At 35.3% G+C, this 288,358-nt stretch overlaps 5 protein-coding genes across 5 annotated transcripts; all 5 read right to left on the bottom strand.

Annotated features, from left to right (window-relative positions):
• Nucleotides 1-4,080: 4,080 nt before the first annotated feature.
• Nucleotides 4,081-18,608, bottom strand: LOC132546032 (sodium-coupled monocarboxylate transporter 1-like). Its single transcript, XM_060209731.1, has 16 exons — nt 18,276-18,608; nt 15,593-15,661; nt 15,149-15,200; nt 14,064-14,131; nt 12,752-12,832; nt 12,424-12,497; nt 11,847-11,984; nt 11,426-11,561; nt 10,989-11,077; nt 10,476-10,588; nt 9,783-9,853; nt 8,316-8,402; nt 5,899-6,131; nt 5,188-5,288; nt 4,469-4,587; nt 4,081-4,131 (listed from the first exon to the last, which is right to left on the bottom strand). Exons 1-16 carry the CDS (start codon nt 18,606-18,608, stop codon nt 4,081-4,083), a joined length of 1,815 nt encoding a protein of 604 aa, XP_060065714.1.
• Nucleotides 18,609-21,966: 3,358 nt separating this feature from the next.
• On the bottom strand, nt 21,967-34,459 carry LOC132546085 (uncharacterized). The gene is made up of 2 exons (XM_060209784.1): nt 34,376-34,459; nt 21,967-27,262 (listed from the first exon to the last, which is right to left on the bottom strand). Exon 2 carries the CDS (start codon nt 27,234-27,236, stop codon nt 25,212-25,214), a length of 2,025 nt encoding a protein of 674 aa, XP_060065767.1. The 5' UTR covers nt 27,237-27,262; nt 34,376-34,459; the 3' UTR covers nt 21,967-25,211.
• A 9,316-nt stretch (nt 34,460-43,775) lies between these two features.
• On the bottom strand, nt 43,776-52,360 carry LOC132546074 (uncharacterized). The gene is made up of 2 exons (XM_060209773.1): nt 52,319-52,360; nt 43,776-46,272 (listed from the first exon to the last, which is right to left on the bottom strand). Exon 2 carries the CDS (start codon nt 46,241-46,243, stop codon nt 44,243-44,245), a length of 2,001 nt encoding a protein of 666 aa, XP_060065756.1. The 5' UTR covers nt 46,244-46,272; nt 52,319-52,360; the 3' UTR covers nt 43,776-44,242.
• A 5,949-nt stretch (nt 52,361-58,309) lies between these two features.
• Nucleotides 58,310-72,522, bottom strand: LOC132546143 (sodium-dependent multivitamin transporter-like). Its single transcript, XM_060209845.1, has 16 exons — nt 72,190-72,522; nt 71,357-71,425; nt 70,908-70,959; nt 70,552-70,619; nt 69,704-69,784; nt 69,361-69,434; nt 68,740-68,877; nt 68,433-68,568; nt 67,839-67,927; nt 64,953-65,065; nt 64,028-64,098; nt 62,596-62,682; nt 61,173-61,414; nt 60,389-60,489; nt 60,144-60,262; nt 58,310-58,381 (listed from the first exon to the last, which is right to left on the bottom strand). The coding sequence occupies exons 1-16, from the start codon at nt 72,520-72,522 to the stop codon at nt 58,310-58,312; spliced, it is 1,845 nt and encodes a 614-aa protein (XP_060065828.1).
• A 48,861-nt stretch (nt 72,523-121,383) lies between these two features.
• LOC132546043 (muscleblind-like protein 3) lies at nt 121,384-280,486 on the bottom strand. The gene is made up of 14 exons (XM_060209741.1): nt 280,362-280,486; nt 249,438-249,499; nt 215,300-216,006; nt 169,103-169,273; nt 164,860-164,928; nt 155,348-155,542; nt 152,154-152,396; nt 146,612-146,677; nt 145,320-145,473; nt 144,258-144,269; nt 137,654-137,755; nt 134,891-135,006; nt 131,868-131,952; nt 121,384-131,734 (listed from the first exon to the last, which is right to left on the bottom strand). Exons 3-14 carry the CDS (start codon nt 215,489-215,491, stop codon nt 131,616-131,618), a joined length of 1,524 nt encoding a protein of 507 aa, XP_060065724.1. The 5' UTR covers nt 215,492-216,006; nt 249,438-249,499; nt 280,362-280,486; the 3' UTR covers nt 121,384-131,615.
• Nucleotides 280,487-288,358: the final 7,872 nt, after the last annotated feature.

Below are 288,358 nucleotides of genomic sequence, written 5' to 3'. Positions count from 1 at the left end.
TTACTATTTTCAAAGTCTATACTAAGCTGATTTCTGGAAAAGCTATCTCGAATCATGGCATGAGTCAGGCCAACGGGTGATACAACTATTATAAAGTTGCTGTCCCATACCAACTGTGAAATTATATGGAATAAAATCAGTGTTTACTTCTAATGATGGATATATAATGTGAGGTTTTACTTTTAAACGTTTTCAGGTCACATGGTTGCATATACTTTCATATCTGCATGTTGTTCTGGTTCACGATATTAATATGAAATTTCAAAATGTTGTATTTTCTGCCTTTCTGCAATACATTTAAATCATTGATGCAAATGCAAACTATAATAAGTTACACGATGATGTGGCATATTTAAAATAATAAATCCTTTAGAGTTACTAATTAATTTCTATCCCAATGACGAAGTTGGGAAATGGAGAATGAAAAATGTGATCAGCGTATCAGTCTGTTTGTATACAGAATATGGTACTGACTACCACTAACCTTTGTCGCCGTTAACAGTACCTGTGCTCAAGATTTGGAAACGACTAGTATTTTTTATACATATGTTCATTAGAGTATTGTAAGCATCGATGTAAGCTACATTTCTAACAAACTTTAGAGGTCAAAAGTCAATTGATGAACAAGGTATTGTTGGGAAGCACTAAGGATAATAGCTCATTTTTTCGCTGATATATCTGTTTGTCATTAGCTCCCCTTCATTTGATATTTTGTGAGCAGTACTCTGTAGTAAGGAGCTGTTATACTGTGATAGCTGATATATATATAGACTGTTTTATGACCATGCATCTTTAAGCGTATGGATGATCAGCGAAAACATTGGCTTGAATAGCATGTACGGAGATTGCGGGGATACTGCTTAATTGATATCAATGAAGATTGGATACTTACAACACAATCAACTTATTCAAAACTGACATCTTATAGCAATGTACAGAATTTTAAAAACATTATCTTTAAGGAAATGCTGACCCCTGTCGAACCCAACAAAATTGGCTGAAATTGAAATACTAATATTTTGGCTTTTAAATGCCACCTTTACCGGTTTTTGATTTCCCTGAAGTTTTCACCAAAAATTCTTGACATAGAGGGTCAGATAATATATAAAGATGTTTAGTACGCTCAAACTGAAAGTCCAAGCTTCAGTTCTTTGAAAAATTGTCTTAACAGAAGAAATGTCAGAAAAACACATTTTTTTTTTTTAATTTGAATTTTTTTTTTATTTTGCAATATTTTGATACATATGTAGCAGGGATGAAATTGGTTGCTTTTATTTATTTGTTTAATTAATAAGTTGTTTTTTTAACGCGCCGACTGTCATTGTCTGTACCGTGTTTTCGTGTATTGTTATAACCGCGTCCGTGTATCGTATCCCATGTCATGATTGGTTATAGTGTTGTGTTACTCGTCAGGTATGTCGTTCTGTTCGTATCCTATGGTGTGGTTTGTAATTGGTCATTGAGTTAGTTTTTTTTATTGGTTCGTTCCTTCTGGTCAGTTTGGTACCTTTGTTGTTTTGTGTCCGTGCTTTGTTCTTAGTTGGGCCAGTACCCTTAGTGGACGTTGTAAAGGACGTACGTGACAACAGTATCGGCGTTCATCTGAAAGGCTCTGTGCTATACATAGGTATCTGCAAATGGTATACTTTTGTATATTTTTGTAATGTTATAAAATCTAAGATATGTTTATTATCAATTAATTACTTTACAAATTACAAGTCACATCTTGTAACTATATATTGTAATTTATTGTAACCGTATGTGTAGTCTCTGTGAGTTGAAAATGTATAAGAGTTATTTCCCTTATATTAACTTAATTATTACGTTTATGTGTACGTGTGAATGTGATTTGTGGTACGTGATGTGTACGTGTGAATGTGATTTGTGATACGTGATGTGTACGTGTGAATGTGATTTGTGGTACGTGATGTGTACGTGTGAATGTGATTTGTGGTACGTGATGTGTACGTGTGAATGTGATTTGTGATACGTGATGTGTACGTGATGTGTACGTGTGTGTAAATGTGATTTGTGATACGTGATGTGTACGTGTGAATGTGATTTGTGATACGTGATGTGTACGTGTGAATGTGATTTGTGATACGTGATGTGTACGTGTGAATGTGATTTGTGATACGTGATGTGTACGTGTGAATGTGATTTGTGATACGTGATGTGTACGTGTGAATGTGATTTGTGATACGTGATGTGTACGTGTGAATGTGATTTGTGGTACGTGATGTGTACGCGTGAATGTGATTTGTGGTACGTGATGTGTAAGTGTGAATGTGATTTGTGGTACGTGATGTGTACGTGTGAATGTGATTTGTGATACGTGATGTGTACGTGTGAATGTGATTTGTGATACGTGATGTGTACGTGTGAATGTGATTTGTGATACGTGATGTGTACGTGTGAATGTGATTTGTGATACGTGATGTGCACGTGTGAATGTGATTTGTGGTACGTGATGTGTACGTGTGAATGTGATTTGTGGTACGTGATGTGTACGTATGAATGTGATTTGTGGTACGTGATGTGTACATGTGAATGTGATTTGTGATACATGTATATTATGTTTTAAATGTTGTTATTTGTGTGAATGTACGTTGTGTACGTGTGTGTGATTTGTGGTACGTGATGTTGTTGTGTACGTGATGTGTATGTGAAATTTGTGGTACCGTCAAGTGTGAATGTGATTTGTGATACATGTATATTATGTTTTAAATGTTGTTATTTGTGCTTATTGTAGGGTTTGTTGTGTACATATTAAAACCGTCAATAAAGGACACGAAACCTAAATAAGTGGAGTGTTTTATTTCAAACGCCAAGCCACCTCTGTTACACATATGTACCATCATATTGTCAAAGTGCTTGTGGTATGGACAACACGAGGCGGCCATCTCAACAGAAGGCAATCACTTTATTGATGACGTAGCACACAGTACACAACAACAATACAAGGGGACTAACTCAAGCGACTTTGCACACACATGGTAAGACTACACATATATTATCTATACAGCAGTGATCCTTGTTAATTAATCTGTATATGATTTGGTTTTATACACCATGAATTAACACTTTTTTCGTTGTAAAATACCACTTTTATTTAATTTGGTGCATGGCAACACTCCACTGTGTATGAAAGAGGTCCTTTGTCCGCTAACACTACACCGTCTCTGTCTTAAATTGTACAAAAGTTCAGAACAGTATTTGTAATACATCATAGAAATAAATAAACGGGTATTACAATTTCGTATATTTTTCTATACATGTTGCTACTGGAGTAAAGTAAATAAAATATAGATACCACAATTTGAATGTCTTAATTAATCATACGTAATTGCTAGTATAAAAAAGGTAATATCTTTGTCAATCAAAGAAGACGAACTAACAGCAAATCACGGAAAACTAACATCAAAGCCATGCGGCGCGGGGGATGTTTAGTTGCGTAAAGCCATGGGGCGCGGGGGATGTTTAGTTGCGTAAAGCCATGCGGCGCGGGGGATGTTTAGTTGCGTAAAGCCATGGGGCGCGGAGGATGTTTAGTTGCGTAAAGCCATGATGTTTAGTTGCGTAAAGCCATGCGGCGCGGGGGATGTTTAGTTGCGTAAAGCCATGCGGCGCGGGGGATGTTTAGTTGCGTAAAGCCATGGGGCGCGGGGGATGTTTAGTTGCGTAAAGCCATGGGGCGCGGGGGATGTTTAGTTGCGTAAAGCCATGCGGCGCGGGGGATGTTTAGTTGCGTAAAGCCATTGGGCGCGGGGGATGTTTAGTTGCGTAAAGCCATGCGGCGCGGGGGATGTTTAGTTGCGTAAAGCCATGCGGCGCGGGGGATGTTTAGTTGCGTAAAGCCATGCGGCGCGGGGGATGTTTAGTTGCGTAAAGCCATGGGGCGCGGGGGATGTTTAGTTGCGTAAAGCCATGCGGCGCGGGGGATGTTTAGTTGCGTAAAACATTGCTTTAAAAACTTGTATAACCTACATATAAGTACAACGACAATATCCAAATAAACACGTTCCAAAGTCCACGATACTTTATAAACCAACTTTCATGTCATGTTATCGTCTAGATCATTCAGTCTAATACCAATACATCCATTGCTTCAGCTTTGTCTTCGTCAATTTTCTGTAATGCAGAATGTACATCTATGTCATAAATTCATCACGTAGTGACATGTTTCGCTTATACATGCAGATTTAAACTAAGATGGCGTCGTGCATATATCGACTCGAATAATCAGCATACAACGTACAAATCTCGCAGCACTACCATACTGTTTTATCAATGCATTCGCGAACCAGTTCTGTTCCTATCCATGCTTTTTTGGAAACATTCTGTGAATATCGTCTTCATATAACTTTGATTGTTGTTTCCATGTTACTTTAACTGTTGTAGGACACATTACATAAACAAACAAGAACGATTTTTTAAAAAAGAGTTTCACATGGTTGTTAGCACCTACCTCGTCTGTTTTAGGATACTTTACTCCGCCCCGTAGTTTTCTTCGAAATCTTTCCGGAATGCAGAAACATAAATGGTCACACACTGGTACCACTAATCCCGGATCGATTGGCTTTCGAGCTTGCAAGCAAACATAATCAAAGTCATTATGATATGATAATGGCATTTCATCAATGCTATAAACCGTAAAAACAAGAACGGATATAATGTTGTTTTTAACCTTAAATTGTTGTGATCTTTTTCATTACTTATAGTTACTTACACGTCAACCTACATTCTTTTATTGGCATATCAAGTGTCTATAATTTCTTGTAAAACTTTTTTTTTTGGGGGGGGGGATTTAAATTTTCTGTTATTTTATTTAAATGTATATTCAGTTTACAGGAACCACATTCTCTTTGCTATTATTTAAATGATGGCCTAACACTTCTAGAAGAAATCTTTTCTTGTCTTTGACATCGCTGGCAATTAATATCAAAACGTTATCTGCGTAGAAATAAATCTGATATGTAAACACGAGATTCTCGTGCAATCATTTCTTTATGTTTTCTTAAAACCAAACCATCTGTGTTGACATTATATTTGTTTCCGTTATATTATAATGAGAAATTCTTATGATCTAAAATATTTCTGCATAAAACGAGGACAAAATACCATTTAAGAAAACGTTTACTTGGGTTTATGTCTAGAATGAAAGCTTATCACACAACACTATATTACCTTGTAGACGGCTTACGATGGTTCCAACAATTAGTACCAAAAGTATTCCAATCGGAAACAACCATTTATAGGAGAGAGAATATAGTACATCCAGGCCTTGCCTGTAAATTAATCAAATATACATGTGATCATTCAAATAGAAGCATCAAATCGCTCCTCAATAGGAAATAACAAGTGTATTCCTTAGATGCTGATATCAACGACGTAAAATGTTTCAAAAGTTTCGTTTCTTTGTATTTATATACTGTATATGCATTGTTTTGTATATCCATTAACCCTTTGATAGCCCTAATGACCTTTTATGTGTTGACGGGCCCTTCATACTGTAATAATAATAATATTTGTTTATCCATGAATATACTGCCTTTATCATATTTACTACAGGTTACATTTTTAGTAATGGTGCCAAATAAACCGGAAAGACGTATTGCATATCTATACAAATAAATTTTATTTCTGAAGTTTCTTAATCAACCTTTAGCCAAAAATTCGATTTATGTTAAGACACACACAAAAATGCCAATGCATTGTATAGTGAAACAATTCAAATATTATAATTGAAAACAATAACATTTCTTATATATCTGCAAATTGTTCTACAAAGCAACAGAAAAATTGCCTTTCAATGGAGTTAAGCTTTGAATTTTAACTGAAATGTCAATGTTTGAAAATTGGTATAAAATTTCTAAATATTTGTTTTAAAGTACTCACGGTCCAGAAACTACTGAAACAGGTGTTGTCCCACCTATAGTACTATTCCAATCAGTCCACGATGTATGATCAGATACGGTTGTATTTGTAAATTTGGAAATATTGAATATCGGACAACTTTTGGTTGAAGCCGGTTCTAATATTGCATGAACACGTACTCCTGGGGATAGTAGTTTTCCAAATGATATCCATCCTACAATTACGAATGATACAAAACCACCGACTGACGCCCCCTGTGAACATACGACATAAAAAAATTATGCAATATTGATATTTGATACCACTTTTAAACACACAATTGCCCCTGAATTCAACATCGAAGGGAAAACGATACGAAATAATGTATTCAGTTGCTTCGCCTTAGAATAATAATACAGTACACTTGTAAAATCGGGTTCTAGCAACACTTACTCACACGTCAATGGAGAAACTTGGAGCCAGTGTTTCGTAAAATACGAAATTCAAAATAAAATAAAAGGGAGAGGACAAGAATACCTGTAAAAAATAACAATCAAATAACTGGGGAAATCCTTGGGTCAACAGGCAAGTATTATCACATCAAAATGAAAGACATTTTGCCTCTGCAGAGAAATCAACTGAAGAAGCATAATGAACTTACTTAACTCTAACTTACCTGTGTGAAGAACTTAACTCTAACTTACCTGTGTGAAGAACTTAACTCTAACTTACCTGTGTGAAGAACTTAACTCTAACTTACCTGTGTGAAGAACTTAACTCTAACTTACCTGTGTGAAAAACCTAACTCTTACTAACCTGTGTGAAAAACCTAACTCTAACTTACTTGTGTGAAGAACTTAACTCTAACTTACCTGTGTGAAGAACTTAACTCTAACTTACCTGTGTGAAGAACTTAACTCTAACTTACCTGTGTGAAGAACTTAACTCTAACTTACCTGTGTGAAGAACTTAACTCTAACTTACCTGTGTGAAGAACTTAACTCTAACTTACCTGTGTGAAGAACTTAACTCTAACTTACCTGTGTGAAGAACTTAACTCTAACTTACCTGTGTGAAGAACTTAACTCTAACTTACCTGTGTGAAGAACTTAACTTACCTGTGTGAAGAACTTACCTGTGTGAAGTGTGAACTTAACTCTAACTTACCTGTGTGAAGAACCTAACTCTAACTTACCTGTGTGAAAAACTTAACTCTAACTTACCTGTGTGAAAAACTTAACTCTAACTTACCTGTGTTAAGAACTTAACTCTAACTTACCTGTGTGAAGAACTTAACTCTAACTTACCTGTGTGAAGAACTTAACTCTAACTTACCTGTGTGAAGAACTTAACTCTGACTTACTTGTGTGAAGAACTTAACTCTAACTTACCTGTGTGAAGAACTTAACTCTAACTTACCTGTGTGAAGAACTTAACTCTAACTTACCTGTGTGAAAAACTTAACTCTAACTTACCTGTGTGAAAAACTTAACTCTAACTTACCTGTGTGAAAAACTTAACTCTAACTTACCTGTGTTAAGAACTTAACTCTAACTTACCTGTGTTAAGAACTTAACTCTAACTTACCTGTGTGAAGAACTTAACTCTAACTTACCTGTGTGAAAAACTTAACTCTAACTTACTTGTGTGAAAAACTTAACTCTAACTTACCTGTGTGAAAAACTTAACTCTAACTTACCTGTGTGAAGAACTTAACTCTAACTTACCTGTGTGAAGAACTTAACTCTAACTTACCTGTGTGAAAAACTTAACTCTAACTTACTTGTGTGAAAAACTTAACTCTAACTTACCTGTGTGAAAAACTTAACTCTAACTTACCTGTGTGAAAAACCTAACTCTAACTTACTTGTGTGAAGAACTTAACTCTGACTTACTTGTGTGAAGAACTTAACTCTAACTTACCTGTGTGAAGAACTTAACTCTAACTTACCTGTGTGAAGAACTTAACTCTAACTTACCTGTGTGAAGAACTTAACTCTAACTTACCTGTGTGAAGAACTTAACTCTAACTTACCTGTGTGAAGAACTTAACTCTAACTTACTTAACTCTAACTTACCTGTGTGAAGAAACTTAACTCTAACTTACCTGTGTGAAGAACTTAACTCTAACTTACCTGTGTGAAGAACTTAATTCTAACTTACCTGTGTGAAGAACTTAACTCTAACTTACCTGTGTGAAAACCTAACTCTAACTTACCTGTGTGAAGAACTTAACTCTAACTTACCTGTGTGAAGAACTTAACTCTAACTTACCTGTGTGAAGAACTTAACTCTAACTTACCTGTGTGAAGAACCTAACTCTATGAGTATGAGTATTCATTTTTTGCTCTCTTTCTGACAGTTCAGCGACTAATTTTCTTGTTTTTGAAATGTCGGTTTCCCAACTTTGTTTCCTTCATTACGTCTATTGTTTATATTGACGTAATAGTCATACTTACCAACGCATTTGCGGTTGGTACAAACCATCCTAGGAACATCATGCCTGAAACTGCACCACCCATGCATGCACCAGTGACATCGAGTATCTACAAATATACAGGGTTAATCCCAGAGTAATGTATATAATGTTTTTTTTTTCAATAGAGATCAATGTATTTGTTTTCCATATATCCATCACATTGTTATAATACAAAATATACTGCAGAGAGAGAACACAATGATAAATTATAATAATGTTTAATGAATTTTGAATTGTAGCTGAATGTGTTGCATGAATTCCAATTCTTGTTCGAAGAAATTTAATATTTTGATAAATGTATCTGCGTACAATACACATGTAAACTATATTCAATAACCATACCTACATTACATGGAAGTTTATGTGTGTGTCCCACCAATAAATAATCACCTTTTAAATCTCCATATCTCTGTGTTTTAGATGTTAGATAGTACATACTGACTAATGTAACATAACACAGTAAACTATTGCAACATGTATCAGGAATATATTGGTAAAGAATTACTCTAGATACATGTAAATGGTTTGACACACTGGTTAGTAATACTAAAAGTGTTTGTGTCAGAACCGGATGGCCATGTTGCAAGCTAGCTATCAGCTAATAGCCATAGGGACTTCATATGTAATGATGAGAAATACATTTACTAACCTTTTTTCAAATAAATCAATAACTTAAAAATGGCATAATAATGATTTATGATGAATTTATGGTATGTGTACATGTTCAACTATTTTTTTAATCTACATTTTTCTATGTACGAAATGTAGTAGAATGATGTCGACAGAATGTGATAGTGTCAATAATTTGATTAAATCATAAAGACCAACCGTATTACTGAGTTGTACTATATAATACACATCACGAAGGTAAATGTAGATACCTATAAATCTATCAAATAACTGCCTTGAACTATATCTATATGTTACCTGAGACAAAGGTCTTCGGGGCCTTATTCTAAACAATTTTGTCTTGCCTCATCAATCGTTTGTCGAGTATCTGTAGAAAATCTACATTTTCGTATTTTCTCAGAAACCCTGTATCATTTTCAATGCAATCCGCTGAAATCTTGGCCAAATATGGACCAAACTTGTCAATAACATGATCCTCGCATCAAATGGGAAAACCAGTGTTATTCAGATATAATGGCCTTAAGGTGTTTAACCAAAATGTTGAAATTCATTACTCCCTACCTTAAATTGATACATTTTAACATTATTTGTTTACAATAGATATATCTTAAACCCATTTAGAAGAGCTTGCTTGAGACTCGTGGTATGTTCATATTGCCACTGGCTCACCCAAGGGGCTAAATGGCGCAGCATCAAACGAACTAACATTTCCAACAACCTTTTCACAACCTAGGTAAGTAAAATCAAACGTTATAACTGACGAATCCGTTTGATCTCATGTCGTGGTATTGAAACTGTTTCATTACATAATACCTACCCTTGATATTGGTCCCTTGATTCCAGTAATAGCGTAAGCAATAACTATGGCAAAACCCCCGAAAAGAAATGCTGAAAGAATAACAGGTCAAATAATCAATCCTCAAATATCAACTTCTTTCGCATGATACAAAATCTACCAAATCTATCAATTATAACTAATTGGCTGCATTCCCTCTATGATAACTCTTCTTTCTTAGGGTTATGTAGACTTACAATATTATTATAATTAGATTCTTAACGACCCGTCAACTCATAAAACGACATCAGGGCCAACAACCAGTGAAACACGCAGCAATCCAAAACGGGAAAAAAACATCAAACAAACTATAAGGTAAAAATCGTTATCGTAACGTTTCAAGTATATGAATACCGTTTCTTGAACTGTTGAGATTTATTAAAGACTAGGTTATCTGAAAGATGTTGGTCTATATTATAAAATATGCCTTACCATTTTAATCTTTTGTGATAATATAGCCATGATTTTTTTGCATTTTTCTCTTACCTTTTGATTAGATTTTGTTTCCTTTTTGGATCGCTGTGGGTTTAACCAGTTGATGAAATTTAAGGTGTTGACGGGCCGTTAAAATTGTAAGAATGTAATTATTATTATCATTATTGCATTACAAAGGCGCTATTACGTTTTGGTCGTTGAAAGAAACCTTTGATGAAGTCGTTATCAGACTACTGGTACCTGATGTTTGGGTGATTCGTATTGATTTCTTATCAGACATCGGTTTGGTGTGTGGTTTGATGATATCTTCCCAGAATAAAGCCGATATTGCACTTAACATCGACGACATTGTACTGCAAATCAAAATAGGCATGTAGAGATGTCTCAATTCTGGTCACGAGTGAAAACTAGAATAGCTATGTAAACTGAAAATGTCAACACAATACTGACTGGAGCTCTTTTATTTTATTATTATTTGGGAGCTGTGAACAAAGCAATGCAATGCATATCGCTTTTAATGATATTCAATATTGTTATGATAGTTGAGTAAGAGTAATAGAATACAGATACAATTGACAATATTCTGTTGAGCACATGACCTATGTAAGCTTACATTACATAATCTCTTGTTCATTTGAAATGCGACACACAGCTTACCTAATGTGCATTTGAAAAAAAACCCATGTCAACTATAGTAACTGAAACAAGTTATTTTAATTATGTTTAGACCATCAGGTTCCACTTTGATATTACCTGAGTGATGCACTGAATAATGCCGCTAAGAAAAGCCCCGGAAGGCAAGGCGTGTCCTGGAAGACATCTCGCACCATTTTTGCCATTAACTGTAGGATATATTTATAATTTGCAATGGTATCATTTATTAATAATATCGAAACGTATTAGTTGGATCAGTTCAGAATAAAATTACTTTATAAGAAGGTAGGTTAACCACTCTGCGGACGTCGTGATGAGGGCGGAGTTCAGGGTTTACAATTGTAGTCTTCTTGATAGACATCGCAATTCGTTTTCATTTTTGTACATTATATTTATATAGTTGTTCATATTGAATTTGAGCATAATCTATTGTTCTAAGCAGATTTAAATATGTATTACTCTGTAAAATAAATAAATCAGGTCAGAAATAAAACTAGAATTAGATTAAAAATCTTACAAGTCAGCAATAAAATCACCTGATTCTGATTTCCGACTTGTTTCGCAACAAGTGGGTCACATCCAGTTGCATGATAGTAAGAGAACATGACAGCTCCTGACAGTACAGCTAGCATGGCAATACCAACGGACAATAAGGACGAAACGAAAAACATTCTGAAATGTCAGAGTCCATGTCATTCATTCCAAAAGGTGTTTTAATTGTAAATGGTCCAAACAACTGATCCGCAATTAAGTGATGAGGATGTTACATTTTACGAGATTTTGTGTTGAGAAGGATATGCGGAATTATCTGAGAACTCTCAATAAGAGGACACTTATTCTAAAGGTTTCACAAGAAAAAAAACTTTGTCAATATTGTGTACATTGTTCACAATTTACGACTACTTACAATTCACAATTTACTTGTTCCTTCTTTAAAAAAAACAATTAAGACATTACCTTTTGGCTGCCGATACTGAACGAGTAGCTTTAATCCGCTGAAATGTAGTTTGTGTGAATGGCATTCTTAACCCTCTGATGAAATCACCAATAAAAAGGCTCCAGAACGACTGACGTAAAGTGGGATCGGGATCAAAACTAAAAATAATTCGATACGACAAATAAAGCATATACTATATATAGCATATAGACTGGCAGGTCTCGTGACACTTCGAAACTGATGTCATCAATGTCTGTATACGTTGTCCTTAAGCAAAAGAATAATCCTGGCAGCTTTCATGTATGATCTTTTCCTATCGGCGATAAAATATTATCAGTATTGTGAAATGCCCAATATTGTGTCTCACCTATTTACTATTTTCGGTGATTGATTTCTATAAGTACATATACGTACCGAGGTTATTCCTCCTCTCTTTCCCTTTTATATTTGGGCCGTGAAAAAATAATTTGTTCCCAATAACTTCTTACATGTCATACTCAGTGTCAATAAAGACAATGATAGCATTCCTTACATACGTTTATGTCTTTAGGGAAACCAGATAACAAATTTTATAAACAAAAAAAAATCAGTACTTACTCAAACATGTTAAATCGCCCTTTCTCCATTACTGTAGTCCAAGTTTTAGTAAGTCCGCCTGCCTCGATAGTACCCTTATTAAGAGAAATTGGTTTTGAATTTACTTTCTTTCAAAGTTAGCTTTACAACTTTGTATAATATCGAATACATTTATAATATTGATCCATGGGGTGAATTTCTTGCTCCGCGGGATTTTATTTAGAGTACACTCCGTTTTATTTGTAACAGCTCAACAGAAAATGAAATAAATTTAAACTTTAAGTAGTTCATACAACAACAGAAGAAATACAGGTGTGTCGAATGGAAAAGTTCCTCCTGGTGACATTACCTTAATTAGAATTGCGAACATTCCACCACACATGAGAATCGCTTGGAATACATCTGTCCATATCACAGCTGTGAATCCTCCCTGAAACCGATGGAAATGTAAATTACAGATATTGCAGGAGCACGAAAGAAAATACGATATACTAACAGAATAGTAAAGTCAAAATCAATGAAATTAGACCAAAATATAAAACAAGAGAAATTGTCATAGAGACTCTTGAAAAAAAGGCCGAGTGTTCCGGAGGGGTAAGCGTCTTTTACTTCATCGACAACATTTACCATGTACATCTTGGATATTCCCAAATGAGGACATGTAATTCAACAATGGAAAGGAAACCAAGGCAAACTAACGAGCATCGAAGACGTCCAGCTTCATAACTTATAAAGACATGCATCATACAGTTGGGGAGGTGCACTAGCAACATACATTTTAATTCAATAAATTTCATACTTATCATATATGAGATAATTTTAGAATAACGCCAAGTACATGTGTTTAATGTGAATCGTACCACTATTGGAATGAACTGAAATATGTCATGCAGGTTACGTTTAACCTAGGCACTAAAAGTCCACCAGAAGTGCCTACTGCCTGCAATCTCTATTCTTAGACAGGCAAAGATCAGCGTGGTACAATTTCGATGTCTACTTTAAATAAAACTAGCTGTAAATAAAATTGTATTCTATTTTGGTATTGTAACAATGGATTAGTCGGGAAGAAGGTTAGGGAATTTGTTGGGATGGGATAAAAAATCTTTACATAAAATGTTTGATTGAAATATCAAGTGTTTTCCCGTGTAAGGAATTGATTATCCATATGGAAGAATATATTGTTTTACTGCATCTACGATTAGTTTATTTTTTAAAAACAAACATGTCATATAGAACAGCAAATATAATACTGGCAATAAAGTGAGAAAAAAATTAAACGGGGATTCCTGACCCCCATCCTTCATCCTGGCAGAGTATGCATCTTCTGCTTCATCGACCTCGACGAACCCACCATGTAATGTCAATTCAAATACATAATGTCACGTTCCCAATTACAAACAAGGTAAATAACAGCTGAACCACTGGTATACACTGAAACAACAGCTGTCATGTGATAGCGTGCATTATAATAGTATTCTCTAGCACTACAACCATTAATGTGATGATGAGGTTCACTTACGCTGGGTGTTTTACCTTTTGATGACCCTAATGACATTTTATGTGTTGACGGGCCGTTAAGAGTGTCATAATGATAATAATAACTTTCAATGATGGTATAAATTGAAACAAGTGCCACCAATGTGATTATTTTGTATACTCACAATAATGGTATATATTAGCACAACAGCCATCAGCGTGATAATAGAAATCTCCATTGGAATATCAGCAACTAAAAATATATGCATATTAAAGTCTGTAATTCACTTGCTTTGTCACGTGATACATTCAGTGCTTTTACGCACACTTATCAAGTTATTATGTTTAGCATAACAATAACATCGATAGAGTTGTTTCCTCCATTTAAATGGTAATAATTATTTACAGCAATTGAAGACAAAGCTTTATAATAGATTTATTCGATTTCGCATTTGTGATATCCAATCTAATAAGTATTCAGCAGCGAGATCTGACACCACAATAGTGGTCACATGATCACATGGTCGGATGCTTAATACTCAAGGCATTGATGACATTCCCTAATCATTGCAGTAGAGAGGACGTGTCATTTTTAAAAAAAATAAATACTGCGTAATATTTGCATCTAAATTCCATACAGAAACGGATAAGAACATCAAAAAAAATTATTCGCTGACAAACAAACTTCGATGCCACCGGGAAGTATTCATAGAGTTCATTAATGGTAAGATACGATATTTGAACATTCGCAAAAAAGGAAATATATTAGTACATTGAACCCCCATTTTCCTTTATGTCGACCCTACTTTGTGTAAAACAATTAGATACGGCACAGAAAAAAAGAAGACAATATCACATGGCCATTTCGTCCTCCTAGGTTGTCCGTGATGCTAAGGGCATGAACCGTTAAACTCAAAGAGACGACTGAAAAAAGATACTTTGCATTTGCTGCAAGTATGAACAATCATTCACTCCGTAACAAATCTTGTGCAAACGCAGAAAAAAAAACATTTCTGCTGGTAATGGTGTCTGATGACATTTTTAATTTACCATCCGAAAGTTCTTTCTTTCTTCATCTTTAGTTCTCAAGAATGTTTTTATCAGAATAGTCACAAGGAATTGATGGTAGCTGACAGCAACAGCTGGTATACTAACGGGCAACAGGTGCGGTAGTTTGTATATTTAATTCATATTTCGATTTCATGATCATGTTATTTGTTTTCTTTTTACTATAAAAATGGTTTTATGTTTCAGAAAAATAATCACTCACCGATTTCCAACGTCACAGCTGGTACAAATACTACACTTCCGAGGTAGTTGACCTGTATTACAATAAATTTACCATTTACATGATATTGTAAAAATGCAATCAAATAAAATACTATTAACATTTAATATTAAATTGTAAAACAAATATTGTGCTTATGTTGACCACAAAGCTTCTATCTTCAACGCAAAGTTACACATGTATTTCGCAGGACCGACGATGGAAGATTAGAATCTATGTTATGATATTTGCTGTCAATCTTTTTTTATCGTTGTAATCGGCATTTTTATTGTTGATACGTTTTTTATCTTACAGTTAGTTTTTTTTTTCTTTTAAATTTGCAGATTTTCATGGCTAGACTAATTTATTTCTATCACAAATAGTTAAAGTACTAGAAACAAAAGATATTTCTCAAAAATGCGAATCGATATGATAATAGATACTTACCAATGAGAGCAAACTCAGTACTGTTGCAAAAAGTCTGAGTCCATGAGACTGATAACGGAGCTCAAAATACTGCGAAGGAAAAACAACACATTAAAGGCCTACCTAGTTCTTAATCGTATCATAACAGCGACAAAAAGACAAAAAGAAGCTGGGTTGCTATTTATTCATTAATATCTTAAAGCTTAGGATAGTAATTAGCGAAATATGTATATCGCATTGTAAATTATTATCTTAATTTCAGCTTTTGGATCTTAAAGTAACCTGATTTTAACAGCACAAATTACAGCGCTTTATACAGACTTGTTTACATACAAGGGGATATGAATAGACAAACGGTCCCACCTTACCGCTACCGGTAACCTAAAACAGGCTAATTTGGTGTACAAGTAGGGCAGTGAGCGGAGAGATAAAGAAACTCTTGTGTTCATTGGCACGCTAACTTGTAGACTAACTACGTAGACCCATTTCACCACTTTCCTCCCCGTTTCCTTCCAAAAGCAGGAGGCTCCAAATAGTAATGTCTCTGTTAGGCGTACTTAATTCGTTCCTTATCTAGCTGTAATGTACAAATTATCTGTGCGTTCTTCTCTACCTGTATTTAGCTCTAACATTAGTTGAATTCATAGCCTTCCTATCCTAATGACTTTGACAGTCGAGAATTGGTGTCTTCACAGAATGTTAATCAGTCACCATTGGCATCTGAAGAGTCGTCTGGAAATCCGATCCTTGTCCCCGGTCAGTTTCAAACAGTTTGTAGATCTGAATGTCCTCGCTGTCCGAGTTATCTACATACTCAACCTCACAATCATGACTAAGGCTTTGGTTTTTTACGTCTCTTCAGTCATAATGGTATCCTCGGGCGGTTTCAGGCGATGGATCAGCGACTATAGCCTCCTTCTTGTCCTACTAATGTGGTCTAAGCTTAGAACTCGTCTTTGGCGCCGACTTTCTTATTGCTTTTTGCTGGGTTCATGGGCACATGAGAATAGCAGGCAATGAAAAAGCAGATCGTGCCGCAAAGGATACTTTATCGCTACCATCTGTTGTTTTTAAAACTTATTTTACTGATTTTAAACCATTTATCAAACATTTTAACAGCTCAGTGGCATGAGGAATGGAATCAATTTGCTAGCAATAAATTGCACTCTGTGAAACCTATTATCGGTGAATGGTTTCTATGCCATAGAGACAACCACCAAGACGAAGTTGTCCTTACTTATGGGAACTGTCTGTAGTGCAGAATCGTAAGAGGCGTTCTTATGATGAACATTTGAACCAAAAGCTTTAGGAAGTTCGGGAATTTTGTATTCGAAGTGGACTTATTATTATTATCATTTTTACAGTCTTAACGGCCCGTCAACATATAAAAGGTCATTAGAGCCACCAAGCGGTAAAACACACAGCAATCCAAAAGGAAATAACATCAAACAAACCAGAAGGTAAAAGAAAAATGCTAAAAATCTGACATGGTGCTATTATCACAAAAGATAAAATTGTCTATAGTATAGACCAATATCTTAAAGATAAATTAGAATTTTACAAATCTCAACACTTTCAAAAAGGGTCTTTAGACTTGTAACATTACGATAAAAAAAATTCTTGAGTAGACAGGTCAATGCTGTCCAATAAACAATGTTTAACGATGAATGGCTCATCACATCCTATGCACCGAGGGTTATCTTCGCCTTTCAACTTATGAAAATGCGTACGGTACGTATGGCCCATCCGAAGATGGGCAAGGACAACTTTGTCTCGGTGGTTGTCTCTATAGCATGGAGACCATTCACAGACATGTTTTACGGAGTGGTAGCGATAAAGCTGTACTTTTTAAAGCCTGTGACACGAGATTGTTCATAAGTTGACGACCTGTTGCGCGAAAATAGGAATACGCTAGGAGTGTTTGTCCTGTCTTTATGCCAGATTTTATACGTCAATTTATCAATAAGTAATGGCTACATTTTTACGCAATTTACACGATATAGAATTATTCATCACTTGTTTAAACTCGCATAATTTCTGATAAATGTTTGCTTTTATTCTAAATACCAATATTCCGCCACCGACTTGACAGATCATATCAAAAGTATCCATACAAGAATATCGTATAACGCTCTTAGATTGTGTATATTATTTTCAGTTGATTCGAAATCTCGACAGTTTATTTTTCACTTACGAACGGTGACACATATGAGTGAACAATAACCACGGCATAGGAAGTGATTGTATTACCGATATATGGTTGTACATGACCTTACCAGTTAATGCCTAGTATATACACAATCTGAATACATCTATTTGACTTTAATTAATGCGGTCGCTATCTTGTATAAAAAATGTACTTGCTTCTCGTTCACTTTACCACTTGCTTCATGATGATATCGTAATTTTACCATCACCTCACCAATTATTGTGTAGGCGTCATTCATTTCTGAGATTATTAAGATTTCTTATAAACAATGTCCATGAGATTTGGGCGTATTTTTTAATCAATAAATTACGAAAAAAAATCTTAACATGCTTACGCTGACTCAACAAAAATCAAGTACCACAGAAGTGCCCACAAAACTGAACTTTTTTCGATATTGTTTGTTACTTTTCAATTCAGTATTCAACTAGTCAGTATTCAACATATGTTGGATAATAATGTTGATTTCTATGATGGTATCAATAAAATAATGTTCACCTCATAAACACTGGTAACGTCGAGTTTCCTTTGTGATGGTATTAGTAAATACAAAGCGACGATACGGCCAAAGAGGTTTCCTATAGATGACATGTACCACTGCATTCCGTACATGTACACTTCCGCCGGAACTCCCAACATCATGATGCCAGATTCATAGGAAACCATTAACGATAAGGCCAACGGAAAATACCACATATTTCCATCACCCAGAATAAATTGTCTGGTTGTTCTCTGGTTTCCTCCACGTAAGGAGTAGAACAAACCGATTCCCAGGGAGAAAGTCAAAGTTATAATGAATATGACGTAATCTTCCAATTTTAAAAATGCCATTTTTTATTTTGTGCGTTGTTAACCGTGAATTCAAAACCTGAAAATAGAACACAACAAATGAAATTTAAAAAGATAGTAATGCTTGAAATGTTACCCTTAGTTTAGATGACTAAATGGTTATTCAATTATTTATATCATAAACCATGCTGCTCAAACGGAAAATGGGCGTGTTCCGCGGTAGTTGCTACTCCAGTCACGTTTTCTGTTCCATTCCATTCTATCTCCGAAACCATTTTTAAAGCACAGAACGTAACGTCTATGTGAGCACCCAATGGCAGACTCAGTATGATACAATGTACCATCCGTCTGCGAAAAAAAAATCTTCCATTTTCTCTTTTATTTCGGAATCCGTTTTTTTCATTAACAAAGTTAGTATTTAAGTAAAATACGTAACTTCACTCTAAGCACACAATGAAAGAGTGTAATAATATCTATATAAAATGCGAAACGCAGAAAATCATTATAAATGTCAACTTCCCCAGCACATACCATACTTAGATATTTGTCTGTCCGTTCTTGTAATCCAAAGTCAGTTTATAATACACGCAATGTTTCTGATGAAGAAAACGCAGATGTACTTAAAAAGTTTTTCTGTTCTATTTCTAATAATATTGGTGAGCCTAATATTTTTCCAGACTTTCCTTCAATGTTCCTAATTCTATTGAATTTTTTTTTCTGAAACCGAAATAAAGGATATTCTTTTAACATTGAAGCTAAACAAGGCTACCGGAAAAGATCAAATCAGTCATGAAATGCGAAGAAATACCACTGAATGTGCTTGTATACCACTTAAATTGCTTTTAATCAGTGTAAGTTTCCGAGTCAGTGGAAAACAGTTAGAGTAGTACCTTTCTTTAGAAAAGTAATCGTTTTTATCTTCTAATTATAGACCCGCATCTCTTCTTAGTAACATATATATAATTTTGTCATTGGAAACAATTTTTGTATAAGCATCAGTCAGGGTTTGTTCCTGGACATTCTGCTGTTACACAATTACTAGAAATTTACCATAATATCTGTCTATCGTTAGAAAACAAGCTCCAAACATGTATGGTATTTTTCGATATATCAAAAGCATTTGAGAGAGTTTGGCATGATGGTCTAATGAAAAAAATGGTTTTAAAGGCAATATTTATAAATGGTTGAAAGATTACTTAAGTAATAGAAATCAAATTGTATACTTGGGTGAAGTTTTTCGCGCACAGGTTACGTGAATGCTGGTGTACCTCAAGGCTCTGTTTTGTTTTATATAAATGATATTTGTGAAAATTTATTTTCAATGTCAAGAATGTTTGCTGACGACACCTCGCTCGCATATTCTTCAAAACATAGTGCAGAAATAGAATATCATATGAATCATGATTTAGCAGTGATTGACCAATGGTCAAAGAAGTTGAATGTGAGTTTCAATCCTCATAAAACAGACGTTGTTGTTTTTACTGGTTCTTTAGAAAGAATTGATGTTCAGATGACTTTTAATAACACAATTTTGACTAAAATAGATACACACAAACATCCAGGAGTAAGTGGGAAACACATATCTCAAATATTATCAAATCAGCTTCTAAACACTTGTCAGTTTTATGGAAATTGAAATTTACGGTAAATAAAGAAATCTTATCTAAATTATACATTGTCTTCATCAGACCTATTTTGGAATATGCGAGCTAGGTTTGGGATGACTGTAACATTGCTGACATTGATAAGCTAGAAAAATTATAACTTGCAGCAGCCAGAATAGTCAAAGTCTTGCCTTTATTTGCAAGTGTACAGTCTATATAATGAGACCGGTTGGGGAAAACTTGCAGACAGACGTGAACAAAAAAAACTATTATTACTGTAATGAACCATGACTTAGTTCCATATTATCTAAAGGAACTATTGCCTATTAGAGTAAATACTATTAGTAGATATAATTTAAGAACTGGTCAAGATTATGTAGGCTATTACCAAAATGTAGACAAGTTATGTATCCCGAGTACCTTCAGAATGTGGAACTCTTTAGATATATCATCTAGAACTATAGAAACAGTGTCAAAATTTAAACGTCATATTTCAAGACAGACCAAACCTGTGACTAATCTGGCTGTAGGTTAATGAAAATTAGATGTGATACATGCTAGAATTCGTCACGGTTGTAGTGCTTTGAATGCAGATCTTTTCAGATGATCTCCAGCATGCAACTGTACCTACCCTTTAGAAAATCATTTTCATTATTTCTTTCAATGTAACATATACAACCTCTCTCGTGATATACTTTTTAGAAAACTATCTATAGATGACAAAATCGTTGATCTAGATGTCCTGTTAAACGGTTTTGTTCATCTGAACCAAGCCAAAAATGATAATATTCGACTGATTGTTCAAGAATTTATTAAAAATACAGATAGATTCGCATAAAGCTATGCAAGGTGTATATATGATATTCATGCTATATATCTTACTAGTAATATTATAAAGCTGCTGATATTGGGAATTTTCCCATCAGTATACAGTAATGTTTATTTTATGTATAAATCAATGATTCAATGTTTGTTGAAATGCCGTCATACATGTATGTAACCTTGTATAATTGTTTATGAAAGAAGACGTTCCTATGTTATTTAACTTGTGTCCAATTCCACCTGATTTCTGGTCAAATAAAATATGTTTAAACTAAATTAAACTTAGATATTTGCTTTGGAAATAGATGACTGGAAGTGATGGCGTCTTACAAGGTACCAAGCATCCAAAATTAGATAGGGATCGCCAGAAATAAACATATGTACATAATTTTGTCCTCGGATTTTCCGCAGGATGTCAAAATGGAAAGAAATTCTTTATATGTGTGTGTGTGTGTGTGTGTGTGTGTGTGTGCGTGTGCGTGTGTGTGTGTGTGTGTGTGTGTGTGATTTGTGTGTGTGATATATAATTCTTTTTTTAATTGGTCTCATTATCTTTTAAATCCATCTTTATCCAATGACATATTGATCTTTGATACAAACATAATCAAACTTGTGTCTTTGATACAATTCTGTACAGCCATTACTACTGACTAAATACGGTGTTATTCTTCGCACTGGCAACATTATATAACATTTCAGCTTAAAACGTTCAACGTATTTGTTTGTTTTCCCACCATTTCTTCTTGTAACATATCAACCACTTATACGATGTAGAATACAAGATACAAGTGTTAAGCCGGACCTAAACTAAGTCACGTTAGCGATGGCAGTGGGCACTCCAATGATTTTCATTCAGTAGATAGCGTTACCTTGCCTGGAAGTTTTTAATCCTGATACACGGAATTATCCAAGGTATGTCCAACTTAAAATGCGAAGGGAGGATTAAAAAAGGTAACAATACCTTCCCTCCCCCTTTCATTGGCATAAACAACATAAAAAGCCAATTTTATCGTAATAAAAACAAAAAAGGCACTAAAATTGTCAGCAATTAAATCAAATCAAATCACGGCCATTTATCAATTATATGTACACTGTACATATATTACATTAAACATATTCAAATATTAAGATGGAGACAAGTGAGATCCATTGCAATGAATCGTATACAATTGTTTTCACTTGTACATCACTGTATCCTCTATTATCCTAACCGACGAGGTCACAGCTTGGTCTCATATACCATGGATAGCATAAACATCAGCTTTCAAGTAACACATTACTTGAAGCATGCGTGGTAATCTATGGATCGAAAGGCTTGGATTTTATGTGATCAAACTATTCAAAATTTCTTAGAATACATCCATACTGCACCATTGAATGGATGTGATTGCAGGCACAAACACAAATAACGATAGAATATACATCACAAAGAAATGAAAGAAACTTACTTCACACCTTTCACCACAACCTTGGTTTGTTTCCTTTGGAAAGTACAAACAAACTGTATCTCATATACTGTCAAGTACATCTTTTATACGACCTGTATTCCTACATATTTTTAATGTAATGTATCTCAATGAAATATCATCAGCTACTTACTGTTATCAGATAACATGCACGTCCTTTTATGAGTAGTAAATGTATAATAAAATGAATTGTATATTCATCAGTGTGTTGTTGTAAATATTAACAGAGATTAAAAATCTCAGAAATCCATGTTGTATGCCGGTGTACAGAGCAACCAACATGTGAGAAAATGAATGTCCGCGACCTAGCCCAAACTGTGAAAAATTATAAATATTAGCTAGACGACATCAAATCCCCGTGAACTCATCTGAACTAGCCTCGCGAAATTACATTCCCGTGAATAAGCCCACACCGGAACACCCACTAAATATTAGCCCCTCGAAGTTGAATCCCTGTGAAATAACCCCAATTGGGATATTTGCGAAATAGAAGTCCGTGGAAATTATATCTGTTAACTAGCCCATACCAGGACAACCGCGAAATATAAGACCGTAAAACTAAATTCATGAATAAACATAAACTGGCACAGTCACTCGATATACTTGCCCCGCGAAATTAAATCCCAGTCAGCTAGCCCCAACCAGAACAACACGAAAAATTGGCCCGCGAAATTAAATCCCAGTCAGCTAGCTCCAACCAGAACAACACGAAAAATTGGCCCGCGAAATTAAATTCCAGTCAGCTAGCCCCGACCAGAACAACGCGAAAAATTGGCCCGCGAAATTAAATCCCAGTCAGCTAGCTCCAACCAGAACAACACGAAAAATTGGCCCGCGAAATTAAATCCCAGTCATCTAGCCCCAACCAGAACAACACGAAACATTGGCCCGCGAAATTAAATCCCAGTCAGCTGGCTCCAACCAGAACAACACGAAAAATTGGCCCGCGAAATTAAATCCCAGTCATCTAGCCCCAACCAGAACAACACGAAACATTGGCCCGCGAAATTAAATCCCAGTCAACTAGCCCCAACCAGAACAACACGAAACATTGGCCCGCGAAATTAAAACCCCGTGGACTATTCAAAATCGTGACAACTGCCAATTGCTACCCTTGTGAAATTTGATCCTTGTGAGCTAAGCGAATTGGCATAACCGCGAAATATTAGTCTCGCGAAATGTGATCTCCATAAACTAGCCCAAACCGTGAAAACCACCGAAATTTTATCCCTGTGAACTAATCGAAACCGGTACAAACACAAAATATTCTAATATTTACTGTTAATGTCTGTGAATTACAAGAAACCTAAGCAAGAAATTAATATAAGCCCCGAGAAATCTGACACTCCTGAGCTAGTCCTAAGCGAGACAACCATGAAATATCTATCCCGCGAAATCAAGTCTGAATGTACTGGCCTAAACCGGAACAACCGAGAAATATTTCTCCGATGAAATTTGATCGCTGTGAACTAGCCGAGACCGGCACAACCACATGATATTAGCTCCACGAAATTATAAATGTAAATGCGTGAATTAACCTTAAACGGGACGATCACGACATATTAATCCCGCGAATAATTCAAACACTTGTGTGTCTGTTGTTAAGTAATAATATTTTATATGTTTGATGTTTCATGATAGACAATGCTCAAATCAAATTATCTTGCATTACTTCATTGCATAATAAGACCTTCTGATAAAGATTTTACGCTTTGTGTATTGCAATAAAAATTGGACGCAAAACAACTATTGTGGAAAGAATGTGATAGCGATATTTATACTCTGTAGTAGAACAGGTACCTTGCAATATGGATATAAACGTAAAAGTATATGCGTGTATGCTTACTTCAGCAAACTGACAATCCCACAGAAGTCTCGGAACAAGGAATCTCATAAATACAGTAAACAAAATCACAATCAATTTACCAAGGGTGTGCTGTATACCGTACAACAATGTATTCGTGAATCCAGGAAGCACTCTCTACTATCAGGTTTGTAAATACGACAGAATCAGCGCCAGGAAGCACTCTCTACTATCAAGTGTGTAAATAAGACAGAATTAGGAACCAGGAAACACTCTCTACTATCAGATGTGTAAATAAGACAGAATTTTGCGCCAAGAAACACTCTCTACTATCAAGTGTGTAAATACGACAGAGGCGGCGCCAGGAATCATACTCTACTAACAAGTGTGTAAATAAAACAGAATTTTGCGCCAGGAAACACTCTCTACTATCAGGTTTGTAAATACGACAGAATTCGCGCCAGGAAACTCTCACTGCTATCAGGTGTGTATACCCGACAGAATCGGTGCTTGGATACACCCTAAACTATCAAATGTGTAAATACGACAGAACCGGCACCAAGAAACGCTCTCTACTAACAAGTGTGTAAATAAAACAGACTTTTGCGCCAGGAAACACTCTCTACTATCAGGTGTGTAAATACGACAGAATCGGTACCAGGAAACACTCTCTAGTATCAAGTGTGTGTAAATACGACAAAATCGGCACCAGAAAACACTCTCTACTATCAGATGTGTAAATAAAACAGAATCTGGCGCCAGGAAACACTCTCTACCATCAAGTGTGTAAATACGACAGAATTAGGAACCAGGAAACACTCTCTAATATCAGGTTTGTAAATAAGACAGAATCGGCACCAGGAAATACTCTCTTATATCAGGTTTGTAAATAAGACAGAATCGGAGCCAGGACAGAAACTATATTGCTCGTTATACAGTACGTTGTTCTTCAGTAGAGCTGATAAACATCTACATGATTCCTATGTGTCGATGAAATGTTCGTGACTACGAATTTGTCACCACGTACAGAAATAGCCCTTGGTTGGGTTATACCATCCTTTGATGTCAGAAGTTCTCTGACCTTGGTACCATCTGCGGAGATTTGGACGACGTTGTTTGACGACTGACCACAGACGTAAATATTCCCATCATAGTCCACATCTACTCCCATCGCATTTGTGACCACGCCAACCTTCAGGACGTCAGGTTGTTTCCATGGAGAAATAACGGTTAGAGCCACTTTACCTGACGTAGATGTGTTTAGGCTAGCAAGTACCTGTTCCTGGTTTGGGCAATAGGTAAGATAGTGACATTCGGTTCCTGATGAGTAAGACACGTGTGTCTTGCCTTCCACTGTTAAAGTTTGAATATGTTTTGACGTACTTACGGCGAATCCCTCATCACAAACTGTTATGCCATAACACAGCGAACTGCCAGAAAGGTTTATTTTTTTTATCAAACTGATTTCTGTAGATTGTACTTTAGCGGTAAGTATTCCGGAACAATTCTCGCCAGCAGAGAAAACTACAGCCACAGTTTCCTTCCCGGAAATACACATATCGCGCACATGATTTCCAATCTTCAACTGGTTTAAGCACACATCTTTTGGAGAGAACAACTTTAGTTTTTTATTGGAATAATCACTTACAATGATATTGTCATTCGGCATCAACACAACACCATATGCAGAACAGTTTGTTGTATCTGAAGGAAGTCCAATATTAAACGTTCTTGTTCTCCTCACGCGACATTCTGACAGCAATCCAACATTTGGTACACACTCAACACCATCAGGCAACATGCAAGGTTGTTCCTTCACGCAGATTCCTCCAAATGTAAGAGTGCTTGATTCGTCAATCGTACTGAGCTTAGGTCCGATATCGTGTTTGATACTGACAGATTTTGAAGAACGTGCCACTTCGTCAATAAGGTTGTTACATGCTACAATCTCTGTTTGACCTCTATGGAACAGCTGTAAGGTCCCAATGTCATCTTCTTCCCAGCCTGAAGACCGTGATAATTCCTTCGTGTTTTGAACGGCAGCCTTCAGTCGGATGCATTTCTGCTTGAATACATCAACCTTTTCTTTTTCAGCTTTGTATACTAAATTTAGTTCATCAATTATTCCCGCCTGTTTTTTGTCGAGAAATGTGTTAATTTTTTCTCGCACATCTGCTACACTTTTCAAGCAAACATCCTGGCACTGTTGCAATTGTTCAAACTGATGATCAAAAGTGTTTAACATCAGTTCAAGGCACTTGTCCACTTCTCCAAGAGACTTTCCCATGCCATCATGTTTGGATCTGCCCTTTTGACGTTTACAATACTCCTTGACTGACATCACTCTGTAACATCGCCGATGCCCTGCGATAATACATTCGCAGCATCCAATGAACTTGTGACTTTCGCAATAATAGTCCATCTTCTCGTTATGAGTGGGACAAGTCACTGTTGAAGGTTGATTCCATGTTAAATCAGGCTTCGTCTCTTTAAACGTTACAATGTCACACACATCATGAAAGACATCATGCACATTCATTTTACAGAAGTCACAAAATAGCATCTCACTACTTTTGCAATATGAAATCGCTGGCGTTTCCATATTCTTTGTCTTCTTGCAAGGACCACAGTAAAGTGGAGTCTCTGCACTTCCTTTGCAACTGATCAAATATTGAACCAGATTATTGGTGGGAAATTGCTGTGCCCACGTCTCTTTCCTCTCTGAGTGATTGGTGGGGGATGTTATCTTCCTACAAACAGGACAAGGGAAAGATGTCACTGCAGCCATATCACCTGACATGTCTCGAATGATAAAGGAACTTAGACATTCCTCACAGAAGGAATGTAAACATGGAAGGGATTTCGGTTTCTGCATCTGTTCCAAGCAAATAGGACATTCCAGGAGACGGCAGGCCGATAAATGAATGTTGTCGGTGTTCACTTTCCTCGTATGTTGATTTCCACCTTCAGCCATGGTTGCTGGGATCGGGATCGGCTGATCTGAAATGAATAATTATAATTGATGAAATATAGTTTTACATTTAGACCCGATGCTCAAAATATGTATGTCTGTACTTGTCAATCAAAGCGTAGCCGAATCGCCTTCAGTACATTGCTACTATCATGTGTATTTTCTTTTTTTTTAATCTGTTTACCATGTCGACCCGCAATTTTCGATCTTAGTGTACGAAAAAAGTACAGCCGAAAAAAAGTTGATTCCTTAACGTTTCGTAGTCTACGGAAGTCAGTGCTAGTACGCTTCACACTGGTCATTTGTGCGAGAGAGGTGACCGTGTAGATCTCCTACACTACGTACATCAGTGCTAGTACACTTCATTCTGGTCATTTGTCTGATAGAGGTGACCGTGTAAATATCCTACACTACGTACATCAGTGCTAGTACGCTTCATACTGGTCATTTGTCTGATAGTGGTGACCGTGTAGATCTCCTACACTACATACATCAGTGCTAGTACGCTGCACACTGGTCATTTGTCCGAGAGAGGTGACCGTGTAGATCTCCTACACTACGTACATCAGTGCTAGTACGCTTCACACTGGTCATTTGTCCGAGAGAGGTGACCGTGTAGATCTCCTACACTACGTACATCAGTGCTAGTACGCTTCACACTGGTCATTTGTCCGAGAGAGGTGACCGTGTAGTACATCAGTCTAGTACGCTACACTACGTACATCAGTGCTAGTACGCTGCACACTGGTCATTTGTCCGAGAGAGGTGACCGTGTAGATCTCCTACACTACGTACATCAGTGCTAGTACGCTTCACACTGGTCATTTGTCTGATAAAGGTGACCGTGTAGTTATCGATACGTCACACTTTAATCTTCTATTGGTTGTGCTGTAGGAACTTTTATTCTAATTACAATAAGGAATACACATCATATGGACTTATCATATAGACGACTTGATCCATTTACCTCGGACCTTATGTTTACAATATCCTGACCAGGCTGTACAGAGCTGCGCGGGTAGTACTGGACAGTACCTGGCGGTCACCCGCTGTAACTACATGTAGTAGAACTCATAATAGCGACACAATTGAATCTTACAAGTCGAAGTAGAAATACGTTTATTTATCCTGCAACTGGCACTGCCATTGTCGGAATGCACATGCCACTTACATTTTTGCTGTATACGGCGGTGTAGAAAAACAGCTATATTTCAGCACACGCTGTAATTCGACAGAATCACTCTCTGAATTGACTTAAATATTACGTTTAGAACTATAAATAGTTGTTGAATTAAGCCATTTTACTTGTTGTAATGAATGTGGTGACCATGTAATCTCTCTATAAAAAACGCACAAGAATGGCTAATATATAGCAAGGTCTGAAAAGTATAGCAGCGAAGCAAATGTACCTCTTTTGTTTTGCTTTTAAATGAACTCAGAAAGCATGGGTGCGTTGCGGGGATGTCGTTAAATTTACCGCATCTATGGTTGATGCGGTTCTGCCAGTTTTGTAAACTTTAAGCTGGATATATTTAGTAAATATATGAATAAATACTGCATAATAAACGTGAATTTTGATATTTCATAGTAGAGTCTGAACTTTTCGGTCTAACCCCTACCACATTTTTTTTTGTTTTGTTCAAGGGGTATAAACTTGAACCTCCTGCTTGGCCGGACGTAGGGTGTAGTTCTAGGTAAAATCAATTCCAACGTAACATCATGATTTCTTTCGTTTTGATACCGATATTTGTACGTTTTGGTCAAAAGTGGAGCACTTAATATGAAGTTTTGTATTATCCCCTGTGGACTACATTTTGTGACGGTGTAGTGGACGTGATTAAATTTTCAGCGTCAACAACTCTGAATCACAACATAGTACAAAGCAATACTGAATTGTTGGTTCACTTATCATCAATTTAAGAACTTTAATTCAAAGAAACAGTTGGTTACTGTTCCCCAATAACAGCTGGTTACTGTTCCCTTATAACAGTTGGTTACTGTTCCCTTATAACAGCTGGTTACTGTTCCCATAAAACAGGTGGTTCTGTTCCCCTATAACAGTTGGTTACTGTTCCCTTATAACAGTTGGTTACTGTTCCCTTATAACAGCTGGTTACTGTTCCCATAAAACAGGTGGTTCTGTTCCCCTATAACAGCTGGTTACTGTTCCCCTATAACAGGTGGTTACTGTTCCCCTATAACAGCTGGTTACTGTTTCCCTATAACATATGGTTACTGTTCCCCTATAACAGGTGGTTACTGTTCCCCTATAACAGGTGGTTACTGTTCCCCTATAACAGCTGGTTACTGTTTCCCTATAACATATGGTTACTGTTCCCCTATAACAGCTGAATACTGTTCCCCTATAACAGCTGGTTACTGTTCCCCTATAACATATGGTTACTGTTCCCTTATAACAGTTGGTTACTGTTCCCCTTATAACAGTTGGTTACTGTTCTCTTATAACACCTGGTAACTGTTCCCCTATAACAGGTGGTTCTGTTCCCCTATAACAGTTGGTTACTGTTCCCCTTATAACAGTTGGTTGTTGTTCCCCTGTAACAGGTGGTTACTGTTCCCTTATAACAGGTGGTTACTGTTCTCCTATAACAGATGGTTACTGTTCCCCTATAACAGGTGGTTACTGTTCCCTTATAACAGATGGTTACTGTTCTGCTATAACAGATGGTTACTGTTTCCTTATAACAGCTGGTTACTGTTCCCCTATATCAGCTGGTTACTGTTTCCTTATAACAGCTGGTTACTGTTCCCTTATAACAGCTTGTAACTGTTCCCTTATAACAGTTGGTTACTGTTCCCTTATAACAGCTGGTTACTGTTCCCTTATAACAGCTTGTAACTGTTCCCTTATAACAGCTGGTTAATGTCCCTTATAACAGCTTGTAACTGTTCCCTTATAACAGTTGGTTACTGTTCCCTTATAACAGCTGGTTACTGTTCTCCTATAACAGATGGTTACTGTTTCCTTATAACAGCTGGTTACTGTTCCCTTATAACAGCTTGTAACTGTTCCCTTATAACAAGTGGTTACTCTTCCCCTATAACAGGAGGTTACTGTTCCCTTATAACAGATGGTTACTGTTCCTGTATAACTGCTGGTTACTGTTCCCCTACAACATATGGTTACTGTTCCCTTATAACAGATGATTACTGTTTCCTTATAACAGCTGGTTACTGTTCCCTTAAAACAGCTGGTAACTGTTCCCTTATAACAGGTGGTTACTGTTTCCTTATAACAGCTGGTTACTGTTCCCTTGTAACAGCTGGTTACTGTTCCCGTATAACAGCTGGCTACTGTTCTCCTATAACAGTTGGTTACTGTTCCCCTATAACAGGTGGTTACTGTTTCCCTTAAACAGCTGGTTACTTTTCCCTTAAAACAGCTGGTTACTGTTCTCTTATTACAGCTGGTTACTGTTCCCCTATAACAGGTGGTTACTGCTCCCCTATATGAGCTGGTTACTGTTCCACTTTAAAAGTTGGTTAGTGTTCCCCTACAACAGGTGGTTACTGTTCCCTTACAACAGGTGGTTACTGTTCCCTTATAACTGCTGGTTACTGTTCCCTTGTAACAGCTGGTTACTGTTCCCGTATAACAGTTGGTTACTGTTCCCTTATAACAAATGGTTACCGTTTCCCTATAACAGCTGGTTTCTGTTCTCCTATAACAGATGGTTACTGTTTCCCTATAACAGGTGGTTACTGTTCCCTTATAACAGATGGTTACTGTTCTGCTATAACAGATGGTTACTGTTTCCTTATAACAGCTGGTTACTGTTCCCCTATATCAGCTGGTTACTGTTTCCTTATAACAGCTGGTTACTGTTCCCTTATAACAGCTTGTAACTGTTCCCTTATAACAGTTGGTTACTGTTCCCTTATAACAGCTGGTTACTGTTCCCTTATAACAGCTTGTAACTGTTCCCTTATAACAGCTGGTTAATGTCCCTTATAACAGCTTGTAACTGTTCCCTTATAACAGTTGGTTACTGTTCCCTTATAACAGCTGGTTACTTTTCCCTTATAACAGCTGGTTACTGTTCTCTTATCACAGCTGGTTACTGTTCCCCTATAACAGGTGGTTACTGTTCCCCTATAACAGCTGGTTACTGTTCCCCTATAACAGGAGGTTACTGTTCTCTTATAACAGATGGTAACTGTTCCTGTATAACTGCTGGTTACTGTTCCCCTATAACAGTTGGTTACTGTTCCCTTATAACAGATGGTTACTGTTCCTCTATAACAGCTGGTTACTGTTCCCTTATAACAGCTGGTTACTGTTCCCCAATAACAGGTGGTTACTGTTCCCTTATAACAGGTGGTTACTGTTCCCTTATAACAGCTGGTTACTGTTCCCGTATACAAGCTGGCTACTGTTCTCCTATAACAGATGGTTACTGTTCCCCTATAACAGGGTTACTGTTCTCCTATAACAGATTTACTGTTTCCCTTAAACAGCTGGTTACTTTTCCCTTAAAACAGCTGGTTACTGTTCTCTTATTACAGCTGGTTACTGTTCCCCTATAACAGGTGGTTACTGCTCCCCTATATGAGCTGGTTACTGTTCCACTTTAAAAGTTGGTTAGTGTTCCCCTACAACAGGTGGTTACTGTTCCCTTACAACAGGTGGTTACTGTTCCCTTATAACTGCTGGTTACTGTTCCCTTGTAACAGCTGGTTACTGTTCCCGTATAACAGTTGGTTACTGTTCCCTTATAACAGATGGTTACTGTTCCCCTATAACAGCTGGTTACTGTTCTCCTATAACAGATGGTTACTGTTTCCCTTAAACAGCTGGTTACTTTTCCCTTATAACAGCTGGTTACTGTTCTCTTATCACAGCTGGTTACTGTTCCCCTATAACAGGTGGTTACTGTTCCCCTTTATCAGCTGGTTACTGTTCCCCTATAACAGTTGGTTAGTGTTCCCCTACAACAGGTGGTTACTGTACCCTTATAACAGATGGTTACTGTTCCCCTATAACAGATGGTTACTGTTCCCGTATAACAGCTGGTTACTGTTCCCTTGTAACAGCTGGTTACTGTTCCCGTATAACAGCTGGTTACTTTTCCCCTTATAACAGGTGGTTACTGTTCCCTTATAACAGGTGGTTACTGTTCCCTTGTAACAGCTGGTTACTGTTCCCGTATAACAGCTGGTTACTTTTCCCCTTATAACAGGTGGTTACTGTTCCCCTATATCAGCTGGTTACTCTTCCCCTAATAACAGGTGGTTACTTTCCCCCTTATAACAGGTGGTTACTGTTCCCTTGTAACAGCTGGTTACTGTTCCCGTATAACAGCTGGTTACTTTTCCCCTTATAACAGGTGGTTACTGTTCCCCTATATCAGCTGGTTACTCTTCCCCTTATAACAGGTGGTTACTTTCCCCCTTATAACAGGTGGTTACTGTTCCCTTGTAACAGCTGGTTACTGTTCCCCTTATAACAGGTGGTTACTGTTCCTCTATATCAGCTGGTTACTTTTCCCCTTATAACAGGTGGTTACTGTTCCCCTATATCAGCTGATTACTGTTCCCCTTATAACAGGTGGTTACTTTTCCCCTTATAACAGGTGGTTACTGTTCCCTTGTAACTGCTGGTTACTGTTACCGTATAACAACTGGTTACTTTTCCCCTTATAACAGGTGGTTACTGTTCCCCCACAACAGGTGGTTACTGTTCCCTTATAACAGATGGTTACTGTTCCCCTATAACAGATGGTTACTGTTTCCTTATAACAGCTGGTTACTGTTAACTTATAACAGCTGGTAACTGTTCCCTTATAACAGTTGGTTACTGTTCCCTTGCAACAGGTGGTTACTGTTCCCTTATAACAGATGGTTACTGTTCCCCTATAACAGCTGGTTACTGTTCTCCTATAACAGATGGTTACTGTTTCCCTTATAACAGGTGGTTACTGTTCCTGTATAACTTCTGGTTACTGTTCCCTTATAACAGTTGGTTACTGTTCCTGTATAACTTCTAGTTACTGTTCCCTTATAACAGATGCTTACTGTTCCCCTATAACATATGGTTATTGTTCCATTATAACAGGTGGTTACTGTTCCCCTAAAACATATGGATACTGTTCCCTTATAAGAGGGGGAAACTGTTCTCTTATAACAGCTGGTTACTGTTCCCGTATAAGAGCTGGTTACTTTTCCCCTTATAACAGGTGGTTACTTTCCCCCTTATAACAGGTGGTTACTGTTCCCCTATATCAGCTGGTTACTGTTCCCATTATAACAGGTGGCTACTTTCCCCCTTATAACAGGTGGTTACTGTTCCCTTGTAACAGCTGGTTACTGTTCCCGTATAACAGCTGGTTACTTTTCCCCTTATAACAGGTGGTTACTGTTCCCCTTATAACAGGTGGTTACTGTTCCCCTATATCAGCTGGTTACTTTTCCCCTTATAACAGTTGGTTACCGTTCCCCTATAACATATGGTTACTGTTCCCTTATAACAGTTCGTTACTGTTCCCCTATAACAGGTGGTTACTGTTCCCCTATAACATATGGTTACTGTTCCCCTATAACAGGTGGTTACTGTTCCCCTATAACAGCTGGTTAGTGTTCCCCTACAACAGCTGGTAACTTTTCCTTATAACAGCAGGTTACTGTTCGTCATAACAGCTATTTCTGGGGTAATAACACAAACATGTGTAGTTGGATATTTTGTTGTTTTATCGCTTTGCAAAATGATACAATTTTAATTTCCCAAAAGAGGCAAAAACATTAAGTATGTATTTACTTTCTTTATAAACATATATTAAATAGTCGTGAATATCACTCTATTTCTCCGAATCATCGTTCATACATATTTCCAGGAAGTACAACCGCTCTACATACTTTCGCTTTCGATTTCAATACAGTTAAGTGGTACTCTTTATCTCTAAGCAATCAAGTAAAATAACCAGGTTTCGTGAATACAACATGTTCAGTGATAAAACGTATTGTAAGTATTTTGGGATATGCTTCAACACTTCTTTGTCTATCTTTAATCTCCAACTCCCACTTGCTCAGAGCCTGTGTGAAACAGACACATTTTTGAGGCTCACATTTGACAAAACATTATCTGACTTAAATTGTCTTTTTTACATACATAACTCATGACTCACCAGTTTGACAATGTAGTGCAGTGGAACTATTGATATCGATAAGCCAAAATGTTCCGTTCAGTCCAGTCGCAGGTTCTGGTACACTGTAAGACGCTGCCAGCGCACAGTAACGGAAATGGCTACTTACTCAGGGAGCTTGTAAACTAATAAATAAGTCCAAATAACGGTTATGGATAAATCCGGATCATTATAATAATTTTCATATTATAATTAGCTCCATCGTTTTTCTTTTGTTTGTATTTGACCATTTTTAAATGTATTATTTGTCACGTGTATTATCTTTGAGTTTTATGTACATATATTTACAGCTGTGGGTGACGTGTGTATTAATTTCAGTTTCAACAAATTATATTATCCATGCCCCTTTTAACATAATGGTTTTGTCAACATAAGTGGTCTTCACACGAGAAGCACAGTGACTTCGTTTTCCCATGCATATTAATTGTGACAAGGTATTAACAATACGGTTATACAAAATCCAAACGTGATTTAAATGTCACTTTATAAGATATATATTCTTATCGGCTTACAGAGTAGAATTTAGTCAATGAAATATCGGTACAAACCAAAGTTAAATCAAGCCATGATAACAGTATTTACCTTTAATAATACCTGATAACATATTGCATGAAACACCCTCGAATGGTCAAGCATATTTAGATGTACTGTATAATCAGACTATCAGCTTTGAATAAAAGATTTTTTGTCTGTCTTATCTTCCGGACAATAATGTGAATGGTTTCGCTGAAAAAAAATGTAATCCGCACATTTCAGTGGTCTGGTTGGTCCTGACCAGATTGACAAGTCCGGGTCTCTGCTGCAAGTAGCAGATTACATCCATATATCATACTCAAAGTTTATTTGTAGGTTAACCTTTGCCCCTCATTATCTAACTATCTATTTTAGGACTGATCAGAAGAACAATATGGCCGACAGGCGACATTTTGGCTTTATATAACATATTTTGTTATTGCTGTTTCTGAAGAAATGTTTGCCAACTGGAATAAAAATAATTTCACCTGTGTAATAAATTTAAATGGTTTTCTCGAGAAAATAACAATAACATTATTTAAATCTAAGCATGGCTAAAAAAAATCAAATATCTATTTACATATTTGCTATTAAGAAAACATAAGAAAATTTAAGTAGACCTTGTGTAATAGAGAATGACGGATCATTCTCCAATTTCACATGTAGGCCTGCCTTTGTCCTAGTTGTGCTTAGTTCATATGAGATTGATCGCAAAAAGGTCTGACAGACGGCTATCTTAGTTTTTAACAGTCATAGTTTGTTATCACCATTTTTGGAGAACTACTGCCTGGAACTTGATTACTGAAAACAATTTTTCTTTGAATTGATAAAAATATGACAAGTAATTATGGAGAGAATTTTTTTTTGTAAAAAAATTGATTTGAAATGCTGAATGTCGAATGATCATACCAGGAGTATAAATCACATTTTCTAACATATACAACCCAGTACCCTGACAGATAACTAGGTAAATATTTTCATATACGTGCAGAACGTAAGACTTTTGATAAGTAAGTTACAATCTACTAGAATTATTATGAGACCTTCGAAATAAATCAATATTTATTATTATGATATTTACTGAATTCTGATTTCAGACAGTAAGGTCTTTATTAGTAACAACTGTACGACGCAGCTGAACCTAATATTACTGTATGTAGTGTTACACTTGTATTGACAGGTGCTCTCCACTTACCGCATTAATGTGAAATTAAAACAAAAAAATTGATCTATTCCTAATTGTAACCTTATAAGTGCAGAACACCGATTTATATCAAATAATATATTCATTTATTTATTAAAACCCATAAAACCGTATTTAACACAAGGATTAAATTCACAATAAAAGATCGTTATGATGACAGGTTGTTCATATTTACATTGGTGAGATATTGGAGTAATTACGTAAATATCTAATATTATCTATCATCAAAATGTATGCAAATGAATTCATATTGTAGAATTATGTTCTATCAACTGAATATATCGATTAATGGGAAGCTCTAATTTATATAACATCTGTTTCCGTATTTTATATGTTGTGAGCTTCAATGTCGCTCTTACAACAATAATTAGTATAAAGACTGACCAATGGCGTCTAAAAGATTGGATCGTCTATTTGCAATCACAATAATATTATTTATTAGATAATATTCGCAGTAAAAATGTAACAGATAAGCCCTCTAGATCATGTAGGTGATAACATTAACAGGACCGTTACAGATATACAACCCTCTAGATTATGCAAGTCATAATATTTACAGAAACATTGTAATAGATCTACAACCCTCTAGATTCTGTAGGTGATAACATTTACAGAAACTCCGTAACAGATATACAACCCTCTAGATCCTGTAGGTTTTACAGAAATACCGTAACAGAATTTGGTTTGCCCAACAACCGGGATGGGCACATCACAGACAGACAGATTTGGATCGTCGTGTTGTTTCCTATTTCGACAAAAATGAATACAAACTGTTTTTGATTGTGAAAATTTAAATCCATTTTCATCTGCCAAAATTTGGAGTCGATTCAAACATTGTTGTAGTTGTCTTTCGATGGTATTTATATGCTTAGATCGATAGCATATCATGAAGTCATCGACATAAGAGCGCCCTCCATTGAAGGGGATAAAGTTTAGGTAATACTGTTAATTTTAAGACCAAAGCTACCTTGTGGTACACCTATTTCCTACCGATGAACATCGGAAAGGGTCGTTCCATTCCTGACTTGAAATACTTTATCTGATAAAAAATTTGGAATAAAAATTGGTAGGTTACCTTTAATACCTCTATCGTGCAGATCTTTCATTATGCCGTATTTCCACGTTGTGTCGTAAGCCTTTTCCGAATAGAAGAAAACAGCAACCAAGTACTCCTTCTTTAGAAAATCCTCACGCGCAAAGGTTTCAAGTCTAACCCAATGATCGTTGGTACGTCGCTTAGATCTAAAACTGCTGTGAAGGTGTGATATTATGTGATTGGATTCAAGATATCAAATTAATCTTGAATTTATCATCCGTTTTACAAACGCAACTCGTGAGTGATATTGGGCGGTAACTGGAGGGATTTGTCGTATCTCTCAACCGTTTTGGAGATAGGAATCACAGTTGCTATTTTCCATGACTTTGGGGCATTACCCGGTCAGTTACACTGTTCTTGTTGGAATTCAAGTCCACAAAAGTAATGGCAGAAAAATGTGTTTATGTTCAAGTTTATTATCTCTAGGTCAATAATTGTCAGAATTATGTCTTGGACAAGAAGGGAAGGCCAATAACTGTGAAAGGGATGAAGTCGTAAAAGAACAGGACAAAAACGTCAAAACACTATTACTATGCAATAAAGTCACACAGGAAACCTTTTTAACACACAATAGATCCAACTACAAAATTTTGGTTTGATCAGAAATGGCAAAGTTATATTAGGGAGAAGAAAATAAGCAAATTGGCATGGACGGATCGATTGATAAGGGGCATCATTCTACAAATGGACGGTTATGTTCCTCGCCTCACCTAAGGCGCGTCTTTGGGTTAGGAGGATGGACAGTGGTGATAGTTCAATTAAAACCTAACAACCCTCTCCCCAACTATTTTTGCAAGGGTAAAAGGAAAAACAAAACCACAACACTGCAAAGCGTGAAGGATAAGAAATGTTCGTTTTAAGAATTTACCTGGTACATGAATTTACTATGGCAATAGATTTATATAAAAAATAAAACATTTTTGCTTTCCTGCTCAGCCAGAAAACAAATAGAGAAATGCAGAACATGTGTGTTATGGACATGGACCTTACATCAAGTGTGAATTAATTTCGGAAAATACATTTGTTGACATTTTCTTCTTCATTGACGACACGTGCCATGTAAATATTGGTCAATTTGCGTAGGTAATGTCATGTTCTCAAATATGAGAGCAAGGTAAACAACAATGGAACCAACGGGCAAACTAACGAGCATAAAAATCGTAAAAAAGGAATAGAATATTTCTCAAGATATTTCATTGATTACCGTACAACTTCCCCATGATTTTCACGGATTTGCATCTCTTTTTCATTGATTACCGTACAACCTCCCAATGATTTTCACGGATTTGCATCTCCTGAAACTTTTTATCATGTGTTTGTCTACTGGTTGACGACGTTTTGCCATCGTGATATTAGGAACAGGCCCTACCACATCAAATCAACTGAGAAATTGAAATCATCGCTTTTATCATACAGCTTGGTGAAAAGCTATTCATGTTGCTTTCTATGCAGGAAAAGATCGAGATCAGCGGCTCATGTAGAAGGTTGTGATATCCTTTATTTCCTTTATATACGATGAACGCGTTCAATAAATTACTTGTTTTTTAACGACAGGACGTCATCAGTATATCTGAAAGTGAAACTGAAGGACTTTGCAAGGTCTTTGATAAGTTCTTTGACGAATTAAGTCCCGTATGGAAACAAAAACAAGTCAGCCAACAGAGGGTCACAGTTCCCACATATACATCAATAATCTGTTGGAATATCTTTATTCACATTGTAGCTGTCTTGAAAAATCAAATAGTTCTACACTTCCATAATTTCAGCGAATTTACATTAAAATAATTTGGTTTGAATGACCCTCATTTCATCATGTAACTGTAATCCTAACAGTCGTGATGTACGCTGTATTGTAAATTACATGCATGTACATGTGACTATCTATGAGAACACCCTATTTCGTTCTTGGTTTATTTAAGATAATATACCTACAAGATAACTTGTCAATAAAAACAAATTTAGTGTAAAACTGCAACATTGTTTTATGGTTTCAAACTGGCTTTTTATTTCCGACAAATGATTTTGAGAGATTTGAAGATGAAGGGATTCCCCTTACCACTTTCCAATGAGTATTTGATGCAAGAGATTGACGAAGTACAAACCAAATTATGACTTGACGAAATATATTTATAAATGACAAGGGGGACATTTCCCTGTCCGGTTGAAACACGTTCTCGTCTCTAATGGGTATCTCATTAACTATGGCAAAATCACAGAATCCATACATGTGGCAGTTTAGTAGTCATGCTATTGTCCACACTGTGTGTCCTTTGATGTTGTCATGTCTTTAAAAATGAAATTATTTTCAAAATTATTTCAATATTTTAAAATTCTTACACTTTGAAGCAAATTCAAATTGATCTCGTGACTTTAAATTTCCCTAGACATGTACCATTTCCGTCATTCTCCATCTCCCTCTCCTACATCATTAAAGCTATGGGCCATTACATCAAATCATATGCATGGATGTATGGTCACCTGTTTACCGTAACATCCAAATTTTTCGCAAAAAAAAAAAAAAAATAATAATAATGATAATAATAATAAAAATTTGAAAAGCAAACTCTTGCAATTACCATTCTTTAAAACCTTTATGCATAAATCTACAACGGTATCCCCATTACGACTGTCTATAAACCTCCATTACTTTTCTACAGTAACAGTTCTGGACAAAATCTGTTCAATGACAGGAATGGATAAGTTAAACAGTTTGACGAGGATTCATTAACAGCGATTGGCTATAGCTGTTTTATTTGTTTCGTTTTAGTGGTCATTCATATCAATACTCGAATGGTGATTTCTGGCAGAAAAACGATTTCAGATGATATGTCACAATGGAGACATACTTTTTCGCTCATTACCCAGTTCAAATAATCAGCAATGAAGAGAAATACATGTTTGACATTAATCTTTTCTGAAGTTGGATACAAGTAGTACAAATATCGGACATTAAACCGGAATAAGACGGGAGTGGTCGGAGCAGAGGAGATAGAATAACTCCTACAAGGCCTCTGGGGATATTGGAGGATATTGTCAGGAAATCATTGGGGATATTGTCAGGAAATCATTGGGATATTGTCAGGAAATCATTAGGGGATATTGTCAGGACATCATTGGGGATATTGTCAGGACATCATTGGGGATATTGTCAGTAAATGATTGGGGGATATTGTCAGTAAATGATTGGGGATATGGTCAGGACATCACTGTGGATATTGTCAGGACATCATTAGGGGATATTGTCAGGAAATCATTGGGGGATATTGTCAGGAAATCTTTGGGGATATTGTAAGGTCATCATTGGGGATATTGTCAGGAAAGCATTGGGGGATATTGTCAGGACATCATTGGGGGATATTGTCAGTAAATGATTGGGGATATGGTCAGGACATCATTGGGGATATTGTCAGGACATCATTGGGGGATATTGTCAGGAAATCATTGGGGGATATTGTCAGGACATCATTGGGGGATATTGTAAGGTCATCCTTGGGGATATTGTCAGGAAATCATTGGGGATATCGTCAGGACATCATTGGGGGATATTGTCAGTAAATGATTGGGGATATGGTCAGGACATCATTGGGGATATTGTCAGGACATCATTGAGGGATATTGTCAGGAAATCATTGGGGATATTGTCAGGAAATCATTGAGGAAATCATTGGGGATATTGTCAGGAAATCATTGGGGATATTGTCAGGAAATGATTGGGGGATATTGTCAGGAAATCATTAGGGGATATTGTCAGGACATCATTGGGGATATCGTCATGACATCATTGGGGGATATTGTCAGTAAATGATTGGTGATATGGTCAGGACATCATTGGGGATATTGTCAGGACAACATTGGGGGATATTGTCAGGAAATCATTGGGGGATATTGTCAGGAAATCTTTGGGGATATTGTCAGGACATCATTGGGGGATATTGTAAGGTCATCATTGGGGATATTGTCAGGAAATCATTGGGGGATATTGTCAGGAAATCATTGGGGATATTGTCAGGAAATCTTTGGGGATATTGTCAGGACATCATTGGGGGATATTGTCAGGAAATCATTGGGGGATATTGTCAGGAAATCTTTGGGGATATTGTCAGGACATCATTGGGGGATATTGTAAGGTCATCATTGGGGATATTGTCAGGAAAGCATTGGGGGATATTGTCAGGACATCATTGGGGATATTGTCAGGACATCATTGGGGGATATTGTCAGGAAATCATTGGGGGATATTGTCAGGACATCATTGGGGGATATTGTCAGGAAATCATTGGGGATATTGTCAGGAAATCATTGGGGATATCGTCAGGACATCATTGGGGATATCGTCAGGACATCATTGGGGATATTGTCAGGACAACATTGGGGGATATTGTCAGGAAATCATTGGGGGATATTGTCAGGAAATCTTTGGGGATATTGTCAGGAAAGCATTGGGGATATTGACAGGACATCATTGGGGGATATTGTCAACACATCATTGGGGATATTGTCAGGACATCATTGGGGGATATTGTCAGGACATCATTGGGGGATATTGTCAGGACATTATTGGGGATATTGTCAGGAAATCATTGGGGATATTGTCAGGACATCATTGGGGATATTGTCAGGACATCATTGGGGGATATTGTCAGGAAATCACTGGGGAATATTGTCAGGAAATCATTGGGGAAATTCTCAGGACACCATGGGGGTATTGTCAGGACATCATTGGGGAAATTCTCAGGACACCATTGGGGGATATTGTCAGGAAATCATTGGGGATATTGTCAGGACATCATTGGGGATATCGTCAGGACATCATTGGGGGATATTGTGAGGACATCATGGGGGATATTGTCAGTAAATGATTGGGGGATATTGTCAGGAAATCATTGGGATATTGTCAGGAAATCATTGGGGATATTGTCAGGACAGTATTGGGTAATATTGTCAGGAAATCATTGGGGATATTGTCAGGAAATTATTGGGGATATTGTCAGGAAATCATTGGGGATATTGTCAGGACATCATTGGGGGATATTGTGAGGACATCATTGGGGATATGGTCAGGACATCACTGTGGATATTGTCAGGAAATGATTGGGGGATATTGTCAGGAAATCATTGGGGGATATTGTCAGGAAATCATTGGGGGATATTGTCAGGAAATCATTGGGGATATTGTCAGGAAATGATTGGGGGATATTGTCAGGAAATCATTGGGGATATTGTCAGGACATCATTGGGGGATATTGTCAGGAAATCATTGGGGAATATTGTCAGGAAATCTTTGGGGATATTGTCAGGAAATCATTGGGGGATATTGTCAGGACATCATTGGGGGATATTGTCAGGAAATCATTGGAGGATATTGTCAGGAAATCTTTGGGGATATTGTCAGGAAATCAACATTGGGGGATATTGTCAGGAAATCATTGGGGATATTGTCAGGAAATCATTGGGTAATATTGTCAGGAAATCATTGGGATATTGTCAGGAAATCATTGGGGATATTGTCAGGACATCATTGGGGATATTGTCAGGACATCATTGGGGATATTGTCAGGAAATCATTGGGGATATTGTCAGGAAATCTTTGGGGATATTGTCAGGACATCATTGGGGATATTGTCAGGAAATCATTGGGGGATATTGTCAGGAAATCATTGGGGATATTGTCAGGAAATCATTGGGGGATATTGTCAGGAAATCTTTGGGGATATTGTCAGGAAATCATTGGGGGATATTGTCAGGACATCATTGGGGATATTGTCAGGACATCATTGGGATATTGTCAGGAAATAATTGGGGATATTGTCAGGAAATTATTGGGGATATTGTCAGGAAATAATTGGGGAATATTGTCAGGAAATCTTTGGGGATATTGTCAGGACATCATTGGGATATTGTCAGGAAATAATTGGGGATCAGGACATCATTGGGGGATATTGTCAGGAAATCATTGGGGGATATTGTCAGTAAATGATTGCAGGATATTGTCAGGACATCATGGGGGATATTGTCAGGAAATCATTGGGAATATTGTCAGGACATCATGGTGGATATTGTCAGGAAATCATTGGGGATATTGTCAGGACATCATTGGGATATTGTCAGGAAATAATTGGGGGATATTGTCAGGAAATAATTGGGGATATTGTCAGGAAATAATTGGGGATATTGTCAGGACATCATTGGGGATATTGTCAGGACATCATTGGGGATATTGTCAGGAAATTATTGGGGATATTGTCAGGAAATCATTGGGGATATTGTCAGGACATCATTGGGGATATTGTCAGGAAATAATTGGGGATATTGTCAGGACATCATTGGGGATATTGTCAGGACATCATTGGGGATATTGTCAGGAAATCATTGGGGGATATTGTCAGGAAATCACTGGGGGATATTGTCAGGAAATCATTGGGGAAATTCTCAGGACATCATTGTGGGACATTGTCATGACAGCATTGGGGATATTGTCAAGACATATCGTCTGATGAAGGAAGTCAGTAGATGTTTACCAACTAAAGACATTCTGTTACAGTTGTGACAACACAAAACGCACCAAAATCTTCATGCGCACATCCTTCATTCATCGTGGATACATCTTGAGCACACACATATTATACATTATCTTGCACACAACTGTGTGATTGGATCGTACATTTTGCAAGTTTACTTATATCACAGATCGAAAGTCAAACTGAAGAATATTACAATGGAGCAGTGATTATAAATGTCATTTTCAATTTGACAGTTTTCAAACGAACACTGAGTCTTGCATTAATTAGTCTTATTTTATATAGCTTAACACCTCAGAAATGTGACCATCAGATCGTACCGATATATCAAACGCTCCATTATGTTCGGATAAGTATTTTGTTTTCTCTTTTGAGACGATTTTTTTTAATTTCCAAATTGATAAGAAAAATCTTCAACATTGGAAAACAGTAGTATTGTTATTCAAATAGTAAAATTGGAACTCATTCGTCAAAAGTTCTAGAGTTCTACAGTTCCTCTTGAAACAATGATAGGTAAATCAGAGCTGATACAAATGTATGTCTTGCTCCTTTTCTGATGCTTTGGTGGTGACTACAAATTTGTCTCCACATACAGATATAGCCCTGGGACTGTTGATGCCATCCTTTGAGGTAAGAAGCTCTCTGATCTTAGTCCCGCACGCAGACACCATAACTACGTTGTTAGAGGCTTGTCCACATACGTACAAATTCCCCTCTTTGTCTACATCCACTCCCATAGCTCCTTTCACTAATCCAGAACGCAAAACACAAGTATGAGCATCAGCAGTCAGTTTCGTTATCTCAACCCCACCATCTTCAGGTGTTTCCAGACTGGCAAAGGTGTGTTTTTCATCTGGATTCGATGTCAGATGTTTGCTTGCTGCAGGTATTGCGTGTACTTGCGCTGTCTCACCTTTCAATGTCACTGTTTGAGTGCCATTCGATATACTAACAATAAACACCCCATCTATGAACGCTATACCATAACACTCTTCTGGTATGTTTATTACAGTCAAAAGGGCTAGCTTTGATGCTAGTATTGTAGCGACATGTACACCAGCTCCCCTTTCAGAAACAGCCACAGCCACTGTGTAATCATTCATTAAGCATAAATCATGTGGCCATCCGTCGATTTCCAAAACATCCAAACATTGCCCTTCGAAAGAAAACAATTTTAGTTGATCATTTCCATAATCACACACAACAACATTTCCATTCGACAACATCACAACTCCGTGAGCTTCACTATAATATGAATCAGACGGTGTGTCTATACTGAAAGTTCCTAATTTCTCGACATGACCGCTTGTGAGTTTAGCAACATTTGGTATATACTCTACATCGTCCGGTAAGCTACATGATTCCTCCTCGACAAGGATTCCTCCAAGGGAAAGAGTGCTTGTCTGGTCGATTGCCGAGAAGCTTGCATCGTGTGTTATAGAAACAAACTTGGATGTTTGCTTCATGTCGTCAATCAGATCATTACATGCAAGTATCTCTGTCTGAGCACGAAGAAAAAGCTGTATCATTTCAATTTTGTCGTCCACCTGAGCAGCTACCTTGGATGCCTCCTTTGTATTTTGAATGGCAGTCCTTAGACGAGTACATTTTTGTTTCTTTAAATCCAGCCTGGCTTTCTCCAATTTATATTGGGATATCAATTCCTGTGTTATCTCTTCTTGTTTGTTATCGAGATATGTGTTCATCTTTTGGCGCAGATCTAAAATGCTACTCAAACCAATATCCCGGTTGTTTTGCATGGTTTCAACTTGACCATCGGTAGCTATTAACATACGTTCGATACAGTTAGACGCCTCCTCAAGAAACATATCCATTTCATCTAGGCAGGAGTTGTTTTTCTGTTTTTCACAATACTCTTCAGTTGTTGACACTTTGGTACAGCGTCTGTGATCGGTGGTAATGCATTTGCTGCATCCAATGAATTTATGACTTTCACAAAAGTAGTCAATCATCTCTTTATGTATTGAGCATGTTAAATAGTCACGCTGTTTCAGTAATGCTTTCCAGTTGTTCTCTGTAATAAGTGCTATGTTACAATCTTCGTGAACGACATCATGGAAACTTTCCTTGCAAAAATCGCAAAACAACATTTTGTTCATTTTACAGAAAAATGTTGCTGGCGTCTGAAGATTTTTTGTCTTCTTGCAAGGACCACAACAATATGAATTATCTGTAACCATTTTGAGGCTGTTCAAATTTTGAACTAAACTGTTGACCGGGAACTGCTGTGCCCATGTTTCTTTACTTTTTGAGTGATCAATTGGTGATGTGATCTTTCTGCAAACAGGACAAGGGAAGGAAATCGCGGCGGCCATGTCTCCCGACAAATCTGTGATGATAAAGGCACCAAGACAGTCCTCACAGAAAGAATGTAAACAAGGAAGTGATTTCGGTTGTCGCATCTGCTCTAGGCATATAGAACATTCGAGGAGACGACGGGCTGATAGATTAATGGTGTCGTTGCTCCTTGGGTTTTCTAGCACAGGTCCTTCAGCCATTATTGTGGGTGTTCAACAGAAAAGTTGATCTGAAATAACAGATAAACTACATCATTGATCTATTCATTAATCTTATTGTACGATATCAGTTATTAAAAACTATATTGGAAACATGTATTATATTTACACCAATGTATATTGTTCTTTTTTTGTATTTACTCGATGTCAAATTATAGTCTGAAGAAGGTAGTGCCATTTCTTGATTTATGAATTCACGCAATAAATTCTGGATATTTTCCAAAAGAATGCGTAGCTCTGCAAATAATGACACATTGCTGACAGAACCGAAATTGATGAATTCACTTGATCGCTGCTACTGGCGTAAGACAATTAAGTTCGACATAATCTTTATTTCAGTAACATATGCGTGTCATATGTACTTTATAGTCTTTATTCAAGTAACATATGCGTGTCACATGTACATTAAAGTCTTTATTTCAGCAACATATGAGTGTCACATGTACATTAAAGTTTTGTACATTTATCATTTATAATGAAATATGTATTCAAATAGCTTGTTTTGGGTATGTGAACTCTGACATTGGAAAGTCCCCGTTACTATTTTTAGACAATGCTCATGTTGCTGTTGAGTTACATATAAATTAGAGTGTAATGCTACTATAAAGCGTGCTAATGTAAGTGAAAGGGTATAAAACCATATGAATTTCACGGACTGTACATGTAGCACTTAGGCTGTACCACCAAGGGCCACCCTGGTGTTGACGACTTATACACATTTTACCAAACAGTTGTGGAAGATCAATCTGTAATTTTAGTGGTTGGAATCTAAATCATTCAATTCATTTGAATATGATATACTGCAGGATTGTATTTAATATAATGCAATGTATAATCTCAAAATTCACACGAGATAAAAACGTGATGAATTAGCATCTTTAGCGGAGGCACTATTCTGAGGGAACTAAACCTTGACATAAAGGGCCATTACATTGCTAAAACATTTGTAAATTATAAGTAATAGCTGATGAAATATATCTTACTTTCAAGGCTCAGATGATATCAGGACAGATAAATGCTTGATTTCATCATTGACTTTGATATCGATCTCAGTCCTTTATTTTATGTATACTGAAGATGAAATAATGCATTTTGCAGTTTTATGTGTGTTATGTGTCCTGTATGTTGCCTGTAACTAATCTATATGTTACCTGTAACTGTACTGTATTTTACCTATAACTGTACTGTATGTTACCTGTAACTGTCCTGTATGTTACCTGTAACTGCCCTATATGTTACCTGTAACTGTCCTGTATGTTACCTATAACTGTCCTGTATGTTATATATAACTGTCCTGTATGTTACCTGTAACTGTCCTTTATGTTACATATAACTGTCCTGTATGTTACCTTTAACTGTCCTGTATGTTACCTGCAACTGTTCTTTATGTTAATTGTAACTGTCCTATATGTTACCTGTAACTATCCTGTATGTTACCTGTAACTGTTCTATATGTTACCTGTAACTGTCCTTTATGTTACCTATAACTGTACTGTATGTTACCTATAACTGTCCTGTATGTTACCTGTAACTGTCCTTTATGTTACCTATAACTGTCCTGTATGTTACCTGTAACTGTCCTGTATGTTACCTATAACTGTACTGTATGTTACCTGTAACTGTTCTATATGTTATCTGTAACTGCCTATATGTTACATGTAACTGTTATATATGATACCTGTAACTGTCCTATATGTTACCTGTAACTGTACTGTATGTTACCTGTAACTGTCCGGTATGTTACCTGTAACTGTCCTTTATGTTACCTATAACTGTCCTGTATGTTACCTGTAACTGTCCTTTATGTTACCTATAACTGTCCTGTTTGTTACCTGTAACTGTCCTATATGTTACCTGTAACTGTCCTATATGTTACCTGTAACTGTCCTGTATGTTACCTGTAACTGTCCTGTTTGTTACCTGTAACTGTCCTATATGTTACCTGTAACTGTCCTATATGTTACCTGTAACTGTCCTATATGTTACCTGTAACTGTCCTACATGCTACCTTTAACTGTCATATATGTTACTTGTAACTGTCCTGTATGTTTCCTCTAACTGCCTATATGTTGCCTGTAACTATTCTTAATATTACCTGTTTCAGTTCTATATGTTACCTGTAACTATATGTTACCTGTAACTGTTCTATATGTTACCTGTAAATGTTCTTTATGTTACCTGTAACTGTCCTACATGTTACCTGTAACTGTCCTACATGTTACCTGTAACTGTCCTATATGTTACATGTAACTGTCCTTTATGTTACCTATAACTGTCCTGTATGTTACCTGTAACTGTCCTGTATGTTACCTATAACTGTCCTGTATGTTACCAGTGACTGTTCTATATGTTATTTGTAACTGCCTATATGTTACATGTAACTGTTATATATGATACCTGTAACTGTCCTATATGTTACCTGTAACTGTACTGTATGTTACCTGTAACTGTCCGGTATGTTACCTATAACTGTCCTTTATGTTACCTATAACTGTCCTTTATGTTACCTATAACTGTCCTGTTTGTTACCTGTAACTGTCCTATATGTTACTTTCAACTGTCCTGTTTGTTACCTGTAACTGTCCTATATGTTACCTGTAACTGTCCTGTGTGTTTCCTCTAACTGCCTATATGTTACCTGTAACTATTCTTAATGTTACCTGTTTCAGTTCTATATGTTACCTTTAATTGTTCTCTATGTTACCTGTAACTGTTCTATATGTTACCTGTAACTGTACTGTATGTTACCTGTAACTGTCCTATATGTTACCTGTAACTGTCCTGTATGTTACCTGTAACTGTCCTTTATGTTACCTGTAACTGTCCTGTATGTTACCTATAACTGTACTGTATGTTACTTGTAACTGTCCTGTATGTTTCCTCTAACTGCCTATATGTTACCTGTAACTATTTGATGTTACCTGTTTCAGTTCTATATGTTACCTTTAATTGTTCTATGTGTTACCTGTAATTGTTCTGTATGTTACCTGTAACTGTTCTATATGTTACCTGTAACTGTCCCGTTTGTTACCTGTAACTGTCCTATATGTTACCTGTAACTGTCCTATATGTTACCTGTAACTGTCCTGTATGTTACCTGTAACTGTCCTATATGTTACCTATAACTGTCCTACATGTTACCTGTAACTGTCCGATATGTTACCTGTAACTGTCCTGTATGTTACCTATAACTGTACTGTATGTTACTTGTAACTGTCCTGTATGTTTCCTCTAACTGCCTATATGTTACCTGTAACTGTCCTATATGTTACCTACAACTGTCCTGTATGTTACCTGTAACTGTCCTATATGTTACCTGTAACTGTCCTACATGTTACCTGTAACTGTCCTACATGTTACCTGTAACTGTCCTGTATGTTACCTATAACTGTACTGTATGTTACTTGTAACTGTCCTGTATGTTTCCTCTAACTGCCTATATGTTACCTGTAACTGTCCTATATGTTACCTACAACTGTCCTGTATGTTACCTGTAACTGTCCTGTGTGTTACCTATAACTGTTCTGTATTTTACCTGTAACTGTCCAGTATGTTACCTGTAAGTACCCTGTGTGGTATCTGCTTCTGTCTTATAAATGACATTCTTTTGAACTGTCACTTATAAGACAGTTAAGACAGTTAGAGGTAGCTTGAGACTGTACTTAGAAGGAAAAGGCCTCTATAATGCCCTAATTCATTAACATAGAAAAGAGCAATGCAACATTGACAGCCATGTTCTAAAATAACCAGTTTCATTCAAGTCAGAATAAAAACCCTTTACAAAAAAAATGGCACAATTCTATTTTGTTTCAAGAATAAGAAATGAAAGCTATGTAGTCCAGCAGTTACAAATTACAGATCTATTTACACATATGTAGTAAAGTATATGCATCAACAGATTTTCGTCATATTCTGCAGGTGATAATTTTCAAGAATAGATAGTGAAAGAAATGTTTCCGGTATCGCTACTGATCTCTCGTTTGTCTGAAGATGTGGAGTTTTTACAAAATATTTTTAACTTTTTAGTAGATAACAATATTATGAATAAAGTTAATAATATGTATATATACATCTAGTATATGTATGCACAGTTCAAAAGAATGTAATATTTTGTACTCAGTTCAATTTTCTATTTACACGACGATTTATTTCAGACTATCTTTTAAATAGGTATTATGATAACGATATCACGTTCAGTAAAATGTTTTGCGAAAATCTGGAGTAATTTCACGGAATAACAACGTACATGTACTTTCACTTTCGCTTTCTATAGGTTTTATAGTTTCGTGACTCACTTCTTCAAGTAAACAACAATAACTGCCATATTTGATCAATGCATTGTTAGTTCAATGAAAGAAAACATTCTATATGTAATTTTTCACCCTAAACATACGATATTTATAAATCCAATTATTAATATTATTATATTAATTATTATATGTTCACACCACAACAATTTGGATTCTTGGCAGGGAGATCTATTTCATTGCAGATGCTTGAAGTTTTGGATAAATGGACAGAAGCTTTGGATACAGGCCGTTCAATAGATTGTATTTATTTGGATTTTAAAAAGGCTTTTGATACTGTCCCCCATAATAGACTATTGAGTAAACTTAAGGCATACAAATTCTCAAACCAAATTTTAAACTGGATCAATAGCTTCCTGAACAACCGAATGCAAAGGGTAACTGTAAATGGTGAACATTCAGAATGGACTAGAGTGTCATCGGGTATACCACAAGGATCCGTCCTAGGACCAATCCTCTTTGTCATGTTTGTAAATGATCTACCGGACTCGGTCAATTCGTGCATGTTTCTATTTGCGGATGATACGAAAATATTTAGGATCATAGAAAATGAAGAAGATAAGGCAATTCTCCAAAAAGACTTACAGAGCATGGAAGAATGGAGCAAAAGATGGCTTTTGCAAGTACATCCACAAAAATGTAAACATATGCGCATTGGAACTATGGATAAGGAAGAATCAACATCATATACAATCAACAACCAGGAATTAATACAAACAAATAAAGAAAAAGACATCGGTATCACAGTAGATCATAAGCTCACATTTGAAGATCATTTAAGTGAAAAAGTAAACAAGGCCAATTCCATGTTCGCCATGCTTAGGAGAACTTTTGAATACATGAACAAACAGACATTCATACCATTATACAAGTCATTAGTAAGGATTCATTTGGACTTTGCCAGTTCTGTTTGGTCGCCTTACAAAATGAAGGATATTGAAAAGCTGGAAAGTGTCCAGAGAAGATCAACTAAGCAACTGCCAGGAATGAAGGATATATCCTACCCGGAAAGGCTAGTTAAATTAAACCTTCCAACGCTTGCATATCGACGCATAAGAGGAGATATGATCGAGGCTTACAAGATTATTAGCGGAATATATGATCAGGATACCAACAGCATCTTAAAACCATGGAACAGCGCAGCAGCGAAAAACAGCAGCAGAGGAAACTCTAGAAAGATATTCCCAGAGAGATCCAGAACAAACGTTAGAAAGAACTTCTTCTCCCAACGAGTGGTCAATGTATGGAACAATTTACCTGAGAATATAGTATCACCACCAAATATTAACACTTTTAAAAATAGACTGGATAAACATTGGGCTTCTCAAGAACTTGTTTATAATTATAAAGCTTCAATTATTTAGGAAAAAAAAATGTTGCTTCATTGTACTTGGAACCGATAAAACAAACGCAATATAACAATTATGATAATCTAACTAACATTTATTGATGAGATGTGGAAACACATATTTATGAACATTGTATTCAAATGTATATATTTGTGTATACATGTATATATATGTATTATGGTTGGAGTCTGGTGTAGAGGGTCGAAAAATCGAGCCTGTACCAGAAATAAACTTAACTTAACTTAATATCTTGGGTGATATATTTGTCGCGGGGTTCAGATCAGATGGTTTTATTTTACATGTAGGATTAAAAACTATAGTTTGTACGTTGTCTGCACGTCTCTATTAAGTAGTATCATTATCTAAGAACACCGCTAAATTCGAAAAGAATTAAGACTTACCAAAATGTTTGTAACCAACAGCAAGAATATTTTTCTTGGGCGTGCAGGAAGTTATAGAGACGATTCTAATATAATAAACTGATCCGGATAATGGAGACGCCGAGCCGGATATTCATTCATGTCCTGGTATTTTTTCTTTTAACATTAATGAAACTATTCTGTTTATTGTCCATTATTATAAAACTTTGATTGGTAGATGAGATTGTATGAACTCTTAAAGTTGAGGACCTATTGCAGCGAAAAGACCTTGATGATAAACCTAATATGTACGTATACACCCTTTAATGCACCATTCTAATAAGATAGAAAACATGTTTCCATCAATTATCTACATGTTTATTAGTCTAATTATTAGGAAAACATTCCTTTTGTTCCCGATCATTTCTTACATCGTTAGGAATGTTTTAGCGCTCTCATTAATCTTAAAATTTGCCACTTAATATAAAAGTAAACATTTATCATTTGGATTATTTGGTGGGGACAGAAAAACTGTTTAAAGAAAAGGAAAAGAAAAAAACACATTTCACAGCATCACTGGTACGAAATACCAACTAAATAAATTAAGAAGGGTTTTTTTTATCTCTAACTGGTATAAGGTCAAAAATTACAGATGTATTTAAGTTACGATAGTTTAACTACACTACTAACCTGTAGATTCAATATTATTTTTTCTTCTTTCTCTCATTTCAAACAATCAAGTGATTATAACATCTAAAATCGATCTCAGGATGTGATAATAATAACACTTTTATAATAAGCCCATTACCATCTCAAGTAATAGCCGGATGGTTTACCTCTAGCCTAAAATGTTTATATCCAGCACGTTGTCTGATGAAATAAAGTGTAACCATGACAACCGTGAACGGTGTAAACGGGACTCGTAAGATCTTACCATCGGTTAATCTGGTTCATACAAGTTCGAATAATCAAGGTAAGAATGACCAGGTAGCAATCAGGGACTTGGCACGAGTTCACCACCCACGGACCATATATATGTATTATAGTCACAAAGGTTGTAACTCCCGACAAGGGGAAAAGTGAGTTGTTATTTATTCTATAATCATTATTATTATTATTACAGTTTGAACGGCCCGTCAACACATAAAATGTCATTAGAGCCATCAACTGGTGAAACACACAGCGATCCTAAAAGGAAATAACAACAAACTAACTAAAAGGTAATAGATAAATGATAAAATCTTAAATGGGTCTATTATCATAAGATATTAAAATAGTACGCCATAGTCTATTTTATACACCAACATCGTTCAGATAACATAGAATTTTATTTATCTAAACAGTTTCAAAAAAGGTCTTTAGACTTGTAATATTACGATAAAAAAAGTCTCGAGTAGACAGTGGGTCAGTGCAGTCCAATAAAATTGTTTAAAGGTGAATAGCTCATCACATCCTAAGCATCGAGGATTGTCTTCGCTTTTCAACATATATGAATGTGTAAGGTATGTACGACCTATCCGAAGACGGGTAAGGATCACTTCGTCTCGGTGGTTGTCTCTATAGCATGGAGACCATTCACCGGTGATAGGTTGTACGGAATGCAATTTATTATTGGTATATTGATTCCATTCCTGCTGCCAAAAAATGTTTGATAAATGGTAAAAAAATCGGTAAAATGAAGTTTAAAAACAACAGGTGGTAGCGATAAAGCTATGACATGATCTGTTTTTTCATTGCCTGGTATTCCCATGTGCCCAAAACCCAGCAAAAAGCAATACGAAAGTTAAAGGCAAGTTCATGATATAGTATTAAGATATTACGAATGAAAATATTTTTGATATTTCTATTGCTAAGACTTTGAAGTAAATAAAGAGATTCTGAATAGATAACAGCTCTCATCACTTTGTTTGAATATGTTCAAGGGCGAGGTAGATAGCTCGCGCTTCGCCGAGAATATTGCGGCGTTGTTCGGTAGCCGGCATCCATAGGTTTCATCTTGTGTAACCATGGCCGAGGCAACCTTAACATTATCTTTTTAACCATTAGTATATGAATATAGAAATGTTTGATATATATTAACTGCAATTTCGAGAAGGATGAACGAAAAGGTGTAACTGTCAGTGTCTGATTTAACCATTTCATGAAGTGAAAAGTCAACTTCTGGTGAATTTAAGAGCCAGGGTGGAATTTCTATCGTTCCAAATGGCTGAATTTGGTCAATATCAATATTTATGTTTTGTAAAAGAACGGAAATCCGAATACCGAATGGTGGAATGGTCTTTGGTTTGTTTTGAAACAAGGTTTTATATTGTGGATCAAATATCAGTGAAAAAAACAGGATAAGGAGGAGGATTTCATTTTCGGTGATTGATGTATAGGAAAGGTAATTTATTGCGACGTACGCAGTGAATGAGATGGTAAGGGACTTACCAACTTTTGGGCTGTTCTGTAATATTGTCAACACTAAGGCTGAAAATAGTTTGACGAAATGGTCAACAGATTATAGACAAAAATACACAATATGGTAACAATATGCTGTAGTCAATTCGGCTACGCTTGTTAGCAGACGTGCGAGAATCTGTGGCCCTATCGTTCTTGTTTAGTACCGCACCACTGCAGCGTATTTCGATGCTTTCCTTCTGCCTGAACAGGTTGTTTTCCTTGCAGACTACTTTGGAATTTTACTATTTGATGATATGATTTTATGTGTGGAATAATCTGTTAGTGCCGTTTGATTTTTATGGGACTAAGAATGTTTTCGCTCTGATCTAATGTATTTTTGCCCTTGCATCCGATTTTGTTTCAATATTATGCGACGTTCTCTTTCAGTGTTTTATCTTTATTTCTTGTCTTGTGAGGTTTCGTGGCTGTTACAATGCATGACTTTGTAAATTCTGTGAATGGGTTCTGATAGGCCTTTCATTTTACATCTGTTTATGCAGCTCTTTGAGCTGTAGCACCAATTCAATACTTCTTTATGTGGATGATGTGAAAAAATAAACCTTGCTGAATTTATATCTACATTGCTTAATAAAGCACAATCGTAAGTCGCTAAAATAATGAACACATCATAATGCACGGTAAATCACACTTTAACCTTTTCCTAACGCGCTGATGTAAACGTTTAGTTTGTTCATGAGAACGAATCAGTTGCTGACGACACTTATGTCATGAGCATGCAGGCAGTGTTTAGACGGGCTTTTGGTTGTGACGTCATGATAAACACATTTTGAATGTGGTTATATTAATGGTACCTTACTGCATCAGATGGGACACATCTATCCCATGTTATCCTTTACCTTTTTTACCTCAATCTTTTTAACGCAAGAACAGCTATTTACCAAGCTGCATGATGTCTTAAATTCTCTGTATTTATTTCCATTTCTGGAGAGTCTGTATCACCGACCTATGGCGTAAATATCTTGCATTAGATTCGATATTCAAAGACTTGCTCTCAATATCACGATGGTTTCGAGACAAGCTTGCTTATGAAAAATTTAAAGGGTCGTCATAATATTGTTGTCATATGAAGCTGAATGTGTTTTCCGCTCGTCAGGTTAATGAGTGGTTCCGTGGCTGTTTGGGTACGTAATACTTGCTAGGACTGGCCAAGATTAACATGGCTGGTGTCGTCGATGAAGAAGAAGGCGCTTACTGTTTTGTTTTTATATTCTTATTTGGTGTAGTTTTATTGAGTTTCGGTTTACATTATGATTCTGTTTTAATATGGATATTTTTCAAGCAAACCCTCGAGCGTCTGGTCACTGCAATATGTATAAGTAGTACACATTCATCTAAGATTATGCCACTCTTAACTTTGGCAGGTCTATTCACCCAGAACGTCTACACCTAAAAGCTAATGACAATATGCCCATAAGTGTTCGTCTGTTTTGCTGAATCGCGGTAGCCGCATATTTACACAATCAAGTTTTAATTGTAAGCTAAGACCAGGACTTGTTTTTCTGCATACATAGGGATATTACCTATATTATCTTCTTAGGATAATGATATGCAGTGTAACGATGTTGTTAGAAGACAATGATAAATATGATACAAATTCTATGTAGCTTCGGCCTAAATTTACAAGGCGGATCAGGTTAATGAAGCACACATTCCCTTTCGAAACATCCAGTCTTATGCAAATCTCTATGTCCCTTTTGCATGGATTTCCGTATAAATCTTTCTTTCATTTATATTTTGTCCTGTGACAAAGAATTTGCATTTATAAAGATCCGCTGACATTATCGGTATTTTCTATGTTTTGTTTTTGTTCATTTTATTATTTTGTTTTTTCAAAGACCGTATCTTTTGAACTAAGGCATTTATTTGATATTGTGTTCCTTCCAAAAGGAAGAAAACACTGAACGGAACTTAGTGGGGTTTTTCTTCTTTTTATTTTTTTGTTCGATTCGGCGGAAGAGAAAAAATGGCAATAGTAAAACTTTCTTAAAACTATGGAAAAATATTTTTCTTGTGAAATTATTTCTTGTAATTGCATCCCATACAGTAGAGCTACAATGTACAGTGTAAAATATCTTTATGAATGAAATGCCATTCACCATCCATAAATAAATGGATGAAACCTCATTGAAATTTGGATGTCGACAAATCAATGACAACAAGATAGGTAAAGTCATGGTCATACTAAAACTATTAAAGGGGGTACTAGAAATATATACGTATATGTTGCAACAAAAGGGATTGATTGGGTTGATTATAAAATCGAAGCGACATCTTCAATCATCATAAATTAAATCTATAGTTCGATGTCGCCATGCTATGAAGTCAGTATGTATTATTTACACATACGTCAAACGTGATCGACGGATGGTCTCACATATTAACAATTACTGTCTGTGGGATAAAAAGGTGACTCTTAGTCTAATTAGACGTTAACTTTTATCGTGATAATAAGTTTCGGTGTTGATAAAATATCATCTGTGTCGTTAAGTGCCTTACACAGACGTTTACAGACACTATAAATCAACCTACTAAATGTGCAATGAGAAATTGTCATGAAATAAAATAGAATTATTTATGGTTTATTTTTGTTCGAGTGACTTTTTTTATCATTTTTCGACCTCGTAAATTGATAATCTGTGTCCATTGAGATTACAACGGCAGACAACAAGGCAAAGAATGACAGGGAAGACAGGAGAAGAATGGAAGGATAAAGATTCTAATATTAACAGGAAAATATGTTTTAATTTATTGGCTGGAATAGTAAACCTCAAATCTGCTGGGAGCCCAAAGGCAGTGCTCTGGTTCGATCGTTACCAGTGGGATACACTCACTGTTTGTGTCTTCAGTATCCAAAATTCATAATAAGACAATTTAAGATCAAGTCTAAAATGGGATCACAAATTTATTCGTCTCATACGACATGCAATTGGATATATATCACACAGAAAGAAATAAATATACATTAAACTACGTTTCAATGCAATCAATAAATGAAAACGGCCTAAGTGTAGGAATACTTATTTATTATTATCATAATGTATAATTCTTTTAATTCATCGACTGAAACGTATGTGACAGAAAGAGATGTGATGTTGGTTGTATGATGTATAACAATTATACAAATAAACTTAGAATGTTTGTCAATATAATTAGTAACCTTAACATGGAGATGTGCAGAATACTTTTTTATAAAGTATACCGTATAAATATTGAGTTCAACAGAGTTACGGCCCTTGGCAGTTTATCTGCTCCTCGCCATTGATGATATACCGAGTCCTCAATATGGTTTTGACATCGAGGTCTCGCTGTAGTTTATGTGATACTTATGATTGTTATATCAGCTTGCATATAAAAAGAAAGAAAAAAGAAAATCGCTTGAGATAACATCAAAATGAAAGACAAGAGAAATGAGGTACATGTATAAATTTAAACACGCTTTGAAATAAATATTTCAAAAAATAAATAAGACTAATTAAAAAAATAAATAAGACTAATTAAAAAAATAAATAAGACTAATTAAAAAAATAAATAAGACTAATTAAAAAGAAATAGACAAAATAATAAGTATGGTTATCTTCTATTGATTACTTCTGTATCTGGTACCATCTCAACCATTGTTTCAGCTTCATCTTCCGTTATTACCTGTTACAAAAATACAAATCGATCAACTCAAGGCAAAAACACTAAATATAGAGGGGGAAATTGGTTTTACTCAAATCTGTTGACATATTATTGGGCAAGGATGATACATCAAAGATGTTTCTGTATAAGTAAGGCGTATTATTGGACAAGGTTGATACAAACAACATGTTTCTGTATGAATAAGGCGTATTATTGGACAAAGCTGATACAACCATCAGGCTTCTGTATAAGTAAGGCATATTATGATATAGGTTGATACAAACAACATGTTTCCGTATAAGTAAGGCGTATTATTATATAAGCTGATACAAACATCATGCTTCTGTATGAATAAGGCGTATTATTGGACAAGGTTTATACATCAAACATGTTTCTGTATAAGTAAGGCGTATTATTATATAGGTGGATACATCAAACATGTTTCTGTATAAGTAAGGCGTATGATTGGACAAGGCTGATACAAACATCAGGCTTCTGTATAAGTAAGGCATATTATGATATAGGTTGATACAAACATCATGCTTCTGTATGAATAAGGCCTATTATTGGACAAGGTTTATACATCAAACATGTTTCTGTATAAGTAAGGCGTATTATTATATAGGTGGATACATCAAACATGTTTCTGTATAAGTAAGGCGTATGATTGGACAAGGCTGATACAAACATCAGGCTTCTGTATAAGTAAGGCGTATGATTGGACAAGGCTGATACAACCAACATGTTTCTGTATAAGTAAGGCGTATGATTGGACAAGGCTGATACAAACATCAGGCTTCTGTATAAGTAAGGCGTATGATTGGACAAGGCTGATACAAACATCAGGCTTCTGTATAAATAAGGCGTATTATTTGATAGGTTGATACAAACAGGCTTCTGAATAAGTAAGTCTTATGATTTACGCTTGTTATATATCATATCTGAACTTTTGTTTCTTTCTAAACTACTATTTCTACTGATTCCGTTAACTCTACCTCACTAAGACTTTAAATAATTATTTGTCATTTTGAGGAAGACTTTGGGTGGTGTTTTATAACCGAGACACATCCGATTCTTTTTTAAACGGCTAAATAGCACTCAGTCTTGTAATACGGCTATAAGTGGCATGCCTGTTGTTAGTATAATGTCATTAAGTGGGAACTGTTGGCAGTGTAATGCAATGTAGAAGCACTATAACGTGGTATTCAGCTTCTTACTTACATGAACATGTCACAGGCTTTTCCCAAACATGAATGAATTTCCCACGCACACACAAGGAAACTGTCTTGGAATTACCATATAAGCAGAAACTACACTACTTGTATTAGTCAGGAAATAAATGGAAATGTCTTAAATATCAGTCCTAAAAAGACAGGAGAATTTCGACCCAGAAAAGGCGTTATAATACTGCTATTTAGTAACGCAATTCCTGTTTGATTTCATAAGAGTGCATCTTATACGATACTTTAGATAGTATGTAATCATGTAACTGTCATTAAAACAATCTGATATAGTAGAGATATTAACACGTACATGAACAGAAAAAGAAGTCAATATTTTCCTGTATCTGTGACCTTATTTCTGCTGTAATGTACATGCAATCTTATGTTAACATTAACGTATATATATTCTAAACATTATCTTAAAATTATTGTTATATCATTATATTTTATATGTTTCGCGACTGTGCTGACAAATTAGACACAAATACTCTTTATCACATTTATTACCTTAAACAAAAGATAAAATGTTTATCTTGAATGCAGTTTCAATGAATACCTACCTTTTCTGACCCTGTATACGTATTTCCACGCTGAGATTTTCTACATGAATTGAAGATACAGCAACGCATGAGGTAGTCATATAATGGTACAACCAATGCCGAGTCGACAGGTTTCTGAGCTGCTGAAAACAGAATTACCTGTATCAAACGGTGTCTTAACGAAGTATAGATTCATGTTAGTTGCGTTAAGGAGATACATTCATTTTCTTTTTTAAATTTCAATAAAGTACATTATTTTAACTTACCTTGTAGACGACTAACAAATGATCCAATCACAAGCACCAAACAGATACCGAGTGGCGCCAGCCATTTATAGGATAGAGAGTACAATATATCCAGACCTTGACTGAAAATATAATAATGATCAGGTGAAATGTTATAGAGATCTCGTCTATTGATACACAAATATGTATCGAGTATAATCTATTCGGACCTTGCCTGAAAATATGACAATTATAAGGTGACATTTTAGTTAGGCTCTTGTGTTCATACAAAATGTGTGTCGAGTACAGTTTATCTAGATCTTGCATTAAAATACAATGATGATTATGTGAAATTTGATTTAGGCCTCGTCTGTTGATGCAAAATATGTACCGAGCACAGAATATCTATACCTTGTCCAGAAAATACAATGTTGATAAAATGAAAATTTATCTGGACTGTTAATCGATACAAATTATGTACCGTGCAGAGTAAGTAACTTATCGAATATTGACACAAAAGATCGACTGTGTAAGTTAAATCTTGGTCTCTTCTGTAAATTAAAAAAAGTATTTTATATTGAGTTACGTGTAAAATATATATTGAGTAAATTATACCTACATAGAATATGTAGAAATTATGTGTAGTTCGTGACAGTTAAAGCACGTGCGAAGACTTATAACGAGTATAAAACATCTATGTATATTATTAGTAATACCTATGCATATACATTTTCATAAAAAATCAGTGACAACACTAGTTGTGATTCGCTAAATTTTCAATCATAATATTTTGAAATAATACATGATTAATATTGTTATAACTTACGGTCCGTAATGAACTGGTGTAGGGGTAACTTCTACTACAATTTTTGAATCATTTAACATTGTCCCCGCTGATATATATTGATAGGTAGTTGAATTAATGATTCCTGATGTGTTGAACATTGCACAGTTTTCTGTTGAAGCCGGCTCTAATTTTGGATTTAGACGTGCTCCTGCCGAAATCAACTTTCCGAATGATATCCAACCCACAACAAGGACGCACACCACTGCGCCGACTATTGCACCCTGTGATAATATGAATATCAATTTATAATGTTTTAAGACTTTAAGGCTATTAAGCATCATGAATAACATTTTCTTGCATTAATTTCAAATCTGTAATACATGCATAAGTTCAGAATAATCAAATTTAGAGGAATGGAGCAATAGGAAAAATATACTTAGTAGATAAAATTAAATGAAATACTGTTGTGCAAGAGTATATGAATGGTGGATTTAAAATGGTCAATATAAGGGCTTTTGCAGATGAATTGAAACTGAGTTGGGCTAGAAGACTATATCATACATCAGGTAAGTGGTCCTCAATATTAAAGACTTGTGTAAACATTGATGTCCTACTAAATGTTGGATGTGGGTATGTACAAAAATGTCAAAATTACTAATAATAAATCCTAGAAAGATGTTTTAGAGCGTGGTATACATTACAGATTTTAAAAGAAATGAGTATTAGAATGGAAAAGTCATTGTTGGAAATACCTATATGGTTCAATAGGAATATATCTATATCCGGAAAACAGCAGAGGTGTAAGAACTATATCAGACAAGCTAGAGGATGGTAACATAGATAATTTTCTAAGGCTCCTGGATTGTTTGCAGGCATACAATGTGACCAATATTTCTTTTTATAAATATCAAGGGAGCATATCTTAAGTCAAAAGTTTTGTCTGATAAACTATTCATAGAGAATACTGTTGTGCGGCCTATAATTCTATTTTATATCCATATTTTAAGACAGAGAAGCTTTCTACAAAATGCCGTTTAAGGTAACGAAAAATACTAGACTACAGTGGCTCCAGTTCAGAATTTCCCATTACATTTTAACTACTAATTCCAGACATTTCAAGGCAAAGCTAGTCACCAGTCAAAGAAGAAGCAAAGAAGAAATGAAACATCCTTTCATTACAGTACGTAAGTTATGAAGTTTTAACTATATTTATGTGTGTATACAATAAAAACATTTCACTGCAGTAAAAAAATTCAATTAAATTAATCAGAAGTTTAAGATAAAAAATGATTCTTAAGGAATCACAATTGTCATCTTTCTTTTTCATCATGTGATATAATTGCTTTATTTTTTTTAAAAAAATATGATTATTTTTTAATTCTACTATATTGCTCATTTATGCATATATATTCCTAAACCAGTCTTTAAGTGATCATTCCGATAAATCGTATGTACAACTTACCTTTACATTAGCTTTCGGATTAAACCACCCTAGTATAAACAGTCCAGCGATGGCACCTTCCAGACATGATCCGGTAGTATCCAATATCTGTAGAGAAATGTATCGACATTAATGAATTGACATTAACAAATATCGTAAGCAATCATTTATATATGAGCAGGTTCCATAGATATACAATTTAACAATGTTGTTTCATTATTATTGACAGTTAACAGTTTCCGTTAAACATTTCTTATGCAATTACTATTTTATCGTTCTGTTTTGTGATTGTCGTTATTGTGAAGTCCTGTTACAGATTATTGGTTTGGTTAAGATGATATAAAAATATGTTTATCAATACCAGCAAGAACGAGTACGAAATACAAGGAAGAAGATACTTTAACAACAAACGGTTTGGTAATTCGAACTCAGAATCGACATAGCGAGAGCAAAATATCAACAATGTGTTATTAACAAACAGACTCATGATAAAGTACTATGGGAATAATAACCGATATTTTTAAATATTAACATCTTTTGCTTCACTGACCACATCTGTCATGTAAAACGTAGTTAATCCAAGTAATGGCATGTCCCTTTTGAGAATAACTTAAACAACAAGAAACCACCTGACATACAACAAATCTCACTGCATATCAGAATGAAATACAACATTTCCTCATAAGATCTAGACTAAGACCGTCGAAATTCATCACAGTCTTAACAACAGCTCTACTTCAATATCGTCTATACACTACTGCTTAGCAAGGAGAAGTAACTATCTATAAATCCAGACGCTTACATCTGATAAAGATATTGTGGACCGACAATAATATTCTATTCTTGTGTAACAGAATTTGCACATTAATACACAACGGTAACGTAACGTTCTATACATTCCCCAAGAAAGCTTCGGCCGGAGAAAATACCTGTCAGTTTGTGAAACCTAAAAACTGTACATAAGACATATACGCGAATAGTATCATTTAGTACAATTTTGAGTTAGAATAGAAACAGCTCTTTCCTCCTTCTAGGACTCGTCAGTGTTGCTGCATCCTACAGCTGTTTCGTCCTTCTAGGACTCGCCAGTGATGGTTTAGGGCCTACATAGTAAACCGAAGACACGACAAGATATTCTAAAGTGATAAAGAAAAATATCGAAATCGCATTATACCTGCGTACAACAGCTGATTATATCTGACATACACCATTTCCCGATATGTACAACTACAAACAATCCTTGACAATCAGATTTTTTTACATTTGTTTTATTGTTCGAAAATATTTGTCAAAAAAACTTATTGATTTTAATCACAAAGCCAGAGATAATGCATAACAACTCGACTCTTATTATAATATATCAAAATGTTTCATAAGAAATGCATCAATACATATCAATGTGAGATGAGATTTTTCTTGGAGGTCTTCATCTAAAAATGGTAACATTACATACCTGGGACACAGGTCCGTCGATACCAGATATACCGAAGGCAATGACTACTGCCAATACACCAAACAGTAGCACTGAAAATGATAAGTAAAACGTTAACTCTTGACCTATCATACTTATGTAGAAAAAATGAAAACAACGTTAAAAGTGTTCACCGCTCATATATAACATATATGCGAACTTTCAATTTTCAAATTGATCTCTGTTCTTTTTTTCTTTACCATATTGGACGATGGAGTGTTAAGATTGGCCACGGGAATACTTTCTTATGTTGAACACTGACGATGTGTATTAAAATCTAGGCTACAGCAAACGAAGAGTGCGCCAACTGTGGTAAAATAATTTACCGGGCGAGATTAATTCATTTTTTTTTCAATTTCTCACATAACTGGATCATAAGCAAACGTAGATATCTTGCAAATATCTCCATGTTATTGCAAGCACTGAAATTTTATACTTAGAGAGACTGCAGTACTTTACCTATCCAACATCAGTACTTAACAAGAATCCAGAAGAATGCGGATGATTTTGTTTTTACCATGTCTGACAAGTTTGATCAGATGAGGACTTCCTTCATTATTGATGTAATTAGGCATTTTTTGGAAGTCAGTGGAATATAGTATTTAATTAGAAACAGAAAATGTAAATTTTGTACTATGATCAAATCTATCGGAAAATGGACATCTTCTCTAGCGGTGACCACTTTGAAGAGTATATTATCATTTCTACTTATACATAAAAATAAATGTTTAAAATGTGTTCCTTATATTACATAATGATATATAAATTCGTTTCGTGAGTAATTTATAATGCATTTTTATCAGTTCACAATTAGAAAAATATTCGAAATTTGAAATATCTTATTTCAGTTCTCAAGAACATAAAACCTCAAAATAAAGTACCATGAAGACATTATCAAAGAATTCACCTGAAAATTGTGCAATTCGTATTGCTCGTTGGTCAGACATGGGTTTGGTGTGTGGTTTCACGATATCCTCCCAGAACATGGCCGACATCGCACTTAATACTGATGACATGGTACTACAAGTAAATGGTGTTAGTATGAAATAAAACACGTCCCTACAGAAGTTTACCATAAATGACATGGACTATTTTGAACCTTTCAATAACTTCTCTCACTTGACATCTGAAGGTATATCTGCCTCCACAGAGAAACAATGAATTACAAGAGATTCATAGGTCATAAGTCATCTTATGAACAAAGTGAATTAACTTAAACGACGTCGTATATGTATTTCAAATTTTAAGTGTTCAAAACAGCAAATGCATCCTATGTTAATAGTTCTGACAAAGCTGTATATTTTCCCATGCGAAATAATAAAATTATGTTTCCAAAACTGAAAGTTTCCTGTAAAACTAACAGTAAAATATAACTGCTCCCTAGGGAATAAAGTAAGGTCATGGAGCATGAATTTCAGTAAAGCATCTAAAAATCTATTTTATTGTATTAACTTAACGGTGGGTCTTAATATGTGCATTTTTTTGTAATTTAAGTCAATTCAACCTCTTGGTTCAGCTCAACAAGACCTAGGGGTCATTATCAGTTTATACTAATAGATCTAAATAAATTTTCATTATTTTGCAGTCGAAAACAAGTTACGCTCAAAATATTTTCCTGTATAGATCTTAGTAAACGTGACTACCTCAGATCCCCTGTGGGGTAAAGACTATGTAATTTACGAATTCAATTCATCTTTGGCCATGGAAGATTTCTCCAGTGTCATCAAAATCGATTCATGCTATTTGAAAAGAAGTTGAAATTGTCTTTAGTGTATGGATGCGTGGCGACGGACAAAGGGCGATTGCAATAAGTCACTTGAGATTCAGCGGACCTAATATATGTTGCGAGTACGATTATCGCAACAAATCAGTATCGCGTTGTCTGAAACATTTATTTTTTTGGTTTGGGTTGGAAACAAAATCGAATTAATTCCCCTCTGGTGATTGAAACAAGTTATGTTTTTTACCTACACTTGCGAAATGTAATAATGACCAGTCGTTTGATGGTGCAGCTTCAGCTAATTGATATATAAAGATAGGCTAATAAAATTAGAGGTCTATGTCTGTTGGAAGATGGGACCGGAACGGAAGAAATTTCTGTGTTTGATCTAAAGAAAGCGACATGTACTTAGGTGTAATTGTTATCTTTTTAATATTTGATTAAAGATGAAGAGTTTATTCTGCGGTATTCAATCAGGTCGCAGTGCCACTGATATTTGTCCAGCGCCAGCTGATTAACACAACTTTTCGCCAATTATCTTGTCAATTCGGCATTGCAAGGCGTTTTAAGAGTACATATTACCAATCATTTTATTGTGTGTAATAGAATAAGATAAGTAACGAATACTTTTCTCTCTCTCTCTCTCTTTTAAACATTTTAATACTGACTGTTTATTCAGCTGATTTCACTTGCTGGCTTCTTTCGGGAGTTTAAAAAATTATAAATGTATGCAAGACAATAAAACATACCACATGTTGGAAATGAAAGACAGAATTTAGTGGTATGATAAGCAGATGAATCGGCTATGGTGTCGGCCACATCACTGGGCTTTAACAGAGATACACATCTGATTTGGGTGTGTCAGTTTACAACTAGCTTAAAAACAGTACATACAGACAATTAACTAATTGAAAATTTTATTATATTGTGTAAAAATTGTTGAGAAAATGATAACATCAAAAAAGAATATAAACTATTTACCATGTCCATTCTAATAACAGTGAATATTGTCGGGACTAGGGAAAAATAGGTAATAGGCTATAAAATGCTTATAAATCTCTAATTTTCATTATTTATTACAGTTTAAATTTAACTATCCAAATTCGTATTTTGTTCACTTAATATGAACATATAAAAAGAAATCAGATACATAAAATATCGTGAATGGTATCGTTTTACATTGTGTATTAGCATTCTTTACAACAAAATCAGATGTTACAGACTGACCACAAAATGACATTTTCTGAACGTAAATAAAATCATTCAACAATAAAGTTGATTTCTCCTGTGTAAAATGACAGGAATCGCGCTCATGAAACTTGTAAATCCTTCCGATGACGCGAATCAAAGTGTATTTGATGAAACCGAACAATTTTTGGTTTAGAATCTTTAGGATGCCTATAATCACTGGTCAGAGCGTCACTCCATCATTTGTTTTCTTCTCTGAAACATGTCAATAAACACTTTTCTAAACCATATTGATACACAAATCAGTCATATGATATATCGACAAGGAAAAAATACACGATCTATTCATACATATCACAATTACAGGCCATTCAAATCAAACACCATTTGCACTTACCAATCAGAAAATGAAGAAACGTCCCATTCACTATATCTCGTGGTATAACTGCAGTATCCTCTTCCTTAGAAACAAAGTTTCAGAACTTCCATCGTTCTTCCACAAGTGTAAGATATTCGTTTTCTTTATTGTCTATTTCTCAACCATTCTGAACAAAATTGCAGAATATTTCGTGCTTAAAATTCATATTGGAATCCAGTAAGACTACCTCAAACACAAGCACAGTGCAGTATATCATTGTATGATAAATATCTCCGTTTCCGTGCCATATCCTTATATATCCGTAATTTGCAGTCCTGCAGGTAAAAAATCGGACGCCGGCAATGATGACACAATGTAGTCACATGGACCGCACGTGACGTTTTTTCAAACCATTTGCCAACTTACTGGTCACAAATGTATCGATATGAACCTAGATATTAATATATCAGTAAAGGATACACTGGTGTCGTAATTGCCGAATTAATCAATGACATATCTTTAATTACCTGAGTGAAGCACTGAATAGCGCCGCTAAGAACAGTCCCGGAAGACAAGGTGTATTCTTAAATATGTCTCTAACCAACATTGCTATTAACTGCAAAACCAAAAAAACGACATTTTAAAAAAAAATGTTATATTAATGTTCACACAAATTAATGACATATTTTCAAAAAAAATAGGGTTAGGATACATAAAGTCGAGTCATACTATAGTTAAAAAATGTACCATACAGCAGCTGTTTCGTAATTCAAGGACTCGTCAGTGATGCCAAGGGCCTAAATTTGGAGGTCTGGGAGGCGACTGAGAAAAGTAATCGAAAGAAAAGTCAAAATCTAGATGGAGAGGTGCGCTATCCCCAGAATTCAATATACGTCGTAGTTTTCATATGTCTGATAATTTTAGAAGAACATCGAGGACATTTTTCTTCTGAACCGTGACACTATCCTATTGAATAAAAGAACATGGCATGAATATATAAACAGTGTAACAGAAGACGTGTGGTCAAGGAATGAGAGCATTAATTGTAACGAGTATACATTATACAAAATGTATTTTAATCCATTTAGAGCTACCGACTAAATTGGCGTGTGTGTCTGTACCTGGTTTTCATTTCGGACTTGATTGGCTTCCAATGGATCGCACCCTTTTGTTTGAAAATAAGCAAACATGATGGCTCCCTCCATTACTGCTAATGCGGCTATGAACATGGACAGGAAAGCAGCAATGAGGTACATTCTAAAACAAACAAAACATTTCGGTATTTCAAATTAAATTTTTAAATGTAATTCGCTGACAGTATCATTAATATTAGACATTTGTTATCTTATTCACGGATTTGACAAAACCCTAAGTAATGCAGTTTAAAGATTTATATCATATGTTAATCATAAGAAGGGTTACTTCTACCTTTTCGCTGTTGACACAGTAGGAGTTGCTTTGACCCTCTGGAATGTCGCTTGATTAAACTGAAGTCGTAATCCGTATATCATGCCACCAATGAAAAGGCTCCAGAAGGACTGACGTAGAGTGGGATCTGGGTTAAAACTGAATGGCAGAGATTTAATACTTAGGATTCATAAAGATGTGGTTAGCGTTATAGGACACGTAGCAAAAAACGTAACGCATTCTGCATAAAACATGAGAATAAGTGTCTTTTCGTCATCCTCCAGTATAAACAAAAATGATGTAAATAAATGCTTTCGGAACATGTCCTGAATCTGGTATTCATTCTTGGATGACAGCTGTATTTATACAGACAATTTAATAAAATGTAACTTTACCACATCTTGAAATACATAAGTATAAGGCTGTTACCAGATGGTAGTATACAGTCTAAAATAATACAATTTGGGTGACAGATAAATAATCGAGAGGCATTCTATCGATCTGTCAGTCATATTATATTCATATCGACTATTTGCTACTACACTTTTTGATATATGTATAATATAGAAAGCATGTACAAATTAGAACACGTAATGTTCTTGTTTGTACATACCATATGTTATCTATTGATAAAACACTTACTCAAGCATGTTGAACCTTCCCTTATCATTCACTATACTCCAAGTGTTCGTCAATCCACCTGCTTCCATTGTACCCTTGTTACAAATTCATTCGAAAGTCGGATCAGAAAATTGTAGTATTTCATACGTAATTTTTAGATCATCAATTATGCATACAAGATACATTTGTATTACAGATGTTATCCGAAAAAAAATGAGATCTAATACGAAATTCTAAACAAGTAAATAGATGTGTATAAGTGAAAACAATCTACTTTCACTGCAAAAAAATGTCCTACTGAACAACTTTTTAAAATATATCTATTACTGAAGGTAGCAAAGGCGATGGTTCATATCGACATTACCTTGATGAGAGTTGCGAACATGGCAACAAACATGAGAACTGCTTGAAAAACGTCTGTCCATATCACAGCTGTGAATCCGCCCTATAATCAATCAAACAGATACTAAAAATAAAGACGACAAGTTGTACTTTCGATATTCTAGAACAAAACCCTTCCATGTGATGATGAAGTGTACTTACAATTATTATATACAGCAGAACACTAGTCGTTGTCATGGTGATGATGAAGTGTACATTCAATCATTATATACAGCAGAACACTAGTCGTTGTAATGGTGATTATGAAGTGTACTTACAAAAACGGTATACACTAGAGCACTAGTCGTTGTCATGGTGATGATGAGGTGTACTTACAAGAACGGTATACACCAGAACACTAGTTGTTGTCATGGTGATGATGATGTGTACTTACAATCATTATATACACTAGAACACTAGTCGTTGTCATGGTGATTATGAAGTGTACTTACAAAAACGGTATACACTAGAACACTAGCCGTTGTCATGGTGATGATGAGGTGTACTTACAAGAACGGTATACACCAGAACACTAGTTGTTGTCATGGTGATGATGATGTGTACTTACAATCATTATATACACTAGAACACTAGTCGTTGTCATGGTGATTATGAGGTGTACTTACAAGAACGGCATACACCAGAACACTAGTTGTTGTCATGGTGATGATGATGTGTAATTACACTAGTCGTCATGATGATGATGAGGTGTACTTACAAGAACGGTATACACTAGAACACTAGTCGTTGTCATGGTGATTATGATGTGTACTTACATGAACGGTATACACTAGAACACTAGTTGTCATGGTGATGATGAGGTGTACTTACAAGAACGGTATAAATCACAACAATTACTGTCAGTGTAACAATAGATGTCCACATTGGAATATCAGCAACTGAAACAGATAAATTTAGTATATTTTATTTTCGTTTTATCATCATTTTGAAATTGGTCACAGTTAAATCGTCGCCGGGATTTATTAACACAACATCCTTTTTTTAACCTGATGTATTTCCCCACTATTTGGACCGATTTATAGACGTACTTCTACTGTTGTTTTATTTCATGCCGATTTTAAGTTATTTATTCTAATATATATATCTATATTATTAAGAAATTTGTTACAAAAATGATTTCAACTTGATTACTTATGGGGAACAACGTGCCGTGACTCAGTCCTTACCCATTTCTAAGGTAACAGCCGGTACAAATAACACGCTTCCGAGGTAGTTAGCCTGCATTCAAAATTATATATTACAATATACTTATTTAAATTTGGAAAAGAACGTACACTATTTTGCTTTGGAATCAATTTTTCCCTCGGTCATTTTATCCTAGATTAACAAATTATTGATACAATTCGTAATATTGTTAAGGTAAACGGTTGAATAACTTCATACCGAAGGGAAAACAGTAGTACAATGCGGATCTTCCGCAAGTGTTGTTAAGTCTTCAAGTAAAACGTCCTTTGAGTAGGAGTAAATATCATTTCTGATTTTGTTGATAAACAATAATTTCTTTGATCGAGCAACATTTCTTTAAAACGAAGATAATTTTTTCCAAATCAGAACTGAATACGTCTTGTATGGTTATGACACTGACAATAATGTGATGAATATGTATGAATCTTACCCTTGCAAGCAGGCCTATGACTGTTGCAAATACTCGAATCCCATGGGAGTTGAAGCGTAGCTCGAAATACTATAATAACAACATCATTATCATTCATATGTGATTCAATTTTCAATGCGATTTAACGACCTCGCAAAAAACATAAGTTATGTGCATACTGTGATTATTACATAACTTAATCTTGCTTGCTCTCTATCAAATTAGTTTGTGTAATGCCTTCATAACATGAAGATATGACGACTACCTTTGATTGGGTGGTAGATACGTTGAAATCGCAAATGAAAATGGTAGATACGTTGAAATCGCAAATGAAAATGTCTGTTTAGGAAAGAAAATTACATCCTGATCAAATTACTATGACTAATATACATGAATCAATACACCGTGTGGTATTGAAAAGCATATAATGTAGGGATATGTGAACATAGGACACTGCGCCTGGTTTGTTTAATGTCTCTTACTACAATCATAGTACTGTGCATTCTATCGATTATCAAACATAGACTGGATTAAATTCCTTTGTCACAACTTTTCTCCGCTAAACCTTCAATATGATCTGATGTGTGATTTCTTTTTATTATTTAAATTGTTGTGGTGAACATGTTGAAATAAAATGTATTATTCTAATTATGAGTCTGTGCAATAAAAGAATAATGATAATGATACAGTAGGTCCTACATTTATATCGAAATCATTCTCTGACCTGTTGTCAGGGTCTATCCAATCGGAGTTTTGTGTCATAATATTTTTTCGAAGAAAATTTGAATTTGTTAAGAAAGCAGAAACTATTCGTGGTCATTTTTAGTGCTGACGTGCAGTTTTCAAAGATTTACCTGGTTCATGCTGGTAAAGTTGAGTTTCTTTTGTGACGGTATGATAAGATAGAGAGTTAATAGCTGGGCTATAAAAATCCCTATAATTGACATATACCACTGCATTCCGTACATGTACACTTCCGCCGGAACTCCCAACATCATGATGCCAGATTCATAGGAAACCATTAACGATAAGGCCACTGGAAACGTCCACATATTTCCATCACCTAAAATGAATTGCTTTGTCGTTTTTTGCTTGCGTCCCCGTAAAGAATAGAAAAGGCCTATTCCTAACGAGAAACACAGCGTTATAACAAACACGGTGTAATCCGCCCAGTTTAAAAATGCCATCTTTTGTTTCTTGAAGTCCTAGGAATTAATTTCCTGAAAATAAAAACGAAAATATTTGTAAGAGATAGAGAAAATAATAACGACCTAACATTGTTGCATTTTTCCTTGCGATCGTCAGTGTCAGGAATCATAATTCGATAGTGTACAATATCGGCAAAAGTCTATCACGATCACTTCAACGTACCTGCAAACTTTTAATCGCGAAATTTAGAAACAGTAGCCGCAAGAATTACGAAGCACACATTGAATTAAAATCATTGGGTTGGACCAGTATAAGTAATATTCCTATATATGATTTAACTGATCTGAGGATACATTAACGTTCCTAAAGTGTAGATAAGTCACAAGTTATTGGCACCATAATTATACGATAATTTTGATCATTTTTAGATGTCGATTAATGTGGTGATTAGAAGGTGATATCAACCCAACCAACAGGTGTGGTAGGTATGGATATCAACCCAACCAACAGGTGTGGTAGGTACGTTGTTGATATCAACCCAACCAACAGGTGTGTTAAGTATGTTGTTGATATCAACCCAACCAACAGGTATGTTTTAGGTATGTTGTTGATATCAACCCAACAAACAGGTGTGTTAGGCATGTTGTTGATATCAACCCAACCAACAGGTGTGTTAGGCATGTTGTTGATATCAACCCAACCAACAGGTGTGTTAGGTATGTTGTTGATATCAACCCAACCAACAGGTGTGGTAGGTATGTTGTTGTTATCAACCCAACCAACAGGTGTGATAGGCATGTTGTTGAAATCAACCCAACCGAAAGGTGTGTTAGGCATGTTGTTGATATCCACCCAACCAACAGGTGTGGTAGGCATGTTGTTTTTATCAACCCAACCAACAGGAGTGGTAGGTGCGTTGTTGATATTAACCCAACCAACAGGTGTGGTAGGTGCGTTGTTGATATCATCCCAACAAACAGGTGTGGTAGGTGTGTTGTTGATATCAACCCAACAAACAGGTGTGGTAGGTACGTTGTTGATATTAACCCAACCAACAGGTATGTTAGGCATGTTGTTGATATCAACCCAACCAACAGGTATGTTAGGCATGTTGTTGATATCAACCCAACCAACAAGTGTGGTAGGTATGTTGTTGTTATCAACTCAACCAACAGGAGTGGTAGGTGCGTTGTTGATATTAACCCAACCAACAGGTGTGGCAGGTGCGTTGTTGATATCAACCCAACAAACAGGTGTGATAGGCATGTTGTTGAAATCAACCCAGGCATGTTGTTGAAATCAACCCAACCGAAAGGTGTGTTAGCCATGTTGTTGATATCCACCCAACCAACAGGTGTGGTAGGTATGTTGTTGTTATCAACCCAACCAACAGGTGTGGTAGGTGCGTTGTTGATATCAACCCAACCAACAGGTGTGGTAGATGCGTTGTTGATATCAACCAAATCAAAAGGTTTCTTAGTTACAATGTCGTCATCAACATAACCAACAGGCGTGGAAGGTACATTGTTGAAATCGCCTCAACCAACAGGTGTGCCAGGATGTTGAAATCAACCCAAACATGTGTGTTAGGCATGTTGTTGAAATCGGCCCAATCAACAGGTTCGGTAGGCATGTTGTTGAAATCGACCCAATCAACAGGTTCGATAGGTACGTTGTTAAAATAAACGCAAGCATGTTTGTTAGGCATGTTGTTTAAATCTACCCCATCAACAGGTGTGGTAGGTACGTTGTTGATATCAACCCAACCAACAGGTGTGTTAAGTATGTTGTTGATATCAACCCAACCAACAGGTGTGTTAGGCATGTTGTTGATATCAACCCAACAGGTGTGGTAACAGGTGTGTTAGGCATGTTGTTGAAATCAACCCAACCGAAAGGTGTGTTAGCCATGTTGTTGAAATCAACCCAAAAAACAGGTTCGGTAGGTACGTTGTTGAAATCAACACAAACATGTGTGTTAGGCATGTTGTTGAAATCAACCCAACCAACAGGTTTGGTAGGTACGTTGTTGAAATCAACCCAACCAACAGGTGTGATAGGCATGTTGTTGAAATCAACCCAACCATGTTGTTGAAATCAACCCAACCGAAAGGTGTGTTAGGCATGTTGTTGATATCCACCCAACCAACAGGTGTGGTAGGTACGTTGCAACGCAAGCATGTTGTTAGGCATGTTGTTTAAATCAACTCAACCAACAGGAGTGGTAGGTGCGTTGTTGATATTAACCCAACCAACAGGTGTGGCAGGTGCGTTGTTGATATCAACCCAAACAGGTGTGTTAGGCATGTTGTTGAAACCTACCCAATCAACAGGTTCGGTAGGTACGTTGTTGAAATCAACACAAACATGTGTGTTAGGCATGTTGTTGAAATCAACCCAACCAACAGGTTTGGTAGGTTGATATCAACCCAACCAACAGTGTGGTAGGTGAAATCAACCCAAACAGATGTGTTAGGCATGTTGTTGAAATCGATCCAATCAACAGGCTCGGTAGGTACGTTGTTGAAATCGACCCAATCAACAGGTTCGGTAGGTACGTTGTTGAAATCAACCCAACCAACAGGTTCGGTAGGTACGTTGTTGAAATAAACGCAAACATGTGTGTGTTGAAATCAACCCAAAAACAGGTGTGGTAGGTATGTTGTTGAAATCAACACAAACATGTGTGTTAGGCATGTTGTTGAAATCAACCCAACCAACAGGTGTGGTAGGTATGTTGTTGAAATCAACCCAAAACAGGTGTGTTAGGTATGTTGTTGAAATCAACCCAACCAACAGGTGTGGTAGGTACGTTGTTGAAATCAACCCAACCAACAGGTGTGGTAGGTGCGTTGTTGAAATCAACCCAACAAGGCAGGTTGTGGTAGGTACGTTGTTGAAATCAACCCAAACAGGTGTGTTAGGCATGTTGTTGAAATCGACCCAATCAACAGGTTCGGTAGGTACGTTGTTGAAATCAACCCAAAAAACAGGTTCGGTAGGTACGTTGTTGAAATCAACCCAGGTTCGGTAGGTACGTTGTTGAAATCAACACAAACATGTGTGTTAGGCATGTTGTTGAAATCGACCCAATCAACAGGTTCGGTAGGTACGTTGTTGAAATCGACCCAATCAACAGGTTCGGTAGGTACGTTGTTGAAATCAACGCAAGCATGTTTGTTAGGCATGTTGTTTAAATCGACCCAATCAACAGGTGTGGTAGGTACGTTGTTGAAATCAACCCAAACAGGTGTGTTAGGCATGTTGTTGAAATCGACCCAATCAACAGGTTCGGTAGGTACGTTGTTGAAATCGACCCAATCAACAGGTTCGGTAGGCATGTTGTTGAAATCGAACCAATCAACAGGTTCGATAGGTACGTTGTTAAAATAAACGCAAGCATGTTTGTTAGGCATGTTGTTTAAATCGACCCCATCAACAGGTGTGGTAGGTACGTTGTTGAAATCAACCCAAACAGATGTGTTAGGCATGTTGTTGAAATCGATCCAATCAACAGGCTCGGTAGGTACGTTGTTGATATCAACCCAAACAGGTGTGTTAGGCATGTTGTTGAAATCGACCCAATCAACAGGTTCGGTAGGTACGTTGTTGAAATCAACCCAAAAAACAGGTTCGGTAGGTACGTTGTTGAAATCAACACAAACATGTGTGTTAGGCATGTTGTTGAAATCGACCCAATCAACAGGTTCGGTAGGTACGTTGTTGAAATCAACCCAAACAGATGTGTTAGGCATGTTGTTGAAATCGATCCAATCAACAGGTTGGTACGTTGTTGAAATCAGGTGTTTTAGGCATACGTTGTTGAAATCGTACCCAATATCAAAAGGTTGTGTGTAGGTATGGTTCAAAATCAACCCAACAATGCAGGTCATAGGTACCCAAATCGACCCAATCAACAGGTTCGGTAGGTATGTTGTTGTTATCAACTCAACCAACAGGAGTGGTAGGTGCGTTGTTGATATCAACCCAACAAACAGGTGTGGTAGGCATGTTGTTGAAATCAACCCAGGCATGTGTGTTAGGCATGTTGTTGAAATCAACCCAACCAACAGGTTCGGTAGGTACGTTATTGAAATAAACGCAAGCATGTTTGTTAGGCATGTTGTTTAAATCGACCCAATCAACAGGTTTGGTAGGTACGTTGTTGAAATCAACCCAAACGGCCACTGGAAGTAGTTTCCGTGGTACTGATCTCAGGAACATTTCCTGTCATCCCTTGTTTCATGATTATAGGTAGTTTAAACATGCATACAATCGTGTTAAAAATCAAATCATGGACTTTTAACTCCTAACAGTCTACAATAATGCCATACAAAAATATTATTGTCCATTTTGCCCGCGTGATATTAGAGGAGTGTACAAGAGATACATTAATACGTCTGTGATGACATGCAGGGCGGATTTTAAACCGTTTAAATAACCTACCTTCCGTTAGATAAGAATCAAATAGTAGGTTAAGACTCAAAGTACATGTATATCACGATTTTCGCTATCTTTGAGTTAATCAAATAAATTATCTTTGCTATTCAAATTGATTAATTTAGATAAAGTTTGATCAGTTCGTTCTACAAGCAAGGTTATTGTATGTCTTACAGTCATGGTCATTTAAGGACTTGTCAGGTTTGGGTGGTGAAGGAAAGCCGGAGTTTCCGGTGAAAAACCACCGACCTGCGGCCAGCAGGGATCGAATCCCTAGAGATTGAGGGTTAGTGAGAAGGACGACAGACATCTTAACCATTCGATCATTGCTGCCTAATTTGCCTCCGAGAGCAAATGATTGCTGGGATTATCATGAAATACTAATTCATGTTTATTGCGGATTTTTTTATCTTGATTGTACTTTTACCCTTAAGTAAATACTACAGAGTAACATGTAGATACAAACTGCACTATATATATAAATGGTTCGCTTTTAACATATACTTGACATTGACAAATATTTGTAGATCAATACCTGTGCGAATAATGGCTTATTGTTCTTCCCATTTCAATTAGTGTTTAAGTTTCATCATTGACCCAAGATTGAATTCTAAATTTGGATTGTTTCTTTCCTAATCTAATTTGATTGCAATTAAAAAATACACAGAAGTAAAATTAATGTAATTCATCAAAACCGATCTGGATACGGACTTAAAGGCATCATCAAAGTCCGTGGTCTTGATACTGAAACGTTTTATTTTAAATGTTGAACATCTCCTTTATTTATAATACAAAAGTATCTGGGGACATACGTAGAACAACGACCTTTTCGTCTGTAAATAATCCCATTAAAGGGTAATCAAAACAAGAAATATAACGTGTATATATATGTTACTTAATAATGTTGTATGTATCGATAAAATATTTGAAAGAATAAAATCAACATGACAAATGTATTCCGCTAACGTTTTCAGGCCTAACAGCCATCTTCAGACAATACATACAACATAGCTGGAACATCTCATAACAAGAATAAATGAAAGTAATTGTATCCAGATTTTTGGACGAAATTATTAAATATGTTCTTTGATTTTAAAAGTGATTTCCTATTGGTATGTAATATACACATCATCAGATCGTTATCTGAAGGGTGTATTGACGGACGAGGCCTGTGATCTAAACTGAGTTTCTTAAAAAAATACGAAAATCAGTCTAGCATGAACTGTTGGGTTAAAAATTATCGACCGCCTGTATGGTGCTGTCTATTTAGTGTTACCATCACAGAAGTTATAATTTACAGGTAAATCGGGAAATTTGACAATTTGGGTTCTTTCCACACGTAGAGATAATAAGTGGAAACTTGATCTCAGACTACATTCCGCATCTCTGATCACCATCCCACGAAAGCTAGATTTGGTTTAAACCACGACAGCCTTCCCATTTAGAGAATGCGTGTTTCAAAATTGAATTTATCCAGAATTCCAAATAATTTGTTTCGCTATTGTAAATTATTGTTTTAAATACGTATACTACACTCCAGTTCACTTGTAAATGGGTTATAAACTGTACTCTCTAGAGTTGTTCCCAGCTCCTAATGAGTAATGCAAGGTTGTTACTCACGATGGAGAAGATGACGAGACACCAGTTTGGCGCCAAATGTCACGGTCGCGCCAGTCTTTAGAGATCCAACTAAAGGAGATAAATCCTCGAACGACCAGGCATACGGTGTTACCTTGGTGAGCGATTTTCCTCATCATCAGATTATGTCGCCAGATCACTGACGATCAACCGGGATGCAACGCCTTGAAATAAGACAAGTCAAAGAGGCGGAAAGCCTACCAGGCAACCAACCAACCAATCATCAGATTGTTAGTTAAGTTCTTAAGTGCTTCCTGGGGCGATACTAAAAAGTAAGTCCGGTTCGGCATTGTGGCGGAACAGGTCCTGACGGGTTAACGAAGCTGCACTATGCATATTTATATATGTTACAGTATTTTATTAAGATTCTTTTACGAGTGTCAGGATCACAACAGAGAAGCTATGCTGTGTCCCGTACAGATTGGATTATCGAGAAGGAGATACTTCATTGGAGAGGAAAGACTTCCTCCGTCTCTCGTAAAGTTAAAAACCAAATGAACACGGCTCCCATTTAAATACAGATCGTTAATTTGTGAGCGCTAGCTAGTAATAATTCTACTTTACAAACCCAGTGCTGGATTACAATCGTTTGTTATACAGGTAGAATTAGTTGTCTGCTTTTGAAATAGTCAAAGACATTTAAACCCACGCCATTCAATAAATAATTACCTGTGTAGTTGCCAGAAATTCGTGAACTCTATAATTATGATATCCATTACATATTTTTAATCTATATACGAATATATTTATGGTGCAGTAAATGTTAAATAGCATAGTTAAATAAAAATGTTCTACTGGTGCAACCATTTTGTTAAAACAATACGGGTTTATACATGCAACCCGAACACCAACACGTCTCGCATGAATTGTGCTGTACATTGTTATGTTTTAACATTGAATAAATTAGCAGCAATTACATTCAAATACTGTTTATATCTGTAGTAAATATGTACGAAACAACACTTACCGAAATAATGACTTCCCACGTAAAATTAGGCCCTCGCACCGTTTGTACAGCGTGCCTGGTGATATACATATACTCACATATCATTTTTACTAACAATCGGAACAACCACTAATTAATTTAAAATGAGTTCGGACAACGGAGAGACCGAATCCGGACATATTTTCCGATATCTTTCTGTTTTTATTATTTTTTAAGCAAATGGTCACAAGCTGTTAAAATAGACTTTTTAGTAAGCTGAGAAGAAGTTAGATAAACAAGTATTTAAGGAAAAAATGATAACTGTATCTGAACAAGAAAAATAACAATGCTTAGTTATATCATTTAAAGTTTAAATTTCTAAAGGGATATTCTGCCTAAGTTGCAAAATTTCTCGCTGTTCTGCACCTCTTACGAACTCATTTTCAGAATTTCAAAATTACTGTTAGCATCTAAATATCCCTCCTGTGGTCAGATTGGACAGGCGAAGTTGGTGGGAGTACTCCAAGACAAACTAAATATAGCGCATCGGGAAATCCGGAACTGAAAGGTCACTATATCATAGATTTCCGGTAGATAATTGGCATGCATTCAAGTGTGTATGTTGTTCACTAATATATCTGCTGCGTTTTCAATTGTATTACTTTATTAGATTTATTTTCTGTTGATTTTATGAGTTACACAAACATTTCATTATGTTCGGCTTATAACAACGCAAATCTGTAGTGACGTAATCAGGGTCGGGCAAACGTTTATAAATCGATTTAGCCAGATCTTCAAAGATTTTCCGTAAAATGAAAATAATTGTTTAATTGGTAAACTGAAATGTACAAATGCACCATTTCTACAAGTTATCATTGTTACAGTCTTAACGGCCCGTCAACACATAAAAGGCCATAAGGCGCATCAACCAGTAAAACACACAGCGGTCCAGAAGGGATATAACATCAAACAAACTAAATGGTAACAGGCAATTGCTAAAGATCTAAACTCTAAAAATATAGACCAACATCTTTCAAATAACCTAAAACCTTATAAATCTCAACAGTTTCAAAAAGGGTCTTGTAACGTTACGATTAAAAAAATTCTCGACTAGACAGAAGGTCCATGCAGTCGAATAGAAATGGTTAATGGTGAATGTCTCATTACATCCTATGCACCGCGGATTATATTCGCCTTTCAACATATGTGAATGCGAAAGGTATGTAAGGCCCATCTGAAGACGTCAAGGACAACTTCGTCTCGGTGGCTGTCTCTATAGCATGGAGACCATTCACCGATTATAGGTTTTACGGAGTGCAATTTATTATTGGTATATTGATTCCATTCCTCATGCCAAAAAAATGTTTGATAAATGGTTTAAAATCGGTAAAATGAAGTTTAAAAACAACAGGTGGTAGCGATAAAGCTATGACATGATCTGTTTTTTCATTGCCTGGTATTCCCATGTGCCCAGGAACCCAGCAAAAAGCAATACGAAAGTTAAAGGCAAGTTCATGATATAGTATTATTGTATTACGGATAAAAATATCTATTGCTAAGAATTTGTAGTACAGAAAGAGAGTCTGAATGGATAACAGCTGTCATTACTTGGTTTGTTTGAATATATTCAAGGGCGAGGTAGATAGCTCGCGCTTCTGCCGAGAATATTGGAGCATTGTACGTTAGGCGGCATCCATAGGCTTCATCTTGTGAAACCATGGCCGCGGCAACCTTATCATTATCTTTTGAACCATCAGTATAGAAATGTTTTATATTTTAACTGGAAGCGCTAATCTAATCATTTTATGAAGTCAAAAAGTCAACTTCGGGTGAATTCAAGAGCCAGGGTGGAATTTATATCGTTCCAAATGACTGAATTTGGTCAATATCAATATTTGTGCTTTGTTAAAGAACGGAAATCCGAATACCGAATTATGGAATGGTCTTTGATTTGTTTTAAAGAAGGTTTTATATTTTGGATCAAATAAAAGTGAAAAAGCAGGATTTGAAGGATTTTACTTTGGCTGAATTGTGTTTTGCCAATTTATTGGTGATGAACAGTGTCTAATGATTTGAGATCTGAGAGTCTAGCAGATTCATACACAATGGAACCGTAGTCTAATAAGAGCTCTATAGTCTTAGCAAAACTTTTCAGCTCCGCAAAATGTGTTGGACACAACCTTTAGAATACTCAGTGCCTTAAGACATTTGGCTTTAAGGTTTTTTATATGTGGAAGGAACGACAATGTCCTGTCGAATATCACACCGAAGAATTCCGTTTACTCAACAACTGGAATGGGTACACCGAAAAAGATAATGTTGGATCGTCGTGTTGTTTCCGATTTTGACAAAAATGCATACAAACTGTATTTGATTGTGAAAATTTAAATCCATTTTCATCTGCCCAATTTGTAGTCGATTCAAACATTGTTGTAGTTGTCTTTCGATGGTATTCATATGGTTAGATCAATAACATAACTGAAGTCACCAACATAAAGAGCGCCCTCCGTTGAAGGGGATAATGTTTTGATAATACTGGTAATTTTAAGTCCAAAAAGTGTAACCGAGAGAATGCTGCCTTGTGGTACACCCGTTTCCTGCTGATGAACATCGGAAAGGGTCGTTACTTTCCGGACTTGAAATACTCTTGAAATAAAATTTGATATATTACCTCTAATACCTATATCGTGCAGATCTTTCATTCTATCGTATTTCTACGTTGTGTCGTTAGTCTTTTCCAAATCGAAGAAAACGACAACCAAGTGCTCCTTCTTTAGAAAAGCCTCACGCACAAAGGTTTCAAGTCTAACAAATGATCGTTGGTACCTCGCTTAGATCTAAAACCGCTTTGTTGGGTCGATATGATGCGATTGGATTCCAGATACCAATTTAATCTTGAATTTATCATCCGCTCTAGTGTTTTACAAACGCAACTCGTGAATGATATTGGGCGGGAACTGGTGGGATCTGTCGTGTCTTTACTCTGTTTGGGGATAGGAATCACAGTTGCCATTGTCCATGGCTTTGGGACATTACCCGATCTAAAAATGTAATTAAATATCATGAAGTTTTTTCTAATGATGACTCTGGTAGATGTTTTAGGAACTGATAGTGAATATCATCAGGTCCTGTTGCAGAGTCATAAGACATTTTTTTTCAACGATTCTCGAACTTCTTACATTAAGAAAGGTTAATTGTAAGTTTCATTGTATTCAGAAGAGAATTTCAACTTAGCTTTTTTCTCAAATGGTCTTAAATTCTTGGAAAAAGCAGATCCTAAAGCATTTGCAATATCAAATTTCGATGTTACTAATTTTCCATGCGTTTTCAGATGTCCCATTGTTTTGAATGATGTTTTTTTGCCGATTCGTTTAATCATATCCCATACTTTTATATGGATGTATAAGAATTTAATTTGGACACACAAGATCTCCAAGACAATTTTTTTGTGTAAGCGTATAGCACGAAAGGCAATTTTTCCAGAAGAAATAGATGGTTTCTTACAGTTATCTTGAAAAGTGTCCCATGAAATCCTGTCTTGTGCGGTGTATCCTTTTAATAAAAGTCGTTCAACTAGTTAAGAAAACGTTAGACACGAGTTCTCTAAAGTCCAGTGGTTTTATAGAGCAAATCTACCTAGCAAATCCACAAGATTTTTTTCACTTTGAAATAAAAAATTGCTTTTTGTGGCTGGAATAACGATTGACTGTAAACTTACTGAAAATGATCGCCATTCATCATTTATAATGAAATGTTAGTAATTTGGATCACAGGAATTAGGCATGATTTCCAATCCACGGTCTATATATTATAGTGAAATAACTATATATATTGTTATGGACCATGGATTGGGAATTCGTGTCGAGTCCCTGTGATAAAAAAAAACTATATTTGATACATATATAAATATCTCGCCATCGACAGAGTTATTATTTCAAATCAATAACGACTTCCTATTTAGAACACACAAGATACATTTTACAAGGTTTCCATAATTTGAGCTTTCGATGATAACGTTTATGTAAATGAAGTAAGAGTTATCTTCCTTACCGCGTAAGCTGTCTATTTGTTGTGTGATATACTCATATATTTCACATACATCACATTTAAAATGAATTTCAACACTATATGAGTACCAGTGGTTTGATTAGAACTCATAAATGAACACCCGCCTCCACTAATAATAATGATAATATCCAACCTAGATATCAAAATATATAATAAATATATTATCCTGTGATTCTTAAAAAAAAAACAACAACAAAAAAACCGTGGAACAATCTGTTATTGGTATCAAAATGCTTGTATAATATATATCAAATACGAACTCAACTATTATACTCTAATACAACATACTAAATCCTTCATATTCCTGAACATTCACGATTATCTCCCTTTGTACAATTAATTATAAATATATCCTGCTTACTCCTTACCCTATTCCACTTTCACATCACTTATTCACGACTTCCTGTGACATCCAATGTACCGACCATTTCTCCCTTCCCCACCCCCACCCCTCCCCATCCCCAAACACATCACACTTCACCCAGTCAGTATACACTTCATCATGTTTCTCCTCAATAACTTTTATTTTTAATCTACCCTGTACATCCACAATTCCCAATTACCCTTCGTGCATCACCTCAACATCTCCCAATTTCTAATCTACCCATCATGCCCCCTTTACACTCCCGATTTCCAATTTTCCCTCCATATCTCATCTCAACAATTCTTAATTTCTATTCTACAAAGCATGTTCGTTCTACACTCAGATTCCCAATGTACCCACGGTGTCTAATCTACACTCGGTACCCCGTCCTGTACTCACAATTTCCAATCTCAACAACTCTAATCGCATGTATTCTTCATGTCTCACCCCGACAACCCCCCAGTCTACATGCCTCTCTCCCACCTCCTATACCAACAATTCCTCCAACAATTCCCAACAAATATATATTACGACAGATTGATATCCACAATGCGACACTTCCATCTTGATTAATTTGTGATACGTGAGAAGTCGGTGTCAAAAGCAAAATAAATCTAAACCTACCGACCCTAAATTTTTTTCAAGCGAAAGCTGAAAATACAGCCAATTAGGTTTATTTTTTTTACCTAAGGACGGTACAGTCGGTCACATTATACTGATAATGGGCAAATACCAGCAAACCAGTATCCACTGCCACAATGTTGAAGTGTCCCGGCCAAGGGACAGAACCCAAAGTCTTTCTCGAAATCTCCGCTAAATGTGAAACAATGTCAAGTAATATTAGGAAGAATATTGACCTCGCACGACAAACTGTTCACAGCAAGTAACATTTCGTTGTTAATTTTAATCTGTTTCAGTCGATTGAATATCTTCATTATCGACCATGTGTCAGTCATACCTGCCTATCGTACAGTACGTAATTTGTTGGTATCGGAACAGCTTTCCGTGCTCATCAGGGAAGAAGGCAGACACTGCTTTGTGATCTTTCATCTTAAAAAAAACAGACATCACATCATACGAGATTGGCAGACAAAACTCGGTAAGTTATAGCGTATATTTTGTGGAGCAGACGACGGATGCCCAAAGCAAATAGACATGGCGGGAAAATGGTGTGTTGTATATTTACCTTGTGATTTGTAATCAGTCATACAATTATTGATCTAGAATGGCGTCTGACTTCAAACGAGGACTCCGAGGGGAGATCAACAAGGATATATGCGATATCAAAATTACAAATTGTATTCTTTAATTCTTGTTGGAGACTCATTTTAACAAAGTGTTCAAAGGGACAGAATTAGTTCTACGGTCTACGTAAGATTAAAACTCGCGATGTGTTCGTTTTAAGGCATTGGTAATAATTTTGAAACTCAATAGGGAAATCTGTTTAGATTTATGTATAGCTCACATCACCGATAGTATTGGAAAGAATTGATATTAAAATCACAGCGAGATGGGGCAGTTGCCACTTTTTGTGGACGAACTGCACACCTCAGGGAATAGATGGAGACAGAAGAATGCAGACAAGTGGAAAACAACACAATTTACATCTCCTTTGTGTAAATTCAAGTCTGCAGTATTTTATATATATATTATCTATTGGGAAAAAATAGTTCCAACTGTAATAGTTTTAGAAGAATGATAATTTGAAACCTGCTGTTAGTTGCGTCAAACTTTCGCGGTAATTGCTGTTCAGCAACGAGAGATTTGTGGTTTAATCTTTGAATATCAGATAATATAGACAAATCATTATTATCGTAAAGCCTTTGATCGTTTCCATGTCGCCATACATCTTAATGACGTCATCCAATCCAAGTCAAATGTTGTTTACAACGAAAACATCCATGTTTGGTGGAATTGAGTACAAAGACTTTTATTCCACTCTGTAATGTACACGTACGGCGAAATCATTGTCCCATCTCTTTATTTCTTTCTCTCGTTCTCGTGGTTTTACTCAATTTGTCTTTAATAGGAAATGGCGTTTTCACGAAAATAACATCTGATCTAAACCAAAATTTAGATAATAAGATGATGCGCGTGCGTCTTAACTAACACCTCCGTCATTGACATATTCTACAGGTAGTGTAGGCATCAATCGAAGATGTACTTTAGATTCTTGGTTTTCTGCCTAATGTTTAAAAGGATGTAAAAGCAGAGAGTGATTTAAGAAAAACGGGGACGATGAATATACGTAAATATCCCAAACAGATTAACATCTTTTGAACACATTGTGATTAATAACAGAATATCAAGGGGAAAAAATCCAGACTATTTTAAAATTTTAATGATAAACAAGACTAGATCAGAGCAGCATGCCAAATCAAACACGTGATAAATTAATTACACGTCGGTGATCGCCCCTGACTCGCGTCTTTGTATCGGTCACCTCGTCTTCTTTACAGTTTTTTCTATTTTAAGTCGACGTGTCAATAGTTAAAGCATTTTTTCTCGTTTGAGACATATGATGTGAAACACGAGAAAGGGCTCTAAAAAGTACACATAAGTCGCAACGCTGACTGGAGATCTATCCTTCGACTTTTCATCACTCTTCAATATATTAGGAGAAACAATTACTGCATTGCTACATGATAGTTAAAAGAACTGCACAGAAATATCTTAAGTGTCATGGTCAAATTAGAAACTAACCGAAAGGTTTCAAATTTAAGTATTTAGAAATGCATCGAAATGATAAGGTTCCTTGTCAGCTTGAGAAAGGGACACATTTTAACTGTACCGAAAGGAGGAGTTTGAGATACAATGAAGAACATACAGTGGCATAAGTTATGTGGATGAAGAAGAGGTGATGTTATTGAAAATACGTTCAAGTGTTAAACATACTTGATATGATTTCTAAATATACCAAATACACATGAATATGTGAAGGTTGAAGAATTTGATACAGTATAAATGATGACTAAACAAAATACTTTGTAGATATTTCGAATCAAATGGATAATGAAGTCAGTTTATTCACGTAAACAGCACTATGGATGTGTATTTATTGGTTAGTTTGATGAACTGTGTAATTGTACATGCGACTGTCTTTACAGTCAATTGTCCGGTACAGCAGACAATGATACACCCAAGAATGCAGGGATGTTTCATTTCCGGAAGCCACTCAAGACATGTCTGCAAAAATGATCTCTTTCCGCAGCAATAACATGTATTTCAGTAACCAAATTCGTCAATAATGTTTTCTCGAGAACTCGATCAATGTAACCATTCTGCACGGAATGCTCGGCTCTGGCTGATGTTGTTGTGCAGGGATGAGCTTTTCATATGCCATTACAGAAGAAAAAAACTTGCATGCTTTATCAAATTGCAACATGTGCCTGATAGAAATTTGAATATTCTAGAGGTGCCTCGTCTGTCGGGATAATAGGCTTCCCCTAGAAGTATGATGATCCTGTGATTGAAATCATCATATTACAGAAAGATTTTCTTAAATGGTTTTTAGATTTGTCGACGTACACTCGCGCATTTGTTAAAATGTAGCATTTGTTTTTTAATGTTTGTTGGAATTTCATCATGGCTGCATCTTACCGTTGTTAGCACGTATGGCGTTCGCATCGTTTGGGCCCTAAAAAAGGGGTGACAAGATACTGAAGCACTCCTATACCTTGTCGGAGAGACTCTCCACTGGTACACTTGTCATAATCTAGAGTCTAACCACCGATCTACTTGTCAGATTGTAGTAGTCTAGAGCCTTACCACCAATTCGCTTGTCGGAGTGTACTTTGTCTAGAGCCTTACCGCTAGTCCACTTGTCGGAGTGTACGTGGTCTGAAGCATCACCAGTAGACTGCTTGTCGGAATGAACGTGTTCTTAAGCCCCACCACAAATCCGTTTGTCGGTATGAACGTGTTCTTAAGCCCCACCACAAATCCATTTGTCGGTATGAACGTGTTATTAAACCCCACCACAAATCCGCTTGTCGGAATGTACGTGGTCTAAAGCCTCACCAATGTAGGTGCTTGTCAGAGTGTACGTGGTCTTGAACTCCGCCACTAATCCACTTGTCAGAGTGTACGTGGTCTTGAACTCCGCCACTAATCCACTTGTCAGAGTATACGTGGTCTTGAACCCCGCCACTAATCCGCTTGTCGGAGTGTACGTGGTCTTGAACCCCGCCACAAATCCGCTTGTCAGAGTGTACGTGGTCTAGAGCCTCATGAATGGTCTGTTTGTCGGAACGAACGTGGTCTAGAACCTCACTACTAGTTCAATTGTCAGGACGTACGTAATCTGAATCCTCTTCAATAGTCGTCGTTATGGAATGTCGAGAGCCTCACCACCACTTTGCTTGCCGGAGTGTTCGTGGTCTAGAGCCTCGCCATTGATTCACTTGTCAGAGTGTAGTAGTCTAGAGAGTAACAAAAATGTTTATTTCATTTCTGTACATTTTATGAAAATATGCCGTGTTATAATTATGTGTAGTTGTACCACCTGTGTGGAATAGTATCGGCAGTAACTTTAATGTATAATTGAGATGGTGTCATGTAATACAGAGGTACTGTTATATATGTAAGGGTTTAATGGCATGGTAAAATTTCCTGGGATGTGCTATATGTACCATGTAATACAGACAGATGTACATGTGATATATGTAAGGTGTCATGTAATACACGATGTGTTTCTAAATGACCCCATGTGGGGATATGAGCATATGTTATATATGTAACATGGACAATACAGACAGATGTACATGTTATATATGTAAGGGTCATGGTGACACATGTACATGTTATATATGATGCTGCATGTAACACAGAGGTTATATATGATAAGGGTTATATATGTAAGGTGTCATTTATTACTGACAGATGTACATGTTATATATGTAAGGTGTCATGTAATACAGACAGATGTACATGTTATATATGTAAGGTGTCATGTAATACAGACAGATGTACATGTTATATATGTAAGGTGTCATGTAACACAGACAGATGTACATGTTATATATGTAAGGTGTCATGTAATACAGACAGATGTACATGTTATATATGCAGACAGATGTACATGTTATATATGTAAGGTGTCATGTAATACAGACAGATGTACATGTTATATATGTAAGGTGTCATGTAATACAGACAGATGTACATGTTATATATGTAAGGTGTCATGTAATACAGACAGATGTACATGTTATATATGTAATACAGACAGATGTACATGTATATAAGGTGTCATGTAATACAGACAGATACAGACAGATGTACATGTTATATATGTAAGGTGTCATGTAATACAGACAGATGTACATGTTATATATGTAAGGTGTCATGTAATACAGACAGATGTTATATATGTAAGGTGTCATGTAATACAGACAGATGTACATGTTATATATGTAAGGTGTCATGTAATACAGACAGATGTACATGTTATATATGTAAGGTGTCATGTAATACAGACAGATGTACATGTTATATATCAACAATGTCATGTAATACAGACAGATGTACATGTTATATATGTAAGGTGTCATGTAATACAGACAGATGTACATGTTATATATGTAAGGTGTCATGTAATACAGACAGATGTACATGTTATATATGTAAGGTGTCATGTAATACAGACAGATGTACATGTTATATATGTAAGGTGTCATGTAATACAGACAGATGTACATGTTATATATGCAGACAGATGTACATGTTATATATGTAAGGTGTCATGTAATACAGACAGATGTACATGTTATATATGTAAGGTGTCATGTAATACAGACAGATGTACATGTTATATATGTAAGGTGTCATGTAATATAGACAGATGTACATGTTATATATGCAGACAGATGTACATGTCATATAGGTAGGATGTCATGTAATACAGACAGATGTACATGTTATATATGTAAGGTGTCATGTAATACAGACAGATGTACATGTTATATATGTAAGGTGTCATGTAATACAGACAGATGTACATGTTATATATGTAAGGTGTCATGTAATACAGATAGACAGATGTACATGTTATATATGTAAGGTGTCATGTAATACAGACAGATGTACATGTTATATATGTAAGGTGTCATGTAATACAGACAGATGTACATGTTATATATGCAGACAGATGTACATGTCATATAGGTAAGATGTCATGTAATACAGACAGATGTACATGTTATATATGTAAGGTGTCATGTAATACAGACAGATGTACATGTTATATATGTAAGGTGTCATGTAATACAGACAGATGTACATGTTATATATGTAAGGTGTCATGTAATACAGACAGATGTACATGTTATATATGTAAGGTGTCATGTAATACAGACAGATGTACATGTTATATATGTAAGGTGTCATGTAATACAGACAGATGTACATGTTATATATGTAAGGTGTCATGTAATACAGACAGATGTACATGTTATATATATAAGGTGTCATGTAATACAGACAGATGTACATGTTATATATGCAGACAGATGTACATGTCATATAGGTAAGATGTCATGTAATACAGACAGATGTACATGTTATATATGTAAGGTGTCATGTAATACAGACAGATGTACATGTTATATATGTAAGGTGTCATGTAATACAGACAGATGTACATGTTATATATGTAAGATGTCATGTAATACAGACAGATGTTATATATATAAGGTGTCATGTAATACAGACAGATGTTATATATGTAAGGTGTCATGTAATACAGACAGATGTACATGTTATATATGTAAGGTGTCATGTAATACAGACAGATGTACATGTGATATATCAACAATGTCATGTAATACAGACAGATGTACATGTTATATATGTAAGGTGTCATGTAATACAGACAGATGTACATGTTATATATGTAAGGTGTCATGTAAGGTGTCATGTAATACAGACAGATGTACATGTTATATATGTAAGGTGTCATGTAATACAGACAGATGTACATGTTATATATGTAAGATGTCATGTAATACAGACAGATGTACATGTAATATATGCAGACAGATGTACATGTTATATATGTAAGGTGTCATGTAATACAGACAGATGTACATGTTATATATGTAAGATGTCATGTAATACAGACAGATGTACATGTTATATATGTAAGGTGTCATGTAATACAGACAGATGTACATGTTATATATGTAAGGTGTCATGTAATACAGACAGATGTACATGTTATATATGTAAGGTGTCATGTAATACAGACAGACAGATGTACATGTTATATATGTAAGGTGTCATGTAATACAGACAGATGTACATGTTATATATGTATGTACATGTTATATATGTATGTAATACAGTCATGTATACAGATGTACATGTTATATATGTAAGGTGTCATGTAATACAGACAGATGTACATGTTATATATGTAAGGTGTCATGTAATACAGACAGATGTACATGTTATATATGTAAGGTGTACATGTATATATGTAAGACATGTAATACAGACAGATGTATATATGTATGTTATATATGTAAGATGTACATGTTATATATGTAAGGTGTCATGTAATACAGACAGATGTACATGTTATATATGTAAGGTGTCATGTAATACAGACAGATGTACATGTTATATATGTAAGGTGTCATGTAATACAGACAGATGTACATGTTATATATGTAAGGTGTCATGTAATACAGACAGATGTACATGTTATATATGTATATATGTAGACAGATGTCATGTATATATATGTAATGTATATACAGACAGATGTACATGTTATATATGTAAGGTGTCATGTAATACAGACAGATGTACATGTTATATATGTAAGGTGTCATGTAATACAGACAGATGTACATGTTATATATGTAAGGTGTCATGTAATACAGACAGATGTACATGTTATATATGTAAGGTGTCATGTAATACAGACAGATGTACATGTTATATATGTAAGGTGTCATGTAATACAGACAGATGTACATGTTATATATGTAAGGTGTCATGTAATACAGACAGATGTACATGTTATATATGTAAGGTGTCATGTAATACAGACAGATGTACATGTTATATATGTAAGGTGTCATGTAATACAGACAGATGTACATGTTATATATGTAATGTACATGTATATGTCATGTAATACAGACAGATGTACATGTTATATATGTAAGGTGTCATGTAACACAGACAGATGTACATGTTATATATCTAAGATGTCATGTAATACAGACAGATGTACATGTTATATATCAACAATGTCATGTAATACAGACAGATGTACATGTTATATATGTAAGGTGTCATGTAATACAGACAGATGTTATATATATAAGGTGTCATGTAATACAGACAGATGTACATGTGATATATCAACAATGTCGTGTAATACAGATAGATGTACATGTTATATATGTAAGATGTCATGTAATACAGACAGATGTACATGTTATATATGTAAGGTGTCATGTAATAGGTGTCATGTAATACATGTACATGTTATATATGTAAGACAGATGTACATGTACATATATATGTAAGGTGTCATGTAATACAGACAGATGTACATGTTATATATGTAAGGTGTCATGTAATACAGACAGATGTACATGTTATATATGTAAGGTGTCATGTAATACAGACAGATGTACATGTTATATATGTAAGGTGTCATGTAATACAGACAGATGTACATGTTATATATGTAAGGTGTCATGTAATACAGACAGATGTACATGTTATATATGTAAGGTGTCATGTAATACAGACAGATGTACATGTTATATATGTATATACATGTTATATATGTAATATGTCATGTAATACAGACAGATGTACATGTTATATATGTAAGGTGTCATGTAATACAGACAGATGTACATGTTATATATGTAAGGTGTCATGTAATACAGACAGATGTACATGTTATATATGTAAGGTGTCATGTAATACAGACAGATGTACATGTTATATATGTAAGGTGTCATGTAATACAGACAGATGTACATGTTATATATGTAAGGTGTCATGTAATACAGACAGATGTACATGTTATATATGTAAGGTGTCATGTAATACAGACAGATGTACATGTTATATATGTAAGGTGTCATGTAATACAGACAGATGTACATGTTATATATGTAAGGTGTCATGTAATACAGTGTACATGTTATATATGTAAGGTGTACTTTAATACAGACAGATGTACATGTTATATATGTAAGGTGTCATGTAATACAGACAGATGTTATATATATAAGGTGTCATGTAATACAGACAGATGTACATGTTATATATGTAAGGTGTCATGTAATACAGACAGATGTACATGTTATATATGTAAGGTGTCATGTAATACAGACAGATGTACATGTTATATATGTAAGGTGTCATGTAATACAGACAGATGTACATGTTATATATATGTGTACATGTTATATATGTAAGGTGTCATGTAATACAGACAGATGTACATGTTATATATGTAAGGTGTCATGTAATACAGACAGATGTACATGTTATATATGTAAGGTGTCATGTAATACAGACAGATGTACATGTTATATATGTAAGGTGTCATGTAATACAGACAGATGTACATGTTATATATGTAAGGTGTCATGTAATACAGACAGATGTACATGTTATATATGTAAGGTGTCATGTAATACAGACAGATGTACATGTTATATATGTAAGGTGTCATGTAATACAGACAGATGTACATGTTATATATGTAAGGTGTCATGTAATACAGACAGATGTACATGTTATATATGTAAGGTGTCATGTAATACAGACAGATGTACATGTTATATATGTAAGGTGTCATGTAATACAGACAGATGTACATGTTATATATGTAAGGTGTCATGTAATACAGACAGATGTACATGTTATATATCAACAATGTCATGTAATACAGACAGATGTACATGTTATATATGTAAGGTGTCATGTAATACAGACAGATGTACATGTTATATATGCAGACAGATGTACATGTCATATAGGTAAGATGTCATGTAATACAGACAGATGTACATGTTATATATGTAAGGTGTCATGTAATACAGACAGATGTACATGTTATATATGTAAGGTGTCATGTAATACAGACAGATGTACATGTTATATATCTAAGGTGTCATGTAATACAGACAGATGTACATGTTATATATGTAAGGTGTCATGTAATACAGACAGATGTACATGTTATATATGTAAGGTGTCATGTAATACAGACAGATGTACATGTTATATATGTAAGGTGTCATGTAATACAGACAGATGTACATGTTATATATGTAAGGTGTCATGTAATACAGACAGATGTACATGTTATATATGTAAGTTGTCATGTAATACAGACAGATGTACATGTGATATATCAACAATGTCATGTAATACAGATAGATGTACATGTTATATATGTAAGGTGTCATGTAATACAGACAGATGTACATGTTATATATGTAAGGTGTCATGTAATACAGACAGATGTACATGTTATATATATGCAGACAGATATATGTGGTGTCATGTAATACAGTCACGTGTTATATATGTAAGGTGTCATGTAATACAGACATATGTACGTGTAATATATGTAAGGTGTCATGTAATACAGACAGATGTATATGTTATATATGTAAGATGTCATGTAATACAGACAGATGTACATGTTATATATGTAAGGTGTCATGTAATACAGACAGATGTACATGTTATATATGTAAGGTGTCATGTAATATGACAGATGTACATGTTATATATATATACAGACAGATGTACATGTTATATATGTAAGATGTCATGTAATACAGACAGATGTACATGTTATATATGTAAGGTGTCATGTAATACAGACAGATGTACATGTTATATATGTAAGATGTCATGTAATACAGACAGATGTACATGTTATATATGTAAGGTGTCATGTAATACAGACAGATGTACATGTTACATGTTATATATGTATATATGTAAGGTGTCATAAAATACCAGTACAGTTGTACATGTTATATATGTTCATATGTCATGTAATACATGTAATATATGTAACATGTTATATATGTAAGGTGTCATGTATATGTATAATACATGTAATACAGATGTACATGTTATATATGTAAGGTGTCATGTAATACAGACAATAACATAATATATGTAAGGTGTCATGTAATACAGACAGATGTACATGTTATATATGGCACTTTCCGCATGTAATACAGACAGATGTACATGATATGTAAATATAATGTAAGGTTTGTGTAATGTTATATATGTAAGGTGTCAGATGTACTGTTATATATGATATAATATATATGTAAGGGGATGTACAATGTACATATATATGTAAGGTGTCATGTAATACAGACCTGTATATATGTTCACGCTCCTCATCTGTAAATTAATCAAAGTTTTATTCGTTTCAATTTGTTATGTTGCCAGACAGATTTTTCAGTGTTGTTTCCACGATAAAGAACGAGTTTGTTTGCATACATACCATTGATCGAATAGCTTCTCGAAATTGGCCAGACGTTCTAATGGAATCTGTTTTTGTGATTTTAGCATATCAGAGAACACTATATCAGTCACTCAATATTTTCTAAAGGATAATCCGTTTCTTTTGCGGTAAATTTGATACTTTCGACTCTTGATTTTTTGCAGAAGTCATCTATAAGTGCCACTTGAAAGTAAACATTGAACAAAAAATGCTCCATTACCCATCATGTCATTTTCGGGGAAAGTCATTTCTTCGAATTGAAAATGTTTCGAGAAACATTCTAGAAATCAAAAAATAAAACTTTGTGAAAATAAGATATCTTAATTCAATAGTGACCGGAAGAAGCTACTTGTTACTCCCTAGCTTTGTTGTGAAGTATTGTGAGACATTCATCTTCCGTCTCTCTATCCTTGCCTGTTTACTATACTGACCCACTTATTGGATTACAAAACCGGAACCGTCCTCTCTTCTTAGTCCGGCGAGCTTGTCTCACTACAACACATTTAGTAATGAAATGAAAAATTCCCGAGTTATATAGCACACATGATACATGATATACGTATTTGCAGAAGATAAAGTATTTTGTTGCTGTTCGCGTTGTCAGTGACCCCCAAGTGTTCAAATCAACTTGCCACTGTTCTAACGATGTGTGTATGGAAATTTTGTTTTCTGACTCTTTTATGAAAATATGTGGTAATCGAAATTAAAGATAGGGATTGATTTTTAATTTATAAATATCTACATATCTTATGTATCATATACAGAGCCCCATATCGATGTAGGTACAAAAAAACTTGAATGCATGTCTTTTTATCAGTGACTCAAAGAATGCATGTCACCTAAAGTAAGAAAGCGACGTCACGATATGATGACATTGCATGAAATATATTGTATTTGTGACGAAACAAAACGATAATGAACACCACAAAAGTATGTATATTGAGAAACTTTGGATAAAGTTTGAAGGTTCATGGAACATTATATTGGGACCCAGACCGGAAGTTAAGTGTTTTGCAGACCTCGTCGTTGCTGACAAGATGCACTGTGATTGGACTTCCTACGCTTGCTGAAACCATGATTCCTATAGGTTACAACCTCCTGCCCGGAAAGAGCCAGCGTATCTACATCCGATTACTCACTCTACTGAAGACGGCAGTGAGTGAGTGCAACCCCAAGTAGTCTCCAACTACTGTGTTCGCCGACAAGATTATCTCCACAATGCCATGCGGCATGTATTTCCAGAAGTCGCCCTAAATGGATGTTTTCCCACTACAACCAGTGTGACCGGACCGGATTCCAGAAAACCTACATGTAGAACGAAGAACTAGTAGTAGATGTTTGGTTCAACGTCCTGGACGGTTTGGAGCATGCTGGCCTACCCAACGACAGAGCTGCCTTCACTGACTACGTAGTCAACCAGCGTATTGAGAGCGATAACACCACGTGGAACCACTTCAATATAGATAGACCACGTATCGCTAACCACCTGAGTATTGACACGCGAAACTGAAGAGGAAGGTTCTACATGTACATCCGAACATCTATACGATCATCCAGTTTCAAGGAAATCGATGCAGCGGGATCGGCGACATTCAACATAGAACAGGTTGATGTCAGCGACCTCGTTCCAGGAAGTACCGAAGACTCCCGATTAGCCGCCCTGAAGCGAAGATTGGAGACTGGTGGCATTGACATCATGGAGTATGTTTATGCTGTGTCCATCATTTTGCACCTGGGATAATATTCATATATCTTCCCCAAAGCCAGGATTAAGGATCCTTAAGCTCTCCAGATACAAAAATTTAGAATTTCATTTCATGTGCTTTTCTCTTTAATTTAATTTTTCAGATATATTTGTTTATTTCTAGTTTTCTTTCATGTATTTTTGTTTTAGTTCGAATACTTTGATTTTATTTAAGATATTTTTCTCTTTTTGTTTTAGTTCTATTTCGAGTACTTTATTGTTAACACTAAAATTATTTCTTTTAAGTAATTGATGGTAATTAAGTTAAATATTGTATATCATCTATGATATACTGCTTAGTTCAATATCAGTTTTATTACACGTGCATTTCTCTTCATATTATGATAATTGTAGAAATATGTTCGGGTGTAGTGCTAAATCATCTAACATGATAATTTGATTTATTCATATATAATACTGAATAAAGTCAAACTAAATTACCAGTATTTCTTCATCAAATAAAATTTGTATATCTAAATTAATATTTCTGTCATATTAAATTAGATTGCGAGAAGAACAGGTAAATTTCAGGTAAAATCCAGGTAAAAAAGGCAGCCTATATGAATTACTATATAGTTGCCTTGCGGCATTGTTTCCTAAAACAACGACATCTTATTGTTAAAAAATGTCGGCACTCCGTGAGCACGCCAACCGTACGAGCATTTTTTACTTTCATTGTTGTTTTACCATTTGATAGCCTATTTGTGAAATAACGGCATAAGAGTAACTGTTTTCCTAATATACTAGTGTTATTGTTACCCTTACTTGTTGACTTGGATTGGTGTTACCCTTGCTTATTGACCTGGATGGGTGTTACCCTTACTTATTGCCTTGGATGGGTGTTACCCTTACTTGTCGGCTTGGATGGGTGTTACCCTTACTTGTCGGCTTGGATGGGTGTTACCCTTACTTGTCGGCTTGGATGGGTGTTACCCTTACTTGTCGGCTTGGATGGGTGTTACCCTTACTTGTCGGCTTGGATGGGTGTTACCCTTACTTGTCGGCTTGGATGGGTGTTACCCTTACTTTTCGGCCTGGATGGGTGTTACCCTTACTTGTCGGCCTGGATGGGTGTTACCCTTACTTATTGACTTGGATGGTTGTTACCCTTACTTGTCGGCCTGAGTGGGTGTTACTCTTACTTGTCGGCCTGGATGGGTGTTACCCTTACTTATTGCCTTGGATGGGTGTTACCCTTACTTGTTGGCTTGGATGGGTGTTACCCTTACTTGTCGGCTTGAATGGGTGATACCCTTACTTGTCGGTTTGGATGGGTGTTACCCTTACTTGTCGGCTTGGATTGGTGTTACCCTTACTTGTTGGCTTGGATTGGTCTTACTCTGGATTGTTGACTTGGGTTGGAATTACAAAAAAATATTTCAAAGGTCTTGCATTAAATTAAAGAATTTGTCATTCTCATTCCATGATGGCAAATGCACAGGTTAACGTTAACTTCACAGAAAATGGAACATATGGATACTCCCTCATGCAGGCTTCAGGTTTTCCGTCAGAGCCAGACGAAGTGACAATGTTTATTGGAGATGTGCTCACAGACCGTGTCCAGCCACAATCACAACAATCAACAACATTCCTGTTAACTTTGGACAAAATGATAACCATCCCGGAGATGCAGTCAAGCTAGCAGCGGATGTAATCCTTAATGAAGTAAAGCAACGTTGCTATGAAGAAATTTGTGCTATTACAGCTATCTTTGACGAGGCATTAGGCATACTCCGTGATAGAGACTTTGATGGTGATGTTGGTGAGATTGTTCATGTTTGGGACTTTGCGTGTTTTATATAACTTATATAATTAGTGCTGTTTGTTGGTACCCTAACGACAGTGTTGAACTTGACTTAAATAGGGTTTTCTAATTATTCAGCAAGTATCGATTATATAAAGCTTTAACTGTTGATTCTAATAGATTTTTTTTAATGTAGGCAGTTGTGGATGCATGGATATACATATGTAAAATTATGTATTCTTATTCAACAAAGGTGTTGAAATTCTAGTTACTTCATGTGTCCTTTCTTATATTTTTTCTATAATTGAATAATTTGAAAAATAATGTCTAAGTTAAAAATCTGGTTTATTGTATGTGTTATTTCTGAAAATGTGTTTTATGTGAATAAAAATACACGTCATACTTACACTTACTTAGTTTGATTAAGCAGTTTACGTTTCACACCTAGTCTCGCTTGGCCAGCTAAATACCTTACATGTATACCTCCAAATTCAGAATGTCGGTGAAGTGAGAGGACACCCTCTCAATAGGTTAGTTTAACAAAATAAAGTAACCCTGCGGTAAAAAACAACAACCCGGAAAACCCGTTTTCAACCTCATGGTTGACCCACTGTCATTGGAAAGATACGTGAGGAAAGGTGTCTGGGGGAGGAAATGTGAGGAAAGGTATGTGTGGGACGGATATGTGAGGGAAGGTATGTGTGGGAAGGATATGTGAGGGAAGGTGTGTTTGGGAAGGATATGTGAGGGATGGTATGTGTGGGAAGGATATATGAGGGAAGGTATGTGTGGGAAGGATATGTGAGGAAAGGTGTGTGTGGGAAGGATATGTGAGGAAAGGTATGTGTGGGAAGGATGTGTGAGGGAAGGTATGTGTGGGAAAGATATGTGAGAAAAGGTGTGTGTGGGAAGGATATGTGAGGAAAGGTATGCGTGGGACGGATATATGAGGGAAGGTATGTGTAGGACGGATATGTGAGGGAAGGTATGTGTGGGACGGATATGTGAGGGCAGGTATGTGTAGGACGGATATGTGAGAGAAGGTGTGTGTGGGAAGCATACGTGAGGGAAGGTGTCTGGGAGAGGAAATGTGAGGGAAGGTATGTGTAAGACGGATATGTGAGGGAAGGTATGTGTGGGAAGGATATGTGAGGGAAGGTGTGTGTGGGAAGGATATGTGAGGGAAGGTATGTGTGGGAAGGATATGTGAGGAAAGGTATGTGTAGGAAGGATGTGTGAGGAAAGGTATGTGTGGGAAGGGTACATGAGGGAAGGTGTGTGTGGGAAGGATATGTGAGGAAAGGTATGTGTGGGAAGGATGTGTGAGGGAAGGTATGTGTGGGAAGGGTACATGAGGGAAGGTGTGTGTGGGAAGGATATGTGAGGGAAGGTGTGAGTGGGAAGCATATGTGAGGGAAGGTGTCTGGGAGAGGAAATGTGAGGGAAGGTATGTGTGGGAAAGATATGTGAGGAAAGGTGTGTGTGGGAAGGATATGTTAGGGAAGGTATGTGTAGGACGGATATGTGAGGGAAGGTGTGTGTGGAAGGGATATGTGAGGGAAGGTGTCTGGGAGAGGAAATGTGAGGGAAGGTAGGTGTGGGACGGATTTGTGAGAGAAGGTGTGTGTGGGAAGCATACGTGAGGGAAGGTGTCTGGGAGAGGAAACGTGAGGAAGGTGTGTGTGGGAAGGAAATGTGAGGGAAGGTATGTGTGGGAAGGGTACATGAGGGAAGGTGTGTGTGTGTGTGTGGTGGGGGAGGGGGGATAAGAAAAAGTGAGGGAAGGTGTACAGTTTTCTTGCCTGAAGGTTGCCTTTGGATTATTGCCTGTGGGTTACTGCCTGGGAATATTGTAAGTGAGAACTACGCTACTTCCTTGTAAGAACAAGTTATGTGAACGTTTTTCTTGATGAGCAAAACCAAGTATCAATAAGTTAATAGTCTCTTAACACAACAGATGTCTTGTCAGCTTCTGATACCATGTGTTTGACAGCGTCTAACTCGATATTGTCTTTTCATACGATAGCCTATGGATGCTAATTTACAACTACTCAAACATTCGTTGATGAACTTTACGAATAACCAGAGCAGGCCTGACCCAACCATGTGTCACGAAAACAGGTGTGATAACATATTCTTGTTAGGAAATGTCAGTATTTAGTTATACTTAATGTAAATAGATTTTTAAATATATATATATATATATATATATAATATATCCATACATATGTGTGTAATTATTCTGGTTTTCCTGTGGTTTTTTTTCCATTGAATGCTAAACCGAGGCACTTTCCGGTCCAACACCGGGGTTGTGGAATGATGTTCAAACGAAAGGAGACATTGTCTTCATTGGATCCTGTTTCGACAATATTAATTTATTAGCGTCAACAATATTAACAGGATATCTTTGTCTACTTCAACATACAGATGGAACGATGGCACTATGGAACGACTTCTTTCAAACATTTCAAGAGTTACCGGGTAAAAAGCTAACAGATATGTGTGTCTATTCGTTACTATTCGACCTCTGACGCTGATACAACTCGCTGTCTCGGATGACATCTCCAGAGAAATTAAGATATAAAGTTGATATATTGTAATAAACTCTACAATGGTAGTTGGAATTTATGTGGGCACGCGTTTACGTTTAGAGAATCAGTCGTATTTTTCCTTTTTTTACTGGTGTCTGACAATAAATTATGACTTTATTACAGATATCTGTAAGGTATCCATGGAGATCCATAATGTTTATTGTTAACCCTTTACAGATCCCGAGACATCCTTAGAAACTTTCAGTAAAGAAAGACCAGCCAGATTTTAAAAACAAACTCGAATACTGATTTTCTATTCATAGAACAGATGACACCATTATCCTTTGTTCCATTAGAGACAGATTTGTGGAAGGCACACATAGGACCTCGTGGACCTACTAACGTTACCGTATATGAGAACATGTTATATGTAAAATGTGTGCAACGAAAAGAAAATATATTGTTGGGCATTTTATCATGTTCGTGTTAATTGTCCTGCACGTTTTAGGAGCAGAGATGTTTTTCTGAGAGAACTTAATTGTTCAGCTTTAAAAAGTTGCAGTCATACATTGTACGTTGAGTTTTAATTCCTGGATGAAGAAAAGGTGACATCTGACGACAATAAGAGGAGTGAGCTTACTTTGAACAATATGAATTGTTCTATGTTTAAGCCAACTTTCCGTAAATTTGTTTCCCTCTTTAAAGGTTACACCCCTTTTTTGTCTGTCACGAGGCTGTTGGAGTGTGTGTTGTCTTAATTATGTACGTGTTAACATCTATATGACTGACATTAATCATAGACATTAGTCTGATGAAGATGATTATGGCGTCATATTTACTTTTTAACTGGTTGTGATACAAGAAAATATATATAACCATGTACTTAAAGTTTAATCTTGAAATATTTTGATTTTTTGAAATATTTGAAATGTTTGATTAAATCTCGATAACTATAATGAATGATTTACTTCCATACTTCTACTATAACCACGGTTTCGATCAATTATGTCGTTGCCCTACCCTGATTCAGATCGACGAAATTTCAATGTCTGATTCAAACGTGGTTTCTATAACTCATGCCTTTTCTTACCTTCCAGGTGTGAAAAGAGGGAGACCGGTATGCGTTACAGGAAGAAGTGTTCCATTGGTGTTTTAGCTTGTAGAGTTAATTTATTTATCTATTTTTCTGTAACACGTGCCGCTAGATACTCACATTACACCGACCAATCTCCACAGAATGCAAAGTATGTTGAAATCTCAAAGCAATCCCAATTCATTACGTTATTTACATCGTGGAAAGCATTTCCACAAAGTTTTGAAATATTTAACAATGCTTTAAGAAACTGGCCACTACAACAGCCTCATGCGTACATTATCCTTTAGACCAATGACGTCAAACCGGACCGATATAAACAACCAGGATGGATAGTGCTACGGTGTACCAATTAAACGAGAGGTCGAAGGTCATATGATTCTTGTCAATAAGACATACATGGTAGCTGTGCGGCAAATGAACACTCAAAATGTCACGCACGAAGATGCAAGCTCATTGACCAATACTGAAACAGCGGCGAGGAGAGGGAAACTGATGAATGAAATAAGGGGGATAGCTTATTTCCGAACATCGCCGAGCTAACATTGGAAAGATATACCTCAATTTCAAATAGGGCAATTTTTTCTACGATAATTTGTTGATATGGGACGGTCGACGAATGGGTTACCAAATGGTTGACGCCACGAACACTATTCTAGCAGTTCATCAAAACGCAACCTACTCTAAAAACCACGGCAAGATGGATGATAATTTTGTCTACATGAACGAATCACGTTCCACGCTGTATTACGAGGGAGTCTTACCGTGCTGTGGGTTACATATCTATAAATGACAAAATACAAGAGCATGCACCACAACACTGCACATTTTGATAGGATTTTAGAGATAATGACGTACAATCTTTGTTAAACAATTTAACAAGCGATCAACATTAACTTTAGTTTAGACTCGTCTGAAATGGTTCAGATATAGTTTTTTACTATATATGCTTTAGAGGTTAAAGAACACAATTTTGAATTTCGATATTAATTTTTTTAAAAATCGGTGATTTGAATTCTTTTGTGAGTCCTGTTTCAAACTTCTGATGTAGACGATAAGAGCCCTAGCTAACTTCATGCTTTGTCGAATTTATTGTTCATACCTGCAGACAGTTCGTGCTCGTTTGTGACGATCCAGGGGGCGGTTCTCTTTTTTCACAGTTATATAATTAATCAGTTTAAACGTATGTAATTACAAAATATATCAATGAGCAGGCACATTATTGTTAATTTTAGTGTTTGGCATATATTTCATATATATACATAATTAGAACTGACAACAAATACATATGTGTGTGCGTGCGTGCGTGTGTGCATGTGTGTGTGTGTGTGTGTGTGTGTGTGTGTGTGTGTGTGTGTGTGTGTGTGTGTGTGTGTGAGAGAAAGAGAGGGGTCGGGAGGGAATAGAGAAAGAAGAGAAATATATGCAAAGTAGGATTATTAACATATCCGTGATGTAATATTATATTAGATGGACTGGAATAAAACAGATAACAAAGAATGGCCAAGTAGTGACCGTCTTCTTATATAGACACAGTCTAGCCTTACTACAACAAGTCCATATAAACCCTAAAAAACATTCACATCGATATCCAATCAAATCTCCCTATTTTCTATAGACTGTCTTCATTAGCATGTGGGTCAATATTGTTATGCTTAACATTTTTAAAACATGTAAAGCGGTTATCAAATAATTTTATATTAATATAATTACTTCGGACTATGATTAAAATAACTTGGTTGAATTTAGTGCACATTTAAATACGACAGAGTTTGGCTCAAAAGACAGTTCTTCATTAACAAAAAGGAAAAAAAAAGAAAATTTAATCACGAAGTTCTTGTAAATTTAAATCGGAATTTCAATATCATAACGACCATATTAAAGGCAAAAGTGATAGACATTCTCACTAATTTGTCTCACTAGTCGGTTAGGGGTTTCCTCAAGGTTAGATTGTAAACATTGCACTTGTTTCTAAGCTTCCTGTAAATAATACTTATATATTTAAGTTTTCCGCCTCCAATGCCATAGTAAGAAGGAGGAGAGATTTGATTCCGAGAATTGAGGGTAGTTTCCCAAAATAATATCGGAAGCTGATGATTTTACAGCATTAACTTGTGGGTTCCATCATAAAGCGTTGATTATAGAAAGAGGGGAAACGTGGAGGGAACGTCACTTTGTACAGTGGAGGAACATCACCCTGAACAGTGGAGGAACATCACCCTGAACAGTGGAGGAACATCACCTTGAACAATGGAGGAAACATCACCTTGAACAATGGAGGAAACATCACCTTGAACAATGGAGGGAACATCACCTTGAACAGTGGAGGGAACATCACCTTGAACAATGGAGGAAACATTACCTTGAACAATGGAGGGAACATCACCTTGAACAATGGAGGAACATCACCTTGAACAGTGGAGGAACATCACCTTGAACAATGGAGGAAACATCACCTTGAACAATGGAGGAACATCACCTTGAACATTGGAGGAAACATCACCTTGAACAATGGAGGGAACATCACCTTGAACAATGGAGGAACATCACCTTGAACAGTGGAGGAACATCACCTTGAACAATGGAGGAAACATCACCTTGAACAATGGAGGGAAGATCACCTTCAACAATGGAGGAAACATCACCTTGAACAGTGGAGGGAACATCACCTTGAACAATGGAGGAACATCACCTTGAACAATGGAGGAAACATCACCTTGAACAATGGAGGGAACGTCACCTTGAACAGTGGAGGGAACGTCACTTTGAACAATGGAGGGAACGTCACCTTGAACAAGGGAGGGAACGTCACCTTGAACAATGGAGGGAACGTCACCTTGAACAATGGAGGGAACGTCACCTTGAACAGTGGAGGGAACGTCACCTTGAACAATGGAGGGAACGTCACCTTGAACAATGGAGGGAACATCACCTTGAACAGTGGAGGGAACGTCACCTTGAACAATGGAGGGAACGTCACCTTGAACAGTGGAGGGAACGTCACCTTAAACAGTGGAGGGAACATCACCTTGAACAGTGGAGGGAACGTCACCTTGAACAATGGAGGGAACGTCACCTTGAACAGTGGAGGGAACGTCACCTTGTACAGTGGTAGAACATCGCCTTGGACTGTGGAGGAAACATCACCTTGAACATTGAACAGCGGAGTGAGGATAAATTATGGGCTTAGGTTAGATTGCTATGCATCTAACATAAAAATTGAAGATTTTTCTTTTCTTTCTTCTAGCAGACAAATTATAAATTGTGTACACTTACAAAGCAGAAGACCTGCGATAACTTTAGCTGCTTTACATTCAACTGTCTCTGACTTTTCTTTTCACGGGAATGATATTTTCGCAATTTTGCGGCACATTAACATGCTCGTAAAATCTTAAACGTGAAATCATGAGACACGTGTGTATGCTTTTCTTTACTTTTCGATAGCGTAATTTTCATTCATTTTGATATAACTCTATAGTTTTATCAAAAAACGCTTAATTATTCTGCGTTAAAACGACCAACTGTACAGCATCAATGCAGCCAGGGACATTGCTATCGAGACTTCTGTATCATTGATGTTATTTATGTTATTGTGTTGTCATTTTCATATGTCATAATTATGATTTGTTGTCTCGCCATCTTGATCTCGAAATCTAATATTTTTTCTTAAGTCTGACGTCATCTGTTATATAATGTTTGACCTAATTATAACTTCCATAAAAGTCTCACATATAATATCTTTTGCTTCATTATTTAATAAGGCACCATTACAGTCATACAGACGTATAAGATTATACACAAGGAGACACGTAACACTGTTCCAGGGCGAGGAACTTGTGTAGTATTTAATAAGGCACCATTACAGTGATACAGACGTATAAGATTATGTACAAGGAGACACGTAACAATGTTCCTGGGGGAGGGAGGGGAGAACTTGTGTACTTTTGAAATGTACATGTTCTTATAATTACTATAGAGGAACTACAAAATACCAAAGTTAAAGCCATCAGCGAAATAGGTGAAATTTGACGAAATAATGTTCAATTTTAGACAGTTAGTACCAAGTAAACAGACATAGATTACCTACAAAGAAAATACAACTTAAATACAACAACACATTTTATAAACGTTTCGCTCACTCTGAACATATTCAACGATTTCACCGATGTAGCTATGTATGTCCGCTGAAATCCAAACAAGTCTTGTATCCAGTGAAAACTGAATTTACTTCCATGTGATATATAGAAGTATACGTATACAAATCCTGTATTATCAATCAAATGTCCAGTTCAAGAATTAACACACACAACCAATATATCTTTTGTGTAGTACTCCATTTGTCAGTTTCACATTTCAAATGCGTATTTGGTTGGACGGTTTTATTTACCAATTAATTAAATGCGTATTTTGAAAGTAAACCATTCCGTTCCTATCTCGGTGATGTCCAACAAAATGGCAGCTGTTTTAAAACCAGTAAAACCAATACAAGACAACAACCAAAAGGTTGATGAAGTTTTGTATACCTGCATAATTTATCTTTAAATAAAATTATCCATGTATACGAAAGAGGACAGTATGTGATAATGTCGTATACTGATGAAAAAACAACATTAAAACAATAACTAAGGTAATTTTCTTTATGAAGTCCTGCAATCTAAATAGGTGAACGAAGAGCACGCCTGAATATACGTCTGTTTTGAACAGACTGGGAAAGGAATCCAGTTTGGTGACAAAAAAATGTTTGCCTATAGAGTATGTTCTACAATAGAAAGTATAAGTTTTAAAAATATGTATATATAGTCTTCAAAAACCGTAGAATATGATTGTATTTGTCTAAAGGAATATGCAGAATTAGTTATTCAGTAAGAGAATGGGAAGTACAACAGATGGTACGTACAGACGAAAAGAATGTAGTCACGAGACGTGCTTCTATAACACATGACATACGTCATTGTCATGTGTGATCGTCATGTTAATGACCGCTAGATAAAAACACCAGTTGTATTCTGTCACTTTTTTTCTGTATAACTACATAACTGGCACGTGATGGTACACGCGCATTGAGAGAGAGATAAAAGAAGCAAGGTATATGATTCGGTTCCCAGGAAGCTCGAGATATTTTCAATTAAGTTTTTATCGACCATTTTGTTGAAAAAAATCGATTAAAGCGTTATCTGTATTAGCTGCTTACAAAGCTGATCCGAGCCAGACGGGATCTACTTCCACGTGGGATCGTAAATGTCTCGTATTGTCCTACTTATAGGCCAGTTTTAATTTCCCTTTGCCATATAAACACTAGGCTTCACGATTACAGCCAATCACTGGCTACGTCCGGACCATGGAGGCTAGACAGACAGGACTTTACACGTGTACTTCTGTGGTTACATTAGTTCTAAGGTGTCAGATTTATCAAAAGCTTTACCGCTACAGAGCTTCAAATCATAGGCGGGATTGACCAATAGACAATTTCAATGTATATACAGCGCGTCGGACAAAGGAACAAAAACACACATCGCTAGACAAAGATATTCACGTGACAGACAGAAGTATGATCAGCACGCTCATTCATTTCCATTTAGTGTTTATGAATATTAAAACTACAACACAGACAATAATTTGCACAGATTTTCCCTTACTTCCGATTTAAGCTCCGATTCGGAAGTAGTTGTCACGTGATCAAACCTCGTTTTTTGTCAGATCAATCAATAAGAGACGATTTGGAGACTTTGATCTGATGTCCTAGTCTGGACAAAACCTACTGAAAAAGTCAAAACCTATTACTACAGCCTGTCGTAAATTGTCAATACACGTGCGTGCGTTCGCGCGTTTTACTTTCATATACGAATTAGGCTCCGTTGACTAATTCATGGCAGGTTCCTTCAAATGGATTTTAACATGCAACTCGATAATTCTTTTCTGTTAGCTAGTTATCCTCTTTTCTATATACGTAATAAGATAACCCGTTCTGTTGTCACTCTATCATATGTAAGTCAGATAAATAACGGATTTTTTCTGTTGATTTAGGGTGTCGCAATATCATCGGATCATTTGCCATAACTGTCGTCTTCAATCTCTCTGATCATTTGTATAAATTTCACTGGCAGTGGCTGTCGACTTTAGACAAAATTCCCATTGCTTTTGGCGCCTATAGCTGTGTTATTGTTAGTCTTTTTTCCTGTTATAGACAGTTCAATGTTTCAGCTAGCATTGCTCACACCGAAATTCTTTTCTTTATAGTTTATCGCTTTGAAGTATACAAAAATGATATATTTTCCCTATCTTTACTAGAAAACAGTGTAACGAGACACAATTATCGTAGTTCAAGTCTACATCACAATGTATAGCGTGTACATTGTATAGAATTATTGTGGAAATGGACCAATGTTCGTCATGTGTAAGAATACCTGTGGTTAAAAAGGTCTTGAAAGATAAACATGCGAGGAGTTGAAGTGTTAAAAAATCTGTGAATAAATATATTTTCGATAAACAATTTTGGTTTTTATTTTGGGAATGTTTTGTTATGATATTGTAAAGACGGACCGCAAAGGAACCAGTTTCAGATTAACGAATAACACACAATCGTAAAAAATGTACGATATATCAGGTCAGTTTCTGTGACAAGTCTCTCAGATTTTAACATATATTGGATGGAAAGGCAAGCATGAGATATGTTGTTTTCGTGAATACGTTCATCAAATCCTAGATAAGTGATACACAGTATTTAACATTCGTTTCCAGAGCCGGGTTCCCACAATTAATTAAAACTTGAAGTTCATATGCACGGGAAGCAACTCGTCAAAAAGTCCCCTACTCGGATAAGGCAAGATTCGTGATGAAAGAAGGGAAGTAATTGTGTAAGATTAGAATACCGGTCAAAATATCATACACATTTGTGAACTCTGACCTATCGGAAAATATCGATCTGCTATATCACGTGTCATATTGCCTTCCAACGCAGTCCCTGTCAGGATCCCAAGCTCTTCTAACGTCTGCATTGTAAATGTCGCGTGTCCCAACGGACTCTGGCGTTTTCCTTAGAATGGCGTCGTTTTGTCAAGAAAGCTGGTCCGGGACGTGTTAACCTTGTAGTATAATGTCAAAATCTTACACCATAAAATGGAGAGGACTTTCTGGCCATTGCTCCCACACCTATGCGTTTCCCCCCAGACAAACATAATATTGCGATTTCATTTTGAACGCAATCGGTGATTATCAGATAGGGAGTTTTACACCAAATTAATAATGAATTCTGCTATTTTAGTCGAGTGTTTGTGTTTGAATGTCTTCCGTTGAACGTAGATGCATTCCTCGGTGTGCCGTATACGGACATAAACTCGTGGATCTTCGGCCATTACCAATTATTTACTTGTAAATAAAAGCAACGTAATTACGTTACGGCTGCATAAAACTGCTCTAAGGCGATCCCAAGACGTAAGATGGTCTCGCTACTCTCACAAAGCACTTAGGGAGATACAAACCAGAGTCGCCATCAATTTTAATTTTAAGGCTGAAAAGACCGCTACATGTCTGAGAACCCACAACACCAAACACAGCCGGATATTCTAAATTCTATTTCAAACTTGATACTGGAAACATCTAAACTGAATTATTGGACACGAGGCGAATTTGTTTCGAGTCGGGGATAGAAAATCACTTCTAGAAGCCCCGTCATTCTAGTCTTCCTCTACCATAAGTTTTCATTTACGTCGCGAAAGAAAACGGCATTAGTTCCGTTTTTCTGTGTAGTTGATCGGAATGGTGCTGTGTGTCATTCCTCTTTGAAATAAAAGACGCGTAGATCAGTGCCGCGGATAAGATACACTCTCACGTTCTATGCATACCGGGAAATCAAGAATATCCTTTTCGATAAACTTTATTTATTTTTGCTTTTATTATTTTTTATCGTTTTTAGACAGAGTCTTTGTTTGTAGGTGAGGGTGAATCTTTTCTAGACGTTTCAATGAAGTACAAATAGATCACCTGAGTTTCCGTCTGTCTCTGTATGTCCGTTTCCATATTACATAAACATAAGTGTCCCATCCTTATTTCGAGGTCAAGATCACGTTTATTCAATAAAGTATAAGTTACTACATAGTATGTTGCCGTGGATATAGATATGGTGATTCTTATCTAAAATATGTGTCTATAATATGATTCCCAAATAGGTCAAATATTAGGAAATCGATAGACAATGACACATTGGACAGGAAATCGATAGACAATAACACATAGGACAGGAAATCGATAGACAATGACACATACGATAGGAAATCGATAGACAATTTCACACATGACAGGAAATCGATAGACAATAACACATAGGACAGGAAATCGATAGACAATGACACATACGATAGGAAATCGATAGACAATTTCACACATGACAGGAAATCGATAGACAATATCACACATGACAGGAAATCGATAGACAATAACACATAGGACAGGATATCGATAGACAATATTACATACGATAGGAAATCGATAGACAATATCACACATGACAGGAAATCGTTAGACAATAACACATATGACAGGAAATCGATAGACAATATCACATATGACAGGAAATCGATATATAATATCACACATGACAGGTAATCGATAGACAATATCACACATGACAGGAAATCGATAGACAATAACACATATGACAGGAAATCGATAGACAATGACACATATGTCAGGAAATCGATAGTCAATATCACACATGACAGGAAATCGATAGACAATATCACACATGACAGGAAATCGATAGACAATATCACATATGACAGGAAATCGATAGACAATAACACATATGACAGGAAATCGATAGACAATGACACATATGACAGGAAATCGATAGACAATATCACACATGACAGGAAATCGATAGACAATAACACATATGACAGGGAATCGATAGACAACGACACAAACTTGCAAATTACCTCACGAAATTATTTTTGAAGTATTCAATGGAAAGTATATGATGAAACTTTAAGCCATTTTTTCGATGCTGTTACGCTTACCGCTTAACGCAAGTAGAGAAATCAATACATACATATAGTGTACATAGCAATACATCAAAAATAGCTTTGGACTACACTAAATCATTAATTCCGTCTGTGTTTAAGCCGATAGCGCTACCAGACAAATAAATTGGAAATTTGTGTCAAACCACATATAAACGGAATAGCTTTTGGTGTACTATTTTAATACGGGACATGAAAGGCTTCCGAAAGGTTGTCGGCATACGGGAATATTTCGATATTGAGGAAAATCCAGCGGTTGATATGCCGTCTAGCCAATCTGAATTTAAGCTCTTTCGGTGAATTCCATGGTCAATAATCTTACCCAGAACAGTTATAAAAAACATTAGTTTTATAGGGTCTTCACAAAGGAAAGGTGTGTAAATAAGTTTAAATTTATATATTTAAGTTCCCGTTTCAAACAGCCTTGCAGAATTGACGTAAAATTTTGACTGCGTGTTGTTGCAGTATTCAGAAGACACGACAAAACTTAGGGTCTGATCTTTTCTTCTTAAACAGGCATTTTTACCGAATGTCTCTCTCACTCCCTCACTTTTGGAACAGAATAAAACTTCATTTGTAACTCAAGATAACAAACATGTATGATTGGATGAAGTGGACATATCATTACATCACTGGGTAGATAAAACATTTTCTTCGTCTTTAGATGAATTTCCGTTCTCGTTATCAGTATAATGTCCCCCTCTATCATAATCACGTGATATCCAACCTCTATCATAATCAAGTGACACCCTACCTCTATTATAATCACGTGACATCCCACCTCTATCATAATCACGTGATGTCCCACCTCTTTCATAATCACACGATATCCCACCTCTATCATAATCAGGTGATACCCTACTTCTATCATAATCAGGTGATATCCCACCTCTATCATAATCACGTGATATCCCACCTCTATCATAATCACACGATATCCCACCTCTATCATAATCACGTGATGCCCCACCTCTATCGTAATCACGTGATATCCTACCTCTATCATAATCAGGTGATATCCCACCTCTATCATAATCACGTGATATTTAATATCTATCTTGTTTACTATTATATCTGAATTCCTGCTGTGTTTTGTCACAACCAATCATAGAAAACAACAAAGTCGTTAAGAACATTTAAATGTGTCTTTTAGTATTGCGCGATCGAAAATTGGAGATACGAATCATTCTGAAAGCACGGGTTGTCAGTCAGATTCTCAAGTTTATCAACCTATCCATTGCTTTGCGGACATTGTATTTTTAAAACTGTGTCCATATTTCCAAAATAATGGCGTATTCGGCTTACAAAATGTTAATCTCTTCATCTTAAGCTGCTTTACCTCTTTCAACTTCAACTTCTCTCGTGCCATTTTATTATTTCTACAAGATTGAACTGTGTTGATGGACTCAGTATTTCACATTTTGTGTTGCTTTACGACAAAGTGTGTTTCGCTTCTATCACACTATCAAAGATATATGTTCTGTGATTTTTGGTGTTTGTATACACAACAATTATAGACTGTGAGCAATTTCCTTAACACATTCTTCCACGAGTCTTCCACTTACTACAGGAAATAAAAAATGCAGGAGACGTATTTACTTCAGTTATTGCGAGTGCTTTAATCGAATGTATCGACTACGAGAGACCGCTGCAAGTCCTTTTAGTCAATTCTTAAGTCACCTTATCATTGTTACGGGCATCAGATACCCACTAGGGATCAGTACATCTTAGTTAAAAGTTAGAACTGTGATACCGTTACTCGATAGTAAAATTAATGGTACGGGGAATGTTTCCTCCAAAGAACTTTTAGACAAGTTTGAACACATTAACTTGGAAAACATTGTTAGAACATTTATATTTTCCATCAAACTCTATTTAAAAAATGAAGGTATGTCTTTCTCTGGTGTTCTTGGCGCCCTCCTTTGACAATATGTGTGTTATGTAAGTGAAAAGTAAGTTTGAAGTATAGAACATATACTTTAATTTCTGGTTGAAAGCTCTTCTAACATGTATTTCAGTGGATACAAACTGCTTCCTTCCCTTCGCTGGCTTTTAACACCAGGTTAAATTTATAAAACAGTTTATCAAAAATGGTCAGAATGACCTTGCCAGGTTGTCTTTGCTTTTTTTTTATTGATAACAGACACACCTACATTAAATGATTACATTGATATTTTTCACCGTGAGACCAGCAAGGATTTCGATTTCCCCATTGTGAAGTTTCTATTTATAGAAAAGACAGGGCAGGTGCCGTGAAGAAGTAGAAAATGCTTACCATCCCAGAACACCTGGTCTTATTCTCCTCATGCGCCCTAAAATATATTTTTCATATCTTACTTTTGAGTAGATTGAAAGAGGATAAATTCTGCTGTGTACATTTTTCTCCTTAGTTTTGTCTCAGCATGCATTTTTGAAATCATGAAAAATTGAAAATTTCTTTTCCTTTCAAGTTATGGAGGAGAAGTACCAGTAGAGAAAACAGTATGCTGTTTAATGTATCATTTATTTTATACCATATCTTATACTAAATGGGTGTCTTCTGTTCATACCTTTATAATGCTTCAAATGTCGTGTGACGGGATCAAAGAAAACCGTTGGTTTACTGTGAAGCATTTCACGTGCCAGGATTAACAAGTACAGCATTAAACGGAGATAAACTTTGTTTTATTTAATTAATATTGACCTTTAAAACATCAATTAACGCAACTATGGAACTCGTTGCTAGATACATTCAATTATTTAATCGAGTTAGATTTAACCAACAACGGAACTAAATTTTTAACATATTGACATTTCAATGAGTTAGTATTTAAGGAAACAATTGAAGTAATTCTTTGATACATTCATTTACTGTACCGAGTTCGTTTTTAACGCAACAGTTGAACAAATTGTTGCCTTGAGAACATATTTTGTTTTTCTGCTTCCAGATAGAAATTAAGTCGTGAGTTGAGTTCATGTTAATGTACTAATTATTATTGTCATGTAACGCTGAGGGAAAATTTCAAGAGCGCACGTGGACATACATTTGGGTTGACAAACGCATGCGATTACAAGAAATTACTTTTGGAAAGACATAGCTTCATGGCGACGTTAAAGTACATGTCATTTCTGTTTATTTGTGTAATAGTACCCCTGGGGGTATATAAATCCGTTTGCACGTCTGTAAACACTTATCAATACCGTCCCCACCTGCATGCTTCCGTTTGTTCTGTTTTATGTCTGCATGCGTCCCTGGAGCGATACAATGCAAAAATAGATTCAAATTGACAACACGTTCAAATATGATATTATGGATCTGTTTTATCAACGATACGCGTGTGTCTACGTTATCGTGAATAGATCCAGTTTGTCAGAATTTACACGCGAACGCAGACGATGACAGTTGACCAGTTGTTTAGTAATTAGGAAACAATCAGCGAACTCGTGCTCCTGCTCGTGCGTAAGAAATGCACACGAAGAAAAAGAAAAGGACAAGCTTTAAGCCATGTAATCATCATTTATTACATTATCTGATTTAAACATTCTATCTGAACAAAACATATGGAGTTACCCAGGCGTAAACTCGAGTTGGAACAACGGTTTCAACAGGTTAATGAGAGGTCTTTGCCACAAATAAATCAATATGTTAAAAGCTCGGAAAGTGCATATCCATTTTCTAGGCAGAACTGTGACAAAGCAAATTGTTCTTAATGATTTAATGAGAAAGATAGGTTTAAAAGGTCAATACATGTATTGTGTATCATCTTGACCAGAATTGTATGTGAATATAGTCTCACGCCAATCGATACTCCTTTCTCACTCTTTGTTCGTTTGATCATATCCTCTTTGGACATTTTATCTAACTCTCACACATGCGTTCATTTCCATACATATCCTCCCTCTCTCAGCAGTCGTGGTGTCGCTTAATATCTATCGTTGCTCTTGACCTGTGTAAACAAAAATGATGTGAATTTAATGTCATTTCTTCCTTCGACAAGTTAAGTTAAAGACAAAGTACGTCCGAAATATGTTTTTGTAAGAGATATGTTAACTTTGATTAGGTTCATTTGTAAGTATAGAAAAATGCAGACATTGATATTCATGTAACAATGGACTGAATTAGCTATTTACGGTATAATCTGCCTGTTATCCGTAGTAAAACTCAGTGAGAAATGTAGCATACCTGTCAGTTACGTGGTTGTTTACCTTGTTCTCATTAGGGAACAACGTGGCACTACCGACTTGGATTGACCAAGGTTTACGTGGTGTGTGTCGTCGATGAAGCAGAAGACGCTGACCCTTTTAGACCACCTGGTCTTTTTCTCAAAGTAACACTGCAGGAATGTCAATGTTATTCATTCTTTTGCCCATAGTTTGCAATAGTTTCATCAAATTTGTGTTTCAATGATACATCCGTGAACATGACGGTATTTTATTTGTAGGTTTTAAAAATTCCGACTCTACGGAAGTTAGAAATCAATGTGGGTTTATAACATTCACTTAATACTCCAATATCTATATTGATATATATCTACTTTGAACAGGTTGAATTAAAGTTCATTTCTTATCTTGTCCCAATTATAATAGAGATCGTTTAAAATTGCACTACTTTTTTACTTTGATAAGTAGTTTGGACTAATGTATCATTTCACCATCAGAACTTAAGTCTTGTAATGATATAGATTTGAGGTTTGGTTGGATATCAACAATCAGTTTTACTGCTATCACCAGGTTACTCTGAAGGTATACAAACATCGTATGTTTAGCACATATTGATCAGGAAAGGAATGGAAAGTTCTTGTTTTAATGCGGTATTCTGGTAGAGTAATCTTTGGTATAACTCTGAAGAGATCTGTTTATACAATAAGGTTGGTAAGCAGCATTTCCAGCTTTATCCGTTTCATTATGTCTCTGTATGTGGGATGGGGAAGGGGAGGCATATAGAAATCGCTGTAAAGGTAGTGTATCAGTGATATTTCCTACATTGATCAGGTAATATAGAGAGGTAGAGTATCAGTGATATTTCCTACATTGATCAGGTAGTATAGAGAGGTAGAGTATCAGTGATATTTCCTACATTGATCAGGTAATATAGAGAGGTAGTGTAACAGTGATATTTCCTACATTGATCAGGTAATATAGAGAGGTAGTGTATCAGTGCTATTTCCTACATTGATCAGGTAATATAGAGAGGTAGTGTAACAGTGATATTTCCTATCAGGTAATATAGAGAGGTAGTGTATCAGTGCTATTTCCTACATTGATCAGGTAATATAGAGAGGTAGTGTAACAGTGATATTTCCTACATTGATCAGGTAATATAGAGAGGTAGCGTATCAGTGCTATTTCTTACATTGATCAGGTAATATAGAGAGGTAGTGTATCAGTGATGTTTCATACATTGATCAGGTAATGTAGGTGAGATAGTACAATGTATATAAGAAATGTAAACTACCTTGTTCAGGTAATATTGGAGAGATAGTCTGTCAGTAATATTTTCTACTTTAATCAGGCAACGTTGATAGTAAACTGTTTCATTGCTCTATATTTAAATTTCCTATCTACATTAATCAGGAAGTTTTATTACTTTATATAAATGTTACTGTGTAATACTAATGATCATTTTGATTAAAGATCTAATTTTCCAAGCTACATAAACCAATCGTAACGATCAGTGGTAATGAGTGTGACGTCATTCAATGATGGTTTTAGTGTATACACCTTTTTATAACTTGACATATTTCTGCCAAACTGTCCTCTGAGATCCAATTGTTCATGTCCCTTTCATCACGGAGGTTTCCTAAACAACAGTATAATGAAGTTTGGCGGTTTTTTTTTTTTTTTTTTTGCTATACCATATCTAATGATAAGATTCTACAGCTATCCACCTGTGTGTCATTTTGATCAAATATTTGACATTGTGATTTAGTTACTGCTAAGTTAATAACATATGTAAGGTTTCTTACCTTTCACCGGGTTATTTTCTGTTTCTCCAGTAATCAAAAAAATGTCCGTCTTGTTTTTGACAAATCGCCCAGATTGATTTTTTTTCTTGGATTAGTCAGTGTCAGAGATATCTATTTACACGTTTTTTATTTACACCAGGACAACTTGGGGATCCAGTTGGTTCATTCTACAGCGACCCTTAATATCTGTCTGTTACTATCAGAAATTCTCCATCCCTTAACTCATTCAAGAATAATGTTAAAAAATCCATACTAATAGATACTAATATCTGTAAAACTTTTGTAAATCATGGTCCTAGGAAACTAAGTATTCTTCATTGTAGACTCAGAAATCGAGCAAGTCCCCTAAATTATGACCTTTTTAGAGCCAATTTATTAGCTAGTGCTGAGTGCCGTTGTGGGCATCCCTGTGAAGATTCCTATCACTTCTTTCTAATCTGTCCTGTTTATTTTCTGCGTCGATCTCTATTAACAGAACTAGCATGGTTTGAAGGTAATATTACAATAGATCTTCTATGCAAAGGTGACCCGAATATATCTGATGTTAACAATGCAAAAATTGAAAGGCTGCACAGCATTTCCTCAACAGGTCGGGTAGGTTAGACTGATATATAATTATACTTCTATATACAAAATAAGGAGTTTCTCTCTCTCTCCTCCCCCTCTTATTTTCTGTCTCCCCCACCTCTCTCCCTCTACCTCTCGCCTCTCTCTCTCCCTCTCTCTCATTATCAATATTATAACTTAAGTGGCTATTCAATTAGTTTTTTTTCATCTCTTGTGTATGATACGCATTCATTTATATATGCCACCATGTGACTTGTTTTTGTACTATATTGTATATATATTGTTGGGAGAAGTCGTCTATAAGTTGGCAAAACTTACTGACCAATCCCTTTGACTTTTCTTTGTCAATAAAATATGTTTAAACTAAATCTGTCTGTTTTGTTTGGTGGCAATAATGACAAACTTGGCCTCTCTTGGCCGACATTAATGTCGAAGAACTTTTAAGAATAGGTAATATTTCCAATACATTTTTAATACATTAAAATACATTTTATGATATACTGACTTTGAATTTCCTTCTTTACTTTTGTAGAAAGTGGCATTTGTACGATAAATGTGTTTTCAAGTTCTTTATTTTGAAGTTCCAATTCCTCGTTTGTAATACCTTCACATCCCACACCGACGGTGTTGGTAGCTGATATGATATTGAAGTTTTCAAGAAAGGGACGGACAGACCCTTCACTCTTCATGTAATGTAGTGTACTGCATTTGTCTTATATTTTCATATGTTATCATAATTGATTCGATAACTCGACAATGACATAATTTATTCTGATATTTTTTCTCTCACCTATGTCATTGTATTTTCATATCTATATATGATATCGCCTCCTCTCCTGCTGAATTGGAACCAACATCTGTTTTGTTTTAAACAAATTGTACATTGTGTTTTGTATTGTTCTGTGTTTGGTTAAGAAATGTTGTGTCACCAACAATTGTCATGAACATGAAAATGTCGATATAACCCAACACGAACGATTTGAAGTCTCAATGTATCGAAGTTTGCTTTGCTAGAACTTCGACAAATCGAAGTTTGTTTTGCTAGAAATTCGACAAATCGATGTTTGATTAATGTAGTTATATGCTTTATTTCTACGATGGGAAAATATTCTGGTTTTTATTAATATGACCATTTTCTTCAGTAATATAAAGTTTCATTTGTTTTATATTCATTAATAATGTATAGTGGGTAATATTCGCGGCGGATTTACTTTCGCTGAATGACGAAATAAAAAATACATCATACGGATCGACACTGATTCAAATTCCCATAAATGATTTCATATGTCTGTATACTACGGTTAAATTGATGAAAGGCACGAATCTGAATGCTCATAAAACAGTTCATACCACAACAACTGCGAAATTAGCTTCAAGGTAGGTCTGATGGTGTCGCTTTTACAAAGAACATGCTTACCTTTTTGGAACATCTGCATATTTGAATAAACTCCTTGTCAATCTTGTGTTTGTTCGTGTTTACTTCTCCTGTTTCTGATCTTAAATAATATATTCCTTATTCGTTGAAATAAACATACCAAGCGTGCTTTCACCAGAAAACTTTAACAGTACCAGTTTTATAGTCCTCATACTTTGACAAGCTTACCAGTTGGGAACAATTTACGTATGTTTATATATCTGACTTTTCCAAGGTACTCAAAACTCAATTTAAAGTATGTATTGTCGCTATAGTCATTGTAGATTCAAAATAGACAAACCCGATGTATTGCACATATATGTGTATTATTTAAATCTGTTATTTCAAGATTTCTAGTTGTTAAATCCCTTTCCTGAGCTTGACCGTATGGTATGCTGTAGCTCTTACGAAGTTGCACCGACTTTTAAAGTGTACCCTGAGAGGTCATCTATGTTGAGCTTAAAAAAATAGTTCTGCACATAAAATACACATTGTCGAAAACGCAAGAACGCGAATGCCTAGGAATGTTCCATTACTGAGAAATTGAGACTTTTCTGAAAAACACACCTTTGGCTGAGAGGCGTTGACCTCGTTTTCGGGCATCCAAACCTGTGACGTCATAAGTACATTACTGTGCTACATGTGATTGTGATCTATTTTGGGATTTTCTGGGGTAATTTCTCTGTTTATTTACGTGAAAGTACTTCACATCTTCGCAATATTTAAGGTAGTGAACGAGGGGTCGGTGAACGAATAGTTTTAAAACCATCGATCAATTTAAATTGATGTCACAGCAATCCTGTGTTTACATTTGTTTAAGTCAACGTATCGCCTGCGTTTCCTCTCTCTTTTGTCCCTAGCCTAGAAGGACGAAATATCTCTAGAACCGTTATTCGACCTAGAAGGAAGAAACATTTTTATACAATTATATCAGCAAATACTGTTTTCACTATTTTACTGTATTCGTATTCGATAGTGCTGTTTTCATTTTGTTGTTTGCCGAATATTTTGACTAAATCGTGTTTAAAAAAAGGACTGTATTCAAATATCAATGTACAAATTGCCGCAACTTGGGTTCAAAAATAAGGAACCTCAATTATAAGGCCACCTCTCTATAAAGGCCACTTCCATAATTTCCCAACAGTGGTCGTTTAATACAGGTTAGACTATATATTTATAATGCATGATCTAAGTTTCTTCGGTGGTATGTTCCATCTTATTTAATAAACTTGTAGGTAAGTTGATGTCGTAATCCCAGTATATGGTTGAACAATAATATTTTAAGAAAAGGGTTTTCACTTTGGTTGCTTCTCCGAGTAAATGTTTGTGTAATGGTCATTTAAAATAAAGATAGAAGCAGTTAAGTATTTTTGAATCTTTGAAATTATAGGTTTACATGGAAAGTGAGACAGTTTACCAATATTTTGCACGCTTATAATTTGAAATGAAACATATAATTATTGACGTTGCCTTTTGTTGCTGAAGTGTCCGTTCACATTAGCGAACATCCAGGATGATTACCAGTGTTCCATGGGGATTATAAACAAAATCTGAACCAAATAAGACTGCAAAGAGGAACATCGCCTTATAATGACCCAAAGCGGTAAAATTTCAATAGATGTTTTACCTCGTATCCATAGGAACGTCATTTTCATTAATATTATCCAATCAAGTGGCAATTACAGGGAAACTGTCTGTAGCTTACGTTCGTGACAAACAGTTTATTTCAACAGAAAATTATCAACCAAAAGGACACGATTTCTACGTGTATTTGTCACGTGGGAAGGCCTAATGTAATCTTTCGACTGTTCATCATATTACAAGCCAGTGGGGCACCTCTATGTGACGCGAAATGTTTAGCGTGTATGGATTGAGGTAAGTTTGAACACAATGATGACTATATTTTGAAAAATATTTTATTGACTACGTATTTATTTTTTTAAAAGAACGAAAAGGAATATCCTTAACCAAAAAAAAACCTATTTACAATAGACTTAACAAAAATTATAAACAATTGCGTCTTTCTTTATAAACAAAACCAGACACGTCACCACATTTATTCATAAATAAACAAATTTATGAGTTAGACTCATTTCCACGGAAACTGGAAGACATCTTTGGCATACAATCATATAAACAACTTTGGTGAGTTTTTTGTCTTGCTTCTTATTCAAATTGAGGCGGGCGAGGAAAATAAGAACCTCGCACCACACAATGCTAGCTGGCTGCCATTTTTTTGTAAAGTGTGCAAGACTACACAACTGCATGCTGGGATAGTAAAGATGACGGACTGTCAGGGCTAACCTGGTAAAGATTAGTTGACGGGTAGAAGCAGCAAAGCTTCAGTGTTGTTATAAGCCCAGCCTAGCACACAGCCGTCCTTCCACCACGACGATCCAACAAAAACTACCAAGTATTTATAACAGCTAAGAGTGTAGTCGGCACATACCCATATCCGTAAACAACACCCCATTGCTCAGAGTTAACAAAGCAACACATTGTCGACATATGTCTTTAAAAAATTTTAATCGTCGTGTTAATTAAAAATTATTCCTTAAAATTCTGTAGCTAGTGTTCAAATATTTGCTATTTTATTTAGCGAATTGGTAAAAACTACCCATAAGGGCACAGCACCCTTTTACACAAATTTAGAATTATATATAGAACAGGTAAACAATATTAAATATTATCCAATTCGAAAAAAAAATGCATTTTTGTACTTTTCCCAAAACATTTCGGTTATGTGTGTGCTATTATCAATATTGTCATCGCATTACATTTAATGACCCTGAGCAATGCGGTCAAACAGATATTAGGGTATCAATATTCGTCTTCCATCTATAATCTCCATTGGCACATAGGAAATAGTTTGGGAAACACTACACCAAAATACTCCTAAATAGTTACAAATATTGAGATCAAAAGTAGGGTAATATTCTCATAACAAATGCATGCTGGTTTCTTTTAATAAAAACAAAACTTTTATAGATATCGAAGATTTCGGATAGAAGAATTAACAGTGAATATAAAGGTAATTAACGGCTTGTTTTACTCAGTTTTAAAGCGATGAGAAAACAAAAACGAATGAAAATAAAATAATAAAAAAAATGCTATTCAACAATTCTTATTTTTCGGTGGGGTGAAAACAACCGTAAGATTAGCACCATAAGAACCATGCATTATTTTAGAGAATGTTTTCATAGAAAAAATAAATGTTAAAATCAAATTGAAATATCTTGGAATTAATTAAAACTAAGACACAAATTTAACAAAGATAATTAATGTCAATCTAAGAAAACAAGTTCTAGTGAAAAAAAACATACACTACTTATGAATTAATTTCCTGCGTTAATTGAAGCACCTGTTAAGCCACTTAGTGATCTGAATACAATAGCCAGCAGATTGTAATTTAACAAGCAATCTCCCAAAGTACCTCCTAGTGCCAGGGATGAACCAGCGGCCTTCATGAAACAGGATTCTATCATCAAACATTTCATTACACAGGTACAGAGTGATGCAAATACCTAACCAAACTCACTTTATTTTTCTTTGTTACAAAAACTGGTTTTGTCTGAAAAATAGACTTAGCTACTGGGAAATGAAGAAGTCACATTCATGATAAATAAGGTTTCTGTACCAGTGCAATTCATGTTTGATGATAAAAGTGAGACCTATGTTGTAAAACATGAGCCCCTCTTGACTGTTCTGATTTTGTGCTTTGCTGGAGTTTTGTTTTTGTGCTTCCTTCTGTTTCTGATCATTTCATTTCTTCCAAATGATACAATTTTTTTTTCACGTTTCAAGTGACAAAAAATACATATTGATTTCAAATTTTTACATGAAACAAGACTGTTTTGAATTTAAAATGAAATCCACCAGAATCAGAAGAAATTGCGTTTTTAGACTACCTGTAGGAATCATAGCGCACGACCAATAGTTAAACATGAAACACCACAAGTATCTGATTATATGCAAAATGTAAATGCTATAAGAATTCGGGCGATGATGAAAAATGTTTGCGATTGATGGGAATCTTTTTAAGATTCTAAGTACTTGCAGTAAGGCTTGAGAAAAAAATAAATGCATTTAGAAGTATTATGCGATATAACTGAGACAATTTGACAAGATGCTTGGAGCTAACAAGCACTAGTCATAACGCTGTGATTCCTAGTCAGGCTCATAACAGACCTTCCATGTTCCGCTCATTGTGACCTCTTGGCCTGTGTACTCCACTGAATCGTATTATAGTGTTTTATGGTATTTGTTATAAGTCTTTTAAGTATTCAGAAACGGATTAATATAAGTTTCAAACTTGTTAACGGAATCCGATCTCATATTTATTGTAAAATAACTGTTATAGGTGTTTATAAGAAAGACAGATAATACATTTATACTAAATTTCTATAAATCTTCCATTTACTTGACACAATACTACAGACAAAATGATGACAGAAACGCCTTTACAATGATGGGGAGCTTGGCTCGGTTGTTATTACGTGGTTAGCACCTAAGTATACAATACAGTATATAAGACATATTGTTTGGAAACAGAAATGATGCACAGTTCGTCAATCTGATTAACTCCGTGCCATACTATAACTAAATTGTCCTTGACCTTTAACAGCACCATGGTTACCGCACCTACTGTTTTTCCTTATATGGAATATTGTTCATCTGCTCAGATTTACTTTCCTGCCAAGGGAAATGATATTCAGTTGTTTTATAATGTTAGTCAAACTTTGACATTAACCTATGTGTACATGAAACTATTCAAGAGAAACACATTTTAGAACATGCTTGTATTTACTTATCTAAAACATATTAATATGAGCCAATGTAGTTTGATTAGGAATCTGATTAAGAAAAGTGTAAGAATTCATAAGAGAGGAAATATCCGAGGGAGTAAGTTCCAAAAGTTCACAGAACAATAAACATGTTACAATGTTCCTAAAGTTGTCTTATTTTAGAATGTAGAAGAAAATGCGTATTGGCCAATCATATTAAATAAAGGGCTCTAGCCACGCCCAGTAATAATTAAAGCCATGATACAGCTGCAGAATGGTTTCCGAAAAGCTAAGTTATATAATTTTAGAATGTCTAATAACACAAGTTGCACATAAATTCTTTACTCATGAGAAAAGTGTGATATATTTTGGACGGTTCCTTGTAGAAAGATGTAGTTTAACTCCTTCATATCAATGGCAAGATGCTTGATTATAAAGATTAAAAGTCAATTTGTTGACCTTGACACACACGCATCACCATACAGCCAATCTAATGTGAATATGACTCCCATCTCTAAATGCTTGTGTCAATACATACACATATGGCTGGCAGAATGTGTGTAAAACATGTGATCTCAACCCTATATTTAAAGGTCAAGGCCAGATTGAAAGTTGAAAGGTCAAGGAGAAGTGAGATCATGCAAGGACAAAAAAGCACAACACATTTGTTTTACAATTATGTATATTGGATTATACTCCGAGTTCGGTGTTTATTGGGCATCTCTTAAAGAGTCAGAAGCGGAGGCAGACATGACACAAATATAAGCATGGTAGGACGACTTTACAATGTCGTCTGGCGAAAAGCTCAAGCAAATCTACTATAAAGATATATAGGAGGTGATTTCAGTGTAAGGTCATTTAAACCATTGAAAATCTACATTGAATGTATATAATTCTATAAAACGAATCTGCTAGTCTCTGTTACCTATAAGACCTTCACCGGAGAGTATGGCATTGAAACCATAATTACTAATGAAAAATTTACAACAGTTGAAAACTAACCATACCGTTTTTTTTTTTTTGACAATTTATATCAATATTAAACACAGAAATGAAAAAATAATATATATCAATACAATAAAACCCCAAAGTTACAATGTTTACCAATCATTTTGTTAATGATTCCATCACTTCTCAGCAGGAACTTAAAAAAAATCCATCAATTTCAGTAAATCAATATTTCCAATCATTCATTTTAACATTCTTTTCTTTCATATATCTGATCTTAAACACTCATGACCTCGCTGATGCAGTTTTTAACCGCTTTCAAAATAAACCTACTGCGAGTCCAGCCTTTAAAAATGTTAATTCTAATAGCTACAATCCTATATAAAAAGTCTGTGTCACGCAATATGGTCATCTTGTTTCTTTGAAATATTCAATACTTCTAGAACTACGAATTTAATACAAAATAAAATAAAAACAAAATAATTAAAAAAAAAATAAAACATTAAGAAATACTTCTTCATCTATAACTTGGAAAATTGACTTTAGTCCTTCTATGAATCACTATTAATACATTGGAATATCGGTAATTTACAGATAAAAAGCATCAATATAAAACTAAGATTTGTAATATAAACCAAAAAAGTTTAAAAGCGTGACACACACTTATTGTACTAGATTATAGTTAAGAAATCAGCTGTTTTAAACTCTGCAATCCGCATATGGCATTTTGGGCACTTTGCTAGGGGTTGTTACACAACCCCTTTGGTTAAGTAATTAACAGCTCACACAAAAGCTTACAAAGCGAAAAATGGGTGTCACACCTCCCTGTCACCACCAGGAACCGTGCACATGGTTGTGTGCATCGCTCATAAATGATCAGTCACATGTTATCACACATGACACCGTTACCGTTCAACACATTCATCGTACAATTAAGATATATCTCGCCCTCCCCATGGACATAACATAAACAGGATCTACTTCTACCGTAACAGTCTATATATAGTAACAGGATCTTTATTGTACTCCTTTGTGACTCCGATACCATTCTGACTAAAAAGCTGTGGCTACATCAGATGTTTGCCACAGCTCAATATCTATACTTTAAACTGAACGCTTTAACTAATAACATATCTAATACAATATTATCATTAATGATTCGAACCATTCCAAAAGTAAATGATATATAATCAATAAAAAATGTTTCTTTTTTGTCAAAGGACATCAACCATTTCACACACAGTAACTTGTCACCATATAAACTACAACAATACAACAGAATATGTGACTATGTGATGGACCAATCGTTGTGTTTGACACAAAGACTGTTTGGGTTTTGTGTGATGGACAAACCACTGTGTCTGACATAAAGATTGGTTACTGTGATTAACCAATCCTTGTGTCTGACATGAGAAGTGTTTGGTTTGTGTAATGACCCAATCACTGTGCATGACACAAAAACAGTAAGGATCAATTGCTGAATCCAACACAAAAACTGGTTACATGTTGGACCAATTGCCATGCCTGACACAAAAACTGGTTATATGATAACCAATTGCTGTGCCCGACACATAAACTGGTAATGTGTTGAAGCAATCGCTGTGCCCGACACAAAAAACTGGTTAAGTGTTGGGCCAATCACTGTGCCTGACACAAAGGCTCTTTGGAGTTTAAACTCTCTCATCACAGCCCTATGACATAAAACCACAAGCAATACATACTATGTTATACAAAATTCATCAACTACATGTAACATGTTTTAATAATCTTAAAGTTCATAGTAACTTCTGCCCAAAGGTCAACCACACAAATGTCAGTTTGAATCATACACATACATACACACACATATAATATAATCTTTTAGCACTTAAAATATGGCGTCTATTCTTATACCACAAAGAACCAGTATAAGTTTATATGGCAAAATGGATTTCAAGCAATATGTTAACAGGCAGCACTTCCAACTGACTTTGTGATAATTTTTGTAGCTAATTTTGTGTAATGGAAGTGGCACTCTCTGTATAACAGAAACAACTTTTTACAAAAGCAAATTTAACTGCAAATTGATTTGTTAGTACTAATATATGGCACTACAATGACTTTTAATTTTCAATGTAACATAGTCAGTGGTTAAAAACCACTATTATTGACTGGATTTCTTAAAATGAACACAATTCATTTCTTGGCTGGATATCAATCTACAGCAAAAGCTGGATCCAGCTTTAAAAGAGAATTTGCAAAAAAGGAAGTCCATTTGTTAAACAATTTTTTTATATCCTAACGAACACAGCAATAAGTGATTGGGTGACATGGAAACGATTTGAGAAGTGACTAAGATTACAAAGTTAAAATCACTTCAATTGAAATGGCACTTTCACATGTTAACTGCAGGGTTTATCTTCTCCTTACGAAACTACAACCTACCTCCTCTGTAGCACTTGTCATGCCACAAAGCTATACTCTACCCGATGTCTAAAACTTCTACTCGTTATAACTCCCACTTAGTACTATATTGTACAACCTACATCAGTACTTTTACCAAGGAATCTGTCCCGCCACAGAACAACACTGACATGACCTAGTATCTAACACTGGCTGCTTTGGAAAACGAAATTGCTTCTCTGGCAACAGTCATTTAACTAAACCATTAAGTTATTCCAAAATTTCCAACAATAAACCACATTTCAGAATAGCATCATCTGTAACCTTGGCAACAGGGGCCATAATTTACCAACATGGTTACAACACATGAACGATCACAAGAGTTTGACTCTTTCATTAAAAAAAAATTAAGATAATTACATTAAAAGTGATATCCTATTGTCTAGATATTTAAAGAAGTGTTGAGGGCAATGTTAAACAGTTTGCTGGCATTTATAAGGAAATATCACAAGTATATGCACGTTTGGGCAGAAGTACTACAAAACAACATATAAAGACAATGAATCCACAGTTCACCCCAGTACTGTTAAGTTACCTAATATTGTACAGATAAAATAGGGCTTGTAATATACATATCAAGATATCACAAAACCACACTGATTAAAATGAAGTTATGAACACGCCGCTCATGGGCTTGGGTGCCTTTGATAAAAACACTGCCTACGCAGACATCGCTGCTGACACTGAATTTAGTTAACAAGAGAGACAAATCCTGAAACAAAACCAATTAACCAAAACATATCTCCTGAAAAAGTCTTTTCCAATAAAAAAGAACATATTGAAGAGAATGACAGCAGAACTGACTGGATAAATCTGACATTTTTATTGTACTGTGGCTGCAACATTATAAACCGTGCGTAGCAGTGGAACGGGACGAGCCGAATACGCTATTATGCTATGTCATAGACTATCAAACAATATATATAGAACGAAATGAGAAAATACAAATCGCATATCAAAATCCACTGAGTAAAAGAAACGAAAAATAAAAGAGATCAAAATAGCCCAAATGGCGAGAATTTAATTCTCAAAAATTTGAAAAATTTGTTGGAAAAAATAGTCTTTCTTGCATATTTAATTATTGAATTTAATCACATTTTGGAAGAAATGATGGGTTTAATATTTTCAATGCTACCAGCAGATGGAAACCTATAACCGAATGGGAAAGGTCAAAGTGCGTTTAGTTGTTATATTCAATGATACTAATGAAAGTGAAGAATGGAATAGGTACAACTAGGTAAAAAGAAGGTTATTTATTAAAATTAAATGTAGAATATCCAGTTGTTAAAAAGTACAATGCACCTGGTATAAAGATTGTTTTGTAGCTAGAATTTGGAACACTGTGTTAATGCAGACACCTTTCCCCAATATTTTTGAACTCTGTGTATGACCTTTCCCATCACCTGTTTTAAAGGTCTGGCTTTCTCAACCGAAATCATTCCCCGATGCGGGCAACAACTCGGCACATGACATGTGATATGTAGACATTCAAACAGATGAAGTAAACATATTTGGTTTTTTTCTTCAATTTGAGACATGTAAAATATATATACACAAATTCTATAACAGTCCTCTTAACATCCTCCGATCCCCCAAACACACATCTCACTCCAAGTATGGTATGATAATCCACCAAAAAAATGACATTTGTGCTAATTGGATATAATCAGTCATATGGCATGCTTAAATGACCAATCAAAATGGTCGTAACAACATGTCTAGTTCAAAATCACATACATATAACAGTTAAGGCTACATTGTTTGTCTCTCAAAAACAAAGTCCAGAATGGTGGCCCTGTTTGACGCCAACTTACCTTTTTTGGATGTTCCCCATTAGTGGGACAGGGGTTCTGATAAAGGTGCTGGGTCCAAAGGGCTGTACCATTACTTAAGTGGGGAAGAAGGGTTAAATACTACTTATGTAACTACCACCGATAATGATACTCTAATATATAAGAAAAATATTATACAGGTAAGAAATTGTATGAACAAAAAGCCTTTGTCCAGTCATGATTGTGATTGGTTTTGTCAACACTAAGGTTTTGTAACATAGAATTTGTGACATGTTCTCATTCAGCGACCTTATTTTAATATAGTATATGTATTTAACCATTGGTTAATCAAACATAGGTTTTAAAAGTCGGTCAACAATCACTAACAATGATTTAATTTAGAATATGAACAATAAATGCTTGGAACACGTGACCTTCGATCAGGTCTTTTTATACATACAAATCTTCAAATAGTTAAAACAGTTACAATGGAACAGTGTTGGTTACCTTCAGCACAGAAGGGCATACATACTGGTTCCCTACCATCATCAGCAGAGAAAACTTTATGGCACAGTTTTGAAAAAAAAATACAAAGAAAAAAAACGAAAAAACAAACAAACAATTGTTCATTATAACAAATTAGTTTAGTGTGCACCTTGTAGAAGAAATTGCACCTTTTTCATCAAAATATATAATTTACAACAGTATCTTTAACTAAAAAATTACAGTCATAACAAACATGTCATCAAGTACACAGGTTTTTGTGTAGAAAGGGGACGGTCTTTCTTGTTCAAAAACTCAATACTTTTTGCTTTATGTGGCATTCATCCTACATTTACCTCCATTAAAGTGCTCTGATGGGACAGGTATTGCCAATTAAACAATGTATTGACCGACCATGACATCCAGAGCATAGTGTCCACTAAACTGGACCAATAACTAACCTTGTAGTATCTACCTTTTAGAGGCAATCTGGATTTTAGGCCAAACGACAATGAAAAAAAAAATTACTATAGTGACAAAAACATAGAACCATCCCCTATCTACACATAAGGTTTACCGAGTACCATGTTGAAGTGATCAAGGGACATAACTCTGCTGTTACAATGCGTCACAACTCCCCACTGTTCCTCTCAGTCATGCATGTAAGTGTAAAACATGAAATTTATACATATCAAACAAAGTATTCTCTTGTCGTGTGCACAATGTGCATCTCCATAGATACAGAAAAACCACTTCAAAATCATAGCTACTAAAAACTCTTAAAGGCTAGCAGGGCTTCACTCCGGGTGGCCATATTGGATATAGCATTAAGGGGGAAAACAGCAAGGAAGTGACAGGCTAAGCAAGGATTTGAAAAAAAACACAAATCAATCCGTTACTAATGCCCAAATTTCAAAAATTAAAATTAGGCTAAAAAATATTTTGCGTAGTTTTATCAAGGTTACTTTATCGCCTAGCAACTAGGGTTATTTTTAACTGATTTATGTTATCATAAAACAATCTTTATCATTAGGATTTGTCTTTGATGAAAAGGATTAAAAAACAAAATAAATTTGAGCAATATTCAATATTGTGGAGAATATCTTTTTTAAGTAAAACCTGTTTCTCTTTTGTCATATAATTTATCACTTAAATGTAAATAAAATTGAAATTTCTGAAATCTAGAAAAAAAATGCATTATCCTTTTAACGATGACTTTTTGTCTCCTTTGCTGCAAGTCTAATCTTGCCACTTAACTCCTTGGAGTTGTCGTTGATTAAGTTGACAACAGGCCTTGTACAATCACATTACTATGATTTCTTCATATCTTATGCACAGGTCAAGGTTATTATCAAAGTCAGAGAAAAGTTCATCACCGGATTCCTTTCACGGATTCATTTCCATAGCACCATGATTCCTTGGGCAGAAATCATTTGTAGAAAAATCCATTGGCAAGGAAGAATACGAGGTCAAAGTCCACGATTTCAAGATCACTGTAATTATTTCAGTATAAATCGTCCCCGCGACTTCACTCACACCTACATGATAATCCTTGTAAAACTTGTGGAATACAAACACTTAAAATCGATTTGTACTAAAAACAACTCAAATATATTGAGAGCTCACTGACCCACTTAGTTTCTCTTGGTTGTCATGGCAACTAAATGAAAAAGAATCATAATGCATTGTGGGCCTGGTTACTTGGAAGGAGGAAGTGGTATGGGGATGTGGTAGTATTTACACATCGCACGTGTACACTTTCCACGGACTGCATCTCGACATACGGCCGCTCGTCCATCCTTCACTTCAACATAATCTGAAAGAGATCAGAATAATCCATAAGTATGGCTGATGTATTTAAGGAAGTGACAAGAAAAATATCTAAAAAAAAATACACTGTTCCCTATAACGTAATAATCTCTTATATATTCACCATTGGAATCACTTACCCTCTGTTATATGCACACTCTTGCATTCAGGCCTGTTACACCGGCCCAATTTAAAATCTCGGCAAACTGGGAGGGTGTCCAGCAACTGAAAATACAACAGCCAATCAAATCCATTTTACTGCTGAGAAGACAAAATAATCTCATATTTGTTACATACAATTTGATTGGTTAATTCTCATTTATTATTGTTTAGTAATTAATAAACCACAGAAGCATTGTGTAGTGTAACTGGATCTCTGCTATGATGGTTGCAGAAAGATTTTACAATAAGTGAAATAGAAATTTGACCAAGCTTATAATGAGTTGGGAGAAATGGCACATTTAGGGGTCCATTTAGACTAGCTCTAAACAGCTTTATCATGTTACAGTCTGAAGCATTAATTAATAAATCTACCAGGTATTAGTAATATTCTAGTTAAGAGTTTAATTCAGTTACAATGTTGATATCTTTTCTCCTTTCAGTCAAAAAATCAATTTTTTTTATATAATATTACTTGTTCAAAGCGGGAGAAGCAACAAATTAAGATATTTTGCTATCTAGCCATGTCATCAAAAACTGCTAACCAACTGCTGAAGCAGGAGACTTTCATCAATTCTGATCAACTTTCCACAACACACTGACATTATTACAACTCATCAAGCACTATATAATAACACACCAACCCTAATGCTATAAATGTATTGTTTTTCTATTGACTACAAACACACAAACCAAATATCAGACATGGAAATACATAGTCCATTTGTCTCATTTATAATAGATTTCTGATTTCAATCAAACTCCTAACACATCCACTCCATTTAAACTCCTAACACATTGACTCCATCTAAACTCCCAACACACTGACTCCATTTAAACACCGAATACATTGACTCCATTTAAACACTGAATACATTGACTCCATTTAAACACCGAATATATTGACTCCATTTAAACTCCCAACACATTGACTCCATTTAAACTCCTAACACATTGACTCCATTTAAACTTCCAACACATTGACTCCATTTAAACTTCCAACATATTGACTCCATTTGAACTCTCAACAGGATGACTCCAGATCCATCCTACAAAGGTAACTCTGAGTAACTGACATGCTGATACCATATGAACCACCTACACACCGACTTTATTTCCATTTTAAAATAAAGGATCCACATCAACCACATATTTCATCCCTTAGACTTTATACCAGGTCTTGTCACATTACTTCTGCACCAGGTGTGGGCACATTACTTCTGCACCAGGTCTTGTCACATTATTCTGCACCAGGTGTGGGCACATGACTTCTACACCAGGTGTGGGCACATTACTTCTGCACCAGGTGTGGGCACATTACTTCTGCACCAGGTGTGGGCACATTACCACTATATCAGGTGTGTGGGCAAATTACCCCTATATATATAAGATGTGTGGGCACATTACCCTTATATCAGGTATGTGGGCACATTACCCCTATATCCAGTGTGTGGGCACATTACCCCTATTTCAGGAGTGTGGGCACATTACCCCTATATCAGGTGTGTGGGCAAATTTCCACTATATCAGGTGTGCGGGCACATTACACCTATATCAGGTGTGTGGGCAAATTTCCACTATATCAGGTGTGCGGGCACATTACCCCTATATCAGGTGTGTGGGCACATTACCCCTATATCAGGTGTGTGGGCACATTACCCCTATATCCAGTGTGTGGGCACATTACTCCTATATTCAGTGTGTGGGCACATTACCCCTATATCAGGTGTGTGGGCAAATTTCCACTTTATCAGGTGTGCGGGCACATTACCCCTATATCAGGTGTGCGGGCACATTACCCCTATATCAGGTGCGTGGGCACATTACCCCTATATCAGGAGTGTGGGCACATTACACTATATCAGGTGTGTGGGCAAATTTACTCTGTACCAGGTGTGGGCACATTTACTATATTTCAGGTGTGTGGGCACATTTACTTTATATCAGGTGTGTGGGCAAATTTAATTCATATCAGGTGTGGGCGTATATACTGTATAAATGACACTATATCTAATAATTACATATTGACATTCAATAGCAGTTGATGACACATGAATTTCATACTCATTTGTGACTTCAAACCAACCAAGGACAAACACAAGCCAGTCCAAGACATGTAGATTCCATACTTATTTATTCCACTTCAACCTCTGATATGTCCACTAAAAACCAATCCTCATTGATTCTACACTGACATGAAGGAACCAAACCTTTCTTTTTGAAAAATAACAAGATCTTTAACTAAGAAACAAAACACTTGGATACAGTGAGGTACTTAGGGATGGATCATTATAAAGGAGATTTATTTTGATGTCTGTAGTAGCTGTGAAGTGAAGTGAATATTCAGGTAGCACTTCAAAAACAATTACGCTTACATATTCACTTCAAACACTGTCCATTTATGGGATATTTCAGTAAAACCTGCTGATTGAGAAGCTACTGGCTGATAGAGAGGAGAGACAAAGATCATCCTTAAACTACAAGGTGCACTGGGAGGGATGTGGACTAGCTGATAAGTCTGCCTCTAATCAGACCTGCATTAAATATCTCACCCTATATCAGGACTGCTCTTACAGGGCGAAAAACTCAACCAAAACTAATCAGGCATTTTTAATGTCCTGAAACTGCTTGTCAAAGAAACATATCAATAATGGATTTGATTAAAAATAAAAATGAACTATTTCATGTACAATAATGCAACCACTTTAAAAAAATTCATTTTGGTTAAGAACCTTGAATTTGATTCCTTGATAAATTAGCGTTCATTTTGACATAACCCATCTTATGGTTTATAAGTCAATTTAATCAATACAATATCAAAATAAGCTAACTCTGATCAATTCTAGGCCTGCCTAAAATAATACCTGTCACGATGACACAACCTAACTACAGCAACATTACGTAATTGTTGTTGTTATCCCACACGTTTAATCTATCATGTATCTATGATACACTAACTACAAAACACATTAGCAGTTGTTATGGTAACTAGAGAGCACTCTACCTGTTGGTTGCTGTCAAAGTAATTTACGGTATAGGCGTTATTAGATGGTACGCCAATTGGTGCCGTCACCATAGCTGTGGATGCAGCGGCTTCAGGGGAGACAACCAATGGCACTGCTGGCATTGTGTTGTCATGGCAACAGTTAGGGGACCAGTTATTGTGCAGATGTTGTCGAAGCATTCGAACACCACATGCAGGTGACCAAAGCAAATTAAAAGCACACAGGAGTTAGAGCATGAAAGAAATGAAACAACAAAAAAGTATAAAAATTAATAATGTGTTAATTGTGCTGAAATGGCAAAAAATAATATAGATGTTTGTTAATAATGTATTTGACCAAAGTAACATTCATTTGTGACCTCATTTACAACCCTTTGACCTAATTTAATTCCCTTTACCACCATATTTGTTTGACAAGCTAAAAGGTATTCAATGTTTCTAGGTACCCAAATATGGTAAGTAAACTAGTTTATCTTAACACAGTTTGGACTAATTAAAATATTCAAAGATGACCTAATTCCTATGTCTATCCTGCATGACTTAGTCATTGCCAAACATCAGCCTCTGATGCAAATTTGCAGACAAGTTCAAAGAATGACAAGAAATAGTATCTGCTTACATTTCTATTGCAGTGTATTCCCTGTTGGGTTGGTTACATGGTTTGATGTTTATTCACTGATCTGATCTCTTTTGTCATGAAAATTGATTAGTATCTTTGGTAAAGCTATTTTTCTGTACTACTGAATGTCTTCCCTTCCTCAAATTAGTTATGATTTTTGTTTTCCGTTTTCAGATTCTTCTATATTGGATTTCATATCCACAAATAAGATGTCTTTGCTATATCAAATTAAAGGTCACAGTTTGTTAGTATAATCAAATACATGTTATACAGCTACAAAATCATAATATGCAAACCAGATACATATGTATGTGTTGCAATCTAAAAATTACAAAACGATAAACAAAAGAAAACCCAGGCAACCAAAATGATAATTTGCATTACCAGTAAATGTTAAGGTAGTAAGGATATTAATATCATGTATGCATATTGTTAAAGCCATTTCCTGCATAAGATCCTGTAACCATTTAAAGGGCAATATCATGCCAAGATGCAAATCAACTTTAAATATGCCATCTGCCTCTGTTGGTGCATGCTCAAGTACCATTTCCTAACTTCAAAATTTCAAGATCTCTATTCTTGGTTAACAAAGAGAAATAACTGTTAACTGATTTGATTGGTTGAATTCTACCTCCATACTGTTTTGTAACTATTAAATGTCACGAGGTTTAAACTAATTTGTAATTGGCTATTCTCTTACCTTCATACTTATTTGTAACTGGAAAATTCATAGCCTTCAACCTGACTTGTGATAGCCTATTCTCAGTAGTATTCAACCTGACTTGTGATTGGCTATTATCTGTAGTCTTCAAACTGCTTTGTGATGGCTATTATCTGTAGTCTTCAAACTGACTTGTGATTGGCTATTATCTGTAGTCTTCAAACTGACTTGTGATTGGCTATTATCTGTAGTCTTCAAACTGACTTGTGATTGGCTATTATCTGTAGTCTTCAAACTGACTTGTGATTGGCTCTATCTGTAGTCTTCAAACTGACTTGTGATTGGCTATTCTTTGCAGTCTTCAAACTGCTTTGTGATTGTTGTATTTCAAACATTACCATCATGGTAATTTGAGACTCTATTTCTGAGTGTGGACTGATTCCTGATTGCTTTTCTCCTCACTTCTTCCCTGAATTTGGCCAGTTTCTGTTTTGGTTTACTGATTTGTGATTGATTGTTTACTTTTCTGATTAGAAATTTTCCAATCTTGCATTTCATCTAGCATTTCTGAATTTTTGACTGGAAGACATTTGATTTTATAGACACAGGCTATTGATTTCAAAAGTGATGTTTTATCATGATGAATAACACATTTGTATGTAAATCAGATCAATATTTTGGAGGGTAGATACACATTCCTGACTCACAGCACCAACAGAAACAGAGTGATATGACTACAATATACAACGTACACTGAAGCACTTTCACAACATACATCCAACACATGTATCATACACCAATATTCAAGGTAATACAATATTCTTGCATCAAAACTTCTGACATGTGAATCATTAACATTAAAATCATGCAGGAAAAAAAGAAAATGAAAATATTTTTTTAAAGAATAATTGTAATGCTTTAGAATAATAAAGATTGCTACAAAGTCAAGTAAGTTTTGGAGTTAGTGCTTAAGCTTTAAGATGTGGATATACTGAATAACCACCCTGTGTATCCCAATAGACTGTCTCATTTCTTTAAGCTAAAGACAGCCCATTGTGGACTATAGGGAAGGCAGGTCAATAGACAGCTATGTGCAAAAATATGGAAATAATGCTACACATCAAGAGTTAGTTCCCTTACTCAGGTGATGGGTATTAGTAATTATTCAGAAATAGTTAGTAGCTATAGTTCCCAAATGATAAGGCCAGATCTTTCATCCAAACAAAAGGCCTGGTCCTTATTTACATCATCATTTAAATTCTTAGCCTTGCTAGATCACTTGTAAAATTCAATATTTTTCAACAGTCAAACTATAAATTTTCTAAATCTTGCTAATATTATTAATTTTCCTCCCCAATTTTGTCAGCTATTAAGAAGTGTTATTTTAAAGGACAGAAAAGAAGATAATGACACAGTGAATGACAAAAACGGTCAAAACTGACCATCGGTGATGATAGCGGCCTATTTTTAGTATCACACTCACGTGTTACTGGAACTAGGTGTTGCTGGGGTATCTGCAAGGTCGGCTGCAGGGGACTTGACTGTGATATCTGGGTAGGAACTGGAATGCCACTTTTATTTGTATCTGGGGAATCAAAAGTGGCCAAATTCATTCTCACATATCACATATTTTTATGACTTTTTCTCATGTACATGTTTGTATACGACATAACATGAAGATCAGCTGGAGACTATTGGGGAAATCACCATTGATCTTCAAAATCCAATCCACTAAGAATAATCCATTTAATTCTCTTGATGTAAATCTGATTGTGATTTTGTTGTTATTTTCTTGTACTTATTGGGTTTTAACTTATAAATTCATGTAAAGCTACATCCCAGCAGACAGTATCAATAATCAACAGCATTTATCATTTCCTGTTTTCAAATTCTTTTTTCACAGCAAGTTACAGATGACAATTTACAAAAGTGGTCCTTTGTTTGAGGAGTATAAAATTGGGAAAAAAATTCCACTGTTTATTTGTACCTTAAGCAAGAATAATGAAAATCGATGTACCCTAATAGAAAAAATAATTCAGTTTGAAATGAAACAATATGATCCGATTAAAAAATTTTGTTTAAAATGTTTTGAATTTTTCTTTCAAGGAATTTTTCAATAATTCTATCAAAACAAGGAACCTAAGAGAGATTGATAACCACTGATAACTTTCTATACTATATAGAAGAGTTTTTTTTCCCTCTAAGATACAGGTTGTATTATAGTCATGTTAACTGTAAATAACTTATTTTGTTTGAAATTGTATTTTGAAAGTTAAACAGGCCTACTGACCAGATCAGTATTGTTAACAACAATGTTAACAAATTTTTAAGGGACATTGCCTGAAATCAAGTGAATATTAACAAGTCAAAGGAACATCTAATCAGGGTGAAGAAAATGCCTAACTAGGTCCATTGATGAACATATTAATCCTGGAGACGAATCCTTGAGAAATAGCTGTAACAAACTCCCTAATGCCAAAATCTAAAATGCCACTGGTGGTTATCTTGAATGTACAGCTAGTGTCCACCTACAAAGTCCATACTGAATCTTCCATAAAACAGGATTCTTTTTGTGATTTTTTAAGAAAAAGCAGTGACATGCTAAAAATGTCAAAATTCAAAATAGTAACTCTTGAATACCTGGCCAAGTTCTTATATGTGGCTTATCATCAGGAATACCTCTTCAGAAGGTTATAAGAAATAGTGGTAACCAACTTGATATGCCAAAATTCTGTCTTGAATGCCTCGTGATGTTCCACTAAGTTTGGCATTTACAACAAGGTACCATACTTAATATGTTTACAAAATTTGAGGAAATCCCTTCAGGAATTGTCAAAACTTTACAAAAGCCTTTTGGTACAATCTAGAACAGCCAATGAAGCAGAAAATATGACATGTACATACAAAACTGTTCCCTAAAGATTCGTTTTGTAGTTATAGAATGACGAAAGTCGAAATGACTTGAAAAGCCAACCACCTGATAATAGTAGATTGGAAGAAAATCAAAATGATTTCAAATTTGTGAAGTGTAGATTTTTGCATGGACTTCTTTCATATATACAAGATTGAAAGGCCTTATACTAGGAGATATAGATAAGCCTGGCCAACTAAAACGCCATTACTGGAAAAAATATTCATTGGAATTTATTCTTTGTCCTTGAAGTTTCCCTTTTTAACTACCGTGTTTGCATTAATATTTTTGATGTTCATGTTTTTGGCAATCAGATCCAAATTATGTAATACGTAACTTCTATCAAAATTTCAAGTGATGTTTAGTTATTATGTTTTAAACCTGTACAAATCTCTGTTCTGGGGATGTAGCTTTCTCATGAAACTTGACTCAAACTTTCTACAAAACTGGTCATAAAGTTTGAATTAATTGAATGAACAGAACAAAACACATTTCAGACCGATAACAAAATGCTCTACCAAAGCAAAGGCAAACATGCTTCTATATAATGCATTAACTGTCGGACGTATTAAAAAAGACCAATCTAGTAAATTTTTACTAAAATGCATAATAAACAGTAACTCTTTCAGTTGATATCAATCTTTTTATCAATTAAAGAAACATATATCTCAGGAATTATTTACATAAGCTGACAAACTTTGAATTTAAATTATCAAACACTCATATTCTCATCTCTACGTCGTCCACACTGTTGACATTGATACATAAGCTTCACCAAACTATCACAGTCATATATTTATAATTAGAGAACCACATATTTCTAGAATCTCTCCTCTCCAATTCTTTTTGTTTTAGAGTTTATTTGATAAGCTATATTTTTAATTGAATATTTACTGAAACATCCTTAACACTGCGCAATATAAGTCTTTCCATCACCAATTTTTATACTGTAGAAAGCACATATAATAGATTTGGCATTAAGTCTAGTTGTGGATAAAATACTGATGAAAGTTAGAAGTAATGCGATGATATACTGATTTAGACATGAAACACAAGTAAATAAAATTTTTACTAGGACCTAATATGACTAAAGGGTGTTTAGAGAAGTTACTTTTATTCTTTAATTTACCAAACACATTTAAAGCTTTTTTGTTTTAAGCTAAGCTTACATTGATAACCGTGTCATAAATTATGAATATTTCATTGACCAATCAAAATAGCACTTGACATTCATTGCATTCAAAGCTACATTGTTCTGTTCATATTCAGGTAACGTGATAGTTAAATACATTATTACTACATACAATAAGGTATGTACTTATTTATATTCGTAACTGATAACTGATATTCTGCATGAAAACAAATGAGGAATAGAACATTATATCAACCGTGAATTCAAAATATTGCCCAACTTCTCAGAGATGAAATCCTTTGAACAGCACATTAAATATTACATTATCTCCTTCCATGACGAACATGGTGTCTTTTTTTCAAACACTGTATCAATATTTCCCTTGTATGAAACGATAATATCTCAAACAGCATTACGATTTGATAAAAAAGTTGAACAAAACACTATTGTAAGTTAAGTTTTGGTAGTACTTAGTGATTAGATAGTCACTGGTTGTAGTTGAAACTTGAAGGAGATATATATATATAAGCAATTTCAATATTTACTGGTTAAGGCACTTGGTGATGAAATCAAATTTTAATGTAATAATTGTGTAAAAGAAAAATATAATAAAACACCATATTCATCTTTTGAAATCTGTAATAAATTATTGAAAAAAAAAATTTGTAACAGGCAACACAATGAGAAAGTGACAATAAATCACCAAACCAAAGATTGGTCTTTTTTAATTGCAATCATTAACAAAATTATGTACACATAGTAAAATGACAATTGTTTAACAAACATGTTCAGCTGCAATGTAATGTGATTAATATGCTGTAAACAATAAGATAAAAGTCAACACAAGTCATAGCCAATGTGTATGCATCATACAGTGAAAGCTTCAGAAGTCAATAAACCTAGGCAGCCATTCACAAGCATTGTCGTAACAGTGACAGGGAACAAATCCACCCTTCACTCAAGTGTGACACACACACTTACATGGGTTGGACGAGTATGGGTTGAAAGGGTATTAGGGGTTGGAAGGGCACAAAGAATGACTCTTTTATTGACATTATCAGCTTCAAGACGAAAACATGTTGATCAAGTTTATTACTTCTTAAAAATTATCCAAATTGAAAACGTTTCCTTTTAGTTTTCATCAATCAAGATTCTTCTGGTTCACTCAGAGGTTTGTTGGTAGCTTTGTGTGAAAATATGGGTGTTCATTAATCTGTATATACCGGTATCTGACAATTACTATTCCTTAATTCATTTTCTTGTTTTAAAAATAAAAATCATGCTGACGTTTCATATTTTTATGAATAAATTAACCCTCCCCCTCCCTTAATAACTGAAACACAAATACAGTAAATCTTAAATATGTACATGTAAAGCAGTTACAAAACTTCCTTAAATCCATAATGAATCCAGAAAGAATACAAAATATGAGGAAAGCATTCATAATGATAGACATCTCAGACATAATTCAAGCCATCATTTACAAATGCATCACAGGACAAAGTATAACGGCAAAAGGAACGGTTTCAGTCAAGCTTTAACTTGAAGCAGAATTTTATAGAGGCTACTGTAAAGGTTAAAATTTGGCTCAGATCTAATTGATAAGCAGTAGTTGCAATTGAGTTCAAACTTTCATGTGAAGCAGACTTGTACAGGTATTTAGAACTGATATAAGCTGATATTGCAATTTTCTAAAATCTTTAAAAAATCTCTGTAACAAGTGATATGTTTGAACTGCTGGCATTGTTGGTCAAGTATTGCATCCTTTTGTATTTTCTGTGTATAGTTTGTGTACAATTTAAAATTCCTGTATTAAAGTAATGTTGTTCTTTAATATGTAATGTCTGTTCTGTTATGGTCTTTCCCAATGATATCTTCACAATATTTTTTCCGATGTATTTTGTTGTACGATTATTTTCTATATCTTTACCCAATAGAACCTTTGCTATATTTTTGTCATGAACAATTTTTTGCTGTCGTTATTTTCAAGGTTACAAAAACAGGTTTTTTCTGCAATATTTTCTGGGTTTTACTTTCCTGTAACCTTCCATAAATTCATGTTTATATCTAAAGCATTTTTAATTAAAACTACAGCTAGTTGATGATATCACACATCTGACAGTTTTTTTTCTTTCTTCAAATTAATTGAACATTACTGAGAACTACAAGTGTAAAGTCTAAGTGTAAAAGTAACTTAATCTATTGTATAACAAACTTCATTTATTTAGTCTGGTATTGTGTGTGGTGAATTTGTACAATTATGATATAACATTATAAGTGTTGTTTACTCATACATGTAACAGATACAAAACTCAATAGTGTGACCATTTTTTATGCATTTGGTGTAACTACCTGTTACACTTCTAAAAGCTTCCTCAAGAATTTTACAAAATTTGACAAATACAGTGGATTTTCTCTACACTGGCTTCTTTCTAAGTATAATTTTTTGTACACTTGTCTCAGCAACAACATTTCTTAACATATCTATATGATTGACTTCTTCATAATCTGCTACAATTTCTGAATCCCTTTTCTATCCTCATTTTTATTGACATCAGCTAGGAAGGACAATGCCCGTGACTATGAGTGACCTCTGTCATATTCGAGTCAGTGAAATAGTTCAAAATACAATAAAAGTATTTCAATGAGCAATTTGAAAGACATCTTTATATAAATGATAAACAATGAACTTTGTGATGATATACAAAAAGAGACGGGATATAGATTAGGAATGAAGTAGTTTATTATTTGTTTTTTTTTGGCATTGTTGAGAGCTTTAAAACAGTGAAATGATTTTGTGCAAAACCTCAAAATTTCTTTAAATCTGTTGTAATAAAAATGTAAATATCCTTCTGTCTATAAATAGAAAACTGGACAAGCCTTCAACTACCAATAAACATTGTGATTAAGACATTTGTAATTTCAAGAATTTGAGACATGTTAGGCGGCAATTTGTTAAGGAAATTTTGCAGGAATGAAACTTAAAAATTTAGCTGTAGGTATGCCAGATTGCAATAGATTGAGAAAACATTGTACCAGTTTATTTTATATAAAAGTGTTTTAAAGTTATTTTTGTTTCCTGAATTTAACTTCCATACTTTCTATATCATGAGAACTTGTCTCAAACCATCCAAATACTTTGGTCACTTATATGTCCAGTTTAGAGGAAATCCACTTTAATATTTGAAGTATTTTACTTATGAGTCCAGAAATATATTTAAAAGATACCACAGCGAGTAATCCGACTTCAGTATTATGTATTAATTACATAAATAGCAAAGGTATATACTTGCAAGCTGCAACAGTAGCATTCATCCTTCATTTTTCCAACTTTAGTGAACAACAATGAAATATTATTTATGGAAAATGAAGGGTGACCAACTGAACAGAAGCAAGAAAACTCAGGCAATATAATTTTCTTACAAGATAAAATCCAAGTTTCCCTACTTCAATCATTTTTTTCTCTAGTTAATTCTTTCTTTAACGCTATCTTTTTCAATTTTCTGGTAAATACTAGTATCTGCCATTCGAGTTCTAGAAAGCATTCAGTCAAAGAATAATTTCTTATGTAATCTTTAAATTTTTCTTTACTTGATTTTTCTATGTTATTGAAAATGTTACGTATTCCATTATCCCATTTAATTTGTTTTCAAATTAAGTACTTCTTACTAAACTTAATAATTTTACTTAACTATTTAGAGAATAATCACTATTTTGATCCATCTAAATTTTCATATTTTTTCCTCAATTAATTCAAATTTGACTAAGAGTCTTTTACACCTGAGTAATAGCACTAACAGCAAAGCTTTTCCTACAACAGCTGGTTGGATCTGATGTGACAAATTTCACACCACACAATGATATGTTTGCAATTGATGGAAATATATACGTTATATGCACTACGGCAAGACGCCTTATATATGCTATCAACACTTGTTCCTCTTCCTCTTAACCAAGCTACTTTTGCTTTATAATCTACAGTTGTCTGTAAATTTTTTTTCAGATTTTTGTGTTTTAATGATGAAATAATGAAGACCAACTTACCTGAAACATAAACTAAAACAACAAAAAATTGCAGAATTTGAAAGAAACAAATCATAAAAATGAGATACGAAGTGAATAAATGAAATAGAAATGAATGAAGAGGCAAATTTGATCTTAACATGGTTCCTGGTTTGGTTAAGCTCTTAGTACTCTCAGTACTTGGATTTCTTAAACTATTCAAAAACACTTACAGTACTTCTACAACAGTCCCTAGTGGCATAATTATTTACTGAATTACATGTTAACTACAAATTATCTCATCACTGTTTGCTTCTTTATGTCAGAATCTTAGGAATAAAGATTAAATATGAATAGATTTCCAAATAAAATGATTGTCTCAAAATAACTTTATTCTTTAAAATATTAAAAAGTGAAAAAATTAATTTTAGGGAAAAAAATTCCATTTAGACCGACACCAGTTGTTAATGAAGGAATCACTTTGAAAAAAACCCAAGGTGTAATCAGTTGTGTATTAGGAAAGTAAAATTGTTTTATATCTATTCTGGGTATTAACATTTCAAAGCATTTCAAGTTTTCTACAATCAATCTTGTAAAATTAACTACATTTTAATTATTAACCTAAGCTTAGTCATATTGATTTAATACAAAGTTTATGTTGGGTTCATGTTAAATGATCTTAGTCTCACCTATTGACCAATAAATAACTAATGTTCGATTTGAAAGAAGTTTCATAGTATTTTCATGAAGATCAGTTTTCCTTGTCTACAAGTCTATTAACATTCGTGTCTGGGTTACAATCTGAAATTGAAATGATTTTCTGAAGTTTGATGATACCTGAAGGTTTGTGTAGATAATCCATTTTACCCTGTACAAGAAGCAGTCCTCTGTTTACTGACAACGAAAGCCTTCTATTCCATTCTATATAAGCTGAATTAACATGCTGATGACCTTGAGTAGGAGTGGGTGGACAGTGAGAAAATTCATTAACTTCAGATGCAGGACACAAGACCATACTTACAACTTCCCAAGACAAAAAGGACTGTCCTTGAGCTGTGACCTTGAAAATTAAGAATGAACAAGACAAAATGTTTTTATACTTACAACTGGTAGCTGGCACATATTGCTGTTGTAACTGCATGGCCGTTAGTGCCTGTTGGTAGGCGAAGTTTGCACCTGGATGATACATAGGTAATCCACTTTTGCCATCAGCAACCGCTACACGTTTGTATGGTATCACCCCAGGTAAAGCACCCTGCTAGAGGAAATCAGGAAAAAACTGCCTTGTAAGAAAGGGCTGTTGGATTAGGGTTGGTGCAATGAAAATAAGCATGTGAAAATTGAAACCAAAAATAGGATGAAAATATTTGACTTTTCAGCCAAGACCATGCCAATTATAATAAAATCATTTGTTATAGATACAGAAGAAATTTGCAAAAAAATAGTAAAAAAATAAAAACCAAAAATATCCCCTGGCCAAAGAAAAACTGCATTCAAACTTGTTTTTTGTGTGTGAATATTTTTTTCTGTCAAACCAAATTGTTAACTGTCTAGATAAATAATTCCCAAATCCCATGATGCATTTTTCAGAAGGAGACAATCACCAGAAGTGATATAAGAACTACACATCTAGAGAGTTGACAAGCAAATCTAAATAAGAGTTTATATACATTCTACAAGACCGACAGTTTGTGAGACACAAGCTTCATACAAAACATGTAGATACTGAATATATAATTTTGTATTGAATTACACCAAGGATTACAGTGTATATGTATGTAGTTATAGTCCGAAAGGTCCTGATTAATCAGTATAAAATATATTGATATATCAGAAATTTTTCTTTATCTTTATAAATTTTCATTTTTTTTTCATAACTTGCAGAATCACATGACATGAAGTCGACCTAATTTAAATCACAGAAAGTCCAAACAAGCATTTTAGTGATTTGGAAAGCAAAACCCACAGAATTTCTGCAGTTTCACAGGTTATTTTGTCCTAGGTCAGGCAAATTTCCCACACTAATAGGAGTAGTAAATATATGTACCATACAAACATGCACTGCACAGCAGTAAGTGAGGCCAAAACAAAGTGTAGGAAAGGAATCCGTCCTGAGTCCAACATACATCAAAGTTTGCACAAATAGACATCATCCAAATTTGACATGTGTTGAACTGATTATTATGTACATAGAAAAAACAAATCTAATAGTGTCACAAACAGGCTTTAGAAAACACAGTTCCTGTAAAATAGTTACAATACTGGAAACTGGGGAGTGGGCCGTCATTGTCATGTGACATGGTCATGTGACAAGGTCATGTGACTGTCATGTGACTGTGCAAAGTTTGTCCTTAAGCAGACTACAGCTACATGCAAAGCTTCATGGGATATAGTACCAGAACGAGGTCATCGGCATGGTCACGAGGTCGCTTCTTGCCTGGAATGACCTCAACCACTTGCGGCTAATTAGTATGCAGAGCACATGGCGATCGGCCAATGAAATGGCGGCATGGCAGGGATGGCAGCACATGACAACAGCAAGCAGCAACAAGGCATGATGGGAGATGAAAATAAAAAAGAAATAGCACCATCGGTAAAAAAGTTCAATCAACATGCATCAATATATTTTGATCTTTACAGACTGTGAATTAATGGTGACAGTAGTAGTTATAGTAAATAATAAAGATTATAAAAAAATAAAAAAAATAAAAGAAAATAAATGATAAAATATGTATTAGAAAAACAAAATAGAAAGCTGAGATTTGTTTAGATTCATGCATCTTATATGCATAAATATTTTTTATGAAAATATATAGAGAAATATTAAAATAAAGATTAGTTACTTTCACACCATAGCTGTGATTAGATATACAATATACAGTAGAATTTTATTAGAAGCACAAGAAAAGTGCAAGAGATTTAACTACACTAAGTGTGTTAATCAAACTTTTCATCTTATATCTCTCCAAAACTGATAACTATCTTTTGATATATTTTTAGTAATAAAATAACGATAATTACACTATAGCAAAGATTTCATGCAAAATATTCACATCATGTTTCTTTAGAATATGAAATATTTCTTCATCTGTGTTAGATATAAAAATCATTTGAACAACTAAGAATAAATTTTCTCGAACAAAAAGTCCTTAACATGAAAATAAGAAAAAAAATCCTATAAAAAAACAAACCACTAATAACAAAAAATAAACAGTATTCAATATTTTATGATAAAAAAAGGAAAAATCAAAATAAGTATTTTTTTAATTTGATTTATTGACGAAAATCTTATTTTTTAAGAAAAAATGGGGATTTAGGGAGTTTGCTGTTGAGATGTGTAAAGCCATTGGTTGTCTCCAGGAGAGGATGAAGGAGAACAAAGGAAGAAAACTATAATGCTGAAACAAACAGAAATAATAGGAAAATGTTCTTTTAAATATGTATAATCTTGAGGAGCTGAAACAAAAAACCATGTAGGTACTGGTTGTGAGATATAGGCTGCAAAATAAAACATAGGTGCGTTTAGTACAATCTACTAACATCATAATATACAGTTCTACATGTCTACCATTCACATAGCCTAGCTTACACGGAATCATGCTTGTCCAAGTCAATTGTACCGTCACAATTACCCCTCTTAAGCGTCAAATAAATATATCTGTATAGAAATACAAGGGGCATGCAACTTTTCCCTTAAAACCTAGCTGTACTCACAATTAATAGCATATTATATGCTGGTGAATTTGTAACTTCTACAGAGAAGCTCCCCAGACCACCATTTCATGAAAATTCCTTTTCCAATAGAATCTTCTATACATGTCTTTAAATTTGAAAACACTGCTGAAGTTGATGTAAAAATTCAAATCTTCCTTCAGCAATGATTTCTGAATGTAAACACCAAGTTAAGAATTTCTTAGGTAAGGAAATCTCATCAAAATGGTGCTAGTTTTTTTTTCTAAATCTCTTGAAAAGCACAATTAGTGCAATTCTGATTGATCATGACTTTCTGTAGTCACAAGAAAGCTTCCAAACACGTAAATAAACTTAAATTTGAACATTTAACAATTAAAACCAAAACAAATTTCTTTATCAAAGTTTCTCTTTATCATTTTGGTTTATTTAAAAAAGAGATATGCAAATGGTGAATGTAAAATAATTTCACAACTTTGGTCTTTAAATTGAAATAGCGGCATATATAGAAGTTTGGAGTGTTAATCCTCCATTACAGTCTAGCTTTCTGACGAGGTTAGATAATAAAAGCCACAGGAAAAAAACTCATCATCACCACAAATATTTCTCAGTGTCAACACAATTCTGTAATAAGCCCGTATCTTTTAAACACAGTTTGGAAATATTATCTTTTAATATGATATCAAATCTAGACATAACTCAATTTTGGCCAAGATCTTTCAACACAATAATTTTATTTTAAAATCACGTCTTTAGAATTTATGTGTAAACTGTGTTAAAAAATATGGCATATTATAGAAAACATTTGAAACATAAGTAAAAGTGCTTTTCTGATTTTTACAATAAAGACAAAGAGAAAATGTATGAAAATGATTTTGACATGAAACTCAATGTCATTTTTTGTTTAGTTTCTAGTTCAGGGACAGCCCCAGATACAGTAGAGTGTAAGGATGTGTATAAAGAAATCAGATTGTTAGCAACGCCCAGCAAATTTTAGATACTTGTGTCAAAGGTGACAAAGTGAACAAGACACATTTGTGACAAGTGACTGATAGGTGAATCTTGAAACGTTCCATCTGAAAGACAAGATGCTGTATTCAAAGTGCCGTTAATCAGACATTCCAACAATACTTTGTGTTATCAGAGTCAGAAATGATGCAGCAAATTGTTGGATGCCAGGTCAGGCTGTGATAATCAAAATTCAGACCTAGATTTACCTGTCACAGCCAATAATGAATACATTCAGATCTAAATCACACCTGTATTTGTATTTTCTATGTTTGAAAAATATCAACTCTTCTGTTCAAAACAAGTAGATCAAATATGTTAGATTTTAAAAGGACCGATTTTCTAATATTGCAAAAACAGTATTGTAATAAACAAATGGAGAAAACTTTGTGTATGGTCCTATAAACTGAGATCAGAGTGTTATTAATCAGAGAATGATAAAAATGCACAAAAGTTGTTTAAGGAATGAGGAATTTAAAAGTAAATGAACTTTAAATGTATCTAATTTTTGGCTTTAAAAGTGGATGGAATGGAACTGAAATGAAGAATACCATATTTGAATTTGCTTCTTACAATTTGTTTGAAGCAAATGAAAAATCACAAATCACATTTTGTATGTGGAAATTAATCAAATATTTCTTTCAGCAATTTTTGGTTTCAGAAAAGCATTTTTACAAAATCACAATTTGCATAATAATAAAATGACAAGGCAATTAAAGTGAAAGTATAAGTATAGAATACATTGTTGTACATACAAGTCGCGGGGCCGCTCAGTATTAGGATCTCCGCCAACTGTCAGGTTCGACCAACATCTAGCACATACCCTTGTTGACCTTTTCGTCATATAAGTAAAAACAGCCAATAAAACTGCTATGTATCCAGGCAATAACCAATCAAATGTCAGACATGCGATACACTGTGAGTCACTGACTTGGCCATGGACAACCCCCCCTGGTGAAAAGGACTAAGGACGTCTGTAACAGTCGAGATTTTTAAATGTCAATCTTGGTATTCTTATTTCCAGTATTGACAGTAGAATCAAAATGGTTTTTTCTCTCTACAGTTGAATTTTTTTCTTCAATTTTCTTGATCTTTTCTCTTTTCCTTGAGAAATTCCAAAATCTGTATAAATATCATATGTCCAATTTTCTATTAGAAAATAATGAACATATGGTTAACAAAACGTAGAATGTACACGTGTTTCGTGGAGTGAAAATTGCATAGGGTTTCGCAAGGAATACAGTGACAAGCGATAGGGGCAGAAAAATCTAGGAGGCTGTTTCAGAACTTTCATGTCTGAACAGAAATATCTGTTTTAGTGGAAGCATTGTAAAGCAAAGAATTTTGAATAAAGGGAAACAAGAGTTTTAATCTCATATACTGCTACTAATTTAGTGGAGAGTTTTACACAAAAAAAGCAAGAAATTTCTACTATGCTAGGACAGCACAACTAGACGGGAGCACAAGTATTTGTAACCATAACTTGACCTTCAAAGGTCAAGATCAAAGGTCACAGAAAGGTTAAAGAAGGCAAGGAATTGAATTATTATTCTTTTTTTGTTTTTAGAAAGGTGATTTTGGAATTTATGGTGAAATTTGGAAGGGTAAAGACAGCATCTGAAAAGGAGGGAAGAGATCTGGAGTAAAATTTACATAAAGGAATTTGAACGTAGGAATATTCAAAAGAAATTATACATAATGGGAGTTAAATAAAAGAAATTTCCGTATATGGAAATAAGTTTGACTTAAAAAGACATGGAATAATTTCCAGCAAGGAGTTGAAGTGGGTTACAGAGGGCAAGTAGAAGTGACCCGTTATAAAGTGTTAATATCGGCTGAAATGTGACGCAGAGTTAACAAACCATCTACTGAAGCAAAACGGTACATGATCATGCCAGATATTTAAAGTCAGTCCAGGAAACTGACCAAGGGTCAGTTTCCTGGTACTGAGCATCGTACCCTAAATGTCTAGTAAAATGTCCTCAAAAATTATAACTAACTTCAGACTGGTTGTAATGTCACATATTCTTTTCATCTTCAGAATCATTTCAGGATGAAAAAACAAGATATATATATATATATGAAGGCTTAAAAATGTTCCAATTTACTATGAGGAAGGTAATTTTGAAAAATATCATTCTTAATAAATTTTGAAGACTGGACTAGACATGTACTTCACAAGACTAAGAAATAATCAACTTTTCATGGTATAGAATTATTTGATCAAAATTACGCAATCTTTCAAATCAAAAACTTCAAACTCTTGTACTTTTCCTAAAATACTTATCATATCCAAATAGTTTTGCTTCTTTTAATTGTTTCAATATACGAGATTTCATCCAAGAGTCTTTTGAAAATCAAATAAGCATGTTTCCTAATTAATAAAATAAAACTGCAGAAGGAAATTCAAATTTTATTTTCACTTTTCAATACTGAGTTCTAGAAAATTACAAATATCAATTTGAATCATTTGTAGTTGACTTCTTTTTAAGTTAAAGCAAGCTATTTTTTTTTTGTCCAAACGTTCAAATAGATCTACTTAATCATTGGTAGTGATTTCCTTCTGCTGTTTTTCTTATTAATTATTTTCTGGCACGAACATTGGTAGGAAAGGAACAAGATCAGTAAGGATACAGAAATTAAACGAAGGTGAAGCACTATCTTATTACAAAGGTATAGCACAACAGAAAAGAACGTCTAGCAATGCAAGTTGCACAGAATAAAAATAATATCTTTAAATAATAACAAAACTGTTTTTTCAATTCATTTTTTTCTGATATTTTTTAAGTATCAAGACAAAATATTGAAATAAAATGACTAAAATTAACTGATAATTCAAATGAAAAAATAAAACGGAAATGAAAAAATAATAAAATCTTCCAGATAGAGAACCAGGAGTCTAAACAGAAAATAAATTAGTGATACATTTTTTTTTGTTTCCATTAATTTAAAAATCAAATAATTTTTGTAGCAATATAAAGAATGCTATTTAAAACCAAATGTTAGAAAATTTAGTTAAAACAAAACCAAAAAAGCAGAAAAAAGTTCCAAAAAAGTGGAAAATCAAGCAAAAAAAATTGTCAGTTTGAACAATCATCAAAATAAGATAAAAAAAACTGTTAAATAATAAAAAGATCAAGCAGGAAAGTTTTGTTATAATAAATAAACAAAAAACTTTAAAGTAAAGACGATGAAGCGGAATTAGAGAGAGGTAGCTAATAGGAGTAGAAGAAACCCTACCAGAGCTTGAGCTTGAGCGGCAGTGGTGTTAGATCGTTGTTGGGTGGCTTTGATGAGAGCCTGGAGGTGTGCAGGTGGGTGGAAATATTTACACGAATCCCGTGTACACTTCCCTTTTACAAAGTCCATACAAACAGTGACCTGATTCTCGGACGTGTCGACTGTTACATTATCTGGAGGGTGTGCATAGCGACACTCACTAGGTTGTCGCGTGCATGTACCTCTCTGATACTCACGACAAACCTGAAAACAATCAGAGTATGACAGAAAAAAAGGGAAGAGGAAAAAAAAGAAAAAAAGGAAAGAAAAAAAAGAAAACAGAGCTAGCAACATTGATTTGTACAGAATAGAGGTGGAAAAATCATTATTGTGATCATTTATTAAAAGTTAGTAGATTAACATTGGTAATAGAAAATTCCTCCCGAAGAATCAGGATAAATATTAAACTACTCGAGTAATTATCACTGAATAGCCAATACAAGACAAAAACTGCGTTTACCTACAGTTCTATGGACTTTCTGAACATTTAGAATATACCATGTATCTGAAGGTAACTTTTATCTTCCTGGTTGTAAAAGAATTAAACAGTTACCATTAGTAGCTGATATTTAGTTTCTAAATAGATACAGTAAATAACTGCTGTGGAATTCAAACTATCTATGTTGCAGTTTGATGTTCTGGTTGAGAATCTGTGAATAGTTTCTGCTTGGATTAAGACCAGACCAGTACATAAAGATAATATCGACAGCATTCATTTCAGAACCATATTTACTCCATTTATTCTTTCTCAATCGTATTCTACTTAATGCTTCAAAGACTTCTACAATAAGCATGGAATTACCATAATTTTAATGGCAATAGGTCAGTGAAGTAACTTAACAAAAATATTGCAGTATCATGTTGAATATCAGCTACATTTTGCATCTGCTAAGACCAAAGCTTCCGAAAGTTCGGCAGTTTTCAAACCTACTTAATGAGATGTTGTACCAAAGACAGGAGTATCATTACATACTTTCTTAATGAACAAACAGTAATTACACGTTGTAATGCAATTTTGGCAGCGCGATCCAGTGCAGATGTAATCTGCTGCGTGCAGCATCTCTAATCACTGTCCATGCCATTGGGTTGTTAATACTATTCCTAACTAACTTTGCCTTCTGACGTTATCTCATCAAATGCATAAAGATTGATACAAAAACAAAGAAAAAAACAAAGAATAAACAAATATATAAATAGAAGCCTTTGATTTGTGATTTTCACTATCTTTCTCTGAAATAAGATGATTTGGATGAACGTGTGGCACAATTCAGCGTTGGTTTCACAATGGCCTCCACATGCAGCCTACAGAAAAACAACACGGTCATTATAAAATATCGGCAAGGACGGCAGGACAAATCTGTGTATATAAGAAGCTTTCAAGCCTCTAGACGACAGTGATCAGGCAATAATTCTGATTTTGGGAGCTGGTGTACAGTTGCCATGTAAATATAGAATATTAGGTTGCGTTGTACACTAATGAAAGCATCTAACATAATGTCGGCCAAGATCAGCTAGGCTTCCGACAACAGATCTGTCGATATTCAGCCTCACTCTGAAGCTAAATCTCACAATCAAAAATGAATGGGTTAGCATTCTTGGATTAAATTTTAATTTCATGTACACGTCACACATCATCAAATTGCATAAAAAATCCCAAAGAAAATTCCATGGCTAAAGCTGTCCAGCTTTTTTTTATTGTTGAGCTTTAGTTTCAATGGTATTGGCTGCATACAGATTTGCTGGCGACAACAGCTAGGTCTGGTAACCTGCTATATGAATTGTTGATATATATATATATATATAATAATATATATACAATTGCTGGGAAATTAATCATTCTTAGTATCTCCAGCATTTATTAACTTAATTAAAATTCTAATAAATCTGTAGAACATGATTAAGCAGATTACCATTCTGACCTTTGTTTTACATTAATATATACCAACTCATGACCAATTTCATTTCTAGAAATGGACAGATGGTAATCTGAAGTAGATTTCATTTCTACCAATGAAATTTGTCAAGCAGTAGCTATATAGACATGTGGAAGCTGTACTTGGACGACATACACTCATTATGTTGTGTCAAAAAAGCAGCACCCCTTCAAGCCTACTAAAAACTGTTCATAATACATACGTGGCTCAATTATCACTACTGCAAGTACTCGTGTAGCTAGTCTCTAATTATAAGCCTCACTTCCACATCTTTCTGAGTGATGAAAAATGTCAAGATTATTTATCATTCTCATTTTCTTTCCCCAAGTTCAAATAATAAACAAATTGAAATTAAAAAAAAAATATTAGCATTTTTACTCTTGAAATATATGTTAAATAACAGTTTATATTGTCAAGTGCAAAAGTGCTTCACATTGAAATGTTAATAGGTTACAATTGGGTTAGGAGGAGTTACTTCCCTTTGGTCATATGTTGATGCAGTCTTTGGCAGGGTTAAATGGGGTGCTGTATGTGTGTTGTCATTGAATGGTCATAGTTGGAAAAAGGGGAACTTTGGGAAATGGAGTTGGAAGGCATAACAATGTACAAATAAAACCTAAAAACTGTTTACTAAACAGAAACGAAAATTGTAAAAACTGTCAAAATGTGAAAAAAAAAAAAAAAAAAAATCTTAAACATATATTACAATGACGAATCACATGTGACACTTAATTTACATTAAAAGCTTTCTACATCTTGAAAGTTGAATAAAAGTGTTTCATTAAAGATGTAACATAATTTTAAAATTGAAACAAAAGTGCATTTTTTTCACAATACACACAATTGTAGTAAATGTCCACACATCAATGTGACAACAATCATCTCTAAATGAAATGCATAGAATATATCACAATTTAATTTTGAGGAATGTAAGCCACCTTATGACAGAAGTCCAAAACCATATGATACATTAATATGAAATTATACAGACTTATAACCCTGCAGCCTCTGAATCCACAGTAGACTGACTACTGACAGAGTCCACTGTAGTTGACAGGGGTGAGAGGGTTAGAAGAAGGCATTAGAAGTAGAAGTGTGTAGTACAGATAGAAATTTGTGAGTGAAAATGGAGCCAATCCTTTCACAAAAATATAAATGAGAGAAGGACAGAGGTTATTTGGTAAAAGTTTTTGGTTATATGGACACTAAAGCTCTTCCTACCTCTAATCTATCCGGCCGGGAAGATGCCAGCTTTTGTTGGGATGGAATCGCTTGGATGACTCCTTGGAGTGGGCTGGTTACCATGGTGGCATCCCCTCCTCCGGGCACTGCCACTGTCTGTACATTCCCTTGGTTTATGGTGGCATAAGGGTTGAAGGCCACGGACGTTGGTATTGATCCCAAGTATGGGTGTGCCTACAAAGGTCAAGGTCATCAGATAAGTAATCAAAGTCATAAAGACCATTTTGTTGTATATCTATAAATTTTCTCAAGCAAACCTTCTTAAATTCTTCTATAATAAATTAAAATATTTTTGCTTTCATTGTTTCTCTATCAAACTTGAAAATCACTGCCCCATATTTTAATGGTGCTATGATTATCTCCTGGTTATGTTTTGAGAACTACTATAAGATCGAGGTCTAGGTATATAAGTGGTCTCCCTTTGCTGTAAGATCGAGGTCTAGGTAAATAAGTGATCTCCCTTTGCTATATTGACACTTTTCTTCAATTTTTTCTAAATTCTACTAAGGCAGTGTTTAAAAAAAATCTCAGAAAGTTTTGCACAAATTCTCAAATGAAATCAAGTTGGTTCAAATTTTCCAGGGTAAAACCATCAATGGACAATCTTGAGAGTAAAAAATTTGCAAAAGTGAAAATTCCAAGAGTGATTATAATACATACTTATGAAATTCACTGCTAGAGTAGAGAATTTTGAAGTGTAAAATGAAAATGTAAAATTTTAAATGTAAATTATGTAATTATGAAATTCCAAGCGTAATATAGCCAATTTTGAATGTAAGAAAGCCTATACAAAATTTTGTGACTAGAATAACCAGTGGAAAAAGTTTAAGTGAAATCTCAAGTCTACAGAAGTTAAGGTGAAATATTGGGTGACCACGTACGCCAAAGAGAAATTTGAAAAAATTTAGATACATCATGAAAGCAAGTGTTGATCATTATCAAAGGCAAATATAAATATCATATATCAATATAGAGTGGTGAGAATACAAAATCATCACAGACTTGGTGACACTCAGAAAAATTATAAACGCTCTAAGCCAGTGGGGACAAGCCTTGGGTAGATGTACAAACAGATAAATATTATTTTTCCATGATTATAGTTTGAAAGGATATTTATAACCAACAGGGTTGAAAACATTTCAGAATTAAAAATGATAATTTAAGAGTCTTCCAGCTTTACTTATTGGGTGTTACTGACATCAACACACATGGCCACCAATAACAGCATCAATGTCCTGTACACAAGAAATACAGCCTTCAAACAATTTTATCAACGTCTTATACACTTTAATGCTGACGATTAACTGACATGGCTAAAGATGCTTTGTGAGAACACTTGAGTCTTTCGCTAATGATACTCAAGATTGTCCTGAAAAACAGCTGTATTCAAATGGTGCCTTTATTCATGTGGCTAAAGTATGCATTTTGCATTTTCACAGTTACGTAATGACAGACTTAACTGTGCAGCTGTTCCTCTACAAACACTGAAGAGGTCAGTAAAGGGAGACAAAAACATTACCAATCTGATGCTTCAGGATATAAATATTGTCTTCCACAAATTTAAACTTTTTCCACAAGAAAGAGATTTTGTAAGTATTTAAATTTTTTTGTTGTTTGTTGAGGAAAGGCATGAAGATCTTAATGCACAACATATGTACCAACAGAAGATCATCTAAGAGTTTCCAAGTTTTGTACACAAACTTGTAAAGACATGTTTAAAAATAAACAAATGAAATTGGAAAGATTCTTTATCATTATTGCTTCAACAATCAATCAGCCCCCTTCTGAGTACAAAATTTGGATAAGAAAATAAACTTGGTCATAATCATATGAAAATAGAGCATGTTATGTAATCATATGTTGGAGATATGTCTAGACAGTATAATATTCTGAGTCATGCCCAGGCAGAATTATGTCCAGATAGAGTAATGCTCAGAGTCATGCCCAGGCAGAATTATGTCCAGATAGAGTAATGATCAGAGTCATGCCCAGGCAGAATTATGTCCAGATAGAGTAATGATCAGAGTCATGCCCAGGCAAAATTATGTCCAGAGAGAGTAATGCTCAGAGTCATGCCCAGGCAGAATTATGTCCAAATAGAGTAATTTTCTAAGTCATGCCCAGGCAGAATTATGTCCAGATAGAGTAATGCTCTGAGTCATGCCCAGGCAGAAATAAGTCCAGATAGAGCAGTGCTCAGAGTCATGTCCAGGCAGAATTATGTCCAGATAGAGTAATGCTAAGGGTCATGCCCAGGCAAAATTATGTCCAGAGAGAGTAATTTTCTGAGTCATGCCCAGGCAGAATTATGTCCAGATAGAGTAATGCTCAGTCATGCCCACGTAGAATTATGTCCAGATAGAATAATGCTCAGAGTCATGCCCAGGAGGATGAAAAATTTTAACCTGGATAAAGTATTAATAAAGCAGCTAGGTACTCAAGATGGCACACTGATCTCCAGTACATTTTACAAGACAAACATGAAGACAAAATATGCTTTGTACCATTCAACTTATATCAGCTTTATTGCTACTGTTTCCTGTTTTTTTAAATTCAAATTTGAAATTTACCTCCATAATGTTAATTTATCCTGTTTGTGACCCACACCTACTGAACAATATTGTGTTAATTATACAATATAAATAAAAAAAGATCCTATTTCAAGGAGAAACAATAACTATTTTCCATTCTAAAACAGTTAATGAGATTTCTGAAATGTTGGGAAGTGAGATCCTCCCATGAATTCCTGTGATACACATGGATTTTGTGATGTAATATAGCGATGATTAATGTTACCTTTTAATAAATAAATCAATTTTGGATCAATTAATTTTTTTTCTTTTAACTATTTATCTAAAATTCCTTTTTAATCAATAATGATGTCATAAAGAATTTTAAAAATTTAAATCAATTCTATCTTTTTCCAACTTCTGAAAAATATTTTTTTACCTAATTCTGTTCATATTAAACATGCATCTCAGATAAGTTGAAAATTTGAAAAAGTTATTTTATCAAATTAAAAACATGAACAAAGACATTTTTCATAACAAAATATAAAAAAAAGACATCTAGAAAGCTGTAGGGAATGATGACTGGCTATATGACATTAGCCGTGAGCGTTGGGAGAGAGACAGGTGCTTCGGGCATGTTAATTACCTTTTATCAGTGTTTCTCTCTCATTCTTCTTCACAGACGTGATTTATAGGACGCAGATCTTATCATTTCTATATGCACACATAATGACTATGTCGCAGAGAAGAACTTTTTAGACATCCCTGATTTTAATGATCTCAATAACTCTACATCCGAGAGAGAATCATGACAGGTCTGCCTAGTTCCCCGGCTGGCCCTCTGATAACACCAGAATTCATATTCCTCAATAGCTCTGCTAACCAATCACAGATTGCAAGTATTCTGTAATTGTGGTCTAAATTTTATTTCATTTGATTTCTGTTCTAATTTTCAACAACTAGAAGGAATGGCTTGTAAAGTTTACTGTAATGTTTTTAAAAAAAAACGGCTAGAAATTGATTAAGTTATCACTAAAATTTATTTTATATCGATTCAAAATTATTTTTCATGTAGTATTATTAGAGTAGTATATATCTCTCTGCAGTTCACATTTATTTTCTTTTTCCAGTTTTCAACACAATTGACTAATTAAGTGCTAAGTGGAAATTGAAAGGATTTTGTGATAAGGTGGCAAATGTATCACAATGATTTTGGGTTTAAGTGGAAATAGAGATGATCTGAATGAGACAGACAAACACATTAAGATCTCAACCAAATAAACAATCTGAAATCTATTCAAATTTCAACTTTGGGTCAGATTACATGAAAAAAAAATAAGAGTAAATTTAATCCATTAAGATTCCTATCAGTCAGAAACTTGTTAATCTTTAGGTTTGCCTAATGATCTCACTTTCAAATGAATCTCATTCAGACTGATGTTAGAGATGGTCGAGATAGAGGGAGACCAGAGGACAATCCAATCCTAGGAGCAGGACGAGGCGGGACAAAAGCTGGATCAGTGAGCTAATGCCATTAGTTCTAAGCTAGGATAGAGAGGTCGTATCAGTACATTTAGGTCATGTACAAGAGACGTATGTCGTAGGATATGCTTTCAGGATATACATTTTAAAAACTATACACTTTGTACAATTCAAAAATTAGTTCATGAGACAGGTCCTACATGAAGAAATTATACCATAAAGCAAACTGCTTTATACTCAACGCTCATAATTTTATATTTATCTGTTTTTCTATAGTGTTTCTCTGGAGTAAAAAGATGGACATAACACAAAATGGCATGAAAGGGTTCAATTAATGATAAAAAGAATTTAAAAAGCAGTTGTTGAATAAAAACTGTAATTGTTTACAGTGTATCAGACAAGTTAACAAGAGTAGGAAGTGTGCAGGTCACATGTGAATGAAACCATCTCCTCCATCTCTCTGATGACCAGTCAAGTTAAATGGAATAATACTACTAGATTTAGCCTCCCATCAGATTTCTAACACAGACTCACACATAAAAAACATTTGTTGTACAATATTGGCATCAAATCAATTCATCGTGAATGAGCCGTGTCAACATTTAGATGTAATGCCTTGATTCCTGGCCTAATGACTGCCATACTAATCATAGAACTGATTCTGCCCCAGCAGCCCCTATGTTTCATGTGGCTTTGTCACACAAAAATCTCTACAAATACATCTACTGCATTGTTTGCCATTTCAATGATTTCTAATTAGAAATTCTCTGACATTGTTCAGTGATACAAACACAATGATCACTGACCCATAACATTTATCGATTCCGAGGACTCCTTCTCTACAACATCCTGTTGCCCTATTAAAAGTCTTAATTTTAGTTATTACACTTGAATAAATTAAATTTTAATTTGAAAATAATTTCTGTCGAAATCAGATAGATATACAATGATATTATTTGAATTAATGAAAGTATTTTACAGGGCCAGCATTATATACAGTAATTTATTTTTCAACAGTACCAGACATGTGCTTTATGCTACACAAGTTACCCTGATTCCCCCATCTATGATGAGGAGCCCATTGCCTTGTACTGAGTATTACAATTAGTTTTCCTACGTCCATCGCACATCAAAGGTAATATGGTATTCAATGGAGAAATACCTGTAATTAGTAACCCATACACTGCCTGGTCAGATAATTAATGAGTTCTAAAGACATTGTCACTGACCCAAAACAACACAGAACAGGTGCTGCAGATGTTTTTAGCCTTCAAGCAGGTTGATAATGTATGGAACGCTAACTGTTTTAATTACTCAGAGGTTTCCTCCTGTCCCAAGCAATCACTGAGATCAATCAGTAGTGGTAGCTAGTCACTGTTACCAGGAACTATGCCAACTCTGAGCTGGAGCCAGCAGCATTGGTAGATAAAAACTAAATACCAACACAATGACAAGGCATGGCATTACAACAGACAACGACAATCAGTGTACTATCATATTTCCATGACTACAAATGTCAATGGCAATTTACAGCAACATAAATGTCACAGCTCCTACTGCCAAGAAGGCACATTCTATTCATCATTAATTGGTTATTATTGAAAGTGTAAACCATTTCCAACTGTAAAGGTTTAGAAAAATTCATTATTTGTTAGAAATTGTTGTTTTCTTGCCTTTTTTTTTCTTTTTTAATTTTTTAAGAAATGAAAACATTTCAAAAGTATTTTCTTCCAGTAATATTTCTGATATTTAGTAGTACAATGATTTAGTCCTCAAAAATCAAAGAGCTTCAGGGTTTAAATGGTGTGTAAAAATTCAGTATGTATATTTCTTGTATATAGAATGTAACACTGGTCAAAGCTTGAAGTCCGATTCCCATTGACTCATTTCACATTCACGGCAAAAACTAGGTGTCCTTTGGTTCTCAGAATTATATGTAAGTAAATGTTGACTGAACTTTTTGTATAACTGATAGAAATAACCTTTAAACTTTATCATTATTTCTTTTTCAACAACATGGATTTCATCCTATCAACACTTAAGCTGTAATACTACTAACACCTTACATGTAAACCTTGCTGTAGTCATATAGGGCTATTGCTTCTATTGTGGTGGTAAATTGTCAAAACCTGACAAAATTGTACAAATAAAAAGCTTGATTTTGTGACATTCATCTTCATTTGATGAAACTATTCATTAGTAAATGGTTTAAACATGAATAATTAATACGAAAAAGAGAGCATGTCCATATCATGTAGTTAATAACTTCCTACTGTTCAATTATTTACAAGAACCGTTTCAAAGAATGTATTGTATCACCTTGTAATATGTTTATTATCACCTATCACTAGCCAGTGGAGGACCCATTTTACTTCCACTGGGAGTTAGTCAGCGTTTTTATCACTAAAATGTACAGTTATATCATCCTTTTTTTCTTTTTAATATTTTGTTAATGACTGAAATGTATACGGCTAGAGTGAAAGTAAAATTTCAATGAATTACAGATCGTTGGAGTTTGAGAAGAATTCTAGAGTAGAATCAACTGGTTTCACTTCCTGCTGCCAGGATAAATCTACATACAGAAAAACTAAATGCTGCAGTACTTCAGGTGGGATCAGAAATTTTTCACTTAGCTGTATTTAACTCACATTTATTGGTGAAAATTCATCACAAAACTTCACACATGTTTACACACTATTTCTAGGTATTTTTACAAGTTTTTTATACAGAAAATTACACTTTTTTGAGACATCTATGTAACTGTTTTAAATATTAGTCAAAATATACTACAGAGTAAGGGAGATCCTCTCTTTAGCTTGATTGGTTGAGTGTTAGGCTAGTAAGCCTAAGGTCACGGGCGCAAATCCTAGTAGAGACATTGAAATAGAATGACCCCTACTGAATTGGTGCACATGTAGGGACCTAGGAATGATAATAACAAAAAACATGTTGGTAGACAAAACTATTCACAATAAAATATCATGGCCTAGGCATACTGTATGTGTCATCAACAGAAAAACTGTTGTCAACGCCAACACCATGGCAACCCTAAAGTAAAAGGCATCCCAGTAGCATGTAACTGATCATTCCGATGGCTTTTAAATACAAATGACATGTGTAATTAATCTACTCACATCTAAATTCAGTTAAAGGCTATGTTAGCTACTTAAGCAATTTAGTTAAATTACAAAATAGATTCGTATGCGGGTTAAATGTTTAATGATCAAATTACACTTGATAGTGCGTTCCTCAGTTCTCTAGTGAAATCCCGATCCTATACTGCCATACATATCTATTAATATAGCAACCATTAGGAATAATTTTATGGGGCTTTGTGGCCATGTACAGGTTTATAATATTCAAGATCAATGGTAATGATTAAAGACCGGGAACCTTTGCATTCAACTGGTTTAAAGAATATTGCCTATTAAACAGTTGAATTAAGTTTTCACTAACACAGTACTGATGTTAGACCCCTCAATTCAGTTGTCATGCTTGCCTTCTTCATGAAGGCCTAGACTTATCAGAATGTCATGAACTTTTAGTATCTAAGAAAGTAGCATTACTTTCATAGTGGATTATTCAGCTTATTAAGGAGAGTATATGGTATACCATTTCATGAAGGACTGAATAATCAAAGTATCCTGCCCAAAAAGCATTCCATTCTTGCTGGGAATTTAATTTGGTTTTAACAACAAAAGCTCAAATTCCATCTTTGCTGAAAATTTCAAATTCAACCAAAGAAGGCAATAATTCAATCTTTGCTGCAACTTTTTTTTTTTTTAATAACCCATAAAGGCAACCATTAAACTTTTTCTAGGATTGTTCTACTAAAGCAAGCAGTCATTCCATTTTCACTTTATTAGGTAGGAAGTTAGGTTAGGTCTACCTAACAACCAATCATTTCATCCTCAATGGGACATGTAAGGCTCTATCAGACCTAAGTACATAATGACCGTGGAGATTTTGGTAGGTGTATCACATCATACCTGCTGTTCCACATTCCAAATGACACACATTTAAAACTCTTCATGGAACTTACCTTTAAGTGGAAGGTACAATTGTATTTCAGCATGAGAACCATTGAAGTATAAAGTCAGACCACTAGTTATTGTAAAGGTGGAAGACTCTTTTCTAATAATTGTATTTCATGAAAAAAAAATCAATGATACAACAGAATGACTGAAAACAAGAAAGAGAACATTAATATTTTGCACAAAGCAATGATTGTTCATTATTACAATATTTCAAAATTCACTCCACAAAATTTTAATATTTTTCCATAAAGCAAATAATTAATAAAAAAGGAAGGTAAATAAAAGTACTACCCAAGCCCTGAAGGTGATGCAGACGAGCTAGTGTTAAAGCAATGTAAGCTTAGGGGGAGCACAAGCATGTCGAATCTATATAGCTATTTATCACTACAATGCTCTGGGCGTGGAACAAAGACGCAGGAAAATACCTCGTAAACCATTATCTGGCCATTGGAACAAATACACAGGTTATATATTTGGCTGAACCACTTGCTCTCAGCTTCGAAAAAATTAAAGATACAAGATACTATTAAACATTATACACTCTAGTTCCTGAATAAACAACAATCTGTGGAAGGCCAACTCAAGTAAGAAACAAAATCTAGCCTCAATGACCATCAGCTGTCCTGTGCAGTGTGAAATGACTAATGGTACAGAGCTGTCATGCCAAACTAGAAAAGGATGTACAGGGAAAAACTGCCATGCCAAACCTGACTCCACATGCATATTCTAGTGACAAGTTATCAACACCTCTTATTGTCAACTGAGAACAATCTGTAGGAAATAAAACATCAACACAAACATTACTTTTATAAGTTTGATGAACAATACAATGAAATGTAAACTGATAGAATTATTCTACAATAGATCAAGATTAAAATGCAATCCTTACTACAGAGGTGACAATTCCATCTATAGATGTCATCATCACAGGCGCCAGATCACAGAAACCATTGTCACAAAACTTGTTGTAAAACTCTAAACAAACTTTCATTAATCATTTTATACATCTATGTACCAGATTTAATGTCCATACAGAACCTTGGGAACAGCTGATATCCTTTACAATATACTTTGATACACTTTAAACTCTCTCACAGGTGTTTTGTAAGGCGTCAAGTTAATTGTTTTCATTCAATCAAACAACTAAAATTCAGAGACGGATGGACGAGTGCACATCTCGTCTGAGACTAAATATTCTAACACCAAGAATCAACCATGTATTCCTTAAACTTCATCTCCAAAATGTTTAGAAGTCCCAAACCTTTAAGATGAAGACTTAAACTGTAGAACCAGGATTTGTATCATAATCAGTCATTGTACTTCCAAACATCAATGAGACTTTGAACCCTGTCATCTGATATCTTTAACAGTGACCATTTTTCTACAAGAAGGTTAACCCTACAACTTGGTTGCCCCTAGCGACAGTTTGTTCCACGCCTCATGTTATTGGTCGACCACTAACCACAATTGGGAACTGTCCTGGTACAACTGTGGGATATGCCGCCACGGTCGGCTTGTTGCTGCTCGCAGTCTCATACAACAAAAATAAAACATGCAAACAAATTAGTATCAGTCTCAAACAGTGGTGCACAAACAACCAATCAAATGCTTTGTTAGAAACTTAAAAATGTAAAGAAAATGTAAATAGAAAAACCAGCGCCATCTAGCAAGAAAAAACAGTCTAAGATAGGAGATTTGTCTTTCCTACAGAAATATCTTGGGTATATGTGATATAATTTTTAGTATCAGAGAGAAAAGATGCAATGTTTTTTTTTTACTGAGGTGCTTTGCCATAGATTACTGATATAAATTGATTCACAATGGACTGTACATTTGTCCTTGGTAGTAGTTGGTTCATCCAACTCCAATGTTCTTGTGCTACTTACAAGTAAGTATACTAACATTGAACTTGATATTTATATCATCTGACTTGTAAAACTTCAATTCTGGTGAAACTTTCTTTTAACAAACAAAGCAATGTATGAAGTTATCCAGAAAAAATGAAGGAATATCAGTAATCTACAGCAGTTGAGTAGTGTTTCTTCATCCTTGATACAATGTTTATCAGAGATCGTCATGTATGTATTGTATGATGAGTAAGCTTTTTTTCTAAATTGAAATCTTTGTCCATCACATTTCTGAATATTAGTTTAATAATTGAATAATAATTTTGATTATTTATTTTCATGTTTTCTTTTTTCAAAAAAAGAAACTGTATATCCGTAATTTTATAAGGTTTAAAACATAAGATTTAAAATGAATTGTTGATAGGTTTGCTGGTAAAGAAAGAGTCTGGTAACAATGGGCGACAGGTGAGGAGAGGAGGACGGTGTGAATAACTTCAGGACTGAATAAAGATGATCGAATACGTTAACTATCTTTACAAAACAGGTTTAGCTATAGCCGTCAAACGCACATAAAACCTGGAGGAGGATTTCATGCTGACTTCAAAATAATTCATGGAGACGTTTTCCACATTTAATCTCTATTCACAGGGTGATATTAAAAATCTATAAAGAAAACTGAGTTTTTAATCCAGAGATTGAATTTCAAAGATAATATTTCAATTTGAATTCTTTTTAAAATAGAAAGTTGCCAGCCAGACCTTCACTGAGTGCCAGCCATTTGTGATATTCTTGTGTAATAACGACATAGTTTTGTATACATTGGTCATAAAGTATTCAACAGACGCTGAGTAAATCTTTAAATCAGTGAATCTGAGGGACATTGATTCACAGGATAAATCTTACTAACAGTTTTCAGTAAAAATTTCTTTTTATCTCTATAATGAGACATGTTGAGATAGAATTTATATATATTGTATTGGCATGGATATGTACAATTATGTTTGTACATATAAAACCATCATTATATTGACACCTCTCTATTGGTCCTTATGTATGGTTATTATCTAAAATGGATAATTCTGAAAACTCTAAAGAAACATACTAGGTAATGTACACATTGTAGGTACAAAACTAGAGTAAACAACTAGTATATTCATTAATGGAGACACTATCTGAATCTTAATGTGTTTGTTCACATCAATGTGTGATATCAAAATTATATAAGCTTTGCCTGATGGAATTTACATTTTTATAAATTTTCAATAAAATTTTCTTGAAGTTGAAATGGCTAGTATGTTACTTGATGGCTATGAGATAAATCAGTGTTAATACAGATTGTTGTGATAAATACCGAGCATTACATAGCCACTAATTCCTAAGTCAATTTGTTACAGAATTTTGATGGTAAACCCTGAACTAACATGTTAAGAATACAGATTAGTCATCAGACCACAGAACAAGGAAAACAACAATTTTCAAATGTGGACATTTTAACTTTTTTTTTCATCATAGCTATAAGAAATTACCAAACAATGCTTAGATCTGTCCTAATATTTGTTATATCCCTTTGATCTGTGTTTACATAATGAAAAACAGCATGTATACTTAATTTATAATGTTAATTAATAACAGCTATTTTAGATATGACATTTGATCTCTTTATAAAATCAACCGGCAATCATCCTATATTTAACTGTATCTTGTTTCATCACTTCTTCAGAACGAGAGCTAAAAATCTGTTTTCAATTTTGATCAGCCAACCGATGAAATGGATCATTCTCGGCACATTACCTAGTGTAAACACAGTGGAAATTTTAAACTCCTCCCCAGGTAAAGCTAGACTGTTCCTAAATTATTTATAGTTTTGTTTATAGGTTTTGCCACCATCTTCCTACCTTCAAACTGTATAGTGGTACCAGAGTAAGAATCCTCAAGACTCACTTTTACTTTCACTTTCTTATTTAAAATCATTACAAATTCAAAGTTCTGCTCTCACAGTTTCGTTTTTTTTTCATTTTTTTCTGTAACTGTTATTATATATGACAGATTTCAGTGTACAATTTGATATGGTTACATTTGACTTGTGTTGCTGTGTTTTAAAGATTTTTTACTGAGAAACTTTATGTTTAACAAACACTATGAAATAGGAATATGTTTCTCTAATTTTGGTTTGGAAGAACAGATGGAGATGGGGTAACTGCCTAATTCTTACACAGGCATAAGCCGAGCTCCCTTTGACAGACACATCATATGACACATTCATGTAAGGGCAGGTCCATTACAGAAGGCAATAGTTTTCAAATATCCCTTATGATTTTCTGTTATGACTTTCTCCTCCAAATCTGTCTCCATTGATACCATCCAATAGGCCCATGCATTGTAGTGCTGGTAGCTGTAGCCAGTCGAACACTCACTCCGACTAGCCAATGGGTCTTTAGTTAGATTTCTCTCCACACTTGTGTCTCCAAATTGGTTTTGAAGTGTAGGATGATGGAATTAAAGAGTCGTTGTAAACCTTATATGGTGTTGGTTTAAACACCTCCTAGACACTGTACTGTAATTGGAGATATATATGGCCAGTTTCCGTTAGTTACAGACCATCATTAGTGGAGTTTAAATTAATTAGTACAGATTGATTTAACACAATTGGATTATGTCACAACTACTATGGGGGATGTGATGGCTTTAGGATACAGGTGATTTTTACTGCTACTTTCAAATGTGTGTAAAATCTTCAGAAGGTAAATTTTTCTGGTGTGAACAATCTTTTCCAATACCATGGAGAATTATTTGACTATACGACTTATCAATTTGACTATACGACTTATCAAAGAAATGAAGAATATCTCGAAGTATTTATTTCTGGTTCGATACAGATTTCATTTTTTTTATTTCTTTTATGAATAACATTTGAAAAAAACTTCAATCAGAAATGTGATTTGCGGATGTTTGATCAGAGATCTGTGAAAATATGGAGTGACATGTGGTCTGTTGTATAGGAAGAACAGAAGACAGAGACAAAAGGATGAAAGGATGTGTTATACCATATATGGAGAAGAGATAGAGTAACAGCAACCCTACTACATGTTATATATAATTACAATAACATACAAACTACTAAACCAAAAATAAAGCTTGGTTTCCGGTCACCAAGTACCAAAATATTCTGTAGTTAGTTTTAACGAGTCACAAGTAAAGCTTATAATAAATACTGGTCATAGCTCCAAAAAAACCAAAATTATAAAATTATAAAAATTCAAATCAGCCTCTTCCTAGTCTAATATTAAGGCAAAATCTCAGCAAAAACATTATACAGCTGTAAGCTGAAAAAATAACATAAGCCTGTAAGCAGATACACATATGAGATAGCATCTGAAAATTTGGCATTGAAAAGACTTTGTGACAGCAGAGGTTGTCTTCAAGAGGTTCGTTGTGAGGTTACATGTTCTAACAATGCAAAACTTTGTTCTCTTTTAATGGTAAAATCTGAAAACTTTTACGAAATGAATAAAAAAATACTTAAAACCTTTTAAATATATTCCATCTTTATATTAGAATGGCTCCAATAAGTAAATAAAATGCATCAGTAATGTAACTGTCATAAAATGACTTTTAAATGTTCTTTAGAAGCAGTGATGCCAACCAGACAAATATCATCAAGGGAAAATAAGTAGTCCTTAAGATGTCTGGAGTTATCTCCCCTTTCTGAGAGCTCTCTGAAGACAACCATTCAAAAAATAGCTTTCATTCATCAGTTGATGAGCTTCATTACTTTGCATAAATACAAACTGCCATGTTCAATAGCAAAGAACAAAAACATAGCGAACACTTAGGACGATGCTACAGGCCAGCAGTGACACTTACCATGGTCTGGATGGGCATTAGGGGCTGCAGAGCTGCTTGTTGTGCAGCCTGCATCTGAAGATTACGTAATATCAGGTTGTTTCTGCCATTCTGTAACAACTGTTCCCGTAGGTGTTGTGGAGGATGTAGATATTTACACGGAGGGTCTTTTCTCTGACATTTACCCTGAAAAACACAAAAATACACACACATTAAAAATAATCACCAAAATATACAAGTCTTTCTGAACCTGACAAAATGGAACTTCTGAGAAATCAAGAAGGATTCAAACACATTAATTAGGAGGTTTAGGACTTGACACTTAAAAGTCTTAAATGTACTTCACTTTGATAACTTAAAAAAACTGATTTCAGCATTTGGTAAATTATTAATACAAAGGTAAAAAATTTCATGACGAGTGCGTTTATGTATATATGTACACGAGTGCATTTATGTATATATGTACACGAGTGCGTTTATGTATATATGTACACAAGTGTGTTCTGAAATTCTTTTTATTCCAAATTAACAATTACTCATTGTAAAAAAAAAACTAAAAAAAAAAAAAAAAATCCAACTTCGTGGTAGGGAAAAAAGACTTGAGTTACCAACTATAAATATTGGTGAAGAACAATTAAGACTTTTGTTAAGGGAAAAGTTTGTAAAAGTTTTCACATATCTGAGAGAACACAATTGATACACAACATCCTTGTTTCTAAGAACAGGGGCACTTTGTCCATTATTTCTTCCATGTGACCTGTTTTCCCATTGATAAAACCATACTGTGATTGATTTTCTGCCATATTTAGATGACTTGTCTATTTCCAGCTGTACAAACTGCTTTGACCAGATCCACGATAACTACACCACTCAGATCCTATCTCAGAGCTCAACATAAAATTTCTTTTTTTGTTGATAACCACGTTATTGTAATCAAGAAGTTGTTATCATCATATCTATAATTGAGCTGGCTATACACTTTTTGAAAAGGTAATATGATCCTTTGTAATTATTGGAAGGAAAATTAAATACTATACTAGAATGGTTCTTTTCAAATATACATGTACAGTGAAACTGAAAAATGACCACATAAGACTGATTTTTCTTTTGCATTGAAAAACTAGACAAAATCATGTTTTAATTTTAGTTTAATTAATTTCTATCAAAATGAAACATAAACTCTATTACTTATCACCAAGGTGTTAAGAATTGATATCAAGAAATTGAATATATGTTTTAATTTTCCAGGCATGTGTTCTTTCATGTACACCTCAAAATTCACAACATAACTGTTATTACAAAACACTTAGATGACTATGATGTTTTATGAAAAAATCATTTTCTAGCTACAGGCATTCAATCTTCACATTCACTATTCGATTACAATGATAATAGTGACATTATATGATTGATACATGTTCCGTTATCTGAAAATTCTTTCAGCAAATCACAACACATGTTCTGGTTCACCAACATCAAAAGCTTCCATTTTCTACAATAGGACATTCAGTGTTGCCTATCACTGGCTTGTACAATTAATCCTTGACATTCTGTCCCAACTTTACGCCTGTTTTGTTTTAATTCGGAGATCACAACACTTTGGTTACAACATTATGTAACCTCTAAGGACACCTCAAATCTGTAGCAAAGATCAGATTGACCAAACATCAAGGGAAAGCCAACCATTTACATCAATAATGCATCTGATATAACACAGAACTTTATTTGTTTTAGCTGTAAAAATGTCAGCATTTGTGATGAGTTAGACAGGCCCATATTTGTGATGGATAAATTTGGCCCCCTTATACACACAAATAATGCCCATCACTCAGAAACGGGGAGAAAATATACCTTCTTATATTATTAAATTGGTGCTGTTCTGACGGGAGCCATCAGTATAAAACAGTTGGATAAGACAAATTTTTTTCTCACCCAGTTATTTGCTGAAGTGCTACCCTGTAATTGACAACAACATTATCGCCACTGTCTCCACAAATCGTCACCACAACGATATGTTAGGTAGGCTTTAACTCCGTATAGATACACCTCATCCCCTTATAAGGAGATTTCTTTGTCTGTCTAGACTCACTGACCTTTTGACCCTTGATAACGTTCTCAGTGACATCATTATTCACTTGCAGTTTATATACACCATTCCTTTTCTACAGAACCTAGTGCTTCACAACTTCTATCTCCTTATTCAAGTTTGACTGAAAAAGAGTGTGATGTATTTATCAAGGCACACATCCTATTTTATTTGCAACCAGCCTGACAATGTCTTGATTTGGCAGAAATGGAGTAAACAGTGAGTTTCCAACAGAGATTTGAAACAAACTAATGGCCCACCAAGAGATTTAAGACACATATAAACGAGCAATTGTTGTTTTCCTAAATCCGTACTACAATATATTTTTGTTGAATTCCTTAAATACATGCTTGATCTTAGACCTATTTTGAGTTTTTTTAAGACTTGAACTGATCATTGAAAAGTTTCTACCAAAATAGTAAAGATTTTTTTTTAATTTTCAGATATATCACATGCAGTTTAAAGTATACCAGTATTATTGAGATTTACAAGGTGACAGTTCAATACATTTCACAAAGATCACTGTTCACTCTCCAAATCACGACCTTGAGACAGTTGTAGTGTCTTTTAAATACAGTGAAAGTCAGAATGGTTTGTTACCATGTCATCAAACATGTACCTCACCTTGTCGTCAGTGACAGCTTCAATTGTAACTTTTGTCGAAGGCAACTGTTTTCAGGATTAAAATTGAATGTAGAAACTGCCATTCATTTTTATTTAGGTCCAGAAACAAAACAATTACAGAGCTGATGTTGCTTGTTTTAAAGACCCCTATTATTTATTAGCGATGCACAATGTTGCATCACCAGACTGTACAGGAGTACCTATTTAATAACGGCCCGCATTGCTGCCATGGCATGATTACAATCAATAGACAGACATGGTGACAGCCAGTCCTGTCTAGGCCCTATGGTAATCATGTGCTGTTTTTTTTAAGATTCCGCCAATTTCATCTCCCAACACTGACTAAAAACACATCCCTGTGAGTGTGTGACTGGAATAGAGTGAAGTTGTTTTTATTACACCATTAAATGGCAAAACAACATACAAGTTTTTAATTCCTTTACCGTTTCCGATTCCATTTCCAATAGTGACCAACGAAAATTGTGTAAACCGAACAGGAAAAGACTATTATACAGACCTGGAAATAAGAGGAAGAGATTACTCTGAAATTGATCAGCAAAATGTAAAAGAGAATAAGAGATTAAGCCAGAAATGTGGCGCCAACACATAGTTACACACATTGAGGCTGCACAGATTGTTTGATAATATCTTTATTCTGTTTATCTGAACTTTAATTAAATTCTGTAAAGTGCTAGCATAAAATAACATCCTTGAAACTTTAATTGGCTTTATAAAACAGTCTACATTTTAATTTGAAAAACTGAAATCTTGGTTGTTGAAATGTTTGATAAATCCTGATCATTTATATGTTTGACAGGTGCTTTGCTATGTTCTGCACTTGACAGGTTTGCTACAGGTAAAAAAAAACCATCTACTTATAATTCACAGCAGGACTTATTTTTCAACATTTGCACAAATCATCTGGCACTTTTGAACAGACTGAATTATATAAAGAACAGTTTTGATAGAGATATCAGTATGCACGATATATACACAACATTAATTTTTTTCCTAATTTCAATAAGTAGTCAATTTAAAAAGGGAAATTTTAAACTCAACAATTATATTGATGACAGTTTTCACAATAACAGACTTTAGACGACCAGCCGACCTTTACCTTCAAACATGTGTTACCAGACTTCATGCCTCATAAATTCCAACCAAGGCACTTCTTTTTTAAGTGTGCACCATGATATACAATTTATAAACTATCAGATGCAATGACTGGATGGAATACTAATGTTAAAGTGGCCATGTTATGTTACATGTAACTTCTATTCATTCCTTCAAGGCTATCTATTTTAATCTTCCTCATCATAATGTTTATACACCCTGACAATAGTTACATGAGTGATTTCAAATTCAGACAGGCATAACTTACACACATGTAATATATACAACAGACAAAAACGGCTGTCCTCACATGGTACATTTCATAAATTAGATTTAAAATTTTTTGAAATGTTGATAAGGATCTGGCAAAGAAAAGGTCTTAAGGGTGACAATCAACACTCCCAATGGCTGTCACTAATAAAGTAACATTGTATGGTGGACATTTGCCTTGAAAAAATGTGACACTTCCAATGTTAAACACCTTTCATGGCAGATGTTTGTTGTGAAAATGTGACATTCGCCATGTCAGACACCTTTCATGGTAGATGTTTGCCGTGAAAATGTGACACTTCCCATGTAAAATACCTTTCATGGTAGATGTTTGTCGTGAAAATGTGACGCTTGCCATGTCAGACACCTTTCATGGCAGATTTTTGCCATGAAAATGTGACACTCACCATGGTTGACAATTTTTGATGGTTGATGGTAAACAATAATTACTAGAACACTTTCACCTTGACACGCCTTTGACAGACTCTGAACCTCTAACAGGATTCATTCCAGTAGAAATCACCATGGTGATTATTCATGCTTTTCATCTGAACTATTTTTTTTCACTTTAATTAAAACAAACTGAGAGGAATCTAAGATGTTATTTCATATGTACATGGCTTCTTCAGTAAAACCACAATCCCTGACAAGTTGCACATCTATCACTGTACCTAATTAACATTTAGACATCACCATTACAATTTATCTTCAAAATTTGTTTCTTTGGTTGTAATTTAATATATGAATCTTGAAATGCCAATCTTGATTCTTTTTCCTTTTTTACCTGTTCAGTGCCAGGCTATCCTGTAGCAGCATTTGTCAGTTAAGCTATGCCATCCTTATAAGGACTGGAGGATATTAATACTACTTCTTTTAGCTATTTCGTTTGTAACAGGAAGCCATACAGAAATGTTTTTAAGATGAGAATAAAACCGTGTTCGACATTCAGGGACTTGGGACAAAATGAGTGGAACAATCAATAAGCACTGTCTGTATATCTTCATCCAACAAGTGATTTCCTGGCCCAATCTGAGTCAGAGGAAAGCTTTGAATGTGACAGAATCACACAAAGGCTTCCAATATCACAACCTGCTTGTCAAATCACCCGAATACACCTCCAACCATGTCAAATAAAACGCATACACAAAATGCAATGCATGTTCGTTAAGCCGTCAGAAATCGATAAAAACATTTCAATAAGCAAGGATTTAGGCATCGACAATGTCAATTACTAGAGCTCCGAGACGATCTATTTATTAAGTATTGATCATTTCTCGTCTTCATGCTTGACATCATCTTGCTAGCGGAAGACACCCAGCCTTTCAGGGTTATATTTTGCAAACAAATCTCCTTATCAAATTATGTGAGAACTTCCGTTACAGAAGCACCCTTCCCTACTTGCTAGGATATTGGAAGTTATGGTAATGCTTCTCAGCTAGTATGCACTTTGTATTTTTTATTTTCTAGTCTGCGGATTCACTTCTCTTCAATTTAAAATCATTCATCAACGTTTTCACTCTAGAATGCTTTGCCTGCTATAACCCGTGATTGCTCAGCTCAAATTATTTCAATCCATTTCATTTCTGTCAAATGTGAGCTGCATTGCTGTCAGATAGCCAACGCATGTATCAGACCGCTATCGATTGGCCATCAGACAGATTACACTGTCCAAAGCAAATATGAATACGTAACTACATAATTAACCATGATCTTACACTTCAGATGTAATCATATGATCCAACCCTTCAACTGAAATTCGTCAAACCCCGGAGAGTTCAGGTCATATTTTTACCTCTGAGCACTGCTGCCTTGAAAGATGAGTAGTTTCAGAGACAGTACGTGTGATGATTAATATTGAGCTTGTCTTTGCACACTTGGTTCCCAATAATTGAAATGACAGTTAAGTGAACAAAAATGTCAATGAAATTTCAAAACAGCACTCAAAAAGGATACAAATGAACTCCAATATGACAAATAACTTTGCTAGTATCCTTTCTCTAGTAGTAGAAGGTTATCTTGCTAATTCTGAAATATCAATTCCACTATCACAGAGTGTAGACTATCCACTTCACAGCCAACTCACAACAAAATCAAACATATTTCTAACATTTTTTTTTTGCTATTTGCCAGATTCATGAAATTTTTGGAAACAGAACAAACATTTTCGCTATTGAAGTTTACAAGTATCATTTATATGAAAACAGGATAAACCAAAATGAAATTTCTGATAATTCAATGAATCCAAACAATGCAAAAGTATGGAACAATCCTACATCAGTCAGCTCATACCTAATATCCAGTACCTTACCAGTCCTTTTTAGGATTTACACATGTATTTGAAGCAGTGCAAACTGTGGAATCTTATATTAATCATTAAATTTTCAGATAATTTTTGTTCCATTCCACCGTCAAAAACTTCTTTTTGTTTCTGTATATAAAATGTTGTGTTTGTAACAGAGTTTATATCAAAACGCAAAAATTAAAGTTCTTGTGAAAATCAAACAAGAACATCTAGTATTATAGAACTGTTCATAACAATACTTTTTTTAACAACAAAAAACAACATTTTTCTGTTCAAAAGTTTCTGGGGACATACTGCAAAGATATACAGATATATGCTTCGACCCCTGTAAACAGTTAATGGGTCAGAGTGAAATTTAATGAAATTTCTGTTTATAAGGCCTGAAAGAGCTTGAATACATATTCTCTGATATTCAAATGTTGATTTCATGAAAGTGATTGTTATCATGAATAAAACTACACATCCAAATACAAATCAAGGTGTTATAAAATTTGAAAACCAATGTAAATTTTTTTCACCCTAAACATTAATTATTCAGCATTGATGTGAAAATTACTGAAATCAATTTAATGTACATTACAACAGGCTTCTCTTCAAAGGACAAAACCAAACTATATGTTCTGTTAATGTATAAACGAGGTAATTTAGACTCCATTGAAACTGTCATATTTACACACAAGTACAGATGTTGATTATATAATTTCCACATCATGCACATTGCTGTTTACCCAGGGTCGTTCTGCTCTCTGTCAATCAAATAAAAATAAAATTTTTTTTTTTTTTAAAAGTCAGAGCCTTGATATAGCCAAGTCTAACTGGTAGTCCTGATGTCCTAAACCATTTATCAAACATACAATGATAAAGTTATATTAACATATCAACACCAGAGGTATAATGAAGAATTATTAATCAAAAGACAACTAATATGTTGCCTCTGCAGGAGAGACTTCTCTGTAAACCTGAGGCTGGAATATTGTTTTATTTATTCGAATAAGAATGATAAAATAAAAAAAAGTACTTTTACTGAAAGACAGCTTCTTGCATGTAAATACTTAATTCTTTAATTATATTCTCAAAGATTGAACGGTTAGTATCTTAATTACTGTTCTATAATAATGTACAGTAAACACAGTAGATAATACATCGACCTTTCATCAGGAGGACTAGGTTGGACTCCCTGACTAAAATGATACAGGTCTACCAGTGTGACCATCAACAGGTTACCTCCAGTATTTCCGTGTCTGCCTAATCCCATTAGTTATGTCGAACAAATATGTTTTGTCCTAGAAATTGTTCTACTGAACATGTCCATTTGTTGTAACACACAATACCAAATTTGTTGTGTGTTTTTCATATCTTCCTTTATTTGGTTTCCTTATCAACTTTATTTAAAGAAAAGCATCATTTCATTTGGTTATTCTTCCCTGTAGCTGTCCATGCATCCCTCCTCCCTTTCCCCAATCCTACCCCAACAATACTTTAGATTTTGCACCAATGTTGTCCTTTTCTAAACTAGACTACATTCATGAGTCTCTGAAACCTGAGAAATTTTTCTCCCTAAGGTTTTCAGTCAGTCCAGGTCCCATCTCCCCTACTCCATTGATCTGCTTAGAAATATTTGCCAGCATGTTATATTCAACAGACATTCGTGAGTAAATAGCGTGGCATAACCTTATTTTCTAGTGTAGGAATATGCATCCCCTGCACACAAGATGCAGCCCGCACCTGGGAAGCTAGATGCTGTACTGGTCCTAACAGCCAACTTCAGATGATATATTGAACCAGCAACATTAAAATATCTGCTGATAATAACAGCTAACAGTTTCTTCTAATTACCTTATACTGTATAAGGTGCAAAGAATTTTAATTCCCATTGCGTCAAATTAGCATTGCAGCCTTTGTAAAGATGAAGTTGAGAAAACTACCGTGATAAGACGAACAAAAGTCTATTCTAAAAATGAAGACTTACTTCTAAGATACATCACAGCAAATTATTTCACATGAAACATGAAAAAAATTCTTCTTTGATTCAGCAGAATGATATTGTTACATCGGCTCAATGCCTTAATTACAAAATCTTAGTCCTTGTAATGGTTAAGTTAAAACTAATTAATGTTTTCAGGATTTCTTCCATAACATTAACAAGCCCTGATCGAAAATTCACCAATTCATTATTTATATTTGTTGGCTTCCAAACACATAATTATCTTTTTTTTTTAAACTGAAATATCATTTTCTATTTTTTATGGAAACAGATTCTCAAAAGACACAAGTATCAGAAGCCCTTTTCTGCAGCGTTCATGGAAACAGGCCATACAGTTAAGTCTTGCTTGGCGCCCAAATATGCAAATGGTATCACATGGTCCCTTGAGAAAGCTTTAGGGTATCAGAGCCGGAATTTAAGCGTGGAAAGCACATATCTCTCAATTCAGTGGGGGATGATTCCACAACGATTAGCTAATTACATAGGAAATAAAAGCCCAGTGCAAAGCAAGCTATTTCAGCTCAGACGCTAATTTGCATGTGGAAACGTATTCTGTTTCTGACAAGGGTGCTTTGTCTTGTTTAAACTAAACGCCTCGTCATTTTTGTAAATGTACCGTCACATAAACTCCTTCCCAGTCAAGGTAGACAGGCTAAACCCCAGAGATATATTAACCCTACAGTTACTTTACATTTTTCTCCAAAGTTATCATTCTATATTACATTGCTAGACCAAATCAGATTCATCAGCCTGCTGGTTGGTATACACAATCAACATGCATTCATTTTCTTTTCACTGAGGTTCTCAAGCAAATTTAGACACAATTTCTTTTCTTATTCTTTTGTTGTATTGGCCACCATTTTGAAGAGTTCATTTTAAATATTTCCGAATTCCTGAACCCAACTTCTATATTTCATCATTGACTGCTGCACTATAATACAATGGATTTCCTGTAGATGGTAGAAACCAATTTAATTCACCAAAGAAGTATTAGGGAGGAACGAATACAAACTGAAGCTGCATCCAATTTTGTATTTTTACCGAATTTCATTCCAAATCCAATTGATTGTAATTATTATTATTGACATTTTTTTCTTATATAAATATTAATCTTGCAAATTTTTGAAAATTTCCCGAAGTCCTTACTGGTGCTGTTGATTTTGTTGGCAGTACTGCATGACATCTCAAATGCTAAATCTAATGATGTGAAGGGATGCGGAAAAACTCAATCAGAAAAATGTATTTTAATGAAATAACTGATCTGGCACCTAATTGCAAAGCAATGACAAAAAAATCAAACAGAATTCACACCATCAAGGGAGGTTACTCCATGTTGACTGTCGATAAAGCTATAGTAATTAGAGGGTGCAGTCTTGCTACATCTCTCTCAGACTCAATCAATTTGTTGATGTCAATTAGTGCACAGATCCATTGACCTGAACAGGGGTGGTAAGTTGGATTTATGTAGCTGAACCGAAGCGCAGTGGTGTGAAGTTTGTAGGAGGTTGGTATCGTAACCTGTAATGTAACAGACATGACCTCACTCTGCCACACAAAACCATCACTTTTAATACTTAAATATCAAACAGTCTTCCTCACTTACTCGCTAAAAGCTGTGCTTTTAAATCGATTAAAATTTTTTTTTAAAGTCACCAGGTTTTTGATTCACACTCTGAGGGCTGTTAGTGTGCAAATGCACTCACGAGTTTGTACGAGGCATTGCATAAGTAAAATCATCTTCTAGCTTCAATGATAATAAACTTCATCAGCTTTCTAAACTCTGTAAAAGGACTGAACAGTTTTATCACCTGTGAGGTTGGTGTGTCAACAGATTCAGCACTTGACTATGACTCTAGTGTCTTCAGTCTCCCCATTTCACTATGAAACTTATTTATAAGTCAATTGTTTGTTCCTAATCCTCGTAAAGCAAACGACAATTTTTCTTGCATTTATTTCATTAAAACAAAGCAATTCATTGTGATACTTTTCATTAAAAAAAATGGGCAGAACACAATGTTATGCAATATAGTCTTCTTTATCAAGCCTTTATTAAAATGATCATTTATTGAATTAAACAGATATTTTAAATAAAAATGAATAACCCTTCCCATACACACAGATAAAAAGATCCTTTATCATAAACATGTCCTTGAAATGTAGAATAGAGACATAGATGATTGGCATGCCAAACATGTTTGCGGACAAGTGCTAGACATATTCTAGGCCAGACCTAATCTTACCACAAATCTGTTGGGGAAACTTAAACAAACAGTAGCAATTATAATAAATATGCATAAATATTTTATCTTCATACACAGAGACGAAAAGTTAGCTGATGTCCGGACTTACCTAGATGCAAGTCCTCACAAACAAACAGAGGCCAAGACAACATATTTTTGAGTTGTTCAGAATTTATCTAGAAGCAGTTACATGGCATTTGAAGGCAGTTTTTAAGATGATGGATAGACAACTTAAAAACTGGTCATTACTGGTCAGTAAGTAATTTATTGAAGGTGAATGAATACTTTCAAAATGCAGGCAATTAATTAACAGAATGGAAACACCACTTATGACTGAAGGAGGAGTCTTATCTCGTTAATGATCTACAAGGAGTCTTTGATGGCTGTTTGTTATACACATGTTTTCTGGCTGTGAAAAAAATTCCTCACATCCCCAGAATGTTTCCAGCAAAAAGCAATCTAACATGTTTTAATAGCCAGATATTATATCTGAAGTTTCCTTTATTATCAATCTACGTAACTGTATTTGCAAACAATGAACTTTAACATTCCACTAAAGTAATTTGCTTGGCTAAAATTTTATCGTCTTGTGTAGGAAGTACTCATTTTGATGAAATTTAACTTGAGAAACAAACATGGTGTCAAAAGTAACAAACAGGAAATAGCCCTTGAATGCCTTTCTTTTCTTTTTTAGTAAGAAACATAATGCAGCAAGGCCTACTAGCAGTTTTTACGTCTGTACATTGTGCCGACATTCTTTTACATGTACGTCTGTACATTGTGCAGACATTTTTAAGTTAGTGATTTCAATTATAACCAAGTGCTTTTGGGTAAATGCATCATCTGTAGTCATTACAAAATAGGCTAAATGGTCTCTTTATGATCTGAATTCCAGACAATATTTGGTATGTCAAGGTTTGTTCCCACTCTCCTGTAAATCATCCAACCTGACACACACGAAACTTTTCCACCCATTTTTTTTGGATGTCTGCATCTCAAGGAAAGTTAACCAAGGAACGTAATTAACCCCGGCAGTCAGTTTACCTTATTTCAAGGAAGAAATGTCTTACACGACTTGACAGAAGCTTTTAAATCGGAGAATTATATAGCCTATACCTCAACACTATAAATACAAGTGCTTTAACTACCGCGAGAAATGGATCAGGTTTAATTGAAACATAGGATGAGGAATTTTAAGAGAGGATTGGCTATTTTTTGCAGAATTTTGGGGTGCACCATTAAAACCCACCATTCATTCAAGTCAACTCTATCAATCTTACTTATCTTCAGAATAAAAAGTTGATCTAAGCGGCAGAAAAATTCTGAAATCAATTTTTGCAGGGATGTGTAACTCCACAAACTTTGGTCAGTGTCCTTATCCCACAGTGTGTATTGTACAGACTGTCATTATGGCCAACAATTAATTAGCATAATGTAAGCCTAATTTACACCATAAACATAGCAACTGTGCTAATTTAATGTAAACACACAAAGTCTGCCATATGTTTGGTCTGCCTATCCCTCTACTGCCCCCCTCTCCCCACCCCCCTCCTCCCAAACACATGCAAGCCCTTGGCTCAGCAGCTATGACAAACTGCTTTCTCTAAACCTTTTCCTTTGTGGCACGTAACAAAATTTCTGCTTCAAATCCATAATAACAAGTTTCTTTGTATGTTACACATTCAAAATATATTTTTTGCATTACTAAGGAATTTCAGTTCGGATTATTTATATAAAACGTGTTTCTCCTTTGTAGACTAAATATAAACATGAATCTCGGCCCATGTTTATGATATCGCCAGGAGCTGGTTATTCTCGGTAACCATTCACTGTTGTTTGAAAGCTACAAACAGGAGTTGGATGTTATGTAAATAGTTACCTCATATTTACTGGATGAAAGTTCCAAAGAAAGATCTGTTTTGAAAAAAAAATTGACCCAAGAACATTTTTTTTTTTTTTTATAAAAACACATTTAAAAATTCAACTAAACAGTTTTACCAGTAAAGAGTTAATGTCAGTGGCTTACACAACACTTATGGGATATTGAATGAATGAATTAGAATTTTGAAAATTAATTTTGAATAAAATGTTTTACTCATAATTTATAAATATAGGACTTTTTTTTGTTGAAAAACACTAAATACTGGGAGAGAAGGGGGTGGGGGCTAAAAAGAGTTTCATAGCTTCACATTTAAGAACAGATGTTGTCAGTTTTACAAAATTTCATGCTGCTCATAAAATTTGATAGAAAAATCAAGAAAACGGGTGGATAAAAAATGCAGGAACATCCATCTGAGCCTTACAGCACTGACTGTGTACACATGGTCAGGAATCATTAGCTATGGCCCAGAAGTGAGAATGGTCTGTGAAAGTGTGTGGCCCTATCTGACCATTGTCCAAAGCGTGTGGCCCTATCTGACCATTGTCCAATGTATGTAGGCTATAATAGCTGGATAATGACTGCCCACTTAACATTCAACATTCACTTAGCAGGAAATCATTTAAATGTTGATTCAGTGTTAGGAAATAAAAATTACAAATATTTATCTGTTTCTGATCAAGGGCTACCACAGGGAAATGACCTAGACAAATATTGTTCAGAGCAGTGTAGTAGGTCTGAGTAGACAAATATTACACAGAGCACTGAACTATATATTTGTGCAGGCAGTTATCCTCGGGAGAACTATGGACAGGCAAATTTCCAAGAGAGTGTGCAGGCAGTTATTGAAGGGAACAATTTAGTATGTGCAGGTAATTTTCCCAGGGAGCATTTTAGTATGTGCAGGTAATTTTTCCAGGGAGCACTTTGATAAATGCAGGCAATTATCTCAGAGAGCACTAAAGTATGTGCAGGTAATTTTTCCAGGGAGCACTTTGATAAATGCAGGAAATTATCTCAGGGAGCACTTAAGGATGTGCAGGCAATTTTACAAAGGAAAATCTTAGGTATATGCAAGTAATTATTGAAAGGAGCGCTTTAAGATATGCAGGCAATTATTTTGGAGAGTATTTAATATTTGCAAGCAACTATCCCTGGGAGCACTTTAGTATGTGCAGGCAATTATCTCAGGAAACATACCAGAGGAAACTGTACTGTAGTTAAACTTTAGTTTAAGGGTCAGACATTTTCTTGATTGCTAAAGTTGATTGCTGATAAGTATTCAGAGTGAATAATATTCTTGCAAAAGTTTTCCTCAAAATGTATTGAATCAGAACTTTTATACTAACATTTCACCAATCCACATCTCTAATACAGCACAACCACATTCTGAAACAAGCTCAATCATTTGTTCTACCTCTTAAGTATTTTTAGATAATATTGATTTTCATATATATATTTTTGTCTAGACATGGGAATAGTAGGTCAGGAGATGGCCCGTTTGGGTTAGATGAAGTCTGGGAAGAGGGGACAGGCTTTATCAGCCTTTGAATGGCTCCCATAGGGACATGTGCCACACAGTTGTCTATTATCTATTTCTACTCATCCTGCCTTGGGCATGAAATATTACAATACAGACTCATAAAAATCACTTGATCACTTTGTGAAGATCACGGTGTCTGAAGTCATCTACAATCTGATGGCTGACACAGATACTTGAGCTGGAATCCATTCTTCAACACAGTAACTGGTCAGGCTGATGGTTTCAAGGGCTCAATGAGAACAGGAGTTGGAAGCTGGTCAAATTGAGCACTGAAAGGCAAGAGGCCCTAGTGGCTATTTAGGCTGAATAGGCCTCAAACGCTGGTCAGGTTGAGGACTGAAAAGTAAGAGGCCTCAAACGCTGGTCAGGTTGAGGACTGAAAAGTAAGAGGCCTCAAACGCTGGTCAGGTTGAGGACTGAAAAGTAAGAGGCCTCAAACGCTGGTCAGGTTGAGGACTGAAAAGTAAGAGGCCTCAAACGCTGGTCAGGTTGAGGACTGAAAAGTAAGAGGCCTAAGAGGCTGGTCAGGTTGAGGACTGAAAAAGTAAGAGGCCTAAGAGGCTGGTCAGGTTGAGGACTGAAAAAGTAAGAGGCCTCAAACGCTGGTCAGTTCAAGAATCAAAGGTCTTAGCTCAACATTCAAAAGGAATAGGGTAGAATTTGGATCTTGTTAACAAAATACTTAGTAAGGAAAACCAATTCTTTTGCTGTTTTTTTTTTTAATTTTTTATTTTAATATTGCAGACATTTCATATCTTTCAAATTTAAAGCTACTACAGAACTATGATGTCCCATTTTATGCATGACTACACCTGACATCTATCTGTTCTATCTAAGCTGCTGATACCCTTTCAACACTAATACACAATCAAACCTAGGAAGGCTCACAAAGGCAATGACCCCAGAATGAACTGTAACAGCTGACCACTAGGATCTTATCATTGCTGGAATGATTGGACATATTCAAGTCATTTGACATTTATACAAGATGTTGCCATTTTTATCTTACCACATCTATAATGATTAAACTAATAGAGTGTAACATTAGACTAAACCCTCTGCTATAGATAAAGTGCAACTGAACCTTAACAATGTATCCCCCTTCTACATGCCTGTATATTAGACAATGTATCCCCCTTCTACATGCCTGTATATTAGACAATGTATCCCCCTTCTACATGCCTGTATATTAGACAATGTATCCCCCTTCTACATGCCTGTATAGTAGACAATGTATCCCCCTACCAAGCTTTTCCCTACACTTGATGATGTACCCCCCTCCTATGCACATTAACCTTTCTACAGTCTGTGTGGACTGACTGTCTAACCTGCCTATCATCCCAGCATGATCTAATGGCATCATTATTATCCAATTTTTTATAATTAACTTTTACCTCAAAGTACATTTTCATTTTAATTTTTTTTCCACTGCAGTTAAGGCTGTAATGATATGAAATGTGTTACATGCCTGTCATAACTTAAAACTCATGGCAGTTTTTCTTTCAACAGATCAATATTCTGTGTCTGAATCAAAAAGGCACATTGAAATGACTGTTTTCATGGGTGTAATGCTGGAAATATTCAGCAAGGGTAGTCAGTCTTAAAAGAACTTCAAGTGAAAATACATATATATGCTAATGAACCTGATATTATATATCTTTAAAGGATATTTATCAAAGCCATGTTTCATATTCGGCCATTAACTCGGATTTCATCTCTGAGAGAAGAATATGAAATTGGAAACAAGTCTTTTATGGATTTTAATATACATGTGCTGCATGTTTAAGTATCTAGTAATATAAAAAACAGGAGAAGATTACATATATACTGTGTAATCTATGTGTATAACAGTCAGTATTTTATAATGAATCCTGTTTATTTTCACCTCTAAAATGCAGACTTGTTTTGAATTTTCTACCAGACAAATATCATTATCAAAGTGTGAGTCTAACCCTATATTCTTACATTGATGTCTCAGAATTTAGAACTTATCGTATGACCTTGACTTTTAGATATAAATGTGTTAGATAGTTAAACCTTTCTTCGGCTGTCAGAATATAAAACTTTACAAATGACCTTGACTTTTACATATGCTAGATTACTTTTACAGAGATAATATTTCCGACCAACAGCTTCAAAGGTTCCGAGACATGAATTCTGTAAGCAATTTGTAGAAAAAAGTGAGGAGAAAAAGATGAGTTGGTAATTGTTAGCGAATGTAACAAGGGATCATTGTAGCCGACCACAATGCAGGAGACTGGCAAGTGTTATTGATGGAAACACATGATATCAGCACAGATAATTCTCACTTACTGACAATAATCCATCTCAATTTTGGTGATTTACTGAGTATAACTCTCCTGTTCTTATCCAAGTTGTCCTGATAATGGCCAGAGAACAATGCAATTGGTGTAAAAACAACACCCTACTAGCGGTTGATCCATCACATGTCGAACCCCCCTCTGATAGCTCCTGTGTGCTGAGGACAATTGATAATCAGTCAAACTTATCCCCCTGGTTTACCTATACATCTACTGACTCAGTATCTCTATTAAAATCCTCATCCATCATTTATGGTTGTATATAATGCATCAAGTAATTTTTCAATTTCAATCAATTTTAGATTTCTCTACACCTTCATCCATGAAAATAACATAAAAATATTTGCGATAATAAATCGGCATTTTGATATTGCTGGCTTTAAATATTTATCAATATTGAAGGGCGGATCCTCAATGTCAGGACAGTAAGACAATAAATTGGGTCTAATGGTTCATAGCATTAAGGAAATAGTATTAAACATAACAATTATGTACACACATTTGATAACTAACCATTTGAATTTACATCATATTTTCTAATGGGTTTTGTCCTTGGACAAAATTGAATTACATCACGGTTAACCATGCTAATGTGTCAACCTATCACGCACCAAGGTTGCAGCGAGGTCGTTGGAGGACAGCACAGGACTGGGTGTCCATGACAATACAAGAGATTTATGAATACCAATCAACATGAGTCAGATGACATTGCTGCCTGTTAATAAAGAAGAAAGCGTTCAAATTACACCCTTACAGCTATATGTGACCAAATTAAAAATCTCCACTGCAATCTTTTTGTATTGGTCCCAAGAAGCAAACTGCTTCTGATCTTGACCTGAAATGATTTTACCTTGACCTTTACTGTCACCATGCTAATAAGGATAAAAGATCTCATCCTGACCAGTAAACATACATTTGTTAACATTTTTTGTATTTTACATTATTTGCTGCCAACATTAGACAGTGATTGATGCTCTCCACAATGTTCTGGACCTGAACAACATCTTCCTGTTTCTATGTAAATATAGGGTATGCAGGGGTATTTTCTACCAGTTATATAGGTGTTATATAAGTATAACAAATTTGCCCTCTTTGTTTATGTATAAAAAGAGTGAAAATTACACAGTATAACCATTAGGTCTATAGTTTCATGAATTATGCTAAACCTCAATACTGTATTAGAAAACACTGCTAAACGCAAAACATTCAATAATGCCCATTAACTGCCTATTTCTGATACTGACACTAGGCCTGATCCATATTCTCTAATGGGAAAAAATGGTCATTCCTTAAGCTTCTTAAGGTAGTGTAACACTAGTAAATAGCTCACAAAAATCTTTTGAGAAAAAACAACGATGGTCATCATGTGCTTCATTGCGTTGGTGATTATGTTCCAACATGTCTGACCAAGTCTGTACTGGACTGGTCAACTGATTCTGTCAATGAATGGTGCTCTTTATTACGTTTGTGTTTATGGTCCAGAAAGCCAGATCATTCACTAGGTTTGTGAGTTATGGTCCAGAAAGCCAGATCATTCACTAGGTTTGTGAGTTATGGTCCAGACAGGAGACTAAGACCATACTAGACTGGTCAACTGATTCTGTCAATGAAGGGCCAGTATTAGCTTGGCTTAAAGATACTCATCACTCCCTGGGGACAAGAGGATGGGATATCCTTCAGTCTAATTCAATTAAATCCTGATCCTATCTGTAAACCCTGGATGGATTAGGTCAAGGATGAAGCTAAAACTGTAGCTATATCAATATTTCATAGCCTTCTGGTGTGTAATGGATTAAAACAGCCAAAACATCATTATATGGTCACCTGGGATACAGGTAAGTCCTGACTGACCTCGGGGCATTGGCCAGACTTGGACTGGTCAGTCACCTCTGTGGATAATGACCACTGATTACTACAGGTACAAAAATGTCTACCAGCAATTTTCAAGAAATGATGGATTATCTCGGAAGGTGTATCCTGTGGTTTTATGTCACTGAACTTCACCAGACCTTCGGCTAAAGCTGACTTACTATGAACCAGTATGACTATACATCTATATCAGGATTTCCTATGATCACAGAAATAGTCCCTATATCAATAACATGATACCATTGATTCTAGTGGCAGATGTGTTTGTACACCTGCATTTGTAATTATACTTAAGGACTAAAGCGTTTTCCCTATCCTTAAGACAGGTGTGTAGATTAGGCCTGGTTCTTATCTTCATCATTTATTTGCTCATGCAGAAATATATTAAGCACTGTATCAAAGTAAGGATGACCAGACGAAAACGATCAATAACTCTGTATCAATTAATCCATGTATTTCTACTTTGTAATATTTTCTTCTTTAACTTTTAAGCCTGGGAAACTGTTTGAACAAAGCAAAAATTAGATATTATGGAATGCCCTTCTTATCAAAAACATAAAACAGCATGCCAAAGATCAAAATAAAATTGATCCAAATCATCTACAAGCTTGACCTTCCCCTGTCATGTTAGAACAATCCCTATCACCAACAAGCTTGAGTTTTCTCATCTACAACCTTGATTTTTCCTGAAACTTCAGATCAATCCTTATCACCCACAAGCTTAAGATTTTCCTGGGATACCTCATTGTTCCCAATCATTCATGAGCTTAAGTTTTTTCCTAAAATATCTTTATAAACAATCCCAGTCAAACACAAGTCACAGCACTGAAGCAATCCACTTCATTCTCAATCTTGAGCTTAATGCCTCTGACAACTTTGGAACATTTGACTCATCCCAAACTGGAATTCCCCTACAATGTCTCAGCCATAATTATGACCATTAGTTTCAGCTTCCTTTATATCAAGTCAGTTATCCAGTTTCATATAACAGTGAGCCAAATTGACCTTTCACCCTCGGGAAAAGGAAATGTCAATATGTATTACATTAAACAGAGAAGACATAATCCTTGCTTTTTCAGAATACAGCTATATTTACCCCATAAGAATTGATAAATGTCAGAAATGTGCAAGGTTGTAACGTGTGTGTAGCAATTTCCGCTGGCATTCAATCCTGACAAATGAAATAAAAAGAAATAGATGGCTCATTGTTGTTTCTGCATAACACAATAAAATGTGCAATATTTTTCGTTAGTATTATCAAACATAACAGCTGTGACAGAATACAACAGGACTGATGCTGTTACTTCAAATGGTTTCTTTACTTTTAGTAATAACTTCAAAACAGGTGATTCTGTACAACTCATTTCAATTTTTATTGGTTCAGAATCTAACACTAAACTATGTTTAATTTTGCTCCTCGACTGTCAATACAGTTTATAAAGATTTCAAATTACAGAAGGTTTTCTAATTTCTAATGAAGAGTTTCATATTTTCAGAGATATCATATCAATTAAACCTTATCTGATAAAGACACCAACTAACGGTGCTTTGCCTGAAATTATAATATTTTTAAATTTTCTAATATACTGCATATAACTCTGGGTTAAAAATTCCAGCCCAAGTGATGTTGTTTATTCAGATATAAAAAAATAAATAAATCAAAGCAATAAGATTGCACAACACCTGGCTTTGCTATCAATGTTGGACAATTATACCACCGCTTCAGACTTCTTCACCTCCAGTCAACAACAGATAACAAGCCTAGCCTACTAGATATAATTCTACATATTTTACTTTTCGACAGCAAAACATTAACCTGTCAATGCAGAAACAGCTATGGATGTGTAGAATTCAGACCTAAACTTAGATAAGAAATGTTAAAGATTATAAATACACCTTCACTTTAGCTTTATAACAGACAGCTGCTTCTCTTACATACAGAACGAATTCCTCGTGTCTAAAGTGCTATATATATCTTATGAAGAAAGAGTAAAAAAGTCAGAGTCAGCCAAATGTTTGGAAGTAATGAAAGGATCAGTAACACACATGGGAAATGTGTTAATTGAATCAGATGTTACCGTCGATGACCCGATAAATACTGATAGTATAATCTCTACAATTGATGCTGAAACCGAGGCTCACTTTCACAAGTCTATCTGCCACCGACAGTGATCTTCTGTTCAAATTTGAAAGAGATTGCGCTGCCATCTACTGAGTTAAGAGTGTTAACTCTTCGATAATACAATAAAAGCATGTCGTTCTATCATCTGTGTTACCTAGCTTTCAGATTAATCCTTTTTTCTCATTCTTCCTTTTCACATTTACTAAGAACCTGAAGCATTGGGAAAGCTTTAAATATATTTGGGAATGTGATTTTTTTTTCAATTCCTTCCTAAATTCGTGTTTCAGATGAATATTAAAAAAGACTCTCTTCTGGACTAAACAGGAGTTCAAGTCTTGTGAAGAGAAAATATACATTGTGACTTGTCATGTGATGCGTCATGTGATTTACTAACAGTTATTTGTCTAGTAAAAGGCAATTGTCTTCAATTTCAATACTGATTTACTTAATTTCAAATAAAGACACATTAATAAAATAGCTTAACATAGAAGCATCTATTAATGCAAAGTTAAAAAGCAGTAAAATAAATGATGGGGGAAAAGTAGATTTAGAAACTAACAAATCATACAACAGTGGCACCTGTGATAGGCACATGATCTATTGGGAGGGAGGGGGATGATATACTGTGGAAACCCAGACAATGTATAAATCAACTGGTATGCTAGCTTTTTATCCCAATCTCTCCAAAGGGAACAGATCCTATCTGTTCTGTACTGTTCTAGCCAAGTAAAAGTAAAACCGTCTTTTTCAATTTGTGGTGATGCCTGTCAGTCTGTACCTTTAAATGCCAAATTTTAGGTATTGGTTGTCTACCTCATGTTCTATCTGATACCTTACAATGTTTTCAATAAACATTGGATAGTTGTAATTATACAGAAACGTTTACATTTCTATTTTCATTGTTAGGACTGACCTTAGTTATTATTGTTATATCATTACCTTAGCTTCCTACTTAAAACTTACAATGAATGAAAATTTTAAGTGCATGTTTAAATATAATTAAAAATAATAGATATAATCTGTTCTGACCTTAGAATTTTATGAATATATATTACATTTAGTGTACATGTACAAAAGTTTTATATTATTCATTAAAAAAATCAATTTATACATATTGTACAAATACAAGTAAGACTAGTCTGAATGAAAATCATTCTTACTTCGGAATATATAATTAAAAAGTCGGCAGACTGCTTTTCTAAAGTCTATTTACTGGATGTTTGGAACAATTACCCATGAAATTTAAAAAACATGTCTTTATCTAGAAAATAAAAAAGAATATCTTTATCTGTACAGTGTGACTATCAACAGTTCAGGGATAATTTCCTTACGTCAATAAAATGGCTGTTACTTTGATGGTTTTTAACCTTGTCACCTTGGCTGTTTTTTCTTCACCATGCAAAGTTCACGACGTCTTGGCTTTGTTTGTTGAAGCACCTTTGGTCTATATCTAACCTGTCATTGTTCAAATAACGTATGCATTTCTAGGTTGATCTCATCAAAACCAAAGAACTACTTTTTTGTTGCAGTGTTTAAAAGTCCCAAGAATACTTGAATTTATTTAATCTAGTTCGATTTTAAAAGCAGTGTATGAAAGACTTTTTTCTACTGGGGTGAAATTGATATGTACATGTCGTTCTTACAGTCCATGTAATTGCCATGGGTTTTAAAAAGGAAGATTTGAGACATCCGGTCACAATGAAAGCAGCAGTATAAATTCTTGTAAAAAAGGCCTATCATAGGGCTTGTTAGCTATGTTTAATTAAACAGGACCTAATTGGCAATTCACACAGCTGACAAAGCTTTCTCGGACTACTTCTGTTTTATTCAAATAAAAGTCACACTTATAAAATGTCTTCAAATATTCACATGTCTGAATTTATTCTAAACTTGAACAGGACAACCATGCTAGGTTTGTCTGTTGACAAAATTGTTAAAACTACTAAAATAAATGACTGTCTGTCATGAGTACTAAGGGCGGTATCGGGCTAGACAGGAAAGGCATGCATCATCTTGTCTAAACTACATCCATTTTTTATTAAAAGTACAGAGTACAAAACAATCAAATAATGATTTAATCACAAATACATGTCATTAACAAAGCAAGCCTTCTACTCTGTCTGAAGGATGTAAACAGTTACAACTAACCACTGACTTCAATAGGAGACGAATCTACAGAAAACATTCGTCATGGTGTACACTTGAACTCGGGCTATGACACATAGTTATCCCATGTTTTGACAAAAGATTACTCGCCTCATTTCACCTACCCTTCCATTAAATGTCTGAAAATGACATCAAATCATCAAAAATTTATTATCACAGTTTGACAGTTAGACAATAACAGGGAGAGACAAAGGATGCATGTCTGTTTCAAGGCATGACTTGTTACAAGATTCAGCTGTACAGTTACAGAGGTGACATTTCATGGACACAAGCTTTTAATACTACAAGTTGAAGCCACTTTAAACATTAGTTATAATGTTAATGAAGGCTTGCTTTACCTGGAGACAGAACTTATAATAATTCTAATGTTGATGATCCATCATAACGCTATATATTTATCTACTGTTGAGAAATTGTTAAAATAAATATTGAAAAATAAATAACAACATTAAAGTGACAAGAATTCCAAATTTGTTTTTATGAAAAATATCAATTATATTTCTTCAAATGAGATGAATACTTTGAAAATTTTCTGCAAAATAGCAATCAATTACGCATATTCATGAAAAGAAGAAAAAAAAAAAAAAAACTGGTACGGCTTCTCCATAAATGTAAACAATACATGCTACATTTTAAAAATCTCTGTTCTTTTTAATTAATGGTTTTCAGTAATATATAGAATTATAGGCTTGTTAAATCTAATAAATAAAGTATGTGATAAAATTTTTATGAATAGGACAGGACTTTAACCTTGATTACAATGATAAAATGACATCATTAATGAGACTTGTGACCTTGACAGTTGAGAATGAAGGTATAGAAGTAACTATATTTATTACATCCCACTTCAGTCTTACAATCAGAAATAATAGGACACTTGAAAGTAAGTATGCAGCTCTTCAGGATTTCCTCAGAAAAATATGTAAGTACAAGTCTCCGTTACACCAAAACCAGCATTACTCCTTAACCCAATTCCAGCTAACAAAGATGAGGTAAACATCTACCCCAATTCCAGCCACAAACACTTAACGGACAAAATCATCACCTCGAGAATATTTTTCTGGAAAACATGTATGTCAGGTTTTGCCGACAGAAACACCTGAATATTTTGGAACAAGAACAAATGGTGATTACTTTCCAAGAGGAATCTACATGTTTTTCTGCAGGCAAACATCCCACTCATTTAGCATACAATAGCAAATGTGGCAGGTAATTAATGTATTTTTATGATCAATATTAATGTTGCTGGGTATAGTAGTGTCATCTGTAGCATGGCTTTACAGGAGAAAGGAAGGTTAGAGGGGCATCACAGTTCTATTCAAATGTAGATACTGAGATTGTTATTATTCAGGTTGTGTTGTAATTTTAGAATCATTGTAGTGTTATGTACCACCATATAACTTAATGTACCTTCACTGTAATGTAATGTACATCACTGTAATGTTATGTACATCACTGTAATGTTATGTACATCACTGTAATGTAATGTACATCACTGTAATGTTATGTACATCACTGTAATGTTATGTACATCACTGTAATGTGATGTACATCACTGTAATGTGATGTACATCACTGTAATGTGATGTACCATCACTGTAATGTGATGTACCATCACTGTAATGTTATGTACATCACTGTAATGTTATGTATAAATCATGTAATGTTATGTACCATCACTGTAATGTTATGTACATCACTGTAATGTTATGTACATCACTGTAATGATATGTACATCACTGTAATGTTATGTACATCACTGTAATAATATGTACATCACTGTAATGTTATGTACCATCACTGTAATGTTATGTACATCACTGTAATGTTATGTATAAATCATGTAATGTTATGTACATCACTGTAATGTTATGTACATCACTGTAATGTTATGTACATCACTGTAATGATATGTACATCACTGTAATGTTATGTACATCACTGTAATGTTATGTACATCACTGTAATGTTATGTATAAATCATGTAATGTTATGTTCATCACTGTAATGTTATGTACATCACTGTAATGTTATGTACATCACTGTAATGATATGTACATCACTGTAATGTTATGTACCATCACTGTAATGTTATGTACATCACTGTAATGTTATGTACATCACTGTGATGTTATGTACATCACTGTAATGTTATTTACATCACTGTAATGTTATGTATAATTCCTGTAATGTTATGTACCATCACTGTAATGTTATGTATAATTCCTGTAATGTTATGTTTCATGGCTGTAATGTCTTGCTCCATTTCAGTAATTATGGAAACTTTCCATGTAATGTTAAGATACTTGTATTCTGCTAAGAACACCTTTCCATCTGTAACCTTACAAAATCTTCCTGTTGTTGTACCTTATGCACCAGGAAGGAAATCATAAATAAGCATTCTTGCCATAGTACACTGTGGTTTTTAGTAGTACATCTGGTTTCTATCTTAGTCTCCGTCTGTATATCCGCACACCTATATCTAACAACAATCCTAACTTACCTATCACCCAATCCAAACATGCAAGCACCAATTTCATTTTTTAGGTGGGTAAATATATCAGAAAAAAACTATGTGAGTGTGTTCATATTTCATTTCCTTCATTTTGTAATCGGAAGATATCATTTTTGTTGTTTTATGTGTAAGATAAGAAGCCTATTTGCCTGATACTTTATCAGAAGACTGCTGTGCCAGACTAACCAGACTTGCTGACACTGTTACCATAGTTAGGAGTTTGAGTAATATCCCTGGTACTGGCAGTCCTTCTGATTAAATACACATCTATTATAACACCCCGGTCGACTTTCTCTTACAATGTGACTAACAAAGTAAATATTGCATGCCAATTGCAAGCACCCACTGTCAGACTCAACAGACATATCCAGTTTTCAAAACACACAAAACCAAAAGAAAGAATCGTGTTTGATTAATGATTCCGCCTGTTCTATCTGCCAGCGAAGATTTTCATCCTTGCAACTGGGGAATTCTGATGTGAAATTTTCCATTTTTCACTTTCAGTGCTATTTTCTTTCTTCTTCCTTTAGCACATAGTAGTACATTTTCAACACATAACTACTGGTACACATTCTGTCACTATCTATCTGAGGTGAGCGCTGGGTTCAGCAGCTCCGACTGACCTGACCTGACCTGTATGTAGAATTACTTTATTCTGACCCCAGTATGTAAGGTCCCTATAAACATCCTTTCTGGATGTATTACTTCTGCCCACAATAACAAAAACCATGTTTATGTTGCATTAGATCATGCACCAAACATCTCCAAGGCACTTTCCACAATGAGATACTTTTATTTTTTGAAATTTTCATTAATAAGCAACAAACTTTAAATAAAAAGATATTGACAAAGTGATTTTTTTTTCATTAACATAAATAATCCTTACAATTATTACAGACTTAATAACAGACAATTACTTGCCTAGGTCATGTAATGCTTACCAAGACCAATAGGTTACTTGAAAGAAGGGAAGACAACTCTTCCTGATAACTGTTTATAGACAAATAAATTCTATCGACAAGTGTGTACTACATGGCTGTTTTGTGTTTATTTCTGCTCACATAAATATACATGCCACATATCAGCAATCTTTCCAATTTTTTGTTGTGTAAAGAACCATTGTGGCCTTTGAGCAAGACAAAATTTCACACAAAGGCGTCATTCTAGATTCCATTGTGTGCTGATTCTATATGTCTCGGACACATTATAGTACATGTGCATGCAGAAACACTGCTCATTACAGAAGGTTGTTCAGAGAGAAACAGACATAACTAGATTTGCTGAGTCGACAAATGGCTACATTGTCTATGTCTATGATGAGCTCGCTTTAGGGATGAATAAGGGAGAGACAAAACATGCCGCAGAAAAAAAGATGACGCCTATCTATGTCTTACACTACCATATATGGAGATAATATCACCACGCACCAGTAGAATGGAATACAAATTAGAGACAAACACCACTGCTCAGCTGAAACGTTGATTAGATATATATATATCAAAGACCAACATGTCTAACTCTTCAAAAACTTCTGTCAATTTTAACGGCACACAGATAAGGTTTGACCGATATTTCAAATCAACTCTTTTTTTGTCATCTAATAATGTTCATTGGTATACTTAATCAAATTAAAAATTCAAACAATAAAGAAATAATTGTTTAACATTTACCATGTCAGTGTGATATTCTGGGTGTGAGACTGTTAAGAAATACACACTAGCCTTACCTGAAATACCAAAAAAATCCAGCTCAGACAAGAAAAAAAGATAATACTAAATATCCATCTTCTTCAGAAAAGTAAATGACTCCCAACGACCCCCAAACAATAATGGTCTTTCTCCCAAGGAATGCCAGAACAACAATATGATCTATTATAACCACTGCAGATATAGGGAACCCTTTTTGACATGCAATACACTAACAAGGTAGGCAGTAGTTTGTAATCCTCTCAAGTTCTAGTGATATTTATGAAAGACTGGAGATTCTAGGTCATCAAGAGTAATATGTCAATGAGAATCAGAATCAGGTTACAGTACCATGTGAAACCTAGCTGGTGTGAAAGTTGGTGGTCTCCCACCAATGAACTCAGCCCTACATTAAGCCAGCTCTTATATACTAACATTCATACAAAACGTATGGCACTGCATACCAGTACTTTCTCCTTGCATTTGAAGTTTGTGTCACTATGCAACCACAAAACAACTAAACTTTGTCAACAATGTGTTCATCGATTTTTGGACAAATTTGATGGTGGGCAAAAATGAACAGTCTTAATTGTGAGCTTTAATTACATTGTATACAGTATGAAAACATTAAGTGAATTTACTTCTGAAATGTGATACATGTGGGATGTTTGTATAAACAACACTACATGCTGACAACCCCTGGCTGGTCCACATAGTGAGAGAGGACCAGCACCTGCAGGTCTCTAGTAACACTGCTAAAGACTGAATTTTATGGTGTCATGTATGACCTCTAAATGACCTTCACCAATATCTGGTGTCAAACTGATGACAGACAACACCCAGTGAACAGTACAAGTGAGATATAGTCTTGACTACCACGTAAGATGCCTAAGTAATATTCCAAAGACAATACTCTTCCTGAGTCTCTTGGCTCTCCCTTCTAGACCCTCAATACTCTATCATAATTGGTTAAGAATATACTCTTCCACAGCTTAAAAACAATATTCTTCATGATCCTGAAGATTATAGTGTTCCTTACTCTTGAGACACTACCCTTCTAGATCCTAAAGACACTACCCTTCTAGATCCTAAAGACACTACCCTTCTAGGTCCCTAAGACACTACACGTCTACAACTTGACGACACTAGGACTTGAAGACACTACATTTCTACTTTTCTACATTATCCTTCCAAAGCAATAGACTCTTCCCTTTCAGAGAAAGAAACTACCCTTCTAGAGCCTCGAGACACTTCCCTCCCTCAGACGGTCTAGACAATATCAACTTGGTCATTCTATATAAGCCTTCATGAGCAGTCAGGGTCGATTTGCTGATCCCTAGACCAAATATGATGACAGACATCCTCACTGGGGAGCTCGCCAAATGTATTGGAATAATTTTGGTATCTCCACATTGTTTCCTGACAATCACTGGGCTGTCAGACTGGATGGTACATGTTCCTGGTGGTCCAGACATGATGTCTAATCAGCTGATTGCTGGTTCAGTGACAAGGATTAAACTATCAGAGCCTGTCAGTCTGCGGACTGAAGCTAACATGGTACAGGGCATTTGTATCTACAAACAATCCAGTATTGAATATATAAATAAAATTATTTTGGTGTTACTATATATTTTGACATCTTGTTTAATGGAACCAAAAACCTGTCAGTCTACATAAATGTTGGATTACAAAGATTACAACTAAACATCCACATTCATAATTTTATTATTCAAATACTGTACCAATAATTTATCCTCCATCATCCAGTAAAGTCCTACAATTACAAATAGATTTCGATTGCTTAACCAAAAATGATTAAAAAATGTGGGCACTGAAAACATGTATAACTTGTCTGATCACTTTTTAGTCTATCTCAATCAGAATGTAAAACAGCAAAGTTCTATTTCTGGTTACAGATGATAAAAAATCCTCATCCATCTGTCAGTACTGAAGAATCTGATAAGTGACAAGTGATATAAAAGTTATTATTGAGAGAGTAAAACAGGTCAAGACAGACATAAAAAAGGATAATTTTCCCTAACATGTGTCAGCAAGTTTAAAAAGGAAGGTGCACAAAAGGCATTAATACAAATATAACTACCCCATATATTCTGTAAAATTTAGTTTTCTCAATTGTAGTGAAGATGAAACATTTAATTCAGCAAAAATTTATATCAATTAACCAGTTCCACTGAATTTGAAAATATCAATAAATCATAAACAAACCATTAAATACCCTGTAAGTGCCCCAGCTTTGCACAAAAAAATCTTTGATGGAGAGGTCCTAAGGATCGGTCCAGTCTGGACATGATTGGTCTGAGCTCAAACGTCCAGATGGTGGTGAAGGAGCCATTGACCAACAGGACAACATAATTACTTTATAATAGGACAGAAGTGGTCCCATTTACAGACCATAAACTTTTATTATCCTGCCATAATAGGCCGCTAATCTAGCCAAGGAATTGAGGAACAGCCATCGACATGCTCTCAGCCATTCTGGACAAAACTGTGATATGCAAACACAGACCTGTTAAAGCATCCAAATAAAAAAACTGCGCTGTATTGTCCATGGCTGAAAATATGGATCCATGTAAAGAAAATTTTCTGCTGATTCAGCAATATCGGAAAAGTCTCGACTGAGTGCTAGCTGATCATTGATTGTGTGTGGTGGGTGATGTCTGGTAGATGGTCCCAGACAGATAGCATTCAAATCATGTTGGTAGAAGCTGGAAATGACCTAAGGTCCTAGTGGTCACTTTAAGGAAGCTGGTGCTGCTGACAAAATGACAGATAGACCTGTCCATTGCCACAGATACTGTAAAGCGGTAACTGGAGAAATTATTTTACATTCATCTGGCCACTATCAATGGAATAGAGAATCTAAGGCCATCTTGTATCAGGATTTCATTGTAAGCCTCTAGAATAAAAAAAAAAGTAATTTGCGCCATCAGAAATGAATTCCTGCTATTGACATGTTATATAAGATATGGTTTTATTTTTTCTGAAATTATTTTGCCATCAGCTCACCAGGAGTTGGAAATGATGTTTCCAACCAGTCACAAACAACACAACAGTAAAAAACTCAGCAATTTGAACTTCAGGAATCACCATGAATAGTTTGATAAAACCAATCTTGTCACATGATTAAACCCAAAGCTTATCACATCATCTATTTGTCATACAAACAGTAGCAAGAAATAAAATATTAATTTAAAGAGATATAGGGAATGTTAAAACTAGACAATTTGTCATAAACATGGCACAGAGCAATAAAGTCGGCTCAAACTCAAAGATATAAGCAATCCATATCAGCCATTTCAGCATCCTTGTGAAAACTGATGTCTAAAGGCTCTGGGTTTTGATAATAGGCAGAAAATATAAAGATATTGTGTAATAAAAATCTTCCTAAGAACACATCTATGTACAGGACCTATTATATAACTTAGATCAGGTGTAGCTAAACAGTGTCCTATCAAATATTAAGATTATTCACACAGCTGTTTCAACTTATCTATGAAATAACCAAAATATAATGTGTTCAAACTCAAAAATGCAGACTCCCAGGAAAATTAAATCCTGATATCAAATGTGACCTCAACCATGGAACTCTAAACATAACTCATGCAAGTCATTTGATTAAATTCCAAAAGTGATATATAAAGTCATTACAACATTGATTCATGAAGAGACAGGATAGAACCAATATATAACTTTATACCCCACTTGCAATGACAGAAACTGTATGTAATCCTTTAATATAATACTTTTTATATGATTTACATACACAGATCTACAATATGTTTTCATGAGAAATCAATGAAAAAAAAATTATTTTCAGAATTAATTGCTAGTCTCTCAAATTCAGAACAAACATATCAACACTTATTAAGGGGCTATAACTCTGGTTATACTGCAGCATGAAGCCAAATTTTTTGTATTCGCTTATTTACAATCCCAAAAGGTACTGCATCAAAGATCTTACAGATGTAGACTACAGATCTAGAGTATATAAGGCTTGCTCCAGAGAAAGAATTGGACAGCGTACAAAAGGCCTTAACTCAATATACTATAAGGTATGTCAAGTCTGATTACTTTACCTAATGCTTAGTTATTCTAGAAATTGATAAAGATAGTGGTAGTTTTAGGGTTTGCTAGATGGAAATTTTCAGAAAAATGATACTTTTGACTATCTCCATCTGCACACCACATTTCTGAAAGGTTTGGGAATTTAATAATATCTAGTATTTCTTGTGAATGCCTCCTTGTGTCTTCTCTGCTTTAGAGTGTTTCAACATTAAGAAGATGTCTGACCATTACGTCTTCCAGTGGTAAATTATTAGACCATCATGTACTTGAGCAATAGGATATAAGACCATCAACCCATAAATCACTGTATCCCATCAACCTTCCAACTAGTCAGGTCTTATGAAAGCTTGTATGTCTAGTAAAGAGAAACAAGATATCCACTTAACAAAAAACATGTCTTAGACCATGATTTACTTCAGGCATGGCACTACAGATATGCTCATGGGAAATCTTGACCGCTTTTTTTAAGGCAGTCACGAAAACTTCCACTGAGTACTTTAAACTGGAAACTACACATTGCACCAGAGAGCTTTCTATTGTGTTAAAAGTTTATTGAAAAGAGTATAATATTCTGGTTAGTTAATTATGTCATGGAGAATCATTTGCATATCTGCATCCTCTTGGCCTGTGGCCAATGATTTGTTTGAGGAAACACAACATTATATATGTACTTGGTGTGTACATATAGGGCATAGGTTCAAAACTCATTTAAATGTAAATCCTTGTGTTGTGAAGCACATTCCCAATCCCTGTTGCCCAGCCTTTAATCAGACATGAAAGTAGAAGCAATAATATATACAGCTATTTACGTAAAAATTTAGTTTACATGCAACATCAATGTCATGTAAAAATTTTGTAAGTAAAAATACAAAAGTTTCATTCGTTTGACTTATAAATTGTATTAATTCAATAAAATGCAAATATCTGAAGATGAAATGTATCCTCTTTTCAACCTACTCCACCCCCAGATAAACTCTCTGAACTTGAGTTTGATCTCAAATTCCACGGTGTATGCCTGGATAGAGATGAGCCTCACTTTAGGAATAAATGCTTATAACACTATTCTGATTACACTTTGTGAAAAACCCAAATGTTACCGGTGTGTAAAGAAAACAGGATTATAGCATCAGTCGGCACAATGCTAGGCTGGCGATCAAAAGCGCTCTTATATTCCACACACATGTGACTAACACTACCAGCTCAGATATGCCCCGCAAATATGTTCAAGTAAAAGTGCAACAGAGCGGCATAATCCTCAAAAATACAGCTGTTCCTAAGTAAAGACCCACCATTTTCCACCTCATGTACAATCAAAATGCGGTAAATCTTCCCCAAAAAATTGTTCTGTTAAAAAAGACATATTTCTAACTTATAATTGGAAATAGAGGTACAATAAATATCATGCATGCAGCAAATCATTTCGAAAGAATTCTAATTTAAAATTCCAACATAACTGGCAGTTATGTGCATTTACATTTAATATCATGCATCTACAAGGAGAGGTTAATTTCCATAGGCTTGGCTGTAAGATACTGTGCAGGAGGGGTATTAGAATTACAGGCCGACATGCAGAACCACACAATAATAATGTCTGGGAAAACAGATGTCCAATATACGAATATAGGAGAGGGAAACCCTGGCATCACTTACAGATTATAAACGGAAACCGTATACTTTATCAATAAATATGTGTTTATTTTCTTCTCAAATCCTAGAAAAAATTATGTTCCTTTGCTCTATTTCTGGTCTTCAATCTGAATCTTGTATAAAGAATCAATTTGGCAAACTTAAAAAGACTTCTAAAACTTTCAAATAGATGCATAATTAAATAAAATTGAATTTTCATGCCCAGGAACCAAAGGTCTTATTTGCATGGTAAATAAATTAAAGCTCTTCACTACAAAACGTTGACCACCCTAAGTTCTCACTACGATTCACAATATAACGTACCATATGGTTAAATATCCAATAGGTGGCGGAACTGAAGCTTGTACTCGGACTGTAAATCAATGTTAATGTCTGTTGTTAAATCAATATATTTATAACACAGTGTAATATTAAGGTGTACTTACTGAGGATTCGAGTGAAGGATCTGACATTATGACTGAATGTCCACTTTCCTTACTGGTCAACAACAGATCAGCACTCACGCTTCGGTATTGGTCAACGATCGTTAGAATTGTGATTCTTGAAATACCAAAAATTCCCTTGACCACAAAACTCCCTTAAAACTTAACAAGAGCACAGTTTCAAAACCAAAAATTAAGGACAAAACCTCTAGAGAATTTGGCCAAAATGGTGTCCGGTGACTAGACCACTAACAACAGATCCAGCCAGGGCTATAGTATTTGGAATATGGACTTAACAGGGGTACCTGTATGAGTTTCAGCCTTACTCAAACACTTGATAACATTCACCTATACACCACGACTGGGTCACATGTTGACAAGTTTTATGATATGCCTAGATAGCCAATCTCTGAGGTTGGATTATATAATGGTCAAGCACCTGATGTAAACAATGGCCAGTCTGATAGCCAGATAAGTCACTTACATGTTGATCTCTACACAGGCCACATAGAAACACACACCTAGATAGTAACTTGGCAAAATTGACTTTATTCACCTGCCTTTAAAGATGCAGTGCCAATTTTGTACACTTAGTCTTTACATGGTCCTGGTGGGGTTGGCTTCAACATGTACAAACAGACTCTGGCATGTCATAGCAAAAAGGTTTTTCACCAACAAGTGAATTTATCACCATTCTAAACTTACTGTGCGACTTTTCCCCCCCAATATAAACCCTGAACTTCACTGCATCAACTGCCGTTTTTTTTTTTTTTTTAATCAATTTTTGAAAAATTTTATCTCTGCAAAATATTGCAGCAATGGTCGTGCACTGTGTCTGCTCTCTGTCGCCATGGGAACAACAAGAATCGAGTCTTGTGTGAAATCATATATCACTATGTCGAGAAATAGGCTTTTGATACCATTTTTTCCATTTCAATAAAAGAATGAAAAATGAAACAGTCTACTGCTTTCCCTGTTTATGGGTTTGGATCAAATCTGATAAAGTTTTATTCCAACATGGACAATCTGGTTACTGGCGTGAAAGCCTTGATATATATGGTTTCCTTTGTGTGCATTCCTGCAATAGTCTCTGCAAATCTGACTGAACTCACAGAATTCAAAATCACACAACAAAGTGTAGAACACACAGCTATTGCTACACCATAGGGAAAGCATATGTTTTCTGTAGACAGCAAGATTAATGCGAACAAGACTGGAAATATCATAAGCGGCCACAATCGGGTACAATATACGCCTTGTAAGACTTAGTCAATACATAATATCCAGGCCAAACAGCTGTATACTACTAGAAATAATTCTTGGTTTTTGCTACAAGGATATGTACTTTTCATGTTGCCAGACATTTCCTACAGATATCAACATGACCATCGATGTAAATTCTATATTAAACAATACCTAACTACAGCTCACATCCCAACTTAGATCTTCTGCCAACATAATAACAAGTAAACACTGATCTAGTTTCCAAAATGAAACATTTTACATTCCTATGAGGTTCACTAGATTAATAACATGATAAGCAGACACCATGCCAACATCATCACAATTCTGTTTCAAGCTTTTTTTTACTAGTTTATTCAACATAATAAATGATGAGTTATCTCCCTTTCCTTTAAGTCCCGAATTGAATGAAGTATGTATGACCCTTCTCTCAGTTATGTTTGAATGGTGTGCTACATTCCAAAGTCACTAGCATTCTGATTTTGTGTGAACTTTATGCAACATGAGAATAAAGCTTCTCTGAGATATAGATCTGGAACAGCAAGGTATGTGTGTTTTATCTACATAACAACAAAAGAAGGGGGGGAAAACAAATGTTCCCAAGGGCATCTATATCACCGACAAGCTTGTATCCTAAATCAGAAATATTAACGCAACTCAACTACACATTCTGACAGGACCTTGTAGATGTCTCGAGACTAATGGTGCAAAACACTCCGGGCGACATGGGCAGACATCAAGATCACAAAGATGCTTGAAACTTTATGACAACAAGTGCACTGCCATGGAAACTCGCCAACAGCATCACAGGAAGTGCTGTGGCTTGTGAATGACAACTAAAGGACTTGCCTAGTGCCAGTTTGTCTATCTCTGTACATTAGCAAAATAGGAGCAAAATGCATATCACACCATCTACACACAAAGGACAAAATCTTATGTCAAACTCATTATGTTAAGAAAACATTAAACGAAGGACAGACATACACAAAAAAAATTACAAAGTGAAAACTGGAAGATAAATATCACACACTATAGGAGATTGGAATTGTCTATTACCTAAATAATTATCTTAAGTGATTCAACATTAAAATTTGATCATATACATCTTAAAATAATGATATCTAAATGTGGAATGGTATTCCACAAGATACTGAAGCATATGTAATTATGAATACTAAATATATACATATATATATATATGTATGTTATGTATTAATGTAGAAAGTCATTGATATTCTTTCATTTCTTAAAAGTAATCAAGTTTATTTCATATAGACAAATGTCACTAAGTAATTTAGAGGTCAACTGGTCATCGATACATTTAAAATCCTGACAGAACAATCTGTGTGATGGTGAGTCAGTCTAACATGATCTCTGTAACAAAAGCCTGGAAGGTTATCACAAAGGAAGGGAATAGTTATACTCATTGAAAATAACAAGAAGTATTTTTGTTAATATAACAAACAATATCCTTTCTAAAATCAATATCACATGAAATTTTAAATAGAAAATAGATTATGAAATGAAATTTAGATACTAGACTGACAGTGAACACATGGGCCAACAATGGTAAATTTACATACTAGAGCTATTAGTGTTGGTAGAGGTCATCAGGTCAACGGTTTCTTTTATACATTCATTATAGCTTAAATATTCAATCCTCCAGCTAACCATTAAAAAGTACTCAGGGATATAACAGACTGAGCAAATGTTTGCTGTATTGCTCCAGTTCCTGTGTGAAATTTGTCCTATGTGATGTTGTAGGTTTAGGCTTTAGGAGTAGGCATAAAGGCACTACCTGATTACACGTCACCATGACAACAAACGACCACTTACCATTACTAGATTTAGAACCAACTTCATCAAGATTAACTTATTTACAATAAAGATATACCTTTGAATAGGATTCACTACAAATATTATATGTAAAGTAGCTACCTAAAAGGTTTGTTTCAGTAAAGTACAACTGTTCAGCATCAGAAATATTAATATTTACAGATACATGTACAACACAAAATCTGACAAATAAATTACTTTAGAAATCAACAATAATTCAAATGATTAAACAAAATTTAAACACAAGTTCAAGTTATTTAGTTAGTATCAAAATGGACTAAAATATTGTTGTTTCCTAGTACAAAGTCAACAGTTCATAAGGACCCAGAATTTAACTTGTCTCTGTGTTTACAGTGAGGTAATTTTCACAAATGCATGTTAAATTAAACAATATGCATCTGTAAAGTTAGTGAAGGTTACACAGAAATTAACAGACACTGCTCCTGTATAACAGCACACCCTCAAATTACCATCATAAGTGTTTAGTATTGTCGATGAATCATGTTTGCCCCACCCAACATGACCAAAGAATGCATCAGCCCTGTTCCATCTAACATGACCACAGAATGTATCAGGGCCTGTTCCTCTGTCACCAATTTATCCCCACCCAACATCACTGCAGAATGTATCAGGGCCTGTTCCTATGTCACCAAGAGGTCCCCACCCAACATCACCACAGTACGTATCAGGGCCTGTTCCTCTGTCACCAATTTATCCCCACCCAACATCACCACAGTACGTATCAGGGCCTGTTCCTATGTCACCAAGTAATCCCCACCCAACATCACCACAGTACGTATCAGGGCCTGTTCCTCTGTCACCAATTTATCCCCACCCAACATCACCACAGTACGTATCAGGGCCTGTTCCTCTGTCACCAATTTATCCCCACCCAACCTGACCACAGTACTTATCAGGGCCTGTTCCTATGTCACCAAGTAATCCCCACCCAACATCACCACAGTACGTATCAGGGCCTGTTCCTATGTCACCAAGTAATCCCCACCCAACATCACCACAGTACGTATCAGGGCCTGTTCCTATGTCACCAAGTAATCCCCACCCAACATCACCACAGTACGTATCAGGGCCTGTTCCTCTGTCACCAAGTAATCCCCACCCAACATCACCACAGTACGTATCAGGGCCTGTTCCTCTGTCACCAAGTAATCCCCACCCAACATCTTCGCAGAACCTACCAGGGCCTGTTCCTATGTCACCAAGTAATCCCCACCCAACATCACTGCAGAATGTATCAGGGCCTGTTCCTATGTCACCAAGCAGTCCCTGGTGATCAGAGACTGTTCAGAAGTAGTTACCAACCTGGGGATTCTGTTCAAATAATCAGAGAAGCTAGTCAATTATTCAAAATGAGAGTTATTCAGATGTAAACCTATGTCAACGTAGACTTATAAAATTCTATTACAGATAACTACATTTCCATTGTGAAGAGAAGATAAATTCAGTATGTTGAGAGTTAACGGTTGAAAATTTGTAACAACAAGATCACTTCTTTATGGTATCATTTATATCTGCAACTTCAAAACACAATGTTATTTCAGAATTAAACATTTTAAAAATGCAATATCACAAAATTTGAGAAAAACTTTTTGTTCATTTTTCAATGTTTGCAGAGTCTAATGAGTGCTGCGTAGTATAAGGAAGTGCTTTAGGCACTCCATTACGGCAGGAGCTCTATCATTAACAGTGAACTCCATCATTACAGAGGGTGCTGTATCACAATCAAGTCTGGCTCTGGTAGAACCCACTGGGAAACTTTGTACTGTTATTGAGGAGAAGAGTCTAAAGTAAGCAATGCTATCGAAAATTGTTGCTTTTTATTCTATCATGTCCTTCAGCTTCTTCAGTTAAGAAATAAATCCGACTAAAAGTCTTGTTAGAACACATTGAAATTTAAGATTTCCCCTCCTTTTTTTATATACATTCATAATTGATGAAAATCTAAAACAGCTGATGCAGATTAATTCCACATCAATAAAAAAATTGTTCGAAAAATAAGACATAAACTAAATTTTTTTCTTTTTATTTTTCCCGTCTTTTACTTTTCATTTTGAAAGCTGACCAAATTCACACCAGCTGCTGTCGGAGATGATACATAATTTGTGTCAGGTGCAGTAATTGGCTGCTTTGGATGGTATGTCAGGCCAGATTTTTGTCAAGATAAAATCTGTTTTTGAGGATAGGTTGATGACTATCTTTGCTTTCTCTGATCCAGCATTAGCTGTCTAGCTAGTATGATTGCTATCAGTTCCCCTCAAAGGCTAGCTACATTTCTAACATGTCAGGTCTGCCTCTGATCATATTGGACACAATCATACTGCATCACATCATGTATAACCATTGTTAAGGATGCTATACCACACAATGTAAAACCATTGTTAAGGATGCTATACCACACAATGTAAAACCATTGTTAAGGATGCTATACCACACAATGTAAAACCATTGTTAAGGATGCTATACCACACAATGTAAAACCATTGTTAAGGATGCTATACCACACAATGTAAAACCATTGTTAAGGATGCTATACCACACAATGTAAAACCATTGTTAAGGGTGCTATACCACACAATGTAATACTATTGTTAGGGATATCTACATACCCATAGAAACAGATGACAAACATGAGGGACATTACCTACACTAGTCAGGACAAACATGAGGGACATCACCTACACTAGTCAGGACAAACATGCTATATGTACGAGTTATTTATCATGATTTCACATCTCCACTGATAAAAATCAGTCTTTATCAGACTGCCTACAGTAAATCCTCCGTAAAATAAAGGTTTATCTACACATTGATCTTCAATTAAACAAGACTTCTGAGCAAGTAGACTGGGTAAATTTGGAGTTGGTAAACCTAACTATTGTCTTACCTCATTGAATCTTGTGACATATATATATATACATAAACATGTTAATATTGGTGACCATGAAATCATTATATGAAATTAGCTAATGAGGTAAATTCAAGGGAGATAAATCTTACAAATTTATAAAGAATGATGTTTCAGAAAATAATATATTAGGTACAGTTTTGAAAAGTCTGAAACTAAAATCAAAAGCAATCATGGAGTTATGAAAAGTACATAAATTTGTTTCAAACTATACACAAATTCCTATCACTTATTCAGTTTTAAATAGCACTATTCTGTGTCATACCATCTGTCCTAACTCCTTGAACCTGTCGCAACAGCTGACAGCCTCCAGACTTCCTTACTGCTGAAGATTTCACAATATAGTCATTATATCTATTAAGTTTTGTAGTGTATTACCCTACAGACAAAAGTTTTAGGTACTCAGTGAATGTATTATCACATTTTGACCTGTATTTATTCACATTTAAACTTCAGCCATGATATAAATTTTCTGGTGACCTATTGTACTGTGTTTACGTTAAACTCTGTATAAATTCAGTTCCAATATGGAGGTTAGGAATGATCCATCACACCACACCTGAGGCAATTACATTATATACTATAATACATCACTTCCAGATGGCCCCTAGCCCCTGGTATTAAACAAGATGCAAAATGTTTCACCACCAGAGGGCAGTTCAACTAAGAGCAAATTCTACACCAATCAAATTGCTTGATTTGTAGCTCCCTACTAAAATCAAATTTCTGAGTTCATAGCGTTCTTTTCTGTCACCATTCAGCTGTATCTAAAATTTCACCAATGCACCTCTAGGCATTTTACATCTGATTTCCATAAAGGATGATCATTCAAACAGTCCTTGAAAGGAATTTGATATAAAATCCAGACAAACGTATTTAGTGGTATCTATCTCAGATATTATCATTACTGGAGAAACCTATTACATTTTCAGAGAGTTAAACAGGGACATATAATGCATATTACATGTCTCTGTATAAACACAGATGAGTTTCACTGGAAATCTGTATGTACAAGTTCTAGTTATATAAACAGAACCATCGTAACTAGAAAACCAATATGTACAAGTTCTAGTTATGTAAACTTAACCACTGTAACTAGTTAACCAGTATGTATAAGTTCTAGTTATATAAACAGAACCATCGTAACTAGAAAACCAATATGTACGAGTTCTAGTTATGTAAACTTAACCACTGTAACTAGTTAACCAGTATGTATAAGTTCTAGTTATATAAACTAAACCACTGTAACTAGTTAACCAGTATGTACAAGTTCTAGTTATATAAACTGAACCAATGTAACTAGTTAACCAGTATGTACAAGTTCTAGTTATATAAACTGAACCAATGTAACTAGTAAATCTGTATAATCAAAGCAGAAAATATTGCTACTTCATGATTTTAAATGCTCTACCTGTATTCACTTTGGTAACCTATTCATCTTAGTCCAGAACTACCAAACAACCAGTATTGACTACTAAGTTGTTATTGCAATCATCAGATTTCTTAGAATCACTAAAGATAGGAAGTCAGACCCGTTATTAAGTGGGTTGTAATGTTACAGAAACTGTGATAACCTAATCTGTATTATCACATGACAGAAATCAGTTTCATTCTCTGTATAAATTCAAAACTACCAGCCATCATTTCCCAAAACTGTTAATGCTACTTAATAGTTCATATTGAACAGCTAATTATACAAGATGTCGCCGATATTGTCGTCATAATCCCTTTCACTGATATAGTTCTGATTACACAATGCATCCACCTCCCCGATGGGATTATTCCGATCGCGTGCATCCAAGATTAAAATTCCATTTGCAGACGCAAATGTTGAGAACTCTCCTACTGAGCTACATCGGTTGTGATTGGCTATCTGAGGTTTGAATTAGACCATGCTTGACTTGGTTCTATAATTAGACCTTCTGTCCACATTAAATATTAATGAAATTCACCATAAACAATGTACAAAGGTGTCTCTCATGCTAGCACAGAGGGACATTTTTTTCATCATCACAAAAAGTGTCTGGCATTGGAGCAGGTGAGACAATAGAGGTCTATTGATCAATGGCTGACACGATGAACATCTAAAATTGATTTCAATTTGCTGAAATTGGCCTCCTACACACCAGACTTTACCTTTATCGGTACTAATCACAACCATAATCCTCATTTATGACTGATTTCATTTCATGTATACTTCCCATGTTGCAAGGCATAGTGACCTTTACAAACACGCTTATCCTGATCATTATGTATTTGTTAGGTTTGTACCAGACTCATGACCTTTGTCCTTATCGGATCAAAAATTTCTCATACAAGTTATTAGCTTAAACAAACACATTATTCTTCAGCACACAATATTGTGCATTTAGATCTAAAACTTTGTTTGATTTCCTATGCATAAATGAAAACTGTGTTTATTTTTAGCTCCAAACTGTCGGAGAATTTGAATGATTGTGCATTCTGTGTGTGACTGCTAAGGTCAGAAGGAAGTAGCACTTGGTGTTTATGCATTTTGTGTGTGACCATCGAGGTAAGGACGGAAATGAGCTCTCATTTCATAGGAAGCTTAAGTAAGAGTGATACTGACTCAGGACACTCGACAACCTAACTATTTTCATAAGTACCTAACAGTAAGTGGACAGGAATTTCACAATTTCTCACCTCCTCTTTGATTGGCCAATTGCCCCCCAAGTTAACTCAATATTTTTCCCCTCAGATATGGTTTGGATCAATCCCCATCAAATAAAGACTAGTCCATTCAAGAAAATTAGGTGAAGTCTTATTGCAATATATTCTTTTTAACAGCATTTGCTTTGGGAATTAAGAACAAATCCATAAATATTTAATGATACTGTGTGCTATCAGATGTTACCAAGAATATTATACTACAAAGTTTTAGAAAATTTGCACCATCCTTTCTAATACTTTCTGTGATTAACCCTTGGTACTATATAGGAAATTTTAGTGCCAGTCTCTTGCAGTCTTTCCCTACTCTATACAACCTTAAAATAATGCCACCCTTTTACTCCTATCAATACAGAAATATTACAGAGGACCATATGTAACTAGCTGACCCTACATCTCCCTAAAAATTTGTACCTAAAATTTTTTTTTTACCAACTCAACTTAAACGAGAAATATCAAAATGTGCAGGCAATTTTTGTCCAAATCTTGAACACTACAAAGTCTTGAAACCCATCTGCAGTCGAATATCCTTACTAAAATGACAAATTCTAAATTAAAATTATGAGACATATCTGATTGATTAAATTCTCCATTCTCTGAGTAAAAATATCCTTATTTCCTAGTGAACAAATCCTCTCCATTATCTGTATTAAAGTATTGTTGTCTCCTGCAAGACGGACCTTTTCTATTATCAGAGAAAGGTGTCATCGTCTCCACAACTTGCCTAGCATTCTAATATTTTGTGACAGTGTTGCATAACTTACCACTGTTGTATTACATTGTTACATAGCTAACTCCCCTCCTGTCCCAACATTGTTATATTTTTATATAGCTAACTCCCCTCCTGTCCCAACATTGTGTTATATTATTATATAGCTAACTCTCCTGATGTCCCAGTATTGTGTGACCTTGTTATATAGCTAACTCCCCTAACGTCCCAACATTGTTATATTTTTATATAGCTAACTCCCCTGATGCCCCAGTATTGTGTGACAGTGTTGTATAACTTACCACCATGATGTCCCACTATTGTATTACATTGTTATATAGCTAACTCCCCTGATGCCCCAGTATTGTGTGACAGTGTTGTATAACTTACCACCATGATGTCCCACTATTGTATTACATTGTTATATAGCTAACTCTCCTGATGTCCCAGTATTGTGTGACAGTGTTGTATAACTTACCACCATGATGTCCCACTATTGTATTACATTGTTATATAGCTAACTCTCCTGATGTCCCAGTATTGTGTGACAGTGTGGTATTGGTAATGCCCCTGATGTCCTATTATTTTGTGATAATGTACTTAATCCTAGCTACTGTGAGATACAGATTGTTACAATATCATTGAATTGAAAATGGTAACAGATCCAAACAAAGAGTTAACCTGGCATTTATTTGGTGCAGGGTTTCTTTGTATCAAAATTATGCAACCAAATTATATGACTATTGTTTATATTATGATGGATGTGTTTTACTGAAGAAATACTTAATCATGGCATTCCTGCAATATGTCTTTACAAAAATGATCCATAGCAATAACTGAAATATATCAAAAGAAAATGATTCGAATTGTAAATTCTTTATGAAACCATAAAATATCTAAGTGTACATTAAACATGGTCATGTTAAGCAGCTAAATATTAAGTAGTAGGAAAAATTTTTTTTCATTTTGTTGTAATCTTCATGTGTCAAATAATTCAAATATTGAATCAATTATAATCATTTTAAAAAACTCCTGGACTAAAATAATTGGCAATGTGACAAATATGAAGTAATACTGACATATGCAGTTTATATGCACAATCAAACAGCTAATCTTTAAAACAATCCTAGATTGAAATTTACATAGTGAGACAATTTCAAACTATTTCCAAATAAAAAAAAATGTTACATAGATTTGATATCAGGTTTGACAAATACAAGACACACAGTTTATGTGAGAAATTCTCTACAATTAATAATCTTGTAACAACAATTCCAAACAGACAATTAGTAAAGTGCAGGATCTATCAATTAATTAGATCTCACACTGATAAATTTGTGCACAATGAGAGGTCAAGGTCATCGACATACACCGGGTTGTTCTATCATGTCTGCCCAATTGTCACCATCGACTGACAATAGTCACACAAAGCTCATCAGAGGCCTCGGCTTCACACTAATATAAAGACCCATTCACAAGGCCTACTCATGCTAACTAAAGGCTTCGATTAAGTTTTAAGATTATTTTAAATTCAATTGCAAATAGTTGAAATCAACGCCTCGATTCTATTGATATTTTGTCCAGACAATCTATGATAATACAACACTGATTTACGGTACAAGTCATCAACTAGCTCTCCACAAATATGTTCAAACACATTCTATTGTCGTTTAAATTAAGGTAGATCTTTGATTTTTAATAAATCATTATGCTACCCTTGACTGTTGATAACAGGAAAAATATATCTAATTGAAATGTGATCTACTTTATGGCAAATAAGATGCCTTCTTCTATTTCAAATTTTGGGAACAATCCCGAAACTTTGTGACTTGTAGCTGAGCAATGTCACAAGTACAACTAGGTCAATTTCAGCTTAAGTAGCTACTGAAGAATAAGATGGAGCTGAAAATGAGTCTGCAGACTTGAAGTATCAGCGATATATTGCAGGCGGATGATTATCACAATCAGTGTTAGCCATTTCTGTTTGGAGGGTTTGCTTCCTACCCAAACACTACTTCAGTATAGACACTCGTAATGACCAGAATGTTCTTGTAAGAGTCTAATTTTGCAGGCATTTCTGATGGTTTACTAGGGCTTGCGGAAGTAATGATATGTTGGCTTCATTACACCTATCAGGGAGCAGTAGACATACACAAATAATGAAAACCAGTTGTGCTAGCTAGTAAGAACGGTACAGTACATAAGTCTAGTGATCTTGACGTGGGCCTGACCGATAAATAAACATCTCCTTAAACTCAGCATTTACTAATGTGTCAGCACCAATTTTATATCTGATAATATCACATAGCTTTGGCCCCTAAATAAATGAAGTCCTAACAGGATCGTGCGAGGTCATATTGTTTTAAACTAGGATTTTCTAAAAAGAACTTTCCTGATATAAGCTGCACTTTCATAATGATTAGACAGACATCAAGAGATAGGCCTTTTACTTCACAACATATACCTTGCATAACCTAATAACTAATTATGATAACTTCCTAGACAAAATACCAGCCAAACCAAAGAATTCTCTTAAAGGGAGGTAACTGTTAAAATATTTGCCAAGAACTCTCTTTCATCTCAACATTATTCATTGTTTAATCACATAATTACAATTTTATAGTTATGTAACAAGCTGAGAAGTTTAAGTACCTGTATCCTCTAATCTGTAGATTTCAAAATTATGCACGGTTCTTTATAGGTAAAACCTATTCAACAGCACTTCTGAGATATAACCAACTCTGTAGAAGTGACGTGTATACTAAATTACATTGTAATATTTTATGTGTTTAAGTCATCAATAGATAACAGTTATACTCTATTCCAAATCCATCAGTCTATAGTCATTTTGATAGAGTAGATGTCTTTTTTCCTCAAATAAAGATTGCTACATTGTGAAACTCAAGGAATGGATTTCCCAATATTTGTGAACTAACATAGTAATTACCAGCATATAACTAACACTCATTTCCTAGCATTTGTGCTTTAGTAACACAAGTATTTCAATGTTTATGTTAAATGATTTCCCCCCACGACTAAGATTTCACACGCGTGAAACTAGTTCTGCCTAGTATTTTACCCACCCACAGACGACCTCCGTCTAAGCTAGACATACTCTTATCTGTACTAAGTAAACAAGCAACCCAGCCATATTGTTGTCGGCTTAACACCATAAAAAAAGTATTTATAATACAGCTTATATAGGCCAAGGCGATCTGGTAAAGTTAGGATTTAATACTGACTTTAGTTACATAAGTAGATATATCACAGGGAAATTACGGGAAATCTCTTCAAGTAGGATCAAAGTCTAAACAAAATATATTTTCAATTTTAAATATAAGTGTTGTAAATTAAAGAGATTAGCTTTCATAGGCCAATTTCTAAGTCGGATATCAGTCATCCTATATCACAGTATGTTTTCTACTCATAGTCTTTCTAAGTACAACATAACCAGTAAGTTAGGTGTAATTTGAGGAAGGCACTAATTTCTTCCTATCTACCTTGATATGAAGCCACCTTGATAGTCTGAATCCAGTGCCAGCTTAGATGAAGCTTCAAAATGTGTTCATCAGAATCTGACATAAACCATTCAGATTACAAATTTTCATTTTTCTAAATAAACCATATTGGAAAAGATTTTCTCGTAAAACCTGTCATTAAATGTTGGTAATAATAGCACTAAGATTGCAACTGTTTTAAGCAGACTATAAGATGTCAGAATTGGGACCAACTTTTTGTATAGATGTGACTTTTATTAATTTTTTCTTCCTGTTTTGAGGGAAAAACACAAGTTTCATAAAATGTTACTTCACGGAAGTGTTAGTTTTCTTAAAAAAAAGGGAGAGGGTGGAAACTTAAACAAAACAAGGACACAAATTCAAATGATTAATTTTGAAAAAAAAAATGAAATGAAATAAATGAAAGAAATTTGTCCTACCTTTATAGAATCAAAGCAAGCCGTCACACGACCATTTTGGACTTCAACATGGGGCGGAGGGTGTGCGAACTTGCACTCGTTTTCAGTTCGCGAACATTTGTTGCGTTGATATTCCCGGCAGACTTCAAGTGTGAGCCACCTCGAGTCCTTCACAGCAGATGACAGATTCAGCATTGTGTTCACCATGGCCATAACAAACTCAACTAATACATAGAAACTCCGAGAATTCCCCGGAAAATGATGCTCCGTATATATGAAAGACGTTGGTTGTATTTTGTTTGTTACAAATATTACAAAGTCTTTTTCTTAAATATTTCGTAAAAAATATTATCACGAAAAATTCACATATATTTTTTCTTGTACTTTCTCATCAATATACTTAACAAGAATATTGAATCTTAAATGAATACAAATATAAACGATTATAACTATATATTAAAGGTCCCACACAATTGCGTATTTGTACATAAACACGCTACGTCTCTGGGTAAATATACTATAACAAAACAACTTCCTTCTGAAGTGAGTAATTCCAGGAAATGTAACACGAACTTTAAAAAAATCCAAGAATCAATGGAATTAAATATGTAGACACTTGGAGATGTAAAAATGATGGGAAATCTAGCAGGCTCCGATGATTAACTATCATGAACGAAGCAAGATGGCGTTGTGCGGTGTAGTTCTATCTCCCACAGCTTAAGGAAAATCTACAACATATCAAAATAAAACATTTTGAGAAAAAAATACAAAGTGAAAAAAAACGTTCACTGTAGAAATGTCCTTCTACATCAACAATAAGGAACTTTAAAGAACTTTGATCAAATTTGAATTTTTGTTTTAGAATCAAACAGAACCGCATATATTTTTCATTTCCTGTAAAATGAATGCAGACTAAACATTAAGACAAACAGGTAGCAAAATTCTAATTCTTTAGTCAACATTAATCAAATACAGTAATAGAGATGAACTTTCACTTTTTTGTTTTTGTCAATATCTGTCACTAAGAGGTTTAAATATATATACATTGATTCATTTCAGGTTTTGGCCATGACTTATTTCTACAAACTTGTTCACTTTTACAGATTTTTAAAAGTTTTTTGTTCAGTTTTCTCCATAAAGATATTAAAGCATACATGCTTCTTGTTAACTGTTTGTAAAAAATGCCCCAACACTTTTACATGTTTCCTTTTGGCTCATGTTCTATCTTCCCAAGGCTTTTGTAAGAACTTTTATACAAGACAAAAAAGTCTAGTATTTCTTCCAGACACAAGAGCTGTTTTTTATTGCTGGGATGGAGTTGTGAACAAGACCTATAATGCAATAGAATGGTAGAGAAGTGTCACCCAGACGATCAGCCACAGGAAGAATTTCACTCTCAATCTAATCAAGATTTTAGTGAAGTGTGTGTCGAACCCAGTAGGGAAAAAGGCAGAATCCTTTACAAAAACATTAGCACGTTTCTAGGACTCCCAGTAACACCATGCCTAAAGGGGGTGAGCTGATCAGAGGTAGTGATAAGATTGGAAACCCTGGGTTAATTTCTCCGCATAGTGTGAACAAGTGAATCTTCCTACTTAAGTACAGAGTGACACAACACCGCAGCTGTCCAAGTTACAATTTCCAAACAGTAATTCTTCTAAAACAACTCACAGGATTTCCAATATAAGTACTGGTATTTATGTTTAACGAGTCCTCGTTACTGGTGAATACAGATCAAAATGAAAATATTCCTCCAGAAACAATTCCTAACACTGGAGAAATATTCAGTTTTAAGTTGATTTGTCTAATATGATGACAATATCAACAAATTTCACCATTAATACACAATACTACAGAATCCTCGTCTTACAACGTGCAGTAAAATTGTATTCACAGAAGACAATTCCTGAATCATAATTGGTTCTCAAACTGACAGAAAACAAAATAAAACAAAACTTCACCTCTTCCTATGCATGTCTGAAGCCTCCAGAGAGCAGTGTGTGATCTAACACTATTGTATTATCCCTCCACTAATGCATATGCTTAACACTCCACAATTAAACTTACTTCAGGGCAGCACAAGCATTGCATGTGTCGGCTGGGCAGGAACACTAGTAATAATGGCCATTGGGGAAGGTACCCACACCATCAACAGTAGAAAGTTTTTTTTCTTGCATACTTATATTGCTATAGGCTTCCAAGATGGAAATGAGATGGGGAGGGGGAGTGGAGGAGGCGAAGGAATTTCTGATACTTGGCCTCCTACTGGCATAGTTTCGGCAATAAGCAGCCTGTTTTTGTCATTTCTACTCTCTTCACCAGCAAGCATTTATCAGATAAGAAGTGAAATCTACCCCCAGCCTTCCTTTTCATCTGTCAAGTTCCTGCAGTAAAGTAGTGGAAATGTAAGCAGTGCTTGATTGAATAAGACAGTGCTAGAAACACAGACCTTTCTTAGCTTACACTTTCTTCATGTACATTCATATCCTTATACCCTCCAACCCTATAATTTTAATGAGACAAGCAAATGTTTGCAGGAAGTATTTAGTTGGAAGGGGAAGGGGACAACAGAGGGATTGTAGTGGTAGGGGGGTAAGTGACACAGGACTTCCTTCCCTCCAGAGGATTGTAGTGGTAGGGGGGGGGGGGTAAATGACATGGAGACTTCCTCCCCTCCAGAGGATTATATTGGTAGGGGGGGTAAATGACATGGAGACTTCCTCCCCTCCAGAGGATTATATTGGTAGGGGGGTAAATGACACGGAGACCTCCTCCCCTCCAGAGGATTGTATTGGTAGGGAGGTAAATGACACGACGACCTCCCCTCCAGAAGATTATATTGGTAGGGGGTAAATGACATGGAGACTTCCTCCCCTCCAGAGGATTATATTGGTGGGGGGGGGGGGGTAAATGACATGGAGACCTCCTCCCCTCCAGAGGATTATATTGGTAGGGGGGTAAATGACATGGAGACCTCCTCCACTACAGAGGATTATATTGGTAGGGGGGTAAATGACACGGAGACCTCCTCCCCTCCAGAGGATTGTATTGGTAGGGAGGTAAATGACATGGAGACTTCCTCCCCTCCAGAGGATTATATTGGTAGGGGGGTAAATGACATGGAGACCTCCTCCACTACAGAGGATTATATTGGTAGGGGGGAAAATAACATCCTCCTGTCCAGAGGAAGGGTTGGTAGGCATAAGTAGTTCAGTAATTACAATGGGGCTATCAGTCAAACAACAACAGTACACCTAACATTTAATAGAGAGGAAATACATCTGAATCACATGTTACACTTCACATGCTGAAGGATTTAACTAAATATATGTTGAATTAAAAAAATCATGAGTTTGAATTAAAGTTATGGTACCTAATACTGTAATGAAATGTGCTTTTGATGGATGCAAGGTTAAAACCTGGCAACTAACTGTTTAAACAGTATTTGTTTAGGGTCGATTCTCAATACCATTTTATAGCATTCACTTTTAGGGCCAAAACAGGTATGATAATACTGTGTAAGACTTCATGTAAATGACACTTGTGTTCAAATTCCAAAGGAGATCTTAATATATTTTGAAACTCTAATTTATGAGGTATAATAAATCCAAACCTAATTATAGTAACATTTATATAAAAGTTAAATATCACTATATTTTTGAAAATACATTTCCAGATTATCTCCCCTGAATGATTGATTCTTCAACTTTGATTTGGTAAGCAAATATATAGATATGTGCAAATAATGATAAGCTTGGTGACCTTTGAACACTGCACTGACACAATCAATCATTCTACTGTAAAAAGTGCAAATGAAATTTTTTATGAGATTTTCTTGTCAATCCAGTAGGCGACCAAGAAAACATCCTGCTCGTTGCTTAAATAAAGACTGCAAGGATTGATAAGAAAATGGGAGAGGACATAAACAAGGTGATCAGCCCACCTTACTATTTGATGTGCATAGAATTTACCTGTACGATATTAAAAGGACAAGTACAACAACGCAGGCAAAACCCATTCATTTACAGACAACACTTTGTACCGCCCTACATATGCAAATAAAAAAAAAAGAAGTGAAGCACCAAACGTGATTTTACATAACATTATTATGAGCAGGTATTATAAATGTGTCTTGTGACAGAATACAGAACTTAAATACAGCCAACCACAAGATCATACATTATCCTCGACACACAATACAGGAGAAAGGACAAACAGACAGACAAGTACATGTACCCTGCAGCAGAGACACACAGACATGACTCACAAGACCTGAAGCGAGCATGAAGGAGGTAGGACAATGACAGAAAATGACAATCCCTTAAAAAATATGAAATCCTCAGAACAATTTCATTTGCATAATCCTTTAGAAAACCTTATCTGAACAGACTTTTTTTAATCATCTCCAAATGCAATGATGCAATTTTTTAATGGAGAGACTTAAGCAATAAATATAGAGTCTGGGCAGACAAAGCAAGAAATAAAAAAGTGATTTCAGCAAAAAAAAAAAATATCTTCTACCCTTGTGCTGCATCAAGCTCTGCGAATAATTATAGCCATGCATGCCAATCAAATCCCCTAAGATGAATTTTCAATTTCAGAATTTGAATATGTGCCCGCATGCATCATGAATTTTCCAAAATTGAATATAACTTTTTATAATCGGTGGTATCAGATCAGCTGGCAGGTATTTCAGGATCCAGCTTTCACATACAATCTTAATTTACATACAGACAACACTTTCTGTCTGATAAAACTCCACTTCTACAAGGGTCTTCATTATGCCATAGATAATATCTGATTTGATAGATCCTTCAAACCAAATAAAACTGGTCCTTGAAATTTTTATACACACAGGACAGCTAGATATACAAATGTCAGTATTCAACAAAAATTTCAATCTGGTATGTTAGACAACACCCATATATGAAAATAAAAAGTCCTGGTACAGCAGATACATTCCCACTGTGACATATGTTTTGTGTATGATTGGGGCATACCACTGCTTAGTAAGAGGTAAGCTCAGTTTCTGAGGATAAGTTTGACACCCCCACTCCCATGAATGTTGTGTGTCAACCTCTGTTCCCATAGAATTCTTTCACTGATAATCTCTGCAGTTGAAACAATATTTTGTAAAAAAATGAAACTTTTTAACAAACCTTACAAAACTCCAATCTATTGTAACCTGTTTTTACTGATAAACTATGTCCATTAACAAAACTCTGATTTATTGTAACCTGTTTTTACTGACAAACAAATCCCACTACCAAAACTCCAATCTATTGTAACCTGTTTTTACTGATAAACTATGTCCATTAACAAAACTCTGATCTATTGTAACCTGTTTTTACTGACAAACAAATCCCACTACCAAAACTCTAATCTATTGTAACCTGTTTTTACTGACAAACAACTCCCACTAACAAAACTCTAATCTATTGTAACCTGTTATTACTGACAAACAAAACCCACTAACAAAACTCTGATCTATTGTAACCTGTTTTTACTGACAAACAAATCCCACTAACAAAACTCTGATCTATTGTAACCTGTTTTTACTGACAGACAAATCCCACTAACAAAACTCTGATCTATTGTAACCTGTTATTACTGACAAACAAAACCCATTAACGAAACGCCAATGGTACTATACTAAGTGTTTGTACAAACAAATCCTACAAACAAAACGCCTAATCTGTTGTGTCCTGTACATATTAATAAACAAAACCTGTCAAAAATTGTCAAATGAATTTGTATCGCTATGAAAAGAAAATCAATTTGTATCACCTAAAAACACCAACTAAAACTCTGGTCAATTTGTATCCATTTGGCAGGAAATCCAAGTCCGTTTATTTTCTTGAAAGCTTTCTTCCTTACAAAGTTTAAAATCCTGAGATAAGCCCGTCAAAACATATTCATTAGGATAAAAGATTTATCAAGAGAAAGCACTGCAAATGGCTGCATGTTGCTATGCTCTATGGAAAACATGAATCTTTTGTGGTATCTGTACATTAAATGAACAGCTGATGCAGGCGGTAAGCCCACCCTATAATATCTGTAATCGCTTTCAAAGTGGGTCTAAAGGCTTCCTTAGCGACAGGATCTCCTTCATTGTATGTAGTTGATTAGATATGACCAAAGACCGAGGTATGAGCAACAGCCTTTTCTGAGTACAAAGGGTCGACATTGTCAACTGCAGGACACAGTGGCTACACATGACCTGAAGTGATGACGGTGTTCACACATACATGGGTAGTGATGACAGGCTACACACTCAAATGGAAAGACAACAATGTCAGTGTAGTTGGGTGCAGTATCAACATAGTGAACTAATATGTGTGTTATTTGTTTAAGAGGAATGGGGGTAGGAAGACAGCCATGGAAATATAGAACACAAACCAAACATGGTAGAGAGAAGGGCATGGAAATGTAGAACACAGACCAAACATGGTAGAGAGAAGGGCATGGAAATATAGAACACAGACCAAACATGGTAGGGAGAAGGGCATGGAAATGTGGAACACAGGCCAAACATGGTAGTGAGAAGGGCATGGAAATGTGGAACATAGACTTGACTTAGAAGGGAGAGGCGAATGTTGGACATAGACCAGACTCAGAAGGGAGAGGGGAATGTGGGACATAGACCAGACTCAGAAGGGAGAGGGGAATGTGGGACATAGACCAGACTCAGAAGCAATAAAGGAAGGGATAAAAGAAAGAAAGAAAGAAAGAAAGAAAGAAAGAAATGGATATAGATTTTGAAATGAAGAATGTTATCAGTTTAGATTATCTTGTTCAGTTACAGTCAAACCAAGTGTGGTTTGTATCAATCTTTGCATTGGTTAAATAGGACAGGACAGGTGTCTAGTCTGACAGATTATAGTCGGACAAGTGATTGGCACATGTACCTTTCCAGTGACTGCATTCACAAAGATCCCACAATACGATACGTGTACTAAGAAGCGTTTCATATCCAATATTCTCTAAACTTCCCTGATACAGGGACCGAGTTGCGAAATTACGTGTGAACCATCAGAGACAAGCCATAAGGTTTTATTGGGACCTTCAAATATAAAAAAAAACATTTTTTTCTTTCAATGGTTGACATCTATATTGACTCAGCACAGTGATAATATACCGTAACTTTCACCTCCTAACATTTCGCTCAGGTCACTCACCTGATGCTTTTGTTCACAGGCTAGGAATTTCTACATGGAGGTTAATTTATGGTGATAACCCAAACCTTTAATACACTGACTTAGAATCAAATCATACATACTCTGCATTTCATGCATTTGGATTCAGACAAAATAGTATATTGAGGAATGAGCAGGGATGAAGTAAGGTATTAGTGAATTCTATACGGTTGTAATCAGGATGGCCCCCAGGGATGATAAGTGAGGAGAAAACCTTAATTGAACAGGAAAAAAGAACATCAAAAGGGAAATTTATTTCAAGATAAGCTCATTATAGTACATTACTTTGGGGATGAGGATATTTAATGAGTGAACTCTAGCAAAGGAACAGAGTTTAGTGTCGGAAGGGCAGGAGAAAGCACAAGTGAACTCTTGGAAGGGACAAGCTAATTCAAGGAAGGACATGATGCAAGTGTGGAAAGACAAGGGAAGGCACAAGTGAACTCTTGGAAGGGACAAGCTAATTCAAGGAAGGACATGATGCAAGTGTGGAAAGACAAGGGAAGGCACAAGTGAACTATTGGGAGGGCCAGTAAACTGGGGAGACGCAAATTATGTCTGAGGAGGCCAAAATAAACTCTTGGGAGGGATAAGAAAATTCTGGAAAAAGCCTAACTGAACTCAGGTTAATGCGAGCACAGGGAACAGCCATAGAATTAGCGGATCTTTGTAAACTTGCCCATATTCACTATACCCCGCTTCATCCTGCTGGACCAGATCCACACAAGCTCACTTTCAATACTGACAGACTGGGCCCACACAAGCGTAGCCAAGTTTTATTGTATAAATGCAAATGCAAACTGTTTTACATTTACAGTAGGGGTCTCGCTATTTTGCATGTCTGGCGATGGAGGTGATAAAACTTCTACTATTTCTCTGCACAACACTGCATGTCTCCTGTAACCCCCAGGGGACCTGCACAGCAGTACCTGTCTGTACCTTGAGGTACAGGCCTAATGTAACTATGAATTAAACAATGGTTAACTAGATGTATCTCTATAACCTAGAATAGGTTTGATGATGATTGGTGTCCTGTGTATGCGAGACAAATCATGCTCCGACACATTACTTAAATCAATCTCACTCAATATAGATTGGTAGATTCCTACTTTGTCTGAAAGACAAATCCACTTCAAACTTTCTTGGCAGAAAAATTTAATTCTTTTATTTCTAAGATTTAAGTAAAGAGATTATGTTCTACTTTGGTTGAAATCAAATTTTGTCTTTATTTATTTCAATGGTAGACATTTGGCTTGTAGTCAAATTTTGTCATTTCTCATGTGGTAGACAATTAAATATTGCCCTTTTTTGTCAGGCAAACAAATTTTGTCTTTTTTCATGAGGAAGGCAATTCAGTATGGTCCAATTTTGTTATGCAAACAAATTTTGTCCTACAGTCTTATGTTGTCACACAGACAAACCCCATCCTACTACTGTATTTGGCACTTACCAAGCCATCACAGCGCCTCATGGGTCGAAGGCCACTCGAAGTTTTCCACATAAAACGTAATTTTCATTAATGTAATAGTCTGGCTAGACATAGCATTGAGTCTACAACTTTCTGCATTTAGGGTGGCCCTAGCAATTAAACACATTTTATTCGCTGTAAAGTTTCAGCGATACCACCAGTGTGTGAATTGTTTAGACGAGCAGACTGATCCACCTCCCCGATAACCACCAATGCCAGGTTATCAAAAAAATACTGCTCCCCTGAAAGTTCCCATTAAATACTTGTGTTTTTTAAACATGCAAACCATGTGATGTTGAACAGATCCGCTGACAATATCCTGACCAATTACAGGCGTAAGTGTGTGTCACAACACGTGTTTGCCTGCTCACTTTCCTGATAGCATCACTTACACACACACACCAGATATTTATTATGCATATTAAATTCTACACCTCATCATATAAATATCTACCTGTTTTAAAAGTGGTAACCTTTGATACATCACCTGGAAACAGGATTTGATAATTAATTATGCAATCAATTTTAGGAAAACGTTATAAAGAACCCACCAAATGCTAAGATCCAACAATGAAATACAAGTTCTGTTTTGAATATGTGAAATAAAATACAAGTCACATAACACCAATAAATGGGATATCTGATCACAAACATGTAATTTATTTTGTATGTGGAGTAAGATGTCAACATGATACATTATCCAACACTTTCATATATCTGCATTAAGGAATATTTGATGAGAAACGAAATAAATTACAACAATAATGTGACATGAAGATAGTTATTTGATTCTGGCTCATTAACCTCATTGATAGTCATCAAAAGAAGATTTAAATTCTAGACTAAAATGAAAAGGCTTTTGTGCAATACCATAATACTTCAATAGAAAACTTAAGCTAATCAATGGGGTTTTCACATTTTATGACAGGAAATCGTAAAAGTTGTATCAATAATTCAACAGCCACGGAATTCTTTCAAATTAATTCAAACCACATTCTCATGTGTTGATGCGATCTCATCATGAAGTCACTAGATGTGTCGACATGTTGGCACACAGTTGCAACCCTTAGAACAATACAATATTAATTACAATAAAATACAATAGTATGACCTTTGATTGTAACTGTCTGAAATCATTACACAAAATTAGATGGAGTCCATGCATCATTTATACTACTTGGCACATGGCTGGATGTGAGACATTTGTAGGATGCTGGTTGTTTACTATGCACTTTTAGCAACAATTTATCTATTGTCATAAGTAGACTTAGGAAAAGAAAGATAATTTCAAAAAACCAATTGAGGTGTTAAAATACTTTCATATACTGTTGATACCATATTTTGAATAACAGACAAGACATTTGCCTTCAATAATTTATAATTTAATTTTCAGTTTGATTCCATTTTACATTAATTCACTTAAGTTTGGTTTTTACATAAGTGAAAATGGTATAAAGTCTGCGTTGTTATATATCATGCTTAAATTACAAAGGCTGTAATTTTACTGTGATAAAGCTTTTAATTTGGGTTAGATACTTCAGAATATAATAATGGCTTGTATTCCTATACTGACGAGTCAGTATGAACTAGGATAGGGTATGGAGAATTTCCACGAACAGACACACACAAAACCTTATACAAAGAGTTCCCCAAAAGGTAAAAATATAACAAATCTGTATATAAAATGATAATTCTACACCAATAAAATGCACTGGCTGTTGCAAGTATCCTGATAAGGTGCAGAAAGGGGGTCTTAAATTACAAGGAGACTGCTGTACAACACAGGTGTTAGGACAGACTTGGTGTCAGAAACACATCAGGCTGATGTCTTCCTACCTATGATTAATTACATTACCTAAAGCTTCATATGTAATGAACATTTTTTAAAATACATCTCATCTGATCTAGATTTATGTAAAAATGGTGTAATAACTTATCTTTATATTGCACAAATACCACTGAAATTTTAAACTACAATGTATTACATATGTATGACTATTAGTATCTATATTACATTTGTATGACTATTAGTATCTGTATTACATATGTATGACTATTAGTATCTATATTACATATGTATGACTATTAGCATCTATATTACATATGTATGACTATTAGTGTCTATATTACATATGTATGACTATTAGTATCTATATTACATATGTACAAAATATTGTGAATGTATGTATGTCTACTAGGATTATTATTACTTACATACCTACAAAAGATTACATATGTATGGCTACCAATATTTATATTGCATGAGGTCATTATTTATTTCAATCTCTAGGATTCAAATCCATGACTTTAATAACGAGAAAACCTCTAGCTCAGTTAATGCGACTAGTATTTTACCATAATACATAAATCATCCTTAAATATCAAGGGGTTACAGCAACATTTGTGAAAGTAATGCTAAGTACCACTAGGTATTATTCTGGAGTCCCTACATGGGCGCCTTAACAGAGATTTGTACTTATTCTGATGCTCCAGCCAGGATTCAAATTTGGGACCTCTGACTTCCTAGTCTTACACTCAACTGACTGACCTACACGTTCTATTACACTTTCTATCGACAATATTTGCGCATCAGGGTGTTTGATATTTTATTTTCCAATGACACAAACAATGTGTCTGTGTGTTTGTGTAAGTGCAGACATTCACAGGCAACAATGAAGTAAAAGCATTCAGTTATATGTCCACTGCCTATGGTAAGAGGGCAGACAATAGGTAATCACTTGTTTCACTTTACTAATGGCCGACTTCATCATAATCCAATAGAAGCTTAATTCCATCAACGGGTCGAGTCCATGTACACTACAGCGTATATCACTGGCCTCTACATCTCACAAGCTCTTAGCTTTTAACACGAGTCAATTGTCGTCGCTTAGATTGCATGCATTATTTATTGACAAACATTAGTTAATATCTAACCACTACCTAGAAAACTTGTAGACTTGATGTTAACACCGACCTTGTCTACCACGACCAAGGCTGTGCAAGTCATCAGATAGCTGCCTTACTAATGGACAGAACAAGCATAAAATTAATATCAGCAGTTCATATCAAATTCAGTTTTAAATATTTTGTGTTATCTTAAACATATCTTACATCTTATAATAAAGGTAGCGTACACTGATAATAGATTCATCCCTGTCCTCAACCTTTTGTCTGGCTTTTGATGTTCTCAAGCTTCTTTCTGACCTAACTTCCATGTCCTACAAGGTTCTCTCTGACCTAACAATGTCCTCAAGCAACTGTCTGACTTCTGGTATTCTCAAGCTTCTATCTGACCAAACAATGACTTCCTCATACTTCTTTCTTACCTGACAGCAAGTCCTCAAACTTTTCTCTGAACTAACATCCTTGTCCTCAAGCTTCTGTCTGACCTAACTTCTATGTCCCACAGCTTTTTTCTGAACTAACATCCATGTCCTCAAGCCTCTCTCTGACCTAACACTCATGTCTTCAAGTCGCTGTCTAACCTTTCCTCTACGTCTTCAACTTCTCTTTCAACTCACATCCACTTCCCATAGCTTTTCTCTGACATCAATGTTTTCAAGCATTTCTCTGATAACATTAATGTCTTCAAGCTTCTCTCTGACCTCACATTTCGACCTGTCTGATCTCACATTGATGGTCTTGTATCTTATACTCTTTTTCAGTCTTTTTTTTTAAGTTTTTTGATCTGAAAATTTTGAACTTCCTCTTCATCATCAATCCCTTGACCTCAGTCTCCCAATTCCTGGACATCCTGACATCTTTGTTCTCAAAGATCCACAAATATCCGTGGATTATCATCATCCATAAACATCCCTGTTCAACATCATCATCTTCAAACATCTCTGTTCAATATCATCATCCACAAACATCCAGATTCTCAAAATACTCTCTCCTCAAAGACATCTCATTCGTCACACGTCTCTTCATATATTTCATTATCTTGAAAATCTCTCATTTGAAATCTCATTCATCATCTCCTGGATACAAAGCATCTGTTTCTTCTTTTCAAATCTCTTTTTCCTATCAAATCTCTTCTTCATTTAAAATCTCTTCTTCATTTAAAATCTCTTCCCATATTCTATCACATCTAACATAATTTGAAGAAGAGAAATATAGATAGAATCTTGTTTAATTTGAAGAAGAAATTCATTAACATTCTATATAATATTGATATCATTGCCTAAAATTAAAGCCCATCTGTTTGTGAGATGTTAGGAACTAGTGATATAAAGTATGGCAGTCAGTGACAATCAAGCTATCCTTAAACATTTATCATGATCGATATGCTACCATTTTATATAAACCTATGGAATGATACAATAATATAATGGGTTTTCAACAGCTGCTGTCACCTACATACACAAATATATATCTATACTGATAAATATGCCTAGCTCAGATTAATTTTCTGTCATTGATTTTTGGTAACACAGTGATATAGAGGATATAACGACACTGTTAGGGAGTCCTAATTAACTCGGGTTGTAGTAACGAAACAGTGGACCTGACAGTGAATGTTATCTCCATTGTATGGTACGCGCACAAAGCCCTTTTTACCCTCGTCACCAATACTTGTAACACCTGCAGTAACAAACGCTGATAGGCAAGATGAACAGGTAACAAAATAAAATGAAATCTGTGACCTCACCTTCACATTTTCCGCAGTGTGTTGATATGTCCTTTCGGATGACACTAGATTCCCGGAATAACACTGTGTCATTATTACCTTAAGCCAGAATGAAAAACTGTTCAAAATCTATTTAGGCTTGAGTCCTGTCCGGCACTACTAAGTACCTATCACACCACGAGGGTCAGATTGTGTACAGAGAGACACTGTGTAACACATGTAGTCTCGTCTGCTCCTCGCAAACACACTGAGCGATGGCCTGCTATACACTGCCACAGCTAGGACCTACTCAACCATGCGGTGGCTGTGTCGTTTGTATTCTCAACAAAAAAGTCCCAAGATTCTAATTTCAATATGGCTTCTCCCACTGTTAGTGTGTGTGTATGCAGTCACATATGTGTGATACTGTCTGTGTGTCTATCAAATGTGGCCTGGGCTCACCCCAAGTCTTAAGGGACAGCTACTATATAGTAATCTATTCAGGCCCAAATCACATCAACTTTCATTTTACATATACCAGCATAACAGTGTCTTTACTGAACTGCTGGTGAACCGACAGCTCTAATATAACCCTCTATTTCTAAAACTGTCATTTGCAATACTTCTATTATATTCTGTATTGGCTAAATAAACCTGTATATAGAGAAACTGTGTACAGGAAAACCTGGCTCATAGACTGCTTAGAAACTCCATACCTCTATACACAGGTGATCTCTGTAGAGGGGCTGTCAATACAACAAGCAACTGTATATAAGATACTGTTAGACAGAATGTCTTTAAGGCAGGTTAGAAAGTAGTTTTAGACAGGGGGTCTCTAAGGCAGGTTAGAAAGTAGTTTTAGACAGGGGGTCTCTAAGGCAGGTTAGAATTGTTTTTAGACAGGGGGTCTCTAAGGCAGGTTAGAAAGTAGTTTTAGACAGGGGGTCTCTAAGGCAGGTTAGAAAGTAGTTTTAGACAGGGGGTCTCTAAGGCAGGTTAGAAAGTAGTTTTAGCCAAGGGGTCTCTATGGCAGGCAGGTTTGAATTATTTTAGACAGGGGGTCTCTAAGGCAGGTTAGAATGTAGTTTTACACAGGTGGTCTCTAAGTCCGGTTTAACTGTAAAGTATAAACCTTAAAATGACAAAGTTTCACATAATAATTTCATATCTTATAAAGATCTTAAAGATTATATACTGTTTTCCCCAATTCAGCACAATTATCATTTTCAACAAGATCAATTTTGTTACTAAACAGTTAATTTTTATTGGCAGAGTCAATACACCTACTACAGTACTACCTGGAAACCAGATGAATCATCACACTTTTATCTCAGTTTTTTGAGATCAAGAATATTTAAATTTGAATTTCTAAAGTTATAGCACCTATTGAAATTCAAATTAGATGACAATGAACAGAAAATACAGGAAATAAGTGACCCTGAATTTTAAATGTATGATCGAGGGAACCAGATATGTAAATTATCTTTAATTTTCAGGGAGCTGAACTTCATGTAAGGAAGGCCAGTATTGTGTATTTTGGATTTCATAATGAAGAGATTTATAGGCTGGCTGTATTGATTTGTGCCAGAGCTCCGCCCCCTTTCTAGCTTCCTGTAGACAGACGGGTCTGGGTAAATTGAGCAATGCTGTCCTCTTGAAAAGTGACAACCTAACTGCAGTACAGCAAGTCTTTTGAATGATAAATTAATAAACTGTGCAGTAAAGACTTAATTATTCTTCTATGTCACAAACAAATAAGTTAGAACATTCTGAATATCCAAATGTTTAGCTTTATTATATGTTTGTACATATCAAACAACCAGAGAGAGAGAGAGAGAGAGAGAGAGAGAGAGAGAGAGAGAGAGAGAGAGAGAGAGAGAGAGAGAGAGAGAGAGAGAGAGAGAGAGAGAGAGAGAGAGAGAGAGAGAGAGAGAGAGAGAGAGACAGCCATGCTTAAGTAAATAGTTCACTGCTATATTAGTGCCTGTCCCCTTGTTAAAGTCCATCAAGTATAGGAGCAGTGCACTGGACAGGGGCTCACAACCTAAACATATGGTCACCCTGACCAGATCACCTGCTGTATGGTCAGTTATAGATCCTATCAGTGCTGGTTGTTAACGGCTTTTAATTTGGAAGTTATAGAGGGTGAATACTACAACAGTGAAAACCAAGCTGGCGGCCCCATCACTGAAGGATCCTCACATCTACACTAAAGATGTCTTTAATCAACAAGTGGTCAGTTTCATTTCCTACCCTTACTTCCACACTCACTGACCAAACCCTTCTTTCTTAATGACAAGTAGGAGTTGCATACTCCTTAGTTAAATGACTAAATGGCTGCATTTTCCCCAGAGGATCACTGCTACAGGCTGAATCAACATAAAAGGTGGTTATGTGTCAACAGTCTTATCATCTTTTATATCCTGTCTCCTAATCACTGGGAGGGACGCTATACCTAAACCAGGAGTACACTAACTCCTGATTAAAGATAGGGACACTGTCCTACACCAGCCAGAGATCACAGGGAGGGACACTGTCCTACACCAGCCAGAGATCACGGGGAGGGACACTATACCTAAACCAGGAGTACACTAACTCCTGATTAAAGATAGGGACACTGTCCTACACCAGCCAGAGATCACAGGGAGGGAAACTGTCCTACACCAGCCAGAGATCACGGGGAGGGACACTGTCCTACACCAGCCAGAGATCACGGGGAGGGACACTATACCTAAACCAGGAGTACACTAACTCCTGATTAAAGATAGGGACACTGTCCTACACCAGCCAGAGATCACAGGGAGGGACACTATACCTAAACCAGGAGTACACTAACTCCTGATTAAAGATAGGGACACTGTCCTACACCAGCCAGAGATCACGGGGAGGGACACTATATCTAAACCAGGAGTACACTAACTCCTGATTAAAGATAGGGACACTGTCCTACACCAGCCACAGATCACAGGGAGGGAAACTATAGCTAAACCAGGAGTACACTAACTCCTGATTAAAGATAGGGACACTGTCCTACACCAGCCAGAGATCACGGGGAGGGAAACTATAGCTAAACCAGGAGTACACTAACTCCTGATTAAAGATAGGGACACTGTCCCACACCATCCACAGATCACAGGGTAGGATGCTATACCTATACAAGGAGGGACACTGTCCCACACCATCCATAGGTAACATGGTAGGATGCTATACCTATACAAGGAGGGACACTGTCCCACACCATCCATAGGTCACAGGGTAGGATGCTATACCTATACAAGGAGGGACACTGTCCCACACCATCCACAGATCACAGGGTAGGATGCTATACCTATACAAGGAGGGACACTGTCCCACACCATCCATAGGTCACAGGGTAGGATGCTATACCTATACAAGTAGGGACGTTGCCATAGACCAGCCATGTATTACAGAGAACGATTTTATATACTGATATTGTACTACACCATTCATATGACAAACAGGAGGAACATTACACCTAACATAGGAGTGACCTATCATTTTTCACAGGAAGGGATACTATATGTTAAAATCCTAATACAGAAATACATACTGGCAAAGTTAATCCCCATGATGTAACTGCTGATCATCTAGTACAAAACATCGACTGGTTTTAATGATCAACAACATATCTATAAATGTGCATGTCCACTTGTATTAACATAATCATTTAATTCTACACCCTGTGACCACAGTAAGATATAACCTGTGTATTCTGGCATCTTATGGAACATGATATTTTCAATATAAAGAGTTAAATGTCTAAAACTTTATAATTAGCATATTTTTTGAATAAAAACAAGTGAAAGATTCTGTTTGAAATAGATAGAATTACATGGTAGTTTAGAATTAATGAGTGGGTGTTGAAAAATGACATGTCTACATCGTTAACACAAAGTGACACTGCATGATGTCATACAGAACACAAAAAGTTGATAAGGAGATAGATGGCAGACCAAACCTGTGGTTGGTTCATTCATAGTTGACAACTCCGAGATCTATGACTACAATTTTAAATTGAGCTAGGGCAGACTATGTCAGTGTTTACCTTCACAATGTTTGAGATTTTATGCACACACATGCTTCAGCTCTACCTGTCTCAGGTACGCAGGTATTATTGGTAGGTAACACACACACATTACACATGAACTTTGATATATCCTCACAGGTAACCACATGGACTCAGTAACCAACCCTTACATGTATAAAGACATTACTGATAATGTTTGTCAACAAACAATCTATATTACAAAAAAGCTATGCTTTCTAATCACAAAGCTGATTCAAAGTTGACCATAAACTAACTTTCTTTCATTAAAGATTTATGTTTGCAAATTTCATGATCAAAACAAATTTGCTTTTACACAGTTTAAGTAAGTAGTCACAGAAGTAGGTAGCTGCAAAAGCTACAACCCTCCAAAGTCAGTAGCCGCAAAGGTTTGAAGCTGTGAAAGTTAGAACCCTCCAAAGTCAGTAGCCATCAAGGTTTGAAGCTGTGAAAGTTAGAACCCTCCAAAGTCAGTAGCCATAAAGGTTTGAAGCTGTGAAATTTAGTACCGCGAAACTTAAAAGCTTTGAAAGTCAGCAGCCACAGAAATTATTAGTCAAGAAAGCATGTTGTCATAAAAGTTAGAAGTCACAAAAGTTATAAGCCCATTACAAGTTAGTCCCCACAAAAGTCAACAGCTGTGGAAGTTACAATAGTCCCAAAAGTCCCAATAGTGTAAGTGCATGGTACTAACAGCAAAAGTTACTGGTTGTGAAAGTTAGTGGCTACACAACTAAGGAACCATTAGATTAAATAGTTTTAAGAGTATTCATTCGATATTTATCAAGAAATAACCCCTTATATAGATTTCAGAAACACAATAAGAGTTGAAACAGCATTCTAACATCAAGTCTATAGAAATCTCTTCCAGTTATCACGAGAAGTTTCAAAATTTATACAAAAATGTTTAAAATGGAGTTCCTTCTTATTTGTTACAATCAATAAGAAGATATTGATTTCAAAGGGCAGTAACTCTAAAAATTTTGGATAGTCATCAGTCCTTATGGTGTTAATCTTGAAATTCAAATGCACAAACAATGTAGAAAATAAGTTCTTTTAACATAAACAGAAAAAGATTTATAAGTGATGTTTGCTACAGTCACCTTCATCAGACAAATGACCAGTGTGAAGGTGACTGCGCAGTCATCAAAATATCTTAAATCTGGTACTGGTTGTGTAATAAGAACTTCTATTGACATTACCAACCTGAAGAAACTGTTCTGAGAAATACACAAAACACTGTCTTTGAAGATTTGTTTGCGATAACAACAGAATGATTGGGACCTGGTTCCATACTCTATGTGGATCAACATTTTAACATTGCCACACAACACTCAAAATTATTAGAATGAGATCGAACAGAGAAAGAGCTGCACATATCATATTACTGAACACAAGTTTCTCGTGAACGTAACATGATAATGTGTTAGAATCTTGACGGCTTTTCCTGCTGAGAGACATACCACGGATCAAATATGTATAGATCTTGTATGGTCATGTGACTGCCAAAACAACAATAAATACCAATATTTGATTGTATCTCCGACTACTCTTCGATCGGTCTGTGAGAGGAAGTGCTGGCTAATTACAATATGATGTGGATCATATGATGTAAATTTATAAACAGATTGCATACTACCGATAGACAAACAATGGGGATCATATAGTTGGGTATATCACCCGTTTACATGTTGACAACAGTGTTACTTTAACTCTGTGTTTAATGTCAAGCACTATGTAACTGATCCCTGAAGCATTATTCACAGAGAATTCTTTGTTGTTTTACAACTGAAACAAGAGGCCCAAGGGCCGTAACAGTCACCTGAGTCACAATGCTTTTTGTAACATGTCATACAAGTGTTTTTTTGTCAAAAAAAGCAAGATAACTTTAAGTACATTGTACACATAATACAAATATGAATTGTGCATAACATTAAATGCTGTTCTGTGCTAATGCTTCTAACCAAATTTAAATTTTAAAAAATTACACTCAAAACTTGAATTTTCCTCTATAACATCTTCAATTCAGGAACAGTAGAACATCTTTGAAATTTCAGTCAATTTGACTCATTTTTTCACCCCGCCCCTCAGCTTCTTGGGTTTAGCTCAGGTCAATATGTGCATCTCATCAAACTGTCATCTTAAACTTATAGTTCTAACCACGTCTGAACTTTTTCCAATAAAAAAAATTTTAAACAATGTAATTTTGCTATTTAAACTTTGATAAACTTCACCCCCCCTCCCCCTCCCCAATCCCCCATCCCCCACCTCCACGTGAGACCCTGGGGTAGTGAAATTTTTGATTTTGGTAAAGCATCTGAAGGCCTTTCCATCTATGAAAAGTAAATGATTCTACTCTTACTGGGATTTCAGAAGAAGATTCAATCAATTTGATCCTTTTTGTCCCAGTCCTCAGGCCCCTGGGGGTCAGGGATCACATAATTTACAACTTTGGTGTGCCTTAAGCCATGGAAGGTTGGTGTGAAATTTCACTGAAATCGGTTTAGGAGTTTTCCAGAAGTCGAAAATGTCAAAAGTTTATGATGCACAATGCACGACACATCACAAAGGGGGATTGCAATAGTCCCCTGAGACTTTGGCTCAGATCACCTAAAAATTAATCACATGTTTTGAAAAATTCAATCGAGTGTTTTAAAAATTTGTGTGATTGATGTTGATACAACGAGAAGCATAGAGAATTTCTCCATGTAGATCTCCAATAGTACAGATCTGCATCATATTCACCAAACGTAATCATTAACAAGTACATTTTCGAATCACTTTATCCCTTAAATGTGTAAACAATTAATGATAATTTCACTGGTATTGCTTTATAAATGTGTCAGTATAATCTTTGTGTAGAACTTTCCTTATACTTCATGTAACCAAAGTTTGCAAATAAATTAACTATAACCCTTGCCCTTAAATATTGGATCAAAATATTTCTCCTGACTGTTCCATTTTCATACAATATTTTCCATTACTATAACCTCACCCCTACCTCTGTATCACCCCTACCACTGTACCACCCCTACCTCTGTACCACCACTACCTCTGTACCACCCCTACGTCTGTACCACCCCTACCACTGTACTTACCTCTGTACCAGCCCTACCTCTGTACCACCCCTACCTCACTGCTGACTAGTAACCTCCCACTACTGTCCCCTCACCCCTACCTCTGTACCACCCCTATTCTCATTGCTGACTGGTAACCTACCACTACTGTGCCCTCACCACTACCTCTGTACCACCCCTATCCTCACTGCTGACTGGTAACCTACCTGTACCACCCCTATCCTCACTGCTGACTGGTAACCTACCACTACTGTGCCCTCACCACTACCTCTGTACCACCCCTATTCTCATTGCTGACTGGTAACCTACCACTACTGTGCCCTCACCACTACCTTTGTACCACCCCTATCCTCACTGCTGACTGGTAACCTACCTGTACCACCCCTATCCTCACGGCTGACTGGTAATCTACCACTACTGTGCCCTCACCCCTACCTCTGTACCACCCCTATCCTCACTGCTGACTGGTAACCTACCACTACTGTCCCCTCACCCTTACCCCTTCCCCTCACTTAAGTCTATTGAAATATTAACCTACCTCGACTGTGACCTGTACAGTGACTTCCATGTTGAAGGCATGAAATCTACTCCATATTAAGCACTACATTCACTGACCAGTGTCCATACAGATAGGACAGCAAATCATCACAACCCCTTCAAGGAGAGAATGGACTGCCCTATCTCCTCAGTGGGTCAGACTATCTTTCTATTGTGGGAGATGAGAGGTTTATTATTTCCGCTGTCACAGGTTATAAGAGGGGTCAGCTCATATGTGACCCCTGGTTAAAAATAGGCACAAAAAGACCACAATCTCACTGATAACATCACACTCTAATTCCTCATCATTCTGTATGGAACTCCCAACAATTACCTCCCCTTGGATTAAACATTAACTCTGACTGGAAATAACCAACAGTATTCATTCATGAAAGAGGAGAAAAAAATGTGTGCATATGGAAAGGTGGACAGCTTTACTAGACTGTCATGGACTGTAAACATAATTGCTTTCCTAGAAAGGACAAAATCAATATAAAAAAGTGTCAGAGACTGACAAAATTTTACATGATACACACAAAGACAAAGTCAACATGTATTTGTAAATATGTACATTGTACAATGGAAAGGGAGTATCTTATATCTTAATGACATATATATGAACTGTAATGGACTATTAAATCAATTTTTCTCCTAAAAAAGACACTCATTACCTCATACTACCGGATTACCTTGGCCATCCATCAGAAGACCTCAAAAGGTTTCTCCTACAGCAGGAACAAAAAACAGGGAGGGAGAATATCCCCGTGTGGGAGACATGATGGATGGCTGAGTCAGGCCATCAGTCACAAAGGAAGCTTTTTTACACCAGAAACAATTAGATAAACTTTCAAAGTCAATTTTTAAAGATACATGCATTTCATGTTTCCTTAAGATGGAGATAACCCTAAATGCTCCCTATCAATTTTAATAGGGCATTAATCAACAATCTGAAACAGTTCTGTCTCCTTCTTTACTCGAGATATTACATCATGTGAGATCACATCACTGTCAGGGATTTTATACCTCTTAGGACAGACAGCTACATAGACTGTATTAACAATTCTAATTAGTGCTATTTATGTTGTTCATACTTAAGCTGATAGCCATTTAAGATTTTCAGTTCAATTACTTGAACCAGATATCAAAGAGTCTTAGACCCAAAACATTTTACAGATGGCATCAGAAGAAAACTTTAAAATAAAGTTATTTCTTTTTAAAAAAAGTGTATGTAAGTAAAAAAAAAATTAATAAATAAAATCCTGGCGATGTGATCATTGAACATTCACACATATGTAATTTTCAGTCTGATATATACTAGATGAAAATTTTTACATTAAGAATTGCTACACCATGACACTGACTACAAATTTCGACCAAAATCAAAATCTATAACTGTATTAGATCTTCCCTGTGCCTAATGTATGCTGGAGTCAAAGAAGATAAAATCTTACTCGTAATATAAAACTATAAAACCCAATCACCCATACAATATCCATAGATATCATTTTGAAAATAAATGGACATATCTCATCTGAATTACATGTATATACTACAAAAAACATAAGTGAAAGGAGAGTTTACGAGGTAATGAACGTCACTGGACGGAGATGGATATAAAACAAAACTCAATATTACAATGTGGCGAAGAAACATGACAGCTACAGATATAGAATCAGCTGTAGACATTACACATTAAATATTACCTATTACTGTAGGACATTAGACTAGGACACTGATAAGAAACACCTGTATTCCAGCCTGTGAAATGTCTTTTGAGATGCCTACCTTGTATGACTGATTAACAAATTCATAAAGTTTAAAAACTTGACAATCATCAACAGAATACTATCAATTATGTGATGAGCCTCGGATTATTACAGGATGGTGTGTAATGACACGAGAGCTCCAGACCAGCCCTAGGGTACAGAAAAAATGACATATTACCTGGGCGATACCTGACCGATATTATCCAGTATCTGTTATTTCATCCCGCATTAATATATCGAGGACCAGCATGTACTGTCAAAACTCAGTATTCAAAAGCTCACGGTGACAGCCTGATGTTTTATATATAATAGTTATCTGTTACATTTTCATGCATTTAAAATGTCTAGGATGTAAAAAAAAAAAGTTGTGAACAGCACTGTGTGTATATGTAGCAATGAGTATATCCTGTACCAGCATGGTGACACATCTATACAAAACAAACCAAAAGGGGTTACTCATATCATATACCCCACTCTTTATTATAGATTGTAATACAATGAACAATAACACTACTGTTAACTGTTACTATTGTATGAGCTCACCCAGAACAAAGCAGCCCTTCAAATACACCTTATAGGTTCAAGTTCCACACCCTGCTTCAGCAAACCACAGTGTTCAAAAGTACTTAAAACTCGACTTGTTTAGGTAAATACAGAAACATTCACACCACATGGCGCATTGCGGTGCAGTATAGTGCTTATTACTGTACTTAAAGTACACGTAACCGTCATTCCATCAATTAAGTTTAGCCTTGTCCAAAACCAGTTAGCCCCAATCCAAACTCTACTTCAGTCTGATGTAGACCCTAAGTTAGACCAATGAAGCCTCACCTAGATAAACTTAGTCTAATGTGAACCAAGCTTTAGTCTACCTCTGATACACTTAGTCTAATGTGAACCAAGCTTTAGTCTAACTCTGATATACTTAGTCTAATGTGAACTAAGCTTTAGTCTAACTCTGATACACTTAGTCTAATGTGAACTAAGCTTTAGTCTAACTCTGATACACTTAGTCTAATGTGAACTAAGCTTTAGTCTAACTCTGATACACTTAGTCTAATGTGAACCAAGCTTTAGTCTAACTCTGATACACTTAGTCTAATGTGAACCAAACTTTAGTCTAACTCTGATACACTTAGTCTAATGTGAACCAAGCTTTAGTCTAACTCTGATACACTTAGTCTAATGCTAACCAAGCTTTAGTCTAACTCTGATACACTTAGTCTAATGCTAACCAAGCTTTAGTCTAACTCTGATACACTTAGTTTAATGCTAACCAAGCTTTAGTCTAACTCTGATACACTTAGTCTAATGTGAACCAAGCTTTAGTCTAACTCTGATACACTTAGTCTAATGTGAACCAAGCTTTAATCTAACTCTGATACACTTAGTCTAATGCTAACCAAGCTTTAGTCTAACTCTGATACACTTAGTCTAATGCGAACCAAGCTTTAGTCTAACTCTGATACACTTAGTCTAATGTGAACCAAGCTTTAGTCTAACTCCGATACACTTAGTCTAATGTGAACCAAGCTTTAGTCTAACTCTGATACACTTAGTCTAATGCTAACCAAGCTTTAGTCTAACTCTGATACACTTAGTCTAATGTGAACCAAGCTTTAGTCTAACTCTGATACACTTAGTCTAATGTGAACCAAGCTTTAGTCTAACTCTGATACACTTAGTCTAATGTGAACCAAGCTTTAGTCTAACTCTGATACACTTAGTCTAATGTGAACCAAGCTTTAGTCTAACTCTGATACACTTAGTCTAATGTGAACCAAGCTTTAGTCTAACTCTGATACACTTAGTCTAATGCTAACCAAGCTTTAGTCTAACTCTGATACACTTAGTCTAATGCTAACCAAGCTTTAGTCTAACTCTGATACACTTAGTCTAATGTGAACCAAGCTTTAGTCTAACTCTGATACACTTAGTCTAATGCTAACCAAGCTTTAGTCTAACTCTGATACACTTAGTCTAATGCTAACCAAGCTTTAGTCTAACTCTGATACACTTAGTTTAATCCAGCATTAGTCCAACCCAGAAATCTCTATCTAATTCAAAACCAATTGAAATGTATATCGGACAATTTAGTCTCATACAAACCCAAGTTTTAGCGCAATGAGACAAGTTCAGTCTAATAAAAAAACAACTTTAGCATAAACAGACATTACTTTAATCTAAAACAACCCCAATTTTAGCCTGACTAGACAAGTTCAGTCTAATACAAACCCAATCCTTGCCTAACCAGAAATTAGCCCGATCTAAAACAACACCAATTTTAGCCAAACCAGACAAGTTCAGTCTAATACAAACCCAATTCTAGCTTAATTTGAGACCATGGAAGTTAAATATAAACCCAATTTAAACCTAACCAGACAACTTAAGTCTAATTCAAATACAATTCTAGCCTAACCATGACCAGTTGAGTTTGATACATACCCAATTTGTTTTAGATCAACCTAGACAAGTGTAGTTGAATCAACTTGTGTGGTGAAATGCATACCCAATACTCAATCCAAAGTTAAATTCAAATTCCATTTTAGTCCATGCAGACCTGAGAAGCTAAATCCATACTTGGTTTTTGTCCAACCCAATCCCATTCAAACCAATGTCCCATTACTTCAGCAACGTTCAAAGAATTCTATTGAAGTCAAGAAGTACCACACCAATGGTACACAAGTTTGGTTTTATTTTTAGATATGACGTAACAGGATGAGTGAGGCACTCTCTATAACCTGGTTCATCACAGTAGTCATCGGTGTGTTAATATGAGGAAGGGAATCGTAATAACACCCATATGCACTTAAGATATCTACAGAATGCTAACCCTTCTCACTGTGTAGATTCACCTTATAAACATGTTTCTGGTGCAAACTGCATATATTTATTGACTCAACAAGCCCCATAGCACTTCAGTTCCGGCATTTCAAAAACAGGATCAAAGGATGAAATGTGTTGAATATTGCGCCAGTTACATTTTAGCAGAGAAATTGAAATATTTGTGAAGAAAGTGAAGTAGATAAAGGAACCAGTGTTCATGGGAGATACCAAAATCAGCACAGCGTCTGGTGCAGACAATGAAGTCAAAATTAGAGGGTTGACTACAGGGATACATCAATAGATGACACAGGGACCTTAGTCTACAGATATCACAGGGACCTCTGTCTACAGATATTGCGTGGACTTCCGTCTACAGATATCATAGGGACCTTAGTCTACAGATACCACAGGGACCTCTGTCTACAGATATTGTGTGGAATTCCGTCTACAGATATCACGGGGACCTCAGTCTCAAGATGTCACAGGAGACTGTCCACAAATATCACAGGAAATAAATTAGAGTGGGTAAACCCTGATATAGACATAAACATATATCAAAATTATTCTTTTATATGAAACTGCAACAGGATCATCATCAAAAAATATAAAAAAAAATTTGAGAGTATCCCTTAATTAGAACTGAACAATTAGGACAATTAAGATATAATCTTATTTTTCCACACCACAGTTCTATAAATAGAAATCTTAACTTCCATGATATCATCACATAATAAGTAAACAATACTCAAGATTATAAGATATTTAAACAATGTAACAATAAATATATCACAGATTAAATTCACCCAGCTTGTGAGCAAGAATAATCACATCATTTACAAATGATGGTTGTATACATGGGTGGTCACTACCAGACCCGGCACTCTTTCCTCTCCTAGTCAAAAGGAGGGCAGGCAAGCAAGCTATCACCGCTGAAAATGAACTAAATATTTCCAAAATTTTGTAACAGATTTAAGCAAAAATCCAGACTGGTTTGGTAATGAAAGCTGCTATCTCATTTAAAAGATGCACATATCTGTGAAAATAAATAGCAATATTTATCTACATTTAGTGATAAAATTCCGTAATACAATATTCATATTTAAATATTTAAAATCCATTTCTCCAGAATACTGTTTGAAATCTAATTGCCTTTGAGTTAGAAGATAATTGGATAGAGACCTGCAGACCAGCATCAAATTCCAAGGATAAAGAAAGTGCTTGCAAAAGAAAATACATTAATATTTTGTGAAACGCCAAAATAGAAATAAGCGCCAAACTGTACTTTGGCTAGGAATTCTAAGAACTGCTTTAGAGTGCAGATAGACGTGTCAACAGCATATCCTGATGCCAAGGAAAGGGTATGGAACAGTCTGAGAGCCAACAAATGCAAATGTAATTACATTTTACTGGAAATCAAATTTCTGAAATAGTTATGTGATTATTAGAACAATCTCGCTTCCAGGAATAACATACAGGGAATGTCTGTAATTATATTTGACTCATTTTCCACGCATTGAAACAGATTTTGAATTAATATAACTAACAGTTTGTTGTCAGTGTTGAAACAAAATACACAGATCTAAATGTTTTGATACATGTTTTCATTTAAACTAAATTTTACAAAATAAAGCAGGGCAATAAAAATTATATAACATGCGTAGGAAAGTAAACCAAGACATTACAAGGATCAACTGACAAAATGCTACCTTATCATATCCAATTTTATTAAGATACTTAAAGATATAGCTCACAAAATAATTCCTGTTCAACGTTTTGATTCTGACACTTCACAAGATTGTATAACAAGAACATATCGTCACAGACTAAAATTGTGTTCCCATCTGCAGTTCAAATTAAAAAAAAAAACTCAAAGTATTATACATCAACTTAATCAAATTAAAAAAACTGACACCAGCACATTGCATATATCATAATAATGTTTTAACTGAAAAAATCTGTTATGATAAACATGAAAGGAACTATTCTGTAGGAGACAGGCATAATTTATCCTTTTCTGCAAATATTTATCATGAAACTTAAAAACTTTAGTATGTGATGAACTTGCAAAATAATGTAATTTTAATGGATATGAAATTGTAATTTCCTTCGCAAAATAAAAGAAAAAAAAAAAAAAAAGAAACAGCTTTTCAGTCTGTAGAAATACATTTAAGAACATATTTTCTTAAACTTACTTCAATCTGTGTCAAAGTTTCATAATAGTTATTTTCGAACAGACAGGTAGATGTAGTTACTGGAGTAATAGCTAGACATTTAACCTTACCTTGTAGACATGCAGTATATCTTTTATTTTCCTTATCAAAACTTTTGTTAAAATGTCTTACACAGACCATATTTCGATGCACCTTTCCACGCACATGTCTGTCTGTCTTATCAAACGACAATGTCCCAGTTCAAATTCTATTCTTCAGGTGTGGAACGTGACGTCACAGTTAATATTCTTTGCCAACGAGGAAAATAGTTTCATGTAAAAGAACACACATTGGTGATGCCGGCTCACACACGGATATAGATCCACTTGTAACAGGGAAATAAATACAGAAACGAAGCAACCGCCAAGCCCGGTAAGAATGATGACAAGGTCCCAAGACGACACAGCTCCAGACAAAACAGCATGTGACTCAAACACTCTATAGACTCCGACTATTTTTTTTAAATCAGCAGTGACACAGCGTGGCTGAAGTAAGCTACCTATAGTCATTGCTGTGAGTCATACTGCATATCTGGGCACATGGAAATCAAATGGTATAATAGTATGATAAACATCTACCTCACTTCATAATGCAGTTACCTGATTGTAGTGGAGACAGGTACGCATCTTTATCGTTATCACAGCACACACATAAACTAACTTTACATAATTTATCTATGACAGATACACAGGTACAGTAATGTCTTTATGCTGCTTGTTTGAAAAAATTTAAGTGGTCTTTGACCTGTTTCTAGCGACCTCTTGAACGTGCCGGTAGATTTGGATTTAAGAGTAATCTCTCATGATTCAGATCAAATTATCGAATGAACAGAGGACACTATCAGAGTAGTATACAAACTGGGGATAGCCAGGCAGTCCCAGAGGATGTTATCGTAGAACCTATTACTGATAACTACTAAACTTCAATCACTCAGCTCAGCTGCATATCTCATGTCATATGAACACGACAATCCATATTCCGATTAAATTCAGTTGTTTGAAACTTTTATCCAAACATAAGATATTTTATTGTGAATGTTTCTAAATAAAATACATGATAGATATGTACAGTTTATTCTGTGGAAAAAGTGTTTAAATGGCTGCCTTACAAAGTTGTTAATACTTCAGGAAGGAGTAGGCCTAGCAGCATGCATATCTCCAACTAATGAAGTCATTATTGCACACCCACAGAGAAAGCCTTTGATACAGTATGTTAAAGTAATGCAGACTCAGGGTCAATTTGACCTGGGGGTGACTGATGATCAGCCTTGTCCTTCAAAGGTAAATGGTCAGGCATAAAGGCACAGGTCTCTATAGAGAGGGGATCACTAGTCCTTCAAAGGTAAAGGACAGGCATGACGAGACAGGTCTCTATAGAGAGGGGATCACTAGTCCTTCAAAGGTAAATGGTCAGGCATAAAGGCACAGGTCTCTATAGTGAGGGGATCACTAGTCCTTCAAAGGTAAAGGACAGGCATGACGAGACAGGTCTCTATAGAGAGGGGATCACTAGTCCTTCAAAGGTAAAGGACAGGCATGACGAGACAGGTCTCTATAGAGAGGGGATCACTAGTCCTTCAAAGGAAAAGGGTCACACATGATACCACAGCAGATCCCTACACAGGGCCAAACCAGACTTCATGAGATTTAATACAGACTGTACAATAATCACCAGGAAGTAAGCTCTCATCTGATTCAGGATCTGCACTAGCAATTAAAAAATCACACTCCATGCCAACACAGAAAATGCCAAATTATAATGCAATCTAAATGATGTCATAAAAACACCTTATTTCACCTTCAGTATATTAACATGAATTAACTGTCTCAAAGTAAAGACTTGTGGGCTTATTAAATATCAGGCAATTTCTACTAAAAGTGAATCAGACATCCGTGGGCTTATCACGACAAACATGGGCTTACTGCTGGAAAAATCATGGATATGGTAACGTCTGAGTTACTACAATTTTCCACGTAATAAAGGGTTTAAATCAGGCAGTTGAATAACCACCTTGGAAGTTTCATAACAGTCTATAAATAGTTTTTAAATGTATCTATCTTTTGTCAAGAATTCAATCGGAAAAATCTTTTTTTCGTGATCATTCTGTTTCAATTTTCTCCATTCTGTGTAGTTAATGGTGTGCTGAAAACTGGATTTACATGTGAATAAATAACAGACACTAAAACGAATCTGTCAAGAATTCATTCCAAAAAATCTCTCCATAGAATATATAACGTTTCATTCAGATTGGTTAATGGTGTGCTAAAAAATAGATTAACAAGTAAATAAACAACAAAGACAATAAAGACAAGTTGATTATGGTCTTTCTTCTCTGGTAGAACACATTTACTCAAATGTCTAAAGCTGAAAAGTCTGCAAGTTGCTGTCATTTTGACAGGATGTCATCTATAGAAAATTTAAAAAAGATCTATATTTGGCTTAGGCAGAAATCATCTAACTTTATTCTGTACAACAAAGCTAAATTGACCTTACACAGACAAGAGCATAAAATCTGTCAATAATTTCCCTTTATGATCAAATGTTTTCATACAAAATCTTAAAGCTAAGTGATGGCAGTTATTGAATAAGCTCTCAGTATAAACTTTTAATATGAAGAGACATTCAAACATTACGTTTTATCTCCATTTATCAATCAAACAAGACATTCTAATCCCTGTCTAATATCTTCCTTCTCTTTAGCCAGCCCTAAAATATGCATTAAAATCTTCAAGTTAATTTCCTTAAATGTTTTTTTTTTTCAATGACCCTCAGACTCGACTGTATGTGACAAAATAAGGTGCAGTAGATCTGTAGACTTTTTGTTTCCTTACAGTCGGCATCCAGACAATACCAGATACTTTGTCGGGTCACTTTGACAGTGATCCAGGGTATTGAATAAAACCACATTTCATTTACATGCGAATAAACGGGATGTTAAAATGAAAGAGTTCAAACATGGTTGTCATGGCAACTCAGGTAGACGGATTTCTTTATAATACTAAAAAGAAAAAAAAAGCACTTGGATACTTTTCTAATAAAAGATTAGGTGGTACAGGTGTGAAGTAGTGAAGTGTGGAAACTATTCCACTTGTACTTTAGCAAGAAGAGTATGGCATGTCTTTGCCATCTCAAATCTGCGTCCTCTACGTAATAGCCAATTTAATTTCGAAGGTGTCACTTTGTGCCTAAATTACCAATGGTAGTGTGTACTTTCAGTGTGAAAGCATTTGCGATCTAGAAAATATTTCGACAATTCCAAACATTTGTTGGCCTAAGCGCATACTTTTTAACACTATTAACAAACTGTTTGCAGGGACTTTTGATGCTACTGTGTTCCTGGAATGAGAATTACAAACTCTCCTCCAAATATTATAATCTTTTCCGTTTGAAGCTGTATCAATCCTATAGAAACTAATACAGCTAGCTCAAAATATTTGACTAAACTTTAACGATATGTTTAAAAAATATATAATATATCTAAGTTTTAATCCTTTTATCATATACATATAATTGCCTTAAATTAAAATATGTAACAAAATTATTTAAATTACACATCAGGTGGTTCAAAATTGTCTTAGTCTTCACTTAGTATTTTATTTTTCATTCTAATTGTCTAAGACTTCTGATTTTTAAAATTCTAGTAAATATGATAGTTTCTTATTGTTTAAATCTACTCTCATTGTAATCAAAACAGTCCTGTTTGTTTCTGCTTTATATCTAAAAGGATCCTGAGAAATTACTCCTCGTCAATGTGACAAGTAACAGCCAGCGCCATTTCTTCTGAATAAAAGTATTTTGTAATTGGTTAAAATCAATTCTCAACTAATTACGAATAGCACTTTGAGTCATTAACCAAAACACACTGATTCTTTAATTACATAATTCACAATACATTCCAAGATTACGTTCATTAACAACATCAAATGTAACAGCAATGATTGATCCGAATCGACTGTGGCTGAAGTGGGCCATTTTTAAAACTTCTCAGACGCAGCACTCTGCCGTGCTAACGTGACACACAACCATACCGCGACATTGATTATGCATGCAAGTTTTTCATGACCTCTTCATGTTATTTTTACTTGTGAAGTCTGGTTGATTAAGCTGACGCTTAACAGACGAGTTACTTCTTAGTGGTGTTACATATTCATGATCAATTCACCAAGTGGAAGCAATATCGTATTGATCGGAGAAATCACCCATCAATGTACATCTTTCTTATCATTTGCTCCAAGTTTAATAAACTTTTTATCTGTGTTGATCAGATCACTAATTATCTTATATATTCAAATAATGTTGATAAGATTATAATAAAAATGTGACTATGAAGTAACTAACATGTCAAAATACCACTATTACGACACCTGTGATGAAATAGGGATATCTGAGGTATGTTCTGATTACCATGGCGACCTAAACAGATAACATGTACTTAGTACCAGGATCACCAGGAAACGTGGGGTTAAAAGCTGGGCATGGACCTGTGTACGTTTATATGACAGTACAAATTAAATTTTAGGGACCCTGGGGATGGACCTGTATACATATATATGACAGTACAAATTAAATTTTAGGGACCCTTAAAAAAAAGAATGAAAGTCATTTGTTAACTTTTTTCCCATCATTTTTCAGGTTTTCACGGCTCCAAAAAGTTAGCTAAGTATTTATTCTCGTAACAAATACTTCACAAAAACATACAGATTATATATATAATGTATCAAATATTTTTTTAATTATTGATCAATTTTGTCACTTAATAAATTATTTACACTAACAATTTCTGAACATTAATGTATGTATAAACAATATTTGATCAGAAACCTGAGATATAGGTCAACAAACTAGTCTCTCACCCAAACACACATTGTAATCATCCATAATTAGCCATGAGTACTAATTTGTTTACAAATCTCACCTGTAAGTATTTACATAGTACACTCCTTGCTAAGTCATCGGCACATCGATGATTGAATTACTTTTCATCCTTGTACAGGAAGTAGATCAAGTCAATATTACAGAATTCAATGTCTACCACTGTTTGTCATAAGTATGAAAACCTGCTAGATCAAGACAAGCTGTTTCAAAACTGGACTTTACAGACAGGCTAGTTCCAGGTATAAGATACCCTTTAATTAGTGGTGAAATGTGTGTGTGATCCCCGGCGAGGAGATAACCAATCAGTGTGAGTGTAATACTAAACAGAGTACAGGTGAAACCGACTGATCATGTCCAGGAAAGGTTAATAAGGTAGGAACACTGTCAGGTAACCAACATAAAAATGGTCAATATTTGCTATCTGAAGTGTCTTAATTAACACAAGGTACAGAGCCTGGTCAGTGCACAGGTGTAAACACATGATCTAAGGTGATTATAGGTACACACACAGGTACACAGGTAGGCAAGTTGGAAGGTACATCTGGATCAGGTCACATGACCTATCAGCGAAGTCAATCAATTTAAGTTAATAGCCTATACATGCAAATAAAATCCCTTTCCAATAAGATCTATTATCAATAAAATAAAAAATTCAGCCAAAGACGAAGTCCCCCTAAAAAGCACCCTTACAATCTAACCATGACGCTATTAAATATCTGACTTGCAGAGTTTGTGTCCGAAAAAAAAAAAAGAAAAGACTTTTGTGAAATATTCTGAAAATTTTTTATGCATTTTCTGTAAAAACTCTCTGAAGTGAATCATATCAGAAGACAATACATATTGATTTAGTCTTGAATTCCAAATAATTTATGAGTAATTATTCCAAAATATCATCAGAAAGTTGACCAGAAATAAATACACCTGGAGCATTTATAGATCAATGACCTGGAAATTCCACGCCAGTGTTAAAAGTCACTGGTGGTCATCCGAGCTCTTTTTTCTGTGGCTTTAGGAATGTGGTTTTAATGTGACCACTAAAACTAGTATTGACCACGAATGAATACATAAAAAGATTCTTAGCCCAGGTGATCAGCCTGTCTACCAGGACATGGTTGAAAATGTACAGGTATTCAAAGTGATATGGCTGATATAACAATGTTTAAAGTCCACATACAGATCCATACAGCACACACTGATCAGTTCCTGCAGTCAGTTTGGATTACAAGAATATATCCTGATGTAGTTCTTCTTTTCTTTAGTCAATATGACTTAATTCATATCTTAGTTCTATATTGCAGGTGCTAGCTAGCATCACCAAAATGTTTAACTATATTCCCATGTCTCACACATACATTGTGGTAGGAAGAGAATCATCTGCTCAATTATTCATCTTATAATGTTGCATTTATATTCCTATGAATGCATTTTCTTTACATAGTATTTATACAGAGTTTTGCAGCAAAAACGTTATTCCTTTATTGAATATATATAACTGCATCATGAGACATAAATAAAGAGTAGGTACTTACCTGTTTGTCTGTTGGTTATTGTGCCATTTCACTGGGACTCCAGACTCAACTGCAATGATCTCCTGTAATGTAGGAGGAAAAAAACCTTAGAAACTGAATATAAACATGTGTCATCATAGAAGGAAGATATCAGTTGATAGAAAAATATACCATTGGGTTTCACAAGCTGACTTCCCTGTCACACGTAGAAAGGTACTGAACTTCTGGGTATCCACCCATACATTTAGTACAGGGAAGGTTTCAGTTTCTTATTCCAAATTTTATCTTCAAAGTGTCCTTCAAAATGTAACAGATCATATTTATCGGCCAAAGATAATAGGAGTTTTTTTTGTCACCACTGACAATTATTACTTCCTGTTTCTATTGTAACCAGTTGTATCACACAAACTCTTGTTTTGTATGTCTGACTATATTACATGTCAAAGAGGCTAGGTCATGGGAGCGCTTGTTTTGAATGTATAGTAATATCAGGCCAAAACTTTCCAGCTCTGTAGTCACCCAAACTGTCAAAATATCGCAGGTAAAACATGACGATAAGATCGTTAAATTGGCCCATTCCAGCTGGTTGAAAAACATTAAGAGGGAAAAAAAAAAAAAAGAAAAAGCACTTGAAAAGATTTCTAACGTTTCCGGCCTTCTTCTGGGTCTATGTGGGTTTTCATTTGTGGTGAAAGCTGAAGATATCATACTAGAACATATTTTTCAATATCGAAAATACTATCAACAGCACTTTTTATATTCTATAAAATAAATGTGAAAAGAAAGCTCAAATGTGTTGAGGATCCACGCAAATCTCCTTTGGGATTGAACCAACAACCTCAGGCTTTCCAGTTTGATCGCGGTGCTATTGAACCACATGGAAATTCCCTCAAGTCAAACATATACACACATGTGTTTATACATAATGCTGTAAAATATATCAAGCCAACATTTCATTTATAGTAATCCTCATCACTATAAAAGTGACAGATTTTGAAACATGGTTTAAAATATCAATTGCATCTGTTCCACAAATCATTAGTAATGAAATGAGGGCTATAGTTGGGGGACTGCTCAGAAACATGAAATATTAATCACAATAATTACATGTTATCACCAGTGCTGTCGGATATACCAGTATGTGTAAGATTACAGGACAAACAATATGTCTACTGTCTACAAACCAGAGATTGTAATGTCTGTCTAACCACTGTTATGTTAATCTCAACAGTTAGTTTTCTACATTTTAATCATACAAACTAGCTCCTGAAACTGACAAATGATATTGTCACTGTATAAATTCTTATCCAACTGTATCTAAACTGACCAGCTCACTATAGGTTTGACCATATAGTCCTTAAACTGACCAGCTCTTTTGGTCAGTCCCTAAACTGACCTGCTCACTATATGCTTTACCATACAATCCCTTAACTGTCCAGCTCACTATTAAACTCTATAGTCTCTATATACTATGTGATGCTCTGGATATACTATGTGATGCTCTGAAAGGACTTTAAATGCTCGACTTTAAGTCTCCTTGACTACACAGGTCTCTAAATGGTTGACTTCAAGTCTCCTTGACTACACATAAGTCTCCATGACTACACAGGTCTCTAAATGCTTGGCTTTAGGTCTCCATGACTACACAGGTCTCTAAATGCTTGACTTTAAGTCTCCATGACTGCACAGGTCTCTAAATGCTTGACTTTAAGTCTCCCTGACTACACAGGTCTCTAAATGGTTGACTTCAAGTCTCCTTGACTACACATAAGTCTCCATGACTACACAGGTCTCTAAATGCTTGGCTTTAGGTCTCCATGACTACACAGGTCTCTAAATGCTTGACTTTAAGTCTCCCTGACCAAACAGGTCTCTAAAGGCTTGACTTTAAGTCTCCCTGACTACACAGGTCTCTAAAGGCTTGGGTATAGGTCTCTATGACTACACAGGTGTTTAACTGCTGGGCTACAGGTTTCTAAATGTTTGACTAGCTCCCCACAGTGATAAGATCATAAAGTGATAAGATCAATATGTTTTTTACCATTCCCTTTCTTTACATTGTAGATCCCCTTATTCACTGTCCAGGGTATACATGTCTGACTATATGTTTTTCTCCTCTAGGTAGATATCATTGATACCTATAATTTAATGGCAAACCACACACCAAAGCTCTGCTTCCTCTGGACCACTGGATCAGTTGAGATAAATTGCCTGGCAAAGCCACCTTGTTAAGCCAATCAATGTTGACCAGAACAAACCAGATAGGATGATTAGATTTCTATATGCATATTGCTGTAATTAGGAAGAGCTATAAAGCTAATGACCACATGTTGTTAACACTGAGATCTAGAGCAAAGTATGGCTGTGAATCTCTCTCCCTAGATATCAATCAAGTTTGACCACACTCCTGCTAATATACTATGGTATGTACAGCAGTCAAGCATGACCAGACATTAGTTATAAAACATGCATCTAGGTAAAGTTGACCACAGGTCACATCAGGACATCAGTCAACAAGGTCAACTAAGGTCATCCAGCTCTGACCACAGACACCTTAATTGACCACTGTGTGTAAATTATGTCTCCTCATCAAGCAAGAGGAATCCATTCTACAGGTGTTATACAGAATCTGATGAGACATTAAATGACGCCCCAGACAGACTGACCACAGGGAGCCATCTGAGGACAGCTCATCAAACTGACCACAGAGGACCAAAATCAATATCTACTACTGGCCAGCTGGATATGAGGCTGTGGTTAGCCCTCAGTAAATGTCCAGTGTGTGATTTATGAGCTTGATTAACTATGTTTATTAAGCTCTCACCTGGAGCAAATCTTATTGTCTGCACCTTAGAAGGCATTTCCATACTTGTCATAAAGGCTTTTGGGGTCATTTTTCTCATTAGAACATACTAACATACACATATCTGATGTATTTAATAAACTGGAATATGGTATTATCATCAGGAACATTGAAATGATCTCGGTGTGTATAAAACAGGTCAGTAACAGAACCTGAAACAGGATCATGTAAACATTGACTTTCCAGTCATCAAACATTCATCACTGACACAGCAATCAATGAAATTTGAAAGTAATAAAAACCAGATATGTGCATGTACTGAAATTGGTGCATTCACTCCTGGAAATGTCACTTATCTGCAGGATGCTGTAGAAAATGATATCCCTGTTAGAGGTAGGGTATAACTACACTAAGCTGGCCCAGGATAAGCTACTTTCTCAAGCAAGGGTCAGGATTTAGTAAAGTAAACATAATAGCTATAAATATATGGTATGAAAGCCATAACAGTTCAAAAGAATGATTGGTGTCATAATATCCATTTCAAATAGAGGTCACAGTTCAATCTATTTGATAAAAAGGTCAAGGACATGTCTATTTCAGGATAGGTCAAGGCCACAACTTCTTATCAATAGTAGGAGAAATACTTCCTGATTATTTTTAGTTTATATCAACTTACAACATAAAAAAGCACTTGCTTATTTATAGCATAGGTTTTCCAATAATATAGGAAATCTAACTTGTTCTTAGAAAAGGATGAAGTGTCAGATCTTATAGAAATACCCCCTATTTATATTAGGAATATGCCCTGTTTATTTATAATATAGTAGGTCCAATACATTGTTTACTGAGCAGAGGGTCAGGTTAGTCGGAGATTTCTTTATGTGAAACCAAGGCCACTCCGAAGGTCACCTGGGGACATGAGATGGACTTAAGACAGACAGCTGTCTTGACTCCATAAAATCTTAATGACCACTGTAAACTGACCAATGACATTTTGTGGTGAATGGAGTGCAATGTTGAAAAATTTTGAATAAATTTGGGATAAAAATCCAGAATAACCAGCACAGTAAGACATATAAAAATTTACTGGTGAATTACTTAGATAAGGAACCTTTAATACTATGGAATGGCCCTGTGTATTGACTCTCAGCCTCTCACATAGCAATGACAATGGATGCACATCACTATCTTATACATATTTAAATATGTTCAATGTCAGTGTAATAATGAGGTATGGCTAGAGATGTATTGACTAGATAGGCTACAATGTTCCAGGAAGAACACTTTTCTCACCTGGGCTGTAGTAAATTATACAGGTGTATAGAAGTTTTATACATCCCCCAGACAACACTAGCTGTAACCTAGTTATAGACATAAATAACACTTAGAACATAGACGTGTTACATTGAAAACAATACCAATCTGACATTTTTTTGATGCAATGCATTTATAACATTAGACAGGATAATCAAATTAGGATATTTTTAAGTAGCAGATATGAGTGTGTGTTTGATTTCTTTATTTTAACAAAACATTTCTTGATATATGCTAAAGAAGAAAATGTGTCAGAATGCAGAGGTCTTTTAATTATTTATTTTGGAAACAGACGTGGTATTAACCAGGTAAACAGAACCTTTATATACCTGATGAAAGAAAGTCACAGGTAAACAGAACCTATATATACCTGATGGAATAAAGTCACAGATAAACAGGACCTATATAATACCTGATGAAATAAAGTCACAGATAAACAGAACATATATATACCTGTTGAAATAAAGTCACAGATAAACAGAACCTATATATACTTGATGAAATAAAGTCACAGATAAACAGAACCTTTATAATACCTGATGAAATAAAGTCAGATAAACAGAACCTTTATATACCTGATGAAATAAAGTCACAGATAAACAGAACCTTTATAATACCTGATGAAATAAAGTCACAGATAAACAGAACCTTTATATACCTGATGAAATAAAGTCACAGATAAACAGAACCTTTATAATACCTGATGAAATAAAGTCACAGATAAACAGAACCTTTATAATACCTGATGAAATGAAGTCACAGATAAACAGAACCTATATAAACAGAACCTTTATAATACCTGATGAAATAAAGTCACAGGTAAACAGAACCTTTATATACCTGATGAAATAAAGTCACAGATAAACAGGACCTATATATACCTGATGAAATAAAACTGTTATGATAACAGGTAAAGCGCTATTTGACAAAAATTTGAAACCTGACTTATGATAAGTTTCTTTGAAATTGTAAACCACTTCCACCCTCAAACTAGATGAACAATTAAATAAAATCTTTCTTCCACATATAGTATGACTTTGGTATAACTGCTCAAAGCACAGACAGCTTCCATTAAAAGTTCATTTTTAAAAGAAATTAAAACCAACACTTACCTTGATGAAGAATGCAAAACATTCCCGAACATGTATATAAACAAAACACATCCACAAAGCACTCAGAAATTTCTCAACAACTATTGTATTTTTAAGCATATACAAAAATATTATATATTATACTAACAGCTCTTTGAAAAGCTTGATTAATTGTCAGTCAACTTTTAACTATTAATAAATGTGACATAACAGATACAGCACGAACTGTAGTCTGATGTTAGGAAATACTTTATTTATACACTATTACATGTTTTTAATGTTTTCGTTTTAATTGATATATATTTAAGCTATGAAATTTATCCAGTGTGTATGACACTAGGATCATAGCTGGAAAACTGAGCCAGGCCCATTAATCTAGATAGCATAATGATATTGCATCTGTCCCGGGTTGAAGAAGCTTACAAATCAAGGGCTACACTGGTTTAATTGTAGATAAAATGTAATGTGATAATGTTTCTAGTTATCTGTATATAAATGAGGGACAATATGTCAAAGTTTTAATGTAAGAATGCAAAACTTTATACAAAATTTTTACTTTTTAATATTATTTTCCTTTTTCATATAAAATCCTGTCTTTCAGAGAAGAACAATTTGCCCTATTAAATCTTCAATTCTTACGCAGCCATAACTCCAAACAAGTAAACACAAAACTATAAGCATAAGGACAAGACAGAAGCAGAGGTTTGGTGATACAGAACACTGAGAACTGAAAAGGCATCAACAGTACCAAAATCCTATTGTCTCTGAATCAGGTAGAGAATGTTTTATATATCATGTTTTGATAGACAGTGTACTTCCCTTAATTCAGGACCATTATAGTACACTATACATTCTTTAATAAATATATATGCTTACTAAATTGATTATGTTATTTTCAACAGATCTATTTTATCAAACAAATCTCGGTCTAGCCAGCCTGTCACAATGCTCCCAACATCTAATGCTGAGTTTGTCTTGAAGACTTTAAACCTTAATTAATGACACCATTATGAAGACTACTTTGTAAAGACATAAATCCAAGCCTACAGACATGCCATGTGATTAGGTTTTATTGAATGTGCATAAATCACGGCTGCTTACCAAGGCACAGACCCACAGCCAGAGGAAACATTCAGTTACCACAGTAATCATCATTGCCGACCTCAACATCATTAGAGAGTTCCAAACAAGGGCAGAGAACTGATCCATCACAAAATGCCAATATCAGAGATTGACCTGCTGGAGATCTTTTGTGTGAAAAGAACAAAAAAGACAATGTGTTTGTACAATATATCATCCCAGTTTTAATACATGCCAGCAGTGGCGAGAAATTCTTCTATAGCTAGACTTAATGTATCATACCGTATCGTCAATTGAATTCCTGTGCTGTCTTGGCTCAGGCTGGATATTTCAGACAATTTCTGGTGTATAAAATCCAAAGTTAAACTAATGATCTGTACAGGGATATTGATCCTCATTTCCACCAGTCACTTGGCAAAGATCCTTTTAGCTCGGTGACAATTGCTGATCAAGTTCCCTTAGGTTTTCAACTTGCCCTCGACATTACTCTATGAGTGTCAAATGTTGCATAGTTTTCAGCGGAAACAGAAAGCAAGTGTCAGATCAACTCCGGCAACAGAACACACAAAAAACTCATTATTTCGCAATAAGCTGATTGAAAAATATCAATTTACTTGTGATTGTTATCCCTGTCCATAATACTAATGTGCCTTTCTCCTTTGACTGTACATAAAGCAAATCACCCGAGTCGATCAGGGGATAGCCGATAATCCAAGTGATTTATGGGAAATTACCGTAAATGGAAATTTCACGACAATGTAGCAGAATGTCCGCAGCAACAATCAAAACTTGTAGCCTGATGATTCACCTTTCTCCAATTTTATTTTTATCTTGAAATTTCTATTTTTTTCCCTTTTAGATTCATCAGAACGTTGGCCAACATTCTGGATGATTCAGACACTTTTTTTTTGTTTCTGCAATCTTCTCTGCCTGCTATCACCAATTCATTAATTTTGATAAAATTCATTTGAGCGTTAACGATCAATGCAACCTATGTTTTGATGAATATACGGAGACCATGGTCGGGGTCATGAATCATTCCAGCCAAAGCTAATCACCTACATATTGGAAAAATAAAAAATGCTTGCTGATCAATGGATCAGTATAGAATGAACAATACACCATATTTTTAAAGGATCTGGTGTTGTCAATATCACATATTGATGTAAGTTGGATCGGAACCCATGTTTTTGCACTTCACATGGTTATGCACTGATGGCAGCTAGACATGGGCCATAATTCTCACCACGCAATTTCCTGAAAAAAAAATGATTGCACAGTCACAGTCAGGGATGTGCATGGGATCGGCCAGAGGTTGTAAATGGACATCAAGTGTTTCCAAATGTTCTAAGAATGAGGAATGATGAGGCAAGCAAAGGGTGACAACTCTGTAGACACATTTGTTACAATAATGCCAAAACGTTGTTTGAAACGTTGCTAACTTTATTACAGGATGGGCGATCCTACGTTTTATGAGTGATTACGTGTGCAAGCATGTACATTAAATTTTCTTGTTTTTTTATACAACAAATTAGTGAACAAATTGTGGTACTTCACATAGCTTTATGGATCTTGAAGGATATTAATGGCTATAAGCATCCTTCTGAACAAGACAAATGTCTTGGTCAGAGAGATGTTTTCAATCAACCATACATCCTCAGGCCTTTATTAATCTAAATCAATTTGTCACCATGGAAACACATCTTATGCAATGAAAAGTTTGCAGAACCAGGAAGAAGACTAAGAGAAACCATTCACAACTTTATATTTATCAACTATTATAAGCTTTAAGACATCTCAACATTTGAAATAAAACGTTGGAAACAAATGATTAATTAGGAAAGAAGTTTGCTCTAAGTGACAAAGGGTTTTGTTGGGACCATCGTCTTATTTGGTCAGTGCAGGAAATTTGGAATTTGATTTATTCTACAAGGATTAAGAGTTAATATGTAGAATGCTAATATTTTACGTGAGTGTAGAGCAGGAGTGAAAATATCAATTCATTCTCCATCATGTATCATTGAACAGAAAATCTCTTCTTTTATTCATTTCGTTTGCTAAAAGAAAAAAAATACAAAAAACATATTTTTAATTGAATTGATATTTTTTTATACTTCACAGTCAAATGCAATAAAAGCATTACCTTTACCAAACTCAATAGAATTCTTTCTTATAGAGGCATATGTATACCAAATGAAATGCATAGATTCATTAAGATCATTGAACACTGACTCAGTAATTCTGGCTCCTCCTGGCTTCCCTAACTATCTGTCTATACAACTGACTATAACCACTGTCTTTAAAGGAATAGGACAAATTTTAGGTCAAATAAAGTAGGAGAGGAACACAATTTTCTTGTTATAATGATATAAAATATTCACACAATATTAAAACCAGTGTGAAAAGTTCAGATGATAGCACTAGGAGATGGGCTTTAATCCCAGTAAATATTTTTATTAGATGACTTATGGAAATAAAAGTGTGGTTAGCTAGGTAAAGACCACGCTGTGAGAGTGGAAGTTACTCTAGTATATGTGAGGTAACAAAACCCAGGAATTACTTGGAGAGTCCTGGTGTGTTTTAACGAGGTTGCCAGCATGCCTCTCATACAGAGTCTGGCCCTGCTCCACCATCAGTCAAATTGTTATGTAGCAATGACATGAGAAGTGAAGCTTTCAGTTCAAACACTTTATTCTGAGAGAGGTCCACAAAGGGGGACCACTCTAATATGATAATTCAAGAATTTAAAGATATCACTTGATAATTTAGGATAATGTCTGCTTTTTCAACAAGTGATCTGTGTGCTGTGAGGAAGGCTTTTGAAACAAACAGTACATCCACCAAGGCAATATTGGGTTTTATGTGATCACTGCCCCCTTTAACAGAACTTAGATACCCACAGCTTCATGATAACTGAAATGGCTAGCTAGAAAGTTACTGGGCCCATTACTCAACCTAATTCAATATGCCATACCCTGCACATGAAAAATTCCCCGCCAAGACTTCCTCAACTGAAGAATTCTGTGTAAAGAATTCCGACTATCCTGCATATAGGTATATATGTCTGCCATGCATGACACCTTCAACATGTTTTTTGGCTGCAAATGTCATCGTTTCAGATGGAAAAAACTTCAGCATGTAAATTCTACAGACTATTATATATTCTCCATATGTGAATAAAACTAGAAAACGAGTCGTTTATAGCAGTGGTAAAAAAACATTGCATGTCTTCGTAAAAACCAGTTGTACTTACTTATGGCAAAATGCCTCACCAATTTGCAAAATCCATTTAAGTATCAGCATTCAGCAGAGTAACAACTGCCTGTATACAATTCTACTCTTTTGTAATCTGCTTATTCAAAATTTAATGGAGATGGAAAATTTAATGAAATAGATTTCCAAATGGAATAATAGCTTTGGACTGGATAATTGTGTGATAAGGTCAAGTGTTTCTAACAGAGAGCTGGGCCAATCAAATCCGTTTTGAATACCAGTTATAACTTGTCTCTAAGATACCGAGTATTAATTAACAATTCAATCATGTTAATTTTTGTCCTCAGGTTTACTGGTGCAACTTAATACCAATCAGTGCTAACAGAAGACATTGGGCCAGACAATTAAACAGGTCTTTGTAGGTTTTAGCAAGCTTTTTTAAGTAGCAAAATACTTCCCTGAAATTTGAGTGTCACATACAAAGCTTAGTACACAAAGAAATTACTTTTTTTATTTATTTATTTTTCCTTAAATGAAAAAAACAGACTCTTCTATATATCACAAAGATGAATATAAACTGTACACATTTGTATACAATTAAGCATTTTTCCTATTTTTCTTCAGTTTTTCCCATCATCAATGTTCAAGAAACCGAAAGTAGAGTCCATGTCCACAAATTTGTGGCTTGTAGTGTAAACAACCAGCTGAAAGTTTGTTGATTTCTGATCTTTGGACTAATTCTACAAGTATTTATATTTGCAGCAAAAAATTAAATACCATGATTCTATTTCTTATGTCATTATTGGTTTAACAAGCATTTTACTCACTGATTTCTACCTACCAACATGACAAAAAGGAGAGTAAAATGTTTCATGGTGTCTACAGGCATCACAAAAGAAACCGACATCTTTACAGCAATGTCAGAAGAAGAGGATGGAAAGAGCCAGCATCCTTGCTGAGAAGTACCGGTACTTGACTGACTAATGTCAAACTTACGTTAAGTTATTTACATACTATTAAGGTAATCACATATCTCTCCTTTATTGCTCCGTTTTTCAGTTTGGCCACACATAAAACAGCCCACCTGAAATAAGGTACTGAAGCTATCCACATACAGTAGTGTATCAGATATTTTCTTATCTCACAATGAATTTCTTCTATAAAACCATAAGTCCAAGCTCATTATATATTGTCTTATGTTTGACCATTAATCTTCAGTAATGGGTTAACCTCCTCAAGGAAAAAGATGTCAGAAGCAAACATCATGATTGAAATATGGAAATAAACTAATATGGGAAGAACATATCAATTTGTGGTAGAGGAAGCTGGACCAGTAAGTCCTTCTGTACAGTCCTACTGAGTTAGAAATTGGAGACTCTGTAGTATTGAGGACAGAGCCAGATATCTGAGTCCGTCCCAGCATGACTTCCCGCCATTGAGACATAATGTCAGAAGACTGCTGCTGAGGGTCATCTTGAAAAGCATAAAGTCTCCATCTTGTGTATAATTTAATGTTTTAGACTCTACTGGTCATATCTCACACAAACACAGAGAGAGAAAGATAGATTTATCATACAACTAAAACATATTTCAAACATACAAAAGCTTTTAATCAAAGTTAACAGAATACATCTCAGATTAAAAAATTGAAACATATTTGATAAAATTAAATTGAACACTGCTAGCCTTCTGACATTCATATCTTGATACTTTGAAAAACCATCCATGTCTTTTAAAGAGTGTAGTTAATCACAACATGAAAGGCACTACTCAAACACTTGGAGAAAAAACTTGGGTAAAAAAGAGGGAAAAAAACCTGAAATCCTTATAATGAGGTTTAAATTTCTCTTTCATATTATAAAGAATTTTAAATTGGAGAATTATCAACATTCAAGCAAGTTGCAGAAAAAGAAGAAAATCAACAATACCATACAACTTTGAAAACAGCACTGTCCTGTCAAAAACGAGTGAAGTAAGCTATTTAAAAGTATGAATAATTTTTGAAAAATAAATTAAAAAGATGTTTACTGATCAGGATTTAAAATGTCATCGTGTCTGAGAGCATGTGATGAAGGTTGCTAAGTAATGAATAGAATATGAACGTGTTGCGGTTTCCGCTATGCTCGTGAGTCATCGCCGTTCCTTTTTACCACCATCTTCCAATATACATGTCTGTTGTAAAGAGTTATTCTGGTTTTTTTCCCCCCAACAGAAGAAATCTGCATTAAAATAAATGGTGCATAATTGTGTTACCTTCATAGATAAACGTGTTTTAAATACAGACAGGCATAACTGAATCATCCCCTACAATGTCTTCTAGGGAAAAAAACCAAACCTGATCGTCCAGTTTGAGAGCGTCTGGTTAGAGGCAACATGCAACTTGTACGTTACTCATAATGAACCTTAACTATATTGTTTACCGTCCTGATTATACAACACAACATAAATCTGTCAACATGTCAAGTTTTAAAACTGCAGTATTAACTTAAAACCTATACAAGGAGTGCTAGGTTTTTATATGTTTTGTTAAATACTGGGAAACTTTAGATATTGAATTGATGTAAAATTATTACAAATAAAACCAATATACTTTATTCTAGGAAACAAATTAAATAAATAACCTTGTTCTATAGTACTTAATAATATGCTAATTATATGTATGGCTGCGACTCTTCAATTGTTTAGGAGTTACAAGATCTGATAATTACCACAAAATGAATAATTTTTCTTAAAAATCTCCAGATCATTAAAAAAGAAAAAAATTCTTCATACAAAACAAAATTTTGCAACATGCGTTTTAGATATAGGCTATGTATTACCACTACGTTCCCAGTCTTGGTTGAATGGTCGTTAAGATGTAATAACGTTTGTAAGACGAGCCGCTCATTGCATACCAACAAAATATGTGCAGCTGTGAAATTCGAAACAATCATCTAAGACAGAATCAGTTTTTGTCCCACGGAAGGGAATTATCTGACTTTTTATGAGTTTAAGTAAAGAAAGACACTCTCCCTGACATTTTTAACTGCCTCAAGTTTTAAATTAGAATGACAACATCTTAACCCCAGTAACTTTTGTCTGCAACTTTAAAATCCTCAATTTTCAAATTGAACATTTAGACAACAAGTCCATGTACAGATATGGAAAGCCATCTCCATCAGATGAATTGAGTGATAACAAGATTTCTTGTCTAGACAGAGCAAATGGCGTTTGGAAATTTTAAAAAGGGATAAGCACTTCCATGCCAAATACAACAGTACCCATTGAAAAATTGATGATGTTCCAATCTTTTACTAGAAGTTTCTATACCATTAAAACATAGAAACATTCATTTTTGAGACATATGCTAATTATTCTCCTTTTTCATCAAGAGAGGGAATGGAAAGATAATTTAAATTCTGTTTTATAATGAGCATCCTTCAACACCATAAAAACTTAAGATACAAAAATATTCGGAGTTTTAGCATTTATTCCAATGTACAATCAAACTTATCAGATGTGTTATTTTCATTCAGCACACAGCATTCTCTAAATTCACTCATTAAATTGTGTCTGAAAACATTTTCAACAGACGGAAGAAAAAAAATGGTTCTCCAAGTTGATTTTGTGTTCCTTTTAAATATTTTCTGTGCCTGACATGGCTGCTCATGACAGCACAGCATGATGAAACATTATTTACGGTGTTGAAAAACCTGGAAAAGGCATCACCTGCTTCTACAGGGGATCACTTCATATAATAACAATATCTTGAATGAAAATGGAAACAAAAGTGTATAATTCATGGCCTTTTTACACATAGACCACAATAAAATTGAACCATGTGCAAAGATCAGCTGCACATCCCAAAATCTAAGGTTCCCAGTGATATGCAGCACCACACTTCAGAGAGGTCAAAGGCTAACCTTGAGCAAATGCGTCAATGTCTTCATGTTTGTGCTGTGTCAACAGGCAGCAGCGCCCTCTGGTGGGAATTATAAGCTCTCTGTTTGACAATGGTTGGGCTGTATGGATGTCTTTATAAAGATGTTAAGAGTGAAACAGTTGGAGGAGCTCTGTTACGTACTAAACTTGTGACAAACTGAGGGAGACAAATGTGTATTGGGGGTAATGTAAGTGTGACAGATGAAGGGGATACATGTGAATAACAGGGTTGGGGTGTGTGGGGGGAGAAGAATATTAGTTGGACAGATGTAGAGGGATGTGATGGAGAGGGTAAGGGTGTGTGAGGGACAGAAGAATGAAAGTGTGACAGATGAAGGAGATACATGTGAATAACAGGGTGGGGGTGTGTGGGGGGGAGAGGAATATTAGTGAGACAGATGTAGAGGGATGTGATGAAGAGGGTGAGGGTGTGTGAGGGACAGAAGAATGAAAGTGTGACAGATGTAGAGGGGTGTGAGAAGGTGAGAGTGTGTTAGGGGAAAGGAATGTTAATGTGAGAGATACAGAGGGGTGTGAGAAGGTGAGAGTGTGTTAGGGGAAAGGAATGTTAATGTGTTAGATATAGAGGGTGTGAGAAGGTCAGAGTGTGTTAAGGGGAGGGGAATATTAGTGTGACATCATGAATATGTTCAACAGTAAGTAGTATGACAGAGAGAATACAGGAACACAGACGGATTTAAATTAATTCTATGGTCAGATTTAAACATTTCAAAATCAACTGGAAAGCATAGACATAAACCCCCTTTCATACAGGGCCTACATATGTATTAAAAAAGTTTGTAAGCAGTCCTGACCAAAATAAACATTTTAAAAACTTAAATAATATATTAACAAAGTCAAAATTAAAACCACATGGTTGAAGTATATAAATCACACAGAAGGTTCCTGCTTCCGTCTGTAACTAAAAACTTCCACCAACTGACTTTGTTAGAAACAGAATAATGGCTACCTCATTAATTCATACCCATTCTTCACATAACTTCTTTGAAACGCAATCCATTGATTTCCAGAATGATTGGAAAGCTCTCAGCTTGACCTTGGAGGGTCATATACCATTAGTTTCAAGAGCAATCCATTTTCAGCAGTTTTAACATTTTTGTGCTGTGATGGTCCAAGTAGCTAACATCTCTTTGAATTTTTGCTCTATTTCCCTCAGCATCCGCACAGTTCAAGATAAGCTGGCAACCAAGATGCCCATTCAAAATGGCTGCCAAATTGAAATCATTAAGCCTTATATTTATCACCAAACACCAAAAATCAATGACTATAAACCTCCCAAGAAGTTGTAGTAAGTTTCTCTCACCATCTCTGAATAACAGACTAGAAGTGTCCATATCATCCCTTTAATCACCTTTTAGTGACCTTTAACCCTTATTTGACCTTTGATTCTTATTCTGATCCTAAGTTTGGTATGACAGTCATGCATAAATTTCAATATATCAACAAAACTTAGGAAACTCATCATAAATAAAAATAATATCAAAAATCAAAAATTAGAGACAAAATTAATGATTATGATATTTGACTTTAATTTGAGCATCCATATATTCAGAAATAATGCTGATAGAGTGATGAAAATGTATCAACATCTTAACAACAACTTTAACTTTTGAAACCTGCTGAGTCTTTCCCATACTTTAACTTTGCACAATTTTCTTAAAAATCTTTTAAAATGTATAATTTCAGCCCTATAGGGACCTGTTATAGACCACAGCCTTCAATGTATAACTCCTGCCCAACAGGGCCTGTTATAGACCACAGCCTTCAATGTATAACTCCTGCCCTATAGGGACCTGTTACAGACCACAGCCTTCATTGCATAACTCCTGCCCAACAGGGCCTGTTATAGACCACAGCCTTCAATGTACAACTCCTGCCATATAGGGACCTGTGATAGACCACAGCCTTCAATGTACAACTCCAACCCTATAGGGACGTGATATAGACCACAGCCTTCGATGCACAACTCCTGCCCAACAGGGCCTGTTATAGACCACAGCCTTCAATGTATAACTCCTGCCCAACAGGGCCTGTTATAGACCACAGCCTTCAATGTATAACTCCTGCCCAACAGGGCCTGTTATAGACCACAGCCTTCAATGTATAACTCCTGCCCAACAGGGCCTGTTATAGACCACAGCCTTCAATGTATAACTCCTGCCCTATAGGGACCTGTTACAGACCACAGCCTTCATTGCATAACTCCTGCCCAACAGGGCCTGTTATAGACCACAGCCTTCAATGTACAACTCCTGCCCTATAGGGACCTGTGATAGACCACAGCCTTCAATGTACAACTCCAACCCTATAGGGACGTGATACAGACCACAGCCTTCAATGTACAACTCCAGCCCTATAGGGACCTGTTACAGACCATAACCTTCAATGTACAACTCCAACCCTATAGGGACCTGTGATTGACCACAGCCTTCAATGTACAACTCCAGCCCTATAGGGACCTGTTACAGACCATAACCTTCAATGTACAACTCCAGCCCTATAGGGACGTGATACAGACCACAGCCTTCAATGTACAACTCCAGCCCTATAGGGACCTGTTACAGACCATAACCTTCAATGTACAACTCCAACCCTATAGGGACCTGTGATTGACCACAGCCTTCAATGTACAACTCCAGCCCTATAGGGACCTATTACAGACCATAACCTTCAATGTATAACTCCTGCCCTATAGGGACCTGTTACAGACCACAGCCTTCATTGCATAACTCCTGCCCAACAGGGCCTGTTATAGACCACAGCCTTCAATGTACAACTCCTGCCCTATAGGGACCTGTGATAGACCACAGCCTTCAATGTACAACTCCAACCCTATAGGGACGTGATATAGACCACAGCCTTCGATGCACAACTCCTGCCCAACAGGGCCTGTTATAGACCACAGCCTTCAATGTATAACTCCTGCCCAACAGGGCCTGTTATAGACCACAGCCTTCAATGTATAACTCCTGCCCAACAGGGGCCGTTATAGACCACAGCCTTCATTGCATAACTCCTGCCCAACAGGGCCTGTTATAGACCACAGCCTTCAATGTACAACTCCTGCCCTATAGGGACCTGTGATAGACCACAGCCTTCAATGTACAACTCCAACCCTATTGGGACCTGTGATTGACCACAGCCTTCAATGTACAACTCCAGCCCTATAGGGACCTGTTACAGACCATAACCTTCAATGTACAACTCCAACCCTATAGGGACCTGTGATTGACCACAGCCTTCAATGTACAACTCCAGCCCTATAGGGACCTGTTACAGACCATAACCTTCAATGTACAACTCCAGCCCTATAGGGACGTGATACAGACCACAGCCTTCAATGTACAACTCCAGCCCTATAGGGACCTGTTACAGACCATAACCTTCAATGTACAACTCCAACCCTATAGGGACCTGTGATTGACCACAGCCTTCAATGTACAACTCCAGCCCTATAGGGACCTGTTACAGACCATAACCTTCAATGTACAACTCCAGCCCTATAGGGACCTGTTACAGACCATAACCTTCAATGTACAACTCCAGCCCTATAGGGACGTGATACAGACCACAGCCTTCAATGTACAACTCCTGCCCTATAGGGACCTGTTATAGACCACAGCCTTCAATGTATAACTCCTGCCCTATAGGGACCTGTTATTGACCACAGCCTTCAATGTATAACTCCTGCCCTATAGGGACGTGATATAGACCACAGCCTTCAATGTACAACTCCTGCCCTATAGGGACCTGTTACAGACCACAGCCTTCAATGTACAACTCCTGCCATATAGGGACCTGTTACAGACCATAACCTTCAATGTATTTTCAACTTTTCTGCCACTGATGAATTGGGGAAAAAAAAGAAAAAAACCTTTTGTGCTCACAACACAAAGGAGCAATGAAATGTGAAAACTGTGATCGGTGATTTACTTAAAACCGTTAATGGCAAATAAAACAAATTTAAAAAGAAAATACCTATAGATGCATGACCTCCCAGCATTCAAACTGATTGTACACTGTTTCAGTATACTGTGATTGAACTGCTTTCCCAGGTAATTTGATATAAAAACAGTTTTTATCTTACATCGATAGGTAAAGGACCTGTCACAGCATATATACATACTAACGCTGTCAAATACAGACATGACCAGTACCTACAAACAGCCAATTTGTAACAATGAAGAGGGAGTTGGGTTGCTGGATTGAATTACCATCCATTGGACCAATCACAGACAGCCTATGCTCCTTCCAGTATTTTATCTTGAAACCCTCCACCCCCCACACATATCACATACACACCCATACACACAAAAAACACAAGTAATCACGCACGACTTAGTCAAACAATCAACAATAGTAGTTATACCTGTAATGTTGATCTGGCTTTGGGAATCTAGTTTACTTTTGTTCACCGAGTTCATCATCTCATAAACAGTTATGGTCAAATGCTGAGGTGGGATATCCTTGTAATAGCTGGTGGCTACTCCAGTGAACAACATACATGAGGCCAGCAGCATGCTAACATACAGGAGGCCTTAGCTTGTTATTCATAGTATTTTGGGCAAAAATCTAGAACATGTCTGTAAGACATACAGAAATCTAGAACATGTCTGTAAGACATACAGAAATCTAGGACATGTCTGTAAGTCACAGAAAACTAGAACATGTCTGTAAGACATAAAGAAATATAGAAGATGTCTGTAAGACATACAGAAACTACAAATGACTTTAAGACATAAATGTTCTTGTTTCTATGCAAATGAAAACCTTATCAAGTGTAGAACTTGATATCATAATACTATGGAGTAAATATGAACCAAATCTGAAGAGAAGTTCTCAAGAATTAACACTGATTTGGAACAGGATAGAACAAGACAGATAGGCATGAGTAAAAATATATGTCCCTCCCATCCTCTCCTTCTCAAAAGTGGTCTCTACACAGGTTGTATGAAGAGGAACTTTAAGAGAAAAACACTGAAACTTAATACAAAATGAGTGAAAAAGAACTCATTATAATTCTGACTTTGATTTTCACATTCAATGAAGCAGCAAATAACCAGAATGAGGAACTTCCATTCATAGAAAATCATTTATTATCCCAATTACTTTCTGACAAAAAAATATTCAAATATGACTAGTAACAGCCTTGTTTCAAACACATAGAGGTTGTATATAAGGAAGTGATACACTTAACTAGTATAAGTTTTGACCAGGAAGTATCTGAAAACAATTTACACAATTTTGGCATTGAATATATACAATGACTAATTCCTTCCCGCTAATGTTATCAATATTACACCTTTCTAAAAATAAAACACTTTTTTTTTCAATTCTCAGAATATAAAAATAACAACAAACTGGTATATCAAGTTATTTTTGCAATCTGCTAGTTTCAAAATAATATGCAAAGGTAAAGGGTGATTGACGAGAGGGGTGAAACTGATCCGCTCTACTATCACTGGAAACGTAGATATATTACAGCAAAAGAATAAAAATAACATCACTTTAAAAGATGATGTTTGTAAAACAGACAAAAGATGTATACATAAGGATAGTTGAACGACCCACCACACACATATCAGCTCCGTCACCCCCTTTACTAACCTCCGTCATCACGGTGACTTCCCATATCAGATTATGCTGCTGTGGGCACCTGGTATAATTTATCACAGCAGTGACATGCTATCTCTGTACACCTGATTTAACAAACAAAATACCCAGGTGTACAGTATCAATAAAAAAAACATACATTTCAACTTAAATTTGAGTTATCTCCCTTGATAAGCCAATTCAACTATATATGCTCTTTACACATAAATTCCTATTAAATACCTATTGTTTTACCTTTTTTCATGATTAAGGAACAATGTGAAAGGAAGCCTGATGGGGGTCAAGCCTGTCCCCTCAAATCTTCACATGACCGATTCCTGATCTTTCCAACCGAACACCAAGAATTCAACCAAGGACTGTTAATTATCCCATTTTTAATCAATAAAGTTAACAGACCAAATTGAAAAAAAAAAAACAAAAACATGACCCTATACCACATTTTGCATACCATAACGGAGCTGGTTTGGGTGTTAGGGGGAGCTGTCAGAGGATTCACCTAGTGTATATAATGTAATAGGGAGATTTCTGGTAGTTAGGTCATTCTGTTTGTCACACAGGGCTCCTTTAGTGTATGTAATACAACAGAGTGATTTCTGGTAGTAAGGTAAACTCAGAGTGTCTTTGATTTCAGACATTGCTTTTTTACCCTGCCTTAAAAATGGGAATGGCATTACTTTGAAAAGACAAAAGGTGAAAAACCATTAAATTTAATACACATAATAAATAAACCCATCAGGGAAGAATTACTGGAACAATAGAACCCAATGCTATATCTCCAGCAGGACATTTCTAAACTATTTACTTCATACTTTCTTCCTCAATCAGTGTTTTGTACTATACCTAGCCTAGGTTGGTTTATATCAGTAGTAAGGAACAAGAAACCACTTAGATCTTAAATCAAGAGCAACCTTAACTTCACAGCACAGCACATGTTATGACCTCTGACCCAAAGGTGAAAGGACATTAGCCTTAACCTGAACTCTGACATTGGTAACCATATGAACTGTGGTACCTAAATGTTTATTGTGTTTTACAGGACAGTAGTTAACCAATGGCAATCATGAAATATCATTAGAATTCTAAATAGAAGCTATTCCCCATAAATTAATCAAGAAATAGTCCTGTCTGACCACAGCACTCCCTGGGCATGACTTCGCATGTTGACACTTCCTCTCACCTGCCATTTCCATGGCAACTAATGAGTAAATGGGTTATTTTTCAAGAAAACAAGGTAATTTGAGCACAGCCATCAAGCTAAGCACTAACGTCTGGATAGGTCCCTTGGTAGTACTACGATCCTGATCTTTTGGACCAGGTATATATGGTATACCTAATCACATATAATAATGTCCATATTTTCTTTTCTTCATTATTAAAATAAAAATACCAAATATGGCTGCTATTCAGCTCTGTAAGTAAATTTTGATACTGTATAATCTTGATTTTGTAATATTACAATGTGTAGTCAAATTGTTATAGACTGTAAGAAACAATGAAAACAGGAGAACTGTTTCAGAGTAAATATACCTAACTCTAGAGCCTTCAATTTCAAGAGAAATATATACAATTTTGGATCCTTCAGCATCAAGACAGACTCTGCAGACTATCCAGCCCTCTATACAACAATCCTTCAGACTCCAGACGAGTGCACTACCAATCATCAGAGTAATGCACCTTTATTTAAGTTAACAAAATTCTCTCACAAATTGAACTTTGACAGTTTTTTATCGCTTGAAGTTAACAAATTTTAACTTGAATTTTAATCAGTATCTGAAAGGAGGGATGGTTTTCTGAGCAAGTTGTGCTGGACAGGTGGTTCAGTAACTAACAACACTTTGGATCATGATTTATACATTTAACTGTCAGGTAAGGACTCAATTTCTGTAAAGGTAATGAGCAAATCAGATATTCAACAGAATCGTTAAGAACAAAAGAATACTTTCCACTTGAAATTTCTGTTTGATACACTGCTATACATGTCATGTGATCGGATATGATGTAGGAAGGCAGGTAGGACGCGAGTGAAATAGCATGTTGCAGACACACGAACACCACCACCATCCTTTGAACACTGATTTAAATGTCTAACCTCTGTCAAGGTCACAGAAAAGGACAAGTGCTTTGCCATAGCAACACCAACTAGTCATGTTGATACAAATGAATATTGCAGGTGAGAGCAGGTATTTCTCTTTGATCTATTTCCAGGTGCACATAATTTACCTCAAGGGTTACAGTCTTACCTACAATCATTTCAGTCAAACCGGTTTTTCCAGTTTCAATATTTGTAAAACGATTTTGATCTCAGACTAGCAGATCACAAACATATTCCATGTGTATGCTTCCATGTACCTGTACATGACATATATTTTTTCTTAATATCAACTTGATTCTGCTTTAGAAAAGGACTTGAGACACCAGTTCCTTCATCTCGTTTTTATAGCCAATTTTAGTGCAATGTGACAGCTAGACTACTAGTGAATCAGAATAGTCAACTAGCCAACCTGAATAGCCACCTTTATTGTAATATGGCAGACAACTAGAGAATCAGAATAGAAAACTAGCCAATCAGAACAGACAACTAGCCAATCTGAATAGCCACCTATAGTGCAATATGATAGACTACTAGTGAATCAGAATAGACAAGTTGTGAATTAGAGGACAACTAGCCAATCAGAATAGCCATCTTTAATGCTATGTGCCAGACTACTAGTGAATCAGAATAGACAACTAACCAATCAGAACAGACAGATAACAAATCAGAATAGACAACTAGCCAATCTGAATAGCCACCTTTAGTGCAATATGACAGACTATTAGTGAATCAGAACAGACAACTAGCCAATCAGAACCACCACCTTAAGTGCAATGTGACTGATAAATGATGAATCAGAACAGACAACTAGTGAGTCATCATATTGCAAAATCATAACATCTTTGTGGGCGTTTTTATTTTCGTAGTTTTTGTGAATTTTCTTATTCCATGAATTCACATGTCGACACAAATTAATATACATTTTCAGTAGAAGTGGATTTCATGACAATAGTGTTCACTGTTTATACATGAAATCAAGCACTAACAGAAAAGTATTCTTTTGAATTCCATGAAAATTTGAGGCCCATGAAAAAAGGTCAGTTCTCAGTAACTATAACAGAGCAATGTCAACAACTAAATACCTAGGAAGACAAATTGCACAACAAACATGAATTACAGTTCACAAACCAACAAAAGAAATGAATTAACAAGATAAACGTTTATTAATTAGAGGCTTTGTTACTGGGAAATAAGGACACTTAACACCAACAGTGAGATCTATGGCTGACTACATCCCTATCAGCTGGTTACATGTACACACAATAATGTCTTGTCTAGTGATGCAGCATGCATATCAATTGGTCTCATGAAGTAATTTGCAAAAACATGAGCAATATAAGATATTTGTTTGTTGTAGAAACGAGAGGTACTTTTCATAGAGACATGAAACACTCCAATCTAGTTCATCATTTTGTCACATTTATTGAAGTTCTCCTGCAGTATCATTGCATCAAGTTATTATTTTTGTCTAAATCGTCGTATAAATCCATGTCTAAACTGACAGAGAAGAACACATCATGAGGACATTTTTATTGCCTCCCCACCATCATAACCTTTTTAAACTTATGCTTCTTTATAACCTTTGACCTTTTTAACGCATGAATATATTGACCAAATTTTTTCTGTCTGACTAAGACAAAATCTGACATCTTACTTCGATATATCTATCCTTAATCACAAAAATCTAACATATGTAATAGTAATTTATATCTCTACTGTCTATTTACTGCCGAACTCAGATGACAGGCCACACAGAATCAAATCAATCCCAAATTAATGTGACATTATGTATATCTTGAGATCTCACTAACTTTATGTCCAGATTAAATGACACAGACAACTTTTATTCTTTGCACTTTTAAAAACGTCATTAAATGTCATTTGAACAATAGATATAGAATTCTTATTTGTTCAAAGTACCAAACTGGAGGTACAGGTATAGCTATACCAACAGGATTTTGAAGACAGTAAATCTTTTAACAATGAAATTTTTCCCAATTTCAATCGTAAAGAATAGATTTTTTTTTTTACGTTGACTGGTTTGTATAAAATTTGCTCTGCTTTCTGATATATCAACATACATAGTCATTTCTTTCTTCTCATCTTCTTCCTCAACTTTTCCCTTAAATGCCAATCCTCTACTGATGTCCAGTGTCCTTCTTTCAATCTCCTATCTCCTCATACGGTTAATTATCTCAGTTCCTTAAATACCAATCCCCTACTATGTCCAATGTCCTTCTTTCAATCTCCTATCTCCTCATACGGTTAATTATCTCAGTTCCTTAAATACCAATCCCCTACTATGTCCATCATCCATCTAATATAAATCTCTCATCTTCTCACACATACTCTTAATTATTCCCATTCCTTAACTTCTAATATGGAACAGTCTTGAAAAGGTAAGGGGTCCCCATGTGGGTACTCCAGACTTCCTCCCAGTCCATCCCCTCTTGCTTTTTCATTCCAGATTAACAAGAGTGTTTTAAAATTAGTTGAAATAACTTGTTTTGCAATTGTTGTAATATAAATATGAGTTTAATGAATTCAGTGCATCTCTATCCTTCCCCACCCAGCACGCTGACATCTCTTCCATCAATAATTACAATATACAGGACTGATGTCATTCAGACAGTCTACAGCTATAATACTACCTCATACACAGCAGTAAACTGAAAACTTGTCTTCCTTTAATCAATAAACCGATGACCTTTAACAATAGATGGTGCTGGGGTTGGTAAAATATTCAGTATTTCCTAACCAATACAAATGCCTATTTTTTCCTTTGTTTTAATATCTATTTTCAGATTTAAGAACTAAATGTCCATATAAGGGTATCTATAAATAGATAGCAATCGCCAGACAACTCCTGACCTTCTGACCTTTGACCCTTGACTTTTTTAATGATATTTCATATGAAACATAAATAAGCTTTGACAGATATATAGAAAGTCATATGAATATTCATTCTCTATTGTGAATATGGAAAACATGAAAACAGGGAGAAACCATAGATTCTTTCTAAGATCCTTTTAAAATTTTGAAAATTTGAATCAGTAGCAGAATCGCAAACCATCACTCAAACATATACTGTTACAATCATCAAAAATTTAACATTTCAAGGTGACATACCGGCCCCTTGTCAGAGTGACAAATGGTGAACATAGGGCAATAATGATAATAGGGGAATTGACACAGGTGTGATAGGTATAACCTATCAATAAGGCAGTTATCAATTGTATATCTCCTAGTGAAAGTAATTCAGACAGACAGACAGCTAGACAGACAGCTAGACAGACAGACAGGTAGACACAGACAGACAGACAGACAGACTGACAGACGAATGGCAAACCTAACATAACAGGCCTCTCCAATAGACACTTATCAATAGAACTTTATACTGTTGTTTTATCAGAGTTAAGACAATACATGTCTCCTGGTGAACAACAATACAAAAACAGAACAACAAAATAAAAACCTAAGAAATGGTTGTAGAAACGTTTACACATAACTTTACCTGATTGCATTTGAAAATGATAAAATTCATGACAACAATGTCTTGGATGACTTGAACATCACCTTAGACCCTAGAGCTCTAGACAAGGAAACAGAAGTTTATCTGTTAGATCAAAATCTACAATGGACATTTCTTCATCCATCAAAACAATTCAGATATACCAACAAAAATTTCTGATTTCTAAGTCAAATACATTGTAAATATCATCTTGTAGTTAGGCTTTCACTTTACAGATAAACTGATTTCAAAATGTTCCTATTTTTAAAAATATCTCACAAGAACTTTTGTACACATATATCTCACAAGAACTTTTGTACACATATATCTCACAAGAACTTTTGTACACATATATCTCACAAGAACTTTTGTACACATATATCTCACAAGAACTTTTGTGCACATATATCTCACAAGAACTTTTGTACACATATATCTCACAAGAACTTTTGTACACATATATCTCACAAGAACTTTTGTACACATATATCTCACAAGAACTTTTGTACACATATATCTCACAAGAACTTTTGTGCACATATATCTCACAAGAACTTTTGTACACATATATCTCACAAGAACTTTTGTGCACATATATCTCACAAGAACTTTTGTGCACATATATCTCACAAGAACTTTTGTGCACATATATCTCACAAGAACTTTTGTACACATATATCTCACAAGAACTTTTGTACACATATATCTCACAAGAACTTTTGTGCACATATATCTCACAAGAACTTTTGTGCACATATATCTCACAAGAACTTTTGTACACATATATCTCACAAGAACTTTTGTACACATATAAGTTTAATTATGTTTTGATTTTATTGGGCCTGGATTTTTAAAGCTATGCAGACTTATGCAAGTGGAACAAGATTTCTATGTGATAATTTTAAATCTCTTTCACATTTTGGCGGACAAAACTATCCTAGCTATATGTTGTAGATCTTTCTAAACAACATGTGAGCCACTGTAGGCTGTTACGTAATGTGTATAATATACATATATAAAAAATAAATAAAAATGCAATGATGCATTACATTGAAAATGACTTGTTACCAACTGTATGAGAAAGTATGCGACATTTAAATGTAGATGTGGACGGTTATCTTTCCAATCAAACAGGAAGTGAGACCCATAATAATATATACCGCAGTCACACGTGGTGTTGGTCGCCCGATTTGTGTATCACTTCAGTCCTTCAGTCATAGGGAACAGTGTTTAATTATAAAACACTTTTCTTTAACCATCTTTAGCAATCATTATTTTAATTCCTTAAAGTGACTCAATGGAGAATTTGAAATAATTTCATAAAAGAATAATTATATCATATCAACATTCAATACCTCTCTCATAAAAAAACTGAAACTGGTTTGCTAATGGCAACTTATTTCGTTAATTGCATTGGAGAAAATAAAATCAGAAATATGAAATTCAATGAACCATCCCTCTTGAATTTTGTTGTAAAAAGAAACTCAAGTTTCAGCCCCAGGGTAGATAGTCGTGATAAGGGGCGTTCCAGGTCCAGATAATAGTATTACTAGCAGGTTTTGTGTTTCTGCCTCCAAAATAATGATTTCTATCTCCGGAAAAATGGTGGGTTTCCCAAATGTGGACACACTATTGTTTAAATGATAGCTGTGAAGTTTTGTGTGTTTGGATTAATGCATTATGTACCATTACTTCTGTAATCCTACCCGAAATATCTGTCAATAATGCCACTGACTGATATGGTATAACCCTTCCCTCCCCCTACCTCCATCCACCATCCATCTCTCCCTCTTCCTGTCTTCTCTCCTCATTAGTAGTACTTTCCCCCCCTCCCCATCAGCAGTAGCTGACTGGCTGGCTTTCTAGAAGAACTAAAGGCAGGTAGGCGTGAACTATGCTGCACTTCACAAGAGCTGCATGTGGGGTCCAGTCTCAGGTCTGCCTGGAGCAAATGTGGGATTACAACCAAAATGTGTCTAATGAAAATAAAAGATCTATGATTACAGCAGGGAAAACTGTTTTTAAAATCAACTTAATCATTGCAGATTATGACCAAAAATGTTCCTACTGATGGTGTGTGTGTTATCATCGCTTGTTAAGTTGTAAATCATCTAAATATGATAAAAACCTCATCAAAGTTGAACCAGTGATCCTTCAGGCTCTGATAGAGAAATGCTGGCAGTACAGACATTACATCTTGAACTACTCCAGACAGATAAAACATTGACAGTAAATATATCTCAATATACTTAAATCCCCCATCATTAACCGATTGGTCATATTTCATAACCATATGATACTCAAGCAGTGGAATTTACTGAAAAAATATTCAAGGTACAATTTTTTTTTCTGTTTTAGTTTCAGTTTTTCGTCATTATTAATAGATAATTATGTTGGAAGAATTTTAGCCTCTAAATATATTTTGACAGACACTAACACGATTAGAATTTACTTGAGATGCTATTTAATTGTCCAGAATATCTGTATTTAAACAAACATCATATTTAATTTAATTTTTTTTTCTATAATTTGTCACTTTACGTTGATGTATTCCAACTGAAAGCATGTGTCACTTCAAAAAATTGTGGAAGTGAAACAAAATAATGAAAATTTCATAAGATTTATCTCTTCTGACAAGTAGATGTAAGCATACTTGAAACAAACATTTTTCGGTTGGTAAAATTTACTTAAGAACTGGATAACAAGTTTTCACCTGTGATGGACATGACATTCTTCATTCCTGGCGGTAGTGTGACGCATGTAAATCATACATGCATAGATACACCCACACTCGCAGGCAAACACACCGATTATTAATGACACTTGCAACATTTCAACCAATCATTTATCATTACCTATAAAAATATTAAACTGGGAGCTTTTTCTCATAAAACATTCAACAAATACAGCTATTCAATAACTCTGGCGTTTTAACTTACCATGCTATTTCACAAAGGCAATATCCACTGCATCAAATGTCAAATGAAATGTGGTAGCAAAATTAACCTTGTATTATGAGATGACAAACTTTCCATATTCCCAGAACTGTAACAATTTCTTAAAACACAAAACCAGTCTATTACCCTATCCAATTTAATAATGCTGTGTTACTATAAATCCAGGACTACCTCTGCCACAATAATGTTCTTTTTAAATAATACATTACAAGTAAGCCCATAGTTAATACCTTCAACGATGATTTTATATCCTATTGGTATGAAACCTTGTCACATAATTTAAACACATACCACATAATATAATCTACTAATTCAATTTAAACAACTAAATTTTTGACAATTACATCACCAAAGATTATGCTGTTTCAAAATATCTGAATAACCTGAACAATTGGTGAATTTCCATAAATAGTATCAGTGACCTTGACCTTTGAACCCTGAAACATAAACACAACCACAGAATTATCACAGTTGACCTTTGTGCCCAATGTTATGAAATTCCATGAGAAATGAAGTCTTTAAGGTGATGCTACTGGTATTAGTTGATGCTTTTCTATAAATAGTAATAGTGAGCTTGACCTTGACACCAAGAGACAAGGCCATTGTAATAATCTGAGATATAGTTGACCTTTGTTGAAGCCATTAATTTGGGAGAGTGATAGGATGGGACAGGACGCAGCAAGACGTAATGCAACAGGAAAACTTGGATATCACTTTATGCTTCCCCCCTCCTACCCCCACCCCAAACCTCCATCATTTTCCCCACAATAAAACAGCAGGGGCATAAAGCCAAAAGAAGGGTTCAAGACATCTTCCAGCAAATATGACATGGATGATAACTGTGATGTGACATGTGATCAAGTTTACAAAGGGCTGGAGACTGTCCTGTAACATGTGGTTAGGTGGTGCTAGATCATGGAGTTCAATTTCCCTAACAGAAAAAATGTATGCGGTCGCATTCACCAGGTCACAAGGGTTTTCCCTGAGTACTCAGATTTTCTCCCTTTGTATAACCCCTTATGTGTTTCCAATGTTTAAAGCTTGTTTTGTCATTGGTGTAAAATAGAAGTAAGTTTATATATAATATATGTGACATGACAAGAAACGTCATATGACTTTCTGCATGAGACTGCCATGTGACATGTTGCATGAGACTGTCATGAGACATGTTACATGAGACTGCCATGTGACATGTTACATGAGACTGTCATGTGACATGTTGCATGAGACTGTCAAGTTGCATGTTGCTTTAGTAGCACACATCATTTTGGAGCAGACTGTCACCTGACATGTTGCATGAGACTGTCATGTGACATGTTGCGTGAGACTGTCATGTGACATGTTACATGAGACTTTCATTTGACATGTTGAAAGAGACTGTCATGTCCCATTTTTCCTAAGACTGTCATGTGATGTGTAACTGGAGACTATCTAGTGACCTTGATGACCAGGGTCTGCCATGTGATATTAGGCTGAAGACTTTTTTGTGACATGCAGACTGTCATGTGACCAAAGATTGCCATGAGGTTCATTTTTGTTAGAGATCATCATTTGAAATTTGGTGGTAATTGTCTTATGTTTAGGCTATGAATCATTAGTGTTGTCAGACATTTCCTAGATGTGTATCCAGGTTCTCACTTGAGTCCAACATATAACAAAAGTTTTCAGTCAACTTATCTATGTAGTTCAATGATCCAGACAAAATATATGTAAAGTGGATACACAGCTGCTTCCAGCCTGAATGGGAACAGAAACTAATTTGCTTGTATATTCTTATAGATATTTTGATAGAATATTCAAAGTAGATGATTTAGATTGGTAAAAAGCAATCAGTAGTTGTTGCATGTCACTCCCAGCAAAATATTTGGGAATAATCCAACCCACCCTTAGCCAATTGAAAATACTGTATCTTACCAGACCATCAGAAAAAAATATCAAAATAATTTTTAAAAATTGTCATTCTTTCATGATTCCATTTCAGAGTGAAATGTTGTACCATGTGCAATGGCGGCTGTGTAGCAATGACATTGCACTTGCCTCTAAGTCCGTACATCTGACACGACCTCCGAGAATTTATCAGGCAGCTGTCACCTGAATTCCTTAGATAATACCCAGCCATACGGTCTTGATGAACTTGTTTGTGACAAAATCAAACTCTAAATCCAAAGCATTGTAACATATGGTAGAATATATTATCACAAAAAAACTCAAATATTGTGCCGCATGGTTAAATAAAATTCAGAATGTACCCTGTTTACCTAGATTATAATATATCTTAGCCTGTCTAGGTCTGTTATACATATTAAAATATACAGAACCATGGTCTGATTATAAAGAAAGCAACCTTTGTTGGAAACCTTATACAATATTTCTTATAGAAATGAATATAGACAATTCAATACCAGATAGAAAATGCTGCAATTTAATGACACAAGAGAAGTCATAGATGACAGCAGGTCATGGAATGATGACAACAGCTGTTAAAAATGAGGAAACCAACTTACTTTCCAGAACACATCCTCAGTATGTTTCTCTCTTAATGAACTGGCAAGGATATGCATCAATCAGCGAGGAACTGAACAGGGTTTTTAGCCTTCCTGTTGCCAGTTATTGATGTTGATTGTGTGTATGTGAATGAGAAATGAAGCCTCTCCTGCTTGTCGCGCAGTCTGTCTGTGTGCGTCTGGCCGCAAATGCGATCACATTTGTCTTTCTCTACACGTGTGCAGAAGATGTTCACTCGGCTTGCCGATTTGTCCTCGGGTGTAATGGTCCTATATTGCTCCAGGCAATTCCACATTCACAAACACGATCTCGTCACATCACCTCAAAAACCTCAGACAATCTTACGACCACAGTCAATTTTCAGTGCGCATGTACAAGTGTTGTGCCTGTGTTGGGGGTCACGTGGAAAAGAATGGCTCTTCAGTATTTACCTGTGTTCCCTGTCCCCCTCATCAACACCTGGTCATTTCATTATGGCTATTGGTCATTAAACACTAACTGCTGTCAACCTGACTCCGCCGAGCCAGGCCAGGACAGGATGTTTCATCAAACAATTTTTTTTTAATAAATACAACATTTTGTTTACTAGTCCAGTAGAGAGGCTTTACAAAAATTTGTATAGATAACTGGGGTACAACACCTCTAAAGTCATTAATACTTCTATACACCTGTGTGTATACACATAGTGGTCATTCCTACCTGTGGCCTGAGATGACCCTAGACGACCTGCCACAAGCATTGATAAGTACACAGACAGACCCGGAAGGAAATAGGTCACCTCCTACATAGCCTTAGAATGGAGGGAGAAACCAAATTTCACCTACCTTGTCATAACTAGACCATCATGGTGTCCGGCTGGTATTGGTACTGTCCAGTCAGGCTGACCAAAGGGGCTGTGTGGACAGTGTGTTAGTGCAGCAGTGCAGGGAGTTAGCAGTGTGGACTACCGATACAGAGAACATACACTCATGTAGGGCAATACAGACAGAAAGCATGGATGGTTGTTCCACCGCCTAGACACAACGTCAACAAACTATATATAGTACAAGGTTTCTGATTGGTCCTGCTGGTTTTAAAGAATACATAGTGCATCGGAATTCAAGCCATGCACTCTTAAGTATGCATATGATGAAGAGGTCTCTCTATTAAATTCTGGTTTAGATCTGCAGCAGGGGTGGACACTTCCAAGATGACCAGGTGTACTAACAATAGTTTCTGCATGTATACCAGCAGACACAAGATGCTTTTTAGCTTAGTTATTAGTATATTAACTGTTTTTGCCCATAAAGCCTTGTCAGCTTGATAATCTAGAAGCTAAGGGTGTGGAGCAATACACATTTACTACTTTTCCCACACAATGCATTATCCCACACAGAAACTTCAATATATTTGCTGTTTTTTCTCATCTGGTAAATTACCCATTATATCTCATGTTTATGTACTGGTGATATCACACTGTAAGTTACATCATTTTAACCGTTTTCCCTCACACAGTAAGTAACAATATATTTACTTGTTTTTCCAAGCTAAGTAACCTTAAATTTTCTGTTTTTCCTCACATTATTTACTGGGAGTTTTTTCCACGCAGTAAGTTTCCTTTTCTTTCCTGGTGATTAACACATAGTAATTAACATGATATCTACCTGGTTTTTCCACACAGTAAGTTTCCTTTTATTTACTAGTGATTAACACACAGTAAGTTACATCATATTTACTGGTTTCCCCACACCGTATGTGTCATCATATTAAATTTTCCCACACAGTAAACTACAACATATTTAATGGATTTTTCCACACAAAGAAAGTTACATCATATTAACTGTTTTCCCCACACAGTAAGTTACATCATATTTACTGTTTTCCCCACACAGTAAGTTACATCATATTTACTGTTTTCCCCACAAAGTAAGTTACATCATATTTACTTGATTTCCCACACAATTCAAGTTACATCATATTTACTTGATTTCCCACACAGTAAGTTACATCATATTTACTAGTTTTTCCCACACAGTAAGTTACATCATATTTACTGTTTTTTCCCACACAGTAAGTTACATTATATTTACTGGTTTCCCCACACAGTAAGTTACATCATATTTACTGGATTTCCCCACACAGTAAGTTACATATTTACTGGTATTCCCCACACAGTAAGTTACATCATATTTACTGTTTTCCCCACACAGTAAGTTACATCATATTTACTGTTTTCCCCACACATTAAGTTACATCATATTTACTAGATTGCCCCACAAAGTAAGTTACATCATATTTACTTGATTTCCCACACAATTCAAGTTACATCATATTTACTTGATTTCCCACACAGTAAGTTACATCATATTTACTAGTTTTTCCCACACAGTAAATAACATTATATTTACTGGATTTCCCCACACAGTAAGTTACATATTTACTGGTATTCCCCACACAGTAAGTCACATCATATTTACTGTTTTCCCCACACAGTAAGCTACATTATATTTACTGGATTTCCCCACACAGTAAGTTACATCATATTTACTGTTTTCCCCACACAATAAGTTACATCATATTTACTGCTTTCCCCACACAGTAACTTACATCATATTTACTGCTTTCCCCACACAGTAACTTACATCATATTTACTGGTTTCCCCACACAGTAAGTTACATCATATTTACTGGATTTCCCCACACAGTAAGTTACATCATATTTACTGGTTTCCCCACACAGTAAGTTACATCATATTTACTGAATTTCCCCACACAGTAACTTACATCATATATACTGGTTTCCCCACACAGTAACTTACATCATATTTACTGGTTTCCCCACACAGTATGTGTCATCATATTAAATTTTCCCACACAGTAAACTACATTATATTTACTGTTTTCCCCACAAAGTAAGCTACCTCATATTTACAGGATTTTTCTCACAAAGTTAGTTACATTATATTTACTGGGATGTTTCTCTACATAGTAAGTTACATCATATTTACTGGATTTCCCCACACAGTAAGTTACATCATATTTACTGGATTTCCCCACACAGTAAGTTACATCATATTTACTGGATTTCCCCACACAGTAACTTACCTCATATTTTCTGGATTTTTCTCACATAGTTAGTTACATCATATTTACTGGGATGTTTCTCTACACAATAAGTTACATCATATTTACTGTTTACATCATATTTACTGTTTTCCCCACACAGTAAGTTACATCATATTTACTGTTTTCCCCACACAGTAAGTTACATCATATTTACAAGATTGCCCCACAAAGTAAGTTACATTATATTTACTGGTTTTCCCCACAATTTAAGTTACATCATATTTACTTAATTTCCCACACAGTAAGTTACATCATATTTACTAGTTTTTCCCACACAGTAAGTTACATCATATTTACTGTTTTCCCCACACAGTAACTTACATCATATTTACTGTTTTCCCCACACAGTAAGTTACATCATATTTACTAGTTACAAAGTAAGTTACATATATTTACTGGTTTTCCCCACACAGTAAGTTACATCATATTTACTTGATTTCCCACACAGTAAGTTACATCATATTTACTAGTTTTTCCCACACAGTAAGTTACATCATATTTACTGTTTTTTCCCACACAGTAAGTTACATTATATTTACTGGTTTCCCCACACAGTAAGTTACATCATATTTACTGGATTTCCCCACACAGTAAGTTACATATTTACTGGTATTCCCCACACAGTAAGTTACATCATATTTACTAGTTTTCCCCACACAGTTAACTACATCATATATAATGGATTTTCCCACACAGATTTTCACTACACAGTAAGTTACATCATATTTACTAGTTTTTCCCACACAGTAAGTTACATCATATTTACTGTTTTCCCCACACAGTAAGTTACATCATATTTACTGTTTTCCCCACACAGTAAGTTACATCATATTTACTGTTTTCCCCACACAGTATGTCACATCATATTTACTAGATTTTCCCACACAGTAAGTTACATCATGTTTACTGGATTTCCCAACACAGTAAGTTACATCATATTTACTGGATTTCCCCACACAGTAAGCTACATTATATATAATGGATATTCCCACACAGTAACTTACCTCATATTTTCTGGATTTTTCTCCCCACACAGTAAGTTACATCATATTTACTGTTTTCCCCACACAGTAAGTTACATCATATTTACTGGTATTCCCCACACAGTAAGTTACATCATATTTACTGGATTTCCCCACACAGTAAGTTACATCATATTTACACAGTAACTTACATTTCCCCACACAGTAAGTTACATCATATTTACACAGTAAGTTACATTTCCCCACACAGTAAGTTACATCATATTTACTGGATTTCCCCACACAGTAAGTTACATCATATTTACTGGATTTCCCCACACAGTAAGTTACATCATATTTACTGGATTTCCCCACACAGTAAGCTACATTATATATAATGGATATTCCCACACAGTAAGTTACATCATATTTACTGGATTTCCCCACACAGTAAGTTACATCATATTTACTGGTATTCCCCACACAGTAAGTTACATCATATTTACTGGATTTCCCCACACAGTAAGCTACCTCATATTTACTGGTATTCCCCACACAGTAAGTTACATCATATTTACTGGATTTCCCCACACAGTAAGTTACATCATATTTACTGGATTTCCCCACACAGTAAGTTACATCATATTTACTGGATTTCCCCACACAGTAAGTTACATCATATTTACTGGATTTCCCCACACAGTAAGTTACATCATATTTACTGGTATTCCCCACACAGTAAGTTACATCATATTTACTGGATTTCCCCACACAGTAAGTTACATCATATTTACTGTTTTCCCCACACAGTAAGTTACATCATATTTACTGGATTTCCCCACACAGTAAGTTACATCATATTTACTGGATTTCCCTACACAGTAAGTTACATCATATTTACTGGATTTCCCCACACAGTAAGTTACATCATATTTACTGCTTTCATATTTACTGTTTTCCCCACACAATAAGTTACATCATATTTACTGGATTTCCCCACACAGTAACTTACCTCATATTTACTGGATTTCCCCACACAGTAAGTTACATCATATTTACTGGTTTTTTACTGGATTTCTCCACACAGTAAGTTACATCATATTTACTGGATTTCCCCACACAGTAAGTTACATCATATTTACTGGATTTCCCCACACAGTAAGCTACCTCATATTTACTGGATTTCCCCACACAGTAAGTTACATCATATTTACTGGATTTCCCCACACAGTAAGTTACCTCATATTTACTGGATTTCCCCACACAGTAAGTTACATCATATTTACTGGATTTCCCTACACAGTAAGTTACATCATATTTACTGGATTTCCTCACACAGTAAATTACATTATATTTACTGGTTTTCCCCACACAGTAAATTACATCATATTTTCTAGATTTTTCTCACATAGTTAGTTATTATATTTACTGGTTTTTTTCTCTACACAGTAAGTTACATCATAATTACTGGTTTCCCCACACAGTAACTTCCATCATATTTACTGGATTTTTCTCATATATTTAGTTACATAATATTTACTGGGTTTTTTCTCTACACAGTAAGTTACATCATAATTACTGGTTTCCCCACACAGTAACTTACATCATATTTACTGGATTTCCCCACACAGTAAGTTACATCATATTTACTGTTTTCTCCACACAGTAAATTACATCATATTTACTGTTTTCCCCACACAGTAAGTTACATCATACTTACTGGTTTTCCCACATATCCTTGTATGTTTGACTAGGTTGTTATTCTCTAGTATAGGGACAGTTACATCCTCTTCGATCTTTAAAGTTTTTCTTTTCTTTAAAAAATACAATATATATCTTCAAATATATATTCATTTCAAATATTCCTCCTTGGAAATCAATCTGTTCTGTAAGAAGCCCTTTCTTTTTTTTCTAAAATCAAATTTTGGTGAAACCAGAGACGTACATATCACAGTGATATATACGTCTCTGGTGAAACTTACCATACTGTCTTTTGTAACCAGTCTGATTTCTAAAACTGATGAAACCCAATGTCTATATAACCTGTTGTCCTACTAAACTAGAGCTACCCTGATCATCATGTAAACTTGTCACCAAAGGCTCAGTCTTTTGTAAAGCCTAATAGGACACGAGGGATAATGTTGGTATCATTTACAAAACCAAGGAAAGGTTTGAGAAACGATTTTTTTAGAACTAGGCTATTTAAAATGGTAGAACGAAATGAAGTGTTTTTTCATGGAAAATCCTAAGTAGACGACCGTTTGGATTAAAGATGTTTTTCCATGTAACTCTATAAGGTGAATAAGGCTTAATTTGCATAGAAACTGGTTTAGTTTACATCTCTTTCCATATAAGGTATGCTAAGCAAAGTTCTCTCATGAAAGTGTTTTAATGGAAAGGAGAAAAAGGTTACATTAGATAAGACTTAATTAGCATTCTCTTTTATGGGGTAAAATCACAAAAGGGACCAGTGTGAGAAATATACCAGAAGACTGGAACCAAATGAGGAAAAATACTCTTGTTCTGTGGAGAATTTATATGACTTAAATGAAATGCCTGAGGCAGTTTTTGCAGTCTGTAATGAGGTGCCTGGAGGAGTGATTTGAAGCTCCTAGTATTTACAGCAAGGCAAGTACACTGGCAATTACAACACTGTATCTACATACATCAATACAAGACAGTCACAAGGCCTTTCTATCCATGAAGAGTACTTGATTCTATCATACATGGAATTAGAGAGAAGAAGACTTTTAAGGTTTCAGTGAATTTGCCCCTTTTTGGCCCCATCCCTCAGACCCCTGGGGGTTGGGGACCATATAATTTATAATATTGGTGCACTTTAAGCCATGGCAGTTTTTTTTTTTTAATTTCATTGAAATTGGTTAAGGAGTTCTCCAGAAGAAATAAAAATTTGTAAAATTTTACGACACACGATGCCGGACAAAAGGGGATGGCAATAGGTCACCCCGAGACTTTGTCACGGGTGACCTAAAAAAAAACCCATAAAGATATTTGATAGAAATAATACCATAATCATACCTTCTATTTCCAGGTACAGACTGCAAAGACAGCACAACAGGTTTACTGCAATGAAAATGAGTTTGTAAATCCTTGCTTGCTATCATGCATATTCCAAATTATTTCTATACTGTAAAAATACATAGCGTAAATACATTGTACTAAACTAATGTGAAATGAAATATACATATAAGGATCCAGGTGTTAAATAGTCATGCTCTCAAATGATGTCTATGACCGTGTACAGAAAATGTGGACACTGCCAAACTAACCTTATTAGTATGTATATCCCACGACAAAGTCTGCAACCTGCTGTTTTATCCATGTTTTTTTCTAGATGGCAAACCTTCATTAATTTACTTAAATAAACATGTATCTTCCACATATTCGTCATGCCCATGAGTAAGGGTGATTGCCATTGTGATCAGATATTGTCAGCTATACCTCACATAGTTTCCTAGATGATAAGTTTTATTCATGTGATTTAGAAAATCTTCAATAAATACCTTTATTAACTGTTATTATACACTTTTCTAATCTTAAAAGTACTTTAATATTGGATGTTTGGCAAGAAATCATACAAAAAATGAAAAAGTAGAATATCCATTCCTGGTTTTGTTAAATGATCACTGATGTGTCTCATATCTAAATTTCAGAAATAATTTGACTTTTTTATTTTATATATCGATTATAATTGATCCTTGGAACAACATTAGTACAAGGTAGAGCCTAGATAAATATTTCTTTTGATGTAGGTCAAAGGTTAAAATGTAGGTCAAAGTGACCTTCTTTTGATACATGACACACCGTCTCACCAAAGTTAACCGATATTCCAGGTATGAAGTTCCAGTGACAAATAGTGTAGTGGACAAAGTTTTTCTGTGATATAGGTTTAAGGTCAAAATGTAGGTCAGAGTGACCTACTTTTGATACATGAAGGTGAAACCATATCCCAACAAGTATGTGACAAAGAAGCGTAGGAGACAAAGTCTGGACAATTTTTTCTTTGATGTAGGTCACAGGTAAAATGTAGGTCAAAATGACTAACTTTTGATAAGTGACACATGGCTTCACCAAGTTGGACCTATACCACAAGTATGAAGCTCTAGTGACCAGTTATGTAAAAGATAGAGTTTGAATATGACAGTGTTAAACAACTGATTAACGATGAATTTACAAAACACAAAGCTATAGTCCCTTCCCCTGATTACTATTGGAAGACTAATTAATGAAATAAGAATAAATGAAAATAAATAAAAATAAGTTGAGATACTCTATATCTACGAAGCGAGGTACTCACAATATCCTGTTTGCAATAGGCCATATTGTTTCAGAAACATTGAACATATGAGGAAGTAGGTTTGCAGTACCATTGCTTGATCACAGCAAAGTATAGCGAGTTCTTAATCATTAAGATTCCATATTATTGTCAATGAATGTGTTGAAGAATGTTGTGGGATGTTTTGAACCATGGTAGTGACATTGTAGTCGCAGAACACATATTGAATCATCTTCTAATTTGCATCTAAGGCAAGTCACAGCCAGATTCTTTGTTTTAAGTAATGTTGTTCTCTCCTTGTCTAGTGGATATGAAATGAAACAATGAGGACAAATCTAGTTATTATTTATGTGAGACAGTGTTATTCCATGTCATCAGAACTAAGTGGCTGATGCAAATAAGCTCTGATATTTACAACCCAACTCTAATATGTTGGCCATTTCTATCAGTATAGTGT

Source organism: Ylistrum balloti, unplaced genomic scaffold (assembly GCF_031769215.1).
Source record: "Ylistrum balloti isolate Yb309-2 unplaced genomic scaffold, AGI_CSIRO_Ybal_v1 Utg369602, whole genome shotgun sequence".
Classification (NCBI taxonomy): domain Eukaryota; kingdom Metazoa; phylum Mollusca; class Bivalvia; order Pectinida; family Pectinidae; genus Ylistrum; species Ylistrum balloti.
This window is presented reverse-complemented; position numbering and strand designations above follow the sequence as displayed.

What these genes read in the sequence shown, in the direction of transcription:
- LOC132546032 (XM_060209731.1), bottom strand. Translation starts at nt 18,608, where the DNA reads ATGGCATTTTTAAAATTGGAAGATTACGTCATATTCATTATAACTTTG. An exon ending in TGCTAATATATACCATTATT is followed by an intron (nt 12,833 to 14,063) that starts GTGAGTATACAA and finishes CATCGGTTTCAG; the next exon opens with GGAGGATTCACAGCTGTGAT. An exon ending in TGTTCGCAATTCTAATTAAG is followed by an intron (nt 12,498 to 12,751) that starts GTAATGTCACCA and finishes TCTCTTAATAAG; the next exon opens with GGTACTATCGAGGCAGGCGG.
- LOC132546085 (XM_060209784.1), bottom strand. Translation starts at nt 27,236, where the DNA reads ATGGCTGAAGGTGGAAATCAACATACGAGGAAAGTGAACACCGACAAC.
- LOC132546074 (XM_060209773.1), bottom strand. Translation starts at nt 46,243, where the DNA reads ATGGCTGAAGGACCTGTGCTAGAAAACCCAAGGAGCAACGACACCATT.
- LOC132546143 (XM_060209845.1), bottom strand. Translation starts at nt 72,522, where the DNA reads ATGGCATTTTTAAACTGGGCGGATTACACCGTGTTTGTTATAACGCTG. An exon ending in GGCTGTTACCTTAGAAATGG is followed by an intron (nt 70,620 to 70,907) that starts GTAAGGACTGAG and finishes TATCTGTTTCAG; the next exon opens with TTGCTGATATTCCAATGTGG. An exon ending in ATTTGTTAGTCGTCTACAAG is followed by an intron (nt 60,263 to 60,388) that starts GTAAGTTAAAAT and finishes TGTTTTCAGCAG; the next exon opens with CTCAGAAACCTGTCGACTCG.
- LOC132546043 (XM_060209741.1), bottom strand. Translation starts at nt 215,491, where the DNA reads ATGGCCATGGTGAACACAATGCTGAATCTGTCATCTGCTGTGAAGGAC. An exon ending in CAGGACAGTTCCCAATTGTG is followed by an intron (nt 155,543 to 164,859) that starts GTTAGTGGTCGA and finishes TGACCTTTGTAG; the next exon opens with GCACACCCATACTTGGGATC. An exon ending in ACACCTAGTTCCAGTAACAC is followed by an intron (nt 135,007 to 137,653) that starts GTGAGTGTGATA and finishes ACACAATGCCAG; the next exon opens with CAGTGCCATTGGTTGTCTCC.